The following is a 250,557-nucleotide window of genomic DNA, read 5'->3' as shown; positions in this document are numbered from 1 at the left end:
CCTTTGCCAATACAAGAATTATTCTGGAATGGGTTACTTTATCTGCATGACGACCATGCACAACTTTATTTTGCTTGTGCAAGCGCATTACTGTTAGCGGTAGACACCTCTGGATCTCTCTCAGCAAATGTAAAAGCCAGCTAGCTTATCAAAACCTGTAGTAAGTTTAAATATTTAAATGATCAAGTCTTGCTGACCAGTTTCAATACTTTAATACATGCTGGTTCATGACTTTTGTACAATTGGAATGTAAACCTCCCCTAAAGGTTAGAGACAAACTATAAAGTGATATGTAAAGCTACAATCACCATGATCACACAAAGGTATATTTTGAACTTTTTTCCAAAAGGAACTTGTTAACCATTACACTTTCTTGGAAAGCAGCTCATCTGAAAAGTTTGATATTGATGAGCTGCAATATCAACTCATTACACAATATGAACAACCTGCACAATGATACAGCAAGCAGAGAACTGGCCACAAGAGGCTTCTCCAATATAATCCCTGAAGTTTGTCTGGGTCAAGACCACTGCCAGGTTTTGAGAGGTACAAAATTTTTTAATAAAATAAATAAACAAACATGCAAGTAAAACGGTTTCCATTATGTCACTGCAGGAGACATTCATTACATTTAATTTGTGTATCTGGTTTTCAAAGTTCTATGCACCAGTTAGAAATGGTATATTCCACAGTCCAAGGATCTCTCTAAGGTCAGTTTGGGGTATTTAGCTCATCCATTAAGAGATTGTATATTCCCTTTTCTCAATACATGGGAGTTAGGCTGTAGTAGAGCAGGAGTACAGCCCTCCAGCAGATGTTGTCCCATCATCCCTGGTTTCTAGCATTGTGACCAGAGATGATGGGAGTTTTAGTCCAGCCACAGCTGAGTCCCTGTAGTAGATGATAGATTATCCTGACTCTAGAGGGCATTTCCCCCAACATTAAATCTTCATGGAACATGAAATACTGAATGGAATAAACTAAGCAACAACTGAGTTAACAAAGGGAAGGAGAATGAATTAGTGCTGTGTTTTGAAGGTGGGAATGATCAGGAACAAGAGCTAGGGAATAGAGGTTAATGAGAAAGAATGGCTTCACTAGTTTTACTATCTGTTTCTGTACACTGCAAGTATACATTATACAGCTTTCCACTGCACATTCCCCTTTCCTGAACCACTTTATTTGGGGAAATAGTTAACATCCCTCCAATAGGAAATACTTCTACATATCACTGCAAAGCAGCAGCATATTAAAGTTAAATGTTTTATAGTCAGCCTACACTACAGTTAATTAGGCAAAAATGGAAGTTACCCAACTTCCTTCCTAGCCAATAAAACTAGGATGGATAGGCATCCAGGGCAAGAGAGTGCTTGAATATTTCTGTAAGAACATGACAAAGCTTAATCAAGAGACCAGTTTAGCTAGTGTGGATTTAAAGCTATTTTAGGCTGTGATCCTAAGCACACTTATATGAAAGTAAGTTCAGTTTACAGAAGTGATTATTTCTTCAAACATAAACATGCTTAAGATCAGGATACCTATTTCAATGAAGCCAAAACAGACCAAGAGCCTGATTACCCAGAAGTATCTCCAAGATCACAGAGGCTTAATTCTAAGCAGCTGTAAGGACTGTGACTAAATCACCTGAAAGCCAAGTATTTCCAATATTTGACAGCAAAATCATTTGTTTCTCCAGTGTTCAGAAGGCCTTGGCCTTCAGTGAAACCAGTCTACGTCTGTGCTTTAAATTCTTTACTTTTCAGCTCAGTTGCTATAAATACTCCCACTGGTAAACACCCAGTGCAGCTGCCAAACCTTCAATGCAGCAGCAGTCTCTGCTATAACACATGAATTCACAAAGGATTATCTCAACTCAAACACAGTAAGGACACAGTTAACAGCTGTTTTGTTTATGACTTGGTTTTTCATGCTTTGCTGTCCAGTACATAGGTTGAGTTTTTGTACATATCTGCACAGTTGATTTAGGATATGGCAGCCATATTATAGAATAGCACATGAACAATATTCATGGCTACAATATTTCCAAAGAGATGTCTACTAAAGAATTGTTTCTAAAACAACTTACTTGAAGAAACTTTTTTAAGAGATGAATTTCAGCACAACTATTTGGCACCAGCTAAACATAGCATTGGTAGTTAAGGTCAGCAGAATCCACATGTGTTCTAGAGACAAATCATTAAGGACTACTATATGGAAGTGGAGATGGCATCAGAAAAGTGCTGCAATCCAGAGCATGCTTACTTGAGATAGCAGTGCATTTAAGTTAATGTGACTTGTACCAGACTATACATGAATAGGATTTGGCTATAATTAAGCTATGGCTTCAGAGAGTACAGCATCAGTCTCCTTTGCCACAGAGTAAACCAGCAAATGAGTATACAGGCATTGGTCAGATACAAACCCAAGCTAAAAAGCTCATCAGCACCAATGTGCTCAGATATTGTTTTATTGTTTATCATAAACAAAACATATGAAATTTTATTCACATGCTCTACTTGAAAGCTGTCTTAAATAAACCACAAAATGAGCTGTAATAAGCCTCAAGAATCTGCCCATAAATTGGAAGATATGCTTACAACTGCTCAAATCGCCAGATTCCAGCAAGCAACTATAAACTTGCTGGATTTATGATGCTAGCTTTCAAACGGGAATCGAAGAATTTCAAATAACTTCAGAAGAGTGCCAGACAATGGCATGTTTTATAGCTTTCATCAACATTGCCAGCATTAGGCAAGAGAGATATGGCCGGCCATCCCATGCCGCAGAATCAGGTAAAGAACGGAGACCAGTTACAGCACATGGTCTCTAGGCAGCAAGATGGTGGCTCCTGCTAGAGGGGCGATAAGGCTAGGGGTCCGTATCCGTTTACCAAAGAATACCGAAACCCAGCTCTCACTTTAATAATACTGAGGGGAAACCAAGGCTGGAATTCAGCATAAAGCATCCCTAACACTGGCTTCGCCAAGGAGAGAGGGAAGTTATCCCCTCAGGCGCCTGGGGCGTGCCCATTATTTCCTCCCCCCACACACAAAAAAGCCTGGGGATGGGGGGGGGAGAAAAAAAGGAAAATGGCGGCTGCTCCCCCTCACACAAAGGAAGATTGACCTCCTTTTCCCCTACCCACATCCGCACACTGCATCCTGGGAGAGGTAGTTTACATCACCACCTTTGCTCCACCGCGTACGAGACACCAAGACTCCATCCCCCAGAAGGCCTAGTGCCCCAATCTCTTATAGGCATCATGCCGGGAGTTGTAGTGTTCTCCAGCACCACGGCCGCCAAGAGCACCGCGCCCCAAAACTCAATCCCCCAGCGGCCCTTGCGGGGGAAAAAAGAGAAATCGCGCGATGCACACTGGGAAGCGTAGTGCTGCCGGGGTTCGGGCCCAGCAGTTCTGTCTCTCGCCCCTGCCTAAAGACAAACGCTATGGGAAAGAAGACGAGAACAAGGAAGCCGGCCCGGCCCGCCCGGCTCAGCAACGTTCCTTCTCTTCCCTCCCTCCCTTTTTTGTGCCCGCCTGTCAGCAGGCACACGGCGGGTGGGGGAGGGGACCTACCCATACCGGACCGTTGGTCCCTGGGATAGTGACAGGAGACTTTCCAAGTCCCTTTGGCCCCTCTACCTACCGCCCTCAGGGCCACGCCGGGCGGACACGGGAGGTCGCGGCCTTCTCTCAGCAACCCACACTTACCCCAACAGCTCAGCGCCCCCGCTCCAGCGCCGCCATGAGCAGCACGGCACAGCACGTAGGAATAAATCCCGGCTTCTCGCGAGACTCGAGGGTAGGGAAGGGTGGATTTACGCATGCGCAGAAAGGCCAGGCGAGGAGAGGGCCCCGCCGACGCTAAGACTTCGGTTAAGTAGGTATGTCATACGCATGCGTGCCTTCACTTTCCGCAAAAGGACGGAGTTGGTTCGCTTTTCCTGCCCTTTTCGATGAAGTTTGGCCTTTATTTTTATTTATTGGGGGGGGGGGGCAGGACCCACCACAGAAACCGGAGGCTGCTCCGTTGCGGCCTAGAATTGTCCCTTTCCCCCTATCTTCGCAAATACATTTAGTAGAAGGAGCTTTACTCATCTCTGTATCTCTATTCCATGAAAGCTTTACCTGTTGAGTTTCAGGCAGTCATGCAACCCTTAAAAGGCAAAGGAACCTTGTCAGACCACAAACCCACCTTATTTAATTTTTGTTCTCATATTAACAACTCTATGAATTGCGTTGGTAGAAAATTAATTCTACCACCGCAAACCCTAACTATTACTATTATTTTAAAAATTGTCCCAAGCTGGAAGCACTAGCACTTAATCTGGTACAAGGAGCTGCATTCAGGGCTGCTGCTTGCACTTTACGCTCCATTCTGTTTTGATGGTGTTTGAGATGTGCATGGTAAACTTCAGACCACCTCGATCTTTATTTCAAAAACACTTAAGTCAGTGCAACCTCTGAGGATGGTTCTGCATTTAAAAAGTGCTACAACCCCATCTAGTAGTTGTATTGTTGATACCACTGTTCTAAGTAAAACAACTCTGGTTGCTACTTACATCTGAGAAAATATAGTACACTTTATTGTGAAGAACATAAGAACAACCCTGATCAGGCCCAAAGCCTATCTAGTCTAGCATCTTGTTTCACACAGTGGTCCACCGGATGCCTCTGAGAAGCCCACAGGCAAGAGGTGAGGACATGCTCCCTCACTTGCTGTTGCTCCCCTGCAAGTGGTATTAAGAGGCATCTTGCCTCTGAGGCTGGAGGTAGTCTACAGCCACCAGACTAGTAGCCATTGATAGACCTGTCCTCCATGAATTTGTCCAAGCCCCATTTAAAGCCATCCAAGCTAGTGGCCATCAGGCTCGGCATGGCCCACAGGGCAACAGGGCATATTCCCGGTGTGCCCCAGCCGCGCGGTGCCCCTGTGCCCAACTCCCACCCTTAATTACCTATTCTGCTCAAAACTTGGCACCCTCCCCACATACATTCCACCGCCCTCTCAGTGCCCCCAGTCCGGCCCTATGGCCATCAACACATCACATAGCAGAGAACTACATAGATTACTTATAACTGTTCCTAAATTTCCCAGCCTTCAATTTCATGGGATAACCCCTGGTTCTACTGTTGTGTGTGAAATATTTCACTCTGTCCACTCCTCCATGCATAATTCTATACACCTCTAACATGTCTCCCCGTAGAGACCTCTTTTCCAAACTAAAAAGCCCCAGATGGTGTAGCCATGCTCCAGCCCCCTGATCATCTTGGTTGTCCTCTTCTGCACCTTTTCCAGATCTACAGTGTCCTTAAGATACGGTGACCAGAACAGTATGCAGTACTTCAAATGTGGCCGCACCATAGATTTGTATAAGGGCATTATATTATTAACATGTTTTTATTTTCAGTCCCCTTCCTAATGATCTCTAGCACAGAATTTGCCTCTTTCACAGATTAGCTCACACAGAGACCATCTTATATATGACTGGGGCATATTTTCAGTAGGTGCAAAGGATGCTACCATTTTTCTGATGAGGCCAGGGGTGCCACCTTTGCCCTGAATGGGTTAGCTCCAATTCCTTTAAGAGCCACTTTTGCAGAGCATGCTGTTAATAAGAACTGGTGCAATGGAGTCTGAGATTTAGAAGCCTCAAGCCCTACCTTGGATTCACTAAGCAGCTTCAGCCAAAAACCTACCTCACAGGGTTGCTGTGAGGAGAAACATAACCATGAGCTCAACTCTGGGCTCCTCGGAGGAAGAGTAGGATATAAATGTATAAGTAAGTAAGTAAATAATAAGGCTGTTGGAGGTATTACTGAGATAACATTTGTGAATTTTTATATAGATGTAGTTGTTTTATTCATTGTTTTCTCCACAGCTAGTGAGCTGCAATGGTACAGTAACAAGAAATACAGAAGCCAGTTTGCCTTCCAATGGGCAACTTCTGCAGAAACTTCAACAGCCCTATTAAAGGGCAACTTCTACAGAAACCTATAGCTCCGTGTACAGGCACAATCATCGATTGATTCCTGTGTGCATAAGCCATTAAATGTCTCTATGCCGCCCCTGCATGCTAACAGTTTTTCCTCTGCTGTTTCCCCTTCATTGTAGCTCAACATCAGTGGATATGGGAAGGGAGAGAGGCATTGAGATGTTCTAAACAATAGGACCCTTCTCTGGCTCAAGAGATGGCAAACTTTTTTGGTCTCTTCCTGTTCCTCTAATAGTTATGCACCAGAAAGAATTTCCAAACACAACATTAGTCATTATTGCATCTTCCTGGCCGGAACAACATCATCTGCTGGATTTCTGCCTCTTACTCCCTTCTTAAAAGGGAGCATAAACAGAAAAAAGGGGGCAACCCTTGTCAATCTACATTGAATACCTATGCAGAAAAGCTCTAGGCTTGAGTCCTCTGCCCCACATTCCTTTCCAACCCCAATGTACAGCAGCTCCCTAGTCATTTGTAGTGGTGACATTATAAGATCTGGGTATGCTGAAGCATATTCAGACAACCATTTCACTAGGTGCAGTTTTCTTCCCCACTTCCTCCTGATCTGAAGTGCAACCATTGTGAATTGGCAATGAAATGCCTTTGCTTAATGGTGACACTTCTGAGTGCTGAATTAACTCACAAAATAGATGCCCCATAGCTCAACTGTAGGTCACATGCTTGCTTCATTCATTCATTCAATTTATATACTGCCCTTCCAAAATGGCTCAGGGCGGTATATAATATTTTAGCATGCTTTGCCTACTAAAAGCCCCAGTTTCAATTCCTCAGCATCTCTGGTTGACATGCCCATTTTAGATCACTGCCAGGCGCAGCAGGAATACTTGACTAGTGATCCCCCCCCCCAATTATATTCCAAGACTAAATTTGAATTAAACTGAATATGCTAAAACACAGAAAAACATGAAGATACAACAGATTCCTGAAGGCCTTGTTGATGTGAAAGTCATAAATAAATGGTGGCTCCCAAGTTTTTCTACAAGTTTTTCTTTCTAAAATTTGTATTTTAATTTTTCTTGTGTTTTGTCCCATCCATCTGTTGGGATTTATATGTATTTACATTGTCTTTGTTCTTGCTACTGATGTATTATATGCAGATCTGTGTATAGGCTTGGGGTATAGTTTAGAATGTTTTGTGTCAATCATCAGTGCTGTAGACTGATTGGACTTACTGAATGCTTGAGACAGTTATTTTTCTTTTAGGATATTTCACTCAGAGTAGGACTGTTGTTTATGATTTGGTAATAGTTCAGTAATAAACCTTAGTAACTTTCTTCAATAAACAAGCCTCAGTTTCTGTTCCATTACACTCCGCTACACGGGGTTACGGGCCCAGAGTGCTGGAAAAAATAAAATATGCTGTTGGCCTGCCCACGCCTCCTCTCTTATTGCTTTGTTTTTTATTGCTTTTTAATTTTTAAACTGGATTTTACCATTTTATATTCTCTGTGCATTTTCTATGATATAGTATTCTTTTATTTTTAGCACGTTTTAATATTTTTAGTATTAATATGTGTAATTTTTATCTATTTTAGCTAGTCTATTTAAATTGCAATTATTTTTAATTTCAGCCTATTCATGATATTTTGCATGGTACTTGCAATCACCTTTATTTTTAACATGTAACTTATAATTTGTGCCTTTTGTTAGCCCCCTTAGTATCACTTTCTTTTAACTTGTAATTTTATGCTGGTCTACGACCAGGCGCGGCTCGTGAACGCGCCTCCAGGGGTGTGTGGCGGGCAGCTTCTTTAAGATAAACAGAGCCGGCACTCCATGCCGCCCAGCAGCCCCCGCGGTGGGGAATCGGCTCCGCCACTCACCTGGCTCCCGCAGAGGTGAGCCCCCGCCAGTGGCCAGGTGAGTGGCGGAGGCGATTCCCCGCCACGGGGGCTGCTGGGCGGCATGGAGTGCCGGCTCAGTTTACCTTAAAGAAGCCCCCCCCCCCCGCCCCGGAGGAGAGTTCACAAGCCACGCCTGTCTACGACCATAATAAATGTTGATTGATTGAATAAAATATGCAGTCAGAAATACATATTCTTCAAACATGGAAATTCAGTCAAGTGAAGTCTTGGACTTAATCCATAGTGATGTTTGTGGTCCCTTCCCAGTGAAAACATGAGAGATAAATTTGCATTTTCTGACTTTTATTGATGACTTTGAAACTTAAAGAGTACATGAGCAGTGTCACTAATAGATTTGGGAAGAAACCTAAGACTTTGAGTACTGACAATGGTGGTGAATATTGCAGAAATGACATTGAGCAACCATTCCCTATACTCCAGAACAAAATGAAGCAGCTGAGAGGAAAAATAGGACTTTATTTGAAATGTACAGAAGCATGCTATTTGATGCGGGACTGCAAAATAAGTACTAGGGGGAAGCTATTAAGGAAGCAGCTTATCTACAAAATAGATTACCTACTAAAACTGCTGTTTGATAGCAGCTGGACAACTGGAGACCCACAGAGCACAGTAAGCATGGTAAGCAACATTGCACAACTTGATAGTGTCAGTAGCAGGGTCAAGTATTCTATAATTTTTACTGTCTGATTCATATTCCACAAAAATTCCTTCCTCACTTCTACAGTCCAATTTCCCCCTCTGCTCCTTGGGGATGTACACGTACGCTTTACTTCCGAACACTCTGATATGCTTTAAACTGGGTTTTCTTCTGTTCCACAATTCAAAAGGAGTTAAATCTTTGGTTTTAGTTTGATAGCATTCATTTCAACACACTCAGTGCACCTGTTCTTAAACTTGTATGGCTTTGTTTTTATATTTCTCATCAACTCCACCTTTTCCAGCTTGATGATGCTATCTTTACTTGGATGATCCATCCTACGATGTCATAAGGTTATGCAGTCCTTGTGTACACAGGTGATGTACACAGTCACTTGCTACATTTGCCAACTCTTTTCTACAATCAAACCCATAAAGCTCGTCATCTTTAACATACTCTAAGTCAGGGTTTCTTAACCTTGGGCCCCCAGATGTTGTTGGACTACAACTCCCATCATACCCAGACATGGCCTTTGTGGCTGAGGATGATGGGAGTTGTAGTCCAACAACATCTGGGGGCCCAAGGTTAAGAAACCCTGCTCTAAGTAATAACTCTGATGGATGATGTACATCCGTTCCCTTAGATGCAGCAATTGCAAGTAACAGTCCAATTGATGTGTACTTAACTACTGGTGCAAAGGTCTCTTCAGAGTTCTCACATTTCTGTGCATACTCCTTAGCAACCAACCTGGCTTTATATCGTTGAATGTCTCCTTTTTCATCACACTTAATGGTAAACACCCACTTACATCCTATAACCTTTCTGTTTTCTGGTAACTTTGCAAGTGTTCATGTCTTATTCTTATGAAGTGAACCAATCTCTTCCTTAGCAACCTGTGTCCACTTATGTGTACCAGAATAGAATATTCCTTTTATTTTATGCCAGTCTGTAGATTCAGGTATTTTCTCTTTTTTTGCTTTAAAAGAAAATCTTTTAGGTGGAATCCCTTTATTAATCCTATTTGAATGTCTCACCTCTAATTGTGGTTCAGTTACCCCTTCTTGATCAGATCTATCTGCAAAATCAAGATTGATTACTTTATCTTTGACATTACAGTTACTGTTCAACTTCTTTACCTGTTGGAAAAACTAAGTCACAATTAGACATTATACTGAAATTAGATTTCTGTCTTTCTGAAAAAGTCAGCTAGTGGCAATGTATTTTCTATGGAGGAGGAGCAATCTCATTGTTAAGCAAGAAACAATCTATCATAGCTTTATCTGAAGCTGAGTATATTATCTGTGGCTTAAGCTTGTCAAGAGGTTATTTGGTTGCATAAACTTCTACAAGATTTTGGAGTAGTTGCATTGACGCCTATTATAATGTATGAATACAATCATCAGTTTTATAATATTCTGTTACAAAGTGAGAAAGTTACACAGAGAAGTAAACATATTGATGTTAAATATCATTTGTAAGAGAATTACAAGATAAAGATATTGATATAAAATATTGTGCTTCAGAAGAAATGGTTGCAAACATACTGACAAAACCATTAACCAGAGAACAATTTTGAATTTGCAGATAGCAATTGGGCTTATAAATTAAGGAAGGGGAATGTTGGGATTTATGTATATATATATATATATTGTCTTTGTTCTTGCCACTGATGTGTTGTATGTATATCTGTGTATAGGCTTGGGGTAGAGTTTAGAATGATCATGACAATAATCAGTGCTGTAGAGTGATTGGTCAGTTTTTATTTTTTACTGGATGCTTGAGACTGTTATTTTTCTGTTATCTTTCACTCAGAGTAGGACTATTATTTATGATTTGGTAATAGTTAAGTAATAAACCTTAGTAACTTTGTTCAATAAACTTAACAAGCCTCAGTTTCTGCTCTGTTACGCTCCACTACACCATCCTGCCCCCAGCCCCTTCTTTCTTACTGTCCAGCTTTCCACTGATCCTCCAGATTTGCTTCCCTCTATCCCTCTTTATTGAAGTGGAACAGCTGAGACTCCAGCAGCAAACTTCAAGTACAGGGAAGAGAGGTCTTACTTCCCTGACATATGGCATGTTACACAGTTGAGCAAGCACCAAGTCAGGCCAAAGTAACCCCTGGGAAATGTAGTTTTCCCAAATCCTACTGACACTCATCATATTGGGCAATGGAGAAAAGAAGGGGCATGAAGGGACCTCTCAACCTGTGGCTTGCCACTGCCACACCATCCTGGCAAGTAGGATGAAAGGGAAGGAGGTTGGGAGCTTAAAAGTGGGGATGAGTTTGGCTTGATTTGGAAATCAGCTGAGCTACTAACTTTTTGTTAATGTAACTAGGCTTATCTCAGAGCCAGCCTGACATAAGCATGGGCTCACCTATTAGTGTACTGCCCCTGCTGCAAGGTAGTTAAAGTAGGCGACAAAACTATGTTGAAGAAAGGACTTCAATGTGTGTGGTGGGGTGTATTACCCACCGAGGTCTTAATTTGAGCCAACACTTAGACCACAAACATGTTTCCTATTACAAGGCTCAGCCTTTGCATGTGTAAAGTATGAGTCCCTATGCAGAATGCCTTTCGTTCACCACTGAATAACCATAACCAGTCTGTACACATCTAGGAGCATAATAGGAGACCAGTAGGACGGAGACTAATAGGACAGAGAAAGCAACATCCATGCAGAACTTGACATTTTAGAAACATGGGCCCAGGGCTTTAATATCGCACCTTCAGGAAGATGGGTTCACTTCCTTCTATGAAAGAGAGCTTGAGTGGATTCTCTAATCTAGCTCTAATGCAGATATTATAGGGATTTGCAGCCTGGAGGCACTCTGAGCTACTTAGCATGGGGATCATGTTAGCTTTTCTAGCTCAGCAGTTGTGGTGAATCCACTCATAGGTTTGCTCTCACTTCCCTGCCTAGCAACGTTTTTCTTGAAATGAGAAGTATGGAAATTTCAGTGAATGACTCATGCAAAGACACATGAGTTGTTTTGTAATACCCTAATCAAGTGAGCAGCCACCTAATGGCACAGCGGGGAAATGCTTGACTAACAAGCAGAAGGTTGCTGGTTCGAATCCCCGCTGGTACTATATTGGGCAGCAGCGATATAGGCAGATGCTGAAAGTCATCATCTCATACTGCACAGGAGGAGGCAATGGTAAACCCCTCCTATATCCTTCCAAAAGAAAACTACATGGCTCTGTGGGCGCCAGGAGTCGAAATCGACTTGATGGCACACTTTACCTTTAATCAAGTAAGCAGGTGGAGATTCTCAGAACATACAAAGTCATTGTTGCTTTGACAGTCCCTAAGGCCCCTGCAAACCCTTGGCAATAGGAGGGAATGAGTCAGGACTGGGGAGAGGAGAAAGGCATAGGAAAGGACAGGTTATGGTTGCCCAGAATTATGAATGAACCCACCAACATTCTTTAAATGCCACTTGGTTCACCACCATAAAAACAGCTGTCTGAATATTCTGAAGCTTAGGCTGGAAGCATCTCCTGCACTCTGCCTGAAGCTTCCAGCTTTTTATGCTTAGAACAGGGGTTCCCAGCCTGTGGTCCTCCAGATATTGCTGAACTGCAACTCTCATCATCCCCAGCTACAATTTATTGTGGCTGGCGATGATAAGAGTTGTAGCCACAATAAATTGTTGCTGGGGATGATGAGAGTTGCAGTTCAGCAATATCTGGAGGACCACAGGCTGGGAACCCCTGGCTTGGAATATGCCACTGCGCAACTACATGCATTTCTAATACATATTCAATTAAAGCAAAAAGCAAACAAGCACCACATTGGTTTACAGGTTAATTATGGGTGTGGCAGCTTCAACAACTCCAAAAAGCGAGGCAACTCAATTGCTCATGATGTTTGCACCATGGGAGCATGAGACCTGATGTCCAATCTGAGATATTGCACTGGCTTACAAAATCCACCTAATGGCACAGCAGGGAAATGGCTTGACTTCCAAGTCAGAGGTTGCCAGTTCGAATCCCCACTGGTGTGTTTCCCAAACACTTATATCGAGCAGCAGCGATATAGGAAGATGCTGAAAGGCATCATCTCATACTATGCGGAAGCAATGGTAAACCCCTCCTTTATTCTACCAAAGACAACCACAGGACTCTGTAGTCGCCAGGAGTTGAAACCTACTCAACAGCACACTTTACTTTTTACTTTACAAAATCATAACCATGGAAACACAATTTGGCTAGGTCCTCCAATCCACTATCTGCATAGGCTGATGGCAATAGAAAAATCTGAGGATTAGTGTGACAGCAGTGTTTAAGAAGAATTTGAAAACATGTGCCTCTGAGCGTATGGTGAGTACTGTTACCTACACAACCTATGCAGATTGGATTGGGTTGGAACATGGAAGACCTAGCCAAATTGTCTTTCCATGGTAATGGTTTTGTCAATACAAGATCCCAGACTGCACATCAGGTCTCATGCCCCCATGGTGTGAACATCATAAGACATTGAATCTCCTTGCTTTTGGCACTCAGTTGGAACTGCCACATCCATAATTATCCTGCAAGGTCTTTTTGCTTTAATTGAATTCATTTGCTTTTTTAAACAGGGTGTCATAGTGGCACAAAAAGGTCAGAGGGGGCCTATGTTGAATAAATGAACATTGCACCCTCCCAAAAGGTTTTCTGATCCAGCAAGGAAAGAGGACATTCTCCTTCTTCCTGGCATGTGAGCTGGGTGGTGAGGTGGTTTGTAGCGGCAGTGACAGCAGCAAGACCAGGGCCAGCAGCAGCGGCTGGAGTTGGGCCGGCAGTGGCATCTGCTGGTGGTGGCAGGGACTGGAGCAGGGCCGGTGGCAGAAGAAGGGCCATTATCTTCTTCAATTCTAGCTGTCAAGCAGCCAAAGTACAGGCAGAATATCAACAGGTGCTGCTTACACTCTCATGTGCTAGCCAAAGTTGTACCTGTTAAATGTCTTGGGGTCTCTGGCCTTTTCAAGGAAATCTCCCCCATGATGAGGGAAGAGAGTTGGTGTTGTGGCACTAAGCATGGATCACCCCCTTTGCTAAGCAGGGTCCACCATGGTTTGAATTTGGAAGGGAGACTACATGTGAGCACTGTTAAGATAGTCTCCTTAGGAGATGAAGCTATAGCTCAGTGGAAGAGCATCTGCATGCTTGCATGCAGACGGTCCCAGGCTTAATCCCTGGCAGCATCTCCAAGTAGGGCTGGGAGTGATTCCAGCCTGGACCCCCGGGGAGCCACCGCCAGTCAGTGTAGACAGTACTGAGCTAGATGGACCAAGGTTCTGATTCAGTATAAGGCAACTTCCTATGAGGAACATGGGTGGAAGTTAATAAAAGCTGTACAAGAACACCGAGGCCTAGCAGTTCTGAGGTAAAATGCACAAAAGAAAAGCAGCCAGAGTTAAGAAGTGAGGCCTGTTTGATCAAGCCTGTTCCCCTATTTATTTATTTATTATTGAATTTATATACTGCCTAGTATAAAAGTCTCTAGGTGGTGTACAGAATTAAAACAAAAATTCATAAAAAGATATATTCATAATAGATAAAAACACATTAAAATTTTAAACATTGGTGTCAGTGACATGAGTTAAACCATTCAGCTCTAATGGTTACCCTTTCTTGACATTTCTCCTTTGGGAGTTGGGAAAGCTTTCCCCAACCAGCACTTTGCAGAGGCCCTTTTCATAGTTGTTTCCAGTGCAACAAGGGCAGAGGCGGTTTAACCCCTACTCCCTTCTCTGCCCACTAACTGCCTTCCCCCTCCCCTCTTTTCCTTATCAACATTCCAACTGATCTGAACATGAGCAAGATTGATGTTACAGGGCCCTCTTCATTCTTAATTTGTAGAAATTCAAAACTTATTTCAACTAACCCATGAAAGCATGTCATATGGAAGACAGAACATCTAAAAAGACTTTTCTCAAAGAGATTGAGTCAGTCTGTGCTTCTCTATTTGAATGAAAAAATAAAAATCCCAGAATAAAGATGGGAGCAGGGGAGAGACCCAACTGTGGTCTTGAGCTTTCATGTCTGCTTTTCAGCTTTTACTCCTCAACATAGCCATTTCCCCATGGATCTAAAAAAAAACTAGCACACTTGCTGAGCAGGTGATTCTGAGTGTAACGATGTCCCTTCTAGTATAAATAGTGCAAAGGGAAAGTTTTGAGAAGCCACAGGAAGTCGAAGGGGGTTGTTAGGTGAAATAAGATGGAATGCTATTTTACTTCTCCATCCACAATATATAGGCAATCCTGTGCCTGTATAATTCTACAATTGCAGAAGCTACAGGTTTCCTGTTATATTAGACAACTGGGCACCCCATAATTCCAGTTATATAAGCTGTGATATCACAGATTGGTATACAGTCATCCCTCACCAACTGCTAGGGTTCTGTTCTGGCAAAACCTTGCCATTAGCAAATTCTCAGTTGGCGAGGTGCTAAAGTCTATGGGAAACGGGGTTAGGGGAACCGTGACCGCAAAAAGACCTAAAAATAAATGAAAAAATACAAAACATTTTGCTAAAAAAAATAAATCCCAACAAGTTCTGTAATATCTCCAAGAGCCACCAAGAAGAATGAGTAGTTGAAACTCTGGAAATTTCTGAACCCCCCCAAATCACTCAAAGACATTTTAAATTGGGAAGGGTCACCAAGAGGAATGAGCAGATCAAACCTCTGAACCCCCCCAAATAGCTGAAACCTCCCAAAAATCACTAAAAAATTTGCCAACCACGGATACTTGGGTCGCAGCTGGCAAGACCTGTCACAATTTCCCATTCTCACACACTCAAAACTGCAGTTGGCAAGGGATGATTGTATGTCAACAAAGTCATAGTGATATGATGTAGAAAGCTGCTTTGGGAGCTATGCTGGAAACTGGAGTAAATTATCCTTACCTAAAATAAATGCAGCAAGTCAAACAAGTCCAGCCTGCCACTTTGCATTTTAGTTGTAACTCTATCATTATAATTCATTGGCACATATCCGAACAATGCAGCTACCTTAATTAGATTTAGGATTGTGTGCAGGTGATATACGTTGTCTGCTTTGCATTATATTGCCAAACTGCTGTTGACATAATAATGAAAGTTACTCTGACTGTGTCAATAAGACAATCTTGGGACAAGATGAAATCCCACAGGTCATGATATTGACTGCTGTGGCAACACATGGTGCCCTATCATGAAGGCAAAATGATCTGTAGGCAGAGCTTTTAGTGGAACAATGGATTAGATCCAGACATGCTGGGTACGAGTAGGAGGCACTTGTCTGTATGTGCTCACAGGGGCTGCCAATTCCTGCTCTCCTAAAATTCATTGCAGAAAGTCCTCCAGCCTTCAGGAGCAGCTTTTTGGAGAATATCTTTCCATAAGAGTTGAGCAGAAAACCCTCTTTGCATGAGCAGAAGCAACCTCATTCTACTTTGAGCAAGAGTTATTATGAGTATCATTATAAGTTATTAAATGAATCACCGTTTTCCAAAACTTAGAAGTTATTCTACTATAGTAAACATTGTGAAGTAAGGTTAAACTCTGGACCGCACATTTATTAAAAAATGTAGACAAACTTGATTGGTGGGAGGAAGGAAGCAACAGACTGTTTACATGAGAAGTCCTGTGGGGAAAGGATGATGAATCAAGGAGGAACATGTGATATGCAGACCTTGGTATTTAGAAAGAAACAAGTTTAATTTCCTCATGGACCACTGAAAAGAAACCAAAATGCCTTGGACACAATGGCTGACATCCTGGCTAACAAAGTGTTGGTGCTCCTGCAGAATTTCAGAAAAATGCAGCACTGGTGCTTGTGCAAGGTGGGTGGGAGTGGATTGTGCTAATCTCCCCATCCCCCAGAAGCCCTCTGTGCCACCTGAAAATATGTCCCTGTGAACTGTGCAACCTTTAGGGACATATTTTTAGATGGAACAGAGTGCTTCGAGGGGAAGGGGATATCACTTGACATTTGCGCACCCCCCACCACCACTTTTGACAAGTGCTGGTATTGTGTTAGTTGAACTCATCAGCAGCACTAGCATGTCTCATGTAGGACTGGCACTTTGTTAGTCAGGATGTCAGACAATGTTTCTGCTTTTAAACCACCTTCTTAGATGAGGTTTCTCTGCCATATATTTTCACTTTGTGCTGACTAGGATATTAGAAGGCTGCTATAAGAAGTCAAGGTATGTCAATTTGCTTTATTTGAGTATAGGTGTCACACTGTTGTATTTACAAATTAGAACTTAATGGTTAATCACAATATTGGATAGAAATTTCCCACATGTTAATAATGGATGACAATTATTTTCTTGCTGGAGAAGGGTGCAAGGTTACCGGATATGCAGTATGTTTTACATTGGTTGCAACTAAAATTAAATTACAGTTGGTGAAGAAGTAATAATCAATTATGAACTATGCACTGATTTACTCTGTAGGGGATATAACAACTACTGCATCTTTTGTACTACACCAACAGGGCTCTCTCGGTGATGACCCCTGTAACCTAGCATAGATTCCATTGGTGGTGAAAGTTTTACAACCCCTGCTAACTGGGCAAAGAGGCACTTTTTTAACATGGTGATTCTCTTTATTTAGCAGGGGGAGAGTAACTGGCCCTATCCACCCCCAGCACACTACCTCCAGTGACTGTTTCATTTTAGATTGTGAGCCCTTTGGGGACAAGGATCCATCTTATTTATTATTTCTCTATGTAAACCGCTTTGGAAACTTTTGTTGAAAAGCAGTATATAAATATTTGTTGTTGTACATCCAAAGCCTACATGCATGTGTGGATGGTTATCAGATGATGATGGTCAACTGTTGCTTTAGTTGTTAAAGTATTAACTGTGTAAATATAGACTGCTGTTACTATTGTATTTTTCTTGTATATCACACAGCTTAATAATAAATGTATAAATAAGATCTAAAAGCAGGATTTCTTTTCTTTGTACAGTAGCTGTTTAGTATATGACATAAACAAGTAGGTTTTGCCATGATCTATGTCAACATACAATCACAGATATATAATGGAGTTTTTATATATTAGAGATAATTGTCTGATAAACACTGTTCCACTAGCCAACCACTCACAATAACAACATGTCATTCCAGTTTGGGATGACAATGTATCATTCCAGTATATGAAAATCATAGGACTTCCTTTAAGTTTAATTTACAGGAACAACAAATAAATTAACCAGAAAACAATGGTATTAGCCAAAGTTAAAAAGTATCTATAAATAATCCCCAATAGAAAAGTGCCACAGTATATAATATTGTCTCAAAACATTTATTTCAAGAAAATAATAAGCCAATATACATATTTAGTAACCTGAGAGGTAAAGAGAACAGTTCTAAGTTCACTGATCAGACAGACAAGATGGTGAACAGTGCATTGCATCACGTCAACACCTTCATAAATCACTTATTTACATAGCATCCTATAGGGCAAGGGTTCCCAACCTTGGGTCCCCAGCTGTTGCAGTCCAACTCCCATCATCCCCAGCGACAATGTCCAAATGTCATTGTGGCTGTGGATGAGGGGAGTTAGAGTCTAACAATATCTGAGGCCCAAGGTTGAGAATCCTGTCCTATAGGTATTTTTACAAAATTATCTAAAATTTATACACAGATAATACGTTGTTTGTTAAAGGAGCTTGTCAGATTCTGAAGGTGGCACTGATGGCATGTATTTAAGGCATAACACTGCAAAGTGATGATAAACAGCTGAATCTGTTCTGCTGATCAGGCCATATTTGCATAAGATGGTGAAGAAGCATCTTTTTGTATGCGTTTCAGTGGCACATACAATTTGAGTGCGAGGATTTACAAATTCCAGAATATAAAATGTGCCTGTCCTTCATACCCCATTCATGGGAAAGATAGCGGGGGGAAAGGACACGTGTGGCTATTTTACCTTAGTGCCTCAAGTTTGGGTCAACATTTATAGCAACAAGAGCCACAGACAATACATATAAAGCTCACAGATCCTACTCTGAAATGTTATCTGTAGAAAAACAGGGATATTTAAGCATCTCCTTTCCCAAGAGGGATTTTAGAATGGAGGCATATTTCTAGTCTTTCTAGTCTTCTAGGTTCACAACATCTTAGCAATAGGAGGTACGTTCTACAAGCAATGAAAGCAAAGACATTTTATACAGACACATGACCACACAGACTCGACACATGGCAATGTCTCTACACTCTTAAGCACAATTGTGTAACAGTCATGGAATCTACAGGGTATGGGGATGTGAGAATTTGCAGGCAAACAGCAAAGAGGGCAAAAAACACAAATAAAACCCCAGCAACCTCTCTCCTGTCCAAAATATGCTTCAGAAAGCTGTAAATAAATACAGGACTAGGTTCCTACACAATTTATAGTTAACTTTTTCCTCTCTCTCTCTCTCTCTCTCTCTCTCTCTCTCTCTCACACACACACACACACACACACACTGGAAGCTCCTCACAGTATTCTTGTTTCCCCCCAGATTTCCTCCTCAGCATACATGCATAGTTGATCAATGGATCAGGTCTTTGTGGTGAATGAGAGGCCTGCACATGGGATTCCTTGACTGAGGGAAGGTAAGAAGTCTAGGCAGGGAATGGGAGGCATGCATAGGCTTCCTATTCTCTGTAATTACATGCTGGCATGACTGTCCATGCAGATACACTAAAGATTGGGGAAATGCAATGCTCTGTCATGCCCCATGGAGATCCCTCAATGCACAGGTGCTATGCCCATGTGCACAATGATTGTGCTCTGGTGTTTCAGAGAATACTTTTTTTAAAAACAGGATAATTTCAAGGGATTCTCTATATTTGTTAATCTTAAGAGAGAGAGAAACTGGCAGTCTGTATTTAAATTAATCAGTAAGTGGGGCCAAAAGAACTCCAGAATGCCTAAAGCTGGCCCAACAATTTATCCTAAGCGTATTTACTTGAAAGGAGGTCCCACTGAAATCAATAATGTTACTTCCAAGTAAATGGATGTGTTTAGACTGTTCTACTACTTCTGATCAAAGGCATTACTTTAACTCCCATTTAGATTAGGAAGGCCAAAATTAATCAAATTTTATCCAACTGAGATCTCTGAAAACAAGAATAATCAAGAAAAGACAAATTTGCTTGGAAATATGGCTGTACAGGTATTTCTTTGCATAAGCTAGGCAAATCTCAGCCAGTAGAGGGTGCCAATTCAACAGCTGTGTACAGAGCACCGTCTATGATATAGCAAAAGGCTGGAATGATACCCAAGAGGAGACATGAAGGAATTAAATAACAACTTGGAAACCAAGCACACACCTTCCTACAGTTACCAGCTTTGGAAGTCAACTATTCAAAGGCAGCTGTTTTGTGGATTGAGCTGTATCATCAGGTAGTCCTTCTTGCCGCATCTCAATAGATTCTCTACTGATTGATAATAGCTTTCGCAACTCTTTATTTTCAAGCTGTAAAGTCAATAAAACAGTTTGAAACATATGAGCGACTGACTGTAGACTACCATAAACTAGTCCTAGCCTTGTTCATTAAGAAATCTTAGTAGCACATAGCAGAACAGTTGTGTACTTAATAGTAGGATGAAAAGTTTTGCTTTGTGGATTCTTTTCCTATTCATGCTTTAAGAACATACTGCGATGACTGGCCTACACTTGCGTGACAACTTAATAGTTGCCAACCTGACATTCAGGCATCCATCGAAGAAGTGATCCCAGCCCCATACTGGAGTCTGTCTATCAAGGTTTATGTACAGTTCATGTCTGTCATCATGGCAATAACTTAGCCCCTCCCCTTCTTCCTGCTTCACTTTTCTCACCACAAAAACTTTGGTAGCTAAACATTTCTCATTCCTGCACCAGGAAGCAGAATCCAGCTGACTAAATGTCTCAGAAATATGGGTGTTTCTCCTGAAATTGCTTGCATAACTACTTAAAGCCTTTTCATACTACAATGCTGAGTTAACTGTATTCCACCCCCACCCCACCCCCACCCAAGGTGTTTATTTGTGTCACAGAGTGAAGCAGCCAAGTTTTCAGCATTCAAGAGTGATGACCTCCTGATTAAGAGTTGGGACTGGTTTTTTTAATGGGCATTGTGCAGAACTGCATTGTGGAACTTCTACTGTCTTGATGCTGAAGAAGTCCAGTTGCCTGTTTTCCTCTCCCCATCAACTGCAACAAGGATGCAGCAGGACATCATTAGATTTCAACAGAGTAGCAGCCAGGAGACTGAAATAACCCTACAGATTTACTTTTGGTAAATGTATTTGCTAAATATACAAATTCTTCCCCTTCTGTGTCGCACTTCACAGTTCCTTAATGCCTTACCTCTAACTGTGCAAGCTTTTCTTGTATTTCATAGTACTGGTTGTTGTCCACTTGAACAGCTTTCCTCATCACCTCTCCCATTTCACAGATTCTGTCTATTTGAGTCTCAATTTCCTGTAAAAAGATTTCAAAAGAAATTATTCCTAGCAAAAAGCACTAATGAGAATTTTTAAAAAGAGTCACACTAGACCTATATAGTTTCCTTCTTTAGTCAAGTTACTGCTTTTGTTGATAAAGGGAACATAGTGGAAACACAGCTGGGCTTCAAGTATTTTATTTATTTATTTTACATATTTGTATACCACCCAAAACTTGCGTCTCTGGGCGGTTTACAAGATAAAAACATTAAAACATTAGTTAAAAAGAAAAACAAGAAATTTAAAACATAACAATTTAAATTAAAAAAAACAACAATATTCTAAAACAACATTAAAAACAATCAAAACAGTATCAGTTAAAAGCCTTGGGCAAACAGATGCATCTTTAAAGACCTTTTAAACGCTTTCAGAGATGGGGAGGCTCTTATTTCACTAGGGAGCACATTCCAAAGCCTCGGGGCAGCAACAGAGAAGGCCCGTCCCTGAGTAGCCACCAGATGAGCTGGTGGCAAATGCAGACAGACCTCTCCTGATGATCTCAATGGGCAGTGGGGTTTATAACAAAGAAGATGTTCTCTTAAATACCCAGGGCCCAAGCTGTTTAGGGCTTTATAGGTTATAACTAACACCTTGTATTTTGCCCGGAAACATATCGGCAGCCAGTGTAACTCCTTCAATACAGGAGTAATATAGTCTCTCCTAGATGACCCAGAGACCAGCCTGGCTGCCGCATTCTGAACCAGCTGTAGTTTCTGGACTACGTACAAGGGCAGCCCCACATACAGCACATTACAGTAATCCAGTCTGGAGGTTACCAGCAGATGTACCACTGTTTTGAGGTCATCTGTCTCAAGAAACAGGCACAGCTGGAGTATCAGCAGAAGCAGATAGAAGGCACCTCTGGCCACTGCCTCAATCTGGGACACCAGGGAGAGACTTGGATCCAGAAGTATTCCCAGACTGCGTACCTGTTCCTTCTGGAGAAGTGTGACCCCATCCAGAAAAGGCAGATCAAACTGATCTCCAGAGTTGCAACCCCACACAATGAGTACCTCCATCTTATCTGGATTCAGTCTCAGTTTGTTATCCCTCATCCAGCCCATTACTGTCTCCAGACAGGCATTTAGGGAGGTTATGCCCTCTCCCGATGATGCTGACGTGGATAAATAGATTTGGGTGTCATCAGCATACTGATAACACCCTGTACCAAATCTCCTGATGATCTCTCCCAGCGGTTTCATGTAGATGTTAAACAACATGGGAGACAATACAGAGCCCTGAGGGACACCATACAAAAGTTGAGATTTTGAAGAACAACAGTCTCCAAGGGACACTATCTGGAACCTGCCCAAGAGGCAGGAGCGGAACCACTGCAGAGCAGTGCCTCTCACTCCCAACCCCCTCAGACGCTCCAGAAGGATATTATGGCCGATAGTATCGAAAGCCGCCGAGAGGTCCAAAAGGACCAACAAAGTCACACGTCCTCTGTCAATTCCCAGTTGGAGATCATCCATTAGGCCGACCAAGTAGTCTCCACCCCATAGCCAGCCCCACAGCCAGGTAGGGTTTTCACTTAGAACCACATGACATGCATAAGAAAGTCTTAGAAATGCAGACTAGAAAAACAAGATGGATACCCTGAGAAGGGGGAAGGGAATATTCCATACAAGAAATATAAGGGACAAGAAATCACTTCAACATAACATTCAAAATGGATATCTATATAAGAAAGAGGATAACCACCCAGATAGCATACTTGAGACCCATTATGGTTTAGTAGTTACAATGGACTAGAATTGAGGGCGCCTGCGTTCAGATCACCACTCACTGGATGGCTTTGTGTCAATCACGATCTCTCAGCCCAACATACCTCACAAGGTTGTTGAAAAGATAAAACAGAGAGGTAGGAGAAAACATACTGAGTTTATAATTCTGTGTAGAAATAATTGTGTAGCCATATAATTTTGTCTTATCAGAACGATAATGTCTGTTTTAGAGTCTTTCCACACCGCCTTCTCCTTTATTTTCCAACCAATATGCACAAGTTGAAATTTAGTCATTTTTTGTTATTCAAAGGCCCCTTCATAATGTAAGGCCCTAAATCTGGCACGGGTCACCAGAAACTATCATGCGACTTACAGATGATACCAAATCATTTTCTTGATCATTCCAAAGAAGGTACCGTGAGGCTCAGTTACAATTCTTTACACTAGAAAGAGAAAGCACTTCTGAGCTGTGAGCTACTAATGCAAGCAAGAAGAGGCAATAAGAAATATCACAGGAACATAGCACAACACCCAAGCAGCTCCCTTGCACATTATCTTTATTCCTATTGTTCCCCTGCCTCCCGGGAATATAATGGGAATAATGACTTACTGCAGATTGAGCTTGATGCACTTTCAGAACTGGCTGGGCATCCACATCTTTTCTTTTCATCATCAGCTGCAGCATATGTTTTCTGTATTTGTTCATAATAAGTTCCAAGGCATCCTGGTGTTCCTCCAAGGAGATCCACAACTCTGAAAAGCACAACACAAACTCCAGGGGGTAACCATGAAGAAATATATCAATCTTCTGGTGCAGTGACATGACAAAACCCTTTACCGCAAATTAAAACTAGGCTGTGTAATTTCCCCATATTTTTATCTATTTAACTTCCATTTCACAATTCCATCTCAAGTAGGGGTACAGTTATGCTTGGGCAGATTCTTCTAAAAAGAAAGTTAGGGCCGATGAAATGGTCTGGGAACACCAGACTGAAGAATTACTGATCATATACTATATACAGTGGTCCCTCGACTTACGAAAAGAATCCGTTCCGAACGCACGTTCGGAGGTCGAAATTTTCGTAAGTCAAAAAGCGCATCCACGGAGGTCTGAAAACATTCGTAAGTCGAGGAAACCGCATCTAAAAATTCGTAGGTCGAGTAAGCCGCATCTAAAACGGCAACGACTTCCGGTCTTTTTTGTCATTCGTAACTCGAAAACATTGTAAGTCGAGTAGTTCATAGGTCGAGGGACCACTGTATGTAAAGGAAGAAATTCACATACAGTGCAGTGTGCTGCTCCAGAAAGGGTTGGGCACACACACTGTCTCTGCTCAATCCCCAAATTGTGTCCTTGCATCTAGGAAACTTGCATAGCATCTGTGGCTCCTATAAATTGCACAATATTCCCAATGGGAGGCTCATTGCTGTAGTGATTGCCCAATTCTTAGGAGCAGAATAGGGGAAGAACTGTCCCCTTTGCTAAGCAGGGTCTGCACTGGTTTGCATTTGGATGGGTGATGACTACAAATAAGCATTGTCTGCTGCAAAATATTCCCTTAGGGGATGGGGCTGTAGCTCAGCGGTAGAGAATCTATTTGCATGCAGAAGGTCCCAGGTTCACTCCTTGGCATCCTTCAGGTGTATGGCTGGAAGAGACTCATGCCAGAAACCTTGGAGAGCCACTGTCAATCAGTGTAGACAATACTGAGTTAAATGGACCAGTGGTCCAATTCAGTATAAGGCAGCTTCCTATGTGCATACTAGTGCAGTCTTAGTACGATCCATGGCAGACACAGAAAAGTATACTATCCTATTCATCCAGCAAACATTTAAAACAAAGGTGACATCCTGCTTTTCAAACAACATATCTGTTGCATCAACCTAAAGCAATACAACATGAATGTGTGCAATTCTTTACATGTCTGATAGAAAACCCTCATTAGAGTGTTCCACCTTGTGTTGGGAAAGTTACTGGTCCCAGAGCCTTTAAATGCTCTTATAAGAAAAATATTTCTTATCTAATGTTAAAATCTAGAAAAATGCATAAAGGATTGGGATAAGACATATCAGTGGGTCATTATAACAGTGACAATATTGTGTTAATCAGCTATGGACTGTACATTTTGGAGGCAGTGAAACAAGAGAAAGAAGAATTACTTCAGATTAAGGAATAGAAATATTTGCCAGTAAAGAAATAAATTTCAATTGTGGTTAAAAAGTCTGCAAACCACTTATATAAGATTTTTCAGATCATAATCAGTTTTGAAACAAACTTTTATTACTAGCTGACCCGCACAGAGCATCTGTGCACTCTTTGGGGCCAGCTGTTCCCCCCTCCCTCCTGCCCCATTCTCCCTCCCTCCCCACTCTCTTGCCCGCCTCCCACCCAATTCTCTTGCCCTCCTCCCCCTCCCACCGAATTCTCTACTACCCTCCTCCCTCCAATTCTCTCCTGCCCTCCCTCCCTCTCCCACCCAATTCTCTCCTGCCCTCCCTCCCTCCCCCACCCAATTGCCCTTCCTGGCCCACTCTCTCCTGCCCTCCCCCTCCCCTCCCCCTCTCTCCTGCCCTCCCGCCCCCTCCCTCTTGCCCTCCCCTCCCCCTCTCTTGCCCTCCCCCTCCCCCTCTCTCTTGCCCTCCCCTCTCCCCCTCCCCCTCACTGAGTACCTTACCTCCGCTGCCACAGGCCAGGCCCTCCTTACCGGGCGGCGGCCGGCCAAAAAGGCCTCCTCCCCCCGGGCGGCAAACAGGGAAGTTCCTCCGCCCAGTTCCCTCCTGCCCAGGCCTCCCACAGGCACCTTGGCTCCATGGGCGGCTCTGCAGCCGGCCCGCCGCCTCACCTCCTGCCGCTGGGCCGAGTACCAGCTCCGCGGCCCGCCGCTTGCCTCCCAGTGCCAGCCATTTCCAGCAGGGCACAGCACCGCCACGGCCTGGCCCACCGCCACCTCGCCTCCGCAGCTGAGTACCGGTTCTGTGTCCTGCCGCTGGCCTCCGCAGCCGCTGCTTGCCTCCCAGTGCCAGCCAGTCCCTGAAGGCCAGCCTGCCACTGCCATTGGCCTGCGCCCCAGCCAATCAGCTGGGTTGCTGGGATGCACATTCCATGGCACACCCAGGAGAAATAAATATATAGATCATACTTTTCTTTCTCCCCTCTTCCTCACTCAATCACAGCCACCAGCAGAATCACACACAGAGAGTGATTTTATGCCTGATATCTCCCCATTTCTGAGAGAGTCACTTCTCTCTCATCCTAACCTACTTCACAGGGTTGTTGTGTGGAGAAACTTAAGTACGTAGTACACCGCTCTGGGCTCCTTGGAGCAAGAGCAGGATATAAAATGTAAAATAAATAAATAAAATTTCACATCCCCCAAGAATTTCAGAAAGTAAGCAAAAAAAAAACCTCTTTCTAATGTTTTGATTAGTAAGGAGAGGGACCAGGTTCCCAATCCCAGCACTTGGGAGACATGACTGGAGGCTGAAATCATTTATTTCTGCAGTTAATAATAACAGCGATTTGGAGGCGCCACGCAACTACTTTGACTTGACTCAGAGGAGGGCAGCAAGGAGAATGAATGAAAGGAAGCCCGCTGCCCTGACTCACTCAATGGACTCTCTGAGCAGCACAGCAGCAACCTGCCTGGATGCAGAGATTCCCTGCCCTCTGCAAGAGAGAGAGAGTCAGGTTCTGGTGAAATGGAGGAAGGACGGGGCCGGGGCTCAGGCAGGCTGGCGGAGGCGCCGCTCACATTCTCAGAAGCAGGGCGCACGCATACACAGTCACAGGCTGCTGTGCTCTGCAAGAGAGGAAGGCGCTGTGCGTTGGCTCGGCTGCTGGTACAACGGAGGCAGGAGGGGGCTAGGGGCGCTCAGGCAGGCTGGTGGAGGCGCTGCTCGCACTCTCAGAAAGCAGCAGGGCGCACGCACACACAGACTGCGCCCTGCAAGAGAGGAAGGCGCTGCACGCTGGTACAACCGAACGGAGGCAGAAGGGGGCCGAGGCTCAGGCAGGCTGAAGGTGGAGGCGCCGGAGCCGCTCACACTCTTGGAAGGCAGGGTGCACCAGGCAAGATTCCCTGGTGGCTGGCTGTGCCCTGAAAAGAAGAAGGCGCTGCTGGGAGCTGCCAGGACAACGGAGGCAGGGAGGGGGCTGGGGCTGAGGGAGGAGGCGCCGCTCACACTCTCTCAGAGAAAGCAGCAGGGCGCACGCGCACACACACAGGCAAGATTTCCTGGTGTCTGCGCCCTGCAAGAGAGAGGCAGGCACTGTGGAGACGGGAGGGCGCTCATACTCAGAGGGCCTCAGGGCGCATCGGGCAAATGCCTTTCATTCCATTCAAAACCATCACAGAGCTTACGTTCCAGAGGGAGAAGCCTACAGTTAAATCCAATTGTATCATTGGCACAATACTCACCTCTGTTTTCCTGCTGCAGGTCTCTGATCTGAGTGTTCTCCTGAGATAGCAGGATGTGAGGTTTGAATTTAGACATATCCTTCAGCTCAGATGCATCTTCTTGGTACTTGCAAAGCAAAGAGCTCCATGTGAACCCAGAGAAGTATGGTAAAAAAAAAAAATTCACCTGCTGCCCCACATACCCAACCCAGTCATACTACACTGAATGTATACTCACCTTGTGTGAGAGAGCTGTGCCAGCCTCCTTCATAGCCACCACTCGTTTGTGCAACATGGTGGACTGGTCAATAAGGGACTCTGCTGCATTGTCATGGTCCTTCAACCTCTCCAGGAGGGTCTTGGCATCTGTCAGGATCTTCTCTATAGTACAGGCCATGATCAGAGAACTGAAGCAGAGTCAGAAAAGGGAAGAAAGGGGCTAAATCAAGGTCTGGGGCAGGAGAGTGGGGAGGGCATGGGGCTGGCAAGGTTGCCAACAGATTGTACTACCATTCTTTTAACAAAAGGGGTAGGGGGGGTGTGTGTGTAGGCATGAATACTAGGAGAGAGGACACAAGCACAGGGGCCAGTGTAAGGCACAAGAAGCTGTGCCCCAAACTTTGGCTCTGAGGTCCTTGCCGGACAAGGTCAGGAAACCAGAGGGCTCTCGTTAAAGGGCGGCGGTAGCACTTCCCCTCCTCACTCAGCCAGCACAGAGCCGTTCCAGGCAACGGGAGAAGGAAAGGGCTTGATAGACGGGACATCATAACAAGGGCTCTTCTTCTAGCAGTTGCCGGCACGACTTCAAGGGAGCGCCTCACCACCCCACAAGGAGCCCACCTCTCCTGCCAAGCCCCGTCGCACCCACCTACTTACCGTCTTCCCTTCCGTAACTGAACAAGGTTCCTTCCAGCTCGGAAGGTGCGCGTATAACAGGAAACACACTAGGGGGCGTAGAGGTCACAGGTACTCAGACGCTCCGCGCCCGCCGTAGCTTCCGGTGTAAACTCTCCTCCCCCGCCTCTTAGTCAAAGAGACTACAGTCTTCAGCGTTCTCCAAAATAACTTCCGGACCCTGATTGCAGTTAGTAGAAGCCTTCCTGTGCGGGGCAAGAAACGATGCGTACATACTGATGATTATTATTTTAAATACAGTAAATAATAATTTTAAAAAACTCGGAGAAAGCACGTAAGACAAGAAGCTCTCCTTCCTTGCAGAATTTCAACCAAATACAGCCGTCCTAGGCTTCCTTCGCTCAGATAGATGCTTCATTTCTGTTAGAACGGCAGCTTTTAAAGGCATGGAGTGGAAAACATGTTTTTCAGCAGTACCCTTTTCACATTCTGGCCTCCCTCTTTTGCTGTTCCTTAACTCTCAGTATACAAGATCTCTTTTCTGTCTCCTTAGCAAATCGAAGGAATGAAATGCTGCTTTAAAGCCTGCCAATTAGATCAATATTACAGTACTTGTATTGAGAAGAGGCAGACAGGAAGGGACAATGAGTGTACAAAACGCTAATTCTTTACAAACCAAGCCGATTAAACTCATGAACGCAATGACAGCTTTTAACACATTCACTGTCTTCTTCCTTTGTTCATTCACCAACAGGCCAAATGTTCTTTTCTTTAAAATAAAAATACAACAGCCAAAAATTCTATTTCAGAACCTAGCGAGAAGCAAGCTCACCCCGTGAGCAAAATAACTCTTTTGTGTAGAGGGCATGCTGCAATGAAAAGGAATCTTTAGCTCTTCCACGTATTCTTTACAATTTTTCAATAATTCTTATGTCTTTCCACCACTTTTGCTCTTCACTTCGAGGTTTCTAATCGGCGCACGAAGTTAGGGATGTGAAGAGCTATGTTTTAAATATCTCTTTGTTCCAAACGCTTGCTCAGTAGAGGGGGTGAAGCCGCCACATGCCATTATCTTGCCCTCACTTGGGAATAGGTTCTGTATCTCGTCCAGGCGGGAAAGCTGTTCAGGGGAAAGGAGGCATAGGATTGATGTGGTGCAAATAGGAAGACTAGAAACATAGTTTAAAAATTGGTAACAGCATATGCGTTATATATCTAGCAAGGGGGGGGGGGAACGTGCAGAAACAGGAAGTTGGTGGTTCCGTACCAATGAGAAAAATATATGCTCATGAGTGTATCTTTTTTAAAAAGCCCGTGTGGTATAGGTTGGTGTGTTGCACTCAGATCAAGGAAACCTGGGTTCAAACCCCAACTCAGCTATGACGTTTACTGCGATTATGTTCACATTCTCTCTCAGCTTAATTTACCAAGGATTGTGAGGATACAAATGACCCATGCTTGCCATCCTGAGCTCCTTGCGGGAATGAGTAATAGTAATAATAAGACGAAGAGGTTTAGATTCTGTGTGAACACCATCATGTGAACATTTGCAGCATTTTAAAAGACTGCATTGTGGTGGTTCTGAACTGTCCTCTCTGCACAGTTAGGCACTGGTGCACTGGAGGGGTTGAAATATGCTTGCCCACGCTCCACCCCCATGCAGTTAACATAGACCAGTCAAAGCATCATCTGAAGCAGCCCATAACTGAATGAGAAGCACCATTAGTTTTATTTTGTGTGTAGTGCTGAGTTTTATTCTCACAACATAAATTGTCCTTCGCAACACAACAGTGATCTGTCAAAGCTGTTAAATTGCCCTAGAATAAGTGGGCTGTGAACCAATCATGCATCTTGATCCTATGTATGTTTACTTGGAGGTAAGTGCCAGTGAATACAATAGGCTCGGCTCCCAAATTTATATACAGTACATATATTGTTGTACTGTAGGATTGTAGCCTAAGTCTCATGGAAATCTATGCCTTAAGTTGAAATAATGATGAAATCTGGTTCCAGCAAACATTGGCAGAATTACACCTCCCATCTGAGAGGGTGACATTTCCCCACTCCTACCTATGTTTATGTTAGTGTGGCCTATCTGTGGAAATAGACAGCTTGCTGATGTAAGGAATGTGGCTTTTAAACCATTATTATGCCAAAAGAACTGGAACTTTGGCAAACTGAATATTTCTGTAAACAAAGTTTTATAAACTAATCTCACTATGCAGTGCTCTCATCTGCAGTAGCATCCCAGCAAATGATATGGCAAGTGTTCTGCAAAAAGATGGTCCTGAAATCTCTCCAATTTTCTGCTGGGTAGAGATTGTGTACAAATAGTTCATGTTTTGTGAATTACTTTCTAGGATGAAAAAATGTGCTTTCTAAACAATTAAATGTTTCTCAGAAAACAATCTGAGGACTGGCTTTTTTGTTTTTGTTTTTGCTGTAAAAGGGTCACAGAAATGCATTGCAGAGATTGGTCCAGTTTAGACATAATGGGAAACTGGATTGCCATCATGTGAAAGAGACTCTATGAGCTACAGTCTTGTGCAATCCCCTCCTTTTTCATGCATGAGAGGAGTAGAGGAAAAGTCTTTACTTTCACTTTATTCTAACACAATTCTGTACATAACAGAATTCAGGAATTATGGGTTACTTAGGGGACAGTTAGGAAACAAACCCAGGTTCTGAAACTATGGTTTAATCCTGGTTTGTTTTCCCCTAATTGTGGTCTGAAGTAGACCACAGTTCTGAATTATGTCTAAATTCAGGAACTGAAATGCAAAGTGAAAATAAAATCTTTTCCTCACTTCCTTTTATGCATACAAGAGAAGAAGAGGGAATGGGTAGTGTGTGAGCCCACAGACATGCAGCCCTTGATAGCATTGACTCTTTGTACCAGCAACTTTGCACCAGCAACGCCCATGCTGTTTAACATCTACATGAAGCCACTGGGAGAGGTCATCTGAAGACTTGGACTGAGTTGTCAGCAATATGCAGATGACACTCAGCTCTATCTCTCCTTGTCACCTGATCCTAGGGAGGCGGTGGATGTCCTGAATCGGGGATTGGAGGCTGTGATGGGTTGGATGTGAGCTAATAAACTGAGACTGAATCCGGACAAGACAGAGGTAATGTTGGTCAGTAGGAGAGCCAATTGGGATGAGGTGATTCTACCTGTTCTAGATGGGGTTGCACTCCCCTTGAAGGAGCAAGTACACAGCTTGGGGGGTATTACTGGACCCGGCTCTGCTTTTGGCATCTCAGTGGAGGCAGTGGCCAGGGGTGCCTTTGCACAACTTCGGCTAGTGCGCCAGCTGCATCTGTTTCTCGAGAAGGCAGATCTGGCCACAGTTACCCATGCCTTAGTCATGTCACGGCTGGATTACTATAATGCGTTCTATGTGGGGCTGCCCTTGAAGAATATCCAAAAACCACCCTGAGCCATTTTGGAAGGGCGGTATACAAATCAAATCAAATCAAATCAAATCAATAAATAAACAAACAAACTGCAGCTTGTACAAAATGTGGCAGCTAGGGTTCTATCTGGAGCTGCCTGGTGTGATCATATCACACCTATTTTGAAAGAGCTGCACTGGTTACCAGTGTGTTTCCGGGTCCAATTCAAAGTGCTGGTTTTGACCTTTAAAGCCCTTAACGGTTTGGGTCCGGGGTAGTTGAGGGACCGCCTGCTCCCAAGGGTTTCAGCCCACTTGACGAGATCATCTGAGGGGGCTCTGCTCCGGGTGCCAACAATGAGGGAGGCTCAGTTGTTGTACACGCGGGACAGGGGCTTCTCTCTTGCTGTCCCCAGACTTTGGAATGCTCTCCCAGTGGTCATTCACTCCTCGGACTCCATCACAGTTTTTAGAAAGCTTGTTAAATCTTGGCTTTTTATCCAGGCCTTTACATGATTGTTTTATTACTGCTTCTGTGTGTTTTTATCTGTGTACAGCTTTTATGTTTGTATTTTATACATTTTAAATCAGATTTGTTGTCATATTTTTAGCTTAATACTTTTAACTGTCATTTTTATTTTATGTTGTTTAACCTTTGTAGACCACCTTGGGATTGTTTTTAATGAAAGGCGGTATATACATTTAACAATAAATAAAATATAAATAAAATAAATAAACCCTATTGACCCCTAGGGGCATTAGGGGTAGAGATAGCCAGTAAGGGCATTCCCCCTCTGACCATGCTTTCTCTACTCTGATTCCCCTTTGTTAAACTGATAGACTCAGGTTTCATTCTCTCACCTGAGAGTGAGACTTCCAACTTCTCCCCCCCCACCCCACTTCCTGTATGTAGCTAGCAACCAAGCATGAGTATTAGCTCTCTCATGGGAGGGCCAGTCCACTGGGGAGGACCAGAAGCTTAGTGAGCTTTGGTCCTCTGTTGGACTGCACTCTCATTTGGTAGGCCATTAAAATCAAGGGGCCCTTATTTGTGTGGGGGCCCCTGTTCTCTCTGGTAAAGAATAGAACTTGTACACCATGATCTCCTCCTCTCCAGGCAACCTTTCATACTCCCAAGGAGTGGTGACTGCTCCATGTGTCCAGGTGGTACCAGGAGAGCAGACTAGGGTAACACCAGGACTGGGGATAGATTTTTACTCTCATTAAAATTTCCTGGTTTTGGACAGGAGTTGCAGCATATGCAGATTGGCTGCCACAGGGAATCATGGGGGAGTGGAGCTCCGATTATCAGCGATTCCAGGAAAGTAGGGTGGCTGTACCGGGCAAAAACATACATAGATATGTACCAATGGATGACCAGACTGGCAAGAGACTGCTTGGACTGCTTCTTTGTGACAGTCGCCAAGACAGGGAAAGGTGTTACTTGTGTTGAACAACCAGGCCAGGCAGCAGCTGCCATCTGGCCCACATGTGTATCTCCATGGTCATTCACTTTCATGAGAGAGTGGTTCACTCTGGAGCAGCATCTGTCATCACAGAGGTCAGAGTGGTTCACCATCACAGAGTGGTTCACTCTGGAGCAGCATCTGTCATCATTCACAGCAGCAGCATCTATCATCACAGAGGAAGAATCTAGTATTGACTGGAGGCAATACTGCTCTTGCTGGATTGTTCTTCTCATGAGTAATGCCAGAGACTGCATGCTTTTACCCAAGCGGAAAAGGCTGGGCCCCCCTTCCCCAACTTCATTGTACGAACAATAAAGTAGAGCCATTCAATAATTCCTGGGTGAGGCTGCCTTTTAAACCTGTTGCCAAGTATCACTGTCCTGCCATCTTTGCAGTGATCTAATTGGGTTGCCTGCTTTATGGTGCCACCGTTACTGCGTGTTCTTGTGAATGCACTACTTTATAGATTCATTTTTGGAGACCAAAACAGATCGTGCTGCCATTTTGTCTCCTTTCTCTTCTGATTTCCTGAGTGTGGGAACAAGAGACACAGTGGAAAGTGGGTATCCCCCAATATGACTTTTCACTTTGACAGGCTTAGAAGCTTGGGATAGGACAATGTGGCATCCCTGTTGCCAGGCAATGGCTTGAGAAACACAGAGACAGAGGGTGGGGCAAGAGCTTGTAGGGCCAGCCAGCGAGACGCGTGGCAGGCATGGAGTGGGCACATTCCTGGGTGGGTCTGGGCCACCCTCTCTATGATATTTGTTCCAGAAACAGCACAAAACCCCAGTTATGGTGGCGTCTGTGTTTGGACGTAACATTGCCACCTTCAAACCTCTGGTTGGAGCAGCGAAACTCACTACAAACCGGAGGTTCAAACTGGAGTTTGGCGAGCGTAACTGAAGGTTGCTTTTGCTGCGAAACCATGGTTTCATGCATTTGGATGTACACAAATTCCAGCCTCTACCCCAGGGCTGCTCAAGTTCGGCCCTCCTGCAGATGTTTGTTTGTTTGTTTATTTATTTATTTATTTATTTATTTATTTATTATTAAAACTTTTATACCGCCCTTCCAAAAGGCTCAGGGCAGTTTACATTAAAACACCATTAAAATCAGTTAATAATTAAAACAAAAATTATAAAAGCATAAAACAATGATTAACAATTAAAAACATCATAAAACAGCAATTAAATAATCAGAACAATTTAAAAACAAGTTTTAAAAAGCTGAGAAAGCCTGGTTGAAGAGATGTGTTTTCAGAAGTTTTAAAAAAACTGCCAGAGATGGGGAGGATCGTATCCCAGCAGGGAGTGCATTCCACAATCTTGGGGCAGCAGCTGAGAAGGCCCGTCTCTGTGTAGCCACCAAACAAGTTGGTGGCAACTGGAGACGGACCTCCTCAAGTGACCTCAATGTGTGGTGGGGCTCATAGCAAAGAAGACGCTCACTTAAATACCCAGGGCCTAAGCCGTTGTTGGCCTACAATTCCCATAATCCCTGGCTATTGGCCACGGTGGCTGGGGATTATGGGAGTTGTAGTTCAAAAACATTGGGGGGGGCCTAACTTGAGCAGTTAGGCCCCCCTCTACCTCATTCAACTCCAGTTTGATGTTATGTGAGGATGGGACCTCCGTGTATCCAGACATTAACTATCAGTGCTCCTTTACCTGTGCACTTCCACTGTAGTGGGGGAGATAAAGAAATCCTCACTCTGAGCTCTCTAAGAAGACACACTTTCAAGCAGCTCAGATGGAGCAGGTTAGTTTCATTGAGGTCAACAGGACTACTCTTGAGTAAGTTTGCAAAGTTGCAGGTTTATGGTCAAATACTCATCAAATTGGGATATTTATCAAACATATCTTTCTAAAAACTCTGCCACACAGGCTAGATGGAATCCATCATCAGTGGCATTATTTTCAGACATTGCATATGGCATTGTAGGGCATCCTCTTAAACTGTAAGAACAACAACCTTTGGCCAGGTTTATCCTTCAAAGATCTGGGGTGAACTTGGATCTTACCTGATGCGAGTGTCTTGCTCTATAGCCGATGATGGAGGCAGTAAGTTTCAGGAACCCAGAGCTTTCCTCTGTTAAGAAAGGCTGGAGATGCAAGAGAAGTAGGTTGCAAGGCTAAAGGCAAGAGCTGGGTGGACAGCCCTTCTTGCTAAAATGCATTGTTCATTTTCTGCAATTTAAGCAGTTGTGATAGCCACACCTGTGATAGCTAAAGTGCATATGATTTTTAGAATATAAATCTCATATTTTAGCAGGGTAGCAGCCATAGACTTCTTCTCTCATTACTTCTATTTAGACCTGATGTCATCACAACACAATGGGGCCCACACCCCACAGGCTTTCTGACAGGATGGTGGAGAGATCTTGAGAAAGCTCGGAGGGGCAAATGAGGAGGGGCCAAGACTGGGGTTGGAGACTCAAGGAGAGAATAACTGGGTCTTATTTTAGAATATTAGGCTTTTTAGGAATAAATCATTGCTGCCATCCTGTCTGGTGTTCACCGCCCCTGTGATGGCCCCTGAGACCTCATGTCTAACTTTCTCTTACTGTACAAGAACTTCTGAGCCTGAAGTTAGACAGTCTGTGGACCTTATCTAGATGGGAATCAGTGAATTCTCTTTGTTATCTGAAGAGGACTTAAGGGAGGGAGGCAGACCCAAGTTCCCATAACCTCTTTACAAGAAAAGCAAGAAGGTAGGCACAATGTATGTTTCCCTTGTAAGTTTTCCCACTGATTTTGATTGATTGATTGATTAAGTGCCGTCAAGTCGGTGTCGACTCTTAGCAACCACATAGATAGATTCTCTCCAGGGTGATCTGACTTCAGCTAGGCCTTTAAGGTCTTTCATTAGTGCATTCATTGCTGTCATAATCGAGTCCATCCACCTTGCTGCTGGTCATCCTCTTCTTCTCTTTCCTTCAACTTTTCCCAGCATTATGGACTTCTCAAGGGAGCTGGGTTTTCACATACTGTGTCCAAAGTATGATAATTTGAGCCTGGTCATTAGTGCCTCGAGTGAAAATTCTGGATTGATTTGTTCTATGATCCATTTGTTTGTTTTCCTGGCTGTCCATGGTATCCTCAAAAGTCTTCTCCCGCACCAAAGTTCAAAAGCATTAATACTTTTTCTATCTTGCTTCTTCAAAGTCCAGTTTTTGCATCCATAGAGTGTCATGGGAAAAACCATGGTCCAAATGATTCTAATCTTCTAGACACGTTGCAATATCGAAATATCCTTTCCAAAGCCTTCATTGCAACCCTACCAAGTGCTAGTCTGCGGTGTATTTCTTGACTGCTGGATCCTTTACTGTTGATGGTCAATCTAAAAGGCAGAAGCTATCCACTGACTTTACCCTTCAGAAATTTACTTTGTAAACTTTTACTTTACTTTTTAGATTGTGAGCCCTTTGGGGAAAGAGAACCATCCTATTAATTTATTTATATCTGTGTAAACAGCTTTGGGAACTTCTGTTGAAAAGCGGTACATAAATATTCATTGTATTGTATTGTATTGTATTGTATTGTATTGTATTGTATTGTATTGAACTCTGTCCCTAAAAGAGAATCAAATTTGTTCCAGCCCCAGCCCTAAAATATAATAGGATTGCACCTGGCTTACTATGCTTGCTATATTATAAATACCTGGACTGTTGGACTGGTGTATTTGCATGGCACATGGACCCATATCCTTGACCTGAAAGGCCCTTGTTATCTATTTAAATACCACCTTAAATAGTGTTTAATGAATGCCAGGCTGAGATTTGTCAATATGTCATCTTATCTAATATTCTTGTTTGTTCCTTTTCACAGTAAACACCCTCTACTCAAGTTTTTTTTTTTTTTTAAAGATACCAGACATTCTGTTACACGGACTGGATTTTTTGTTACTTATTTGCTAAGAGAAGGTACTGCTAGTGATATTTGGTGTCCTTGATGCTTAATTTGACCTTGTTCAGTAGGACTTTCAGCTTTTTCTAATGACTGGAACTTACTGGCTTTTTAAACTTTGTGACTGAAAACCTTCATTCAGATCTTGCTCTCACTTTAGTGTACCACTGTGTGGTTCAGACTTATTTTTTTAAAAGGTTCAATACGAAGTTGACAACATCACTTTATGATCTTTAGGCTTGAGCAGCCATCAGAATTGTGTCCATAGGCCCACAGCATGGTATTCCCATGCTAATCTTTTGCATTTACTGTGTTGGTATTTTGTACAGCACAAGTCTTTGGATGTTTACTTGGAAGTAAGGCCCATTGTGATGGAGTTTACTGATATGTTAGTGTATACAAGATTGCGGCAACCTTAGAATCAGTTTGAAATAGAACAGAGGTTGCTGGACATGATGCTTAAATCTATTTACTACAAATATATATTTATCTAAGGTGTACTCATCGCTAATCCCACATGTGGCAGCTCTTGCAAGAGTTCACAAGTGAGCTGCTGGCAGGGGGAGAGGAAAGCACCAGCGCCGGCGGACAGGCTTGCGGGTGAGGCGGGAAACAAAACAGAGCGGGGTGGGGGAGAAAATGGTGGCAGGCAGGGGAAGAAGGCGGCGGCAGGCGGGTGGGGAAGAAAACAGCAGAGGTAGGGGCAGGGGCGGGTGAGGAAAGAAAACAGCGGAAGGGACGGGCGGGGGGGGAGAAAACTGGAGGCACAGATGCGCCCAGCCCAGTTAGTTTACTACTACTTCTACTACTACTACCATTACAGATATTTATATACCACTCTTCAACCAAAATTATCAAAGCAGTTTACATAGAAAAATAAATAATACATAAATAAGATGGTCCCTTGTCCCCAAAGGGCTCACAATCTAAAAAGAAACATAAGGCGGATACCAGCAATAGTCACTGGAAGGATGCTGTGCTGGGGTTGGATAGGGTCAGTTGTTCTTCCCCTGCTAAACATAAAAGAATCACCACTTTAAAAGATGTCTCTTTGCTCAGTTAGCAGTTTATACTTTTGTTTTAACACTGCAAAAGTAACTTATACTTGCTTCCTTATCCATCCAAATCAAAGCCTTCAGAGGGATTCCTGAAATTTTTTGTTCTAACTCCAAACAAATTTCTTTTTCTTTAGTTGAAACTGTATGATGGAAGTGCTATCTGGGATAGGTCCAGTAACTAGATTTTCCCAACTACAAAACACTCCAGTTGGAATACAAGGAAACATTAGTAATGTATCGGCAACAGAAGCATTTATTTGAAGAAAAAAAAAAAGATATGTGGATTTCCTGCAGCTACTGAGTGATAACTACACATTTATTGTGCAATATGATATTTATGTTGAAAGGCTGTTTGTATCACTAAGGCTAGTTTTCATTCTTCCACTCTCCAGAGTAAGTTCTTGGTGAATTTATCCACACTTTCTCTGACACGGTTGAAGGTTGTCTGTTATAGAAAAGTGGCATTAACTCTGGAGTTTGGCTCTTGTGGAATTACTCCATAATCCAAATCAGTTTTTAACATGATCTAGCTGTATAGGAAGCAAATGAAATTAGGAGTTTTTTGTTTTGCCTGGTGCTGTCTGCTTTCTAATTCTTTTGGCTTCTTATCATGCTGGCTTTGTATAAACTGAAGGGAATGTATAAAGTTGACTTCTCCAAGTTTTCTGTGTTTAACTCCAGTTCGATTAAACACTTATGGATGTGTACAAAGTGAAAAATGGGGTTAGGAGAGGTTAATGCTTTAATGCTTTTAATAACTCTTTTAGCCACATGGCTGCATTTTGTCAAATAAAGCACAGAGCTGTCCCAGCAGGAAGAGTACAGATAGGAATAAGCTAACTGATGCTTTCCCCAAAAGGGCAAAACTGCTACATCTTGGGCAAAAGTATGTGGGTTGGTATTAATGAGCTAAACATGTTGAGGAAAGATTTAGCTTACTGTGTGATTTAAGCCAGGATGGATTACTGATGATGTGGGCCAGAGAATCTGTACAGCAGGCTCTAACAGGCCAGAAGCGTAGTTCAGATAATTCAGACCATTCCATGGAGAAAGAGCTGTTTCTGGAAGCAAGTACAATCTCATTTGTTCACACAATACACACTTAATCTACATAATCCTCTTTCCTCCATTCTCAAATCAATAGCATGCTTGTGACTGCTGATTACGGCCAATTTTTATTCACATTAGAGAATCTTTGAGACTAAGAGACTATGGACTAATCGGGGATTTTTCTTTTTAAAAATCCTATTGACAGCCTGATCCTATGCTATACTGCAGTGCTCTTCAACATATCGAGAGCAGGGACCTGTTTTGAACTCTAGCTTGCAGCTTGGGACCCACTTCCAAGAGGCCATACAACCATAGACACAGCCCAATGTTAAAGTGGTGGAGCTCAGGGAAAATGCTAGTTTAAAATGCACAGCTAAGTTATATATTTACAAGTCAACTGCTACCAAGCGACACATATCCATATTTAGTACCAGGCCAATACAGATTGTCCTCACAAAGAGGCGCTTTTACCCCTGGACGTCCGGATGGAAGTCCAGGGCCTCCACACCCCCTGGAGGCCCCAAATCCTCTTTAGTCTGTCCTGGCTGGAGTGGTGGCCATGCCATGCTGCTGGTCCATGCTGTGCTGAAAAGCTGAGCATGACTGTGGTGAGGGCGGCGTATGAGTGCTGCAGCCACCCACAGACCATCCAATCTCCCTCCCACTTTGCGTGGCCAAGATTATCAATGCAAAATGTGGTATCTGCAGGTCAGTGGGTTGAGCATATTCCTTTCCTTGAGCATAGTGTTGTGAAAATATTGCATTTAAAATTGTGGTGTATAAAATACTGCATGTAACATCGGGTGTGTGTGTATGTGTGTGTGTAGGGGGATGATGCTTATCATGCAGCAGCATTGGGTGGCGGGGAGAGGCCTATAGGTCCAGGCTCCAAAATTGCCTAGGTGCACCTCACGAAATCCAATCAGAAGGCACACCCGCCAAATAATTAGTGCATTTAAGAAATCTGATCTTACCTGCAAGATGTTTAGTACTCATTGACATAATATACAGCAGTGCTAAACTGTGGGGAGTTTCCTAGGCAGGGCTAGGGGGAAAACCCTGTCTGAAACCCTGGAGAGCTACTGCCTGTCAGAGTAAGACAATACTATAATACTGAGCTATCTGGACCAATGGTCTGACTCAGTAAAGGCAGCTTCTTATGTACCTGTGAACAACACAAACATAATCTTCACATTATATACCTCCCCTTGCTTTAGGTACAATCCCATGCAAAAGTACCTGGAAATAACTTCACGGAATACAGTGAATCTTACTTCTAAGTAAACAGGAATAGCATTGAGGTGTAAATCTCTCCCTCCCCCTTATGCACCCCACACCCAGTGTTCTCTCTAACAGGGATTCCCAGATGTTGTTGACGAAAACTTCCAGAATCTACAGCTGCAATGGCTTTTGTGTGGGGATTCTGGGAGTTGTTTGGTGAGGGTGTGGGACTTTGCCCACACCCTCACCAAACAGCCCTTCAAATATATACAAACACCTCCATATATGCCAAGCTTACATAAAATTCACTCATACACCCCACACCCCCTAAACCAGGGATGGGGAACCTTGGCACTCCTGCAGATGTTGGCCTACAATTCCCATAATCCCTAGCTATTGGCCTCTGTGGCTGGGGATTATGGGAGTTGTAGTCCAAAAACAGCTGGAGTGCCAAGGTTCCCCATCCTTGCCCTAAACCAACTAATGACACACCCAGCCACTCCAAATACACACACATTCATAAAACAGCTCCCCCAAACAGACGCTCCATGTTCTACTCCCCCTGCCACTTACTTGGTTGTTGGGTGGTGGGCGGCTGCATGCTTTTGTTTGTCCCATGCTGCCTCTGTTATCTTATGCTGTGGGTGGGAGCACTGCACTCAGCCATGTGGCAGAACAAATCCCACTAAGCACAGCTGGTGCGGTATCTCATTTTGCCTGGCTTTGGTGATGGTGGCAGCAGCAGTGGCAGCAACTCTTGCTATGCTTAGCAGTGGGTGCCTGGCCACAGCAGCAGCAGGAGCCAGTCCTTCTTGTGTCCAGTGGCAATGGGGCTGGGCAATAAGTCTCACTGTGTCTGGCCACCGTAGTGGCAGCAAGTGCTGCTGCACCAGGCTGCAGTGACAGCAGGCTGTGAGTGTTGCAGTGGTATCAGTGGCAGTGACTGGAGCCCTGTTGCACTCAGCTGTGGTGGGCAATGGGTGACTTAAAGGTTCCTATTGCACCCCACCTGAGTAGACATTGTAAACTGCATCTTTTCCTGGGCCCTCTGCACATGCGTGAGGCAGCAAAGGCCAGAAAGTTGCTTGATTAGTTGGAGGGCTCACTGTAGGCCTTGTTCCCCTCAAAAACAAAATGGTGGCAGCAGCACTGCTGCAACGCACCTGGGTTGTGACCCATGGTTTGAAGGCTTCTGCTATACTACAAGTGGAGGGACAAGCGGAACCCAACAAATAGTTATATAGGCCTGTGCATGCTGAAGATGGTTGGAACTGATCCAGTCTGGCCCACCAGGAAAATTGTTGGGGGGAACTGACATGACCGCCCCAAAACTGTCAGGTTGGATTGGATCAGGAATCCGACAATTTTCTGACATTCTGTTGAGATTTAAAAGTAAAGGGATATCTCTTTACAATTCAAATCCCAACTGCATGAAAAAGGAGCTGCCTGTTGGATGAGAGGCGGCTTTTATTTTATCCAGTTGGGATTAAAAAGTTAAAGGTGAAACCCCTTTCACTTTTAAATCCCAACCGGGTAAAAGAAAAGCCGCCTTTCGGAGAAGCAGTTTATCATTGGTGCAGTTGGGTCCAACAAGGTCAGAACTGCGACAGGGGGGAGATTTTAGTTGATCTCACAGCTGTCAGGGGCCCTTCCTGTCATGGCAGAACTCCTTCCAATAATGCCTGACAGAGGGCTTATCGGGTCTAAAATGCCTATTGGACAGACCCTACTACACAGCCCTACAGCTCTAGTTCAGGAGCTCATGCCAAGATATATTTATCTCAGAAGATGCAGAAAGTTTGGCTACTTAAATATCTTATGAAAGTTGTGGCATCTCTAAAACTGCCAGTCTTACAAGTGACTGCCAGGGTGTTTAGGGGATGGCAGCCCCTATACATCCTCTTTAGGGTGTAATATTTACTGGAAAGGTATATGATTAAGCAAATAATATGCATTGCGAAATGCTGTATATAACTCCAAACTGTTCAGTCTGACTGACCATGCTGAGGCTTTACCTCTGTCTGTTTAAACGGTGATGAACTATTAAATCATAAAGTACATGGCTAAAATTGGTGCCGGTTCAAGATAACCTTCCTGTTTCATGAAATATTCGATATGGCTATTTAACATAGGTCTAACCTCAAAACAGACTATCCAGTATAGCCAATACCATCACCATTTCCACTGTACAGAATTATCGGCGTGGTGTCGTGGTTAGAGTGCTGGACTAGGACCAGGGATACCCGAGTTCAAATCCCCATTCAGCCATGATACTTGCTGGGTGACTCTGGGCCAGTCACTTCTCTCTCAGTCTAGCCTACTTCACAGGGTTGTTGTGAGGAGAAACTGAAGTATGTAGTACACCGCTCTGGGCTCCTTGGAGGAAGAGCGGGATATAAATGTAATAATAATAACTAGCTGACCCTGCACAGAGCATCCGTGCAGTTGTGCACTGAGCCTGTGGCACACACACCCTGCAGCACTCTCGCTCGCTTGCTCCCCCTTGCAGCACTCGCTCTCGCTTGCTCTCCTCCCCACAGCTCTCTCTCTCCGCCCGCAGCTCCCCACTGAGCAGGCCAGGGCCAGGCCATCCCGCCGCCTCCCCCCCCCAGCTGGTAGGGCTTTGCCCGCCGTCTGCCCACCTCCTCGCTGCCACCATTATTTCTCCCCGCCACCACCTCCTCTTCCTGGCCAACGGGGCTTCGCCTGCCATCCACCCACCTTTTCTGGCCGGAGGGGCTTCGCCCGCCGGCCCTCCACCTCTGCATCCTGACCGCTGCCATTATTTCTCTAAGCTTCAATGCTGGAACTCTTGCACGCTCTAGAGCATCTGTGCATTAGTACTTGATTGCTCCCCTCACCTCAGACATCTCCCCACCCTCACCTGAGCTGCACTCCTGCTCCTCCTCCATCCCATTGCTTCCAACCCCCTGACCCTTCTTGGTCGTGGCTGCAGCACTGCTGCTGCCTATTGGCCAAGCTGCAGCCCCCTATCCCCAGAGACCTCCCCACCCTCACCTGAACCCCGCTCCTGCTCCTTCCTCCAGGAGCAGCAGCAGTGGTTTACCGGCCGTTTCTTGCTGCTGCCACCACCATGGCTGCTCGTTCCCCTCAGGCTGCTGACAGGCCCGGGCCCGTCCCTTGCCTGCCTGCCTCCCTCTGACAATGGCCTCGGTAGCCCCAAACAGCAGCAGTGGTTGACTGGGCCCTTCCTTGCTGCTAGTGCTGCCATGGCCGCTCATTCCACTCAGGCTGCTGACAGGCTCAGGCTCGTCCCTTGCCCTTCCTTCTTTCTCTCTTCCCCATCCCTTCTTTTTCTCTTTCTCTCTCCTCCACTCACTCTTCCCCACTCTTTCTTACCCCTCCATGTTTTTTCTATCTTTCTCTCCCTCCCTAAGTTAACCGATTTTGTTCGTCTTGTTTCCTCATTTAATTCACACAACAGCATCTTCCTTCTCCTGAAGGGGCTCTTTCCTCCCTCATGACCCGTCTTTTTGCAGACCCCTACCTGCTATCCTTTTAGATAAATAGATTCCTCTCCTCTACAATCAAGAACATCTTCCGACCAGTAACAATTGCATTCCAACTGACCGTAACCATCTCAGGCTCCTCCTCCTTATCTGCATAGAGAATCCCCACCGCCCAGTCAGGTGCTTCTGCTTGCAAACTCTGTCAGCCAATCGCCTCCTTTCTACCACGTCCCCACGCATGGCCCGTTTTGGAGAATTAATAATATAGATAATAATAATAGGTATTCATATCATAGCTACATCAATTTTTGGAGAACTCCTATTTGTTTTGCTTACCAAAACATTAAAAAGGACAGCAAAACGCTGTCTAAATCTATTTGACGCGAACAATGAACCTTCACTGGTGTTCAGCATCGGCTCTTCAAAGATGCATCAGCCACTACAAATGATTACTTGTTGATGATATTCCATAAAAAAGATGAAATTTGTGACAACTCCATTGAATGAGGGTTCAGTGTTTGCACTAAATGGATGCAGACTATTCAGTCTTGCGCCTCACCAACAGGCCTTTCCTCCTTCATTCCCTCCCTTTGCTAGCCTCCTGGTGGTAGTCACAGGCCCCTCTGGACAACCCTGGCTGCTTCTCTGCAATGGTGGTTGAGAACAGTTGACTGCAGTGCTGCATGTATCATGTTTAGACAACACAGGCATATAGATAAATGTTTACAGCAGCTTGTTTGAGATTAACCAAAGCTTAAGCATCTTTTGGACATGTTTCAAAATATCCATTTAAATAGTTTCCCGCTTTTGCTTTTGCATGCATACTGTAATAAACTTTTGCTATACTTATCAATTCCAGCCTTCTACAACTACAATGAATATTTATATACCACTTTTCAACAAAGGTTCCCAAAGCAGTTTACATAAAGAAAAGAAAAAGAAAGAGAGAGAGAGCGGGCTCCCTTTCCCTGAAGGGCTCACAATCTAAAAAGAAGCATAAGATAGACAACAGCCACTGGAGGGATGCTGTGCTGGGGTTGGAAAGGGCCAATTACTCTCCCCCTGCTAAATAGAAGAGAATCACCACTTTTAAAAGGTGCCTCTTTGCTCAGTTCTAAGTGACTAGGATAAACAGTTCTGCCCCTGCCCCCATAAGGCATTCAAAACACATTCTCTTCTTCTCTCTGATCCTGGAATAATTTATTTTGGGATATCATCCAAAATTCTTAAGTCAGTAAGAATGTCCTTAGTGGCCAACTGCAACTGCATTATGTGAGCATTTAAATCCAAATTAAGATGAAACCTGACGTCTGTTGCCTCAACACAGTTACATAACTGAAAGTTATGTATCACTCAAACATTAGTCTTTATTCTCCCATTTTTCTGGGTTCTGTTCCTCACTTCTAAATGTATCCCAACTTTATAGGACTTAAAAACAAAACAAAACACCATTTGTTAAAAAATAAAAACCAGCATGTGGTTGAAGAACTGCCATTACATAAATTCACTGTCGTTTGTTTTTTGCCACTGCTTGGACACCGGCTACGTGCAATGTTTTAATACGTCCTACATGATGCATGTCTTTTCAGCTATTTTGATTCCATTTGCTTCAGCTAAAGGTAAGGGTAAAGTGTGCCATTGAATTGGTGTTGACTCCGGGTGACCACAGAGCTCTGTGGTTGTCTTTGGTAGAATACAGGAGGGGTTTACCATTGCCATCTCTTGTGCAGTATGAGATGATGCCCTTCAGCATCTTCCTGTATCTCTGCTGCCCCAATATAGGTACCAGTGGGAATTCGAACTGGCAATCTCTGGCTTGCTAAGTCAGGTCATTTCCCTGCTGTGCCATTAGCTTGCACAGCTTAAATGTAAGGACTAGTTTAAGAACAGAAGAACAGCCCTGCTGGATCAGGCCCAAGGCCCATCTAGTCCAGCATCCCGTTTCGGGATGCTTAGAGTACTAGTTTAGAGTACTAGTTCAGACAAACTGATTCTCCTTATCAATAGAGAAAGGTGCCTCTGCATGCTGGGTGGTGGGGGAAAGGATGTGTGCACTTATAGTGAGCACACATTCTGATCGCATGCAGTTGGGCTGGCAGATAAAGGATTTTCTGAACCAGTCCACTGTGGTTGGGGTAACTTTTCCATTCAATTTATTGACACAAGAAATGAAAGTTGGGCTGGCAGACACATCTGATGTTTTACTTTTGATAGTTTTACCTTTTTAGTTTTACCTTTTGATAGTGGAATCAGATTTACCTTTTGATAGTGGAATAAATACTGACAATCAAGCATTCACTTGGCAGAATCTCAAAGGAGTGAAGAAAACCAGCAGATAATTTAATTCCAGTGTGCACTTTAATTCCAGTGTGATAGTATTTCTCTTTATTACTGGTGACTTTTCAACCAGCAATGTTTGGGTGCCTTCCTTAGGTTTCCTTTTGAAATCTAGAGGCCCAAATGGGCAAAGTTCTTTCCCTGAGCAGCTTACTGTTTAAACAGAAAACACTGCCTATCATAGCTTTTGGAACTGCAGTTGCACAATAGCCAAATATTCCAACTGCTTTGGCTTACCTCAGTGTACACATGCTGCTTACGTGGTGAAAGTGCCAGTTTTCCAACAGCCAGGTGTCTAAAATATAGGAGAATGATTAGGTGAACACACTTTTGTCTACTGTTTCATGAAGAGTATTCAAAGTTGCCATTTTGTTGATTCTCACAACTCAACATTCCACTAGCAATAGCAATAGCAATAGCACTTACATTTATATACCGCTCTATAGCTGGAAGCTCTCTAAGCGGTTTACAATGATTTAGCATATTGCCCCCCAACATTCTGGGTACTCATTTTACCGACCTCGGAAGGATGGAAGGCTGAGTCAACCTTGAGCCCCTGGTCAGGATTGAACTTGTAACCTTCTGGTTACAGGGCAGCAGTTTTACCACTGCGCCACCAGGGGCTAGCGAAAATAAAATAAATTGTGGCTGGGGATGATGGGATTTGTAGTTCAACAACAGCTGGAAAGCCAAGGTAGCCTGCCCCTGCACTAGGAGTATGTGCCCCATGTTAAGTTCTAGCTTGGGGTGGGGGATCAGTTCATTGTGGACACAGGCACAGCTGAGAAAGGGGCACAGCTGTCCCCCTTAGTCCCTCAAATTTGTGTATGATGGACAAATTTGTGTATGATTGCAGAGTACTCCATAAAGCATATATGGTGGGGGTTTTCAAACTGACTGAAACATAGCTTTCATTATATATATAGTTATTATGTATTTATTATTTATTTATTCTATTTCTATACTGCCCTTCCAAAAATGGCTCAGGGCGGTTTACACTGAGAAATAATAAATAAATAAGATAGATCCCTGTCCCCAAAGGGCTCACAAATTAAAAAGAAACATCAGATAGACACCAGCAACAGTCACTGGAGGTACTGTGCTGGGAGTGGATAGGGCCAGTTACAGTTACTCTCCCCCTGCTAAATAAAAGAGAATCACCACGTTAAAAGGTGACTCTTTGCCAGGTTAGCAGGGGGGTTATTTATATATTTAATTTGCTTAGCCGGCATGAGTGTCCTCCTGGATTTGACATCGGAACTCTTGCGACAGGTTGCGAGAGCTCCGGCCTTGGGAGGGACTTGGAGAGAAAAAATGGAGGCAGCAGCGGCAGTGGGCCGCAAAATGGCCAGGGGAGGTGGCAGTGGGACGGCCTGGCCAGGCTGTCCCAGGTGAGGAGGCGGTGGCGGCGGCGGCCTCGTTTGGCTGCTGGGAGGCAGCTGTGGGCCGTCCCAAGTAAGGAGGCGGCGGCCTCAGCTGGGTGTTGGAAGGCGCCCATGGCGGGACGGCTGTTCAGGGAAAGGAGGCCTTGGCAGCCTTGGCTGGGCATTGGAGGGCGCCCGTGGTGGGACGGCCATCCGGGGAAAGGAGGCGTTGGTGGCCTTGGCTGGCCACTGGGAGGCGTTGGCGGTGGGACGGCCTGGCCCTTCCCAGGTGAGGAGGTGGCAGCAGCCCGGCCTGGCCGCCAGGAGCAGGAGGCAGCGATGGGACGATCAGGCGAGGGGAGAGGAGGAAAGCTGGCGACAGGGCAAGGGGGCGGGGAAGCGAGTGGGGCTGGGGCAGCTTGTGGTGAGCATGGGGAAGGGGGGAGGGGAGGGGGAAAGTGAGTAGGGGAGGGGAGGGGGAGGGGCAGGAGGGATGGGGGGCAAGATAGAGGAGGGGGGTAACAGCCGCTCCCAAAGAGCACACAGATGCTCTGTGCGGGTTGGCTAGTATATATATAATTCTCTTAGTCCTTGCAGCTGTTGGTAAAAGTTTACAAACATATGGGCAATATCTACTAAAGGCTTGGAAACTATCAATAGGATTTTCAGTGAGAGGTCAGGACCTCTCAGCTGAAAAAAATGTTTTGGAAATTTTTGATGTTTGAATCTGGCTTCAACATTTGACTTATAAATTTGATTAGGTGCTCTGCAGGGCAATCCTATGCCTCTTTCCTCTGAAGCGTTTTTATAGTTTTGATTTTAATGGTTAATTGATTTTAATTGTTTTTATCTTAATGTAAACCACCCTGAGCCATTTTTGGAAGGGTGGTATATAAAGCAAATCAAATCAAATCAAATCAAATCAATCAATCAATCAAATAAATAAATAAATGGCATGTACTGCCACCTTAAGTGGCGCAGCGAGGAAATGCTTGACTAACAAGCAGAAGGTTGCCGGTTCAAATCCCTGCTGGTACTATATCGGGCAGCAGCAATATAGGAAGATGCTGAAAGGCATCATCTCATTCTCCGTGGGTGGAGGCAATGGTAAACCCCTCCTGTATTCTACCAAAGAAAACCACAGGGCTCTGTGGGCGCCAGGAGTCGAAATTGACTTGATGGCACACTTTACTTTACTCCCACCCCAGTGTGCATTGGATTGCAACCTTAGATTTGCTGAGCAAGATAGTTGGTTTTATATCAAATATCAGATCCCATAAATTGTCAGTGGTCAAATTTGACAAAAATCATTGTACAATTCAAAGTGCGGTTCCATGTCTCCATGAAATATTGAATTTAATATTTGATGGCAACATCAAATATTGCTCCATGGCAACTGTGTTCCGACAATGTTCCATGGCAACTATAAAGTATTGTCAAATATGAAATAGTAACGTGGTCAAATAATGAAATCAAATGTTGATAGCAAAATATAACAAGTTGTTCTAGTAAGAACTAATCTGCCGGCTTTCCTTTCACTATCCCTACAACTGAACTAAATTTGGTCCAGATTGGTTAAGCAGTTCACAAGTTAGCCCACTTGTGCCTCAAACATTCATGCCATCTTGAATTGGGGTGGATGACATCATTAAAAACTATGCATTCAAGGTGTTCCTATGTGTCCCTACAATCATACCAAATCTGGCCCAAATTGTTTCCCATTTGCACCTCAAAAGTTTACGTGTCTGCCATCTTGGACTGGGGGGATGACACCATTACAAACTACACCATTGAGGTGTCCCTATGTGTCACTCACTACAACTGTACCAAATTTGTGCCTCAGTTGTTCCAGTTGTGCCTCAAACGTTTATTCATCTGCCATCTTGAATTGAGGTGGATTACATCATCACCATCTTGAATTGGGGTGGATGATGTTGTGAACTACACCTGGTTTCACACTCTGTATATGCTCAGAGGGAAAGAGGCAAAGTCACATCATACACAAACTGAATTGGTTCTTGGAGATGGTGACCATGTAGGATCTGGGCACGCAAACAGAGATAGAGAGAGACACACTCAGAAAGTTCATTGGGCTTTATTATAAAAAGTTGCTCATCAGGATAAAATAAAAACATGTTTTTGATTCAAAGTGTAGTGTAATGTGCCTAACTAACATATTTATTTTATTTTATTTATTTTTACATTTCTATACCGCCTTTCGTTAAAAGAAAACCCCAAGGCGGTTAGATTGCACACATATGTGTATGCAATCAGTAATTACAGCTATCTAATAATCTAACAAATCCTAATAAAACATTTAGAGAGAAGCAGAGAAAAAAGGAGGAGGAAGGGAAGGCTTAGGAAGGAGGTGGCAGTAATTAGTAGGGAGGAGGGAAATGGGGAGCAGGCTAGGCTGTGTGTTGAATAGGCATCTCACCAGGTTCACGAATAAGGCTTCAAAGGAATTGTTCATTGCTGGAACTTGAGAGCAATGCATGCTTCAGCTGCAAGAAGGCTGGTGCTGGATTTCAGGAGCTTGGAAGCAATGCTTTCTTCAAGCGGTCAAGCAGGCTGGTGGTAGTTTGCTCAGAGCAAAGTAGAGAGTGAGAGCACCATGGCTGGGGAAGTCTTGACTTCTCACTGCACAGCAGAAGTCACAGACAGTTTCTGTCTATGGACCGAGTTCCTGCTTGTTGCCCCGCGGCTCAGCAGCAAACTCTGGGATGGCTCTTGAGCAAGTATGCTTGTTAGGCAAGATTGCTTAGGAGTATCATGGCTGGGGAGTCTTGACTTCTCACTGTGCAGCAGAAGTCACAAACAGTCCCTTCTCCCTGGAAAGAGTTCCTGCCTCTAGCCCCATGGCATAGACAGCAAACCCTTGCATTGCTCATGAGCAAGTCTTGCTTGTAGGCAAAAGATTGCTAATCTGCCATGTCCAGAGACTCCTTCTTATAGTGGTTCCATCCTTTGATGTCCATTTGAGTCTCCTGGATCACAAAAGGTGTCCATTCCTGTTATCCTCTGAATATTGTCTTTTAATTATCAAAATTATCTTAGGATATTTGGTCAGTCCAGGGTAATCTCAATCCCATCTTCTGTTAGCTGTTATCTTGGGGAGGGGACGTTCTATTTTGCCTAAAGCAAATCTGCATCTCTGAGCTGCAAATGGGCATCTTCTCTTGTCCCCAGATTTCTGGCCTGGTTCCAGAAGGTGTTAAAAGGTGTTAATAAAAGGACTAAATCTACAGGTGTTTTCCTAGAGTGGAATTTCTATAAACAGCAATTGAGTATCCCCTTTGGGCATAGCAGAGCAATCATTGACAAGGATTAACATAGACTTCTTGCAACAGGAAAGGGGAGCTCAGCCTCTGGCTTCTTCCACAGACATTATCTGATAGTGAGTTACATTTTAGCATATTGATAGCTCAGGCCTAGCCCCTGTGTTTCTGTGAGTGCCCATTTCACAATATAATGCTGGATTGCCTCTTCCTTCACAGAACAATTAGCATCAGTCTCAGAGGCAAGTCATGTACTGGTCAGTTCACCTTGAGTTCAGGCATTAATTGATCTCTTAATAAAAATGGAGGCAGACAACGGCCTGAATCCTACACAATTCTGGGTTTAATGTTGGGGGGGGGGCAACAATGACATCATCACAAACTATGCCATTGAGGTGTCCCTAGTGTTGTAGCAAATTTGGTTCAAATTGGTTAGGCGGTTCATAAGTTAGCTCACTTTTGCCTCAAATGTTTACATGTCCATCATCTTGAATCGGGGTGGATTACATCATCACAAGCCATGCCATTGAGATGTCCCTGTGTGTCACTCACTACAGTTGTACCAAATTTGGTTCAAATCGGTTAGGCAGTTCACAAGTTAGCCCAGTTGCACTCACATGTTAACACATCCACCCTCTTGAATTGGGGTGGATGACATCATCACAAACTATGCCATTGAAGTGTCCCTTTGGGTCCCTACAGCTGTACCTGATTTTTTATTATTATTTATTCAATTTGGTTAATATTGGTTCAGGCATTGCGAAGTTGATAGTAGAGGGACACACAGACACATGAACACACATATGGAATGCCATAAGCCTACTGGAAAGTAGACTAAAAATATTGTAATCGAGTATTGAGTATTATCAGGTATTAAGAACTTAATTCAAATTCTGGCTGACATCCAGAGCAACAGAGTATTTGCAGGAGGACATTGGGCACAAGTGTTCTGCTACCACAAGTATGCTTCAGATTGCAGCATGCCTTGTTTGTTTTAATAAGAAATTTTGCACAAGAGCACTATAGTGGAATAGAGCTCTTGGGCAAATCCCATTTTTGGTGCTAACTAAGCCAACTTCTTGAGCTAGTGCAAATTTGCCCATTCTGCAAGTGTGCCGTTGCTCTGGATGTCAACCATTGAATACTGGCAAGGCTGTAGCTCAGTGGCAGAGGACATGCATGTAGAAGGGCCCTTCACATCTTCATCCAAAAGAATCTCAGGTAGCAGGACTGGAAAAAAAATCTGTCTGAATTGCTGGAGAGCTGCTGCAGATTGGAGCAGATATTGACAATATTGGGCTTGATGGACCAATTGTCTTGCTCAGTACATAGGAAGCTGCCATATACTGAGTCAGACCATTGGTCTATCTAGCGCAGTATTGTCTTCACAGACTGGCAGCGGCTTCTCCAAGGTTGCAGGCAGGAATCTCTCTCAGCCCTATCTTGGAGATGCCAGGGAGGGAACTTGAAACCTTCTGCTCTTCCCAGAGCGGCTTCATCCCCTGAGGGGAATATCTTGCAGTGCTCACACATCAAGTCTCCCATTCATATGCAACCAGGGCAGACCCTGCTTAGCTATGGGGACAAGTCATGCTTGCTACCACAAGACCAGCTCTCCTCTCCTATAAGGCAGCTTCCTAATATTCAGCAAATATTCAATAGCTGCAGAGGAAGAAGGGGGATTTTTTTTTTTTTTGCGGGGAGGGGAGATATTGATCTGTTCAATATGTACTCAACGTTGTCCATTTCTCCTCATGACCATCATTCTGGATGTATTATGCCACAACACATTCCTTCTTTTCTGTTTCATCAGTGTCTTATTTCCTTCAAAAACACCATCATTTGTGCCGATTTGGTATATTTTTCTGTTTCTGCCATTTGTGCCACAAAGACTTTAATACAATGAATACTTATTCAGAGGTACTGTATGCACAAGACCAAGAGCTGATAATCCACAGTAGGCAAATTAAACATTCAAGGACAAATTTGGATCTGTCATACACTGAATTTAGTGGGATTTACTTGTAACTAAATATGCACAGGACCAAGCTGCTAAGTCTCATACATAATTTGTAGGGAAGGACAATGGGACCAGATTTCTGGCCCCGCCTCCTCGCTGAAAGTGATCAGAAACAAGTGGCAGACTAACATTGTGTTTCTTCCAGCCATGTCCTTCTCAAAGAGCAGAGAGAAAACTGTACCTAGAAAAAGGCATTTATCCATCACATGGTTTTAAAGTGCCCAGACATTGCAGTCATCCTTGGAGGTATCTCCTCTAGATGTCCTCACTTTCTGAGGTGGGGCACGTGACATCTGTAGGTGCTTTTCAGCAGTAGCCTTGACTATGGGATGCTCTCTCTAGGGAAGCTTGAGCGGTGCCTTCTCTGAAGTCATTCTAGTTCCAGGAGAAGACCTTTTAATTTTTCCAGGCCTTCTACGCCTTTTAAAATGGTTATTGATTATTTTATTGGCTGTGTTTCTCCCTTGCTTTTGTTGTTGCTTGAGTTGTTGCTTTTATTGCTTGTTTTTTGACTTTTAAACTCTGTGAGCTGTTTTGAAAAGCACTTATGTGTTGAAAGGTAAGATATAAAAGTAGCAAATAAATGGAAGTGGAGCTTCATGATGTACCCAGGATGCATTGGTTCCCTTCCCTTTTCTGTGGCTACTGATGCAACCCCTGTTTAAAATGTTTAGAGGAGCATGGATTTTTATTATAGTCTGAGTGTCAGTTCTGAAGGAGGCTGTTTTATAGCTGCTTCCCTCGTAAATACAAAGATGTCTTAACTTGGTTTGACTAGAGTTTATTCAGCAACAACTCCATTTTCTCATTCTCCTTTCCTCCTTTTCCTTTCTGAGTCCAACCCAAACACTCTCTACAGGATCCCCACTGGATCCTTCTAAACAAAACAAAAATTACTGGATAGAATACAACAGAGGCATAAAAGAAAGTGGAAAGTGAATGCATGCCCCTCAGTATCTGTTCCATTCCCCAGTAATTGTACCTGTGTTTATTATGAAGGCTGTTGTGGGAGCAAGTGTGACACAAAGACCTGTAAAATACAGTCCCATTGTTCATGTTAATTGACGACTTTTGATATATCTGCCATAAGCACTTATGGCACCACATTGTTTATGAGTCTAATATTCTTTTCACTGTGCAAACAAACTTCTACAAGATGAATTCTAGCCTGGAAAGAAAGAGGGGGGAAACATTATCTTTGATAAATGGATGAATTAGACATCCAGAAAGTTAGCCTGCTGGCAGCAGCTATTCTTCTGATAAAATGCTTACAGAGTATTCCACAATAAATATTTTGCAGCACTTAATTCTAGAGGGTGAGACACCCAGTCTTATGGAAAGCCGGCATGGAACTGGTGAATCTTTCCATATACTTGCAAAAAGCCACTCTTGTTGGTGGAAAGAGTTGAGTGCTTCAGAGCTCCAGAATCAGCAGCATTGATTTGTGATTGAGCATGAGGTCTTTATTTACCACTTGCTTTAGAAATCAAGATATTAATTAATTATTATCTAGACATTAATCAATTATTAATTAATAACTAGCTTAACCCACGCAGAGCATCTGTGTGCTAGTACTTGATTGATCCCCTCGCCCCCTGCCACAGCCGCCCTCACCTCAGAGATCTCTGCACCCTCACTTGATCCACACTCCTGCTCCTCCTCCTCCTTCTGGTTGCTTCCATCCCCCTCACCCCTCTTGGTCACTCCTCCATCCCTTTACTCAATCTCCCTCACCCCTCTTGGTCATGGCTGCAGCATTGCTGGTGGCTATTGGCCAAGCTGAAGCCCCATATCCCCAGAAACCTCCCCAGCCTCACCTGAGCCCTGCTCCTGCTCCTCCCCACAGGAACAGCAGCAGCAGTTGACCGGGCCCTTCATCACTGCTGCCACTGCCATGGCCGCTTGTTCCCCTCAGGCTCCTGACAGGCTCGGGCCCATCCCTCACCCTTCCTTCTTTCTCTCTCCCTCTCCCTTCTTTCTCTCTCCTCCACTCACTATTCCTCTCTGTTTTTCTCCCCCTCCCTTCTCTCTGTCTTCCTCTTCCTGAATGAACAGATCTTGTTCATCTTGTTTCCTCATCCAATTCACACAACGGCAGCCTCCTTCTCCTGAAGGGGCTCTTTCCTTCTTCACGACTCCTCTCTTCGCAGACCCCTGCCCACTATCTTTTATATATAGAGAGATTCTTCTCCTCTACAATCAAGAACATCTTCTGACCAATAACAATTGCATTCCAACTGACCTTAACCATCACAGGCTCCTCCTCCCTATCTGCATATGGATTCTCCACTGCCCAATCACCACGGTGCCACAGGCTCTTCCCCCTATCTGCATATGGAATCCCTACTGCCCAGTCACCATGGTGTTTCTGCTCTCACAGGCTTCTCCTCCCTATCTGCATATAGAATCTCCACTGCCCAATCTTCACGGTGCTTCTGCTTGCAAACTCTCGCGAGACCTGCCACACACGGGTTTAGATATGGGTACGCCTTAGAGAATTTTTTATATATATATAGAAGAGTTCAATTTCTATATCACCTTTCATAAAACCTGTCCCAAGGCAGTGTACAAAAGTTAAAATACAATAGAATCCATAAAAATCACATTAAAACATTAAAAACAATAAGAACCATTAAAAATACAGCACAAAGCAGCAGCCATCAAATGCCAATAATCCACATTAGGCAAATTAAAAGTTTAGGGACAAACCTGGATCTGTGAATTTGATATGGGCCACTAAATGGAAGGGAAGGGAACAGAAGTCTCCATACTTTGGTTATATGCATCTCAGTATTCTTTGCAGTACTGTAACAAACATATAGACAGCTTGAATTCCAAAAGAAGAAGCAAAGTAGTTGAGTCAATCATGTCATTACATGTACCACTGCTCTATCATGGTCTTCATGGTCTTCTTCCTACCTGGCTGGGCCCCCTCCCACATGAAGCATTGTGGGAGGGAAATATGGTGGCTGGCTAGATGGGGATTAGAACACTTTTGTGGCTGCTGTTGACCTTCCAGAACTGAGAAGCAAACAAGTCACTGTAACACCTGCAGCCAAGGTAAGGAGAGGAAGGCCACCCAAATTGTGGCTGTGCATTACTGGATGGGTCCAGTCCTCCACTGTGTGGGCAAGACAGCCATAAGTATTGTCCCTCTCAAGGTTCTTGAGCTCAGCAGTAGCCTGAGCGTACCACATGCTGATGCTAGGCCTGTGGCAATCTCATAACACGATAGTACTGTGTGATATCAGAAGGTGCTTACTCTCTCTTTTTCATAATGTATTGACCAAGTCATGAGGCTAACACTGAGGAATGGACCAATAATTTCCTAATTAAGCTGAATGGGTGTTCACTTGGGCGTATTCAGAGATGCCACCTTTACATTTCCATTGGCTAGTGCTTTTGGCTTTCTAGAGTACAAGCAATGATAGGAAAACAAATCTCACTCCAACATAGTTCTGAGTTCTACCACTTCATTCAAGCAAGGTAAATGAGGACTGAATTCATCCACCATTGATTTATTTTTCTATTAACGTTACCATTCAAATTCCTTTAAAATATTTGACATGAAACAGAAGACCTTTTATGTTATCTATTACCTAGCCAACTCTTTGAAGAGAATGGCCAGTACTTAATGCTAGCCAGGAACCCAAGTCTCATAGCTTGTGTTACATAACTGAATAATAGTTTTGCTGAAATCTGTACAAATCCCATTTGAATGTTGTTGGATGACATTTTCATGGCAGAGGCCCAGCAACAAGACATTAGCACCCAGGAGTTACTTTGCATTCTCATTCTGATTTAAGTGAGTAGTGTCAAGAAGCTACTTTAGGAAACCCATTAGGCTCCATTGCCAAAAGGCCAGGAATTGGCCCTAATCCAATTAATGTCTCTAGTGGAGGCATTTTGAGAAAGAAAAAGATGTAAGGAGTTCCACATATAATGTTCAACATCATAACTTCCATTGTGCGTTTTAAATATATATATATATATTGCTCCTCATGTTTGTAAGTATTTTGGGGAGGGGGTTTGACCCATGTGGTAGATTCCCACCCACTTGTAAACTGGCTATATAACTGACTAATCAATAGATTACATAGAGGCCACATTTGCATGTAACGCAGAACCGCGGATCCAATGGACCCGCTCCCCACCCCATCCTGCTCTCCTGTCCAAATCTGGATGTAATAGAGAGCAAGGAGCCTGCAGTCAGCAAGACTGCAGAGAGGAAGGGGAACTGGCTGTGTGGGCTTTCTTCTTGCATGAAGGACAGCCCACACTCAATCATGGCTGGAGAGAGGGAAGAGCTTCCTCCCTGAACTCTGGTTGAAGGGAAAGCAGCCTATGATTCAGAATTTGAACGTAACTCAGGCTGCGCTGAACCTTGGATTGGGACGATGAAGCTCACTATAACCCAAGGGTTCAAAATGGAGTTCCAAAGAGATAACCTTGGGTCACTTGTGTCGTGGAATTGAAGTTGCACACATTCAGGCTTAACAGCTTGACAACCTCCCCTTAAACTCCAGTTCCGTATTACATATGAATGCAGCTGATATGTGTTTATATCCCTTTATATGATCCACAAAATCTCAATAAAGATGCTTTTAAAGGAGGATCTTGAATGAAGTTTACAGTAGGCTTCATTCGGATAATACCATCTTCTAGCCCCTTACCAAAGGATTACAAATGAGGATATGCATATCTCATCTTCCACCTGATGCACCACTATTCTCTGCATAGACATATGTGAGATTGACTCTGAACTGGCTCAGTTGGGTGGTTCTAAAACTACATCAACTAGCTGACCCGGCACTGAGCATCTGTGCAGTTGTGCACTGAGCCTGTGGCATCCCCCTGCAGCTCTCTCACTCACTCTCCCCCCTGCAGCTCACTCGCTCCCCCCCAGAAGTCAACCATTGCAGCTGTTTGGGGCTGCCGAGGCCATTGTCAGAGAGATGCAGGCTCGCTCGCTCCCCCCGTAGCTCGCTCACTCTCCCCCCGCAGCTCGCTCGCTCTCCCCCCCCGCAGCTTGCTCGCTCGCTCTCCCCCTGCAGCTCTCTCTCCCGCCACAGCTCTCCCCATTGGGTGGGCAAGGGCCAGGCCATCCCGCCACCGCTTCCCACCTCCTCCTCCTGGCTAGTAGGGCTTTGCCCGCTGTCTGCCCACCTCCTCGCCACTGCCATTATTTCTCCCCACCATCGCCTCCTCTTCCTGGTGGGCAGGGCTTTGCCCACCGTCCACCCACCTCTTCTGGCCGGAGGGGCTTCGCCCGCTGGCCCTCCACCTCTGTATCCTAGCCACAGCCATTATTTCTCTCTGCTTCAATGCTGGAACTCTTGCATGCTATAGAGCATCTGCGCGTTAGTACTTGATTGCTCCCCTCACCTCAGAGATCTCCCCACCCTCACCTGAGCTGCACTCCTGCTCCTCCTCCATCCCATTGCTTCCATCCCCCTCATCATTCTTGGTCATGGCTGCAGCATTGCTGCTGCCTATTGGCCAAGCTGCAGCCCCCTATCCCCAGAGACCTCCCCACCCTCACCTGAACCCTGCTCCTGCTCCTCCCTCCAGGAGCAGCAGCAGTGGTTGACCAGGCCATTCCTCTCTGCTGCCACCACTATGGCCGCTCGTTCCCTTCAGGCTGCGGAAAGGCCCATCCCTTGCCTGCCTGCCTCCCTCAGACAATGGCCTTGGTAGCCCCAAACAGCAGCAATGGTTGACTGGGCCCTTCCTTGCTGCTAGTGCTGCCATGGCTGCTCATTCCCCTCAGGCTGCTGACAGGCCTGGGCCCGTCCCTTGCCTGCCTGCCTCCCTCTGACAATGGCCTCAGTAGCCCCAAACAGCAGCAGTGGTTGACTGGGCCCTTCCTTGCTGCTAGCCATCTTATTTGTTTGTTATTTCTCTTTGTAAACCGCCCTGAGCCATTTTTGGAAGGGCGGTATAGAAATCAAATTATTATTATTATTATTATTATTATTATTATTATTATTATTATTATTATTAGTGCTGCCATGGCCACTCATTCCCCTCAGGCTGCTGACAGGCTCAGGCCCGTCCCCTGCCCTTCCTTCTGTCTCTCTTCCCCCTCCCTTCTTTTTCTCTTTCTCTCTCCTCCACTCGCTCTTCCCCACTCTTTCTTCCCCCTCCCTTCATGTTTTTTCTCTCTCTCCCTCCCTCCCTGTGTCAACAGATTTTGTTCATCTTGTTATCTCATCTAATTCACATAACAGCAGCCTCCTTCTTCTGAAGGGGCTCCTTCCTCCCTCACAACCCGTATTTCTGCAGACCCCTGCCTGCTATCCTTTTATATAGAGAGATTCCTCTCCTCTACAATCAAGAACATCTTCCGACCAGTAACAGTTGCATTCCAACTGACCTTAACCATCACAGGCTCCTCCTCCTTATCTGCATATGGAATCCCCACTGCCCAATCAGGTACTTCTGCAAACTCTGTCAGCCAATCGCCTCCTTTCTACCACATCCCCATGCATGGCCTGTCTTGGAGAATTAATAATATAGATCTTTTGAAGGCCCGCCCCCAGCAATATTCATTCACTGTATTTATATCCTGTTCATCCTCCAAAGAACCCGGGGCGGTATTCTCACAACTCTATGAGGTAGGTTAGACTGAAACATAAGTGACCAACCCAGAGTCACCTATTGAGTTTCATGGCTAAATGGGGATTTGGTCCCTGGTCCTAGGACCACTTTAACCGCTACATCACACTGGCTCAAGTGGAACAGCATTTTGGATAGTGGAAGATCTGCACCCCCTCATCCTTAATTGCATGGTGGATGAGGCCAACAGAAGGTATAATCAGAACTGGCCAATGTTTCTTACATAGCAAAAATGAGACAACTGAAAATGTGTACCAACAGTTACCACTCACTGCTTAGGAAGGAATGCTGTTCTTATGATTTATTGTAATTCTAACCATTGCCTCTTCTCCCTTCCTCTTTTCTTATGGTCTTGCCCTTGCTAGATTGTAGTAGTGTGGGCTGTTTGGGGTTGAATGGAGTTTCATTTTGCTTCTGTGCTTACTGGGTGTGGGACACAGACAGCTCCCAGTTCCAAATGGGACTCATAGACAATGTACAAATAAACAGCACAGCACCTCAACATGAACTCCATTCCACAGCTAACTATTACAGCAAAGACTTTGAGGGGACATTTCCCTAAGGAACTGTGCATTTTTTGGGTCTCATTCTTGCTTTTATAGTTAAATGATTGATAGTTAAGAGTTGAAATATCAGCCTTTTGCATTAGGGGTAGTGGAAGAGAAGGGGGCAGCATAATTGCCCAAACATTTCTTTTCTACATGACAGATCACAGATGGATTCCCGGAGGGCTAGCCAAGACCAATAGATTACTCCATGATTTAAATTTTATTTTAAGTGAAAAACAACAACAAAGCGACCACCAGTAACCAAAAGCCCCAGTAGCTATGAAAGGGCTTCTACTTTGCTGAGATTTTGCCCTTGGTTTAAATGTTTGACAAGAGCTTTATAAATGAGAAAGAGAGGTGGTTTATGTTTCATTAATGAGGCTGATAGTGGTTAATTACCAAAGTGGCGTAAACAATCCACTACCAGATCAGGCAGGAAGAGTCAATTATGCAGAGAAGATCCAGCTGGACTGAACAAGATCTTCATTAACTATTTGAATACCAAACTGAACAGACACAATTTCTCAGTTGTAAAGTCTGGTGTGTTTATCGGGTTGATAGTATATGGCTTGCCATTACTTTTTAATATAAGGCAGGAATTCAAGGACAGCCATTCCCTGTGTATTATGTGTGTTGAGCTCAAACTCCAGCTTTTCTAGAGTAGTGGCAACCAGGCCTGTAGCCAGCTGGTGGCATAATGTGTACCTGCCACACCAAAAAATTCTCTTTCCTCCCCAGCCTCATTGACTGTTTTCACTGAAACATTTTATAACCTGCCTCCCCTTACTTCTGCAATCCCAACAAATTTTTGAGGCTGGCTACAGGCCTTGTGGCAACCATGAAAATACTGTATTGTAAAGGTCCAAAATGTTGAGTGATGGCAGCTTCTGGAGCCTGGATACATGTTGTGCATAGGGGAAGTCTTTTATTTATAGTTTAGCTGGGTTGGTATCTGATAAAATATGAGTTTGAGTCCTGGATTCAAATCACACTCTGCAAGTTTCCCATGCCTGTCCTAGGCTCTTGCAGGTGACTTCCAAGTATTTTCTCACCAGTATGCCATGTCGGACAAGGATCAAGAGAACAGGTGGTAGACCACACCATTCCAATAACCACATAAGAGGAGTTGCTGGACACTTCCGTATCAGACACTGCACTAATTGTGGGGTCTGAGTCTAAGCTGGGCCAAATACAAGACATTTTATCCACAAAGAATTAATTAAACTCAAAAAAACTCATTTAAAATATCACAGTGGGTATTTGGTGGTACTGAATTCTGATTCAAGAGAGGAGGGACATATTACTAGCTCTCTCAGAACCCTGAACAACTCCACTGGACATGAGCTTGTTGATGCAATACCAGCAGAAAAGAATTGCTTCTTTGCTACACATATTGCCTGAGCATAGATCTTCAAATGCGCTCTATGCTGTAATCTGTCAGATTTGAGTCAAGTCTTTCTCCACTTGCACTTCAGTTGTCTACCTTGCTGCTTCAGCCGCTGAAGTTCCTCTGTATACCAAGGGGCCAATTTTGAAGTGGTTTGGAGAGGACACTTAGGAGCAATCATGTCTACTGACCTGGTGAGTTTGCTGTTCAAATTCTTAACCAGGATCACTGGCAGAGCCAACATTAAATCCTTCTAAGGCTTCTTGGAATCCTATTGGATCCAATAACCTTCTCGAGTGCACCATCCTAATAATTCCCTCATCCCTGCAGAGGTGGGATGTGGCTGTAAGTCCAACTTTAATCAGATGGTGGTCCATCCATGACAATGGGAAAATCACAGGATTCCCCATTCACGGAACACCATCCTGATCAGAGTAAAGGACCAGAAGCATGTGACCTGCAATGTGTATTGGTCCCAAGTCTGCTTGGGATAAGCCCATAGTTGTCATGGCTGCTATGAACTCCTGAGCTGCCCCAGACAAATTGTTCCCAAAGTGAGATTGAACTCCCCCAACACCACAAGCCAGAGGACTCCAATGCAAAGCCCAATATCAAGTCCTTCAGTTCAGTTAGGGACTCTGTTGGACAGCAGGGTGATCGGTACACCAACAGAAGTCCCAGTCTATCCCTGGTTAAGTACACACATTCAGTATGGTCAGATGCTTCAACAGGGATCCTGCTAGGACCAGACTGAGCCACCAGCCTCCCCCAGCCAAGCCTCTGATGTACATACAAGGTCAGCACTTTCATCCATAATAAGATCATGGATGACTTCAGATTTATTCTGGACCAACTTGGCATTCCAAAGGAGCAAGGTGAGGCTCCATGGGCGATTGGCACTGCTCCCTAAGGTGAAAGAACTGGCAGAACAGCTGGAAGGGGAAACAGCTAGTAGATTTCTGATTTCCCTTCCCCTGTAATGGCTTGCCAACTTGCCAATGTTATTCTTCTATTCCCCACCACCACTGGAATAGCTACCCTATAATCAGTGGACACGGCCCCTGCCTCCCCATCTCCAGACAAACCTAGACACGTTATAAACCAATCTCACCCAAGGCTTAAAACAACAGAAGCAAAAATATTAAATACCCACCCACCACTACCACACAACCAACACACACACACACACACACACACACACACACACACACACACACATATACACACACACGTAAGTTCCTGGGTCACGAGGACTGGTCCTCACGCTTGATTGTCCCCCAGAGTGGTGACCCCATTTGGTATCACCCTATTAGTGGTGGGCCTGCCTCTGCAGGCAGCATTTCTATATAGGCCCAGAGTTGGCTAGTCTGGACATGTGGTACACAGGAACTGCTGACTCATCCTGAGCCGCAGTCCTCCACGAACTCCACACAAAACAGCAGCAACCACCAAAGTCCCACAGGTCACACCTGAGGATGAAGAAGTCATACCGCATCCCAGTGCACACTGTGCAAGCTCTGGAGTGGCTGCTCTCAGTAGAACAACTGCTCCACTCTGTGTGGCAACTCCTCCCCCTACCCTGGCTCGCTGCCCAAAATGGTGTCAGGCGAAGCCCAGCTATCATGTGGCAATTGCACACATGATCACCTGCTGAACCAATGAGCCGTTGGTTCATTCTACCTTGGTAAAAAGGTGGGTAGAGAAACTGGGCTACCCAGGACTAGAGCAGCCAGGAGCAGAGGGTTCCCAGTGCTCCAGATGACATGAGCTGCCTGGGGCAACAAAGACCACTAGAATGAACAACTACAGTAGATAGATAAAACATTACATGAACATTTCTGTCTTTCTCAGTGGCCAGTGCAGCAACCCAGTGTGTGCTAGGGTGGAGGGACAATTTTATAGCCCTCAGGGTTATACTTTTGGGAGTCACAGTTAGCTTCAGAGGCAAAGGGAGATCCAAATGACTACAATTGCCCCTTCCTTGAAGCTTGTGTTCACCATTAGCAGCACAAGCACTTAATTACTCTGCTGAGATTAACTCCTATTCACATGTTAAGCCCAATTCACACATTACGTTCAACACTCCTACAGTGTACACAAGTACAGATCTGTACAAAGTACAGTTATTCACATTTTATCTTGAACCCAAATACAGTAGTACACCACTTTATCTGTACACCACCCTAATGCTAATGCATTTGAGGGGCCTATACCCAGGTCCACTGTTAAAATGAACATAGGTATATCATTCACACAAAAACACATAGAAGTGTACAGACATATGCACACTCATATAACATAATGAGGTCATTCACATGATTACAAGGGGGTGGGATGGGGGGAAGGCAGGAATCTACCTGGCTTCCCCCAGATGACCACATCTGCCCATAAGGGCATTGCCATGCAAGTGCCCACATGAGCGGCTTGGCAGCAAGCCCAACAGCAGTCATGGTGGGAGGAGCAAGCCGGGACTGCCAGGCATTTGCACTACCTGGCTGCTCCTTCCCCTTGGCTGCTGCCCACACAGGAGCAGTGTTGGAAGCAGTGGCGGTGCACATGACCATGGGTGAGGCAGGAAGGGTTTTTGCCCCCTCCTCCTACCTAACGTTTAACCTGGGTAGCCAATCTGGGCAACCCAGGGATAGAGCTTCTAGCTCAGGAAAGCTCCCAGTGCTATAGACAACCAGAACTCTCTGGGTAGAACAGGGTTAACACTGGTAGCTATGGTTGTGAGAACAGCCATACTGTAAGGTCTGAATAGGACGTTAGAGCACTGGAGAAAGATTGGGAGTTCCAAAAACAACAACAGCATATACTTCATGTTCATCATGTTACAGAAGAAGAAAATGTATAATTATGAGACCAGAGTTTATAACTACAGCAAATATCTTCAGAGGAGTGTGCCACTAAGTTCAGAAAAGGGCTGAAAACGTTTACATCCCACCCACCCCGAAAGTCTGTTATTTAGCTTCAAGCATGTTGTAAAGTTTCTGCTTCCAGATTATTAAGGCAGAACAACAACTGTGTTGCACTCTCATTCATTGTGGTCTGCAGAGAGAGAGAACGCGCACAGATATTTGGGTTACTTGGGATTATTTAAGGAGAGACTTGAGGCAAAACAAGACTCTATGGGTCCCAGAAGCTATTTAAGATTACAGATATTACCGTGTAAATTACTAATACTACAGCAGCAAAGGTAAAGTGTGCCGTCAAGTCGGTGTAAACTTCTGGCGACCACAGAGTCCTGTGGTTTTCTTTGGTAGAATACAGGAGGGGTTTACCATTGCCTCCTCCTGCGCAGTATGAGAGGATGCTCTTTTCAGCATCTTCCTATATCACTGCTGCCTGATATAGGTGTTTCCCATAGTCTGGCAAACATACCAGTGGGGATTTGAACTGGCAATCTCTGGCTTGCTAGTCAAGTCATTTCCCACTGCGCCATTAGGTGGCTACTATACCAGTAGGTTTTTCCTGTGGGAAACCACTGAACATAGAACTTGATTGGTAATGTTGACAGAAAATTTATTTTATTTTATTTATTTTAGATAAAATTCAAACCTTTGGATTTAGAACAAATGGAGCCTGATCAGCATCATTTTAAGTAGGGAGTCAAACCTGTTCATGTTAAATGTAAAATTAATATTTGGCTTGTACTCTGGTTTGATTTTAGAATCAACCTGAACTGGATCTGAAAAGTTAATCAAAGCTTTATTTTTTTTTTAACCCCATTGAACAGACCAAACTAATTTGACTTCCTGATTTTAGGGGAGAAGATTGAAAGTCTGGATGCTCAATGAGAAAAGAATCTGCCTTGTAAAATGTCTGGAACTAGACAAAAAGGAAACACCAAAAAGCTACTGGTTAGAGAAATGCCATTAGCTTTTTGGCATTTCTTATGGTACAGTTCTAGATGTTTTATAAGGCTAGAGGAGCTAAATATTCAAAAATCTGAACTGTAAGAGGTTTTAAAAAAAAAGAAATTATCAATAAACTTGCATTCCATACCCCTCCAGCATTTCACAGATGAAAATAGGGATACTCTTGTATCCTTCTAATATCCCTAAGCTCACAAAAACACTCCCATGACACAGGGTCAGAGTGGGCCCTAGTACAAAATGTGAAGGTGGGGCCCTGTCCCTTCCATCTTCTTCTGAGAGGTACAAGGGAAAGAGTAAAGAACATGCTTTTGGTATACATTCATCAGTGGGCCCCCTCCCTCGGAGGCCCAGAAACATTTGCCCCCTTTTGTTCATTTGCAGCTACACCCCTGCACAGGATTGAAGGCTGTTCCTCGCCAGCTGTGCAGTGCAATAATTTACACTGCAATCGCTTGTTCTAAAGCAGATATATTAGTAAATGGATAATAAGTGGGGTTTTTTTTAAAAAAAAGTTCAGACAATGTTTAATCTCCCAATGGACATTATTGTGTTTACTATAGGACAGCTGTAATTCAAACAAATTCAGTAACAATTAGTGCCTTGATAGGCAGTTACGTGGGAGATGAAGGGGAAGCAGAGCACTGGCATTTTGTGTTTAGACAAGCAAGAAAGAATGAAGTTGTCCACAGCCTGGATCTTGTCATTTGACTAAATGTTAAAAAGGAGCTATACTTGGAAAATATGATTGCCCTATAAGATGCTATCATATTTGACTGTTCAAAATGAAAGCACAAGCTTCAGCATGTGAAATGCACAGTTGTATACTAGGTGTGCCTTGGTATTCATAAATATGAATTTATATGCCTGTGTACTAGAGGCAAAATACAGTGGGTCCCAGTTAGATAATTACTTCTAAAGTCTCAGAACTTTAGAAGTAAATATCTAAAGTTTACTTAGATATTTACTTATCTAAAGCTTACTTAGATATTTACTTAGATATTTTTAAGGGGCAAAAACCTCAAGAAAAGAAACTCTAGTGCAGTGATTCTCAAACTTGGGTCCTCAGGTGTTATTGGACTTCAACTCCCATAATCCCCAACCAAAGGCCACTGAGGCTGGGGATTATGGGAGTTGAAGTCCAGTAACACCTGAGGACCCAAGTTTGAGAATCCCTGCTCTAGTGCATGTGTTCATTAGAGGTGTGCAGAACCAGCTTGAATCAAACCAGGTTCAATTCAAACCAGCCCAGTTCAACTGGTTCAAACTCAAACCGAACCGGCCTTAAAAAATGGTGGCCGATATGAGTTAGAACCAAACTGGGCCCGGTCTGTTACAGACCAGTTCAACCTGGTTCGACAGTTTGAGGGGCGAGGCTTGTAACAAGGAATCCGGTGAGGATTCCCCTTTACAAGCAAAGGGGAATCATGCCTTTAAAAGGTTTCTGGTCACCCTTTGGTTTCTGTGGTCATGCAAACGGCCTCCACATGGAGGTCATGCAAATGGCCTCTACGCATCTGTGAAGGCTGGAACCACGCCTCCACTGTGCAGGCTGCACTGCACAGGAGGAAGCAATGGTAAACCCCTCCTGTATTCTACCAAAAAAACCACAGCACTCTGTGGTTGCCAGAAGTTGACACCGACTTGACGGCACACTTTACCTTTGCTGCTGTAGTATTAGTAATTTACACGGTAATATCTGTAATCTTGAATAGCTTCTGGGACCCATAGAGTCTTGTTTTGCCTCAAGTCTCTCCTTAAATAATCCCAAGTAACCCAAATATCTGTGCGTGTTATCTCTCTCTGCAGACCACAATGAATGAGAGTGCAACACAGTTGTTGTTCTGCCTTAATAATCTGGAAGCAGAAACTTTACAACACGCTTGAAGCTAAATAATAGACTTTCGGGGTGGGTGGGATGTAAACATCTTCAGCCCTTTTCTGAACTTCCTGGCACACTCCTTTGAAGATATTTGCTGTAGTTATAAACTCTGGTCTCATAATTATACATTTTCTTCTTCTGTAACATAATGAACATGAAGTATATGTTGTTGAATATATATATATATACACTGTTCTTTAATGTAGCAGCACATTTATAAGCCATGGAGGTGGAGGGACCCAAAATCCATGTTCAGTGGTCCCTCTACTTACGAAATTAATCCGTTCCGAATGCACATTTGTAAGTCGAAAAATTCGTAAGTCGAAAAGCGGTTTCCCATAGGAATGCATTGGGAACGGATTAATGCGTTCCGGAGCCTAGAAAAAAGACCCAGACCCCCAGTAAGGCTTGCAAACTGCACAGGAACATTTCTTTTCAAGAATAAACAGGCAGTAAACAGGCAGGCAAGTCAAGGAAACCGCATGTAAAATTCGTAAGTCGAGGAAACCCCATCTAAAAATTTGTAAGTCGAGGAAACCCCATCTAAAAATTTTTAAGTCGAAAAAACCGCATCTAAAACTGCCGTTTGTAACTCGAAAAATACTTACGTCGAGTAGTTTGTAAGTCGAGGGACCACTGTTGTTCAACTTTCTGCCACAAACCGAGTCATCAGCCCATCAAGTCACCCATACAGGCCAATCTATAGACCAGTCCAATTCATAGTGCACCACAAGCAGAAGCAGGAAACAGGTAGGTACCCTAGAAAGATATTTGCAAAATGTATAGCTCCAGATGATTCAACCAAGAAAGCAAGGCCAGATGCTAGATAGTTCCATCCTAGTGCCAAGTGTGGTGATCAGTCAATCTACTAGTAATACTGGTGATATGATGGGCAGTGCTCTGTTGAGGCAGGGGGCCCACCAGGGCTGCTGTGCACTTTGAAAGGCAAACCAAACAGTATAGGATAAGGCTCCTGCAGAAAGACTTTAAAAAGAATTTCCGGGCAATAGTGCAGCACACCTTCTGTTGTTTCTAATGGAAGGAAGCGCTGCTGCCCGGAGGCACTTGTTAAGTCAGCAGCCTCATCCCTAAATTGAGAATTGCAAGCAGCCTCATCCCAATAGGGAATTGACAGAGGAAGTGTGGCTCTGTTGGTCCTTTTGGATCTCTTGGTGGCTTTCAATACTATCAACCATAGTATCCTTCTGGAACGTCTGAGGCTGTTGGGGGTGAGAGGCACTGTTTTACAGTGGTTCCGCTCCTACCTTGAACAGATTCTAGATGGTATTGATGTTGATTGGAGATTGTTCTTCAAAATCTGAGCTTAAGTATGGTGTCCCTCAAGCCTCCATACTTTCTCCAATGCTTTTTAACATCTAAATGAAACCGCTGGGAGAGATCATCAGGGGATTTGGAGCTGGATGTTACCAGTATGCTGATGACACCTAGATCTACTTCTCCATGTCAACTTCTTCAGGAGCTGGCATATCCTCCCTAAATGCCTGCCTGGAACTGGTAATGGGCTGGATGAGGGAGAATAAACTGAAGCTGAATCCAGATAAGACGGAGGTGCTTATTGTGCAGGGTCAGAACTCTAGAGACGATTTTGATCTCCCTGGGAGTACTTCTGGATCCACACCTCTCCCTGGTTTCTCAGGTTGAGGTGGTGGCCAGGGGTGCTTTCTATCAGCTCCGGCTGATACGCCAGCTGCGCCCGTTTCTTGAAATCAATGACCTCAAAACAGTGGTACATTTATTGGTAGCCTCCAGATTTGACTTCTGTAATGCGCTCTACGTGGGGCTGCCTTTGTACGTAGTCCGGAAACTTCAGCTGGTTCAGAATGCGGCAGCCAGGTTGGTCTCTGGGTCATCTTGGAGAAACCACATTACTCCTTTACTGATGGAGCCACACTGGCTGCCAATAGGCTTTCCGACAAAATACAAAGTGCTAGTTATAACTTACAAAGCCCTAAACGGCTTGGGCCCTGGGTATTTAAGAGAGCGTCTTCTTCACTATGAGCCCCACCACCCATTGAAGTCATCTGAGGAGGTCCGTCTCCAGTTACCGCCAACTCGTTTGGTGGCTACACAGAAGTGTGGCCTACACAGAAGTGTGGCCTCTTGATCGCTGCCCCAAGATTGTGGAATGCGCTCCGTGCTGAGATACGATCCTCCCCATCTCTGGCAATTTTTAAAAAAACACCTGAAGACTCATCTTTTTGCCCAAGCTTTCTCAACTTTTTAAAATTGTCTGTTTTAATTTCATGGTTGTTTTTAAACTGTTGATTTGTTTTAACTTTTATATGTGTTTTAATTGTTTTATGTTAACCGCCCAGAGATGAAACTTTGGGCAGTATATAAGTTTTTTAAACAAACAAACAAACAAATAAATTGTTAGGGCTGCCTCTGAAGTTGGAAAGCAGCCTTGGTGGGCCCTGATGGAGTGCTGCCTGTTATGTTGCCTACAACTACTAATATTAAGAATAAATATCTTCAATTTATATCTCACTTTTAAATCATCAGATACTCCAAATAATCATCACACCCTCTCCATTAGCCCGCACTATGCGGAATGGTTCTGCTGTAGCTCATGTCTCCCCAATGTCTCCCGTGCCACTTTGTAATTGATTAAAGAAAAACCTACACCATTCATAGTTGCATGTTCCCAGTGGGTCTATACCCTCATCCAGTAAGTCTTCCTAAAGGCAATTTTATGGGGGCAAAATTCTATGCTACCCAGTGTCCTATCTAGTTCTTCTTACAACCTTTAGAATTCATCTTTGTTTTAAAATTATTTTAATGTTTTAATCTGCGTTGTATTGTATGCCGTGAGTTTTGGGTGGTATATAAATATGCTAGAACAAACAAGCAAACAAAAATAAAATGCCCCAGTAGGTAGGAGTGTGAGGGGTGTGTGTGTGTGTGTGTGAGAGAGAGAGAGAGAGAGAGAGAGAGTGTGTGTGAGAGTATATGTATGGTAGGAACAGAGTTCTCTGACCCCCATAGCCCACAACAGAAGCACCAGTATAATATATAGAAAATGTTAGAATCTGTAGATGAAGTTCAGGGCATAGTTGGGTTAATCAATACAGATCTCACAAAAGTTTTGAACATCCCACTATTAGGTAGACAATCTAGCAAGTTATAAAGTGCCCACAGTTTGCCTTTTCATTAAGTCGTGTGGGTAATCTGTGGTATTAATGTGCAAGGATGTAAGTGTGAAGCAATCAAAATGAGGAAATGCCAAACTCTAAACCAAGACAACAAAAAATCTAGAGAGTTGGCTAGAGAGAGATTGCTGGGAAAATGTGACGTGAGGGTTCCAGTGGCCTCTGTCCCTGATGATTCGGTTATTATTTGATTTATGTGGTCTTGCTGCTGCCCTTGCTTTGACCCTCAGAAAGGCTGTGTGGGAAGTTTGTGTCTCAGATAGAGGAAAGCACTGCTCTGTAAAGTGTTTGGAGCCAAAGTGAATGCAAAGAAACTAATACAGGAACACTTTGCTCCAGATGCAATACGGGTTGCACCCCAAGGAGGAATGATCAAGAGGGCAGCTCCCTGCGACTGAGTGTAAGTATTTTATTCTCTTTTGTAAATGTGTGAAGGCAGTCTTGACATAATTCTATACTTCGGAGATGTCATGTCAAATTTCATTTGATTTTCAACATGCAGTACAAAATGAAAGATGCAGCCATTCAGTCTGTTTACAGAAAACTTTATTTCACAGCTGCAAAATATTGGTAGTTTACAATATACTAGTGCTATATGAGTATACCTTCCCACTGTATCTGTTTAATGGAATTGGATCTTGCAATGTAATGAATGTGTACTGAATTTTGAATTCAGTTTTGAATCCATGCATATTTTAGTATTTTAAGACTGAGTTATTGCTATCGAAATGTGACATCTAAACATGGACAGGTGCTTCCTAGGTTGTAAGGAAATCTTTGCTTTGAAATTAATATTTTTTTGGCGGGAGGAAATCTTTGGCAGGACAGTCAGCCCCCATGGAAATAGGCTACCCATTCATAAAGTGTCAAGAGACAGGAGCAGCAGAGTTCTGTATCCCCTCCAATATTTCACACGTGAAAATAACGAGCCTCTGGTGTCCTTTTAACACCTTCATTCTCCCACCAGCAATCACTTGGTCACCCCTTTCATTATTACAAGCTTCTGAATGCTCATCTCTGCTTTTTGTATGAAGGGTCGCCAACTTTTAAATCAGCACCTGATGTTGTGCTGTTAACTTTCCATTAATCTTGACATGAAGATCATTGTTATCACTTGCAGGTGAAGCCGCTGTTAAAGGCATAGCAACATGGGACAGTTGAAATGCTGGCCATCCTCCCAGGAGGTATTCATCTGGGACAGGCTGTTATGCACTGTCCTGCTAAGCAGGGTGTGTTAATACATTAGTAGGATGTTAGTTGTAGTGTTGTACATTAGTAGGGTGTTAGTTCCCACAATCACAGTGAAAGGAAAGCTAGTGAGTTTACAATTTCTAAATAGGAACAAAGGGACAGTGGTTTACCTGGGACAGGTACCAAAACAGATAAATTGAGAGAGCTAAAGGTATGAATGGAGTGGTAAAGTTCTGGCTCCTCAAGATTCAGTACTATTAGCAGGCTATAATGGGGTTGTCAAATTGATCCATCCTATACCTGATAAAAGCACGTCTTTGTTGTTATCTTTTTGCCCAGTTATAGTGTTAGGATGATATTTGAAGATTATTCTCCTTATCAAGCCAGCCAGCCAGGCTTAGAGACTTTAAGAATGTAAGAAAAGGGAAACAGCCCACTCTCCCATTGCCTGCTTTTTGTACATTGTTTCTTTAAGATTCTGCACTTCATTTGTGACAGAAGCTGCAGCTTATACTATCCACCTCTGAGGACACCTCTATGTGGCTGTAATGAAAATGAGGGGAAAGATACCTCATAAAAGGCTTGCCAACTAGTACAAGAGTTTGGTGCAACTGTAGATGTTTTTTTAAGTGCAAACTGTGCTGTTCCTGATAGTCCTTTTGGGCTGCAGTGATCAGCATGGGGATTAGTACAATACAGTTGCATGTGGAGTAGGAGTGTCAGTCAGACGTGGTGAATCAGTATGTCCAGCCCCAATTCCCACCTGGAAGCACCCATAGATCATCCAGAATGGGTTCATTAATGCATTTAGCATAGAAGTAGCAGAGGGTTTGTTCAAGAGGTAACTAAATAATGCTTTACAAAATCATCTTTGCCAAACCATGTTATTGCAAGGCATTCTAAAAATTTTGTTGATGCAGACAGTTGTGGGATCTGCTCAGAGAACCATTAAACCCCTGATCCTTAAAATGTTTCCATAGGGCCAAATTACACATTATTTTATGAACATGCCATGAAGCTGCATACTTGGTTTTTCCTTTGTTAAACAACACTTTGGGGGCTGATCTGGATTGGGACTGCAGTGGTGATGACAGATCCTTTAACCAGGGGGAAAAGTTCTCGCTGGTGGTGGGCGCACTGAGGGCTGATTTAAATGTGACAAAGGATCGTATATAGATTATCATGTGTGATAACCACACCCAAATGTATTTTGACGAAAGTACATACATAATAGCAAGCCAAAAGTGGCAGTGCTTCCCACCACTGAAGGCAAAAAATACATATGTGTTTGTGCAGTGAATGTAACAAGTGATCTATGCTTTATCAATTATATGCAATTGATTTCCTTGGAGCTTTTGCCAGAGGTGCACCTAGGTAATTTGGAGGCCCCCCTCCCATCCCACTGCATCCTCCTCCTACACATACACACACCGGACAAATGCAATATTTTTGACACGTGGGTTCTTGAGGGCACAGACAGCAACTGAACTCACAGAATGTAAAAATATAAAACAGGTATCAGGGGCATAGGAAGACCCCCAGGGGCCAAAACCTGAGTGGGGAGCCCACCTATTGCATACACCACACCCCCTGCATCTGATGTCAGATGCAAGGGGCGGGGCAACAAGCATCTTGCCGCCACCTCTACTCTACCCGCCCACCGCTGTTACTTAGCTTGACCTCCAGGGCATGTGCGGCCCGTGAATGTGCCTCCAGGGGGGTGGGGGTGGCATCTTTAAGTGTAAACAGAGCCAGTGCTCCGTGCCGCCCAGCAACCCCCATGGCGGGGAATCGCCTCCGCCACTCACCGGGCTGCTGGCGGGGGCTTGCCTCCATGGGAGCCAGGGGACTGGCGGAGGCGATTCCTTGCCATGGAGGCTGCTGGGCGGCATGGAGCACCGGCTCTGTTTACACTTAAAGAAGCCACCCACCCACCCACCCCAGAGGCCCATTCACAGGCCACGCCTGCTCCAGGGGGTGGGGGTGATCAGAGAGGGGCAGGCCACCTCCTATGGCAGTGGTGGGCAGGCGGCGGCAGTGGGCCTCTCTCCTCTGGCCGAACTGTGCACCTGCAGAGTTCGACTATGGCGGACATTGCATGCTTCTGACGTCACAGGTATGTGATGTCCACCACGGTCAAACTGTGGAGGCGCGCAGTTCAGCTAGAGAAGAGAGGCCCGCCGCTGCTCCCACCGGTGCCATGGGGGGTGGCCTGCCATGCTTTGATCACAGGACAGGGCAGGGGTGGCTGCGGCTGTGGGGTGCTTTCTTTGGGGCCCCTGAACCATTTGGCCCAGGGACATTTGTCCCTGCTTGTCCAATGGGCGCTATACCCATGACAGGTATATTTATGCAAATATGCATTAGCAGAAACATTTCAACATGCAACTTCACATATTCCTATCCTGCATATTTCTTTCCCCATTCCCCCCCCCCCCGTCTCTAAAGCACTTGGTGCAGGTAACAGTCGCACTTGGCTGTCTGGCACCACCCAGGACAGACTAAAGAGTCTGCCTTAAATGGGTCCCCAAGGGGCATGGAGGCCCTGGACTTTGGCTTGGAAGTCCAGGGGTAAGAGCACCTCTGGCTTTTCAGCATGGGGCTTATACAGCACTTTTGTACGCTGAGGCTTGGGGCAGGATTGGAGCTTAACTCCGAGTATCTGCATCCCAAAATAGTTGCACTTCCTAAAACATTTTCTTGTATATTAAATTTGAATCCTATGGGTCTATCAGATGAATTTTGATAATTTTTTTAGACAGAGAGGGTCTTTCACTTTTTTTGTTTTTTAATTTTCCCATTGATCTTGCGTAAGCCTGCCACTTGGTGGCCAACTGCAGTCTTGGGCAAGATCAATAGGGGAAAAACAAAACAGTGAAATACCCTCCCTGTATGTGTGTGTATATATATTCAACCAATTGACCAATCAGCTTCAAATTTAGTACACAGAGTCCTGCTATCTTGTGTTACAACTGTGTTTGGTTACAGAGCTCCATGGCCAGTCCTTGCCTTTCCCAACTTGTGATTCCCCCCACCCCTAATTTTCCATTGACCTCGATGTTTTAAAAAACCTTGTAGCTGGGTATAGAAACATATTGCAGCCTTGCAAAACCCACAGCAAATTGTTTTTTTAAAAAAATGAGTCAAAATTTTATGAATTATTTTTTAAAATAGCAGAGGTTTAAAAGAATGCAGGGTCTCCACCACACATGCACACATACTTGCTCCTTCTGTACCTGCGTACTTGAATAGGTAGGAGAAGGCAGGATGCCCCCCTCCTCTGCAACCACATTGGCTAAAAATGGACCAGAAGGATGGCAGAGAGAACATGCAGTATGAATAATCCCTGCTTGGAAAAAACGTATGGAACCATAGCCAAATTTGATAAGATATAGGAATATGAACAGCCCCAGCTTTACTCTGAATTATGCCTAAAAATGTTTATTTCCATTTATTTCTACTTTGAGCTCTCTCCTCCTAAGTCGTCTTCTGTAGACCACTTACTCCCACACTAAAGCTGGCAATCTGAAAAGGCTCCTGTAGGAATTGCCTTGTTTTATGTGGTCCTGAGTTGTAAAAGAGTCCCCCCCACTCTGCCAAACAGGTATCCTTGTAATTGCAGCTTTATAATCTGGTGGTTGCTAAATCAATTGATCAATGCTATTCATGAAAAATTTCTGCCAAAATGGCACTTGAAAAGCTGTATAAAAAGGCAATAAAAGAACATAAAGGAATATTTTTTTTAAAAATCATGAAGCATCAAAAACAATCCTCCTGCTTGATATTCCTGCTATGGTTAGGAAATAAGCAACATTAGCTTTGATCTTATTAAAGTGCAGGCACACCAAGATATATGCCCAAGTGCCTATGAGATTATGAAAGCTTTCTTTGTAAAAATAATGATTGCTGGAACAATCAACCTAGAACAGCAGAATGCATTAGCTAATTAATTTTGATCCATCACTGTTTTAGCTACATGGAGCTCCACTAATTATATATCTGGAGCTGAAGAGAAGGTTAGGGCAGGATCAAAATCAAGATTCAAATCTGCTGCCCATATCTTATGGCTTTACAACCTTGTTTTCTTTCCCAGGATATGAGTGCACTCCAGAAATGCGAGAAGACTTTCAGTTTGAATTCCTAAAATTCTCCCTAGTCAAAAAATTTCCCTTTTGACACAACTGTCAAAATATTTACGATAGATGTTAATGTACTGTCAGTTCAAACATTCTGAAGTACTCCCTGGAGGGTCTCCTGCAAGACCTATGCTCTACATTGTGTAACAGAATGAACAGAGCATTTTTTTTTTGCCATTAATAACATGTTAACAGCTGAGCAGTGTCTTTTAGAGCCTGCAAATAACTTCTGTCAAATGACTCCACTGGGATTTGGGGTTCACGTGTTCAGATGTTACCTTTGAAAACTCATCAGTATTAAGAGCTGCATATGATAGACAATTCATTTTTGTTTTTAAAGGCAATTTTTTCCAGGTTCTCAGCACCCCAAATATTAGTCTTGTTTCATCTAAGCAACATTCCCCCCCAAACATACTGAGCACCAGCTAGTTTCCAGTTTCTTCCATATATTCACATTTTTATGGATTTAATAAAACTGGTGAGTGGGAGTCACTTTCTTGTGGAAAGATAGTGCCATTTGTGGGTGCAGAGTTATTGTAAAATTCTATTCCAATGTCCTACAAAGAAACAATCTAAGAGCCTGTTTGGCCAAAAGTGAATTTAATAATGACAATGACAATTATAATGATGATAATAATAATAGTGGCTGAGATCCAGATTAACACACATGTGCAGCAAAAGAAACACATGTGCAGCTGATGTATTCCAGACTAAAGCTATTAGGGATGTGCACGAATCAGTTCGGCACTCCTTTTGTTGAGTGCCGAACCGGTTTGAGAGTCTGGCATTTAAGCTGGTTTGGAGGCAGGGGAGGGCTTTAAGGGGCAGGAAGAGTGCTCTTACCTGCCCTGCCATTTTCCCTCTGCCGGTGCTGTGCCCAAAACCATTGCTGTGGGGCTGCAATATACCTCCCCACAGCCCTGGTGTGCATCCTATCGGAAGTGGCTAATGCGCGTGCGCATGCGTGCTGTGCACACGATTGTCAGACATTTCTGGTAAGACACACACCGGGGCTGCAGAAAGGTACATTGCAGCCCCGCGGCAATGGTCTGGGGCACAGCACTGGCGTGGGGGGATGTGACAGCGCAGGAAAGAGCACCCTCCCTGCCCCTTAAAGCTCCCCCTCGCCTTCAGGGAGTGCATGAACTCATTCGTGCACATCCCTAAAAGCTATGTGGGTGCTGGCATGTGATGCAATTTCCACTGATCTCCCCTTCCCTGTGAAAGAACTCTCTGCAACCCAAAAATATGTCCCTGAGGGCTGTACAACCCTCAGGGACATATTTTCAGGGGGCACAATGCTCTTCAGAGGGAAGGGGAGATTGGTGAAAATCACACCCAGAAGTGCCCATGCTGCTTTAGTTTGGAATGCAGCAATTACATGTATGCTGCGTTAGTCAGAAGTCAGCCAGTATATACACTCCCAGAAATGAAAGAGAAAAGGCTACAAATAAAAAGCCTTTTGTAGAACCACCAAGTATTTTTTAAAATCAAATTTAGAATATACCTTTCCAAAGGCAAGGTGATAGGATTTAATATTAAATATAAGGCTGTAGAGAATAAGCATAATTGATATAGGTATAGGATGTATGTCAGATTCCAGCTACCACCTGCTTTTTCTATTCAGCACAATCCTATGAACTACTAGTACTACAAATATATACTTTTTCAACACAATGTTTCAAAGCGGTTTACATAGATAACAAACAAACAAACAAACAAACAAACAAGATGGATCCCTGTCGCCAAAGGGCTCACAATCTAAAAAGAAACCAGCAACAGTCAGAAGAGGGGAACAGTGCTGGGGGTGGATAGCGCCCGTTGTTCTCCCCCTGCTAAATAAAGAGAATCACCATGTTAAAAGGTGCCTCTTTGCCAAGTTAGGAGGGGGAATATCTACTTGGAAACAGGCTTCACTGATTTCACTGGCTGACATCCAGACTTACATTACACCAACACGCCAGCATTTTCTGTTGTGTAGTGGAGCAGAGGTGGTTTTAAATACTCTTCCCTCCCTCTGAAAGGAAGCCTCATATGTCTGAAGATATTCCTAAGGGTTGCAGAACCCACAGGGACAAAGTTTCATGAGATACAGGCAATTGCCCCTCCCCTGTTTTGTTACGGAAAATGCTGGCTTATTGGTGCAGTGTTAATCTGGATGTTAGCCAGTAGAACCTACTCCCTAGTAAGTATGCAGAATAGATAGAGTTGCCAACTCTGCCTGAAACTATTCCTGGAGAGTATACCCCCCCCCCATCTATCTATCTATCTATCTATCTATCTATCTATCTATCTATCTATCTATCTATCTAGGCATTAAATCTCTAATATTGTTTTGCATAGTAACTTGGAGACTGAAGCTGATACCTGGAGCATTTCCAGATAGGGCTTTTAGCTCGGAATGAAAGCTGTGCGTTTGCACATCGGCCAGATTCGCACCAAAGTCTGTGCGATATATTGGGGAGCTCTTCACACACCATTCAAGTTTTGGGGGGCAAATTCAAACTTGCAGTAAAGCCTCGCAGTAAAGGGAAAGCTGCTCAAGACTCCAGTCCAATCCTGGGGTTGCCTCCCTAACAATGGGCCTTAATTCAAGGTAAGTGTGCATAGGATAACCACCACAACAAATATTTATATACCACTTATCCACAAGTTTCCAAAGCAGTTTACACAGAGAAACAACAAACAAACAAACAAACAAACAAGATGGCTCCCTGTCCCCAAAGGGCTCGCAATCTAAAAAGAAACATGAGATAGACACCAGCAACAGTCACTGGGGTACTGTGCGGGGTGTGGATTAATTGGTTAAAGGAATGGTAACATTTAAGCAATGTTCAAAAGTATTCTGGAACTCAGAAACACACAATGGAAATTTCTGTTAAAAATGTATATTTGCTGATTAAAACATGTAGACTTTGTACATGCGCAACTGATCTCATTGATAAGGGTTCCATGATTCATCAAGCTGCTTCTTTTTCGAACAAATATTTACAGAGATAGCAAGTGGCAACATTCCAGCCATGCCATACTTGTTCACCTTTTGTTGCTCTGTGCTGGAGTGAGCAGGGATTGCGAACATCACATGTCAGCAGGCTATGCCCTTTTAGGAAACTCTATAAGTCTTGCACATGCCACAAAGTAGTTTTTCAATCCTTCCACTTATTTTAATACAATTGTGGGGTTTTAAAAAAAAAAGATGTGCCATTACAGTCCAGTTCTATGGAAAACTCACTGAAGCAAAGCTAGAAGCTTACAGTGAAAGAATTGGCTGCTTCATGCAAATCAGTATGTGAAATTCAGCTGCTTCACCAGCTAATATTGTTACTTCATGGTGACAACAAAGAGTCTTGCAGCACCATAAAGACTAATATATTGCAGCTTAAACTTTCATGAGCTTGAGCCTGCTTTGTCAGATGTGTGCAGCAATAAGTAATTCTGCAATGGCATCAGAAGTCACAATTTCCTTGTTCTCAATTCCAACAATGGCCACTCTGACCAGCCTCCTGTCTACCTCTCTTTCTAGGGCCACCATATACGGAAAAAGAGGTCTCCTGTACACAGGAGAGGGAATCCCCCTGCATGACAAGCAGCACCTGCTTAAATTCCCTCTTCTGCGTGGGAGCAAGGCAATGGCAAACCATTCCTGTATTCTACCAAGAAAACCACATGGCTCTGTGGTCGCCAGGAGTCGACACCGACTCGACGGCACAGTCTTTCCTTTATGCATCTCTTAAAGATACAGGAAACCTGCTCTCTCTTCCATATAGCAATCCTCTCTCTTCCCTTCCATAGGATATAGCTGCTCCGGACCTTAAGTGCTGTCAGGTTCAGAATCACCTCTTTGATTGTGTGGTGGGTTTGTGGGGGTTTTTGGCGTGTGGTGATTTCAAGCATTTTATGTGCTTTTACTCAGTGTTTTAATGCTGTGTTGTGAGCTACCCAGAGAACAATTTATTATGGAGTGGCTAACAAAAAATGTTGTCTTCTTCGTCTTCTCCTTTGTCTCCTCCCCCTCTTCCTCCCTCGATTTTCAGTCTTCTCTGGCCTTCCCAGTTTGCTCACCACCTACCATTCCTTCAAGTTTCTCTTTCTCAGTCCATTTCCTACTCTGTATCCTTTCCCCAGTCTCATTACATCTGGCTTCCTGTCCTTTAGCTTCCCTACATCCCAAGACCACAACCTGCCCCACTCCTATGTGAAGCTTTGGTCCCCATCCCTTTTGCCCACATGGGTCGGTGTGCTTGCCCACCTACCCACTTTCTGTCCTCACCGCTCTGCTGCCTTCGCCTGCCACTCCAGCCACTGCAGGCTGCTTCTGCACAGCCAGCCTGCAATGGTGCATTGTAAAGTTATCTATGAGTAATGCAGCAACATGATTATAAGATGCAGGCTGGCTGCCGATAAGTAGCTAGCAGCAGGCGCAGTGGGCGGAGTTGGTAAGGAAAGCAAGTGGGCAGCAGGGATGGGGAGCACCCACTCTGTTGCCCACCCACTTGTTCATATAGCAGGAGGTGCATGCCCACCCATAGGGGCAGGGGGTGCTCACATGGCCAACGGGGGAGGGGTTGCAACAGTGCACACCACACATTGGTGCCCCAGGTAGCTGTGTAGGTCCACCTAGCAGACTGGCCAGCCCTGCCTTTGACTCGCTGGGTGGCAAGTAACCCAGCCATCAGTGCCCCTCCACACTTGGTACCCTAGGTGACCACCTAGTTCACCTAGTGGACAGGCTGGCCCTGGACCAAGGGATGTACCAGGAGGATGTCCTAACAGGTGTACTTTTAGTGTATTCCCTTCTTCATGTGTTCTGGGGTTGGTATCATGTTCCCTCTAACAGAGATTCCCAGATGTTGTCGACTACAACTTCCAGAATCTCCAGCTGCAATGGCTTTTGCTTGGGGATTATGGGAGTTGTAGTCAACATCTGGGAACCTGTTAGAGGGAACACTGGTTGGTTTCATTCGAACTGACCCATGAACATGTACATGTGTATGAACACCTGTGCACACATACATCATAATGTTTGAATATGGTTACAGAAGATAGGCTTCCTGCCTGTAGGCTTCCAGTGGCATCTGGTGGGCCACTGTGTGAAACAGGATGCTGGACTAGATGGGCCTTGGGCCTGATCCAGCAGGGCTGAGGAAGGGATAAAGGGGAGCCTTTTAAAGGTGGGTGTGCTATTCTAGAGCAGATCCACAGCTGCAAGGGGAAAATTATTTTTTGAGTCATTCTGAGCCAGGGGTTTCCAACCAATGGTATGTGTACCATTGGTGGTACTTTGGTATCTAGTGGTACTTTAAAGAGTCCCAGGTGGTACTCAGCAGGGGCTCAGCTATATGCTGGATTGAGCTTCCTGTTCCTGTCTGCTCCCCCCATGTTTCCTCCAGAGTCCTCCACTGACCATGCAACTTCTCCGGGGTCATTCCCCACCTCCATGTCTGCTCCTGAGTCCTCCTGACAAAGCTCAGTCAATTGCTCAGTTGGTTGGCAGCGGGCTGGTGGGCTGGCTGACTCACAGAGTCAGGCAGAGTGGCCTGAAGCATGCCAAGTGAGCTTGTGTGTGTGTGTTCGCCAAGGCCTTTTCATTCCTGCATCCTCTCTGCGCCCTCCTCTGCCAACTTCCTCCTTGTCTCCTCTCTGTCCACTTTTGTTGAAAAGCGGTATGTAAATATTCATAAAATTAGTAGTCTTTTGTTGTGAGTGGATGGAGGGTAATTTCGGTTGGGGGAGCCCTTAGCAACTCTTGTTAAGAGCAGATAATTATATTGTTTGTGGCTGTGTTCTGTTATTTGGGTGGAAGGTGGGGAGTGGCTGTCACCCTAATTGCAGCATTTAAATTTGTGTGCATGCATACACACACATGCAAAATCTCCATGGGGGTACCTGAGCTGAAAGTCTGCAGCAGAAGTGGTACACTTGGGAACCCCTGGCTAGGCTAACGAGATCTGAGAATGTTTGGGTGAAAGTATTAATGGAAAGGTTATTCAATAGAATCCAATTCTTCGTCCTTTTCTATTAATATCCTTTAATAATTTGGATATGGTAATGAGAATGCCAGTCATTTTTATGTATGAATATTTCTACTGTAATCTGCATACAGCCCCTCCAACCTTCTTTTCGACTCTGATAAATAGCTTTTGGAGAGTCTTTTCTTTTGTTGGGGTCATCATGACAATAACTAGCAGCATTCTCTCTCTTCAGATTTACTTTTTGAAAACACAAAACACACCAAAGTGAATGAAGCACTGGGAGTTGGAGCAGAGCATGGCTAATACCTTTGTGACAGTGCCTGATGGGTACTGTCTTAGTGAGCCAATCCAATATTATGGTGAGTAAAGCAAAAGAAAGTTATTCAGAAATCTGTTTATAGATATATGCAAACAGGAGTTTTCCTAACTGTTAATTACATAGGAAGCTACACACCAAATCAGGCCATTTGTTCATCTAGCTCAGTACTAGCTATACTGACCGGCAACGGCTTACCAGAGTTTCAGATGGATATTTTCCCAGATGCAAGGGACTGAACCTGGAACCTTCTGCATGCACAGCAGATGCACTTCCACTGAACTATGGTCCTTCAACAAGGGAGGTCTCACCTTTCCCCACTATACAGACTTGTCTGAAAGCCCAAGGACCTCTTGTGGGACACTTATTTACTCTAAGTCCTTAGCACTGCACAGCCAACAACAAGGTAGCCCCAGGAAACAGACACAGACACCAGCTGGTTTTAGTCAATCAATGATACATGTTTATTATAGTCAGTCAAACAGCAAGCTAGCTTCTAATTCACACACACACACATGCACACACACACACACTCACCTAGCCCCACTCCAAAGGTGATCAGTCTTTGAAAGGGGTATTGGAAGAAGCGTGGAGGCCTCACTCGGGGTGGTGATGCTTCTCAGGGGTCTTCTGGTTTCCTGCCTGACTTATAAAGGGAAGTTTCCACTCTGGTTGATACATTTGCAGTCCACTTTCATCTCTGTGATCACAAGATGTACCCATCCTGTCTTTTCCAGTTCTTTCTCCTTTACAATATCTCGGCAGTCCTCCCTGGGTTTCACCGATTCTTCAGGCCCTTGGCGTCTTTCCAAACATTGTCTGTGTCAGAGAGGGAGTGGGGGCTAGGGGCACACTTGATGCTGCTCACTCATGTGTTCCTTCATACATACCGTTCGTAAGCACTACCTAAGCATTCAATTTGTCAAGATCACATGGCTCATTGGGTTACAGAAGTGAGCTATTACAAATTGATACATTGTTTCTTATCTCTAGATTATTAAGAGCTTGCGGTTCAGCCAGTTATTTCAATATTGAACATTAATATATTGTTTCTTGTTTCTACATTTTATAACTTGCAAGTTAGCCAAGTACTTTATGCATCACTACTATCACAAAGCTAGCATAATTCTACACTCTTGCACCCAAAGCAAGAATCATGCCCTTAGTCCAACAAGCTGGCTAATTATCTGGACCATACATGAAAGACATTCAAGGATCATAAGGACCATACAAAGGTGCCATTTCAAATTGCAGGAGGAAGCAGGATTTCCTCAAGTGACACAACATCTACAAATTTCACAGCAAAGTTCAAAGACCTGCTGCTGGATATATTCAAAATTATTCAAGCAGTGTATGTTTGATATATTCAAACATATTTTTGAATATGTTTGATATTTATTCAACAGATATATTCAAGCAATGGCTGACATTATATGCAGCCTTATGAGGGGCAGAGCAACAGCTCTGTCCTCGCAAGTAGCCTAAAAAACTAGGTGCAGGCAAGGTTTGCCTTGCAAGCATAGCACATCAGAAGGGGGGTGCGGAGCAGTTTTTGCTTCCCTCCCTCCCTGAAAAAGCCCTTTTCATTGCCAGGAATATGTCCCCAAGGTTTTGCTCCACCCTCATAAGAATGTGCATCATGTCAGCCACTGTATTTTAAGACTATTTGTGGATAATTTTTATCTTCACAATGAGAAGAGATATGAATGCTTCTGAAGAATACACATAATCTGAAATATTGGGCAGGGGGCTGGACAATAACCCTTCTTCTTCCGCTCATTAATGAAATTACTATTGTGTTGGGTGCTAGTTAAAAATTTAAAAAGCGGATGTGTGCATATTTCTTATGTATGTCTCTTAATTCTCTCAGTTGCCTTGTTTGTAAAATGGCATTTCATAACCATCATAGTGTGGCTATAATACCTTGCAGAAGTGGTGTTTGCAAATTAGCATTCAACTCTTCAATTGGCATTGTAAAAATTGATAAGCTGGCGACACAATACACATATTTAAGGTGACTCCCAAGTACTCCTTTAAGATCTTCAAATTTATTACATAAAAACAGATAATACCTTGTAAAAGCGTTGTTTAAAATGTGTTAAAAGTATGTTAAAAACAAACATTTTGGTGTCAAATGCCAGTCTCAGTGTTGTTCCTCCATCTTCTTTGGATCATCTGCTTATAATGTTCACAGCTTTACTTACACACACTCTGGTAGTAATTTCAATCAAACAAATGAGATAAACAGGTGTGGGGGGAAAGACAAGAGATAAAGGGATCAATTAGCTTTGAAGCTGCAACAGATTTTATTACAGGCATATTACTTCAAACATAATATTGTCAGCAGAAGCTACAGGCATTTGTAGGCTGCCTGTTTGAAAACAATTATCTTGATATATTGTAAATAGATATGCTATTTTAGAGTTTAAAGATATAAAATCCTAAATTAATCGACTATTTGTATGTGCTTTTTCAAAATAATCTAGATGTTTTGCCAGAACACATCAGTTATCCACTACAAGACCTTGACTTCCAGACTGCTCCGTATTGTCAGTATTCAACCGTTCAATTTCCTCCAGTGTTACAGACACCATCTCCCCAGTCACAGTACAGCACATACAACTTGGACTCTCAATACAGTGATGGGCAATACATAATCAGCAACTGTGAACTCAGTAAACCCACCTGCATGGGTGCCCATAATGATGGGGGAGGTTATCTTGGACAGAAAAGACCCAGGCTGAGTCACACCACCTTGCGAATAAAAGGACAGGAGGAGCTCTGTGTGGTATGTGGGGACAAGGCTTCAGGATATCATTACAATGCACTCACCTGCGAGGGCTGCAAAGGTAATGGGGAAAAGATTTTTGTGAATGGGAAGTAGGCTGGGGGGTACCTTTCAAAGGCTGGGGAGTGCCCATTGCCCAAACATTGATTCTGCAAAACCAGGGAGACAAGCCAGATGCATAGGGAGACACAATGATGACAAATATTTATATATACCACTTTTCAACAACAGTTCCCAAAGCGGTTTACAAAGAAAGAAAGAAAGAAAGAAAGAAAGAAAGAAAGAAAGAAAGAAAGAAAGAAAGAAAGAAAGAAAGAAAGAAAGAAAGAAAGGTTTCCTGTCCCCAAAGGGCTCACCGTCTAAAAAAGAAACATAAGATAGACACCAGCAACAGCCACTGGAGGGATGCTGTGCTGGGGATGGATAGGGTCAGTTGCCCTCCCTCTGCTTAATAGAGAATCACCACTTTAAAAAGGTGCCTCTTTGCTCAGTTGGCAAGGGTCTAACTGAGACAGAGATCTGTGGTGGAGGCAATCTCTCTTTGTGTGTTATGTGCTCAGACACAACCAACCTATTCACACCTTATGTTTAACACACGTACAATCTGCTTGTGATGTATGCATTGTGGTTATTCATGCATTATGTTCAACACACATACAGAAGTACACTTCCTCTCTGTACCCAGGTTCACTTTTCAAATGAACACATGTATAGTCATTCACACAAAACCATGCACATATATACAGACACCTGTACACCCATACAACATAATGTCTGAATAGGCTATTGCTGCCCCTGTCTCTTGGTCATGTTGGGATTCTGATGTATATACATCCCCTTAGAAGATAGATGTTTCACTCCACAAGAACTGAAGCATCACAAGAGAGGGAAACTCCAAACTGGCTTTACAAGCACAGTTTAAAAAATAGTAATAAGCAGTAGCTTTTAAATAATCATCCTGCTTACTGTGACAGCTGGCTTTCCTATAAGCTAGGAATCTGCAGTTAGCATATTTGATATCATTATATTTTAATTATCTGAATGTCCCACAGGACATTCAGCTAAATCAACTTGTGCTATAACTATAGCTTTAAACTAAGCACACTATTAAACATGCATAAATAAATACATTTCCTTTTCATTTATTGGGTCTGAAGTTTGTGGACCACACTATAGCTAGTGGCTGGCTTCCTGACTAATGAAGTATGTGTGTGAGGAGGCGCTGCAGGAATGTGCCAGGAGATAAGAGGCTTTGTGGGGATCATGCCCTGGGAGCCCTCACACAACTCTACCTGTCCAACTGCACATATGCTGTTGCATCACAGAGCTAATGCTTCTAAGCCCTGCCTGTATTCCAGAAGCACTCTGCAGGATTGGAAAGGTGTCTCTGAGGGTCAATGATATGTCTTTGGTCCTGCACAGCATTTCTAGAGTGTGGGCAATGCTTGGAAGTGGCCTAGCAGCCCAAGGCCCATCCAGTCCAGCATCTTGTTTCACACAGTGGCCCACCAGATGCCCCTGAGAAATTCACAGGTAAGAGGTGAGGGCATGCCCTTTCTCTTGCTGTTGCTTCCCTGCAACTGGTAATTATAGGCATCTTGCCTCTGAGGCTGAAGGTGGCCCACAGAAACCAAACTAGTAGTCATTGATAGACCTGTCCTCCATAAATTTGTCTGACCCCCCTTTAAAGCCATCCAAGCTAGTGGCCATCACCACATCCCATGGCAGATAATTCCACCGATTAATTATGCACTGTGTGAAAAAGTACTTCCTTTTGTACTTCCTTTGTTGTGTGAGGGTTCCCGGTGTGTTCCAGCAGAGCTTCTTTAGATGTGTGCTTCATTGGCTGACATCCTGACTAATGGTCTTGTAAATGTGGTTTTAATTCATGCAGTTTTCTAGATAAGCTGGGTCCACACAATCATGGTGATCCTGGTTGAAGAATTAACCAGGATTGCTGAGCCCTGTGCCACTGATTGTGGGCACTCAGAATTTCCAGGCAATCCTGGACAAACCACTGTGGTTAATTTGTATTTAAGCAGGATAGATAATTGGGAACAAAGATGCACACACTCAAGAAGGTTGCATAGCTGAGTGGATGCTCAAAGTAACAAGGATAGTTGATAGCAGATAGCTTTGCATCATCCCCTGCAACATATATGGGCTTAGGAAGCGGTTGTACAGTAGGAGGTACACCATGAAGCTACATCAGTAATAGTTCTTGTTTATTTCAGTGCAACATTTTGCAGATAGCTTTATTACAAGTTATAATTCTAGCAATAATGATACTTTGGTACCAATATATTTTGGGGATTGTTCCCAATCCTTCTTCGTGTGCGTGCAATGCCCATAGATCTTCAAATAGCTTAATACTATTTAATACTATTAATAGCTTAATAGCTTCAAATTGCTTAATACTTTCTGGTCTTCAGGTAGCTTAATACAGCCTTCCCCATGTGGCATGCACATGATCATTATGGGGAATTATATTCTCCAGAATAAATGTCAGACTCCTTACAATAACTTCACTATTTGTCTCATATGATGATAAATTATTTAGGTAATTATGTTATGCTTGTGTAGATTCTTATTGCCAACCTAAATAGTGCACCTACCTGACTGATAAATTGTATGGTTTTTCCTTATTCTTATTCTCATCTTTCCCAATACTTTCTCACTGGTAGGATTCTTTCGACGTAGCATCACCAAAAATGCAATTTACAGATGCAAGAATGGAGGTCACTGCGAAATGGATATGTATATGAGAAGGAAATGTCAGGAGTGTCGGCTGAAGAAGTGTAAAGCTGTGGGGATGCTGGCTGAATGTGAGTGGCCCAACATTATAGCAGTCGGGGTTCTCTGACATGTGGTTCAGCTAAGAAATATTCTTTGCTAAGAGTTTGAACTGAGAGAATGGTTCTCTAGTCTCCAGAACATAGGTGGGTTTTATTTCCAGATCTCTTGGGCATCAGTATCTAAAAATGAGTTTCTGTCAAGTGTCTAAACTTGATCCTACAAGATGGCTACACTAGGCTTTGGATGCTGCAGCAGGCATGCTGAAACTAAGCAGGTCAGGGTCTGAACAGTATCTGGAGAGGGGTCACTGCCTTGAGCTTTATGATGGAAGAAAAGCAGGAGATAAATGTAACAAAGAAACATGATCTAGAAAAGGTATAGTGTAGCCTGATTCTATTCAACATTATTTAGAAGTTTGAATATGGAAATAAACGACCCTGTGTAAGCATGCTATTTTTTCAGTGACAAACAAGTGTGTACAGGATTGTACCTTAGGTTGCAATCCTGTTCACAGTTACCTGGGAATAAGTCCCACTGAACACAGTGGTACTTAGGTACGAGTTAACATGCATATTACTTCCCAGGCAGCACATTGTATTGGACTCTATGGATGTTATGCAAGGCAATGTTTGGACTTGTGTAGGTCCAATATGCTTCCAATTAGTATAGAAACTGCATGATCCTCACCTTGTTTTACATCTGCACTCCCTCTCTATGCACTCAGATACTCACAATCCGGAGACAATGTGTGTTGTGTAAGAAACGTACTTTCAATTATTTCAATACCAACATCAGCTGCTTTCTAGTAAATTTCCACATTTGCTTAACATCCAGAGTTTTTTAAAAAAATGTTTGGAATTTTGCGCTAGAGCTGCTGTCTGTTTGATCAGCTACATCTCAATAGCATACTCATGTGTATGCACACATGTATGTGTGCGCCCCAGGCTTGGGGCTGTTTCTGTTTTGACACCTTGCACGCTAACCCCCTAACCCCAGATAGCATTAAATAACAGTTTGTATTGCTCTGCAGAACTTCTAGTTTGGAAAAATAGTAGGTACTAGTGGGCCCGGGCACAGAGCATCTGTGCCTCTAGCCGGCCCGCCGCCGCCCTGCCTCCGCGGCCGGGCCTGCCGCCGCCCTGCCTCCGCGGCTGGGCCCGCCGCCTTGCCTCCGCGGCTGCCCAGCCAGGCAATTCTCCTGGGTGCGCCAGGACCAATCAGGCGCCCCCGCAGCCCAGCCAATCAGCTGGGCTGCCGGGACGCATTTTTCCTGGGCACACCCAGGAGAAATATATATAGAGAAGCTACAGGGGTGTAGCTAGGGGAGAGGGGGCCCGTGTTCACCCCTCTACCCAGTGGCTCCTTGGAGTGAGGACAATAATGAAGAAAATAAGGAAGGGGTAGAGATTTGGGGCCCTCAGGAGCTTGGGGGCCTGGATTCTTTGAACCCATTTGCTCAATTATAGCTATGCCCCTGGTAAGCTGTATTGAACCATGGGGGAGGGAACATCAAAATCTGAAGTAGATAAAAGTTTTCAATTAATAATAATCTCCCTTCAGATTAATCTCATTGGCCATGATACAGCCACAAAAACAAAAAACAAAAAATATTTAGTGAGAAAACTTTTGAGTTCTCCAGAATCCTTCTTCAGGCTGGATGTTAAGCAAAATGAAGGAAATGCTCACAGTTCCTTGTACACAATCTTAGCTATAATTTCATAATTTCATATTCAGCACCTAGGAAACATGGAGGAGCTGGCAGTAATTTCTTATTTAAAAGGGCACATTCTGTTGTGAAATGGTTTATCCCATCAACACAGAGGCAGATGCAAATGTAGCATAATACTTTAAATCTAGCCTATGAAGCCTTGGGAGTAATTTTCATTGGCCAGCACCACCACTATGCACCCGGAAGAAGCATCCCAGGCCAGCAGTGAGCTGCTTCCTTAGCTCTTCCTTAGCTTTGCAAAGCTGATCCCGCAAGGGGGTGGGAGCAATTTTCAAAGATCTCTCCTTCTCTCGTGAGTTGGTGAATACCATGTGAACATCGTGCAGGGCACTTGCAGGGGAAGGAGAGATTGCTGAATATTCCCAGCATGCAGCCACATGGTTGGTGGGCATGTTGGCCATTTAATTCAGTGTGACTTACTCTCAAGTAAACATGCATAGAATTAAGTTGTATGTTATAGAACTATGACCTGTTACTTAAAAATCAGGATGCTTGAAACATCCAAATATTTATTTAATTATGGCACATTTAGACAATTGATAAAAATAATGGCAAAATACATGATTTTTATAAAAACAGTGAAACTGCTTATCACTTAAAGAAGGAAGGGCGGTGAGACCTCTGAGGTGTCAATCATATTTTTTTTGCACCAGAGCATGCTTGAACATGGAATTTGGCTCTGGTATATTTGCTCTGGTATAAATATCTTACAGGTCTATTAACTGAAGTCCAGTGTAAATCAAAGAGACTCCGAAAGAAAAGCAGTTTCCTTTGCAACATCAAATTAGAAGATGAAGGAGTAGACCACAAGCATGTATCCTCTACAACGAAACTTTTAAAAGTAGGGTTATATTTCATGTTCCTAATAAATAGTTATATTTATTTTAATTTTGTCACAACAAGTTTGAATTTTGTCACAAAGTCATGCAAACCTTTCCATTAAAGGTCCAGGAAAGAATGGAACTTACTCTTGTGGAAAATCAGCTCATTGAGCATATTGTGGCTGCCCATCAAAAATGCACAATTCCTCTGGAGGAAGCAAAGAAGTTTGTATGTTTTCAGAAAATATAAGCCATGTTATCAAGACATTTTTGTTAAATTTAGAATTGTAACATTCTAGTGGCATAGCTTGCTAATCCTAAATATTTTTAATTTAGTTGCAAGAAACCGCCAATCCTGAAGTGAACTTTCTACGACTCTCAGAAACAGCTATGGTCCATGTGCAGGTACTAGTGGACTTTACAAAAAGACTCCCAGGTAATTTGTTTCCATAGGGAACTTTGTAAAATAAATTACTATGCTTTTTCTATATATATTCATCTTACAAAAGTATAGCATGTTTGCTTAATACATACCTACTCTACAAACTTAGATTAGCCTATACCAGTTTAACAGTCATGGATTCCCCCAAATAATAAATTCTCTTCTATTTCTATTATTTTTAAAATTTTACTCTTCCTCCAAGGGGCTCAGGGTGGCATACATGTTTCTTTCCCCATTTTATTCTCACAACAACCCGGTGTGGTAGGTTAGGCTGAGAAAGAAAGAAAGAATGACCCAAGGTCACCCAATAAGCTTCATGGCTGCAAGGGGGTTTTAACACGGGTCTTCCCATTCCTAGTCTAGCACTCCAGCCATTATACCACGCTGGCTATAACCCTTCTGATCCTTGGAACTGTAACTTGAGGATGCAAGGAACTCTGTGCTAAAGGTTCCTAGCCTCCTCATAGAACCACAGTTGCCAGGATTCCTCAGTAAGAGACAATGATAGTTAAACCATTTTAGTGGCACAAAGTGTCTCATACTCACTGGGTATGCTGATTGTTTGGTGGTAAGGCAGTAACTCTGTTGAACATTGATTTATGAAAATAAACTTGTTATGTAGGCTGAGGGCAGGATTCTACATTTCAGACTGCAATACCAATTCAACTCCTGTACTTTTTATTTTTCAAGTAGTGGGGGTGGGTGGGAGGAAAATGCAAAAGGTTCTGCATTGTAGAACCTAGAGCACTTCTGTGCTCTAGTAGTAAACATTTTGTACAGATATTCCTGAACAGGACCTGAATTGCCTGGCATTGCACATACAAAAAAACTTTGCCTTTGCTCATGTTTACATCCAAAGTTGCCCATGGATAATGCAATTCTGACAGTTAAATGTCATAGCCCAGAAGAGTTTTCTAAGTAAAGTTAAGGTCAAATTAGGTGCTCCTGTCTGGGACAGCTCTGCATGTGACACGTTGTAATGTGTATCTTTCCCCTGACTTTCTTTTTAAAAAAGAAACCAAAAGAAACCTCTGGATCAAACTATACACAATGTTCAGTTGTGTTAATGTTTTCCTGATTTTTTTAAAACCCCAAAGAGCTGTGGGAATCTGCAATCTCCATTGGAACTTTGCAGAGATGCTAATCTCTGTTGACTATTTTTCTATCAAAAACAGCCTCTCCAAGCCTTTACTTAGAAAGAGTGTTGGGGGAAAGATACACATATTCACTTCTCCCTGTTTTCCCACAGGGCACAAAGCAGTTCAGAGATTTTGATGAGAAAAATGACCAACAGGAGGGATAAACACCTCTTTATGTAAATTTCCTGTAAATTTCCAATGCAAATTGCAGCTTCCTAGAGCTGCACTTTGGATTTATTTATTCATTCATTAAAAACAGACTTGGAGAAAACATACGCCAGTGTTTGGAAAGGGGCTGCTTAGTCCTTTCCTCTCTTGCCTTTTCCCCACCCAGCTTCCCACTCCCATTTGTTTTCTTACTGCAAGTGAAAAGATTTGAGTGTGTGTCCCCCCCAGGCTATTTCTTCCCCATGGGAAGAAAAACAACTGCGTGGAGGGATTTTGAGTGGAAAAATGGCCAGAGGGGAAGGTTTTAAGTAGCCCCATCCTCCCAAATTTCTTCACTCAAACTCACAGACGCCAGAGGCTTTTTTAATCCAAAATGTCATATAACTATGTGTTATGTCTGATATGGGTCTTTATAATTCTATATTTATAAATATTTATATAATTAAAATAAATATAAATTGCATGAACAATCTTAATTCAATGCCCAGTTATGAGAATAATTATGAGAATATATAATTAAGAGTGTCTTAATAGTGCACCTAAGACTTTTCAGACTAAAGCTCTGACTTACAAACGGAGAGATAGCTTAATATGCTCATTGACCAGAACAAACAAGCAGATAGACATTCATCAACAGCAAAATTAACAATTTAACAAGTTAAGACAGAATATATATATATATACTATTCATCACCTGGAAAATCTATATACTATGTATCATCAAAATATTTAATCTAAGTAGAAATGCTATAACCCTTAAAAGTTTAGTTGTAATTAATATCTTGAATCAACTCTTGCCTTAATTTCCAGGCTGCAGCACAGAATTTAGGCACACTAAGAAGCTCTTCACACGCGCACCGAAAACCAGGATAAGGAAGCCCAGCCTGGTTTTTGGTGTGCATGTGTACTGCTGAGATCGGGTCCAATCCTGACGGCGCCTTGGCAGCAAACTCACCTAGGCAACCACCCTCCAAAACGAGGTTAGGACAGCGAGTGCTCTCCTAACCCCATTTCTGTGATCATCTGCCAGCTGTGGCTGCTTGTAGCCATGGCTGGCAGACTGAGGAGATCCCAGGCGGCTTTGGGAAGGGGAGGGGGAATCCCCATAATGCACTGTGCAGTGCATTATTGGAGCTCCAGGGGGTGGGATGACATGGGGCAACACGTCCTGGCCCTCCGAGCTACCGGCAGCAGCCAGTAGTTGTCTGGGTGGGCGATCTGCCCGCCGAAGAGGACATCGTTGATTGTATGCGGAGAGGTAAGCTCTTTAGGGCTTCCTCCCCGCTAACTCTCTTGTCCTTTATCACTGCTCGTGAGAAGGGGCTCTCTGTGTGGATGGATCGATCTGCAAGAACAAAGGAGGTATAAAATTCATTTGCTCTACCTGGCAAAAGAGCAGCAATAAAATTGATGCAAATATCCTGATAGAACGGACAACATAAAAACACATGGGTCACCTTTTCAACCTCCTCTGTGCCATATGGGCATATTCAGTCAATAAGTGGGGTTTTCTGATATCTGCCCTCAAGAACTGCAAATGGAAGAGCATTAAAGCATCCCATTGAAAATGCTGTCCACTGGTTCAAGGCTGTCAGACTAGTGAGATAACGGGCTGGCTTAAGACAGTTCAAGAACCCACCAGAGCTGTTACTACTAGTGGCCAAGTTTAAATCCTTCTGTCATTCACTATCTTGGATACATTGCTTAGAATTTGTTTAGCACTGTCGTATCCCAAGGAGATTAAGAAATTAGAAGGAAACCCATATGTACCAAATTCATCCTGTAAAAGCCTGCTCAAAGTGGATTGAAAACTGTCAATGTAAGAGGTGCCAGCCCAGCTGGAAGAAAAATTAATTTTAACTAGAAATTAAAAAGACGGAGACAGGCCCTGGCCTCTACCTTAATCAAGCTGCTTCTAATCTCAGTACAACATTAGGTACACATCTTGCCACTGAGAACATAGCCCATAAAAATTTAGATTGCATTACTTCCAGTTGAGTAAAACTGCGATATGTACAGAGCTGAGCATATAGCAATTGAGTTAGGGCCTTGGCCTTGAACAGTTAAATGGCAGCTGAGATGAAATGACCCTTTCTCTAATGAAAAAAAAAATTGAGGATAGCAAGGGCTTTCCTTTTAACTGAAGAGCTAAATCAAATTTCAGATATATGCATTCTGTCAAAAATTGGTGTAATTTATATTACCTATCCGTTTCTCCCTAGGGTTTGAAAGCTTAGCCAATGATGATCAGATTGCATTGTTGAAAGGTTCCACAATTGAAGCAATGTTTTTACGTTCAGCCCAGATTTACAATGAACAAGGTATTGAATGCCAGTCATCGTTCAGTGAAAGTAAGTTCTAGTGTTAGGAGGTTTGTGGTTTTAATTAATTCATGTGTATCCATCAATGCCATCTTCTCAGTCTAAATTATGCATTTGAGAACGTGGAGTTCTGCCTATGAGAAAGATTTCCCCAAACTATAGGCTGGTTCACACAACCGTTAAAATCAGGGTAGGAGATGGGCTACTCACATTTGCATGATTGTCAGAACCCATGCAGGTCCCTCCAGCCCAGGTTGCTCAAAGCAGGGTAATCCAGCTTTTCTACTCATCTTTTAACTGAGGGTGGAGGAAAGGCGAGTCTTCCTACCTTGATTCTTTGGTTGTGAGAACTCCCACGGCTCTTCTACCCAGTTGTCCTGCCCATCCCCACATAGCAACCATGGAGTTCCGTAGCCATAGCAGCCATTGGCAAGAAATGTATTCCCCTGCAAAGTACAGCCTATGATCCTGAAGCTAGAGTAGCTTTGGCAGCGCTACATCTGCCTTCTGCTCCTTCAGGCCAATGGGAGGAGACTGCTGATGTCATGAATCTTTCCTATTCTGCTAGCAGTGCAAAGCATGTTGGGGAGACAGAGGTGGTTTTGGAGGACCTGGGCCGAGTGCCACCGCCGCTGACTGCCTCTGCAGCCGGGCCCGCTGCTGCCGCTTGCCTCTGTGGCCAGGCTCGCCTGCCGCTTGCCTCCCCGGCCATGCCTGCCGCTGCCTCTGGTCACTTGGGTGTGCCGGCGCCCAACCAATCAGCTGGGAGCCGGGATGCACATTCCATGGCACACCCAGGAGAATTAATATAATAGATATTAGATAGTTATCGCCTGCTAACTGAGCAAAGAGGCATCTTTTAAAAACTGTGATTCTCTTTATTAGCAAGAGGGAGAGCAACTGGCCCTATCCATCCCTCGCACAGCATCCCTCCTGTGGCTATTGCTGGTGTCTCTCTTAACTTTTTTTTAAAATTATTGTGAGCCCTTTGGGGACAGGGAACCATTTTATTTATTTATTTATTTATATCTGTGTAAACTGCTTTGGAAACATTAATTGAAAAGCGGTATAAAACTATTCATTGTATTGTATAGTAGTGCATTATCGCATTATCAGGGTTGGGCACATAGATGCAAATATAATGAATATGACAAAATATACATGTCTTTTTTTGCTTTTTAAATTTTTTATTGGTTTTTACATTATCTTAACAATCCCGTTACATCTAATTAAGTAAATATTGACTTCCTGCTCATCAATCTGTGTGATTCATTAACTATACAAGTCAACCATTGCTATAGTAATTCAAAACATATATCCTACACATTGCAAACTCAATTTTACTCTACCCAGCCTGCTATTATTACTAAATTTCAAACCAAAATATACATGTCTCCATTATTTTTATATCCAGTTAAACTATAGATTTTCATTTCTCTTACTCTAGATCATGTAAAGTTTTCTGACCATGCTATGTGTGGTCAAAACAAAAGCACTTACTCCATACAAATATCTCATACTGAAGAAAGTCCATCATCTACGACTACAACAGGTAAGGAAACCTGCCAAGGATGCATATTTTAGGAAATTATTGAAGTTTAATTATTATTAAACTCATTTCATAAGTTGAAATACTACAGAAATTTTCAAATCTGTTAAATTGCTGATTGTTTAAATAGCAAGGTGCTTGTTTCTATTTCTCAACCAGACTGCAGCTTTGTTTGAGCATCTTGTTCATACAGTTTCAGTGTTTTGTCAACTTTATGTATTTATTTAATTAATATAAACAGTGGCTGACATCCAGACTAATGCTGCACTAGTGCAGTGAATAAATATGCACACACACAAGAAGGCTGCATAGCTAAGTGGATGTGCAGAGTTGCTCTATCTCTTGGGCTCTCAATCTGCATTTGCAAGTGTGTGCAAATTTGCAACAAGGATAGCAGACAGCTTTGTATCATTCCCTGCAACATACATGCATTAAGGAAGATGTTTCACAGCAGGAGGCATGCCATACCTAGTGCAACAGTTTGCACTAGTGCTGCATTAGCCGGGATGTCAGCCAGTGTATATCCCACTTTTCAATAATATCAAAGCTGTTTACAAAGATTAAAACATTTCAATAAAGCACATTACAAAAACAATTTAAAACAATAAAAACAACCAAGAGTTAAAAACATAAGAGAAAATAGAAGCAGAAAAGCAGCAGCAGCAGTTGTTAATTAAGAGGGGAACATTTTCTAAAGCAAAAAAGTATTTTTTGTCCGAATGCAGCAAAAGAGGGGGTCATACAGATCTTTCTAGGGAGGGAGTTTTACTTTAGCTTCTCTTGACTTCCTTGGATGTCCTAGATATGGGGGTGTGTGTGTGTTTATATATACATACTGCTTTATTTGATTCTGTACCTCCTCTTCATATTACTCCCTATTCTCCTTTACTTACATTATGCAAGTGACATTATGTAAAATGTTTATTAATGTAATAAACATTAAATATATGTTTACATGTATAATATAAACATTAAATATGTAATATGTATAATGTACATGTTTTCATTACATATATAAACATTACATGTATAATGTAAAATGTTTATTAAACATTTATTAAAATGTTTAACAATTATTCACAAATGTTCTGTCTTAGCTGTACTGTCTTTTTACCTTATATATTCTCCCTTTTGGCTCTATTATTTGCTTTGATTATTCTTTTGGTCTTGAATACAATTGCTCTGCTGATGACCTTTAGCTCTTTGTTCTTTATCTGATCTTGCTCTGCCTCTATTAATTAAAATTTCTGATGTTTTCTCTATTTCCTTTTGAATGACTTGTCATATGGGGAAGGGCTGTAGCTCACTGTCAGAGCACATGCTTTGCATGCAGAAGGTCCCACATACAATTGCTGGCATCTCCAGATAGGCATAGGAAACACCCCTGCCAAACTCTTGCTTCTTTATCTTATTTGTTTGTTTTTATGTCCACATCCCATCATACTCCCTATGTGCCTCTGATATTCTTGGACTCCATAATTTTCAAATGACATCATTCATTCCCCAGTTCTGCCTGTCCTCCCTTGCTGTCCCTTAGCACTGAAGTACTTCCTTCCTGAAATTAATCTGGCTTCTTCCATTAATATGAACACCTGATAAATATGCACCCTTTCATACTGGTATATTCTAATTGATCTTGCCCATCTACATTTTACCATAACTCTCATTCCCTTGAGGATATTGTCTTGCTTAGATCATTAAGTCTGAAGGCAGGGCCTATGTCTTATCTTTGTTTATATAAAACACCAAATCTTTAGAAAGCAATTAACAATATTTTGTCTATCTACTCTTTGATGTTTTCTGGTTTTGTTTCATTTAGGTATCACTGAGGAATTTATCACTGCACTATTTTACTTCTACAGAAGCATGGGAGAACTTAATTTGACTGAGACAGAGTATGCTCTGCTTGTTGCAACTACTGTGTTTTTTTCAGGTACATTTGCCAAATATTTTTTAAACAGTAGCTGACATCCAGACTAAAAAAGCACCAGTGCCATGGCAGAATTATTGGTGTAACACTAGTGCTTCTGAAGAGTTCCAGATAAACACTACACTGGTGCTTGTGCACTGGTGAGGAGCTCTCCTTCCCCCAGAAGCACTTTGTGCCAACCAAAAATATGTCCCTGAGGTCTGTGCAATGCCCAGGGACATATTTTTGGGTGGCACAGAGTTTGTCTAGGGGAAGGGAAGGTTGTTGAAATTCCCCTCACCCCGCTGTTGCATGAGCGGTGGAATTGAGTTAATTGAGTTAGTTGAAGTTTTCAGGAAGCTCTGGTGCTTCTTTAGTCTGAATGTCAACCAACTGCTTTTGAATAACATTTTTAAAATACTTTTGAGCAACATTTTCTGTAATAAAATATGTAAGAAAAATATGCTATTTAAAATCTACAAATGTCTTTTCATTTTTTGAGAATTTATTTTTTCTCCCATTTTACAATTTTATTGATTTTTACAATATCTTAACAATCAAGTTACACTTACTTAAGTAAATATTGACCTCCCACTTACCAGTCTGCACGGTTCTTGTTAACTATACATATAAGCCATTGCTATAATATTACAAAACATATACTCCACCTTACAATTCAATTTTACCCTACCCCAACCTGCTGTGATACTAAATTGATACTAAACCCTGCTGAAAGGTCCATGTAAGAAAAATAGTTCTTTAAGTAAAGTAAGAAAGGTTCCCAATCTTCTTTAAAACATTCCAAGTTTTTATCCCTTATAAGTGTTGTAAGTTTTGCCATCTCCGCATATTCAAAATTTTTTATCAACCAGTCTTCTTTTGAAGGCATTTTATTATCTTTCCATTTCTGCGCATATACTATTCTAGCCGCTGTGGTTGCATACATTAAAAAAGTTAAATTTCTTCTAGAGAACTCTCCTTGAGTTATTCCCAACAAGAAGGATTCTAGCCTCTTAGGAAATGTCATTTAAAAAATTTTCTTCAGCTCATTATATATCATATCCCAAAAGGCCTTTGCCTTCCCGCATGACCACCACATATGGAAGAAAGTTCCTTCACATTGTCCACATTTCCAACATTTGTTTGAAACATTTTTATACATTAATGCTAATTTTTTCGGTGTCAAATACCACCTGTACATCATCTTATAACAATTTTCTTTTAAATTATAACATGCAGTGAACTTTAAATCAGTTTTCCATAATTTTTCCCAAGCTGCCATCTCTATATTATGACCCACATCTTGAGCCCATTTTATCATAGTCGTTTTAAGCACTTAGTCTCTTGTCTCTTCCAAAAGCAACATACATCTTAGAGACTAATTTTTCATCATTTTCACACAACTCCTTTTCAGATCTCGACATCTGATCCTCAAATCCAGCTTTAAGATCCTTCTTATAAATTTCGTTTAGCTGATGGTACTGAAACCAGTTACTAACCAAATTCTGAACTTCAGTTAGATTTTTTAATTTACAGCCCTTATCTTGAAAACATAACAACTCTCTATAGGTACCCCATTCACACTGCATATTTATCTCTTTACATGCTAAAGCTTCAATCGGGAGTACCCATAATGGAGTTTTAGGTTCCAGCCATTTTTTATATTTTACCCACACTCGCATTAGACTCCTTCTTACATAGTGATTAAAAAAATCTTTATGCACTTTAGTTTTATCATACCACAAATAAGAATGCCGTCCAAACCTTCTATCAAATCCTTCCAGATCAAGTATTCTGGGATTTCTTAATGTTATCCATTCCTTTAACCACGTCAAACACACAGCATCAAAATACAACCTTAAATCCGGCAGGGTAAGACCACCTCTTTCTTTAGCATCTGTTAAATTTTTAAATTTAATTCTTGGCCCTTTCCCTTGCCAAACAAATTTGGTTATGTCCTTTTGCCATTGCTTAAAACAAGTTAACACATTAATTATAGGGATAGTCTGAAAAAGAAACAACATTTTAGGTAAAACATTCATCTTCACAACTGAAATTCTTACCATTAAAGATAAGTTCATTCTAGTCCATCTTTGCAAATCAATTTTTACTGTATTCCATATTTTGACATAATTATTTGAAAACAACAAAGAATTTTTATTTGTCAGCCAGACACCCAAATATTTAATTTTCTTCTCCACTTTCAATTCCCTTATTTCATAGAGTCTATCCTTGGATTTCTGGTCCATATTCTTTGCCCACACCTTCGTTTTAGTCTTATTTATATAAATCACAGCCAATTGGCCGAATTGTTCTATTTTTTCCAAGAGCCTTCCGATCTTCTCTAATGGATTTTCAAGAAAAAACATCACATCATCCGCAAAGGCTCTAAGTTTATATTCCTGCTTCCCTATTTTCAAGCCTTGTATTTGTTCATCTTCTCTGAAATTTCTACAAAGGACTTCCAGAACTAATATAAAAAGTAATGGGGAAAGTGGGCAACCTTGTCTGGTTCCTTTTTGTATTTTACAGTTATTTGATAGTTCCCCATTTATAATAATTTTAGTATATTGCTCCGAATATATTGTCTTAACAGCTCTAGTGAAATTATTGCCAGCTCCCATTGCATCCAGTAGCCTCCACATAAACTGCCAGGAAACATTGTCAAATGCTTTCTCTGCATCCAAAAAGATCATAGCTACTTGTTTATCATTGTGTTTTTCATAATACTCTAGTACATTCAGGACTGCTCTCACATTGTCTCTTAATTGCCTTTTTGGCAAAAAGCCTGCTTGATCTTCATGAATAAAAGCTCTTAGTACAACCTTCATTCTCCTTGCCAAAATGGCAGCAAAAAGTTTGTAATCATTATTTAACAATGAAATTGGCCTATAATTCTTAACTTGAGTTAAGTCTTGATCCGGTTTTGGAATTACTGAAATGTTGGCATACTTCCAAGACTCCGGCATATTTCCTCTTTGCAAAATATCATTCACCATCCATTGCAAAGGCTGAAATAATTGATCTTTAAAGGATTTGTAGTATGAAGCTGGCAGGCCGTCGGGCCCTGGCGCTTTATTCGGTTTGCTTGAGTTTATTACTTCCATTATTTCCATTATTGATATTGGTGCATTCATAATTTCTATATGATCCTTGGAAAGTTGTGGGATATTTTGTGTCTTCAGAAATTTATCAATTTTTATATATTCTACTTTGTTTCCTTTATATAGTTCAGAGTAGTATCTAAAGAATTCCCTTTTTATTTCCCTTTCGTCATAGGAAAGCCCATTTTTTGTTGATATCTTGGATATGTGCGTATTCTTTTTCTCATTTCTAATTTTCCAAGCCAATAACTTGCCTGGTTTGTTTGAAAATTCAAATGACTTTTGCTTTGCATATTTTAAATTCCGTTCAATTTCATTTAATAGCAACATAGAGAGCTGCTGCTGAAGCAGTTTAATAACTTGAATAGTCTTCTGCTTGTCCTTGGTCCATAGCAGTTCTCTTTCTTTTTTAGAAATCTCCATCAGTAGTCCCTCTTTTTTCAATCCCCTTTGTTTCTTAAGATATGCGTTCTGTTGTATAAAAAAGCCTCTCATAACTGCTTTTCCTGCGTCCCAAACTATTTTATTGTCTATTCCTCGGTTTAAATTCAGTTCAAAATAGTCCTTTAACTTTCTTTTGGCTTTTTCCACAATTTCCGCTTTTTTCAACAAATATTCATTGAGTCTCCAACGAAAGGATACCATTCCGTCTTCCTCCATGTAAAGCAAATTGCATTATGATCTGATAAAGCTCTAGGCACAATATCCATTCTTTTCATACACGACGTGATAGATCTGGATGTCCAGACCATATCTATCCTTGAGTGGGATTTGTATCTTTCAGATAAATAAGTATATTCCTTCGCGTTTGAATTTTTAATTCTCCACAAATCATAGATATCTGTGTTCTGCTAGATCAAAAATTTAATTTTTCTAAACAATGTAATTATTATTTACTTTTTTACTCTGCACTATCACTATCAGATTCCCCCTCCCCTTCTGAAATTAATATTTATAAAAAGAGGAATATTTATGCAAAATCCAGAATTTTGTTTATGGTTATGTAAGACTTCTAAGAAATCTGAAGTAAATGGCATAATCATATTTTCCTCATTAAAATATGTTTTATTTAATTTTAAAAAATAACTTTAAAAATCAGTTATTTTATCTATAACTGTAAATAATGTTACTGTAGTTTTGCCAACACCCACAAATGACAGAGTACCCAGAATGTTGGGGGCAATATGCTAAATCATTGTAAACCACTTAGAGAGCTTCCAGCTATAGAGCGGTATATAAATGTAAGTGCTATTGCTATTGCTATATATTTGATATAGTGTGAAACATATAGTTCAGTTGCTGATCATTTGGAGTGCCCAAAATGATATTTTTACATAAATATTTTACATAAGCAGAATGTAATGGGGAACTAATATTTCCCAACACTGGATAGATAGCATCATGATGATCTGGGGGTGGGGGTTGAATTTAAAAAATAGATTGAAAGTGGTGTTTTGCAGAACATGATGCAATTTTCTTGTATTTCAGATCGGCCACTCCTAAAAAACAAACAACATGTGGAAAAACTCCAGGAACCCTTTTTAGGAATTCTGTACAAGTATTCAAAAATTTATCATCCTGAAGAACCACAACATTTTGCTCGTCTCATAGGGCGGCTCACTGAACTCAGAACCCTCAATCACAACCACTCAGAAGTGCTAGTAACTTGGAGAACAAGGGATCCTAAGCTATCCTCTTTACTTTGTGAATTTTGGGACTTGCACTAAGCAATTTTTACTTAAATCATTACACAAGTCTGTTTTTCTAAAATATGCTTTCCCCTAATTACTGTATTCTTATTAAAACAAATCTCATTTATGTTAAATGGCTGCGGATTCCTTTAAACAAATACTGTGCTTTGATTATTATTTTTAAAAAATCACATCCATGTTGTAAAACCGATGTATAAAACATGTTTGACAGCTGAAAAATATGATAATGTACAATCTATGAAATTTTTTGCCATACCTGAAAAGATATGTGGAACACAGGATTAAGGGTCTGGATTCAGTCAATCCTTATATATGCACACTCAACCTTCTAACCCTTGAAGCCAAAGTTTGCAAAAAGTTGGTAGCAGGAAATTCCGAAAGCAGAATAGCACATATGGGAGGTTGTGGTGAGGGGTACGATTATCCCCTAACTCAGTACTTTAGGTCGCTATGTTTCATTATTCAAAATGATGAAAGAATCCAAGCCTACATGCAGACTTATGCTGTAATGGCCCATAAGAAGCATATATACAGGATTACATAGATATTGCAAGTAGAATGTTCTATACTTAAAAAACAAAACAAAAAACTGATTGCATAAATTACTTCCGCATTGAACTGGGTCTTAGCTGATTACGGTTTTTGGGGTTTTTTTTACACATATACACCTCTAAAATGGCTTCTCTGGACCATGCCATCCTTAAGATACTATGTCCCCTCTTGACTGCCAAAGCTAAATATTTGCAAGCATTAAAAAAAAAAAAGGATTTATTAATATTCTTTTTCTTCAATGTAATCACAAAGTCCAAATGAATGAAATTATGGGTTAAATAGTTAATTTCCATGTAAACACAAAAGGAGTAGTAAGATAATAGAGTAGAAGTGTTGACAATATGGTTGAAACGGATTTCAGAACAAGATTATTCTAACTTTCCCCTTAACTCAGATTTTCAAAATGGATTAACATTTCAGCTACAGTTCAACTTTTTAACAACTCTGTAGATGGAGGTAATAAGTAATCTTTTGGTTTGTTTGCCGGTTCTAGTGGACCAACAGCTAGAATATTCAGTACCAGTGCCTGACTGCTGTCTTCAGTAAAAACTTTCAAGTATGTTAATATTTATAGGATAAACTGAAAATCCATAACACATCATATTCATTATCATTTTATGTCATTTTTGTCAAAAGCAAACAATTGTAATTTAGTTTTGAAAAACAAAAAACCCAAAACAAATACCCAGAAAACTCCATGTATGCTGTGCTATGTACAGGTTACCACAATACAATATAATTCAAGATTGCCATGTTTTTGTAGATATCTCTTTAAAACTTCAGTCCTACTGAAATTGGACTAGTGTATTTAGAGACTGATGCTCATTCATTCAGTGTCAGGTGTGCTTAGTCCTGTTGAAACTGAAAACAGTGGGTTAGTTGCATCTTAGAGTTAGTTGAGAGTCTTGAGACTAAATTTTCCAAAGGATTTCAGCAGAACATACATAACTAAGTTGCTTATTCCACTTTGTATTTATGATTCATAATATTTTGTGAGAATTTCCATTTGATCTTTTCCTATCATTTTTGTTACAATAAATCTGATAAGACAATATTCTAATTCAATCACAAATGTTTAAAATATGCATAACAATGGTGTTTTAATATTGCTGCTGTTAACCTTACATATATTATAATTAAAATATTATTTTTCATGTCTAAACTATATTGTAGTGTAAATAGCTTATCTGAATATATAGCTAATATTTTTAATACATGAAACATACATTTTGTAAAGTGCTATGTTTTTCAGATATACATATATTTAAGTAATAAATGTACTATTACTCTGCGTTCCGCAGCAAAAGAGTTGGTTTATAAGTATACAGCGGGATCAAAGAAATATAATTCTAAACTATGTTGCACACATCAGTATGGTAGTCCTGTGCTTTAATGTATTACTAGTATTTTTAAGCCCGTTAAAATAACGGGCGCTAGTAGGGTCGTGTAGATATGTTTGTTAGATATGTATTTCCTCAACAGCAAGGGATTTTGTTGTTGTTGTTGTGCTTAGTGCAAACTTTTCTTTTGGACTTTCGGGCTGGTCCCGCCACCGCCGTCTCTGCTTTTCCCTCGGCCAGTCCGGTCCCGCCCTCGTTGTCTCTCCCCTCCCCATGGCCAGGCCGGACCTGCCGCCGCCGTTTCTCTTCTTTGCGGGACCGGGCCAGTCCCGCGGCCGCCGTCCCTGGTTCTCCCTCCACCAGGCCGGACCCGCCCTCGTTGTCTTTCCCCTCCCCATGGCCAGGCCGGACCTGCCGCCGCTGGTTCTCCCTCGCGGGACCGGGCTGGACCCGCCCCCGTCCTCTCTCCCCTTCCCCTGGCCGGGCTGGTCCTTCCGCCACCGTTTCTTTTCTTTCCAGGTCGGTTCCGGACCCGCCGCTGCCGCCGCTCCCCTCCCCGCGGCCAGTCTGGACCCGCTGCCGCCGCTCCCCTCCCCACGGCCAGTCCGGACCCCCCCGCCGCCGTCTTTCCCCTCCCTGCGGCCGGGCCGGACCCGCCGCCACCGCCTCCGGCCTCTCCGCGGCCGGGCCGACCAACATGGCCACCTGGTGCAGGGGCCGTATCTCCCTCGGCTCTTCTGCGCACACACACCACGCATGCCCAGAACATCCGAGGGAGACACGGGTGGACACGCCAGGGAAGACACGGGCGCACACGCTAGGGTTTTATTATACAGGACTAGTATTTTTAAGCCCGTTATGATAACGGGCGCTAGCTTTCTATCCCGTCTTTTCTGTCTCTCTCTCTCTCTCTCTCTCTTTCTGTCTCTTTTTTTCCCCCTTGTCTCCTCTCTCTCCCTATTTTTTTGTTGTTGTTGTTGTCTCTGTTTTTGTTCTTCTCCCTTATTTTGCTTTTACTTTTTGGGGGGGTGTGTGTGTGGATGAATAACGGCCAAAATGGCCCATGAGAAGGTCGCCGCCCCCGCCTATCGCCCTCCCGTGCACCCAGCTGCTGGAGCCCACCTTACCCGCTCCAGCCCGAAGGAGAAGAGAGGAACTCGGGAACAGAGCTACTCTCTGTGTTAAGCTGCTGCCCATACTGTCGCAATGGACGCAATAGGCGTCCTTTGCGTACATAGCGGCAGTTTGAGCAGTGACTTAGCACAGAGAGGAGCTCTGCTCGTGAGCTCCTCTCTTTTCCCTCGGGCTGGAGCGGGTAAGGTGGTCTTCGGCAGCTGGGTGGGCGGGAGGGCAATAGGCGGGGGCGGCGACCTTCTCATGGGCCATTTTGGCCCTTAATCTTTTTTGGGGGGGAGCGAGGAAGGTGATTTTGGGCAGCTGGGAGGGCGGGTGAGCAGGCGGCGGCAGCGGCTGTGAGCGGGCGGGGGCCTCGTTGGCGGCTTCGCTGCCACCTCGCCCAGCTTCATTTTGGGCAGCTGGGAGGGCGGGTGAGCAGCTGGGGGCAGCGGCTGTGAGCGGGCGGGGGCCTCGTTGGCGGCTTCGCCGCCACCTCGCCCAGCTTCCCTGTCCCCCATCTCGGTCTTCCCCCACCGCCATTGCCCTCGCCTTTTTCAGGGCGGCCGCTTCTGGTTGCCTCGGCCTCCTATCGCCGTGCTGCAGCTCATAGCCGAGGCGGCGGCTCTGCCGCCGCCTCGGCCAGTTTCCCCCGCCGCCACACACCGGCTAATGGCCGTCCGTGGCTGTGGGACACTGGTATCTGCGGTCCTGTCTCCCTTGGGCTCTTCTGGGCCTGCGCTTCGCGCAGGCCCAGAACAGCCCAGGGAGGCAGGGACGCAGATCCCCAACGTTCCAAAGCCATGGCCACTCACTTAGCCTTTTATTATATAGGATGATGATGCTCTGTGGGAAAATATGAGAAAGAGACTAAATTTGTAGAAATTAAGCAGAAGAGAAAAAGATTTTGCCAAAAAAAATAAAATAAAAAAGGATTAATTAAATCTGGATCTAATGACATGTAGACAGAGGAAAGATTGGACATTAGCTTAACATCCCCCCCTCACTTCATATTTCATCACTATTAACAGGCTTTAAGAAAATGTTGATTCTGAAATATTGTCCCGCTCTTTGAAATTTGAGACTGTGCCTTGTCTGGTCTCAAATCACAATGGGAGACCATTGATCGAATGGCTATACTTTTTTCTAAAACTTAAGCCTGATGCAGGAGTACGAAAATAATTAATAATTCCCTCCCCTAGTGCAGCTGTTTTGATAAAACCTAGAGCTCTTCTGCCTGTTCAATCAATTAATTAATTAATTAATTAAGTTGGGCAATCCGATCACATCTGCCACATAATGTGTGAATTGATCCCCGAGTCCAGGATCGGTGCAGACTGAGCCCTGAAAACCTAACTTTTATCCCTGAACAGTTGCTGAAATGTTCATCAAAAAGACGCAATGCCAGGGGCGTAACTATAATAGGGCAAGAGGAGACAGTTGTCTGGGGGCCCACTGCCTTGGGGGACCCCCCAGAGGCAAGTCACATGACTGACTCCCCCAGCCACACACCTGTCCAGGCTTCCTTCAGTTGTATTCATCCTCCGAAACTGATGTGCGTGTTAAGACCTGGAGCTACCAGAACAGCATGTCTTTCTCTAGTACCATTAAATGACTTGCATCGTCCACAATTTACAAAACCTTTAAAAAAATAATTTAGGATGATGTTCTATTGTGGCACATAGGATAGATAGATAGATAGATAGATAGATAGATATTTAAATATTTAATAACATTTACTATGCTTTTTGTTACCAGTATTCAACTCATTTAAGATTTCTTTACCTCATGAGCTGAGCTGCAGTGAGGGGGGGGGGCCATTTTAAAATCTTGTCTCTGGGCCAAATCCAACCTTGCTACGCCCCTGCGCAATGCTCATGTTTTGTAATGCCCTAAGTGAAAAGACTCCTAACCATGGGGTGTCTTCTTTATCACTGAAATATCAACAGTGAGCAGAAATCTTTCCCATGTCCCATCCCATGTGCATTTAGCAGAAGACGCAAACGCGCCTACTGCAATGGGAGATCAGTGAGTGTGATGAAAACTAAAAAACCTGATAAGAAAACTCAGCGGAAACAATTTCATTTCACCTCATTTCCCCCCTTGATCTTTGTTATATGAGTCACTGGCGTGTGCCCTTTGTGAGTGAGCTGAACTGTAAGCCTTCTTCCCTAAAATGATAAACAGGCTTGTATAATTAATACACGTTATATGCCAACAATCTGGTTATACTGGAAAGTACTTCTGTCTCGTAGATAGCTTTCAATATGAGTCCTTCTTGAGAGAGCAGATCTCTTTCTCTCTGCCCACGAGAATACTGGTCCTTTTTCAGTGTGCCCCGCCATGGAAAGTGATCTCCTGCAGCAGACACCACAAAGCGTTAGCCTGCTCGTCTAGGCAACTTAAAATTTAAAAAGCCACAAAGCACCAGTTGCAAAGACCTAAGGACTAGCGCAGCCTGCACGCGGCCCTGTTGTCAAGGCGACGCCCACAACGTTCGGCCCCCCCTCCCCCGCACCGGGCGCAGCGCCGAATTCTGTCCGGTAGAACTGCCGGGCGGAAAATGCGTTAAACGGCCGGTCTGCTTCCTCGCGCCTTTTGCACACGGCCCGCTGCTGAGCACTCTCGCGCCTTTTTCTGGAGGACGCCTTTGTCCTCCAACGCTTTTTGCGCCGCTAAGCACAGGGCCGCCCTTCGAGGTAATATAACTCGCCCAGTCCTCCTCCCGCATATTCGCCTCAGGTTGCTGCCCTCCCTGCTGCTTTCAGCCCTTGGCAGCGCCTGTGGGTAGGCGACGGGCTAGCGTCGTTTCAGAGAAGTGACTATTACGCTCCCAGCAATGTTCCCTGAACCCCTTGTGGGACGTCCACAACTTGTCGTTAATAACGCTGTATTGCTGTCTATGCTTACTCCATCAAAACCAGTAGGATTTTCAGAGTAAATACGTTTAGAATGGGAGTGCTAATGCAAAATATACAGTTATTTCTTTTTCAGACGTATGGTTTCAGAGACAGCGTTTTCCCCAGAAACGCGCTTTGCCTCTGATGCATCCCCTTCCCCACCTAACCCCCTCACCCCCTCTGCCATTACTATCCCTATTCAGATATTCAGCGCTGGAGGCAGGAGCGTACCAAGGTTGGAGTGGGCTCAGAGATGAGATTTTAAAATGGGCCTCCCACCGACTTGGCGTGTGGGGGCCAAGGTCAGTCTTTAGGGTGCTGATTATCAAAGTAATATTAATTAAGTCAAATTAAAATGAATTTAATTACAATTTAACTTCTATTGGCAGCCTCTGATTAATTTAAAATTAAATTTCATTCTAATAAAATACATAAATACACTTGTTAAAAAGAAAAACAGCAGAGGCTCCTCCATGGATTTACAGCCTTCTTGATAATTCACAAACTTGAAAATAGTGCGTCTGTAAGGAAAAATAATACAAGCCCCCATGGTTTTGCAGTTTATTATTAATACAAATCACCCCACTAATATGGAGCACTTGTAAGGAAAAAAAATAAGATAAGTTTTTCTGAAATTTTGAGTAAAATTACACCTTGATCCTTCACCATACACTGTTCTGACCCTTCAACACAAACTCCACCTGTGTGGAAGATGAGAGAGAAAGGGGATGGGGGATGCTTGACCAGAGAGAGAGGGGGGGATAGAAAAAGGAAAAGGGGATGGTGCAGGCTTGAGGGGGGAGAGAGAGGGAGAGAAAGAAAGAACAAGATAAAGTTAAAAAAGAGATGGAAAGAGGATGGATAGGTTTGGCTTGAGAGAGAGAGAAAAAAAGAAAAGGGATGGGGCAGGCTTGGGGAGAGAAAGAAAGAAGAAAAAGTTTTAAAAGAGATTGAAAGGATGGGTAGGTTTGGTTTGAGAGAGAGAGAGAGAGAGAAAGTTTAGAAAGATAGAAAGAGCCACCCCGCCAAGTCATCAAAAAAGAGCAACCCACATCCAGTTGTCTTGAAAGCGTTCTATCGAAGAGGGATATATATTCCCTCCCCGTTTAAACACACAGTTGCCGCCAGAGTTTGCCTTGGGGATACGAGTTCTGCTCCAGAAAAGGTGGCAGCCAAGTGACCCCTTTCATAGTGGGTGTGCACATGCATTGTAGAACATGCCTACACTTGCACAACCGCAGAAACCAAGCCAGAGGGGAACTTGTGCCTTGCCCTTAACGAAGGGCGTGCAGCAGGGAGCTGTAGCCCTGTTTGGCCCTATTAAGCCTTGGCCCACTTAAGTTGATCTGAATTGGAGCTCTCTCAGCTTTTGAAGCATGTTTACTTCGGAAACAAATGACTGAAAAGTCAGCAGAACCGACATTGCTGCAAACACGGTTAGAAGAGGGTTGCACTAGAGTCTCTCTTCACCTTAAGAGGATCTAATGAAATGGACTCCATTCCTAAGCACGCCCCCCCCCCAACTTTTGCCACAATAAACCACAATACATCGCAGTTTACAGAGCTCTTGAGTTGTTTGACATTTGTGGAGTGCTGGATAAAGGGAACTGCAGGCCTTCGCTTGCCCGGGCTCCGAGTTCCACCCCGCGCTGCTGGGTCAACGATCACTCTAGGTAGCGCCCGTAATAGCCACCAATATTGCAGCACCCCACTCTCCAGCTCCCCCACCCGCACCATGAGTGGAGCACAGGGCAAATTGCCCCAGCCCCCAAACATATTACCCACTGATAGCAGGAGAAGAGACCCCAAACCTGTTGCCCTGAAGCCCTGCAAGGACTCCCTACTTTTTTTGGTTTTTTACACCACCCAGTCTCTCTGGCTGATGCAACTGGACCCTGATGTATCCTCCTGTTAGAAGGGTCACAACAACAGCCTCCTTTTTGCGCAACTCTGCGGCGGTAGCAGCCACTGGAGCGCCTCCACCCCCAGACCCCCTCCTCCCACAGCAAAAGTACAGAAAAACAACAGCACCCAGCCCGGGGTGAAGCTCAGTGTTTGTGGGGAGAAGGAGGAAGTGAAGAGAGACTGGATCGCTTTGGAAGCGGGCACGCTACCCCCTCATTTTACATTACCTCTTTACTTTGCAGCGTTCCTCAGGTTAAATAGCCCTGGATGCCGGACGTTAAACCACCAGCAAGGCGGGAGCAGCGGCCTCGATAAACTGGGTGGGGTGGGCATGGCAAACACACTGGCTGGCTACAAGTGGAGTGTTGCCTTCTGCTGGGGCAAGGATTTGGATGAGTGATGCGTCCACCTGCCAGCCAATGAGAGCCTCTGTGAGTCCTGATGCCAGAGAATCCGGCTGGATGGGGCCAGGATGGGGAAGGAGCCTAGACCAGGAGAGAGAGGACGCGCAGGCGCAGCTCCTCAGGTCTCCCCACCCGAGCCTGGGGAGTCAGGATGGGTCAGGTGACTTGCCTCTGGGGGGGCCCTTTGAGACCGTGGACCGGGAGACAACTGTCTCCCCTTGCCTAATTGACAGTATGCCCCTGGCTGGAGGCGAGTAACAATTCAATGAAGTAGCTCATCCACCAAACAAACTCTTGCTGGATGTTACAATAAGACTGCATTTCTCTGGGTGCTTACTTGAAAATTAGCTCCATCAAAACTAGTAGTTGCTTCAGAGTACATATGTTTAAGCACCTAATGGCGCAGTGAGGAAATGACTTGACTAGAAAGCCAGAGGTTGCCGGATCAAATTCCTGCTTGTTTACCTATATCAGGCAGCAGCGATATAGGAAGATGCTCAAAGGCATCTTCTCCTACTGCGTGGGAGATGGCAATGGTAAACCCCTCCTGTATTCTACCAAAAGGTAACCACAGGGCTCTGTGATCACCAGGAGTCAGTCAACTCAACGGCACACTTTACTTACATATGTTTAGGCTGGGACTGGGAGCATTATTTAATATTTATTTATTTATTTATTTATTATAAGTATAGCTGTGTCTGTACACATGTACATGTTTTTGTGCGAATGACTGCACATGCATTCATTTTAAAAGAGAACCTGGATACAGGACTCCTCAAATGCAGGGTACAGTTAGGAAGTGTATTACTGTTTGTGCATTAGGCAGCTTCAGACATTATAAAAATGCCCTGCTGTAGCCATGTACAGCAGGGCAAAGGGGGTGGAAGTCCTTGCCCATGTGCCCCACCTCTCACTCTTACAGCAGGGCTCTTCTGAAGAGGACAGAGTCCTACCCATGATGGCAGGCATTCCCATGATTGTCTAGGTGGATTGATCCCAGTCTTACAATCACAGGAATACCCGCCATCATGGGTAGGGCTCTGCCCTCTTCAGATGAGCTGCACTGTAAGTGTGAGTGGTAGAGCATGTGGGTGGTGGTGGTGGGACTTCCCCTTCGCCCTGCTGTGAGGGCTACTATGTGTGAATAATTGTATGTGCATGTAGATATGTACATGTATACATTGTACACAGACTGTACAATGGGGAAAACACGGTGGGGTGGGGGGATGAGCACCCACCCAGATTCTTAAAGGTAACCACCCCACCACCGCCAAACTGGCAAAGTGTCGGTTTGTGCACATCCCTATGAGCACCCTGCACCAAATCCCCTGATGATCTCTCCCAGAGGTTTCATGTAGATGTTAAAAAGCATTGGAGAAAAAATGGAGCCCTGGGGGACACCATATAAAAGCTCCCACTTTGTAGAGCAGGAGTCTCCAAGTAACAGCTTCTGAAATCTGCCCAAGAGGTATGAGCAGAACCACTGCAAAGCAGTGCCCCCCAAACACAGTCCCTGCAGGCGATCCCAAAGGATACCGGGGTCGATGGTATCGAAAGCCCTGAGAGATCCAAAAGGACCAACAGAGTCACACTTCCTCTGTCAATTCCCCTTTGGAGATCATCCATCAGGCCAACCAAAGCAGTCGCTACTGCATGACCTGCCCCAAATCCAGTTTGCAATGGGTCGATCCCTGCCTTACCCCACCGCCGCCTGCCCTCCCTGCCCCAGGAATGATTGTGAGCATAGCCTTTATGTTCCTTACCTTATATCATTCCTTAACATTGCATAATGAATTTTGTTATTAGTATTTTCTTACACTTGCCAGAATCTATGATTTTAAAAAACTTTTCCAGATGATTCCCTAAATGAAAGTTGTCTTATTGTCCATTTGCCTATAGTATCCTATTCAAGTTGGTCTATTTCCAGGGTGAAGATTCTTCTCCAGGCAATCTAGTATCTTTCCCCCTACAGTCTCTAGAACTAAGCCTTGGCAAAAGCTATTTACAGAGCCAAAGAAAGGAAGGGAAAGAATTTGGCATTTAGAGATGCTGAAATACTTGCCTCATCTGCTAGATCACTTGGTTTCAGCCGCCTCCAGCCCTTACAAATTCCTATTCTAGAACAGGAAGATACTTCTTACCTGGCAGCCTTACCACTCATTTATATATTTAAAAGTTGCACAACTGCTTTGCCATGATTATTCCATCTATTGGGATATGATGAAGAGAACTAAGCTGCCCATATGAGAAGCTTCTCCTCCTGCATGCGCCACACCTTGATGGCTAAAGCTTGGTGATGGAGCTTTAGTCATCACCAAGGAGACCATGAACACATTATAATAGAGAAACTACAGGTGATGTCATAATTGCCACCTACAGAGGTGGGGGCAATGTGTCATCCTTCAGCACTGGGTAGAGATATAGCTGGTAGGCACCTATCTACACTACAAACATATATGTGTTTTATATCAGTCCTATCCTAGGAGTTCTTGTTGCTGATTTCTCAAAGTTATTAATCTTTTTGAGTTTCCCATTCTTTGGAAGTTCTAGAGTGCTGATAATTCTCAGAGTTATTAATCTTGTTGTGTTTCCCATTGATCCCTATGGGGAAATTATCTGATAGGGCCCATGTTCCATTCTTGAACACAGGCCCCTTCAGAGTTTGTTACGCCACTGTGTGAAAGGTACTTTGAATATGTAAAATGTGCTATATAAATATTAAGTATTATAGACAGACCACTATTATATATATTACCCATAGGGCCATTTATTTGGAGCTTCCTGTGATGATATAGTAAATCTGCAGTTCTTCTGTAGAAAATATAACATTGGTCTGTAGACCCTGGAAAGACGGGATACATAGCAATATAGTAAGCTGAATATAGCTAATCAGTAATGTAATATTACCAGTATAATTCTGAAATTTTAATTCATGTGTCTTTTTAGTCTAAGAGAATGGAACAGGAGAAGTCTTTTAAATTTAAATTATTCGTACCACCAAGGTTGAGTAATACTCAGGTATCTGCAGTCAAACCACAAACTAACACTGGGGATGGTGGATTCTTTCAGGTAAATAAGAACAATTGTCACTGATTTTTTTAAAGTTAATGTAGCAGCAGTTAAATAATAAAAAAAACCCACCTGACCAACATTCTATTTTTTCAACAACAAAAAGTTTTTTTAAACATTTCTTCTTTTTAAAACATTTTTTAAACATTTGATGATCCAGAGTGCAGCACCTTAAAACTTTCCGTCTAACATTTAAACAATTAGAAATGCATTGTATTTGGAAGCTATAGATATGTAGCTTTTTCTAAACCTCCTAGGACTGCTTTATAAATCATTTCTCCATGTATTTCAATGAAAGGGGTATCTCCTTGTGTACATCCTTTGTATGTACAGTGGTGCTCCCCACACCAGTGCCACAATCCAGGGACTGGCCAGTTGGAGCATCCCAAGGGCCCAGGGCCATCAAATGGCCCATGACCAACTCCTGAGATCCTGGTGAAAAAAGATGGTGGTGGCTGGTGCAGGCACTGAGTAGCGCTCTGTACTGCTGCCACTACCAGTGTAAACCTCCCCCAAACCCTTATGGTGGCTTACTTTAGTGACAGTCATGTCCAGAAATGTTGTCTGGCGTCACTGATTACTTATAATGCAATATGCTCATTTACCTATAATGCAATATGTTCATCCTTGCTGTTGCATCGCTAGATGCATTGAAGGGGATAAGTACATTGCATTACTGGTAAACAAAGATGGTTTCTTCCAGTCCATCTACCTTGCCATGCTGCTAAGGAGGGTCTCTAATGGTACTTGGCCATGGGTCCACATGAACCTCTCACTGGAATGGTAGCAATTTATAGGGAACTTGCCAAGGCGAAGGGAGCTCTGAGTGTTCATTGGAACACCTGTACTTGCTTGAAACTGCTGTGTTGTAGTTATGGCTTGTGAGATGCATATGTGCAGTTGAGCTTTTTTTTCTTTTCTTTTCCAAGCAGCAGCCCCCTTATGTTGCATTGTTAGCTTTTTTTCCTTTTTGGCAGTCCAGTCATTTAAAAAGCAATATATGATATACTGTTGTACGAATGGGAGCCTTTGTTTGGATATAAAAATCTTGCTGCATGGATGCAGTTTGTTCCTGATAGCACTTGCTAGACTGCAATATGAAAAATGGTGAAGAAAACATATAAGCCCTGATCCAAAGGAGCATAGCAGAAGGTTGCACGCCTCATGTTGTAGTTGTTACAAGACAGCACTGACCACCTGTATGTGAGGAGGTAAAAGGATGCCTAGACTGAGGTTACTCCACACTAGCCATTGAATTAGAAATTGCCATCATTTGTTCACTCACTTTAAACACAGAATCCAGACAATGAGCAGGATCCAAACCAAGTCCCATTACAATGAATGGGATGTAAGTTAGTTGTGACTAACTTATCTCATTGATTTGAGTGTAATGACTAACTTAGTCTGGATCTTGTTCAATAGTATTGCCAGCTGAGTGGATACTAGTATTTTCTGTGTTGTCCTCAAGCCCCTTTTCAGACTGTTTCTGACCATTTTTTCAGGCAAATGGGCAGCAGTATCCCATCCATGTGAACTGATAAATTGCTTTTTTTTTTTGCACTTAGCTCTGTTCCCCCAGACTTTAATTATTGGCCTTGTCTCATTAAATTTGTTTCGTTTTAATTGTGAAATAGCACTATGTGGCAATAAAAGAAAAGAAAAGATGCACTGAAAAAAACAATTAGAGGCAGAAGCCTCATGAAGAAAGCTTCCGATTAAAGGCATAGTAGCCCTGAAAAACTTCAATAGTGCTGAACAAGTCTGGATAGTTTTCCGTCTGGATAGTTTCTTCTAAGATGATATGCATGTACTGAAGGTTTTGCAATATAAATAAGGGAAAATATAGTGACTGACATCCAGCCTAACACTGTGCAAGGGCTACAGGGGAAGGGCAATTTCTGTCAATCGCTCCTCTGAAGCTTGCTGTACCTCTTGAAAATATCCCTGAGGGTCGCACACTGGATGTCAGTCAGTGATCTGATATCCTTCTCTTGGATATCACTAAGCTAAATTTCAATTTAGGATTGCTATGTGAATGTGTCCTCATATAAAATGTATGTTTATGTTTTTAACATTGTTTGGTTTTGTCCAGAATTTTAACAAGGAAACACAAAATGGTTATAACTTGCCTTTTGGGATGAAAAATACACCAAAACACATGGAAGCCATAGGTAAGAATGAGACATAATATGCAAAAAAGAAGGATAGAGGCTGGACCTCATAATCTGAAGCAGCCACTAGATTTGTAGCAAGTTATTCCAGAGTAATCGCTCAGGATATCTACAATATTTAAAGCTGAAATGCTTGTCTTAAAATTTAACTTTGATATATAATTGGCTTGGTGTTGTTGTATTTTTGATAAGTCAGAATCCAACATATTTATGTAGTCTTTTGGTATTGTTGCAGAGTTTGTAGTAGTTCAGCAACAGCTGGAGGCCCCCAGGTTGGGAACCACTGCCCTAGGGTAATGCCTGGTCAGAGATCCTGGATCTGATAAATCTAATGTTTCTTAATGGCTGGAGAAAATTAGTTCATATTCCCTGATGGGAACTTGGAGGAAGCCATTGAGAATCTTGTTAGACAGATATAGAATCAACCTGATAGGAGAGGCAAATGTGTGTGATCACCCCTTCTTTTCCTCCCCTCACACACCAAGCAGTATGTATTTTTGTGGGTGAAAAGAAACAGCAGGCAAGCTAAAGTAGGTGTGTGACACAGAGGCTGCATTTCCGTAACACAAAATTGGAGTAGATGGAGCCTCCGGTTACTATTTGTGTACGTTCGAATGCAGGCAACTGCAATTACAACCAAAAATGGACCCACAGCTTCCCTCCCCAGACTCCGATTTGTACCTTCGGTTGGTAGTGAGTTTTGCCACTTGGGCCTCTGGTTTAGAGGTGCCAGCGTGATGTCCGAACGCTCCCTAGCAGCGTTCTGGCTACTATTGACTGTCAGGGCTGCTTTTCAGTCAAGAAGGAAGCCAAGACAGCCAATTCTCCCTCTTCCCTGCAGTCTCACTGCACGTAAATCCACATTATGTGCGAATGCGGCCAGAGAGACAAACTGAGTTTGGGCAGAGGCTGGAAGTGGGAGGCCAGACAGCCAGCTGAAGTATCTTTGTATACAAGAACCACTCTCGGAACCGTTGGAATGTGTTGCTGACTTAGGGAAAGTCAGCTTTGCTACTCTTCCTATTCCATATAATGCTCAGCTTGTATATTTGAAAATAAAATGCATATTATAAATATGCTATAAGTTGGGGCATGAAAATTTCCAGGTGCCAGCTTGCCATGGTACCTGGAAATGTAAGCATGGTTCCTAAGCCATTGATGGATGCAGCCAGGAGGAGGAGTGAGCAAATAAGGCATGGGCAGGTCACTTCTTCCTTTTCCTGACTGCATCTGTCCATCACGTGCCTGAGCCAGACAGACACAACATGGAAAGCAACCCACCCATGCCTTGCTTGCTCATTCCTCCTGCTGGTTGCATCACTTCAGTGCCTGCCTGAGCCAGGCAGATGTGACCAGGATGAGAAGTGTGCAAGCAAGGTGAGATGTCTACCCCTTCATGAAGAGGAGAGTGTTGCTAGGGGTGAATGGCAAGTTCGCCTGTGAGAAGAGCTCTCAGGCGGTCTGTGGGGAAAGGAGGGTTAAACATACCTTCCTCGCAGACAATAGGCTTGTAGTCCTTGGGTAGGTGGAATGCCCACCCAGATGAGCAGCAGCTCCTCCTGCAGCTCCTGGAGTTGGGGTGCTGGGATGCGTTGCCACATGCCACCCCCACCCTGGGAACCCAAATAATTCACCGTGGGAGTGCATGGTGCATTACTGGGATCCCCCCTCCCCACTGAGTGTGGCTGCCACACGATTGAAAAATGAGATTACGGTAGCGCTCCCTTAACCTCATTTAACTGGGTTGCTCAATAGGTGGGTTTGCCACCATGTAGCCACTGGGATCGAGCCCAATCCCGATGGTTCACATGAACATGAAAAACCTAGCTGGGCTCCCTTAGCCCCGCTGTGCACACGTGTGTGAATAGCCTCATTGTATAAGCATACTATAGTTCTGTTATTTTGTAGTATTTTTATAAAATCCACAATTTCTTACTAATTTCTGAACTATATTATTTTTCATTATACATGTTTATAGTAAAAATGATCAAACATAAATTTTAATGTTTTTCAGACCCTGTTTCGTATAAAGCAAAACTTGTGCCTGAGTTAGATCAGGAGGTCAGTTAGGTATACATTATGTATAGCATACAATAAAAAAAGTGATCAATTATAAGAATTATGTTTCTGAATTACATTTGTTTCAGCTCTGATTTTTCTCTTCTATCATCTCAGTCATATGGAAGAATGTTTCTCAACCGTAGGAATATTTACCCTAGTCCTGTGGTCAGCTTGTGAGAGTTGTTGGTCCTTCATGTAGAAGCATACACTGAATCTGGCTGAATATACTGAAAGAAAAGATTGATACAGGAATCTGGCCTTTATGCATGTAAACTGGTGTAGACTGAAGCTGTGTGTTGCAAATAGGCTGCTTTCCAGATTGCACGCTATCACAGTGTCGCAACAGGTCCCTTAAGTGTGCTTCCGTACTGCCTGTGTTTTGACATCACAGCCTCTGTGTTGTAAGGAAGGTGCCGTCTTTAAGATTTTATTGTTGCGTCACAGCCCTAAAATGTCGCATCTGTGTTGCAAAAATAATTGCTGTATTTGCCCATGGTAGGAGGCTTGCCCCCTTATGACGGATCTCTAATGCGGCTTGAATTTGGTGCCACAAAATGTTACAGTTTATGCTGCTTTTTGCGATGTAAAGCTCACAATCTGGAAAACACCCAGGATAACCACTGCAGATCTGTGGGCAGATTGCTTCTGCTGTCAGCTGCTAATGGCTATCCCCCAAGATCCAAATGTGAATGTGAAGTTTCATCAAATTCCTGCAATTGTTTGCCATTGTGTACAGGATCATTTTGCTCATGGGTATCTAGATCTACCCCAGTGATTTCTGATATAGACAGAATATTTGTTGGATTTCTTTAAAAAACTAACTTTACAAAGTTATGAAATAATGTTACTTTTAATACCTCACAATTTTCTGTACAGCACTGTTAAGGCAAGGAGGAAAACAAATGATGTCTGAACATTTTCTGATTGTATTTAATGTGCTTAATGTCCTCTATAGCTGTACTCCTCGAATTACAAGACCTGTCATTGGCACCTACTGCATTTTTAAAAATATATTCTATACACTCCTTTTTTATATATTCCATATGCTCAGTACACACAGGGGAATGTTTTAATAGTATGTTGGTGTAAATATTTAGATAAAATAAACTTCATTAAAAACCCTTTTAATAAAAAAAAAATCAGATTAAATTAGTGAAACCTGCCTTTGCAGAATATGGAGTCAATGAATGAACTTTATTCAAGGCTTTACAAAGAAGCTGAAAAGATCAAGAGATGGAAAGTCAGTGTAGAATATGAACTAAAAGAAAAGGAAAGAAAATTGCAAGAAAATAGAAAGATTATAGATGCACTGCGCAAAGCCATTCAAGAATTACAGGCAAGTGTTTACAACATTTAAATATATATACCTGTAAAATGAGAATAAGATCTTAAATTTAGGGAATGCTCCGTTTTAGCATGGACACAGTATCTGCATCTGGAGGGATCAGCATACGGATCAATATTGTACAGGTTGAGTATCCCTTATCCAAACTGCTTGGGACCAGAAGTGTTCTGGATTTCAGACTTTTCCGAATTTTGGAATATTTGCATACTGTAATGAGATATCTTGGGCATGGGATCCAAGTCTAAACACGAAAGGTTACTGTACACTTTATTTTATTTTATTAGGTTTTATTTAAAGTATAGAAACTAATAAGCATTGAATTTACGATAACTACAGGTAGCTGTAAATGTAATGAAAACTAATTGCGAGAACATTTTCAACGCAATAATGTTGCTGGTCATGTTAGACTCAAACATGGCATTTTAGGTGGAGATGAAATTCAGATTTCATGTTACAGGGTGCTCAGCTGCAACAAGTCGGTGCTGCGGGCGCATGCTGTGGTGGTTTCCAGATTTTTGAGCGTTCCGGATTTCGAATGTCCAGATTAGGGATACTCAACCTGTACTCATTTCTTTTGATGAATGTGACTGGGGCATATACCATTTACTTAGACTCTGGAATGGATGAGAATAGGGAAGTTATATACAGTATACATCTTCCCTTCCATTTCTAGTATTGTCTTAGGTGTTGTGGTCAGGGCCGGTGCAACGCGGTAAGCGAGGAACACATCACAGGGAGGCGGGCTTGATATTGGGAGGGTGCGTATTGCTCTCATCCCCCCTCACCGCCTGTTCCCCCTGCTGGCTGCTCCGCTTGCTCATTCTCCCTCCCTCCCTCCCTCCCTCTCTGGACAGGGCCTTGATCAGCAGCTGCCTCTCCCCAGTAAGGAGAGGTGCTGGAACTGGAGTCATGACCTAATATCCCTTTGAAATGAAGGGTCTTTCCCAACACCTATTCATTTTAACGGGGTTTCTAGAGGAGAGCTTGCCAGTGAATTTCACCTGATACCTTTATTTCTTTGAGCTGCATTTAGTTTCTTAGACTTTTCTTCGTTTAGCTTGTTTAATGTGATTTAATCAGTTATGTGCTAACAATCAAGCCCTAATTCCAGTTTTATTTTGAGCAACAAACTGCACCCAGTCTGCACCCCAGGAGTATCGGCAGCCACCTCGGCTCGCGTTTGTGCACCTGCCCCGCTGCTGCTCCCTCTGGTTTCTTTTCTCCCCGTGCCATAGCAGGCAGTGCAGGCAGTGCCTCACATGACGCACACATTGACATCTCATCGCGTGAGAGCCAGCTGAGCAGGTAGCGGGGGATTCATGGGTGGGAAGGAATGGACGGTCAGGGAGGCTAGGGAGCAGGCGGAGGATGCGGATTGTGTGTGCAGTAAAAATAGTGCTGCTGTGCTGTGACTTAGTGACTTCCTTCAACATACAAAGCTGCTGGTGCTGGGTTGAGAGGTAAAAATGTCCACACACAAAACCCCCAACCCTTTTTCTTCCCAATATTTTTTCATGATTGCTTGTTCACACACAGCCATTGTTCCCCCATCTGCTGCTTATATGTGTCATTTTGTATATATGTATACTTTTAGATTGCAGGCTGTATTTATTAGCTTTCTTATTACAAATTTGCAAAGGAGTTTGGGGAAAGGGGCCTGCCATTAATACTGATGAGGGAAAGGGTGCCAATTTATAGGTTGCAGGGGGGCGTCAGAACCCCTAGCACTGGCCCTGGTTGTGGTGCATGTGTTTGTATGCACCACAATACCTAAGGATGTTGGAAGGCTTGTATTTCCTTCAATTTCCAGTATTGTCATAGATGTTGTGGTGCACACGTTTGTGAGTGCAGGCTGAGGCTAGAGCATTACAGCCGGTCTGCACATACACTAGGATGAGTCATGCCCTTACATGGTTTTTTTGTGGAGTTTAATTTAGAATCAAATTACATGTAATATGAAATTCATAACTACATCTTCATCACTCAGCTGTGACAGGTGGGGAACAATCTGAATTGGGGCTATCGGGGAGAGGGTATTTAATTTTCCACTCATGCTACAGTTCTTATGAAATTCATTCCTATCCTGGAAGCTGCTATTTGCACTGAGAGGGAAGCTATTGCTTGTACCTATACTGAATATGTATACCAATACTCAGGATATTAGTATTCACAGTTTATGAAAATACATTAAAGTTTTCAGAGTTATGGTGATAAGAATATATGGCCCCAAATGATCAGCCAGATACTAATAGTTACGTGCAAACAAATAATTTATGTTTTATTAATGTTTAAACATTTAAATATCCTTGGACTAGTGAGAAACTTTATTATAATCGATATAGTTCATTTATTTATTTATTTATTTATTTATTTATTTATTTATTAAAACTTTTATACCACTCTTCCAAAAGGCTCAGGGCAGTTACATTAAAACACAATTAAAATCAATTAATAATTAAACAAAAATTATAAAACATAAAACAATGATTAACAATTAAAAACATCATAAAACAACAATTAAATAATCAAAACAATTTAAAAACAAGTTTTAAAAAGCTGAGAAAGCCTGGTTGAAGAGATGTGTTTTCAGGTGTTTTCTGAAAATTGCCAGAGATGGGGAGGATCATATCTCAGCAGGGAGCGCATTCCACAATCTCGGGGCAGCAGCCGAGAAGGCCCGTCTCTGTGTAGCCACCAAACGAGTTGGTGGCAACTGGAGACGGACCTCCTTAAGTGACCTCAGTGGCCGGTGGGGCTCATAGCGAAGAAGACGCTCTCTTAAATACCCAGGGCTTAAGCCGTTTAGGGCTTTATAAGTTATGACTAGCACTTTGTATTTTGCCCGGAAACCTATTGGCAGCCAGTGTAACTCCATCAACAAGGGAGTTTTTGTTTAATAAAACAAAAAGTAGAAATGTGACTTCTTCTGCATGATCCCCACTGCACATTAAGGTCATCTGAGGAGGTTCGTCTCCAGTTACCACCAGCTCGTCTGGTGGCAACTCAGAGGCGGGCCTTCTCTATAGCTGCTCCTGGGCTGTGGAATGCGCTCCCTGCGGAAATCCGCAATTTGAATTCTCTATTAGCCTTCAGGAGAGCCCTTAAAACGTATTTGTTTGGACTGGCTTTCCAGGGTTTTTAAATCGGTTTTAACATTCTAACCCGATTTCGGGGCTTTTAATAACTGTAATTGTTTAATTATCCTTTTAAAATGTTTTTAAATTGTTATAATATTGTTTTTAATTTGTTTTAGCTCTTTACTGTTTTAGTAGTTTGTTTTAATTGTAAACCACCCTGAGCCATTTTGGAAGGGTGGTATACAAATCAAATCAAATAAATAAAACAGCTGTTCATGTTTAAAAATATAAAAGTGTAATATTTTATGTTAGTTTTTTGCAAAACATTGATTGCAATTTTATTAAAGTTTTATGATTCACAATTAATTAATGGCAGAATGAGCTAATAGTTGCAGAGGAGAGAAAGTCAGTAGTAAGACAGACAAAGAGGCTGTTGTCACGTGCAGGCAAAACCAGGGTAACTAAGCCATGCCTGATCTTGCCCGCATGTGAGAACCACTGGGATCGTGATGCCTGATCCTGGCAGCACCTCAGTGGTAAACCTGCCGAGCCAGCCACCCTCTTAAATAGTGTTAAGAGAGCTAGCACTCTCTTAGCCCTGTTTTCTGGATTGACTGCTGCTGGGGCAGGGAGACTGCAGGGCTTCTGGCTGGCATCAGGAGAATCCCCATAATGCACTGTGGACTTGTGTGGTGCATTGTGGGAGTTCTGGGGGCACCCCAGCTCCCAACTCTCCGTGCTGCCGGTGGCTGCCGGCAATCGTGTGGACAGGTGACCTGCCCATCCAGGGAGCGAAGAGGGATCCAGGGAATGAAGAGGGATCATCTGCAGGGAGGTAAGTGCAAGCAGCCTTCCTTCTCTCTTTCCCTCGAGCCCTTTCTCACTGATCGTGAGAAAGGGCTCAATAACTGGATTTCTTTTCCTGTTGCCAAATCAGTTTAGGAAAAGGGTTGTGCTCTTCCTCCCCAATGAGGGGGAGCATTGAGTGAAGTAGCCTCTTGCATTATATGATGGGAGTGATCCACATGCTTACAACAGTTTCCTCACCAGGAGCATTTCCAAATGGAGCTTTTAGCTTGGAATGGAGAGTGTGTGTTCGCACATCAGTTGGATTCACGCTGAACCAGTGTGAAATATTGGGGAGCACTTCACACACAATTCAGGTTTTTCATTGCGCATTAGAGTTTAGCCTGTTTTATGTCCGGGGTTAAAAAATCCACTTTTTGTGTCAGTTTTTTTGGGCAAATTTGAACTTGCAGGACTTAGTATGTATGCATTTTTAGTGAAGATCAAGGTATTGGAAGAGGTAGATATTAAATTAAAAGTATAAAACCTGAAGAGTTCTTTTTGGATTTTTGAGATCTCAACTTTTATTTAAGTTTGTTTCTGGTTTTCACAGTGGCAAACATAAATTTGAAAACATGATCACTAAATTAGTCAAATCCATATAACTGCCAACCAAGCTTAATAAATCTATACATTGAGAAGCTGACATGTTTTTCATTTGAGAACAAAAAAATGTTCATCTAAACAAAAACATACCTAGTGTATCTTTATTTTTATATACATTTAGTTTGAAAATGAAAAACTAAGCCTAAAACTGGAAGATGAAATACATGCAAATAAAGATCTTCTAAAAGAGTAAGTAGTGTTAAAAGAATAATTTAAGTCATTTTTAGCTCTTAGTATATCTTGAGGCATTAATAACTAGGGATGTGCAAACAGGTTTGATGTCAAACAGGTTAGATGTCAGAACTCCAGGGGGCTTCTCCAAGGCCGTGGGGGAGTCTCTGGAGTTCCCCCTTCCCCCCACCGGCCTCTGTTATGGTAAAAATTGCCCTATCTGGGCAATCTTTGGCCTGTTCCAGGTCTGCCCTGTGTAGTGGCAGCCATTTTGGAGGCTGCCGTGCATGCCCAGTGGGCCTCTGCATAGCCAGGACATGAACCGGGGGGGTGTTTTCGGGGGGTGCAGAACCGAACCGGGCCAGCTGGTTTTGTGCACACCCCTATTAATAAACTCATCTTATATTCCTTGAGCTGCACTACCCATAATGATAAATTATTAACATATGTTATGACTAATGCTGATAGTGATCTCCGGGAAGGTCATTACCCTAAGAGATGGGAAATTACTGGTATACTGGTGGCACTTTGTGTGTAATCACAATTTAACCATACCCTCAATTTCTTTTACTTGTTAGGAAGCCCAATTTAGTTAGTAAGCCCCAACTCAATGGCACTTACTTCTGAGTAGACATGCCTGCAGCGCATACTTTTTGAACACAACTGTATTTACTTCCTTACACTGAAATATTTCATATGATTGGTTTTTTCACATGAACTGCAATGACTGTGTGTGATTGACTATACCTTCCAAAAACCTTACTAGTTATACCCATAAACAACAACAAATAATTATATTCCACTTTTCAACAAAAAAGTTTCCAAAGCGGTTTACATAGAGAAATAATAATAAATAAGATGGATGCCTGTCCCCGAAGGGCTCACAATCTAAAAAGAAATATAAGACAGACACCAGCAACAGTCACTGGAGGTACTATGCTGGGGCTGGATAGGGCCACTCCTCAAAATGCAAGTACATTATATTGTGCACATCAGTCATCATAATAAATCATCCAACTCTTCTTCACCTAAATGAACACCATTCTCTGACTCTGATGCCTAGATTCCATGGTGCGGGACTTTGAAAATATCAATGTATGCGGCTCTAAGCTTATTTTGAGCTGCACAACACCAGTTCCTTCCTTATTCTTTTATACAAGTATTGGACAGTTGTAGTTTGCTTCTGGTTAGATGAACTCTCACACCCCAATAATAGATGTAAACTCTATCAGGAAACTGTAGTGTGCAGTTCTCCATTCTAAAGAATTCACCACATGTAGGTTAATGTTCCTCAGGTATTGTACTACCAATAATTAAAAGCTGGGCTGGGCACAGAGCATCTGCGCCTCTAGTTTGTTGCCTCTTGCCGCAGCCCCCACGCTGTCACCATTTTGTAACCCGCCCATTGCCACCTCCTTCCCCCGCCTGCCCACCTGTTGTCACCTCCTTTCCTCACCCCCCCCCACACCCGTTGCCACCTCCTTCCCCTACCCACCCACCCATTGCCACCTCAGGTACTCAGTCTGGGGGTACTTCTGGACACAAACCTCTCCCTGCTATCCCAGCTTGAGGCAGTGGCCAGAGGGTCCTTCTATCAGCTTTAGCTGATATGCCAGCTGCATCCATTTCTTGAGATAAATGAACTCAGAACAGTAGTACATTTGCTGGTCACCTCCAGACTTGACTACTGCAATGCTCTCTATGTGGGGCTGCCTTTATACATAGTCCGGAAACTGCAGTTGGCCCAGAATTTGGCCTCCAGGTTGGTCTCTGGGTCATCTCAGAGAGACCATGTCACTCCTATCTTAAAAGATTTTATTTTTATTTATTTATTTTTGCATTTTTATACCGCCTTTCGTTAAAATATAGCCCCGATCTACACTGATTGCCGATAGTGTTTCCAGGCAAAATCCAAGGTCTTGGTTATAACCTATAAAGCCCTAAGCAGCTTAGGCCCTGGGTATTTAAGAGAATGTCTTCTTCGCTATGAACCACACCGCCTATTGAGATCATCTGGAGAGGTTCGTCTGCAGTTGCCTTGTTTGGTGGCTACTCAGGGACAGGCCTTCTCCATTGCTGCCCCGAGGCTTTGGAACATGCTCCCTGCTGAAATAAGAGCCTCCCCATCTCTTACAACTTTTTAAAAGGCAGTCAAGACGCATTTGTTCACCCAGGCTTTTAATTAGATACTGTTTTAATAGTTTGATTATTTTTTAATAGTTTTAACATTTTAAATTTTAAATTGTCGTAATGTTTTAACTGTTGTATTTGTTATTTTTATTGTTTTGTTGTAAACCACCCAGAGACATGTTTTGGGCAGTATAAAAGAATGCTAAATAAATGAATGAATGAATAAACAAACCAATAATGCAGCAACAAAACAAAACAACTTCTTCTTCTTCTTCTTCTTCTTCTAACAACTCAGATTGATAATTAACCCCTTTCTTGTAGATTTCAGCTAATCCTTATGTTTGAGGAACAAGAACACTAGTTAGTTAACTGTCTTAAACACATCCTGCAAAATTCTAGCATATTGAAAAAGAATGAATTTCAGGTGCAAAGGCTTTAGGTAAAAAGATCAGCATTCTCTAGGCCTGAACTGAATTAAAAGATTGCAGAACAGAATGGAAGATTTTATTCCTAATATCCATGACAGGACATCGACTGGGCAGAACTGCATTTGTCAATGTTTTACACAAAAACAAAGTTCTAGAGTATATCATGGGATTTCCCCCTGGTCATGTGGGTGTATCATTTGTGGTGGTCCAAACCTTATTTTGAGGTGCACAGCATCAGTTCCTTATCTTTTAAGGCACATCTTGGACATTTCCACATTGGGGGCAGCATGCTTGAGAGTATCTTCCACAAAGCCAAAGCTTTGGGCCAGACATGCGACTTGGGTGTCTCGTCATGTAAGTGTATCATCTATGGTGGCCTAAAGCTTATGTTAAGCTGCATAGCACCAGCTCTTTAATCTTTTGCACATGTACTGGACTTTGGTGGTTTAAGAGCAGCATTTTAAATAAATTGCCTATATAAATTGTGATTACACACAAAGCCGTGCTGCAAGTATAACACCTGTTTCCTTTGTCAGGTAGACCTTGTCAAAAATTACTCTTTGCATTACACATTGCAGATTGGTTTGAAAATGCTGCAGGGGAGATTTGGATTGGGGATGCAGAAGGGGGGCGGGATCTAATTGTTTTGTCCCAAGCTGCAGCCTGATCCAGCTTTCCAACTCAAAGCTAGTATTGGCCATGGAGGGGAAAACATATGGGCACAAAAGGACCTTTGGGGGGATATTTAAGTTAGGATCGCAATGCAGGGGCAACAGGTTAGATAATCTCTGCTCTGTTCTCTGTACATCTAAATTTCCCACTCCCATGACTGCTTTTTTGTGGGAAATGGTATCCAGAGTTCCAAACATGAGGTTCACACATCATTTTTAGTTTGACCCTAAGTAGGTAGTTTCTGACATTTAGCAAATAGGGAACTCCTGCCTTAGCAGTCCTCACAGTGAGGCATCACACTGAGTGAGAGGGCAATGGGTTTTCACAAGGCCTAGCTGTTATAAGTTCTTTCATGGGATTTTAAATTTTGATTCTTTTTCTCTTTAAAGTGAAATGAAACAAAGGGATATAATGCTGGATATAACCACTTTTTCCTCTAGAAACAATGCTACAAGGCATTTGTGCAACTTGCTCAAAGAAAAGTGTATGCAGTCAATGGAGAAGTCCAACAAATGTAAATATGCCTTCACTAGTGTTTGAATTGTTCAATATTTTAAATACTGTTTACCTCTTTTACTTTGTAATTTTCCCTCTTATGTGTCAGCTTTGCACCACATTTGCCAGTTCTCTGCAGGGCTTTCTCCAAAAAGCCCAGCCAAGAATCTCCCACACCTCACTTACAGTCATTCAGTAGCCTGCTACTCTGTGAGTACAGTGTATAGGGTGCTCATAGCAGAAGCAGCAGTTATTATTATTGGCCCACATACTCTGTAGCTTTACAAGGATGGAGCAAGAGCTCTGGCCTCATGGTGTCAGGACACTAACTGCACTGCAGACTTGTCTTGCAGCCCAGCATGCAGGGAAGGGAATGGGAACGTGATTTTCACTTCTCTTCCCTCCCTGCCAAAGCTCTGTTCACTTGTGGAATTTGTAGGGGAAGAATGGAAGTTCAGTCCCAAAAAAGCAAAGCAAAACCAGTTTGGTGAGAAAGCAGCAAAGCAAGAGGTCGTGAGATATTTCTTTAGTATTGAAGAAGTACAATGATTCATTTAAAGAAAAGGTTACAAACAAATGTGAAAAAGCCTGTAGCTTAATTTCAGCTGTAGCTCATGACTGAAGAGAGAGACCAAAACAGCCATCTCTGGAGAGACAAAAATGGTGATGCAACACTGGAAGAACAAAGAATGGAGGAGTCCAACACTTTTATCCATGACCCTATCCACCCACCCCAAGTGGTCACTGTGAGACATTGCAGCTGAGAGCTGATGCTGTCAGGGTCCTAGCTCCAACAGAAGTATATTCCTGAGGGTCATGCAAAGAGTGAAGAATATGGGTCATTATTATTGTTATCAGCTTACAAGTCTTGCTGAGTAACACAGGCGGTCCAGACTCAACTGCACAACTGTGGGACCCTAAAACATGCAGCCATGCTGCTGTGCAAGAGAGCAATACTGGGATTGCTGCCTTTAGCACAATCATATGGCACTTGTGTCTTCCATTTGGAATAATTGAAGTTGTGTGCACCGTGTGATTGTGCAAGAAGAAGCAGTCCCAGTATTGTCCTCTTGCACAGCAGCATTGCTGTATGATTTAGAGCACTGCAGCGGTATAGTCAGGTCTGGCACCAACCATATTATACTGTTGGACATGTAAGCCACTATAAATAGCATATTCACAGTGTCTTGCATGCCCTTGTTATATATGCTTTTAAACAAAAATATTCTCAAAGCATTTTATATAGCAAAAGAAATAAGATGGCTCCCCATTCCAAAAGAGCTCACAATCTAAAAAGAAACACAAGGGAGATATCAGCAACAACCACTGGAAAGATGCTTTGCTGTGGTTGGATAGGGACTATTGTTCTCCCCCTTACTAAATATTAGAGAATCACTTAAAAGATGCCTCTTTGCAGGAGTTAACTGTGCATATGGACATAGAGAATGGTGGGATTCTAGATTATAATTTGCCAGGGTCAAGTATTCTGTGCTGCACACCCAGCACAGAAGCAATGAACCCAATATGGGAGATTAGTATTACAATGCATTCTATGAAGAGATTTTCTGCACCATGCTCAAGGTCCAGGAAATGAATTACTGAGTCTTTTAAACTCTTCCCTTATGTAGGGAAGATTTTAAACTCTTTAGCTCTTTCCAAATGTAGTTACAATTGCTGACTGAAGATTTATGCAGCAAGCTTGATGCAACAAATTAATTGACCTCAGTCCAGAATTCCTAGAAACCTCTAAGTTCTTACTGATAGCTTGTCATTCTAAGGGAAAATCACTTCAGCCAAAGGTAGATACATTTCTTCACTCCATTGAAAACAGAAATTCTACCCTGAGATCACTGAATATCTGTAGCCCTCTTCAGAAGTTAAAAAGGGGGACACTGTGCTCTAATATAGTGTCCCCAGGGTCTACCTGCAAGTCTTGTCCTGGTGCTGACAGAAGCTTACCCTCTATGCTGCACACACTTGCATGATTTGTCTGCAGAGACAAACACTGTAAGCATGAAGAGATTCTTTCCATGATCAGACGACTGCGGCTCTCAATTACAAAAACAATATCTTTATGCATACAGTTTTGGTCACTGCAAACCATGTGTGTTCAGCCTGGAGGTCAGGCTTCTGAGCACATCAGTGCCAGGCAGTGTTCCATCTAGCAGGGATTCCCAGATGTTGTTCACTACATCCCCCTTTTTTGAAAGTCTGAAGAGGGCTTGTCTCATATTTATTTAGAAATATAAGTTGTCTTATACATGGTAGTAACAACCTTCCCCCCTTTTCCATTTTACCTCACGCTTTGAAAGTAGTTTTAATAGTTGCATAATATTTTTAGAACCTGGCCCTATTTTTCTTAATTCTTAAGTTTCTTAAGAATTCAGTTTCTTAATTCATCTCACTCATGTTGTCAGTGTCTGAGATTCCATCCTCAAGGAGAAGAGGGTATGTATCCTCTAATGTATATCACATCACCTTTGAAGCCCACAGAGAGAGGGCATGCCCTCACTAATTGCCTCTGGGCTTCACACATCCTGTGTGAAATGGGATACTGGATACAGGATACTAGATAGGCCTTGGGCCTGATCCAGCAGGGCTGCTCTTATGTTCTCATGTTCACTTAATTATAAGCATGCACACTGAGCAGACACTGCTCAAACTATTTGTTTAACAAAGGTCTGCTCAGTGTGCATGTTTACAGTTATAATATTTACAGTTGTATGTATTTGTTATATGTTACAATTTTTGGAGTGACACCTAAATATTGCATTCCATCCAATAATCTTTTATGTTTTGTTGTTTAGAAGTTTGTCCCAGTCAGGATCCTGTAGAGAGTGTGGGGCTGGAGTCAGAAAGGAAAAGGGAGGGAAAGGAGGAGAAAATGGAGTTGTTTGTGAATAAACTCTTAGATAAATCGACATAAGATTACTTTGTGTTTGTGAGATAAACAGCTATAAAACATTTGGTGATGAGATTTTGAACCAGCTAAGCATGTGAGCCTGCAAAGCTTGTGAATGTTCCTGCAACTTCATTCTATTCCATTACTGGGCCTACATTCCCGCATTGCTTTCTACTGTCACTGATGCTGATTGTTTCTCCAGCTTCCTGACATGCACAACCCCTAAAGGTACTTTCCCCTCATCAATCTTGGACTCTGTTGTTCTCCGTATTACCACTGCAGCATGGCTCAGATCCCACCACCACTCTTTCCTCCCTTTGCCCACTACAGGAGAACTTGCTATTCACTGGAAATAATGGAGGTCATATTTCTGCAATTACCTCCTCACTATACAAATCCCTGATTTTACTCCAGCAAAGCAGAAGGCTGTATTGCTTCCTGGCCTGAGCCCTGAAGGCCAAATAATATATAATCATTTCCCCTTTCCTGCCAACTTGGAAGGGGATGCCAATTCTTATGAAGCTGTTCTTCAAGCCTTAGATGATCATTTCAATCCTACTTTGAATGAGATCACTGAACATTACAAGTTCTATTCTAGATCTTAGCTGCCTGGGAGTTATTCATACTTGGCTTCAGGCTTTGGGGTAAATGTTGAGTGAAGCCACTTCGAAGTATACTCACAGCACTGAGGGAAGCAGCCCCTCCAGTCTGCTCTTGGTTTTCTTTTGAAAAAAGTCCACATGACTTGCTCCATGTTTTCCATGGTGGGAGGGAGAGGTCTTGCAGAGATAGACCTGCATTTCTAAAGAGAGCATGCTTCTTATCATGCTAATGAGTCTACATCAGTGCCTCTCCCATTTGCTCCGGCGTTTTCAGAAAAAGTAGCTTAAAACTAGCATTTTAAAAACTTGGACATACATCGAGACAAGCTAGAATTCGCACCACAAAGCCCGGTTAGTGTGTGGAGTGGGTCCAAAAATCTCAAAGGGACTTTGAGGTAAGTTTGGCTGGTGTGCGAACACACACACTCTCTTCTGAAGGAGATTCGAGGCAAAAGCCCTGTGTGTAAAGCCTCCTGGTGAATCTATCGATCAGTATGTCACAGCATCACGTGCCTTAAGTGTAACCTGTGAGTTTGCCAGCTTTACTGATGAAATGATCAGGGATCAGATTGATATGAAAACAAACTGCTCCAAACTGCGTGAAAAACTGCTATTGGAGCCGAAATGTACCTTGGATAAAGTTATAGAAATGGCTAGGAGGGAGGAAAATGCTCTTCACTGTGCAAATCACTCTCTTTGGTATCCCAACACCAGCCTCCTGAAATCCAGGTTGTTCAGTCTAAATCCCTCCAAACCCAATCTTCTCATATGGTACTGCCCCAGAAAGTGGCAGCATAAGAAACGAGTCAGTTTTGCTCATTGTCCTACACGAAGGTCACTTGCAACAGGTTTAAAAACGGGACACTTTGTTAAGGTTTGCAAGTCTGCTGTCCACTCCATTACTGATTCACTATATGATGAAGCAGATGAACCACTTCCTGACAGTGTTTTAAGTGTGATAGACTCAAAGCCTGCTTCTCCACGTTGTCAAGTTAAATTTAATGGCCATATAGTGTGGATGCTGGCTGATTTTGATTCGCCGTACACTTTCATTTCCCATCTGCTTTACAAGAAACTCCTTACTATATCTGCATGTGCAGCCTTGTGCAGAAATCAAACAGAACACTTCGAATGTGTGTAGATTTAAGAGATGTGAACTCCAACGTGGTAATGGATTGTCATCCATTACCCAATATCAACGAAATGAAGTAAGAGTAAGTGTTCCCAACTTTGGACTTGTCTTCGACCTACCATCAAATACCTCTGATCAAAAGTTCTCGCAAATATACAGCCTTCATGACCCCAGAGGGCCTTTTTCAATACAAAAGACTGCCCTTTGGATTAGTCTCTGCAGCTTTGGTATTCAAAGAACGATGCATGCTATTTTTGGGACTATGAATGGTATCACTTACTTTCAGCATGACATTTTAGTATATGGCAAAACCATTGAGAAGCATGATGCTCAACTGACAGAAGTCTCAAGAAAACTTCAACAACACAGACTTACTATCTCTGCAGAGAAATGTCAGTTTTGTACACACTCAGTGACATACTTGGGACACACAATATCTCAGAGTGGCATACATCCCCAAACAGACTTAGTGAAAGTCATTACTAGAACTGCTCCAGAGTACAGGCTAAACACTCTTACTATGTTTTGGGGCTAACATGGGGAATCAGCTTGACAATGGGTAGGGGGAGCAGTCTGTTACAGTATTAATCTCTGCCAGTTTTTGGTCCTGGAAATGATGACGTAGTGTAGATGTAGTTTAAAGATTTATTTGGGAGTAAAAGGGGTGCAGAAAATGAAGAATTGGTTAGGAAAAGCCATAACATATGAACTATCAGACTTAACCAGAATCTCACAAAGAGAAACTTTAGCTTAAGTTCCAAATTGTAGATAGACTAGCTTATGGCTTGTAGTAGAATAGGCTGAGAAATGGGAGATAAAGGAGGTGAGGAGATTTAGAGAGACTGAAGGTTAGTTTACCTATTCTTGTGCGATGGTGTGTCCGTTGCACTTGGAGAATGGGGGTGAGAGTGGATATCCTCACTGGGGAAAGGCAGCAGAAAGGCAGGAAGAAGAAGAGGTGAGTGGCATAGAGCCACCACACTTGAGAACCCCACCGGTGTAAATCCAGGCAGACCCCGAGTACAATTCCAATACAGGTTCCCAGGCCATGTGGTGGGGGCAGGAGTACTTGTACTCCAAAACATGGCTGGGGGCAATGCATAGATCATATTCCCATACTGGAGGGGGTGAAACCCGTGTGGGACAAAAAAGTTTGTAGCTGCATGAACTAGTCAACTTGGGTGTAAACCCAAGGAACAAGAGACTGGAAATGGCTTGGGTGAAGTGTATGTACAGATTTGAATAGGTGACCTTAAAAGCTTATCTGAACTGGGATGTCTCTCCAGGCGGGGAGATGTTTCATTTAAATCTTAACAACTTCGCTCCTTGGCTCTCGCCAGCTCATTATGTTGTTGACAGTGGGGTGGGGATGCACTGCACTTATCTGAGGAGAGTAATCTCTTTCAGGAGGGAGTTAGCTGGAGGAGAGTAATCTCTTTCAGGAGGGAGTTAGCTGTTCCTTCTGAGAATTTTTTTTTTTAACCTGGTGTCTACTTTGCTAGCTTCCTTCTCTTCAATAGAGAGACAAAGAGAAGTTTTGGGGATGACTGCCTTTCTGTCTTTGTTGGTATGACCTCGTGGTAGCATTGCCCCATGTCTTGCTTATGCTAAGCGGCCATTTACAAGTCTTGCCCACATATGGGCATGTGCAGAGTTCATGATTCCATGAGCTCATGGATCCAAAATTGAAGCTGTGGTCTCACAGTTCCAAATCACATAGAGGGGTGGTGTTTTCAACTCCAAGATAACCTGTTTTTGGCAACAAAGCTATTCAGGAAGCACCAGAGCCACACAAGGATGCACTTTATTATTTTTAGGAGTCTGTCAGTATTACTCTTAATTCATAAGATAATTTGCCTCAAAAGTTGCTTTGTTGTGTCAGTATGTAGCATTTAACTGGGATGCATCCTGCAAGGCTAGTTTTCAGACTATCAAAATGGCCAGTGCTGAAAGCCCTGCTCTCATTTCTTTTGACACCAACAGGCACACTATTGTAACCATGGATACTTCTGAATATCAATCAATCAATCATCTTTATTATGGTCCAAGACCAGCACAAGATAGCAAGATGCAGTAATTATGAGTACATACATTAGGAGAGGATAGGACAGATTATGAAGCAATAAAACCACATTACATTAAATTTACTACATTAAAATTTCTACATTAGCATTACTATATAATTACTGTAAAGTGATTACTATAAAATTATTAATAATTACTAGTAGTTATAAAGTATAATTACTATAAAATTCTACTCTGTTGTGAGAGAAACTGTAAAGCTACTATACACTGAGCTACCACAGCTCAGCTTAAATACAGTAAAATATATTAAAATAGGGAGAGAACAGAGGCAAAGGTATGAGTACAACGTCACTACATTTATATCTGTCTATGAGAGGGTAAAGCATAAAACATTTAAACTATAAGATGGGGTGACTAAAATATATAAAACAGGATAACTAGCGGAGAGCGAAGCAGGCAAATAAAATAGACAGTGGCTAAAATCAGTATAAAACTAATCAGTACATGGTTAAGGACTGGCAGTCAGGGCCCAGTGGATCTTGTACTCTGCCGCACAAAACTTGGCAGTGTTATACGTGAAGGCCCAATCTTCATCCAAAAGCAGAAATCTGGTGTAAGCTTGATTAGGGCGGCCAGGGTATTTGAGCCATGGAAATATAAGCTTGTCATAACTGTCCTTATAAAAGCGGCAAGAGAGAAGTATATGTTCTATGGTTTCTACCTCCCCAGTGTCACAGGGGCAAGGTCTTTCCATGATTGGTAGCTTTCTGTATTTGCCTTCCAGCACTGCAGAGGGAAGGGTTTAACAACAGGCAAGAGAGAAAGCCCTTTTGTGGCTTGGGATTTCCAGCTGTGTCAGGTACACAGTGGGGGAGACGGTGAATCTAAGTCTTTCCAAGGACAGGAAGCCTGATGCCCTGCCAAGGTCAGCCTGGTGCTCAGTGTCCAAGATCTTCTGTTTGATGGCTGTTTTTGCCCTGTGACAGCCCATACCAAGTGGGAGTGGGCAGGGAGAAGCCCAGTAGCACCACTATGTGCTGGATTACCCATTTCCAGGAGGATTGGAAATTGTCCTGTAGAGTCAGAGGGGCCAGGCCTCGAGGGCTGAGAGCTAGTTTGAGCCAGTGGTTTGATACTGTCTTGACTCAGCAAAAAAGGGGACAGGGAAGTTACAGGTGCCTTTGCTTCCAGAGTGCTTACTGTTTCAGAGAAGATGTATTCTGTCATTGAAAAGGAAGCTCTACCATGTTTCTGGGTGGTGAGGCACTTCAGGACTTACTTGTGGGGCAGAAGATTCAGTTTAAGGTCAGACCATAAACCCCTATTTTCTTACTTACTACTTGGAGATCAAGTCGAGCAACCCCAAGAATAGCCAAATGGATAACCAGACTTATGGATTTTGATTTCCAAGTGGAATATCTTCAGGTCTTCAGAATACAACTGCAGATTGTTTATCTTGACTTCCACTTGCAGTCCAAGAGGAGATCCCAAAAGATGAGGAGGAAGGAGTAGTAATGGTGTAAATAGCTCATCCACTCATGGTGTCTTCTGAATGGAAAGCAGCCTTCAGTGCTGATCAGTGCTTACTTAACTTAAACCTTACATAACTAATAGATAGCCATGCAAAAACAAGGTACCTGAACATCTTCAACCATGCATACACAGAGCAAGTGAGTTGGTTCTTCTCAATGAGCTGGTGTGAGAACTGATTGGTGGTGCCAACCTCCTTTCAAGCAAAAGTTATCAAAATTGCCCACAAAGGTTACCTGGGCATAAGCTTGACTAAAAGGTGAATCAGAGACAGTTTTTAGGCCAGGTATGGACAAACACTGAAATCTGGGACTGTATGGCTTGTGCTGTATCTGACAAATCACAGAAGTATTTTGCCACCATCTTGACTCCAGTAGAGTATCCCAATGTTCCCTGGCAAAAATTCGCTCTGGATGTAAGGGGGCATTTTGATAACCCACCCACAAAACAGTTATAGTGATGGTGGATTACTATTCTAAGTGGCCAGAAGTGTCATTTACTGACGACATTACTACAAACAAGTTGTTCTAGTAAGAACTAATCAGCTTACTTTCCTTTCACCGTCTTTACATCTGGACTAAATTTGGTGCAAATCGTGGCCCACAAGTTAGATCTCTTGCACCTAAAATGTTCATGTGTCTGTCATCTTGGATTGGGGTGGATATCATCATTACAAACTGCATCATTGAGGTGTCCCTATGTGTCACTCACTACAGCTGTTCCAAATCTGGTTCAAATCGGTTAGACAATCCTCAAGTTAGTGCACTTGTGCCTCAAAAGTTTATGCATCTGCCATCTTGGATTGGGGTGGGTGACATCATCACAAACTACACCACTGGGGCATCTCTATGTGTCCATTCAGCTACAGCAAATTTGGTCCAAATCGGTTAGACTGTCCAAAAGTTAGTGCACTTGCATCTCAAAAGTTTACATGTCCACCATCTTGAATTGGGGTGGATGACATCATCATAATCTTCGCCGTTGAGGTGTCCCTATGTGTCCCTACAGCTGTAGCAAATTTGTTTCAAATCAGTTAAGCAGTTCACAAGTTAGCCCATTTGCGCTTCACAAGTGTACACGTCTGCCATCTTTAATCGGTGTGGATGACATCATCACAAACTATGCCATTGAGGTGTCCCTGTGTGTCACTCACTGCAACTGTATCCAATTTGGTTCAAATGGGTTAGGCAGTCCACAAATTAGTCCACTTGTGCCTCAGATGTTCATGTGGCCACCATCTTGAATTGGAGTGGATGACTTCATCACACACCACGCCATTAGGTCATACCTATGTGTCCCTACAGCTGTAGCAAATTTGGTTCTAATCGGTTAGGCGGTTCACAAGTTACTTGTGCCTCAAATATTTACGTGTCCGCCATCTTGGATCAGGTTGGATGACATCATCACAAACGATGCCGTTGAGGTGTCCCTACAACTGTGACTGAGATTTGGTTCATATTGGTCCAGGCTTTGCGAAGTTGGGGGGTGGGCACACGGATGGACACACATACGGACACACACAGAATGCCAGGTGATCTCATAAGCCTACTGGAAAGTAGACAAACAAGGTGATCCAGTTCATGGCTGCAGTTTTTGAGAGATAAGGTCTTCCTAAAGAACTAGTGACTGACAATGGGACACAGCTTATCTCATTTGAAATGGAGCAATATTTGAATAACCATGGGATAAAACACAAGACTCTTTCCTTGTACCATCCTCGAGAGAATGGCTTTGTGGGAAAAATGAACAGATTAGTGAAAGAAAGTTTACAACTGGATACTATGCAACAGCAGCCCTTGAAAGAGGCAATCCGTGAAACTCTATTTGCTTATCAAACTACACCTCATTCCACTACAGGAAAATCACCTTTTGAACTGCTGAGAGGACGCAAAGCTACCACCAAACTAACCCAATGGCAAGAACTGATAGGGCTTTCCATGCCATCTCGCTCTGAGGATGCAAAGATTCATTATCGGGTAAGGCAGAAGCAACAAAAATACAAATTGTATTTGAATCAGAAACAAGGTGTGAAACAGCGAACATTTCAGGTGGGGGACTTTGAGTATGGCTGCGTATAAAGTGAGAAAGGGATGTTCCCGGTATTCTGGGCCAAAACAAACAATCAAAAGCTGAGGAGATTCTGTCCTACTGGATGATGGAAAGAAATGGAACAGTTCAGGACTTTTCAGCATGCATACTATGGGACAAAAGGGAAGGGTGTCTGATCTCTGGAGAGGAATTTGAATTTGAAGAGGAGTTTTGACCTCACAGATGAGGCTGATGAAAGTGATGGACCATCCTTGTTACCAGAAAAAAACAACACTCAGTTCCTGTGCCAGAGAACCCAAGAGTTAGGAAAAGTGTGCGTAACTGGAGACCACCTAAAAGACTTCAAGACTTTGTCACTGAATTTTAAATTAATTCAGTTCTTGTAATAAAGGGGAGGGATTTGTTGCATTTTATTTAGTAATCTTTTATGTTTTGTTGTTTAGAAGTTTGTCCCAATGGGGATCTTGTAGAGAGTGTGTGGGGTGAAGTTAGAAAAAGAAAAGGGAGAGAAAGGAGAAGGTGAAAATTGAGTTGATTGTGAATAAACTCTTAAATCTACACAAGATTATTTTGTGTGTGTGAGGGAAAGAGCTATAAAAAGACCATACAAGCCAGGAATTTTTTTTATGTCTACAGAGTCTTATCACACACAGAGCTCCTTTTAGTTGGTATGTGTTCCTACCTACTCTATGCTATTTTGCCATTCTTGCTTTTATTATCTAGTTTCTTACATTCTGTATACTTTTATGAAACTCTATGACCCAGACTTTAAATGAGAAGAATAGGGCCAGTAAAAAAGTAGGTAACCCTAAAATGGTCACTGAGAACATTTACATCAGTTCTCCATGATTTGTATCAGTCTTTATATAATTTTAGGGAACAATTTACGATGCTGTCTTTTAACCTATAAAACTGCAAATGCCACCCTATTCATCCAAGGTGGGCAAGAGAGTATCCTCTTAGATGTGTACAGTCCAGACTTCATGAGAAACCAAGATTTAACCATGGTTATTCATGATTGCTTTTAAAATGACCCTCAAGACACACCTGTTTTGTCAGGCTTTTAGTTAAAATTAATTTTAAACTATTTAATTGTTTTTATTCTGTTTTTACAGTTGTTCTATTTTAATTATGTACACCAACTAGGGATATATATATCAGGTGGTATATAAATATGATAGATAGATAGATAGATAGATAGATAGATAGATAGATAGATAGATAGATATTCACGATTCAGCCTCAGGCTGAGATTCTTATCCTTCTCCTCATATGTAACAAGTTTTAAACTTCTGTTCCTGGTTTGAAACAAACAAGATGTATTGTGATATCAGAACTCAACAAATCCTGGCTTGTTTTAACCAAAGTGTACAAACAAGCCAGAATATATTTTAAAGCTTGGCTTGTACATAAACACTGGTTAGGACAAGCTGGGATTTGATGGGTTTGGGTGTCATGGCAAATCCTCATTTGTTTTAACCAGGACTGGAAATTTAAAATTTCTTCCCCTTGTGTAAAAGTGAAGAGGTGTGCACAATACTGATATAACACAAAACCATGATTAAATCATATATCTTTGAGGTGATTAAGTCATAGATCTGGATTGTGATATTTTGGCATTCATAAGCAATGGGTACTGCACCTGTACAGGGACCTCGCATATGGATTTGCTTGCTCCACGTGGCGCCCACACCTCAGTCCACGTGCTTGGCAGGTCCATTGATATTGGCGGTTAGGGTACCATCTTGTCAGTTTCTTTCTGACCGCCAAAGCATCACCACCTAGTTGGCTGCTGTGCCTCAGCTTTTGATTGGTTCTGTAAGAGATAAAGTGTAATATGCATTAGTGTCAGGATCTGCGCATACGCAGTCTAAAACCTTGACCCTGTCTGTTACCATTTTGACATCAGAAGTTGTATTCAAGCAGCCTAAAGAGCTTCCAAAGGAATCGTCTTCAAAACACCAGCAAATATACAAGTAAAAGAGGAGATCTTCAGATGAGGAACAACCTCCTTCGCCTGCAAAAAGGCACAAATCTAAGCCATCAAAATCTCCTTTGAGATTAAGGGCTGGAACGCCTTCAACATCAGTGCTGCAAGCTCCATGTCATTTACCACCGACACCAATCTCTTGATGTTGAGACAACACATTGATATCGTGTTGGCATTGAAGGACCATTGAGATGGTCTCCATTAGCCACCATCTCTCTGACGCCACATTGGCTTCAAACACTGTCTCTAGCTCAAACTCCAATACAGTAGTCCTCGACACTGAGGGAAACAATTCCTCAACACCAGCAGCAAAGATCACCTGCTATTTCTGTCACTGGGTTCAAGCCAAGGGATGACCCCTTAACAACAGATGCAGCTTTGGATCCGAACATGGCTAAGACACTTCTCTCAGTTTTAGATTCAACAGACAGCACACCCTTGGCTTCCACCTTTCATGGTTTCCTGAGCCAGGGACTCAGTGTCGACCCCGACATTGAAGAAGTTCCAGTGTCGATCTTGAAGACCCTATCAATGTCACCTGTACCTTTCAGCACTGAGAGAGCTTCGACATTGAGACCGATACCTATAGCCACCACAATTCCTACAACAACAACTCCATCAGACTTGGCTTCTTGGAGTTTGGTAATATTCTGTGGACTACACTACCACCCAAGGTTTAAGAGGTCACAAGGAATTGATCCACGATTGTGACTTCCGCCCTTTACTTTATTCAGTGATGCCTTATTACTATGCAGAGTACCAACTGTGGGACATAGCATTCAACACAATAGGTTGCTGCGTCTACCCGGGGCACCCAGATCACTTTGGGCAAGGCATGCTTACATACTTCCCAAGAGTCCAATCAACTTTGCAACATGGGCCTTCAGAAATTCCTTTATTAACGCAGACCTCTTCATTGCTGGGAGTGCTGCACTCTGCCACAGTGCAACCTTCAGTAGTGCCAATTCAGATACAAGCTTCAACAGCTTCTAAGCCCACAATGGTGCTCCAGATTGTACAAACTATGCCTATTCAACCTGCATCACCAGCAGATTCTGTCCTTCCCACAACTGCCACTGTGTCTGACCCACAAGGTGCTGTGACACCAGCTGTCTCCTCATCAGAGGAAGAGTATGAATCCATGTCAGAATCAGAGGATGTCTCAGTTAGTACCAAACATCCTTCAGATCCACCTTCAGATGTGCCACCCAAACCTTCAACTTCCCCAACAGAAGGAGGCCTATCACTCATATTACGGAAATGGCAGAGACTTTGGGGTTAGACATTAAGAAACCAGCAATGAACTTGAAGGGCCCTATTTACGACCTCATGGCAGCAGCCCAATCAACACAACCAGTGGCACTGCCTATGCTTCCTGTTATATCAAACGCAGCGCAGTCAGCCTGGGAGGTGATGCAGACTTCAGCACCGACATCTAAATGCCTAGAAAGCCTCTACAGGATTCAGGAGGAGGATAATGCCTATCTCTTAAAGCCCAACCTGTGCCCAACTTGCTTATCATAGATTATGCATCCACATCTTAGACCAGATGCAGACACACTACACCATCTGATAAAGAAGGCAGAAAAATGGACATGCTAGGCTGTAAGGTCTACTCGACATCTAGTCTTTCTATACGAATTGCAAATTATGTGGCCTGTATGGCACAATATAAGCATTCCTTGTGGAACAGCTTACAGTGGGATTTGGCCTCCCTGACACCTGAGGAATTCCTAGGACACTACACTGAAGTTTATGCCTTGTTCATGACAATCACTAGGCAACAACTAAGCAGTTTCAAACACTTAGTGGAGACTGAATTCCACTTGATGGTGACAGCTGTTTCTATTTGAAGACATGCCTGGCTGAGGTCCACAAACCTTTAAAAGGACATGAAAGGCAGTATTGAAAGCCTGCCTTTCGATGGCAAGGACCTATTTAGCGAGTCAACTGACACTACTATGGAAACTCTGAAAAAATACAAGTTTACTGCAAAAGCTTTCACAACTGCTGCTTCTGCATCGTATTCTTCCTCATATTACTGCCCTGATGGACGACAGCATTCCACCTACAAGCAGCAAGAACATAAAGATTATAGGAAACAGTATAAACTCTACCAGCACAAGGGTTTTGGCCAAATGTCTAAGTATCAGCAATCCCGTCCAGGCAAGTGTGGTGTATGTGGTTTTAAGAATGTACTGTGCCTTTAAGTGGTCTGAATGTGTAAACCAGCTGAAAGGAGTCAGTATATAAAAAGGGCAGGGAGCAGCAGAAGGACATCTCGCTCAGCTCTTAATATGTATGTGTGGTCTTGTGGGAACTGCTTTCAATAAAAGGACTTTGTGTACCTTACTACTGTTTTGACCTGGATACAACAGCAAAGATTGCTCAAAACAGTCTCCTTGATATGTTAGAACGTCCACCATTACCAACTGCACAACCTGCCAAAGCAAATACCACCAGCTTTGTTACTGCCAACACCATGAAACTGGCAATCCATACCCCAGCATGGTACCACATAACACCAGACCGGTGGGTTCTCAGAGTTATTACCACTGGTTACACAATAGCGTTCAAAACTTTGCTAGTGTTCTCGGGCATGAAATTTACACCAGCAACTGGAAGGAAGTTCAGGTTCTGTTGGAGAAGGTGGCAATTGTCCCTCTGCGGTGACACAGAGACTGGGTGGATTCTACTCCTGCTATTTTCAAATTCCAAAGCGGGATGGGGGAATCCGGCTAATCATGATCTCAGGTGGCTGAATCTTTTTATCGATGTACCCAAATTCAGAATGATAACATTGCAGGGCACCTTACCATTCTCTTCAAGGAGGAGTGGCTTGCAATGTTGGATCTAAAAGATGTGTACTTTCACATTGGGATTCAAGAAAACCACTGGAAATATCTAAGGTTCACTGTAGGAAACTCAGTGTACCAATACAAGGTGCTCCCCTTTGGATTATCCACCACTCAGAGGGTGTTTACAAAATGCATGGCTGTGACCATTGCTCACTTCAGAATGCAAGGAATACTTTCTATAACTTGAAGAGTGGCTCCTGGTGGGTCAGGACAGAGAAAAGTTACTTTCACGGATCCATTATGTGTTGACTCTTCTTCAAGATCTTGGCATCCAGGTCAACTGAAAGAAAATTGCACGTGCAACCAACAAAACAGATAACTTGCATTGGAGCGATGCTAGATGCACATACAAAAAGGGCTTACTTGCCAAAAGAGCGTTTCAAAGAGCATGATATATACATAGATTAGTGGACTTGATGGTGTCCTGCAACTCAACTGTGCATCATGCCTGCTTAAGCATGCACAAAATCCAACTTTGGTTCCTTCGGGAGTTCTGCCCCAATGTCAACAGTCAGCACATGCTTCTGACCATTCAACCCTCTGTCCTACAGTCTTTGCAGTGGTGGATAGTAGAGAGCAACCTCTTAGAAGGCATGTCGTTCATTCATTCATTCATTCATTCATTCATTCATTCGATTTCTATACCGCCCTTCCAAAAAATGGCTCAGGGCAGCTTACATTAAAACAAAACAATTAAAATCAATTAACAAAACAGAGACTATAAGACACCATAAAACAATCAACAGTTCAAACATTCAAAACAGTTTAAAAACCCTGGAAAACCAGGTTACAGCAAATTAAAAAAAAAAATTACAAGAAATTAAAAGCCCTGGAAGGTCAGGCTCTCCTGAAGGCCAATAATGAATTCAAATTACGGATTTCTGCAGGAAGTGCATTCCACAGCCCAGGAGCAGCTACAGAAAAGGCCCGCCTCTGAGTTGCCACCAGACGTACCGGTGGTAACTAGAGACGGACCTCCTCAGATGACCTTAATGTACGGTGGAGATCATGCAGAAGAAGTCAACTACTTTCACCCACACAATGGGTTACCACCAATTTGTCCTTTGTGGGTTGCGATTCTCCATGTGGAGAACATCAACTCCAGGGTATGTGGAATTTCCAACACTGCCAACTACACATCAACTTCTTGGAAATGATTGCTGTGTTTTTGACTCTCAAGTCATTTTCACCCCTGCTACAGGGCAGGGTGTTCCAGTTAGAATTCAACAACACCACTGCTATAGCCTACCTCAACAAGCATGAGGGAACTGTGCCCCATTCACTATGTGCATCGAGCATCCAGGTCTGGAACTGGTGCATTGTGCATCAGATCCATCCAATTGCAATACACATCAAGGGGATTGATAACATATTTGCAGACGATCTCAGCAGGTCTGTCCTTCAACTTCACCACAAGTGGGAACTCAACCACCTTTGTCTTCAACGTGTTTTCAAGTTTTGGGGAACTCCACAGATAGATATGTTTTCAATGGTGGAAAACAAGAAGTGTCCATGCTGTTGCTCAAGGGCAGGTCATGGAAAAGGCTCCATGGGGGACTCTTATCAAAACCATTGGCAAAAAGGGCTATTGTACATGTACATGTTTTCCCCTCATTCTCTATTCAACAGGGTAGTGGCAAAGCTGATCCAGGACAACACTAGGTGCATTCTGATCACTCCATGGTGGCCCCGCCAACCATGGTTTGCATCTCTACTCAGACTGTCCAGGCAGACATATTATCACCTCTCTCAACATCCCGATCTTCTGTCCAAAGACGGGGGAAAGTTCTTCATCCAAATTTGAGAAGCCTTTGCTTGACAGCATGGAGGGTTGGCTACTAACTAAAATACTGCTTAACAACCATAAACGTTCTATCAGAAGAAAAAAACAGGTTGCTTACCTGTAACTGATGATCTGCTAGTGATCCGTTGCCATTCATAAGTAATGGGTTCTGTGCCTGTGCGGGAACCTTATGGTCTAATGCTAAAGCTCCTCGTGGCAAGTGCACTCTGCCCCACACCCTTGGCATGGTCGATATTTAAGGCAAGTGGGATGCCATCTTTCTGGATGACCGCTGGAGTCAATGACCATCCCACAAGATACAACAATGGTGAGTTCTTTTTCTGTAAACATAGCCTACAGACTACTGCAGTGGGGAGCTTATTGGGAGGGTCTTAAGAATGGCAAAGGATCACTACCAGATAATCAGTTATAGGTAAGCAACCTGTTTATGTGGATCGTAATCTGTTGCCAGCCATAAGTAAGGGGTGTTTAGCTAGTTCCTCCAGGAGGAGGGTGCAGTAGTCATTGTAACACCCTTTTAAGTACACTTCTCTGAAAGGTGGCCTCCACCGCAGAGTGTAGGTCAGTGGCATAGTACTTGATGAAAGGAAGCTCTGTTGACCAAGTAGCAGCTTTGCAGATGTCTTTGAATGTGATCCCTGACAAATGTTCTGCAGAGGAAGCATAAGCATATGTGGAGTGTGCTCTTATGGATCTTGGAGGATCAACTTTTTGAACTTTGTAAGCTAGAAATATAAGCTCCACTAGCCAATGAGACAAGCGTTTTCTAGATAGACGCTGTCCTTTTGAAGCCCCTTTGTAAGTGATGAAGAGGCATTTTGACAATCTGAAATCCTTTGTGCAATCCAGGTAATGTAGGTGGGACCTGCAAACATCCAAGGAGTGCATGGCCTTTTTCCAGAGAAGAGGTCGGGTTTCTGAAGAATGTTGGCAAAACAATGTCCTGATTTAGGTGGAAACTGGATACAATCTTTGGCAAAAAAAACTATGATCCAAGTGCATCAGCACCTTAGGATAGAATCTTGTGAAGCGTGTATCTATGCGCAGGGCTGTTAGCTCACTTACCCTTCTTGGAGTTGTGATTGCTATCAAAACACTGTTTTCAACATTACCAATTTTATAGGAGCCATTTTCTTTGGCTCAAAAGGTGCCAAAGTCAGTGCAGAGAGGACTAGTGAAATGTTCCACTGTGCTACTGGCTGCCTTATAGGAGGGTATAAGTTAGTTAGACCCTTTATGAAACTTTTGCAGTCTGGGTGTGTAAACAAGCTATGCATTGCTGAGAGAGCTCTAGTGCACTCTTATGGAGACATTAGCCAAACTTTGTGTCTTTAGTGGTCAAATAGAGGAGAACCTCCCTGACTGAAGCTTGCAATATTGCGTAGTGCTTGAACCCATTTGCCAGCATAATTTCATCTGGTGGATGGTTTGCGCGTGTCAAGCAAAATATTACCTAAAAGCCGATCCTCCATGCTGTGAGACATAGAGTGGCCATGTTCGGGTGTAACATCTGACCCCGTTCATGTTACAGAAGATCCAGATACTGATCCAGAGTCTGCAGAATCTGTGTTGGGACATTCTGAATGCCAATGGAAACCAGAACTGTCTTGGCCACCAAGGTGTTATTAGTATTCAGGCTACTTGAAAGGTCAGTATTTTCGCTACAATCTGATCTATCAGTGGCAGAGGTAGAAACATGTATAGAATTCCCCCGTCCAATCTATCTGAAAAGCATCCCCTAGAGAGAGAGGATCGTGATCCGCTCTGGAACAGAAGTGTCTGCACTTTGCATTCTGAGATGTTACAAAGAGGTCTATTGATAGATAGGCCCACGCTCTGAATATTGGATTCAATTACTCAGAGTGTATTTCCCACTCATGTTGTTCTTGTCATGCAAAAGTGTGGCTTAGACTGTCCCCCAGCTCATTGTCTGTCCCCTTTATGTGTATTGATATTGGGTAAATATGTTTACAAATGCACCAGTGCCATATCTATAGATTCAGTGCACAAAGGACACTGTGCCCCCTTGTGCCCTGGACACTGTGCCCCCTTGTCTGTTGATATATGCAATCGCAGTTGTGTTGTCCAGTTGAACTTGTATTACTTGATCCCACAGTTGAGGCAGAAATGCCTTCATGCCCAGAAACATGGCTAGAATCTCTAAGAAGTTTATATGGAATTTTCATTTTGGTCTGACCAGTGACCTTGAACCTGATGGCCATTGCAATGTGCCCCACAACTGGTCAGAGAAGCATCTGTGGTGATCCACACTGACAGCATCATTGTTTGAAAGGGCATACCTCAAAGCAGATGGTCTAGTACTGTTCACCACTTTAGTGTTCTCAGTATGGGGATAGGCATTTTCAAACATAACAGTTAACTGTCCACATTTGGGTGGAACACCGAGACAAACCACAACTGTAACTTTATCATTTTCAAGCGTGCATATCTTACTGTTGTTTTGCAGAAAGCCATGAGCCCCTGCAGACCTTGAATTTGTAAGCACATGCACAGAACCCATTACTTATGGCTGGCAATAGAACACGATCCAGATCTACTTGTTTAAGTGGAAGCACGTCCGTGCCTATGCTAGGTTACATGCCTCTGACCCGCATAGGGTGTCCATAAGACAGGTGCTACTATACAAGACCTCATTAAAGAGCTCCGGCTTGGCCAATGTTTCTGTAAAGGTATACCTTGCTGCAATATCTTCTAAACATGAGGACATGGGAAGACAGTTTTCTCACATCCCAACTGTAGGAGATTCTTAAAAGGCCTTAATAATTTATTCCTTCTTGTCCATAAGCCTATTGGAGCTTGTCACTAGTGTTGTCCACTCTGTCTGAACAACCCTTTGAGCCACTAGCCATTACTTCCTTGAAGCTTCTGACACTGAAAACAGCTTTCTTGGTGGCTATCACTATGGCCTATCATAGCTCTATGTAGATTTATCTTACACAAGATTTTACCCTGATAAGATCCTTATGTGTATAGACCCAAAATTCTACCCCCAAATTGTATCAGACTTTCATTTAAATCAAGACATTCTGTTACCTACCTTTTTCAGAATCCGACTACTCCATTAGAGAGTTTGCTTCATTCCTTGTATGTGCGGTGATGCGTCCTATTTTATCTTAAAAGAACAAAGGACTTCTGTAAGACTAATAGTCATTTCATTGCTAAAGGGTAAGGTGAAAGGCCAAATAATTTCATGCGAGAGACTCTCACATTGGTTAGTTGAGTTAATCTCGATGACCTACAATCTACAGGGTATGCAACCACCACGTACCTTAAGGGCCCAACCAGAGCTTATTCATAACCGACAGTCCATGTATCTGGCTTCTAGATTCAGGACTGCAGCCACATGGTCCTCCCATCAACCTTTCATCAAACATTACGCAATAGATCTTTGCTCTGCTGCAGAGGCGAGCTTTGGGAGGAGCATGTTAAAAAGTGTGTTACAATAACTGCTTCCAGTGCTACTGCACCCACTTCCTGAACAGAAGCTTGCTAATCACCCTTTGCTCAAGAATGCCATCGGATGACAATCCAGACAAACAGGTTGCTTACTTGTAGCTGATGTTCTGGTAGTCATCTGTAGTTATTCATAAGACCCTCCTGTACCTCCCCACTGCAGTAGACTACATAATTTTTAAAAAGAAAGAAAGAAAAGAACTTACCCTTCAGAGGATAATTATCTACGGCAGTCGTCCAGGACCTGGCAAAATGGCGCTCTAACCACCGATATCAGAGGACGCGCCGCGCACATGGTGTGGGCACCATTAGGAGCTAGTGAATCCATCCGCAAGGTCCCTGTGAAGGCACAGTACCCATTGCTTATGAATGACAAAGTATCACTACCAGATCATCAGTTACAAGTAAGCAACCTGTTTTTCTGTGTGACATCCAAACTGAACCAAAATGTACAGCTTTTTTTGTCTTTTAATTTCTTACATATTAAATGTCATATTTCTGTTTTTATTTTAGATGAATATGAACGAGAAGAAACCAGGGAAATGTATATGGAGCTTAACACTAACATTGAGGTAACAAAGGCAACTGATTTGTGGTAATTTAGCATAATTTAATATCTTTGCTTAGTTGCTGAGAAGTTCTTGAAACATATTAATTCAAATGGTCAGGTATCCAACTACATCACTGTATTTTGTAATCCCTGGAATTTTTTGACAAACCTCTATTAAGAGCATGTCCAGATAGCATGTTCTTATTTCAGCTACGAAGTGTGGGAAGTGTCGTCATCAGAAAATATAGGCACAATTTTCCGATGCTGAAAGTAAAAAATACTGTCATGGCCTAAAATTGTCCCCATCAGCTGTATGGATAGATGAGAGGTTGGGAACAAGCATAATCTGAAGACTCAAAGCCTCTTTGAGCTACAGGGATTGAATGCACTAAGTGCACTTTTCTGAAAATTATTACCTTGGAGATTTGAGCTAAGCACATCTAGTGCTGGTTCTTTCTTCTTCTTCCAATTTTGAACATCATACTGGAATTATGAATTCTCCTACTTCTATCTTTGTCCTGTTTGCATGAAGCAATTACATCAGAAAGTGCAATTTTATCATAAAAGGTAGGCAGAATATACAGTCAATACTGCAACAAACCTGATGGGTAGCATTAATGAACAGAATAGCTGTCAGAAACTGCTGCCTGGATCACTACCTTTTTATTTTTGGAGTAAAAATTAGACAAGTGTCTTTGTGCTGGATTGATTGATTGTTTGTCAGAAACGACTACTTGTTAAGAGCCATTCTTTATCTGCTTTCCTGATTCAATGGGTATCAAAATTTGACAGTGCATTTTTATAGATGAGCTGCCAGAAATTCCTCCCTGTCAATATTTGCTACCTGATCTACTAATCCTTTCTCAGTGAGTATCAAAAAATGAACATTTACCTGCGCCAGACTATTTTTCAGAAAATACTGCTTGTCAGTACCTTGTTTTCATTAGGAATACTATCTGCATCCCTGAGTAGGAAAATTGATAGCATTTTTAAAATAGACTACATGTCAGAAATTGCAATCAATTTTTGCTATCTGGGCTATTATCTTATTTTTCCTTACAGTGGTACCAGTGAGAGAAAAAAGGGCATGCTAGAATAATGCACTGCTTTTGACTCAGCTGGCTGGGCACAAGGCCAACCCAAGACTTTTTCACATTTGAAATAGGGTACCATATGCTGTCCCCCATTTAGCCCACCCCACTCCCTGCTCTCTGGTTATTTTTGTTACACTACCTCTTCTCTTTACTGCTGGATTGATAGTGAGTGAGAATGCTGCTCGGCCCTAGGGAGGGACAGAAAATGGAAGAGGGAGCAGGAAGAAGAAGATGGGGCATCAATTTTCCAGTTTCTCGCAGACTGCCCAAGGTGATGATTTGCAAGATGATCTTTAATGTATCCCCTTTGCTATTCTCCGTAGGTACTGCAGCGGGGACAGTCGGAAGGGGCTTATGACTACAACGGATCACTTCCAGATCTTAAGTTACAGGTAAGCAACCTGTATATCTGGATCGTGATCCATTGTGGTCATAAGGAATGGGTGATTAGCGAGCTTTTCCTCTAGGAGGTGGGTGTAGTAACCCATGCTCATGCTAACACCCTTTTAAAAACATTTCTCCCGAAGTCTGCTTCCTTCGCCATTCTCAGATCTAATACATAATGTTTGATGAATGGCAGCTGTGACAACCATGTGGCCACCTTGCAGATATTGGACATCCTAATGCCCGACAAATGGGCTGCGGAGGTTGCGTATGCCCTAGTTGCGTGAACATGCACAGTTCTTGGTGGGGCAACACCCTGACACATACGCCAGGCAGATAGTTTCCACTAACCAATGGGACAGGCGCTGTCTTGAAATCGGACGGCCCTTACATTTTCCTTTGAACCCTATAAAGAGTCTCCTAGTCTTCCTGTAACCCTGTGTCCTTTGCAAATAAAACAAGAGGGTTCTACACAAGTCTAAGGAATGAAGTGCTATTTCCAAGGGCGTTTCAGCATTTTGAAAGAAGGTGGGTAACACGACTTCTTGGTTAATATGGAAGTCTGACACAATTTTTGTGCGAAAGCACGGGTCTAATCTCATGACTACTTTATGAGGATAGAATTGAGTGTACGGTTTATCTACCTGGAGAGCCGTCAGTTCACCCACTCTTTTCGCAGATGTGATCGCCACTAAAAAGGCAGCCTTTAACATAAGAAGCTTGAGGAGTGCTGTTGCCAAAGGTTCAAACGGCCTTTCTGTTAACGCCGATAATACTAAAGACAGACTCCATTGTTCCATTGGCCGCCGTATAGGAGGATATAAATTATTCAACCCCTTCATGAATCGCTTGCATTCTGGATGGGAGAACACAGTCGTCCCATCCCAACCCTTGTGCTTTGCTGAAATGGCGGCTATATGTATCTTGATGGACACATTCGCGAAGCCCTTAAGTTTCAAGGACGTCAGGTATAGCAATACGTCCCGAGGAGTGGCCTGAAGGGGTCTAACCCCCCTTTCCTTCATATTGGTTCTGAAGCGATTCCACTTATTAGCATAATTCCTTCACGTGGACTGTCTCCTACTGGTGAGTAGGCTGTCTCTCATAGACTGATCCTCCAGGCTGTTAACTTCAAGGTGTGAACCTCGGGGTGCAAGACCTTTCCTTGCTCTCTTTACAATAGATCTGGAACTTGAGGGAATCTGAGATAGTGATAACTGCAGAAGTGGCACAAATCATGGTTGACGTGGCCACCAAGGTGCCAGTAGAATGCGGTTCGCTCTGTCTCGAATAATGTGTGCCAACACGAGTCCTATGATCAGCAGTGGTGGGGACAGATAAAGAAGTCCCACACTCCATGTGTGCTGGAACTCATCTCGCAGGGACCCTTCTCCAACGCCTGCACGTGAGCAATAGCTTGCACACTTCTTGTTGACATGTGTTGCAAATAAGTCCACTGTGGGGACCCCCCACGCATTGAAAATCCTCTGTAGATAAGTAGTCTTTATTTCCCACTTGTGCCTCTGGCTGTAATCCACAACCCTGCTGAGGCTGTTGGCCAAGTCGTCCACACCTCTTATGTGGAGTGCAGTCGGGTAGATGACATGGCGAATGCACCAATTCCATATTCTCTGAGCAAGGAGGCACAATAATATGGAGACTGTTCCTCCTTGACGATTGATATAGGCGATCGCCATCGTATTGTCCAGTGCTATTTGGACCACCGTGCCTTGTAATTGAGATTGAAATGCTTTTAAAGCCAGAAACACTGCCATCAGTTCTAGGTAATTGATATGCTGCCTGGCTTGGAGATACGTCCCCATTCCTTGGACACAATGACCACTGCAATGTGTACCCCAACCCGTCAATGATGCATCTGTTGTTATCCAGCAAATTGGGGCTAACATTTTGAATGGCACTCCCTGTGTTAGCTTGTCGGGCTCCATCCACCAATGCAAATCCCTCAAGACCACTTGTGGGATTTCTAAGTGCATGTTCTGGCTGTCCACATTGGGACGGAAGTTGCACAGATACCAGTGCTGTAATGTCTGCATGCACAACCGAGTGTACAGAACCGTGGTGGCACAGGAGGCCATCAGGCCTAACAGCTTTTGAATCTGCACTGCTGGTTATATTGGGAGTAGCACAAATTCCTGAATAAGCGCACGTATCTGCTGAATGCGGTCTTGAGGCAAATACGCTCTCCTCTTCTCAAAGTCCAACACTGCACCTATGAAATTCACTCGCTTCTTGGGGGATGAGGTTCGATTTTTTCCAATTGACATTGATTCCCAGGTTTTCGAGCAGGTGGATCATGTTCTGAATCTGTTTGATCAGCAGTTCTTCGCTGTGGCTCACCAGGAGCCAATCGTCTAAGTAGGGATAGACCATCATCCCTTGCGTCCTCAGGTTGGCCACCACCGCTGCCATCAACTTGGTGAATACCCTCGGTGCCGTCGAGAGACCGAAGGGTAGAACCTGATATTGGTATATTTGATCCCCCACTGTGAATCGGAGATATTTGTGGTGATTCTCCTGGATGCCCACATGAAAGTAAGCATCCTTCAGATCTAAGGTCACCGCCCAAGACCCCTGGGCCAAAAAAGGAAGGATAGCCTGTAAAGTTGTCATTCTGAACTTCCTGGTCCGGATATAATAGTTGAGACCCCGAAGGTCCATTATTGCTTGGATTCTGCCGACTTTCTTTGGAATCTGAAAATATCGGGAGTAATAGCCCGATAGCCTGTCCAGCCACTGCACTTGAACAATCACCTCCTTCTCCAGCAGCACTTTCACCTCCCCCTGCAGTATTTCTGTGGCTGTGGTGAATGTCAAACCCGAGAACGATGGCTTGGCCTTGAACTCCAGTGCATCACCTGTTTGAACAATTCTCAACACCCTTTGGTCTGATGTTATGTTGTGCCATGCTTGGGCATGGCTTGCCAGCTTGATGGAGTTTCTGGCAACTACAGAACCGATGGTATAGGTCCTGGCATGATTGGCTTCCATAGGTGTTAAGGAACCTATGCTGTGATTGAAGGCCAGTGTGTGCAGTGGACAGACAGTCCCTTCAAAAGTTCTGTTTCGTGTTATCCTTATTTGGTCGAGTAGCATTGCCCTTTGTCTTGTGGTTAAAGCCTTTAGACTGCTGGTAAGGTCTATACTGCCTTTTGTAGTCTTACCTGTCCTGATATTTGAAGGGTCTTTGACGAGTGAAGGAGCGGCCCTTTGACGAATTCCCCGTCTGACCCGAAGCTGTCATGAAGGATCGTGCTGTGAATTTAGATTTTTTAATGATTCCATTGTAGAATCTGTGTCATCGTGAAACAGGCCTTTGCCATCAAAGGCCAAACTCTCAACCCTTTCTCTCATGTCTTGCTGCAGTGACGTGGAACGAAGCCAGGCATGGCGGCATATGCTTACTGCTGTCACCATCGTTTGCAACTCCATCTCTGTGAGGTGCTTAAAGGCGCTCAACTGCTGTCTAGTTACCACAGTTGTTTTTTTGTAGGTCTCATTGAATTTCCATTGGAACTCTTCCGGAGCCATGGATGTAGAGTCCTGTAGCAAGGAGTCCCACAACAGGTGATTATAACGCGCCATGCAGGCAGCATAGTTTGCCATTCGAATTGCCAAGCTAGCTGTGGAATAGATCTTTCTTCCCATTACATCAATCTTACGTCCTTCCTTATCCCCAGGAGTTGTATGGCGACGCCCTCCCCGGGGTGTTGATGCACAGTCCACAACTAGTGAATTGGGTGCTGGATGACGCAAAAGGTACGTATTCTCGTCTTCACTTATTCTGTATAAATTCTCTAGACATTTTGCAGTGGGTGCAGATACATGTAGTGATACCCATGCTGTCTTGGTAATTGCTTAGTAATTCCTTAGTAATTGCTGGTATCATGCTTAGGGCCATTGGTTGGGATGTTCTTGACTTGCCCATCATATGGTATACTGGGTCCACTACTTTAGAGTCTAGAAATTTTAGATCCATTCCCAGTGCCTTCACAATGTCTCACATAAGGGCATGATATGCCTTCAACAACTCTGTTGGAGAAGTAGAAAGCCTTGGTGGCACATCCGATGGTGGGTCAGACCTCCTGCTGAGGTCGTCAGAATCTGAAGCTGCGGAAGATACCTCCTCCATGTCACAGTCCTCTGGGGAAGATGGTGGTTCTGAGGGTGGAGGGGTTGATTTTCGTTTCCTTTTGCCCTCTGGCTTTTCTGGAGGCTGGGGTGGGGGTTGGGGTGGCGCTCCTGATGGCTGGCCAGCAGGCTGCCCAAATACCTGGACCGGGTTTTCCAACACCTGCACTGGCTGCTGATGGTAAGTATCCTGCTCTTGTGCCTGCCCAGGCACCTGCATGGCTTTCCAACGCAAGTATTCAGCGTAATCATCTGGTAGTGTGTGTCGAAACCCGCAGGTATACTTTGGTTGTCTCTGAGGTAGGTATAACTCTGGTGCTGGATTCGACATTGATGGATTTGTCGACGTCAAGGGAAATGTCGATGTCAAGGGCAAAACTGGCATTGATGGACGTATCAAGGGCTGCATCGATGTTGACGGTGGTAATGGTAACGACGGTACCGTCAATGCCGATGGAGGCAGGAAAGGTATATGCAGCGGGGAGCAAGAAGGTGTTTTCGGTGGGAGCACTGGCTCATTCTCATCCAGCTCAACATCCAGTCCTGTACTCAAGAAGCCGTGCAAAGTGGACCCTGATGGCATACTTGATTCTGAGTCCATCAGGTCCCTCAGGTTGGTGTACTGCTCTTTGTCTCATGTCTGCAACCCCTGTGTCCTCGGTGTTGATGGAGACTGGTTCGGGGTCCGTGCTGGAGGCAGCAAGCAAATGATCTTTCCCGATGTCGATGGGCCAGTTTGCATCACTCCCGATGGTGTCGATATTGATGTCCGAAGCTGAACAGCAGACTAAGCGGCTGCAGTCTGTATTGTCATACTAGGTAGCGATCGGGGGCTCGGCATGGAGGCAACGCGAGCCCTAGAGTTTACTGAGGCAGACTCATCTGAGTCGCCCTTGAACGTCTGCGCCGCCATTGGGGAAGTGGTATGGTGTCTCTTCATGGGCAGCGCCCCTGAATCCCCAGATACCATTTTCTCTTGGTGTCCACGATCCTTAGGCTTGTGATTCTTACTGGAAACATCCTTGGGCCTCTTGAAGTCGCCTTCTCCCGACTCTGCCGTGCCTATCAACGCGGTTTTAGACTGCTGACGGACTGTTCCGCTGACATCAGGCTGTGCCTCCTTAGATACCGTCGAAGTCGGAGAGCTCAATACCGACCTCAGCGTCAACTTCAACATCGAGGCTTGCCAAGTATCTGGGCGTGGTGTTGGCGGGCGGAGCGCTTCATCATACAATGCCGCCCGAAGTCTAAGTGCCCTGTTTTGCCTAGTCTGTTTGGAGAAAGAGCAGCAAATTTTACACGCTGTGGTGTTGTGCTCCTCTCCCAGACACATCAGACAAGCTTCGTGAAGGTCTGTTGATGGAAGTTTAGCGCGGCATTTTACACACCGTTTAAAGGTCTTTTTAACTTCCATAGCCACTCAACACAACAGCCCTTCACCAGTTCAAGTCCATTACACAAATCCAGTCAGTTTACCGTTCCGAGGGTCAATTTCCAGTTAGTCAAACTATCTTTCGTCAGAACCAGTCCGTAACACAAATCCTGTCAGTGTGCCGATCCGAGTCAAGTCCGTTAATCTCAGTCAACCAAAAGCTAAATCCGTAATCCAAGTCCAATTCCATAAGTCAAATACTAGTCAGTAATAAGTAAGTTAAACAATTTCCGAGGAGCTACAGCAACGAGGTTTGAATGCTAAGACGGTCAAAGAGAAACTGGAAAATGGACGCCCCAACCGCCTCTTTTAACGACTCAGCACAGCACGTGCAGGCGGGAGGGGGCGTCACGAGGAGCTAATCAATCAGCCTGCGAGGTCCGTGCGCAGGCGCAGAACCCATTCCTTATGACTACAACGGATCACTTCCAGATCTTAAGTTATAGGTAAGCAACCTGTATTTTTCAACCCAAAGAGTTGTACTCACTAGAACAGTGCAGGTGACTCTCTAGTACTCCCAGCGGCAGCACAGGTGAGTGAGCAGGAAGTTGACTCCAAATCTGCCACACCTCCAAATTCATCACCTGAAGTGATTTGCTTTACCCTGAAGCATGGCAGAACCGGCCCTGCCTGCCCAACATGAAGTCAGAATGTGTCCTGGAATCCTCTGAGATACATACATTCTGGTGTGCACTTCCAGCTCCCTGTTGTCCTACTCCGTGTCTCTTGCTGTCCACAGCTTTGGTGTCCCTTGCAGAAATAGAATAAGAAAATGCAAACCTACCTTCCTTGGGTCATTGGCACTGGAGGCAGCCCATCCAGATAGTACCTCTGAAGGGTCTGGATTTGGCCACCAGGCTGAACAACTGCCCTATTGTATCAGGTTCTACAGAGACTAGCCTTATCACCATTGTTGTTTAATATATGGATGAAGCTGCTGTGAAAGATCATCCTTAGTTCTGGAGAAGAGTTATTGTAATGAGAGTTATTGTAATGAGAGTTAAGAGTTATTGTAATGACACCCAGCTCTACATTCCATTAACTCAAGGCTGAACTAAATGTTAGGTGATAGATCTAGATCTAGAAACCCAAGTCTAAAGTGAACATCTAAAAGGTGGTTGAGGAAAGGCACAATTTGAAGAAAGAAGGGGCAGCTTGGGAAGGAGGGCTTAATCTTTCCCCTGCCTGTATTTCTTCTTTGCATTCCCTTGCCTTTTTCCAGACAAAGTTGCCAGATATGTTTGCAGCTGCAAGACGGAAGTGAGGAAAAGTAGTCCTGGTTGGGGGAAGGATTATTCATCTACTGTTTCTTTCCTTTCTTGTCTTCTACCTTTTCTCCTTTCTTGTCCTCCACCTCTTGTAAATTGATCCAGTTATGCTTTGAATTTTATCTATAAAAAGTATGTACATTAATAAAAAAGAATATTTATATCAGAGGACTGCTCTAATTATAAAGTAAATATTAGTATTCATTTTTTCCTGTATAAATTCTGAATATATTCATTGGCATTTTAGAGACTTTATTGTCACCACTTTTTTTGCATCTTCTAGAGAATGATACAGGCCTTTGAGGAACTTCGTGTACAAGCAGAGAACTCCAGATTAGAAATGTATTTTAAATGTGAGAATCTTATTTAATGTTTATGGTATTTTTGTGATGTACAGTAAATAGTCATATTGATCCATTGTTATACAGTAGAAGAAACCTAAGGATGATCAACAAGAGATGAGCAAATAATATGCATGATGAAAACTTTCTGTTTTCTTATTTGATAGTATAGAGCTGCCATTTCTTAGCCAAAACAAATGGTTGAAAATCATTGAAAGATTTTAAATAAAAATATGATGTTTAGGATTTTAAATTATGAGGTTGTTCTCACAACCAGTCCTATCTGGGTAGGACAGGCCTAGCCTGTGTAGGTCTGGTCATAAATTGCACCAGGATCACTCCCAATCCTACTGCTCCTCGCCTGGGTAACCCTGCTTTTTAACTTGGGCTTATAGTGAGGTAGGAGGACAAGTGTGTGTCTCCTACCTCACTTGCGAGTTGTATGTGTGATTGGGCTGTTGGCAGTAGCTCCTGGGCTGCCAGAAGTCATCTTACATATAGAGCTGGGGAAAGAGCTATAGAGCGGCCCAGAAGCAGGGAGATATCCCAATGCACCACACTGCTTGTATAACAGTTCTACATATAACAAGGTTTGCCTGTATTGATATTACTAGAGTTTTCTGTAACTTGAAATTATAGTACATATAATTTGTACTGTAATATAGTACACATAAGTATAGATCAACTACATATTCCCAAACCCATAATCTGTCAGGAATTACTCCTCCCAGCCCTTTCCTGCCTTGGAATGCAAGCACATCAGGCACAATGTGAGCTTCTGCTCTTGTTGGCTCCAGCCTCCCAGGAGTCCACGTAGAAAGAAAGAGGAAACAGCTGCTGCCAGATTGGTCAATAGCTTGGGTTTGGAGATTCTTGGCTATGCTTCCTCCTGTGTTTGTATCCTTGAACTGTGCTTTGTCCTATGTTTGCTTTCCTGAACTGGGTTATTTTGTTCTTGCTCTTTCCCCTTTGTCCCTGATTTTAGCTCCTTTAGCAAGCCTGCTCTTTGCCTTGAATCCTGATCAGTCCAGTCTGCCTATTACTGCTTGTCTTTCTTGAGTTTGGTGGTCATAATCCTGCCTAAGCATACTTCCTTTCTCTTGATTAAACTGTGCCACCAATATCATGCTTTATTCCCTGACATACTCCTTTGTCAGTAAGTGCATATATACAGCTAGCTGCTCTTACTTTCAAAGAATGATGCTGTGGCTAGCTTCATCAGTTCAAGATTCTGGGGTATATTTGGGATCAGCATACCATATCTGACCCTTACCTAAAAATAATGGCCAGTTTACATGTGACATTTAATTCATTATTAGCCCTGACACATGAAGTTTTTCTTTAATTAATTGCATCTGGATCGGAGTCCACCTGCAGAATGGGACCATTAACTCTCTTCATGGCGTTTTTCACACAGCAGGCTTTACCACGAGTTTATTGCGAGGCTTTACTGAGAGTTGGAAATTGGCCAAAAAACCTGATGCAAAATGTGGATTTTAAAATTCTGGATATTTATTATTTATTATCATTATTATTATTATTACTACTACTACTACATTTATATCCCACTGTTCCTTCAAGGACCCCAGATGGTGTACATGGTTGTTGGCTTATCAGTGCCACACTTTATATACATGAATATATGGATCATCATCCCCTCTCAAGTTAATGTATTTTTTTAGTATAGGCCTAAAAAGGTATCTTATACTGTGATGACTACTGTAATTACTAACTTATCTATTTTTATTTTGGAAGTAAAAGAAGAAGCAGAAAAAATAGCACAACTTGAAAAAGATTACCAAATAGAGATGGACACCATGGGCAAGCAGGTGTATTTTATTTCTGTTGATATTTATCAAAACTGTGTTATAAATAATTTACAGTGTATGAATCAATATTTCAAATGAATTTTACTTTCAGAGTAAGTGTAGTTAGAGGTAGTATCCATTGATAGTGATAGTTTGCTGCAGAAGAAATTAATTTCCTGTACAGTTAGAAGACACTGACAGAAAGTTGAACTTAAAGGGCAGTGATAGTAAATGTTTTCAAAAGGTGAACATCTTAAAGTGATTGACGATTCTATTGGGGCTGCCCTTTATGTTCTATTGGGGCTGCATTGTATGCAAGAGGGGGGCCTTTTTTTTTTTTTTTTTTTACCAAGACCCCCTTTCTTCTGTTTCCCCAGATGCCTACCCAAAACATGTCCCTTAAGGTCCTTCGGTAACTTAGGGGCATATTTTCAAAGGGCATTAGGGAGCAGAAGGCAGGCAGAGAGTAATATTATTTTGTGAAAGATAATTTTGAGAGATAATATGAGCATTTTGACTTATATTTCCTAGTATTGATGTGTATGTTGGTAGAAGAAGCCTAAGTAGTATTGGTGTAGTATTGGTGTGTATATTTTTTTCTACATTAATGCAGTCAAGTAATAAACTTTGTAAAACAAATGTCATGTGTAACATTTCTTTGATATTATACTGCTCTTCACTTTATTAGGTGTCAATGTTGACAATGCAAAATGGTGAAAAAGATAATAAAATGAAAGAAATAAGCATTCAGTTACAGGAATCAAGAGAGCTCATTACTGAGTTAAAAGAAATTAGAAGTAAGAATTTTTGATAATTCTAAATGAGCTTATTAAATAGTAAGTACAGAAAACGGAATCAACTTATTAAGTACAGAAAACAGAATCAACTAGAGGTTAGTTAGTGCCTCTCAGAACTAGAATCATTGGCTCCAAATAGAAGGTTGGTGGTGTGTACATCTGTCATTTACATAGCAAAGGCAGGTAGAAACTAGGCCCCATTTGTGGTGGGGGGGGGATCCCAGGACACTTGTTTTTATGCTATAGTTTAATGCAGCCCTTGGCATAGATTGGGGTGGGCATTAAGTATCTTGGGAGTTACTGGTAGCTCCAGGGGTTCTGTGAAGAAGCTCTCCAGGTGTTTGGGCTTGCTTTTTCTGCACTTTCATTGCAGCCACATTGACTGGTTTAGTAGGAGCACGGCCTTGCCATTTTTAATCTCCTTTTCTTTGGTGCTCAGAGTTGCTTTTACTTTTTCTACCATTCATTTCTCTCTGTTTGCTTTCCCCATATAAGTAGACTATCTTGCTCTTCTCCTGTCCCACAGCAAAATTCTCCTAAAATTCAGGAGGCTTGAAAAAATCCCTTTTTCTAAATATGTATATTTTTGTACATTCTTCCAAACTGTAACTGACTCCACCTCTCCAAGCTGCTATTTCCTGCTGTTAGCTCCCAAGGCTCTGGCAAAAACAAAAGAACTTCTGGAAGCCTTAAGTCTGCCCACCACTGGCTTAGGTTAAGGGCATACTTAGTGACAGTCTCTAGTAAGAGGACAAAAGTATGCAATTCTGTAAGCATGTTTTCTAAAAATGCCTTTAAGAATGTCTGAATATTTTATCATTAACATTTATAATTTAGAACAACAAGATGAGGTGCAAAAAAGAGAACAAAACAAACAGCAATGCTTGTTGGTGCAATTGGAAGAAACAAAAAGCTCATTGCAAAACGCAGAGGTATGACCTTGCAATTTTTTGGTAAAATAATATTATATACATATAAAAATAATAAAGAATGATGGCTCACACATTAAAGTTGCAAACATGCAAGAGAGGAGAGATTATTTTCACCAATCACCCCCTTACCCCTGCTGTCCACGATGCCTCCCAAAATATGTCCTTGAAGGTCATGTTCCCTTAGGAACATATTTTTGAGGAACATCAGGAGCAGTGGGGGGTGGGATGGGCAGCAGAAATCAACCCTCCTTTTTATGTGTACAACATTAGATCTGGATCGTGATCCGTTGCATTCATAATATTGGGTTCTGCGCCTGTGCAGAGACCTCACAGACCCATTAACTAGCTCCTCATGCCGCCTCCAACTGCCACACACGTGACCGTGCTCCTGCTATCCCTGGCAGTTGGGGCACATCTTACTCAGTTTCTGTTAGACCCCCGTTGCGTCTACACCTCGGATTGATTTGCTCCTCAAAATATTAACGGATTTTTGGATAACGACTAAGAACAGATAACGACCTACGAACGGATTTTGGACTTTGGACTGTACACGGATTACGGCTTTGGATACGCCTAACAACGAATAGCATAAAAAAGATTCTTTCCCGTTGTCTCGGGAAGATGTCTGAGGCTATGTCTATCAAGCCGAAAACTACTTTTAAGTGCTGCTCTGAGTGCCGGGCAAAATTACCAACAATGGACACTCATGATGCGTGCTTGTTATGCTTAGGAGAACAGCATAACCCAGCGAGCTGTAAGATCTGCTCTTCGTTTTCAAAACAAATGCTAAAGAACAGGGCACTAAGATTGCGGGTGGAGCTTTCTGGCAATGCGCTATGCCCACCAACACCGAGACCCTCGACGTCAACATCGGGGTGGGTCTCGGAATCCTCGATACCAAGGCATGATTCTTCTGTGGTGAATTCTGCTAGCCAGCAGTCGAAAGGTATTGAGGTCGGCGCCGTTGGCAACAACAACGGGGCACCGTCGGCACTGACTGCGTCGACGCAAGCAGCATTGACATCGATGTCAATGCCGATCTCGATTTCGAAAGGTTTCGACGCGTCGACATTGAGAGAGGCTCATCATCGGTGCAGTGTGATGGACCTCACCCCTGCTTATACTCTGATTGCATCCCCTGCCTTGACCCCACAACAGGTATATCGCACGGAGGATTATCTCGATTTCAGGGAGAAAGCAGCGGAGGAGGAGATATTACTGAACCCAAGGGCGAGGACCGACTTGCTGGTTCTCCTTGTTTCTACGGATAGCACGCCATCAGGATCAACGTTCCAGGGTTTCTCGGGTGTCGAGGTCGACCACAGCACCAGACAAACACTGTCGCTCAAACCAATACAGAAGACTCCCTCGATATCACCTGCACAGCTACCCTCCATGTCGCCAGTACAGCTACCTGTGATGCCGAGGCCCATTCAGCTAGTAACTGCGGCTACTAGCCCAATCAGATTTCTGAGGCCCCTGACATCGGATAGGGCGATGTTGACCAGGCCATAACTGTTCTTTGTCCTTCATCAGCCCAGATGGTGCATGCTTGTGGTTTTTCACATACCCCATCAGTAGTGTGCCCAATAGATTATGAGGACTATAAGATTTGGAAAGTGCAACAGGAGGCTGGGCTTCTGCAACCGCCATTACACCATGATAGGGGTGTGGTAGCCCAAACGCCGGCTACGGCAAGCCAAGCACCGCCACACTTGGCTGGCTCGGATGTGAGGAGTGTCCAGCGGAATACCTCTATGTCTATGGGGCCCAAGCATGCGACATCAACCAAAGTGCAACGGCAGAATGTCCCAGTCACACCAGATGAGGAACCAGACTCTGGAGATACAGATTCCTCAAACACTTCTGACACTGATGATGAGGACTCTATGATCACAGCGGAGCCGCTACATCCAGAGCTGCCAGCCAATGTGCCCCCGCATACTTCAGTGTCTCCTACTGAAGAACTAAAAGCATACGGTACCATATTCAGATAAGAGAGATGGTGGAGGCCCTAGGTCTTGAGTTAAAGCAGCCAGAGATGGATTTGAAGGATCCAGTCTATAATATGGCGGCAAGGGCAAAAGTTTCCCATCGAGTTTCCCATCCCATCTATAATATGGTGGCGAGGGTAAAATTTTCCCATCCCATGCTGCCTGCGATAATGAAGGCGGCGCAGACTGCATGGGAGATCTTGCAAACATCTACTGCTACTTCCTGAAAATTAGAAGGCCTGTGTCGGGTGCAAGAGGAAGAAAACACCTATCTCATGAAGCACCCAGTACTGAATTCCTTGGTTGTGGAATGTGCCTCTTCGAAGGGCAGACAGCACCATTCTACACCAGGTGATAAAGAAGGCAGAAAACTTGATGTGTTGGGCCAAAAAGTTTATGCCACCTTGAGTTTGGCAATAAAAATAGCCAACTATTCATCATGCTTAGCAAGGTATGGACACCACCTTTGGGATGTTCTTTTCCAGGACTCTGCAACTATGACACCAAAGGAGTTTCAAGACAACTTCAAACAAACCTATGAAAAGGCCACAGTTGTGACCAGACATTTGCTCATCACGTTTAAACATGCGGCAGAGACAGATTCGAGGGCAATGACCACGGCAATAACCCTACGCTGCCATGCATGGTTGCGTTCCACGAATTTACAGCAGGAGATGCGAGATAGAGTGGAACACTTAACGTTTGATGGCAAAGGGCTCTTTGCCAAGGCCACGGATATGACCATGCAATCTTGCAAAGTTCACAGCAAAAACTTTCATGGCTGCAACAGGAAGCGGCCAGGCATCACGAAGCCGATCATATGGAAGGCAGCAGGGTCGCTCTGCATACAAACAGGAAAGAAGAGAATACAGGAGACAATACAAACCTCATCAACGCAACAAGCCCTATGCTCAAAGTCAAAGAGGGCAGAAACAGAACAAAGACCAAACAAAACAGTCTCTTTGATGGGCAGGTCCATCCACTTCTACTGCACTCGATAGCACAAGCTTCAGTACCCAAGACCCAAAACACCGGTCTTGTGTGTGCTGGCATATCCATCAAGCTGGCAAGTCATGCTCAAGCATAGCACAATATAACATCAGATCAGTGGGTCTTGAAAACTATAAGGTCTGGTTATGTGATAGAGTTCAAGACTTTGCCACCTTTTCAAGGAGTGAAGTTCACCAGACCAACACAGGTACTGTTGGACGAGGTACAAGTATTATTGGAGAAACAAACTATCGTGCAAGTAGAGTAGGTAGACAGGATGAGGGGATTTTATTCCCGTTGTTTTCAGATCCTCAAGAAGGATGGGGGTGTACAAGCGGTTATGGACCTAAGGGACCTGAACTGTTATGTAGACACCAGGAAGTTCAGGATGATTACCCTGCAAGGAATTCTACACCTCCTGGTCTGGGAGGAATGGGTGTCAACCCTGGGCTTGAAGGACGCGTACTTCCATGTCGGGATACGCGAGAACCACTGAAAATACCTGCAGTTAACTGTAGGAGATACAGTGTACCAGTATGCGGTTTTGCCATTCGGGCTATCCACAGCGCCACAGGTGTTCACCAAAGTGATGGTAATAGCATTCTTAAGAAGGGATAGTAGTTTATTCCTATTTGGATGACTGGCTTCTGGTCAACGACAGAAAAGAAGAGTTACTTTCGCAGATCTGGTTTGTGCTCCATCTCCTGGAAGATTTGGGCATCAAGGTGAACTTGCAGAAGTCCAGGTTGCAATCCCAAGGACGGGTGAGCTACATAGGTGCAGAACTAGATATGCAGGAGAAGAGAGCTTACCTGCCGGAGGTCAGGTATACAAAAATCAAGGAGATTGTCCATCTGTTCCAAAGGGAGCCAAGACAACCGGTGGTGTCGGTGCAGAGGCTATTGGGGCTCATGGCGTCTTGCAATGCAACAGTAAGCAACACTTGTTTGCATATGTGGACGCTTCAGTTGTGGTACCTCAGCAACTTCCGCCCAAATCGCGACAGTCAGCAAAAGATACTTACGCTATCACTTCCAGTGTTGAAATTCTTGGACTGGTGGACAGTACATGTCAACTTACAAACGGGGGTGCCATTCCAACCACTCACCCCCGTGTGTGCCCTGATGACGGATGCCTCCCTGTGTGGCTGGGGTACGCATTGTCAGCACCATCAACTACAGGGGCGGTGGACCATGCACCAGCAACTGAGACACATAAATTATCTTGAACTCCTTGCTGTGTTTTTAGCACTATCGGTGTTTCAACTGCTGTTACAAGGGCGGGTGGTGCAGATACACCTGGACAACACCACGGCAATAGCGTACCTGAACAAGCAATGGGGGACAGTGTCAAGTTCTCTATGCCTACTGAGCCAACACATCTGGTCCTGGTGCATAGCTTGGGCCATAACCTTGACTGCTTTGCATATAAAGGGGACAGACAATGTGCAAGCAGATGGCTTCAGCCGGACACTATTGGACAATCAACACCACGAATGGGAGTTGAGCGTGGACTACCTGAGAGTAGTGTTCAGCAATCGGGGTTGGCCAAAAGTAGATCTGTTTGCGACTGCTGCAAACAAAAAATGTCAGAAATATTGCTCACGTGCAGGTCTTGGCAGGAATTCTCTGGGAGATACATTCCAGATCAGATGGACCAGGGTCCTGTTCTACCTATTTCCACCACAGCCACTGATAATGCAGGTAGTCTCGCAAATGCTACAGGATGCCATGAAGGGCATCTTGATAACGCCATGGTGGCCCAGACAACAGTGGTTCCCAGCGGTGCTTCGACTGTCAGGAGGCATTTATCACAAATTTCCAAATCACCCGGACTTGTTAACACAGAGCCGCAGAGCGATTCATCACCCCCAGCAGGAAACTGTGAAGCTAACTGTGTGGCGCATAGGTTATTAAGAAAGATACTACTGAATAATAGGAAGCAGTCCACACGACTAAATTATAGCAGCAAATGGAGACAGTTTAAAGTTTATGCCAAACGCCATTATTTCTTTCCAAGTTGGGCTATGGTCAGACAAGTGCTGCTATATATGACAACTCTAAAAATGGCAGGCCTGGCAAATGCATCTTTGAAATTACATTTGGCAGCTATCTCTTCGGAACACAGAGGATGGGAGGGATCTACAGTATTTTCCCATCCAGAATGCAAAAAATTTATCAAGGGTCTAAACAATTTGTTCCCACCGTTACGGAAGCCACAACAGCAATGGGATTTGACACTAGTGCTGCAAGCTTTGCTACAGCAGCCGTTCGAGCCTATGGCCACAGCTTCTCTGCGACTACGGACTTTGAAGACTGTCTTTTTAATTGCTATCACTACAGCGAGAAGAGTTAGTGAGCTTGCAGCCCTATGGGCGGATCGCCCGTTCACACAAATATTTCCACACAAGGTTCTAATGCGCTTAGATCCGCAATTTCAACCAAAGGTGACAACAGACTTTCATATCAATGCGGATATAGTGCTGCCAACCTTCTTTCAGTGGCCGGAATCACAGCTGGAAAAGTCCATGCACTCTCTGGATGTCCGGCGAGCGCTTCTATACTACTTAGATACTACTTAGAGCTTGCAGCCCTATGGGCGGATCGCCCGTTCACACAAATATTTCCACACACGGTTCTAATGCGCTTAGATCCGCAATTTCAACCAAAGGTGACAACAGACTTTCATATCAATGCGGATATAGTGCTGCCAACCTTCTTTCAGCGGCTGGAATCACAGCTGGAAAAGTCCATGCACTCTCTGGCTGTCTGGCGAGCGCTTCTATACTACTTAGATGGTACAAGACACATGTGCACAATGCAGAGACTATTTGTGCTGTATAAGGGAAAATCTAAGGGACGTCCTGCTTCCGGGCAAAGACTATCCCAATGGATCGTCCAGGCAATAAAGTTAGCATATACTGAACAAGGAGAACACCGCCAGGGACCATTACGGCGCATGCCACTAGGGCGTATGCATCCTTGGCTGCAAACCTCGCGGGAGTTTCAGTGGTGTAGATCTGCAAGACAGCAACCTGGTCTTCAAGCCAGCCATTCATACAACATTACGCGATTGATTTGAGACAAACAAAGGAAAGAGAGTTTGGGCGCGGAGTTCTAAAACAGGTCCTGCCATGAATAAGCTTGAAAACCACTACCCTGGGTAGTAGGTGGCTAATCACCCAATATTATGAATGCAACGGATCATGATCCAGATAAACAGGTTGCTTACCTGTAACAGATGATCTGGAGGTGATCCGTTGTATTCATAAAACCTGCCCGAACCTCCCCGCAATATCAAAGGCAGGACAGGAACTCATAAACAATGTGTGATCGCCAAAGGAGTCAACCAGAAACTGAGTAAGATGCACCCCAACTGCCAGGGATAGCAGGAACACGGTCATGTGCGTGGCAGTTGGAGGCGGCGAGAGCAGCTAGTTCATCGGTCCATGAGGTCCCTGTGCAGGCGCAGAACCCAATATTATGAATACAACGGATCACCTCCAGCTCATCTGTTACAGGTAAGCAACCTGTTTTAAGTGAGCCAATGTGACCATTGTTAACAGAGGTGCACCTAGGCAATTTTGTAGCTTGGACCTAAACGCCTTTGGAGCCATCTCTCGTTAACCCCACTGCTGCCACAAAATAAGCTGCAATGCACTATTTCTTACACCAGAACATGTTTAGTGAAAGCTGGAAACTTTTTGGTTTTTTAGAACAAAATCTGAAGATACTTCCCACTGACCTGCACATACCATATTTTGCATTGAGAGTTCTGGCAAATTAGCTGAATGCACTATTTTTTTATATCAGAACATGCTCAGGGAAAGCTGGAAACGTTTTTGCTTTTTTAGAAAAAAATTCTGGAGAAGATACCATTGACCTGCACATACCATATTTTGCATTAACAGCAACAACAAATATTTATAATCTGGATCGTGATCCATTGCATCCATAATGAATGGGTTCTGCGCCTGCACAGGGACCTCGCGGGTAGACATGCTAGCTCCTCGAGACACTCACTCTGCCTTGCACATGCTCCGTGCTTTCATTGTAAATGGCAGTTGGGGGCATCATTTCCTCAGTTTCCGTTTGACCGCCAACACATCAATACCTTGGTATTTGCTCCTGGAGTTGACTGAAATGAGAGAGAGAAAACTGCTTTACTTTAACAGATTTTGACCTTGGAACTTCTACAAACATTCTTTGGCTTATCAGATTTCTAACAAGAAGAATAAAAATGGACTTTTTTTAAAAAGGGGGAGAATCATGGATACAGCAAGTACCTCAGGTTTACAGTGGGAAGTGCAGTGTACTAATATGCTGTCTTACCCTTCGGACTGTCAGTGGCCCCGCGTGTTTTCACAAAGGTCATGGCTTCAGTAGTAGCTTATTTGCGAACACAGGGGATAGTGATCTAACCATTTCTGGAGGATTGGCTTCTGGTGAGTGGCAGCAAAGAAGAGTTACATTTGCAGATCCACTTGTAACAGGATCTAGGGATCAATATCAACTGGAAAAAGTTGAGACTAGAGCCACAGAGGCATCTAAGTTTCATCAGGGTGATTCTAGACATGGAAACAAAGAATGCATACTTATCTGTAGAGCGCTATCTGCAGATCAAAAACCAAATTCAGTAGTTCACACACCGCCCAATACAATCTGTGGAAAACATACAGCATTTAATGGGTCTAATGGCGTCTTGCAACGTCACTGTTCAATACACACAACTACATATGAGACCATTACAGAGATGGTATCTGAGGAGTTTTTACCCCAATGTGGACAGCCAGAAGATGCAGATGACGATTCCACATACAGTGCTGCACTCCCTGCATTGGTGGACTTTAGAAGAAAATCTTTTGGGGGGAGTTCCGTTTGAACCAATAACACCAACTCAGTGGGTGAAAATGGATGCCTCTCTAACAGGTTGGGAAGCACATTGTGGAGAGCATCAGATCCAAGGAAGATCGTCCAACTCAAGCCCAGCAACATATAAATTACTTGGAGTTGCTGCCAGTGTTTCTGGCCCTAAAGGCATTCAAACCTATGCTCAGAAACACAATAATGCAAGTGCAGTTGGACAACACAACAGCGATTGCATATCTCAACAAACAGGGAGGCACAGTGTCCAGCTCGCTGTGTATCCTGAGCAATCAGATATGGGAGTGGTGCATTGCTCGTGCAATATATCCAGTAGTCATACACATAAGAGGTGTGGACAATATATTAGCAGTCAACCTCAGTTGAACGTATCATCATGACCAATGCCATGAGTAGGAAATCAAGGACACTTGTCTCCAGAGAGTTTTCAACTTGTGGGGACATCCAACAGTAGACTTGTTTGTGACTGCTGCCAACAAAAGTGTCAGAAATACTGTTCATGTGCAGGAAAGGCAATAAATCACTGGTTGATGCGTTCAAACACAGGTGGAACAAAGGTCTTCTGTTTCTTATCCCACCTCAACCAATAATCAATTGAGCTCTGGCACAAATTCTAAAGGGACAACACAACTTGTATACTGATGACACCATGGTGGCCAAGACAACCATGGTTTGCACCACTGCTCAGTCTTTCAAAAGGGACTTACCACAGGTTTCCACTTTGCCCGGACCTTCTTGTATGAGAGAATGGAAGGGTGCAGCATCCAGATGTGAAGACTCTACAGATGACTGCATAGAAAAACGGATTTTGAAAAAGATATTGCTAAATAATAGGCAGCTGTCTACAAGATACAACTATCGCAGCAAATGGAAAAGTTTCACAGCCCATGCTCGAAAAGATGGTTACCGCCCAAAACAGGCCAATGTGAAACAGTTGCTCCTATATATGACCTTTTTGAAATTGAGTGAATTTATACATTGATAAATGTATCCATAAAGGTCCATTTAGCTGCCATTTCATCTAACACAAAGGGTGGGATGGCACAACTGTGTTCTCTCATCCGGAGAATAAGAGATTTTTGAAGGGGCTCTACCTATAAATAATAATAATAATAAGAGAATAAGAGATTTTTATAGGTATCCTATCCACCTATAAAAAAGCCTATAGAGCAGTGTAATTTGCCTTTAGTCTTGTCATCATTGACAGAAGCCCCCTTTGAACCAATGGAGTATTCAAGTCTGAGGTTGGTCACACTCAAAACTGCATTCCTAATAACAATCACCACGGCAAAGCGTGTGAGTGAGCTAACAGCTTTAAGGATGGACAAACCACACACTCAGTTCTACCCTCATAAAGTGGTCATACGACTGGATCTGGACTTCTGCACTAAGGTTGTTTCTAAGTTCCATCTTAATCAGGAAATTATCCGACCAACATTTCCCCAAAAACCAGAAATGGCATTAGAAAAGGCGCTGCATTCTCTGGATGTCCACCGAGCCCTCCTGTATTATTTAAAGAAAACAAAAGCAGTGAGAAAGATGAAAAGGCTATTTGTGACGTGCAAGGAGAAAAACAAGGGCCAAGAGAAAAAAGCTTAGCACATTGGTTAGTAGAGTTGATTGTGCATGCTTACAAATAGCAGGGGATAAATCCACACACAATACGGGCACATTCAAGTAGGGCATATGCTGTCTCAGTGGCACATTTGTCAGGCATGCTGATGGCACATATCTGTGCAGCGGCAACATGGTCCTCGCAACAACCATTTATAAAATATTATGCCATTGACCTGCAATTGGCAAAGCAAGCAAGGTTTGGGAGAAGCATGTTGAAGAGGGTGTTGCTATAAGCTTCGGGTCTACTGTCACCCATCACCATGAAAGAAACTGGCAAATCACCCATTCATTATGAATACAGTGGATCACAATCCTGTAACTCTTGATCTGGTAGTGATCCATTGTATTCATAAAACCCTCCCAGACCTTCCCCGCTACAGTATTTTTTTTTTAAAAAAAACACCTTACCAGTAACAGGACAGATTGTCAGGAACAGGCAGTCTGCAAGAAACTGAGGAAATGGCGCCCCCAACTGCCGTTTATAACGAAAGCACAGAGTACGTGTGAGGCAGAGTGGGCGTCTTGAGCAGCTAGTTAGTCTACCTGTGAGGTCCCTGTGCAGGCACAGAGCTCATTCATTATGAATATAACAGATCACTACCAGATCAAGAGTTACAGGTGAGCAACCTGTTTTACAGCTTTTCAACAAAAGTTCCCAAAGCGGTTTATACAGAGAAATAATACATAAATAAGATGGCTCCTTGTCTCCAAAGGGCTCACAAGAAAAAGAAACTTAAGACAGTCACCAGCAACAGTTACTAGAAGTACTCTACTGGGGGTAGATAGGGCCAGTAACTCTCCCCCTGCTAAATAAAGAGTATCACCATGTTAAAAAAGTGCCTCTTTGCCCAGTTAGCAGGGGTTAACTGGGGTTAAGAGTCCTAACACTTGAATCTTGGCTGAATACACACCTTCTTGATCATTCACCATAAACCCACAAGTGTGGGCAAGAGTTCATTTGTTTAAAAAAACAACCCCAAAACCAGAACCCAATGGGTTTTTGACGATTCACAAACCAACTGGACATATAGTGCACTTGCTTCACAGTTCTCACTCAGATCTTCTGGACTGCAAACCAGCTTGAGCAAAGGGCATTTATTTAAAAATATTGTTTGTTTATTTGGATGTTAACAGCTCCACTCTCACTAGGAGTGAAGTACTCTGTGGACAGAGATAACTCTTTCTGCCAGCTTTACTGCAGTAGGGGAAAATTGGTTAAAAACCAATAGATAGACCAATCCATTTCTAATTAAATATTCAGAGCCCTCCCAACCTGCCCTACATCTGTGCCCGATATCAAAGCCCTATCACAAGCCTTTCCATAAATATTCAAAGGTGGGGGGGTGGATAATCATTAAAAGGAAATCACAAACCTCCATTACTTTGTCTGAGGAGGAGTCTGATTTCCAAGGCAGGCACAGTTTCAGCACACAAGGGCAGGATACGACGGGCAAGGCAAGGCAAGGTGTGTGCACAGGCCAGAGGAGGCTACCACGCTGTCTCCTTTCTTCTCAGCTGCCTGCAGCCTGTCTGGAGAGCTTCAGGAGGCCTCCGGCAGAAAAGCCTCCAGAAGCCCCACCCACCCGCCAAACAGCTGATGGTCAGGTGTGGGTGAGCACAGGAAGGCTGCTGCTGGGAGGAGATCGGGCTGAAGCAGCCCTTGTCCCTTGCAGTCATGCTCGGGCCCGCTGGTGGGCGGACAGCAGTGCAGCATACAAATTAGGATTTGGAGTCCTGAGGAGGCATGGTAAGGCTCCAGGGGGCACAGGACACCAGTGCACCGTTGTATAATAGTAGTTTAATATTAATTTGAATGGCAATAACTTGTCACAACAGGTATGTTGAATAATTCTAATATTAATCTTTATTCTTAATAATCTTATTTATTAATCTATTCTGCTTAGAGTTCTTGTAAGAGTTTAGAAAATGAGTTGCAAACTGCAGTGAAAACATTGATTCAGGTCACTGAACAAAAAGAAATGACTGTAGAAGAACTTAAAGAAACCAGGGTACTGCATGCATCAGTTATTGTTGAATTCCAAACTACTGTTTCTAATTTGAAAGAGTTGCTGGAGAAAGAAGAAATAAGGTAAAAATGGCAAATAAGAAAAGATAGCACTAAAAGTGATGGTGATGAGTCAGTTTTGATAAATGGACTAGAATACTGCTGCTCATTACAAGCTTAGTTATGACCCAGTCCAACTCTGTGCAGTTTCCCTCTTTTAGAAAATTGTAATCTTCGTTATTATTCATCCATCCTTTACAAAGAATGAGAGGACAAGTCCCTGCCTTAAAGGGCTTACAATTTAAAAACTGATACAAGCAGAAGTAGGGGAGGAAAAGGGAGGCAGGGATAAGCTGGTACTTAGGTTTAGTTACAGTAGGGTACAAGGACAGGGTGGTAGCTGCCCATATGGGTGGGACAGGTGGGCAAAAAATGAGCTGTAGACATGATTCATTCCTACTCTCACTTTCTGCCCCTGCTGCGATGTGAATCCCAGGTGCACAGACTGGTTATTTACCCAGGTTGGAGAACTGGGTGAATAACCAGCCCATGAACCTGAGGTTAATGTCATGGTGTGGGAGGCAAGGGAGAGTAAGGCAGCAGGGCAGGGATAGGAACATAGGAACAAGCCACAACTGTAACTTATTTTCCACCATCCCTAGCTCATCTGTATGGGCTGCTACTGGGACCGGGGTTTCATGGGAAAAGGAAATATGTAATTATGCCACTCAGCTGATTCCTGAGAAGAAATTAATCCATTCCCCACCATTCCCGCTACTGAATAGCTGATAGATATATCTGCACTGCAGCCTGACAGCTGAATCGAGGAGCAGAAGCATTTATATTTGGAAATGTCCACTAAATGGTGGAAATGTGTATGGAAACATGGCTATACATATCCATCATTTAGTGGACATTTCCAAATAGAGAAAATATATCTCTTCATAGCTGGGCAAATATATTTCCCTCCAAGCTCATTGACTAGTTGATTTTAGCAACTTTGATATTTATTACTAGTTATACACTGTACATATTCATTTTTTTCAACAGACAGAAGGAACTCAGAGATGAGTCAGATGTATTAATTTTGAAACTCCAAAAGAAATCAACTGAATTAGGTATGTTGTGCACAAAGGAACTAAGAATCTGCTTTTTAAGAACTAATTCTAATTTACAAGTAGCAATGTTAATATGGTGATCTAGTGGTGAACATTGTCATTTATTTAGGCCAAAAGGTATCCAACTACTTGTCTATAGGCAGGTGCTGGTCCTTACATTGCTTCCTGGTAGTGCTGTCCAACAGAGCAGCACAGCCTTATTAATTTAGGTAGAAAACTCCAAATTCCCTTCCACCAATAGCAAACATGGTACTTTCTTTCCAGGGAGACCAAGCAAGTCTACCTTTCTTTCCTCATTAGGAATAGCTCTGTGGTAGCTGCAGGCACATCCCCCCATGGTGACTCAGAACTTAATCTGGAGAAACCAGATTAGATATTTAGAGTGATCTGTATGGTATTCATAATCCTGGATTCTGCGCCTGCACAGGACTGCACAAGGTAGAATTCTCAAGCTCCTTGTGACGCTCTGACCTCATTGCGCGCCCAGTGCGACCATTTACTTGGCGGTTAGAGCACCAACTCCCTCAGTTCCTTTCTGACCACCTTAGCGTTTGCCTCATCAGACTCCGCTCGTCAGATTCGTTCTGTAAGACAGCATTTTATTGTTACTTTCTGACTGTTTTTAGACTATTCTCTGCCTACTTATTTGGATTTGTTGTGGTTTTTTAGACTGATTTTAGTGCTTTGACTTTGGCTTGCTTTTACAGACCACTCTTTTGCTAATTGATTTGGTTTTGCTTTTCAGTGCTAATGGCCCCTTTTGGTTAGATCCAGAAAGTTTTTGGATTACTCTTAACTCATGGGTGGGGGCGGGGGACACATTTTAAAAGTGCACTAAGTGTGGCGCAGTATTACCATCAACTGACAGCCATGATTTGTGCTTAATTTGTTTGGGAGAGGATCAAAACACAAAGTCTTGCAAGATTTCTGTTTCCTTCTCCTGACAGACTCAAAAGACCAGGGCCCATCAGCTTTGAGCCACCTTGTATAAGCAGGCTCTATGTCCTGCTACACTGATGCCTAAATCACCGCAATCGGCATTTTTGATGTCTATGTTGGAACTGCTGCCTTCAGGTCAGCCTAAGCCTTCGACATTGGGTGCTGCCTAAAGGTCAGAGGTGCATGTGTTTAAGTGCCCCACAGCAGTCTCTGCGTCTTTTGTTCCTGCCTCCAATAAGGGACATAAGAAGAAGAGAGCCTCCGAGAGGGATTCCCATCATTCCCCACTGGCAAAGAAGCAGTGGCCTCACACCAAAGAGTCCTCGAAGTCAGGGCATCGAATGCTTTTGTCAGCGTCTGCTCGGCCAGTGACGGAAAAAACATTGTCATTGATGTCAACACTAGTGTCTGCTCAGGATTATGATGATCCTTTCTCAGGTGGGGATTTCGGATTTACTTCTGAGTAGGAGGTTGAACCGATGGTTACTGAATATCCTTCTGATCCATCTCCAGATGATACTGTGCCTAATCAACCATCTACATCACCAATGAACTAAAATCTTACCATGTTCATGTGTCAGAGATAGCAGAGGCTTTGAGCTTGCAAGTTCAGAAACAGATCACAGAAATCCCTGATCCTATTTATAATTTTATTTCCTCTGCATGGAAATCACAGTGACATTACCTCTGTTGCCTGTTATTACCAAGGCTCAGTCAGCATGGGACATGGAAAGAAAATGGATACCCCTAAACGGATGGGGGGGGGAGTTTAAATGCTGTTCAAAGTGCAAGGCAAAGTTGCCCTCTCAAGATGGCCACAACTTATGCCGAATGTGTTTGGAAGAGACCCATAACACCTCAGCGTGTAAAGTTTGCCAGTCCTTTTCAAAATAAACATGACACAATCGAGAGCTCTGTTTAAGAGCAGCGATCTATGATGAAGTCCTGATTTCCCCCAATCCGTCAAAGGAGGGAATGGACCCTTCTCCTAGGAAGGATGGCTCGAGGTCTGAGGCTTCGACACAGTCTAAATCCTCATTGCCAACTTTCAAAACTCTGAAGGCCTCAAAAAGGCAAGGAGATAAAATGGCGGATGCCTCAGGGCACGCCAAGAAGAGACATAAAACATCAACATCAAGATTGACTCCATCACCAACATCGGCTCAGGGTGTTGTTTTCGTGTCGGTGTCCAGACCACCCACGCCAACTACGTTGATGCCGAGCTCTGTGCTGGCAAAACAAAATATACCGATGCTGACTTCGACATAGAGGGAGCACCCATTGACATCGAGGGGAATGGCACGCTCAACCTTTGACATTGATAGGAAGGTCCTCAGCGTTGACACAGGCGTCGATATCGAGAGACAGCGGAACAACATCAACTTTGACACACTTGATATCGACGCCGAGACCACAGAGCCCTTCAATACCGAGGGGGATCGACATCAAGGGCATGTTCTCTGTCACCAGCAGCAACTCCAATAAGATCATCCTCGACACCGAAAGACAAGGAGCTGGCTTAAAGCTTAAACACTCCTGTGAGTCTAACTTCAGTGGCACCTCGATTCTGAGCTCCACTAACTTTTGAGATCAAGGAGGATGACTCTGCAGGAATTGAAGGGACAGCTCTGGACCCAAGCACTGCTCAGTCTCTTTTGACAATGCTCGACTCTAACAACACTATGCCATCTATTTTAAAGGGTTTCCCCATTCAGATGATGGGGAGGCTTTGACTTTACCAACAGAACTGATTTCTGGACATCCTAATCGACAAATGCCCCTGGCCTTAACTGCGGCACAACTATCTACTGCGTCCCCATGGCACATTTGCGGATTCTGCCATGCTGGGCCAAGCCTCCCCAGGTTTGGCGTATAACTATGAGGAAGACAGGGCTTGGCGGCCAAGAGGATTAAATGTCAGCATTCCTCAGGCTAGTCTGTACACCTTGCCAATATATACTTTGGCTGGAGGAGATGCACCTCATGTAGTGCCAGCCAAGGTGGTGAAGACAGTAGCAGCATCAATACAGACTGTCACGCCCTCGATCTCTGACAGCGAGGAGGAAGGGGAAGCTGTCAACTTCCCAGCCGAGTCAGGAGTGTCTGAGGGGCAGAGCCCGGCTGTCAGCGTTCATGAAACGGCTGTGGTAGATCCAACTAATGATTTAGAGCAGGCACAACAACCTGAGTCAGCAGAAAGTGTGAGAGACCAATCGGCAGAAGAACTAGGCAATGAAACACTGACACCACAACAACGCAGGCGCACTAAACGCAGAACGCAATTAGAATCTATTAGAAGAAGCAAACGCCTCTTGCTGAAGGCTGATAAGCCGTGAATTATTGCCAGCTGGGAGCTATTGGCTTCCACTATAAATCCTGTCACCAGCCGTCTACTCCTTGCTGAAAAACAACGTACGTCATTCAGTCAACAGCGTTCAGCCAAGCCATGAACTTCCCTGGCATTTGGCCAGACCTTGACAGTTTGTTTTTCATCCACATTCGCAGTGGGAGATTTAGATATGGCAGAGCAACTTGAGAGCAAGGTAGACCTACTCACCGCTGCCGTCACAGCCCTGCAGGCGCAGATAGGCAACCAAGGACAAACTGGCAGACGTAAGTGTCCAGTAGCCATGCCTGATAAATTCAATGGGTCTCCTGAAAAATTCCAGACCTTTCTGGCACAATGTGAACTGTTTATGCTCCTTCGAGCCGAGGATTTCCCCAGTGAAAGGCACAGGGTGGGGTTTGTGCTCAGCCTCCTGACTGGAACAGCTGCCAGGTGGGCTACTCCTTTCCTATGCCAGGGGGCACCTCTCTTGCAGAACTATGCAGCATTCGTAGCTGAGTTTAGGGCTGCCTTTGCAGACCTCTTAAAACCAGAGACAGCTAACCGAGAGATTCGTCGTCTGACCCAGGGGAAGGATTCTGTAACAACTTATGCTACAGCTTTTCGGCTGCTGAGTCAAGACCTGGCCTGGAATGAGGCAGCCCTGATGGACCAGTTCCAGGAGGGACTATCAGATGAGGTCTTGGATGAACTTGCAAGGGTGGAATGCCCCCCTACTCTGAAAGGCCTGATTGAACTTTGTACCCGTATTGATGGCCGCTTGGAGAGCCGCCGGCATAACCGCCGTGCTACAGGGGTACGGAGGGAAGTTCGGCAGCTACCCCGTGGTGTTCCCTCTGACTCCCTGACGCTGACGGAACCGCCGGTGGAAGAACCCATGCAACTAGGCGGGGCCCGGCCCCGCTTGACTACAGAAGAAAAGAACCGCCGCAGACGGGCTGGCTTGTGCCTCTACTGTGGACAGGCTGGTCATTACGCAGCAGCTTGCCCTGCAAAGCGGTCCCGCTCCGTGGCTGCGGGAAACGACCAAGCCCGGACCTAGTAGGACGAGAAAAAGGACTTCTGAGATCCCCTCTTTCCACACTCCAAGTTCCAGTCACCCTCAGTACTCCAGGGAGACGGCCAGTCCAAGCCATGGCCATGATCGACTCGGGAGCCATGAATTGTTTCATCGATCTAGATTTTGCAAATGCACACCAAATACAATGGGAACGCCTTGATGTACCAGTGACTGTAGAAACTATTGATGGTTGGCCACTGGTTATGGGACCCAGCAGACAGAGCCACTCCAGCTGGATATCCAAGGTCACGTTGAGACGCTGCACTTCTTGGGAACCAAGGTGGGGCCTTACCCCATAGTTTTGGGGCTAAGTTGGTTAGTCCTCCATGATCCTGAAATCACGTGGTCTCAAGGAGAGGTGGTCTTTACTTCGGACTATTGTCAGATGCATTGCTGGCCGATTGCTGCCAGGGCAGGGGTGGAGGTTGAACCTCCTGCCCGTATTGCAGAACTTCCTGAGAAGTATCAGGACTTCGCTGATGTCTTTGACAAAAAGGAAGTGGACCAGCTACCCCCACATCGGCCCTATGACTGTGCCATCAACTTAGTACCCGAGGTGCCCTTGCCAGTAGAGCGAATCTACTCCCTCTCTGAACCAGAGTTGGCCGTTCTACAGGAGTTCCTGAAGAAAAAACTACAAAGGGGTTTCATATGACCCTCTTCTTCCCCAGTGGCCGCCCCTGTGTTGTTTGTAAAGAAGAAATGGGGGGAACTGCAGCTCTGCAATGATTATAGGGCTTTGAACAAAATCACCATCCGAAACCAGTACCCACTGCCGCTCATTCCGGAGCTCTTGGAGAGGCTTCAGGGAGCTACTGTCTATACCAAACTGGACTTACGGGGGGCATACAACCTAGTGCACATTCGTGAGGGGGAATGAATGGAAGACAGCTTTCCGAACCCGATATGGACACTTTGAGTACCAGGTAATGCCTTTTGGCTTGTGCAATGCCCCAGCCGTGTTTCAGCATCTGATGAATGACATTTTCCGAGATTACCTTGACCGTTTCCTGATCATTTACTTAGATGACATTCTGGTTTATTCACCAGACCCCCAAACCCATTATAACCATGTCCGGGCAGTGTTACAACGGCTACGAGAGTATCGACTCTACGCCAAACTTGAGAAATGTGCCTTCGATCTCCCTGTGGTGGACTTCCTGGGACATCGGGTCTCACACAGGGGGATCGAGATGGATCCAGTGAAGGTCGAGGCTGTGGTGTCATGGCAACCTCCTCGAAATGTGAAAGACGTACAATGCTTCCTGGGCTTTGCTAATTACTATCGGAAGTTCATACCCGGTTTTGCCCATCTTACTGCTCCTATCACGGATCTGCTCAAGAAAAAGACAATGTTCCATTGGGGACCTGAGGTGCAAAGAGCTTTCAGCCAGTTGAAACACCTTTTTGTTTCCGAACCAATTTTACAGCATCCTGACCCATGCACCCCCTTTGTCGTAGAGACAGACGCGTCCAGTGTAGCCATCGGGGCAGTTCTCTTGCAACCCCGTCTCCCCGTGGGTACTCTACTACTGTGTGCGTACTTCTCCAGAAAACTGAACTCCTCAGAAAAGAACTACACCATTTGGGACAAAGAACTGCTGGCAATCAAGGCAGCATTTGAATTCTGGAGGCATTTGCTAGAGGGAGCACAACATCCCGTGGAGGTGAGAACCGATCACCGTAACCTAGAATACCTACAGACTGCCCGTAAACTGAATCAGCAACAAATTCGCTGGTCCCAGTTCTTTGCCCACTTCTATTTCAAAGTGACGTACATTCCTAGCATCCACAATAAGCAAGCGGACGCTCTCTCCCGGAAACCAGAATATGCCCTAGAACCCGTAACGGAACAGAAAGCCACTGTTATACGAACCGAGAATTTCGCTGCAACAAACCAGAGTCCCATGACCAGGGACGTACTGCAAGCTCAACAAACACAGGACCCCTTCGTGCAAAACCGTATCCGAGAGTTGAAGCCAGACCGAACGATTCATCAGACTTTTCACTCCAACATGGTCTATTGTATTATCGGGATCGATTGTATATACCAACAGAAGACCTCCAAGCTCAGGTCCTGAAACAATGTCATGACAGCCGCCCAGCAGGTCATTTCGGCCTCTACAAGACCCTATACCTGGTTGCCCAGGAATTTTGGTGGCCCAAAGTACGCCGAGATGTGGAGAATTATGTACGTACGTGCCCCATGTGTCGGCGAGCTAAGGATCAGCATGGGAAACCCACAGGACTACTCCACCCCCTGCCGACCCCTAGCGGCCCATGGAAAATGATCTCCCTAGATTTCATTGTTGATTTGCCAACCTCTCAAGTCCACAGCACCATTTTGGTGGTTGTGGATCTGTTGTCAAAAATGGCTCATTTTATCCCATGTTCAGGAACCCCCTCAGCCCAAGAGACAGCCAAACTGATCATCCAGCAGATCGTCCGGTTCCACGGCTTACCTGAAGAGATAATCTCCGACCGCAGACCCCAATTCATCGCCCATTTCTGGCAGGTTCTGTTCCGTCTCCTTGACGTGCGAGTACACCTCTCCTCAGCGTACCATCCGCAATCTGATGGTCAGACCGAACGGACAAATGCCACACTGGAACAGTACCTAAGGTGCTATGTGAATTACCAACAAACGGATTGGGTGGACTTGTTACCTCTTGCAGAATTTGCCTACAATAATACCCCACATGCATCCACCCGACAGACGCCCTTCTATGCGAACTACGGGTACCATTCCCGCTACTTCCCAAACACCTGCACTTCGGTCTCCTCCGTCCCTGCAGTTGACCAGTTCCTTGAGGAACTTCAGGCCGTACAAGACATCCTAAAAGAACAATTGGATCGCACAAAGAATGCATACAAACATGCTGCAGACGCCAAAAGACAAGCAGGTCCAGTCCTGAAAGTGGGGGATCGGGTCTGGCTATCAACCCAACACTCCAAGACACGGAGACCATGCAAAAAACTGGATGCCCGCTTCATGGGGCCTTACCCGATCGTCGCCCAAATCAACCCGGTCTATTGCCTTCGCCTACCCCCCGGCCTGCGCATTCACCCGGTCTTCCATCGGTCCTTGTTAGTCCCAGCGGGCCCTACCCATCCCTGGCATGGGCAGGAAGTACCTCCACCTCCGGTGCTGGTGGACGGTGAAGAGGAATTCGAAGTCAGAGAGATCTTGGACTCGTGGGTGCAGCGTGGACACCTACAATACCTGATCGACTGGTCAGGGTACGGGCCCAAAGAACGTTCATGGGAAAATGCCAGTGATGTTCATGCACCTGAGCTCATGCGCCAGTTTCACTGGTCCCATCCCGCCAAACCCAGACCCCCGGTCCCGGAGGGGGAGCACCCTGGGGAGGGGTGTAGTGTCACGCCCTCGATCTCTGACAGCGAGGAGGAAGGGGAAGCTGTCAACTTCCCAGCCGAGTCAGGAGTGTCTGAGGGGCAGAGCCCGGCTGTCAGCGTTCATGAAACGGCTGTGGTAGATCCAACTAATGATTTAGAGCAGGCACAACAACCTGAGTCAGCAGAAAGCGTGAGAGACCAATTGGCAGAAGAACTAGGCAATGAAACACTGACACCACAACAACGCAGGCGCACTAAACGCAGAACACAATTAGAATCTATTAGAAGGAGCAAACGCCTCTTGCTGAATAGCAATAGCAATAGCACTTACATTTATATACCGCTTTTATAGCCAGAGCTCTCTAAGCGGTTTACAATGATTTAGCATATTGCCCCCAACATTCTGGGTACTCATTTTACCGACCTTGGAAGGATGGAAGGCTGAGTCAACCTTGAGCCCCTGGTCAGGATCGAACTTGGAACCTTCTGGTTACAGGGCGGCAGTTTTACCACTGTGCCACCAGGGGCTCATGGTGGCGCAGTGAATTAGGCTGATAAGCCGTGAATTATTGCCAGCTGGGAGCTATCGGCTTCCACTATAAATCCTGTCACCAGCTGTCTACTCCTTGCTGAAAAACAACGTACGTCATTCAGTCAACAGCGTTCAGCCAAGCCGTGAACTTCCCTGGCATTTGGCCAGACCTTGACACAGACACAACTACTGCTTACTAAACACACACAAACTAGAGAAAAACAAGTGATGTCAACAGCAGTCCAAACAGATGAGTCTTCTTTGCCCAGACCATCACCATCTCTGGATAGAGTTCCTCCTCCACAGTCTTCCTCGATGCCATCAGAGAGAAGTCATCATGAATCTTGGGATTTTAAATCTGACACTGAATCAGCTAGCCCAGATCCTTCACCAGATGTGGCAACACCTTCTCATTTGTCCCCCACAGAAGAATTGCAGGTGTATCACTCTCAGCTTAAAGAAATGGCTGCAGTGTTGGGTTTAAATTCGAAGTCACAGCTCGCCACAATTGACAACCCAGTTTATAACTTCATGGCAAGATCTTTAACAGCACAACCAGTGGTCTTGCCACTTTTGCCAATTATTTCAAAGGCTGTGCAATGCACTTGGGAGGTTCTGCATACTTCCACTCCAACCTCCAAAAGATTGGATGGTCTCTATAGGGTACAGGAACTAGACAATATTTACCTAATAAAACATCCTGTACCCAACTCTCTGGTTATAGACTACACAACTTCCTCAAGATCCGGTAGACGCCACACGACACCTACAGATAAAGAAGGGAGGAAGTTAGACATATTAGGAAGGAAAGTGTATTCAGTGGCATGCCTTTCAGTCAAAATAGCCAATTATTCAGCACGCATGGCTAAATGCAATTACTGCCTATGGGAAAATTTGAAACAAGACCTAGTCACATTTTCTCCAGAGGAATTTAAGGCCCGTTTTAAAAAAAACACTGCAAAAAGCAGGTGAATTAACATGTCAGCAGCTTAGTACCATGAAACACCTAGCGGAATCTGAGTCCAGGGCCATGAGTCTATCTATTACCCTACGACACCATGCTTGGTTGCAATCTGCTGCTTTACAGATGGACATGAAAGAAAAGATAGAGGCATTACCATTTGATGGTAAAGGCCTGTTCTCAGAGCAGACAGATGCGACTATGGAGAAGCTAAAAAAAAATTCTAAATTTACAGCAAAGACTTTTACCTCTGCCTCTACATCGGCTGCTTATGTGTCTAAATCAAAACCTTACAACTGCCTGTGGTCCAACTATAGGCTACATGACAACAGAGATTGCAGGACTACATATCAGCCTTTTACCAAGCGGCATTACCTGCAAAAGAACAAAAACAATCATTGCCAATGTAACAAACAAGGAGAGCCCCCAAAACAGTGCCTTTGAGGCCAACAGCACATCACACTCTCTAACATTGAGGGACAACAACGAAGGGCAATATATGGCAGCCAACAACATCTGTCAGATTCCATTAGTCAACAACAACATCAGATTGGCAAGCCATGCCCAAGCATGGTGCTACATAACATCAGACCGTTGGGTGTTGAAAATTGTCACATCAGGCTACACGATAGAGTTCAAGGCTCACCCAACTTTCAGAGGGCTGCACTTCACCAATGTTCCTGCCCTTCGAAAAGACGTGCAAGAGCTGCTACATAAGAAAACAATTGTCCGGGTGCGATGGGCACAGAGGCAGGAAGGGTTCTATTCTCGCTGCTTTCAAATCCCCAAAAGGGATGGGGGAATTCGACCAATAATGGACCTGAGACATCTGAACAAATACTCCCATGTGAAAAAGTATTGGATGACAACGTTGAAAGACATCCTGCCACTTCTACATCTGGAGCAGTGGCTTGAAACGTTAGACCTAAGAGATGCTTATTTCCACATAGGGATCAGGCCACCATACCAGAAGTTTTTGAGATTCACAGTGGGGACTTCAATTTACCAATATCAAGTTCTACCATTCGGCCTCTGCACTGCCCCAGGTGTATTCACCAAGTGCATGGCAGTAGTGATGGCACATCTATGAACAAAGGGTCTAAAAATATACCCGTACTTGGACGACTGGCTCTTGACTTCAAGAGACAAAGAAGAGTTACTTTCTCAGATACAATACTTGTTGGGCCTTCTCCAGGACCTTGGGATAGAGGTCAACTGGAAAAAATCTCATCTAAACCACCATATCCTACATAGGGGCTGTACTGGATACCCAGAAAGGAAGGGCATTCTTGCCACAAGAGAGATACCAAGCCAATATGGAACTAGTGCATCAGTTTCAGGCCAATCCAATCCAGCGGGCAAGGCGGGTTCAACTCCTACTAGGCCTTATGGCCTCCTGCAAGACAACTCTGTGATATACTCACCTGAAAATGAGAAAGCTACAATTATGGTTCATATCCACCTTCCACCTGAACGTAGACAGCCCCCAAAAGAGGCTGACCTTTTGACCACAAATAAACAGGTTGCTTACCTGTAACAGATGAACTGGTAGTGGTTCCATCATTCATAAGTAGTGGGTTCTGCGCCTGCACAGATCAGCTTCGAGAAGAATTTGTTAGCTCCTCGCAACGCCAACCACCTACTGCACGTGACTGCAGTACCCTCTAGCGACGGTTAGGCATCTCAACGTTCAGTTTCTTATATGGCCGACATAGCAGCCAGGTCTGGTTGGCAAAGTATCCTGTGCAAAATGTCAAAGTACAGTGGCTTGCCAGCGGAGATGGATGGGCGGCTGTTATGAATGATGGAACCACTACCAGATCATCTGTTACAGGTAAGCAACCTGTTTATCTGGATAGTGGTTCCTTCATTCATAAGTAGTGGGTGAATTGCGAGCTACCCAAAAGGTGGTGGGTAAATACTGCAAGCCACTGCAAAACCCTTTTAAGGACGGCCCATCCAAAATCTGCCACCCTTGCAGTATGCAGATCCACAGCGTAGTGCTTTATAAATGTCTGGTGAGACAACCACGTCGCTGCTGTGCAGATATCCGTGAATCGAATGCCTGATAGATGTGCTGCAGACGTGGCGTAAGCTCTAGTGGAGTGTGCCCTGATGGCAGCCGGTGAGCTGACCCTTTGTTGGTCGTACACCATCTTTATCAGCTCTACCAACCAGAACGACAACTTCTGGCGAGTTGGAGAATACCCCTTATATTTGCCTTGCAAGCCAACAAATAACTGAGGTGTTTTGCGAATATCCTTATTGGCCCTCAAATAGTAGAGCAGCGCCCTACGAACATCCAATGAATTCATTGCCTGCTCAAGAGCGGTTGATGGGTCCCTGAAAAAGGTAGGCAGCACAATTTCAGTATTCAGGTGAAAATCCGAAACTATCTTAGGGCGGAAATCTGCACCTAAATGCATGATGACCTGTTCTGGATAGAACTTTGTATAAGGTTCATCTATGCGGAGCGCACGCAGCTCACTCACACGCCTTGCTGAGGTGACAGCCACCAAGAAGAGTGTCTTTAGGGTCAAAAGCTTCAATGATGCTCTTGCCCAAGGGTTCAAATGGCGTCTCCGTCAATGACGAAAGCACCAGAGAGAGACTCCACTTCTCAGCTGGCAACCTAACTGGCGGTACAGATTATCGATGCCCCTCAAAAAGTCCTTACACCTTGGATGAGTGAAGACTGTCTTTCCGTCCCACCCATCATGGTGAGCCAATATAGCAGCCATATGAACCTTTATTGAGACATTCACCAGGCCGCTTTGCTTCAGGCTGGTCAGGTAAAGAAGAACAGCTTTGAGGCTTGCCTCTCTGGGGACAAATCCCCTAGATGCGGCATGTACTTTAAATCTACGCCATTTAGCTCAATAGCTGCGCCTCGTGGACAGCTTCCGCGTGTTAAGGAGAATCTTCCTTAGCAGCCGATCCTCCACACAGTGAGGTTCAGCACGGATAAGTTGTGGTGAACTACCCTTCCTTGGTCTTGAGTAAGCAGATCTGTCCACTGTGGTAGGCGCCTGTATCTGCCTTGGGACAGTCTGAGTAGCTGCGTGTACCAAGGCTGTCTTGGCCACCATGGTGCAACCACTATTGCCTGAGTCTCGTCCTGTAGAAGCTTGGCCACCACTCTGTGGAGCAGCAGAATCGGGGGATAAGCGTAAAACAGCTGATGGCTCCATTGTAACTGAAACGCATCCCCCCTGGTGCCTGGGCCGACTCCCATCTGAGAGCAAAAGTGATTGCACTTGCTGTTCTTGGATGTCACAAACAGATCTACTTTTGGTCTGCCCCATGCTTAAAATAACTGCTCCAGTATCACAGGATTCAGCTCCCACTCATGCTGATCCAGCACAAGCTCTCTGCTCAATGAGTCCACTAAAACGTTCATGGTGCCCTTGATGTGAATGGCAATGGGGTAAATCCTGCGTGCAATGCACCAATTCCACAGTTGTAAACTGAGGCCGCATAACGATCTGGACACTGGCCCACCCTGCTTGTTGACATACGCAATGGCTGTCGTATTGTCCATCTGCAGCTGGACGGTGTGTCCCCTGAGCTCGTCCTGGAAGGCCACCAGGGCCTTGTACGCAGCCAAGAGCTCCAGGAAGTTGTTATGAAGTACCTTCTCCTTCTGTTACCACAGCCCTTGCACCCTGTGATGTAGCAGGTGGGCTCCCCAGCCCTGCAGCGAAGCATTGGACGTCACTGTGGCCGAAGGTCTTAGCGCCTTGAACTGTACATCATTGAGCATGTTCGATTCTTTGGTCCACCACGACAATGAGTCCAACACTGCCCTCGGAAGCGTCACATGCTTGGATTGTGGTTCTAGCCTTGGTCTGAAAGCCTTTAGAAACCAAAGCTGGAGTTTGCACATACGCAGCTTTGCATACAGCATGGTGGTGGTGCAGGACGCCATCAGACCGAGTAATACCTACACAGTTCTTGCCTTTTGCAACGGTCACGCCTGGCACAAGAGGCTGAGTGCCCTCAGGCGTGCAAACCGTTCCAGCAGTAGAAACGCTCTCTGAACCGACATATCCAACAGTGCACCGATATATTGTAGGGGTCTTGCTGGCTGAAGGAAGGATTTCTCCCAGTTGATTCTCACGCCCAGATTGTCCAACAAAGCCGTCACCAAAAGCACATCCGCTTGCAGTTGTTCCCATGTCCTGGCCGTCAGCAGCCAGTCGTCCAGATACGGATATATGGACAGCCCCTTTGTTCTGAGATAGGCTATAATTACTGCCACACATTTCGTGAACACCCGAGGGGCAGTGACGAGGCCGAAGGGCAGCACATTGTATTGATATATCTCGTTCCCCATGGTGAAACGGAGATATTTGTGATGGTTCTCCTGGATGCCTATATGAAAGTACGCATTCTTCAAGTCGAGCGTTGCAATCCAATTCTCCCCATGGTTCAGACCCCGGAGATCCATAATTGGTCTTATGCCTCCATCGCGCTTGGGAACTTGAAAATAACGGGAATAAAATCCCGACTGGCTGAGAGCCCACTGGACTGGCGATATTGCCTCCTTCATCAAAAGCTTTTCCACCTCCTCCTTCAAGACTAGGGTTTCCGGAGTGAACTTCACACCCAGAAACGGAGGAAACTCCTGGAACTCCAGAGCATAGCCCATCGTAACTATGCGTAAGACCCACTGGTCCGATGTTATGTGGTGCCATGCTTGGGCATGGCTTGCCAGTTTAATGGTTGCTCTGGCACAGTTCAAGGAGATGGTCTTCCGTGTTGTGTTGTTGGTCATCAAGCTTTGAAGAGGCAAGTCACAAGTTGGTAGTGGGCTCACATGCTGATCAAAGCTGCTGCTTTGATTGTGGTGCTCTCTTATTTTGGTTAGGTTGATTAGGCCAATTTTTTTGATAGTAAGGCCGCTTGAAGTTGCTCCCATAACGTTGGTAGGGTCGCCTGAAGTGTCGCTTATCTGTCTGCTGATAAGTGTTCTGGCGCCTTTGGTACTGGTTGTACTGGTTATATGGGCGGTAGCTATTGTTAAACCACTGGTTGGTGAAGGTTCACATGGTGACCTGTGACTTTTTCCATTGTTCCATGTTTTCGTCGGTCTTGTCCGAAAACAAGCCCGCTCCATCAAACGGAAGAGTCTCAATACGATCACGCATATCCTGTTGGAGACCTGTAGCTCGCAGCCAAGCATGCCTCCTCAGAATTATAGAAGACGTCAATGTGCGGGATTCAGATTCAGCTAAATGCTTAGCACTAGCCAATTGCTGGCCGGTACCCGCTGTAGACCTTGCAAAGATGGATTCAAATTTCTTCACAAATTCGCTTGGTTCCAACTTGTCACGTTGATCGAACAACGCCTCCCAGAGGGAATGCGTATACCTAGCTTGACAGGCCACATAGTTGGCAATCTTGATTGACAAGCACACCATTGAATACGTTCATCTCCCCAGGACGTCCAAATTTCTGCCCTCCTTGTCTGCTGGTGTGGTGTGTCTCCTGCCACCCTTAGAAGTTGTAGTGCAGTCCACCACCAAAGAGTTGGGAGTAGGGTGATGTACCAGATAAGCATTCTCCTCCTCTTGGACACAATACAGGGCCTCCAAGCGTTTTGAGGTGGGTGCTGAGGTCTGGAGTACCTCCCACACTGACTTTGCCACTCTGGTGATATGAGGCAGCATAGGCAGGTAGACTGGTTTCAACCCAGAGGCCGCTCGCATCATATTATAAACTGGGTCCTTGAGGTCAGTGGTCTTTTCCTTCAATGACAGACCTAAAACCTGTGCCATCTCAGCCACCTGTTGATGGTATCCCTTCATCTCCTCATTTGGTGACGTCGAAGGGACAGTCGTGACATCAGGATCAGGTAAAGCAGGTGCCTCGGAATCGTCCGGATCCGGAGTAGTTGAATCAGAGTCATAGTCATCATCTGCATCATGGTCTTCATAATCCTCATCATCTTTATTTGGAGGTGAGTTACCCACCACAATATATACATGGGTACGTTTGGGCTGCATTGCCTCCGGAGGCGGTGCAGGAATGATAGGCTGGGGTCGTGGCACATTCGCCTGCAGAGTGTCACGCCCTCGATCTCAGACAGTGAGGAGGAAGGGGAAGCTGTCAACTTTCCAGGCGATGCAGGAGTGTCTGAGGGGCAGAGCCCGGCTGTCAGTGTTCATGAAACAGCTGTGGCTAATGATTCAGAGCAGGCACAACAACCTGAGGCAGCAGAAATCGTAAAGGACCAATCCGAAGAGGAGCTATGCAACCAACTCCCGCTGACTCCACAACAGCGGCGTCTTACGAGACGCAGGGCTCAATTGGAGACTATTGGGAGAAGCAAACGCCTCTTGCAGAGGGCTGATAAGCCTTGAATTCCTGCCAGCTGGGAGCTCTCGGCTTGCACTATAAATCACATCACCAGCCTTCTACTCACTGCTGAAAAGCAATATTCGTCAACCTCCGTGTCGACAGCATGCAGCCAAGTCCGGTCAAGACGAACTTCCCGAGCCGTATCCAGTTTCAGCAGCTCCATTTTGTCTCGTGATCTTCCCTGGCAGTTGGCCAGACCCTGACACAGAGAAACAGACCGCTGTCGTGGTAACAGAGCTGAAGCCTGAACCACTATTTCCGTGCACCGCACTGATGTAAAAGCTGTCTGGACAGCCGTCTCCTTCCTGACCCTGTGGGCCTGTTCCCTCTCTCGCAGCCACTCTTGAAACAAAGTGTAGTCTCCGCTTGACAGCCGTACCGAGTTATTCCAATCAGCACTGGGTAAGAGTCCTGTGTCCAGCGTCCCTTTAGCCGAAAAGGAAGGTGTCTTGGGTAGTGGAGTCTCAGGTCTCGGCCTAGAGAGGTAGTCAATCTCATGAAAGCCTGTAAAGGTTCCCGTGGAGAGTGTACTTTCTTCAGAAAGCAGCATTCGGTTTAGGCGCCTAGTCCCTGGATCCTCCATGTCAACCGGTGTCGTCAGGGAAGGTTCAAGGATAATTTCTTCCACCAAAACAGGATCCAAAGGTGCAACACCATCCTCGATGCCGAGATCAATATTGGGGTCAGCGTCGAGCTCCGTATCTACAATGACGGTGACCGTCGAATTCAACACGGTCGATGTTGACGCTTTCGAAGTCGAAGGGAGAGCAGCATCTGTCGCATCATCTCGATGTCGAGCCCTCGATTTCGAAGTGCTGTCTCCAGTGCCCTGCCCGTACGGCCTCGACGTCGACAGATCATGATGTCGACTGGAATGTGCTCTTGGCCCAGGAGTCAGTGGTGACTGATAGGGTGTCGGGGCCAGAGATAAAGAAGCCGCTCGACGCTGGGGAATCACGTAGTCCTGCAGTCCCGAGGGCGAAGGAGTATGTTCCATAACGTGATCCCAGTGTTTATGCTTAGGCTTCTTGTGGGCAGTTCCGTGTGCCGAAGAATCCTCCTTGTGCCCCCTCTTCCGTCCAGACCGGCGTTCCTCTGCGTGCTTAAAAGCTCCCGAAGGGTTCGACGCCGATGCCATAGCAGTCAACATCGATGCAGCAGATGGCGAAGCGCCTGAAGCTGAGATTTTCTTCAACTTTCCTGGGTCTTTAGAATGGGCACTCGGCGCCGGGTCCAATGCCAAAGCCGCCTGGGCAGTCTTTTTAGGCAACAAAGCATCCTCCAACAAGAATACTTTAAGTCACAGCACGATTTTTAAGTCTGTTTACTAAAAGTCACACAGACGGAGCAGGATTTTGTATCGTGCGATTCCCCTAGGCAAAACAGACAGAGAGTATGGCTGTCTGTTGAGGGGATCTTTCCGCGGCAAGTAGTACACTGCTTAAAAGTGGTCTTGCCGGGATTACCCGCTTTACCAGGCTTCCCTGGGCAGCTCATCTTGAGGTAAATAGTAGTCGTCCGTTCCAAGGTCGAAGGGGGAGTTCCGAGATTGCGGTAAAATCCAAAGGAGTTAGAAAGGAGTAGTCAGTCTGTTCCAAAGATCAAATCCGAGTCCAGAGTAATGCCAAATCCAAGGAAGTCCAAAAGAATGGTCAAAAGCCGAAACCAGAAGTCAAAAAACCCGTCAAAAACACACTACAAACTTTTCACACAAGGAGCAAACAGTCTCCGAGCACTGATTGCTATGGCGGTCAGAAAGCGGTCAGACGCCTAACCACCGCTAGAGGGTACTGCAGTCACGTGCAGTAGGCGGTTGGCGTCGTGAGGAGCTAACGAATTCTTCCCGAAGCTGATCTGCGCAGGCGCAGAACCCACTACTTATGAATGAAGGAACCACTATCCAGATCCTTCAGTCTTTGAGTTGGTGGACTCAGATGGACAACCTTTTAAGGGGTATCCCTTTTCAACTGCAGATCCCATCTGTATGGGTGACAACAGACGCTTCACTGAGGGGCTGGGCAGCCACTGCAATGCCAGAGTGACTCAAGGCCAGTGGATCTGGCAACAGAGGCAATTCCATATAAACTTCCTGGAACTTTTAGCAGTTTTTCAGGCCATGAAGGCCTTTCTTCCGATACTCAGAGGAAGGGTAGTACACCTGCAGTTGGACAAAACTACAGCGATTGCCTACCTGAACAGAGAAGGGGGGATGGTGTCCAGATCTCTGTGTGCATTGAGCATACAGATTTGGTACTGATGCATCAAGAACAGCATCACTCCGTTAGCCATTCTCATAAAATGGACAGAGAATGTCCTAGCAGACAATCTGAGTCGCTCATTTACCATGGAACAACTGCACGAGTGGGAATTGAATGACAAATACCTGCTGTCAATATTCAGAATCTGGGGATTCCCCAAGACAGACTTGTTCGTGACAGTGCTCAATGCCCAGTGCAAACAGTACTGCTCAAGAGCAGGCCACGACCCACAATCATTAGGAGATGTGTTCCAGATGGACTGGTCACAACACCTAACGTACATGTACCCACCCCCACACCTTTGGTGGGGAGAGTGGTGGTGCATATTCTGACCTTCCAAGTCAAATGCATCCTGATCACTCCATGGTGGCCTCGGCAACCATGGTTTCCACTTCTACTCATACTATCAGGACACGTGTACAGAAGGCTTCCACAATGCCAGGACCTTCTGACTCAAGGAGAAAGACAAGTGCTGCACCCAGAGGTACCCACTCTACAACTAACAGCATGGAGAATAGGCTTCTGAATGAAATATTGCTGAATCAGAGAAAGCCTTCCACTAGAAGGAACTAGTGACAGAAGAGAGCTGGTCTGACAGAAGAGAGCTAGTCTGACAGAAGCGAGCTGATCTTGTGGTAGCAAGCATGACTTGTCCCCTTAAGCTGAGGAGAGTCTGCCCTGGTTGCATATGAAAGGGAGACTAGAAGTGTTTGCACTGTAAGATATTCCCCGTAGGGGATGGAGCCGCTCTGGGAAGAGCACCTGGGTTGCAAGTTCCTTCTCTGGAATCTCCAAGATAGGGCTGAAAGAGATTCCTGCCTGCAACCTTGGAGAAGCTGCTGCCAGTCTGTGAAGACAATACTGAGCTAGATAGACCAATGGTCTGACTCAGTATATGGCAGCTTCCTATGTTCCTAACTATGCAAGCAAATGGAAAAGGTTCACTTGCTACATTGTCAAGAATGGCTTCTGACCTCTAAAGGCTACTATCCGACAGGTCCTCCTATATCTTACCTCATTAAAGACCGCACAACTTTCAAATGTCTCCATAAAAGTTCACTTAGCCGTGATCTCAGCGAGACACCCAGGATGGCACGGAAAGACAGTATTTTCCCACCCCAACTGGAAGGGTTTTCTGAAAGGTCTCACCAACCTGTATCCTCCAGTAAGACAGCCACTGGAACAGTGGCGTATTTCTTTGGTTCTTTCAGTGCTAACAGAGGCGCCTTTTGAACCCATGAAAACTGCTAATCTAAAGCTGGTTTCTCTGACAACTGCCTTCTTGGTGGCTGCCAAGGTGAATGAGCTTACAGCCCTGAGGATGGATGTGCTTTATGCATTTTGGGAATTCTCTCTGGTAAGAGATACCCTTCTATTTCAGCAGAGTGCACAGAGGCAAAACACAGCGGAGTCGGCCCAGGCATGCGTGTATGCTAAGAGCAAAAAGAAACTTAGAGCCAGTTCATAGTTTTAAATCAATATAAGGAGTCTTTATTGGAGAACTCCACTCTAGATAGGAAAGTAGAGAGATAGAATCTCTAATCTATCTATCTAGCTGGATGCAGAGAGATGCTGTCTGCATCTCTGCACACATGGTGCAGAGAGAGAGGCAAGCATGTGTGTTAGAGGGAAGAGAGAAGAGGGAGGGAGGGAGGGAGGGAGGAAGGAAGCCCCTGAGAGTAGCAATCTACATATCAAAGGGATAGTGTCAGAGCCATAGAGAGGAGGACTGACCAATGTCTTGACCCCTCTAGCCCTCTGACTCACTAGTCTCTCCCCCTTTGTCACTGAGGCATGAGGCAGCTCAGAGTCCTTCACTTCCAACAGTGCACACTTCCACCAAGATACGGTGCTGCTATGACATTACTTTCCTACCAAAAGTTGTGACATATTTTCACTTAAACCAAGACATCGTGCTACCTCCTTCAGCTCCCCAGGCACTGCTCTGGAAAAGGCCCTGAATTCCCTGGATGTCCAAAGGCCCCTTTTGTTCTACCTGTCAAAAACAAGGACAATTAGAAAGACAAAGAAATTGTTCATATAATACAAAGGAATGACTATGGGACAAGTAAAGACTATGGGACTATTGTCAAGACAGAGGCTGTCCCACTGGCTCGTAGAGTCAATCTTAATGACATATAAGCTACAAAAGGTACAGCCGCCTAAGTCTATCAAGGCACATTCAACTAGCGCTTATGGTGCCTCTGCGGCTCATTTATCTGGCATATCATTTCAAGACATTTGTGCAGCTGACACCAGGTCCTCTGAACAGCCCTTCATGAAACATTATGTCACTGACTTACGTTCTGCAGCGGAGGCAAATTTTGGGAGAGGTGTTCTCAAAAGGGTGTCACAGTGACACTACTGCTCCCTCCTCCTAAAGGAGCTAACTAAACACCCATTCTAATGGATTCAACAGATCACACCCAGGATAAACAAGTTGTTCACCTGTAACTGATGATCTGGTAGTGATCTATTGACATCTATTAGACCCTCCCGAACCTCCACTCTGCAGTAGAGCTCAAGCCTACATCATAGAACTCACCTAGTACTCCAAGGATGTTTGTTTGTTTGTTTGTTTGTTTAGCACATTTTTATACCGCCCTAACCCAAGGCAATCTCCAAGGAACTGAAGTGCTGGTGCTTCCTCCCACCTTAAATAGCCACGTGGGGTGGGGCCCAAGCGCCTAGAGGAGCTGTGGTACTCCACACCAAGAGGCTTCCATGCAGGCGCAGAACCCATTCTCTCATTCTAATGGATGTCAATGGATCACTACCAGATCATCAGGCGAGCAACATGTTTTTCATGTATTTAAGGTTTGGCTGTACTTTTAACTTGCTAGGCTGAAGACCACAGCCAATATATAATTCATGTTTTAAATTATGTCGGCATTTTAATCTACAACATTATATTATTGTGTGTTATTTACATTTGTATTTGCTACAGAAATGATGGCTAAACTGAGAAGTAACAAAGAAAAACAAGTTGAAGAAATGTCAAGAGCCTTGGTAAGGCATACTGTCTTTCCAGCAGAAGTGATTAAATATTTCCAGTTGCTTCACTGGATGGCAATTAATTCTTAACACACAATATACTTTTGCTTTTTTTAATTAACAAAATACCCCAAAGCGAAATAAGTACAGGGTACTTAAAAAGAGCTTTCCCAGAGCTAGCTTCCCTCCTTTAGAACAGAAAATCACAATTAAGAACAGATTTTTCACATATTATATATATTGTTTGTTTTATATAACTGGTCTTAAATCTATTTCATATTTTAAATATACCATTACAAAGTTTTTTTCAAATTTCTTTCTAAATAATTTAGGAAAGTGCAGTCAAAGTTCAAAAAGACTTGGTGCATCAGTTAGAGAATGAACGATCAGAAAAAAATCTATTAATAAAGGAAAAGGAAACTAGAAACTCTGATGACTCTAGTGTTCAGGTTAGATCAATTTTTCTTGTGTGAAGTACTTATTATGTAACTGTGCTCCAAATATTGTCAAAATACCAAAGTAAAATGTTTCTGGGTTTTTTAAAAATATAGTTTGGAGCAAGGCTACACATTCTTCTTTGCATCTGTGTAGTCCCACATTGTGAACTGGACATGCCATACAGTTCCCAATGTGTAACTGCACAGGGAGCCACTCAAAGAACCACAGTTACAAATAATCTCAATCCTATTTTACATATAACATAGACATTATTGTGTCAAGTTCTCCCTCTCTCCCTCATAAAGTATAAGGCTCACTTGCCCATGTCCTCCTGTTGTAACTTTTCTTTCCTCTGCTCCACATCATTGGTTAGGTCAGAAAGACATGACAACATTAAGACACATGGTATATGATCCTACATGTTATGGGGGAGAAAAGAGGGGAGCACATACTTTTTTGGCCAAATTAATTGGATTTGGCTTGACATGGTGAGTGCCAGTTTAAATACAGAGCTAAAGCTTGACACTTCAGAGATTTTCCAATTTATCTGGATGTTTCACTTGATTTTCTCTATTGATGTGAAGGTGTGCTTGCTCATATGAGGGCAATTATCTGTAAGTTGAACCCATGACCATCCTGTCTGGTAAAAACTAGTTGGAAAAAGCTGAACCTGTTGCTGACTATGGTTGTTAATGGTTTGTTCAAAAATACTAAATTGCTGGATGGCCAGACAGCTATGATAATTTGGCCTCGGCTAAAGAAACCAAAATAACCTAAATGTGGATTCTTCACCCAGATAATATCCCTCCTCTTCTCCTCATTCCAAAGGTTGCTGAGCAATTTATAGCTCAGCTACTTCAGGTGCATCTGGATACCATCAACTTCCTGGGCGCCTATCTTTTGATCTGGACATGGCAAAGACGCTGTATTTGTAACCTTGGTTGATCATCTCTGATTAGAACTCTCTAGGGATAATTGTACCCAGTTGATCATTTCAGGCCTTTTGCTGGCCTTTGATAACCTAATCATGAGGTACTGGATATGGCTGCAAGTCTGGAGTTTCTTTTCTCCTCATGACCTTCTCTATGGTATCCCATAGCAAGCAACCCATCCTAAGTCTTTTGTACAATGTGTGTTGAGATTTCCAGGAAAGATTATTAAATGATGTGGTGCTATCAATAAGCTGATGAAATGCAGCTGTACTCCCCCGCTCCATTTGACCAAACCCTGTGGTCTTGGCCCATGCCTAATGCCTGGCCATAGTCACAAACTGGATACAAACAAGCTAACTAAAGCTGAACTGTGTTAAGACAGAATTAATAATGGCTGACAGGTCATGTGTCCTGGGAGAGTTTTGGACTTCTATCATAGTATCATGTCTTGCTGAGGATATTAGTATACCATCCTTAGCAACATTCTAGAAAATTCCAGAACATATATAGATTTTAAGATTAGAAGACATGCTAGAATATACCAGTAGAATTGATTTTAACATTAGAAGACTCTTCTTTCCCCCACTTAGCTTTTGAGAATATATTTTAAAGCAGTCTCAAAATATGTCATTTTCATCATGCAAATGGCCAGCAAATGGTGTTGCAAAATTGCACAAGGTCCTTGCTGGTTGTGTGACCAGCCTGTGAAGCTCACTCTGGGAAATAAGATGCAAGTCAGCAGTTGTGTCTGGAGGCTGAATAAGCTTGCCAATAAGCTCTTCAGGTTGCACAGAATTTGCATTCGGGTTAGATGAGTGCCTGGTGATGATCACTCATGCCTCTTTTACTTCAGTGTTGTGAGATTGCTCATGAAATCTGGAAGCTTCAGCAGGTGCAAAATGCACAGTTTGCCTACTAACAGGTATGGGCTGCTGAAAGCATATTACACCAGTGCCTCAGTGTCTATACTCGCTCCAGTTTTTTTCTGGTTGTATCTCTTAAGCCCTAAATAGTGTAAGGTCATAATGGCCAACATGATGTGCAACCCTCCAATACTGGAAGGAGGGCTGCAGGTGTGCAAGAAGTCTTTAGTATCCCTGTGCTGAAGGCTTCTTTGCACTGCTGAGTGAGCATGTGGTGGAAGCATTTTTGCATCTTTCCCCTCCCTCCAAAAGCCCTTTACACTAGTGCAGCCCCCAGGAACATATTTATATAAATAACCAAGGGATTAAAGTTAGGGGTTGTTGCTGGTGCAAAAGCAATGGTGGCTATTTATTGCATCAGTGCTCAGACTGGGACTGCTCAGACTGGGACCAGATTCAGCTACTGGTGCCGTGCCACTTGCAGCAATACCAGTAGAAGGACCTTGATACCCTATCAGATAGAGACTGAAGCACAAAACTTGCTGTCATTGTGCTGTTTTCCTTTCACCAAATTAGATTTGATAGCAGCATACTTTTATTTGTGGAATGAGTATATTATACTGTTTTTTGAAATGTTACCAATTTCATCCTAGACTGATATTTCCACATTCTGTTTCATTATGCTTGAGTTTTAATTTTGTACATTTTGGCCACTACAAATATAATCTTTAAATAGGTGCAAGTCCAAGAGCTTTTAGATGGAAAACAGTTTCTTGAGAAAGCCATTGAGAAATTACAAGAAAGAGAAAAAGAGCTGAAGGATACTCTTCAGATCAGAGAGGTGTGCAGAATGTCATTATTTTCTTTTATATTTTGATACTTTAATGATTTGATAGTGATCCGATGACCTCTAAAAATATGGGGTCTGATACCTCTTCAGATTTTAAACCAGTCATGCAATTTGCCTGTTGGATTCTTGCCTGCGATGAGCAACAATTTACTCCTGATTAGCAGATAAGTGGCAAACTGAAGCTGTGCCTGACTCTGACTCCTAAACATTTGCCTCATTGTTTACCTACTCATTATCCTAGGTGTGAGTCCCAAAGGGTATTCAAATGTGCAACCTAACACAGGCTAGTGCAGCCCAGCCTGGGTTATGCTGTTTGTGTGAAGCACTGGGAGTGAGGTCACTCCTGGGCTGCACATGCACTAAACCCCATTTTCAAACTTGGCATTTAGCCGAGGTGAAGAAAACCTAGTTAGTGAGATTAAGTGAACCTTGGTGTTTAGCCAGGTTTAAGCGAACATGTTAAGCAAATCTGTGGTTTGCTTAACCTTGGTCAGCGATCATCTGGGTGATCACTGCTGGGTTAAACAGCTTCCCCCCGACCCACAGCCATTTCGAGCAGCAAGCCAGGGGAAGGGAATGGCCACTCCAAACACGGTGAGTGCTCTAGCTGAAGCAGCAGCCATGCTCATGCCCCAGGGCACCCTGGCATGCAGGAGGGGGGAATCTTCCCACTCCCAGCATCTCCCTCCACTGCACCACTGCTTGTGTAGACACATGGTGCAAGTAGAGGGAAGGACTGTGGTTGCTTGTCTGCCAGCAAAGGCAGGTGAGCTCCTGCCTTCTCCCGCAGCACACCTGCCCTCCCCGGCAAGGTCATGTGCATGACTTCCCAGTGTTTTAAGAGTCAAAACTAGATGTGGAAATATAGCAGATCACAACATTGGCTGTGATTTGGCTCTGAATAGATGATTGTTTATGAAAAACAATGGGTCCTAATATCTTTTTACCACTACTATTGCTTAACCAGCATTGTTCATTTGAAAACTGTACAAACATAATAGAGGGGTTGGGGATATGGGTTCTCACTAGAGGGGACATTGATTCCAGTCGGGTCAAATTGGACCAATTCAGTTTGTTGCCTTTTTGGCTGTTGACATTTCACATACGCTTAGTTTTTAATGCTTAAACATTAATGCATGCTCAGAAGAGTATTTATAATAGTCCTGTAGAATACTATATAATTTGGCCCATGGTTGCCAGCCCATCAACAGCTACATTTTAGTAGGTTGTTATGTTCTCTGTTGAAGTTATAGGAAGCAATATTAAAATACTTTTTCTATATTTTATCTACAGGAAAAGATACATGGTCTGGAAATGAAGTTATCTGATGCGTTTGAAAATAAACAAAATTGCTCACAGGAGCTTGCAACACTGGAAGCAGAGCTTGAAAAAGAAAGGTATGTTTTTGCAATGATATTTGAAAACTAGCATTATATTTTTAAAATACTATATAAAGTTTTTTCTTTTAATTTTTTTCTATTTTTGTTTTCAGAAAAGTACTGGATCTAATAGGCTACCCACCAACCAGCAGGTTCTGTCCTGCAGCAAAGTTACTTTCTGTCTGTCTTTCTGCCTGCTCAATGGTTTCTAATATCACTGTCAAATCACAAAATAGACTCTGTCAAGAGTTGAACGAACAAAATCCTTCAGCATGAATTTTTCAATGCATTTCCCATGAGCTAGAGCCCACTTCATCTGATCCTACTGTAATATGCCACAGGATTATCTGGGCAACATCCAGACTAACCAGTCATGACTAAGCATGATTGAAATCAAGAAGACAAATTAGTAATTAGTAACTCAATTCCCATTAATTTCAATGGGATTTAGTGTTGACTACCTTGGTCTGGATGTTGTCCTCTGTTCTTCTTACTACAATAGATACATCTTGTACACCAATCAGCACTAGAATATAAATTTAAAAATTCCAGTGATGGAATGTGTTGTGTTCCTCTCAGGAGCTGTGAGCACTGGTGCACTGAATACTGTATGTGTTGTTGGGGGTTCACAGTGTAGCAGAGAGAGCAACTTTCTCATAGTGCAAATTTGTGGTCATTGCTATACTGTTTGTTAAAATGTTTTGGAGGGCTTTTCAACTTGTATACTTGGATAAGCCTTAGAACAGTGATTGAATTTTGGAGAGCCATTGAGGAGTTAATGTCATTTTATCTGGATCAGACACTACTTAATAATGATTTTTAACAACAATACTTGTGGCCCAATCCTATGAATATTAACTCAGATGGAAGTAACTCAGAAGTACATTCATACTCATAGAATGCCTTAATAGATTAAAAACGTATTCCCATCGTTTTTTCCGTTGTAAGGCTTAAATCAGTTTGAACTGTAACCGGTCAAAATGTGAATGCAAAACCTACATTGACAAGAATGTGCATTCAATTTCTCATCCACATTCTTTCCTATGTTAACACTATTCACATCTGGCACAATGGTGAGGGAGAATCTCACATATACTTTTCATATCTGAAAGCAGACTTTCAGCACATAAGAGCCCCTGGTGGCGCAGTGGTAAAACTGCCGCCCTGTAACCAGAAGGTTCCAAGTTCGATCCTGACCAGGGGCTCAAGGTTGACTCAGCCTTCCATCCTTCCGAGGTCAGTAAAATGAGTACCCAGAATGTTGGGGGCAATATGCTAAATCATTGTAAACCGCTTAGAGAGCTCCAGCTATAGAGCGGTATATAAATGTAAGTGCTATTGCTATAATAGGGTCAAGATATTAACCAGTGTATATTCACCAACCAGTTCTGTAATATGCAATCATACAAAATGCAATCAAAGATAAACCTGATTATGACTTACTGGGCAGCATCCAGACTAATGCTGCCCTCACATTTTGTGCACTCCAGTTATTTTTTTCCAGTCCTCCCTTCCTTCTGCTGCCTCTGATGCTCCCCAAAAACATGTCCCTGAGTGCTGAGGATCCCTCAAGAACTTACATTACAGTGAGGGCAACATGGGAAAGAGGAGAACTGGCAAAAATTGTTACAGGAGTGAAATGTTCTAAAGTGAGGGCAGCATTAGTGAGGGCAGTGATTTTAATGGGAGAGTTAAACACTTGCATAAAATGTGAAATTAATGTGCCTTAAAGTGGTTATTCTTCCCTGGATTATGCCCATATTTACATAATGGATACTTTGTTGTCTTTGAAGTAATCCATGTTTCCTCACAACATGGGTTCTGCGCCTGCACAGTAACCCCCATGGAAGAATTCCAAGTTCCATGAGGTGCTCTTTGGAGGCGCCGAATCACATACATTATTTTTGGCAGGAGAGCACCTTTCTCCTCAGTTTCTTCTCGACTGCTGCGCTGCTTACATGGTGGAGGATTCACTCTGTCTCGTCCTAGTTCCTGTGATAAAAAAATATTTCTTGATCTTTTGGCTTTGACTATGGAAAGTTTTATGGCTCATTCTCTGGACTTCATTTCTACTTTATACTTCTAAGTGATTTTCTAGCTTCGACAATGGCCTCTTTTCTGGTTTCTCCTTCATCTCACCACTTTCTGTTACTCTAACGGACATTAAGAAAATGTTTTTATAGTGTGCCTTTTGTAGATGTACTTCACCATCCTCTGACAGGCACAACTAGTGCTTAATCTCACTAGGAGAGGAACATAATGTCAAATCCTGCAAAATTTGTTTAGCCTTTTCAAGGCAAACACAGAAAAGCAGGGAACTGTGTCTTCAAGCGTTTCTCTATGAAACCTCTCTCAGATCCCCAACTCCGATGCGAAAACTGCCACTTCCATCAATATCAACGGCATCAATGTGGCCGACAGTCACCCCTCAGAATTGAGAGCAACTTTGAGGGATTCCAATGCCTCTTCATCTTGAGCTCCTTCTAATAGAAAACAGGAGATTCACCTTTTAAAAAACTAGAATCAGTGGACAAGGATACTCAACATCGTCGCCATAAGTAACGCAAACATGAGCGGTTGGACTTGTCGGTCTCGTCGAGTTCCAAACATCAGCACATGTCAACGTTGATGTCAAAACCATCAGCATCATCAACATTGACATTGTCAGTGTCAAAACTGATTACATCAACACTGCAGCTATCTCCTCATACTCCCTCACCTTTGACTGCGCAGGGAGAACATCAAAGCATTTAGCCCTCAACATCAGGTGTGCCGCCAATGTCAACACTGATAACGACCTTTACACTGACACTGATCACACTCACATCTCTTTTGACAAAACGATCGACTCCGACATCAGCGTCAATAGCTACCCACCTGATGTCATTGGCTGTTGTACCAAAACCTATTGTGACTACAATACCAATCTCAAACATCATCCACAAGTAAAAAGGACACCCCTATAAAGAATGTACCACAAGCCATATCACTTATCATAATCAATTTCTCTCCGGACTCTTCTCAGGCTCAATCTGTACATTCAGTCTCTAGCAAAGAAGGGCACCTTTCCTTATACCACAAGAAAAGACAACTTCCAGGAACCTGGACTCCACTGCTGCTACTCCGTTGGGTTCTACCTTTGGGTTTGCATGGACTGGAAGGGGATGAGGATTCAGAATCTGTACCAGTTCCAAAGATTCAATCGGCATTCCCTGCAAAGGTGACCTCACATTGCTGTCTATCTTATCCCTGGAGAGAGAGAGAGATCATTCTGCTCCATGCTTTGCCTCCATGACATGACCAATGAACTACTGGAGCTCTCCAGGGGCCCTGGACCCAGGCTACATAAGGGGTCTCAGAAGTTATAGAAACCCTCACTACTTACCGTCACCTGCTTTGCCATATGGCTTTGATGAGTACAGACTATAGAAGTCGATGAATCTTAAAGGTGATCTGGGAAAAGTCCCTGCAAAAGAGCATGGGCTTACTCCTAAACCTGTGACAGAATCTTCTTTCAAGAGACCAAAAATTCTTAGTGGCATCACTGGAAGAGGGGAGAAAATAGCATATCCAGCTCATACTCACCAAGATGAGCTGGATCTGGAGGTCATCCACCACTCTCCAGCTCAGGAAGGATCACCTGAAAAAGAGAAACAGCACTCTGAAGGTGAATACGACTCCAGTTCCTCTTTCTGAGGGGGACTCCGTTCAAACGGAGAACCCTTTGTATCTTTCCCCCGATGAAACTGTGTCATGTCCTCCATATAACTCATGGACGGGAAGTCATACCAAATTCAAGTGGCAGACACGGCAAAGGCTTTAGACTTGGAATTAAAAGCTCCAACACCTGAGGTCAAGGACCCTATATACGACTTCATGGCCAGTTCCTCAGCCTCCCAACCAGCATCTCTGTCGATGCTACCTATCCTTGCCAGTTCTGCAAAAGTGTGCTGGGATGTACCTTCAGCTCTACATCAACATCAAAGAGGCTGGAAAGTTTGTATAGGATACAAAAGGAGTCCTGTCCCTTCCTTTTTAAGCACCCTCCTCCCAATTCACTGTTGCTTGCTTGCACTGTAAGCAGTAAATCAGGCAGAACATACTCAGCCCTGGTGGATAAGGAAGGGAGGAAGTTTAATGCAATGGGGCACAGATTCTACTCTACCTCATGCCTGGCTATTAACATTTCTAACTACATGGCCTGTATGACAAAGTACCATTATTCCATTTGGGATGTTCTGAAAGAGGACTTAAAGGATGTCCCAGAGGAGTTCTGTGAAAAGTACAAAACAGCATTGGCTAAATCTGCCGATATCACCAGACAGCATTTAAGCACTGCAAAGCACCTTGCACAGATTGAGTTATAATCCATTGCAGGTGCTGTCTCTCTCTGGAGACACACTTGGCTGTGCTCTACATCCCTTCAACATGACATGAAAGATAAAACTGAGAATCTGCCATTTGAAGGGGATGGTCTGTTTAGTACACAAACGGATGAAACAATGGAGAAGATGAAGAAGTCTCGTTATACAGTGAGGACATTCACTTCAAACCCATGGCAACCGACCTATTCCAAAGTATAGGTTCTTTGGCAGGCAAAAATAGCAATTCAAGCAGTCAGAGAGGAAAGACTATAAAATGTCTTTTAGATATACTCCTAAACTACAATACAACCTTATACAAAGACAACAGCAAAGGACCAGCCCCAAGACCAGGCTAAGCAGACTGTTTGACGTTTTGGAACAAGAGATATCTCAAACACAACTCCCTTCTCCCATCTGACTCTCCCCCTTTCCCCACGCTTGGTGTCTCATCACATCAGATGCCTGGGTGTTGTCCATAATGACAGGCTATGCCATCAGGTTTACAAGCCACCAAATATTCACGGGGATAAACTACACCCTCTCAACCCCTACCTTAGCGGAAGACATTCTATCCTTTCTAGAGAAGGGGGTGATAGAACCTGTTCTCTTGAAAGACCAGGAGAAGTGCTAATATTCGAGATATTTCAAAGTTCCCCAAAGGGGTGGAGGCCTCCATTCCATTATGGACTTACGCAACTTAAACAAATATGTGTGAGGAAATTGAGAATGATCTCCTTGGAAGGCATTCCTCCGCTACTAACAAGGGAAGAGTGCTTTGTGATGCTAGACCTGAAGGATGCCTATTTCCACATGGGAATACAACCAGAACACAGAGAATACTTAAGATTTACATTGGGTCCATGAATTTACCAGAATGCAGCCCTGCCATTCAGACTCTCAACAGCACCTAGTGTCTTCATAAAGTATGTCAGTGATAGCATCATCATAGCACACCTGAGAACATGTGGCATATCAATTTCCCCCTATATAGACAACCGGTTGTTGATGTCAGAGTGCAAAGACACCCTAGTCTCTCAGGTCCAGTAGACCCTAGACCTGCTAGCAGAACTAGGAATGAGAGTCACTTTGAAGAAATCATTCCTAACAAAACAAAACCAAGTTCAGTCCATCGGAGTGGTTCTGGACTCACAGATGAAGAGTGTATCTTCCGGAAGACAGGAGATAGTTAGTTGCAGATCTGATCTCCTCATTCTGCCTCAATCCAAAGCAAAGAGCTCGGACATTGCAAAGACTGTTAGACCCAATAGCCTCATGCACAGCTACCATGCCCCATGCAAGACTTCGAATGTGCAGGCTCCAAAATTGGTTTCTGTCAGCATTCAAACCAAATTCCGACAGTTAGAACATGTGGCTGACCCTTCCATCACCTGTACTAAAATGTCAAAAGTGGTGGACCAGGACAGATTCCCTTTCAGTGGGTATGCCCTTCAAGCTTCCAACTCCATTACTCACAGTGACATCAGGTGCTTCCCTGAAAGGTGGGCATAGAACCCACTGTGGAGGGTTCCATGCCCAAGGCAAATGGACACTGCAACAAGAATCCCTTCACACAAACTTTTTGGAATTACTGGCAGTATTCCATGCCCTAAAATCCTTCCTATCCCTTCTAAAGATTTGAGTACAGGTTTGGCAATTGCCTATATCAACCACCAAGTGGGGATGGTCTCTCGGTCCCTCTGCAACCTAGCGCTGCAGCTATGGGAATGGAACATAAACCACCATGTCTGTCCAGTTGCCCTACAAATCAAGGGCACAGAACATCATGATGGATGCACTGAGCAGAGACTTCAACCTCTCCCAGCAGCAGGAGTGGGAAATAAATCTGGAACTTCTCCAGAACCTCTTTCAGATCTGGGGAACCCCATCAATGGACCAGTTTGTGGCACAGTACAACCAACAAATGCAAATTATACTGCTCCAGGTCAGGCATAGGAAAGAACTCCATGGGAGACACCTTCCAGATGCCCTGGACGAACCACTTGTACTACTTTTTCCCTCCTTTCCCCCTGCTCTCCAAGATCATGAGCAAAATACTGCAAGAAAGAACTCGATGTATCCTGCTCACCCCGTGGTGGCCCCAATAGCTGTGGTTTCCTATCCTTCTGCGTCTGTCTCAGGGACATCATCAATGCTTCTCTGCCAAAATCTTCTTTCACAGGGAGCAGGCCATGTCTTTCATCCCAACCTCTAGGTGCTGAACCTGATGGCCTGGAAGCTCAACTTAGAAATTATCTTTCTGAATAAAAGGAGTCAACACAGAAGAATTACCTATGCAAATGGAAACGATTTAGGCTACATGCTGCGTCCAAGAGCTTTGACCCTTACAATGCATCAGTCCATCAAACCCTTCTATACCTGACAAGTCTAAAACAATCCAGACTTTCAAATCCTTCTATCAAAGTTCACTTAGCAGCATTCTCTGCAAGGCATCTAGGCTAGGATGGATAGTATTCTCCCAACCTGACTCCCAAGAGATTCCTCAAATGAATAAATAACCTCTTCCCACCAGTCAGAGAGATTATCGAACCACGGAGTCTCTCACTGATCTTATCTTCACTTACCAAAGCACCATTTGAAACTCTCACCTCCGCTTCCCACAAGTATCTATTCTTAAAAGTTGCCTTTCTGGTTGTTATAACATAGGCAAGGAGAATCAGCAAGTTAATAGCTCTTTTTAATGCCAAATTCTAAAGTCATTACTGGAGGCGGTAATGGGCTGGATGAGGGATAAACTGAAGTTTAATCCAAATAAGGCAGAGGTACTGACTGTGGGTAGATCTGGATGGGGTTACATGCTCCCTGAAAGATCAGGTACATAACTTGGGAGTGCTCTGGATCCAAAACTCTCCCTGGTTTCTCAGGTTGAAGCTGTGGCCAGGAGCGCTTTTTATCAGCTTCAGCCGATACGTCAGCTTCGTCCATTTCTGGAGATAAATGACCTTAAAACAGTGATATATATGCTGGTAACCTCCAAGCTTGACTATTATAATGCACTCTACATGGAGCTGCTTTTGTACTTATAGTCCGGAAACTACAATTGGTACAGAATGCGGCAGCCAGACCGGTCTCTGGGACAACCCAAAGGGACCGCATAACACTGATTTTAAAAGAACTGCACTGGCTGCCAATATGTTTCCGGGTGAAATACAAAGTATTACCTATAAAGCCCTTAATGGCTTGGAACCAGGGTACTTAAGAGAGCACTTCCTTTGTCATGAACCCTGCTGCCTATTACGATCTTCTGGAGAGGTCCGATTACAGTTGCTGCTGGCTCATTTGATGGCGACTCAAGGCCAGGCTTTCTCTGTGGCTGCCCCAGGGCTCTGGAATGAACTCCCTGTTGAAATAAGAGCATCTCCTTTTCTGTTTGTTTTCAGGAAGACCCTCAAGACACACCTGTTTTCTCAGGCTTTTAACTGGATTTAATTTTAATAATTTGTTTTAACGACTTGTTTTATGATATTGTTTTTATTGTGTCTTGTGGGATTTTAATCTGTGTTTACTTTATTGTTTTAAATTTTGTACATAGGCGGTATAAAATATGATAATAAATAAATTCTGAGAACAGACCCCTCCTTCAGACCAAAAATAGTTTCTGACTTCTACCTAAATCAGGACATTATATTACCCACCTTCTTCCTAAACCCTTCCACTCTTCTGGATAAATTCATGCACTTGTTAGATGTCAGGAGGTCTCTTCTATACTACTTGGATAGGACAAAATTGTTTAGACAAACCAACCAACTCTTTGTCTCCTATAAAGGAGAAAACAAAGGGCAACCTATTTCAGGATAGACTATCCCACTGGCTCATAGAGCTCATCTTCATGTGCTGCAACCAGCAAGGGCTTAAGCCTCCCTCAAGGATCAAGGCACATTCTACTAGTCTATGGGCACATCAGTGGCCCACGTGTCGGGCATCAGCATGAAAGACATCTGTAAATCAGCCACATGGTCAACGGACCTGCCCTTCATCAAACACTATGCTGTGGACATCCACACAGTGGCAGAGGCCAACTTTGGTTGGGCAGTGCTAAAGAAGGTGCTCCAAACATATGCTAGTGCCCACCACCATTTAGGTGAGCTCGCTAATCATCCAGGTTGTGAGTGAACATGGATCACCACAAAGATAAACAGGTTGCTTACCTGTAACAGGTGTTCTTTCTCATGATCCATGTTCACTCACAACACCTGTCCGGCCTACCCCCTGCTAGCATACTTCCACAGTAATAATGACTTACCAGACTCCGTCAATCCACATTCTTTGCTCATCACAGTGACCAATCAGGAACTGAGGACAAAGGTGCTCTCCTGCCAAAAATAGCAGTCATGCCACACATGCAATTTGGTGGAGCCAAAGAGCGCCTCATGGAGCTTGGAATTCTTCCACAGGGGTTACTGTGCAGTCACTGAACCCAAGTGGTGAGTGAACATGGATCACCAGAAAGATTACCTTTTACAGGTAAGCAACCTGTTTTTATTTAGTGAAACAATTCAAAGTATTGTCATTGAATAGTTTTTAAAAGAAATTTGAAAAATATAAAATCATTTCTAAGAGTTCTTCATTATTTTAAATAGATTAAGGAATGAACAACTAAGAACAGACTGCAACAAACTTTTATTGGACAATGAACATATCACAACAGAGAAAAGCAATATACTTAATGAGCTAAAGGCAAGTTGACAAGTAATCTGATTTCCTCGTTTTTAATTAAGCTGGTCTGGAGAGGAGAGCTGGTCTTGTGGTAGCAAGCATAACTTGTCCCCTTAGCTAAGCAGGGTCCTCCCTGGTTGCATATGAAAGGAAAACTTGATGTGTGAGCACTGTAAGATATTCCCCTCAGGGGATGGAGCTGCTCTGGGAAGAGCAGAAAGTTCCAGGTTCGCTCCCTGGCTTCTCCAAGATAGGGCTGAGAGAGATTCCTGCCTGGAACCTTGGAGAAGCCACTGCCATTCTGTGAAGACAATATTGAGCTAGATAGACTAATGATCTGATTCAGTATATGGCAGCTTCCTATGTTCCTAAATATACCGTATTGCATTTTATTGTTACTATACTGTAATTTTTGCATTTTAAAATGTGAAATGTATTCATTGAGGAGGTCTGTCCCAGGATGAATTTGTGACCTTGTAGATCTGATGATCTGACTCTGCTTAATGTACGTTGATAGACTTTCAGTAACAGATGGCTCTTGATGCACTTTCAGTAATAGATGGGTTTTATTTTTATTCAGGACAATAGAAAGATGGGAGAAAATGCTAAAAAGCAAATAGAAAACCTCAAAGAAATAAACATCCAGTTAAGGCAAGAAGAATTCATATTATGTTTTTATTGTAAAAGATTGTTTCTTTTCTGGCAATATAAAAGTTTAATATATACTAATACGCCCTTGATCATATAAACTGGTATATAGCTTAAAATGTATTCTACATTATTCTCATTCATTTTTAAGCTGTTACTAAAAGTCTTTTAGGGTTAAAATCAATTTAATTTAATTTAATTTAATCTCAAATCTTAAAGTAAAATGTGGAAATAAAATGTGTAATAATGACCTCTTATTAAGTAATACAGCCATTACAAATGAGGGACCCAATCCAGTTGATCCATACACTCACCATTAGGCGGGGACAGCTATCCAACTGTGAGAGGACTGGCAATGGGTGAGATGGCCAGTGGCAGGAAACCTCCATATAAGCAGCAGCACCTACAGGAGGTGGCATTGACAATGCAAAGGATGTCGGGATCATACCCAAATAATAAATGAACAGTAAATGAAGCCCCCCTCTTTCTGTTTTATACATCTACTCAGTTGTTAATTGTAATGAACTTTCACTTGAGACCAAGAAACAGTATTTATTCATTAACTGGGCATATAGGAATGAATTGGAATCTCTGAAGGTTAAGATGAAAAAGAAAGATGAAGAATCTAACAGCAAACTTGATGAAAGTGAAGAAAAGGTATGATATTGTTCCCTTTCATTAGAATATTTTACTATTAAATTAATGATCCCTAAAAATATTATTTGCCATGAAATGAAGGATGAAAAAAAATTACAACCTTACTGGGCAATGGTCATGAAGATGTAAGTTCCTTATCATAAGATAGTTTTTTGAAGATGCCATACTCAAGCTATGCTCTGTTAATGAAAGAGGTATCCTAAAATGGGTTACTAACTCCTTCCACTCACTCCACAGACAGAGTCATGTCAATCACTACAGAATATGCAGATCTCTTTCTTCTTTATAAAACATATGCAGAAGAAATTCTTATTATACAGAAGAAAATTTCTGACAGTCCTTCCTCATGCAACAAGTCAGCTGGGAACTGTAGTTTTGTGAACACAAAACAACATTGTGAATGTTGTGCTAGTGATTTCTTGCCATTACACAACTAAAACTCCCAGGGTGCTTTGGTGAGAAGCAGGACAGTTAAACTAATTTAATTTTGTCACATAAATAAATTCTTAGTGTTCCTACATTTTTATGGGTCATAAATTAACAAAATGCAGTAGAGTATACATTTTTAAGAAGCTTTGATCTCATTCTGTATCATCATGAGTATGTCATATTGAGAACACAGTATGGACTGAATGCTATTGACAGAAAAGAAAGCATTTAAAATTAATAGTATGATTAAAATATTTATCATTTTACAATATGTTCTCAGGTTAGAAAAACTGAAAATGAAATTTCAAAAAAAGAAAAACAACTGAAGACATTAGAAAACAAGGTATGCAAAAGTAATGATTACTATTGATTACTGCACAAAAAATCTAATAGTTTATATAGTTTTCCTGCAGTATTGCAGTGATTCAAACAAAATCTGTGTACAGAAAAAAACAAAAGCATTATTGCCATTGTTTGCATCTAAATTAGCACAAGCTAAAACAAACTTTCAGAAAGAGACTTTCCTGCCTTCTTCCCCACAACAGCCCCCAGAACCCCCAGAAAAGCCACTCATGAGGGTCAGGGGACCCTCAAGAACAGAATGGCACATGTTATGGGGAGCTGCAGGAATAGGAGGTATTCATGAAAATCAGGCAGAAGCACCTTGATGAGCAGAGCTCCCATTTGAAGAAGATGTCCCCATCCTATTTCTGGAAATTCAGTGTATTGGCCTGGGTCCTGCACCTGAGCAACTGGTACTGGTAACATGGATCTAAAAAACTCCTACCATTCAAAGCTTTATTCCTGGTCATCATTCAAGGCTGGGGCCATGATACCCCTGACCCTCAGTAGCTGGTTTTGGGTGGCAGTGAGGACTGCAGTGGGGAAGAAAGAACAGGAAGGTCTTCCATAGCATCCTCTACTTGTGCCAGTTTGAGTACAAAACAATATTTATTACATATGCTTGCTCGGTGTAATGTAGTCAGTATTGCTTCAAGCTTTTAGTATTCCTAATCATTGTAGTAATGAAATAGGAAAAATAGTAGAAACTTCCATGTTTCAAAAAAGAACTTGTGCATGTGTTTCCATATGTTTCATAAATTCCAATGAAGTCAATGGGATACTGGCATAACTACTGTAGGCTATAATTCTACATAAATAGCATGCATTGACTTGAGTGGACTTTTGTAGAGATAATTATATGCAAGACTGCCAGCTTAGGAAACTGATGTGTATACAACCTATACAAACAGTAACCATGCTAACAACAAAATGACTAAAACTATAATCTCGATTTTAAAAAGTCTTAGGTGGTATGTGGCATGCAGCGCTATGTGTGTGCATAGTGAAAGAGAGCTGGGGCAGCATGATGGTGGCGGCCAAAGCAGGTGGCTCAGGGGCAGCTGAGGAACTGAAGGGGCCCAATGGGGCAGCCGAGGAGGAGGAGCAGGAGGGCGGAGGAGGAGGGAGACCCGAGGAGGAAGAGGCTCAAGGAGGGAAAGCTTGGGGAAGGCTAGGGAACCAGAAAAGACCAACAGGGCAGCCAGGGAGGAGCACGGCAAAGGAGGGAGGCCCAAGGAGGAGGCATGCAGGGAAGGAAAGTAGTGCTGCTGTTGCCACTACACTGGAGGGTGGGGAGGTCTCTGGGGTGAGGGGGCTGTGGTAGGGCTAGGAGAGCAATTTACTAGCATGCAGATGCTCTGTGCTGGTCAAGCTAGTAATTATTATAAACAAACAAAATTTATTGTTTACTGTTTTTAGATTAATGGTTTAAAGAAACAGATAGAAACTAAAACCAAGAATGCTGAAGAATTGCAGCAAGAAGTAAGAACCAATTAGAGTAACAGGAATATAAACACAGAATTCTTTCATTTATGTATAGAAGGCTATTTTATCATGCTTGTTATGATTGAAAGCTAATTAAATGTAAATATATTCCATTGATGATGCAGAACATACAAGGAATAAATGTTTCTACAAAAAGGCTGTTTGCTCAGTTCTTATAATGTTTAATTGTGCTCATTTGCCCTAGTCTATTAACTTATATGTCAATAGAAAAGAGACATTGACTAGATTCCAAGTAGTTTCTAGATTAGGAGAGGAGACCTGATCTTGTGGTAGCAAGCATGACTTGTCCCCTTAGCCAAGCAGGATCCACCCTGGTTGCATATGAATGGGAGACTAGAAGTGTGAATACTGTAAGATATTCCCCTCAGGGGATGAAGAAGAGCAGAAGGTTCTGGGAAGAGCAGAAGGTTCCAAGTTCCCTCCCTGGCTTCTCCAATATAGGGCTGAGAGATATCCCTGCCTGCAGCCTTAGAGAAGTTGCTGCCAGTCTGTGAAGACAATACTGAGCTAGATAGACCAATGGGCTGACTCAGTATATGGCAGCTTCCTATGTTCCTTTGTAGTCAGTTACACTCCCAAGGGAAACTTTAAAAACAAAAGAGAGGGGGGGGGATCATTGTTCTCTTGAAGGAGTCTAATAATGGATAGACTTTTCAATATTTCAGTCCTCTTTAATGGACTATATAGATGCTCACAAAGATAAGCGGATAATATGCACTCATCTTTAACACTAACATGAGCACATATGTAGATATGCGCTCATATTTTCACAAACTAAACACACTTTTGCATAATAAAAAAATTAAAACAATTCCAAAGGGCTCAAGACATGAGCGCTATTCAGATGTTATTGCAAAAGGACGCTCTGCATGAGTAGAGAGTCCAAAATGAGGCTGGAATTTCTGCCTGGCCCTTCACTCACTCCCGGCAGCACACTGCTCATGGTTACAGTGGCACTCATCTGAATGCCGTAACCATGATGGCAGGCATTTCCATGATTGGGAGACTGGGGCATATCACAGATACAGCATTCTACATATTACACTGCAGCTGTTACTTTAATTAACAACATATTATATATAATATAAATAAAATGTGTAAATATAAAACTAAATAATACCTATGACTCTTAACAGAATAAGGTTTTACGAAAGAAGGTTGCAGCAGAAAGCAAGCAATCCAGTATTACTGAAGGAAAGGTAGGGAAATACCTTGATCTTTGTGGTTTTTAAATCATTAATGTGAAGGTAATAGAGACAGAAAATTTGAAGAGCTAGAAACTGCAAGGTTTTGATCATAGTGAATGAAGAATTTAAATATGCATGACCAGTTCAGTAGATGTCAATGACGTTACTTGTGGCTTTGTTTCTATGGGATAGCTCACAGCTCTGGACTACATACTGTAGTCACTAGAGAAACAAGATCTTCCAGTGAATAGATAGCCAAACTACATGATTTGACTAATGGAACTTGGATATAGAATAGTTTAAATATGTATTGGCTTGGATAATGATGATAAGAGTTGTCATTCTAAGAATGCAACAAGACATGATGGTCACAGGATCTAGCCTGGATCCTGATTATTCTTTATAAAGCAGGGAGGGGAAGCAATTTAAGGCAGAGCATAGATGGTCAGAAAGAGGCAGCTGAACTCTGCTGCCCACACTCTTCCACCTGTACCTGCATTTCTTTTTAGGCATTTCCCCAGCAATTTAACTTCTGGTCTCAGACCCACTTGTTAACAATTACTTTAAAACAACAACAGATCCCATGGGAAAGGGCTTGAAAGGGTAAGAAAGGGCTTGGATTCTACTCCCCATTCCTAGCCACATGTACCATACTTTAAATTGTCCATCATGGCAGCAGCAGGGCTTGTGTCAGCACAAGGCACCTTTGGGCAATCTTGTGCTAATGATCTATGGCCTGGAGTACCTTCCTTATGAGGCAAGGCTACAGAACATATATAAGAACTGCCCTGCTGGATCAGGCCAAAGGCCTTTCTAGTCCAGCATCCTGTTTCACTCAGTAGCCCACCAGATGTCTCTGAGAAGCCCACAGGCAAGAGGTATGTGCATGCCTTCTCTCCTACTGTTGCTCCCCTGCAACTGGTATTGAAAGGCATTGTGTGCCTCTGAGGCTGGAGGTGGTTCAGCATCTGGGGCTTTTTAGTTTGGATAAGAGGCAACTATGGGGAGACATGATAGTGCTTTATAAAATTATTCAAGCAGTAGAGAGAGTAGATAGAGAGAAATTTTTCTCCTCTTCTCACTTTTTCACACAGCGCATAATTAATCTATGTAATTCTCTGCCACAGGATGTGGTGATGGCCACTAGCTTGGATGACTTTAAAAGGGGCTTAGACAAATTCATGGAGGACAGGTCTATCGGTGACTACTAGTCTGATGGCTATAGGCTACCTCCAGCTTCAGAGGCAAGGAAGCAACAGCTGGAGGCATTAGAGACAGGGTTGTTACTCCGAATCTCCTTCAGAAGAGAGTGTGAAGGCCAAACCTACCCTGAAGTCCCTTCGAGATCCTTGGAAGCACTCCACACACAAACTGGGTGTTGTCTTGTGAATTCTAGCTTATCTCAATGTATTTCTGAGTTCTTAAAATGCTGGTTTTAAGCTACTTTTTCTGAAAATGCCAGAGCAAATAGGGAGAGGCACTTACATAGAATCATTATCATGATAAGAGGGATACTCTCTTTAGAAATGCAGACATAGCTGTTTATAAATCTCCCCCCCCCCCCCGCATATTGGCTAGAAGGAAAACACGGAGGCATGTGAAGTTGCACCAAAACAAAACCCGAGAGCAGAAGGGAGGGGCTGCTTCCCTCAATGCTGCGAGTGTAATTCGAAGTGGCTTTGCTCAACATTTACCCCACATCATGAAGCCATGTGCGAATAACTCCCAGGAAAGTGCAGGCCCTCATCTCTTGCCTGTGGGCTTCTCAGGGGGATCTGATGGGGAACAGGATGCTGTATCTAGGCCTTGGGCCTGATCCAGCAGGGCTGTTTTTATGTTCTTAACAGTAGGAAAAGAAAGCTATTCCCATTTTTCAAGACTTTATTGGATCCCTGTCCACTTCTCACTGTTCCTATCTGCTTTGTTTGCAAAACTGTTTTGAAGGCCCATAGGAAATGGTTCCCTGTAAGGGAAAATTTCAAAGGGGTGTGTGATGATGGTTTGAAAGATATTGAACATATGAGGAGACCTAAGATGAGCAACAGGAGGGCAAGTTTTGTATCTGTTATAAGTCAGAAAATATATTAAATATATATTAAACACATTTATTATCTGTTTCAAGATGAACACATTACAATCAGAACTGGAAAATATAAATAAACTGTATAAAGAAAAAATAGACAGCTACAACAAAGAAATTGAGGTGGCAAAAGCAGCAGAAGAAAAACTTCTCAGAGAGGTAAGCACTGAATATTTTTCAGTACTTTGTAAAACTGTGGTTTTTTTCATATGAGTTATGTCTGTCTGGAAGCTCCCAGTATTTTAGCTCTTTGTCATGTGTTGAGCTGTAATGCTCAATGTGTATGAAAGAAATAAGTCAGAAAACTAGGTTTGGAGTGAGGATGAAAAGCAATAAAAATTCATTGGCTTCTACCGCCCAACTGGCTTTAGTAGCAGGGTCCTGACACCTGGTTGTAGGATGGTGCCCAGTGAGGCCAGCTGTCCTCACCTCCGAGGATGGAGTGGTGAGCGGGCCCAAGGAGACAGGAACAGGTGGCAGCCGGGGAGAAGCAGAGGAAAGACTGCCAACGGGCAGGGACTCGGTTCCAGTGGAGGAGGAGCAAAGCCCTGAAAGGGCCAGAGTTACGGTGTGAGAGGATAACATCAGCAGCAACCCTCCCAAAGGGAGGGGGTCTGAGCAGGAGGGAGGAGAAGGGGGAGAGGCATTGGCAGCAGCTGTAAAGGGTAGACAATTACAGGGAATTGTAATTGAATTGTAATTGTCAATTACGAGGGGCATTGGCCTCGTAATTAGAGGTGTGGGATGCATGGCCTGTGAGGAGGCATATAAGGAGCTAGCCAGGGGTGAGAGGCTGGCTGGTGGTGAGTGTCAGGGGCCCCTGGAGAGGGACAGGCACAAGGAGCAAGCAGCCTGGGACGGAGGTGGCACAGGGTGACGCTCAACCCTCTTCCCATCCCTGCTCTGAGGCCAAACCCAGTAAACCTAGCCAGGCTTGGTAAAGGGGACAGGGATGTGTAGCCCAGGTAGAAGACAACACAATGCATTGGTACAAAGAATCAGAAGTGTTATATTATAATGCCCTTGTAATTATAAGGGCATTATATTATAATGCCTTTATACAAAACTATGGTGCGGCCACACCTGGAGTACTGCGTACGATTCTGTTCACCACATCTAAAAAAGGACATTGTAGAATAGGAAAAGGTGCAGAAGAGGGCAGCCAAGATGATCAGGGACCAAGAGCACCTTTCTTATGAGGCAAGGCTACAACACATGGGGCTATTTAGTTTAGAAAAAAGACAACTGCGGGGAGACATGATAGAGGTCTATAAAATCATGCATGGTGTGAAGAAAGTGGATAGAGAGAAATTCTTCTCCCTCTCACATAACTCTAGAACCAGGGGTCATCCTATGAAATTGATTGCCAGGAAATCTAGGACCAACAAGCGGAAGTACTTTTTCACACAACGCATGATCAACTTGTGGAATTCTCTGCCACAAGATGTGGTGACAGCCAATAACCTGGATGGCTTTAAGAGGGGTTTGGATAACTTCATGGAGGAGAGGTCTATCAACTCCTACTAGTCAGAGGGCTATAGGCCACCTCTAGCTTCAAAGGAGGGGTGCCTCTGAGTACCAGTTGCAGGAGAGTAACAGCAGGAGAGAAGGCATGCCCTCAACTCCTGCCTGTGACTTCCAGCAGCATCTGGTGGGCCACTGTGTGAAACAGGATGCTGGACTAGATGGGCCTTGGGCCTGATCCAGCAGGACTGTTCTTATGTTCTAAGTGCATTATCACTCTGCACACTCTTACAGTATGGAAGTGAGGAAGGAAACAATGCATCATAGATTACTTTTGCTATCAAAAGCAACTCCAAGAGGGGTAGGAGTAGGATAACATACTTCTCATGCTTTGTACCTCTCCTAACTGCTAGGTTTGTGAGTGTGGTAGGAATTAATACATCATCAGTGGGAAAGTTGCAATGGTGAGATGGTTAGTGGCCAAAGTTAGGGTTGTGAGGAGGAGAGGGATTAGGAAACATGGGATGCTGAATGGAGGATGGGTAGGGAAAGGATAATGAGAATGTTTAGTGGGGGGCGGGGCGGGGGGGCTCCAGTCCATTCTTTCCCACTCTGACTGTGAAATGTCATGCACCTATATATCTTTATATCTAAGCAGGTTAGAATGTCTGTCTCTTGGTCACATTTCTTCTTATGGCTTCTTGGAGTGGTCCCTCCTTATGGGAAGAAACCACTTCATGGATTTACTGCCTGAAGCTGCCAATACCTGGTTGGACCTCAGGTGCTAAAAGAATTGTGAAACAAGAAGAAAGAAAGCAATTATTAAATCATTATAACTGCTAAATTGTTGATTTAAAATATTGTCCATATAATTAGAAATATATTCACATATTATATTAATCTGGATCGAGATCCGTCGATACCCATAAGAATGGGTTCTGCGCCTGCGCAGGAGTCATGCGGTAGCCATGCCTGAGCTTGTCGAAGCGCCGAAGCCACGCCCCCACGCTGAGCGTTCTATATAAGGCGTGTCTTTGGCGCGAAGTCCCTCAGTTCTTTTCCGACCGCCTTTGCGTTTGGACCTCGGTCTGCCGCCTCAGCTGTTGGAAAAGTTCCTCTCTATATTAAGAACGAGTTCATCTTTTACTGATTGATTTTTGGTTTTGACGATGGACTGGAAAGCGACCTTTGTTTGGATTTTGACTCGGACTGGCTTCTCGGTTTTTCCTGGCTCTCGACGCGGACTGACTGACGACGATCCCGGCTCTTCGACCTCGGAACGGACTCAACTACGAGCGTGAATATGACTGAGGAGAAAAGATCTTTTAAATGGTGTGAAGGCTGCAGGGCGAAACTCCCCTCCAAGGACCTTCACGACCTTTGCTTATTATGCCTCGGTGAGGAACATAATGTCGCCTCCTGCAAGATTTGCCTCTCTTTCTCGAAGCAAACGAGAAAAAACCGAGCGCTACGCCTCCGGGCCGCTATTTATGACGAGGTTCTGAGCCCCTCCACTCCGGGTACTCCTCGTCCCTCGACATCGACCTCGTCTTCGAAATTGCCCCCGAGGGCGGAGTCGGCACCTCCATCAACGTCGAGCCGCCACCGAAAGTCTTCTTCAGTACCGAAGAAAGTTGATTCTTCGAAGCCTACTTCGATGCCGAAGAAACATTCTAAGTCGAAGGAATCTCCAGCTCCTTCGCGTGTATCCAAGTTGTCGACATCGACATCGAAACCGGAGAAGTCAGCATCGACGTCGTGTACATCTTCTTCGTCTTCCCCGTCGAGACCGGATCTTCGTTCAAGAGGGCGTACCGACTCTCCTTCTGGACGTCAGAACACAGATCGGCATGGTTCTCCACCTAGAAAACGTCGAAGATCCCCAGACCCGCTTCCTCGTACTCCATCTCCAACAAGAGTACAATCTTCGCGATCATCGAAATCTTCGGCTTTACCATCAACATCGGGGATTCCATCGACCACTACAGTGCCACCGATGTCGATTGATCAGTCGGCGCTACCTGCTCCCTCGATGTCAACAGCTCGGTCGATGCCGACAAAGCCTTCGATGTCGACGGCTCCTTCAGCGTCGACAGTTGCCTCGATATTGACTCCTGCTGTTCAACCGGTGCTTGCCTCGACGTCGATTTCGATGCCGATTGCTCGAGCTCTATCACCAGCTCCGACCCCGCTGACCTCGGCTTCGCCATCTACACCGACGGTCGGTCTTCTTGCTACTGTACTGCACACCCCGGTCCTTACTTCTCAGGTGACGCCACGCTGCCCACCTCCTGCTTTCGAGATCATAGACGTCGATGCCGAGGATATGCTACCTTCAGCGACTCGCTCACTGCTCTCGCTATTGGACTCGACGTCGAGTAGACGGACAACCTCTACCTTTAAGGGTTTCTTGCCAACAGATGCAGGCCCATCTCAACCTTCAGCCTCCACAGCACACTCCTCCAGACCTCAATCCGCCAACCAAGAGCGCTCCCCGCTAACATGGCACACCTGTGAATACCCCCAGGATCCCATGGGTACAGCTTCACCTGGAGAACCATATGTGTTTGATGACACCGGGTCTCAACGATTGCCACTGCGTTCCGTGTCTACTGTATCTACCCAGACGCAGTGCCCAGAACTATTTCACCGTGCTTCACAGACTTTTCCTATGAGCACGAAATCTGCCTCCATTCAAACAGATGTCCTGCCACACTCATCTGTCAGCACTGAAGAGACACAAACCATTGCTCAAACTAATGTAAATGAACCGTCTCCTTGCTCCCCCTCTGAACATTATGGTTCGTCCGATTTTGAGTCGGATTCGGATGAGGACAGTAATATTGCGGATCCTCCAGTGGATGTGGCTCCACCCACGTATGTATCTCCGAATGATGAGCTAAAAGCTTACCACAAGCACATTCGTGCGATGGCAGATTCCCTGGGGCTGGACATTCGCTCTCCTTTGGCAACAATAGATGATCCGGTATACAACTTTATGCTTCAGTCTCAATCTACCGCTCCGGTGGCACTCCCTATGTTACCAGTGATCACTAGGGCAGCTAAGTGTGCTTGGGAGGTACTCCACACCTCCACTCCAACTTCCAAGAAGCTTGAGAGCCTCTACCGAGTACAAGATAAGGACAATGAATATTTGTTGAAGCATCCGGCGCCCAATTCTCTTGTTATTGATTGCGCCACTTCTTCCAAGTCAGGTAGACGCCATACAGTTCCTCCGGATAAAGAGGGCAGGAAACTAGACCTTTTAGGCAGGAAGGTGTATTCGACTTCGTGCCTTTCGATCAAAGTGGCCAACTATGCAGCCTGCACGGCCAAATACACACATGGCCTCTGGGAACTTTTGGGAAAAGACCTGGAAACTTTGCCTATACATGAGTTTAGGGCTAAGTTCCGCCAGACCTTGGAAAACACTGGGGATTTAACTCGTCGCCAGCTAAGCATTTCTAAACACCTAGCGGAGAGTGAATCCAGGGCCATGACAGCGGCTATCACTCTACGCAGGCATGCTTGGTTGCGGTCCACTAATCTCCAGATGGACATGAAAGAAAAGATCGAAGGCCTCCCTTTCGATGGCTCGGGTCTTTTCAGCACAACCACAGATGCCACAATGGAACAGTTAAAAAAATCCAAGTTCACGGCAAAGACCTTCACCGCTGCCCCATCATCCTCCGGGCAGTCATCAAGATACCGACCCAATTATGGAAAATACCGGCCCAACTATCGAACCCAAGATCGCCGGGATTTCAGAAAGCCATATACCCCATATCAAAAGCGTGCCTACCAGCAGAGGCATAAAGCTTCTCAACCCCAACGTTCCAAGACGCAGGACAACCAAAAGCGTCTTTGAAAATTGCAATTGCCCATTGACACCTCCTCCTCTCTCCCCTTCCCAGCCAGCGGGGGTACCGTCCTCACCACCGACTATTCCGTCCCAGCCAACCATCAGGCTGGCTAGCCATGTCCCCGCATGGCACCATATAACATCAGACAAATGGGTCCTGAAAATTGTGAGCTCAGGCTATGCACTCGAATTCAAGACCATTCCTCGGTTTATGGGGATGAAGCTCACTCCTGCATCGGATCTCCTGAAGGAAGAGGTGAAGGATCTCCTTCGCAAAGGGGCAATATCCCTGGTGTCATGGGCAGACAGGCTAGATGGGTTCTACTCCCGTTACTTCCAAATTCCCAAACGGGATGGGGGTATACGACCCATTATGGATCTCCGTCGCCTGAACAAATTCATTCGCGTCCGAAAATTCCGCATGATGGCGTTGCAGCACATCCTACCTCTCCTTCAAGGAGAAGAGTGGCTTGCAACGCTGGACCTCAAGGACGCCTATTTTCATATAAGTATTCGACCTTGCCACCGAAAGTATTTACGTTTCACCGTCGGACGGGAAGTGTACCAATACAATGTATTGCCCTTCGGACTGTCTACCGCACCGAGGGTTTTTACAAAATGCATGGCTGTGGTGATTGCACACCTGCATACCAGAGGGATTGCTATCTATCCATACCTAGACGACTGGCTTCTGGCAGCGAAGACCAAAGAAGAGTTACTTTCGCATATCCGTTATGTGATAGATCTTCTCCACGACCTAGGTGTTCAAATCAATTGGAAAAAGTCACATCTACAACCGGCTCCAGTTATCCCCTACATAGGAGCAGTTTTGGACACCAGAGTGCAGAGAGCATTCTTACCAGAGGACAGGTTCAACTGTATTGGAGACCTGATTCATCTCTTCAAGCATCAACCTACCCAACCAGCCCTTGCCATCCAACGCCTCTTAGGGCTGATGGCTTCGTGCAATGCGATTATACACTTCGCTCGCCTAAAAATGTGCAAGCTTCAACTATGGTTTCTTTCTGTCTTTCATCCATGCAGGGACAATCAAGACAAACGCTTACTAATGCCTCCTCAAGTCCTTCGTTCTCTAACGTGGTGGACGCGCCGAGACAATCTGCTCAGTGGGGTCCCCTTTCAAAATCCCTCCCCTACTGTCTGGCTGACCACAGATGCATCTCTACAAGGTTGGGGTGCACATTGCAACGGGCACAAGATCCAAGGCAGGTGGTCTCCTCAACAAGCCCTACTACACATAAATTTCCTAGAGCTACTAGCAGTTTTTCTGGCTCTGCGAGCTTTCCTCCCAATCATACAAGGCCAGATTGTTCAAGTCCAGCTCGACAACACGACTGCACAAGCGTACATCAACCGTCAGGGCGGAACGGTATCTCGGAGCCTGTGCGCCCTCAGCGTCCAGCTGTGGCACTGGTGCATCCAACACCAGATTGCCCCTACAGCAGTACACATCAAAGGCCTGGAGAATGTTTTAGCGGACGACCTCAGTCGGGTCTTTTTGAAAGATCACCAACACGAATGGGAACTACATTCAGAAGTCTTGACCCCGCTCTTCGACCAATGGATGTTTCCCTCCATAGATCTCTTTGCTTGTTCCACGAATGCAAAATGTTCCCGTTACTGCTCGAGAGCGGGCCACAATGCTCGTTCTCTAGGGGATGCCTTTCAGCTGAACTGGTCCGAAGAGACTCCGTACATGTTTCCCCCACTCCCGCTGATACCCAGGGTAGTGGCACGTCTGCTGTCTCAACCGACCACCGGGATCTTGATTACCCCGTGGTGGCCAAGACAACCTTGGTTTCCACGGCTACGCAGACTGTCCAAGAACTGTTACCACCACTTGCCTCGGCGCCTAGATCTGCTGACACAAGACGACGGCCAGATCTTGCACCCGGACGTACTCACTCTCCATCTGACCGCCTGGCGGATACTCTCCTAAAACGAATTCTGCTCAACCAACGGAAGGCATCCACTCGTAAGAATTATCAGAGCAAATGGCACCGTTTTAAAATATATGCAAGGTCAAGAGGGTTTTTACCCAAGCGGGCTTCGATCAAGGAAGTCTTACGTTACCTAACGATACTAAAAACTCAAGGTCTTGCAAATGTCTCCCTTAAGGTCCATCTGGCTGCCCTCTCCGCACAACACCCGGGCAGTGATGGAAAGACTTTGTTTTCCCATCTGTTGAGTAAGGCCTTTCTAAAAGGTCTCTCGAATGTGTACCCGCCAGTTAAGCCTCCTGTAGAACCATGGAGCCTATCTCTGGTTCTTTCATCACTCACTCAGCCTCCTTTTGAGCCCATGGCCACATGTTCATTAAAACTGGTCTCCTGGAAGACTGTTTTTTTGATAGCAATTACTACGGCTAGACGTGTCAGTGAACTCACAGCACTCAGGGTAGACTCCCCTTATACTATCTTTTATCCAGACAAAGTCCGAATGCGTCTGGATCCTTCTTTTTTACCTAAAGTAGTGTCTTCCTTCCACCTCAATCAGGATATCATCCTGCCTACGTTTTTCAGACTTCCTTCCACTTCCTTAGAGAGATCCTTGCACACTATGGATGTGCGCCGTGCTCTGCTGTTTTATATGTCCAGAACACAAGACTTTAGAGTCTCCAAACGTCTCTTCGTGTCATACCAGGGCTCTTCCAAAGGCTCCCCAGTCTCCAGACAACGACTGTTGAGATGGTTGGTGCAGGTGATATTGTTCACATACAAGCTACAAAACAAAGCACCTCCAGAAGCTATACGGGCCCACTCCATTAGGGCCCATGCTTCCTCAGCTGCACACCTAGCGGGGGTTTCTTTCACGGACATCTGCAAAGCAGCTACATGGTCCTCTGAGTCCCCGTTTATCAAACACTATGCCATAGATGTACGCTCTGCTGCAGAGGCTTCATTCGGGAGAAGCATCTTAAAAAGGGTGCTGCCTTGATTCCTACTGCTCCCCTCCTCCTTTTTTGGAGCTCGCTAGACACCCATTCTTATGGGTATCGACGGATCTCGATCCAGATAAACAGGTTGCTTACCTGTAACTGATGATCTGGTAGAGATCCGTCAATATCCATAAGACCCTCCCGACCTCCCCTCTGCAGTAGGACTACCTTTATGTGCATTGCAGTGTGCAGCCCTTTGCAACGTCCTTTATTGAGCACTTACCTTGGATGAACTCACCTTCGTCTTCTGGATGGTCGTCCTCGACGGCGGTCGTCCAAGAACTGAGGGACTTCGCGCCAAAGACACGCCTTATATAGAACGCTCAGCGTGGGGGCGTGGCTTCGGCGCTTCGACAAGCTCAAGCATGGCTACCGCGTGACTCCTGCGCAGGCGCAGAACCCATTCTTATGGATATCGACGGATCTCTACCAGATCATCAGTTATAGGTAAGCAACCTGTTTTTATTAATAGGTAGAAAAAATGAAAGCTGTGGCTGCTGAAGCAATGGCAATGCAGAAAGAAATAGACATTCGATGTCAGCACAAGATAACAGAAATGGTATCACTTATGGAAAAACATAAGGTAAAAATAACTTCTTTTTTGTATGGAATTAAGTACACACTAGAATTCCAGAAGAGAGATGTTCATGTGGGAGGGAACTGTGCATCCGCATCCCATTTATTAATCTGTGCACCAGTTCAAAACTTCAACTACCTCCCTAGAATCAGAAGGGAAAGTGATATAGAGTTGAGTGTCATCTTCATACTGGTGACATCACACCCCAGATTCCTGGACAACCTTTCTCAGCAATTTTGAGTAGGCATTAAACATTTTAGGGAACAAACCCTGTAGGACATCACAGACTAATTGGTGAAGGCCTCAAGAAGTAGTTCTCCAGTACCCTCTTCTGGGACCCCCTACTACCAGTAAGGACTGGAAACATTGGTAACACCATACCCCCAAGTCCCATGCCAGCTAGGCATCCTTTCCATGGTCACTGGCATCAAAACCAGCTAACTCAAGCCAGATAGTGACAGAGAAGTAAGAATTCTTCATCATAATCACTGCTATGAAGTAGGTTCTCTGATAAACTGAGGGCCTGTCTGGCTCTATTGAGCAAGAGAGAATGCTTAGGGTTCATTGTGTCAACTACCTGGGTCATTTCCATTATCCAAAGATCAACTAGTCCTTCAACAGATTAGCCCAAAGATGGGATAGTGTGCATATGTAAACTAACAATATATGTATACATACTGTATTGAAAGGAATAAAAAAATAAAATTAGTCTTCTCTCCCCCATCCACATAGAGTCGCTTCTATTGTCTGAAAAATGCTTGCCTTTACAAGCCTTAATTCTTTCTGCACTTACTGCAGTTTATTCTTTTTTGTTGCTTTAGCTCACTATGATTTGTAAATCCATGTATGAAATAGTTGTGTATGAACCCATGATATAACAGCTTGTTAAAATTATACATGCTCATCTACAAAGTTTGCAGCAGATTTTAGGGCCAAGATGTGTAATGGGGCAGCCATATGTATTTATTCATGTGGCTGCTCCATTCACATACACTACTACTAAGTGTGCTGTCGAGTCAATGTCAACTCCTGGTGACCAAAGAGCCCTGTGGTTGTCTTTGGTAGAATACAGGAGAGATTTATCATACCATTGCCTCCTCTTGTGCAGTATGAGATTATGCCTTTCAGCATCTTCCTATATCGCTGATGCCTGACATAGGTCTTTTCCATAGTCTGGGAAACATACTAGCAGGGATTCGAACCGGCAACTTCTGGCTTGCTAATCAATTCATTTTCCCACTGAGCCATTAGGTGGCGGCTACTATTACTACTACTACTACTAATAATAATAATATATACTGCTTTTCTACCAAAAAAGCTCTCAAAGCAGTTTACATATAAAGAAGGGAGTGGTGATAAACCCTGCCCCGTTCCCACTTTACTTACTGTGCTTTGTCATTTGGAACAGTTTTATCCCCAGACCAACTCACATCCTTTGTTGGAGCTGGCCTGAGAAAAAGTCTTTTTCATGTTAAAGATCAACCATCTCCCCGCACCCCCTCCCCACTCCACTTGCCTACTTGTGAACAAGGCAAACACCTGGAAAAATATATATGAGTGCCCTGTCATATCTAGTTTAACTCATAGTCATGTTTTGCAAAATATACACGAAGTGAAATAGTATACAGTATATTTATTTTATGCATTACTGTCTCCTCCGTGTAGCACCAATATGATAAAACAGTTGAAGAAAAAGATGCAGAACTGGAATATTATAAGGCAAAAGAACAAGAACTATCATCAGCAAAAGGTTCCTTGGTAAGAACTGTATCAAAATAAATTTACATACATCCTGGGCAGTTTTAATTCCACAACACACTGGGCCAGTTCAGATAATACAGCCCTAGCATACATGATTATGAAGGAGACATGCCAAGACGTTGGGAAGTCCTCTGCACATGTCCTGACACCCTCCTGGCATGTCCCTTTATCATATGAGGGGCTGTTCACATGCTTCAGGTACTTGCTTAAACAAGTCCATGGAGGACATTCCGATGGGCATGCTCTTGATACATCCCCTTCATAATTGCATGTGCTGGGAGCTGTATTCTCCAAACTGACCTACTGACATGGTTAACATTGATGTAATTAAAGGATATCAATTTCTGTATTACCAATGATAAATGGAACGGATGTGGCCAGCACTTGAGGTAAATTTCATCTCTCACCATGAGCCCTCAACAAGATGCCACTGTGTCACATTGACACCAGAATCCTGCTGTCCCCACATGGAAACTGACAGAGAACGATGCCACTCAGGTTAGACAACAACCAATTCCTTTATTCTTGTTTGAACATAAATAACACCTTTCTCCTTTTCAAAGAGCTACAGTCCAGCACATCTTCCAACTATTAACAGAACAAGCTCAACTGACTTTAACTGTTACAGACCCTCTCTCCTCATCTGCATATGGAATCCCTATTGCCCAATCACCACTGTCCTTTTGCTAATTCCATTACTTTCCATACAACCCTTCCAATATATATAATCTATCTCTCTATATAATTCTCTAAGGCGTACCCTGTTGTTAATCCTGTGCATGGCAGCTCTCGTGAGAGTTTGCGAGCAGAAGCACCTGATTGGGCAGTGGGAATTCCATATGCAGATAGGGAGGAGGAGTCTGTGAAAACAGAAGCACCATGGTGATTGGGCAGTGGGGATTCCATATGCAGATGGGGGAGGAGCCTGTGGCACCGTGGTGAATGGACAGTGGGGATTCCATATGTAGATAGGGAGGAGGAGCCTGTGATGGTTAAGGTCAGTTGGAATGCAACTATTACTGGTCAAGATTTTCTTGATTGTAGAAGAGAGGAATCTATATATATAAAAGGATAGTGGACAGGGGTCTGCAAAGAGAGGGGTTGTGAGGGAGGAAAGCCCCTTCAGGAGAAGAAAGCTGCTGTAGTGTGAATTAGATGAGGAGACAAGATGAACAAGATCTGTTAGCTCAGGAAGGGAGAGAGAAAAGAGAGAAAGAAAGGGGGAAAAGGGAGGGGAAGAAAGACAGAGGGAAAGAGCAAGTGGAGGAAGGGCGAGGGATAGGCCCAAGCTTGTCAGCGGCCTGAGGGGAACAAGCAACCATGGCAGCTGCAGCAAGGAAGGGCCCAGTCAACCACTGCTACCGTTTGGGGCTACCGAGGCCATTTGCGGAGGGAGGCAGGCAGGCAAGGGACAGGCCTGGACCTATCAGCAGCCTGAGGGGAATGAGCGATGGTGGTGGTAGCAGGAAGGGCCCAGTCAACTGCTGCTGCTCCTGTGGGGAGGAGCAGGAATGAGGGTGAGGGTGGGGAGGTATCTGGGGATAGGGGGCTACAGCCAGGCTCAGACTGGCTCACAGGGCATATTCCCAGTGTGCCCCACCGCACTCGGCAGCAGTGAATACTCCCACCCTTAAGTACCCATTCTGCTCAAAACCCGGCACCCTCCCCACATACATTCCACTGCCCTCTCAGTGCCCCCAGTCTGGCCCTGGCTGCAGCTTGGCCAATAGGCGCCAGCAACACTGCAGCTGCAACCAAGAGAGGTGAGGGAGATGGAGTAAAGGGATGGAGGAGTGACTAAGACGTATGAGGGGGCTGGAAGAAACCAGATAGAGGAGGAGGAGCAGGAGTGTAGCTCAGGTGAGGGTGGATACTATAGATCTCTGAGGTGAGGGTGGTTGTGACAGGGTGTGAGGGGAGCAATCAAGTACTAGTGCGCAGATGCTCTGCACGGGTTAAGCTAGTTTAAATAATATCACAAACATACAGACAGACAAATAAGCAACACAACTCCCATTTTGTCACATCCCTTCCCCACTTCTTCTCAAGCAGAACACTAATCTTTCCCCAAAGTTCAGTGTGCAGCAATTCTTAGGAAATGAGGAGAATAAGCATTCTGCCATATTGGTATTAGGCCCCTCTTTTTCCCCAATTGCCTGTCTGCAAATACTCCAATTGTGTCCATTTTTACATGGTCTAAGAAGTAGCCTCCAAGTTGATGCTACTCAGTATCTTCTTTAATTCCACCAACAAACAATTTTTCCACAGTAACCTGTGCCTCAGACTTTCCAGATTCCTCTCTGGCTACTGCTCTTTTAGGTTTATTTATTGTTTGTTTGTTCAATTTTTGTACTGCCTTTCATAAGGCATCCCAAGTTGGTTTACAAAAGTTAAAATACAATACAATTTCTTAAACATTTTTACTACTACTCTGCTGCTCTTACATCTACTCTACTGCTCTTACAAATGAGGACTGGCAACTACTGCATCAGCTTCAGCCATGAAAAAGAATCCTTGTACACATTTGCTTGCACGGTCCCTCATTATCATACAATCCGTTAGTTTCCCCCCATTGTTTGTAGTTGTTCCTCAAACTTTCTTCTGTTTCAAATTTTAAACTGCCAATAAATAGTTTGCAGAACTTCTCCTTTGCCCTCTTATGCTTAACCTCACTCACCCTGTCACTATCCCAGTAATTGGTAAAGATTGCATAGCAGCTTTCAACTTCTGTCCAGTTTTCCCTTTGCACTGAGATATTTCTTTCACAAGTGGGACAGTTTTTAACTACATCCTGTGCCATTCTAGATCAGTAAAAAATTGCCAGCAACCTTGTATGAGCTCTCCTCATGCCTAATGTCCCACACAAGGTACATAGTGTTCCAATTGTAGCAACCTTAGTTGAAACTTCTCTGGCATAAGTTGCTTGACAGAAGTCCCAGTCTCCTTTTCATAGGCAGGTAACCAAAGCAGTTATAACAAACCTTGCTTCCGAATCCATACCACTTATTCTCTGAGCTACTCTGTAAAAGGGATCTCTTGGTTCAAGGCTAATGCTCTTAAACCCTCTAAACTGAGGTCCCACATGATTTCATGCCTAAATCCTCATTGTTTGTTTGTTTGTTCACTGCCCCTTAATTCTGTATCTGATTCCCTCATCTCTCATTCGAAGCAATATCCTCCATAGTACCCCTCTCCACACTCACAGAATGTTCCTGACTCACCTCCTGCAGGTTCCCCATCCTATTTTCCACTTCATTTGTCTCACTGTACTCTTGGCTGACCCTCTGGCTGGTCACTTGTCAAACCCCTGTCTTCATGAGAAGTTGTCTTTTGAACACTGTGTTTCAGAACACAATTTTGAGCATCTGCTCCCAACACATTTCTCCCCAACAAAACAGGTACATCTTCAATATGTAATAGTTCCCCTCTGAGGCATGCTATCATATTTCTTCCAAGTCTCCTTTGACCAACCTGGATGTAAATCCCATATAATCTTCTTCAGGTAGCCCCCACTTCTCCACTGCTGTTTCAAAGGTCATTCCTAGAAGGAAAGGGAGTAAAATCTTTAGAAGTGATCTTTGCTGGCTGCTGCAACTTTAACTGCAACATCTCTCTCTCATGTTTCATCCACTCTGCTTACAACTGGTGCTGTGCTTTCTTGTACTTCCATTCTCAGCCTCTGTTCTTGCCTCTTCATCTTCTTTTCTTCCAACTGGTGCTCTTTCATCCGCTCTTCCAACTGTTATTGGTGATGCTGCTGTTTCAGCTGCTCTTCTTCCAGCTGGTGCTGGGCTCTCCTATCCTACAACTCCATCCTCAGCCTCTCTTCCATCTCTATCATCTAGATTTGCTTTATCAGCACTTGTTTATACTCTGGTCCTGCTGACCACCCCTCACAGGTACATTAGGCTCCTTCACCATCAGAGCTTCTTGCAATTAACAGTTCAAGTATTACTAAGGCTGACACAGTCCAATAAGCTGAGCCTTATTCATGTGTTCTAGCCTTGCTGCCATGACTCTACAGAGGCCACTCAAACTAAAATCCCTTGGCTTTGTCTTTAATTGACCAAACTCCTTAATATATCAAATGCTTGCCTTATTTTTCTGTCAATTGCATCACATCCCACCACTGGCCCTCAGGAATGATGCCACACCTTGAGGTTTTAAGATGTTAATCAGCCACTGCAATCACCTGAGGTAAATTTCAGCTCTCACCCTGAACCCTCAAGTGTCATAGTGCTGCTGTGCCACCTTGACACCACAATCCTTCTGTCCCTATGTGGAAACTGACAGAGAATGATGCCACTCAGGATAGACAACAACCAATTCTTTTATTCTTGTTTGAACATAAAAAGAAAACTTTTCTCTTTTTCACAGAGCTCCAGCACATCTTCCAACTATTAAGAGAACAATCCCAACTCTAACTGACTTTAACTGTCACAGACCCTCTTTCCTCATCTGCATACGGAATTCCCGTTGTCCAATCATCACTGTCCTTTTGCTGCCTCCATTACCTTCCTAAACCTCCAATATAATCTAAACCATATCATAAACATAAATATATGTTGGGGTTTGTGATTATTTAGCAAAGCACCAAGCAAGCTACCAATCCTGTTACAGAGTGCAGAGTTTAGTTGTTGCAGCAATTTGCAAACCCAAACCCAAATAAAGACAGGACACATGTAGTTGGAAGAAACTAGGGCCACTTTATTGAATAAATTACAAACCTGCAACAAAGAATTGAACTAAAGTGCAGGTACCCACTATGTGTGTCAATCTCATAAGAGGTATGCCCACAGGAGGGCGAAGGACCGGGCTTTGATTCGGCTCGGAACCAGTCTGAACCAAATCTCTACCATGAGGTTACCCCCAGCGAGGGGATACATGCCAGCCCACCTCAACTCAGGTCACAAGGCACTGAGTGACGTTCACTGGCATGCATCTGAGTGAGAGCAGATCCAGCCTGAGAGTCACAAGATCACCAAGCCTTCTTCCGTATTCCCACTCACCATAACAGCCCTCTAGCCCAACACCATTACAAATTAACCTACCCTGACCCACACTGATCTGCAAAGTGACCAAATCACCCAGTGACAACCTTAACAAAGTCAGTGAGAAGTAGGTGAAAAAAGGCCCCAACCACAGCCAATCCGTAGAGACCCAAAAAATTCCTACTTGGCCCCAAAAAGTGACCTGAATGTCCCTCACTGTGTCAAGGGACGGGTGGGAAGGTGCCTGCCCGCAGAGCAACTGAGAAGGAACCCAACAGAACTGGCTGCTTATGCAGGCACTCCTGTTCTCTGATTGGTCCACTCACAACATGTGATGGGGGACCAGTATGGCGGCCTGCATGCCTGCTTCCCAGGCCGAGCCCACAACTCCGCCCCTGCTCACCCAGTATCGTTGCGAACGCAGCAAAGGGGCCAGGGAGTGGCTTTAAGTAACACATATGGAGATCACTGTAGGGTCTAAACTGAATTGATTTATTGGTAAAGTACATTTGAGATAGGAAAGACCTATCCTATCTATCAGCTACATAATGAATAGGTAGGGAGAGGGAGAGAGAGATGTTTCCAACTTCTCTCTAGGAGGAAAGGAAGAGAACTTACTCACTATAGGAAGTACCTGAGGAGTCAAAGCAGGGATCATAGAGTAGAGGCAAGTAGGGACAGGTAAGGAGACCCTCACTAGCTACCTCCCAATGCCCCTAGTGGTCATTAGGATAGTTGGTGCAAAAGGTCGATGCACTGGAACTCCATCTCCAACAATATAGACAAATAACACAACCCGACAATCTACTTTAAAAATAACTAGAATTCTGCAACTTATGTAAACCTATTTTCAAAGAGTGTGTCTACAACAGCCCATTTTTCTATGGCATGTCAATGAACATAGTACAATCCTCTTCATTATCAAGTTGGTCTGGAAAAGCCAGAAAGAGAACCTGGGATTCTTTGCAAGCAAGCAATTGCTATTCAGCTGAGCCATAAAACCAAAGCTTGAGTCTACCACCACCCACAGGCACATTTAGCCACAGACATTGGGGATTAGGTCTGTGGCCTCCTGTCTGGGGGTGGGTCCAAATGTTCTGGGGGGCCTTGCCCTGCGGCCGCCCCATGCCCGCCGCCCCAGTTAAATCTTTTCTTTCACTTTTTACAATGGCGGGGATGGGGACGGTCACTTGAGGGGAGACCAAAACGGGGGAGCCACCCCAGGCGGTGGCAAGAGCTCCTTCCCTGAGCCCACCTGCCCGGATTGGACCATTTTTGGCCCATTTAGGGACTCTAAGCAAACAGACAGAAAGGGGGAGGGAGGAGACAGAGAAAAGAGGGAGAGCTTCCTATCTCTCCCAGCACCACCACTCCACACTTTCTTGGAGTTCCACAGGGGATCTGCTGGATGCAACTTTCAGGGTAAACTTTGCAAAACTCTTATTTAGGTCGCCAGGATCTGGAGCTATAATGGCTTGGAAGTCAGTGCCTCTGAAATCAGTGGGGTTTAATTTTAAACCACTTAGACAATCCCATGTGTCCATCCTCAGGAGCATGCCCACTAGAGCCGAGTCGGACTTACTTCCGAGTAAACTTGCATGAGATCGGCTTCTACCAGCCTTTTGCAGCTGGTGCCTAGGAGAAAGGCTGCAAACCACCCTCTCTGTTTTTGTTTCCCTTTTCCAAAATACTCAACTAAATTACAGCTGGGTGTTGGGGTGGATTATGGCCTAGAATTTCCAGAAAAAGAATTCTCTTCGCCACAACCCACCTCTCTCAACAGATTTCGTCCCAACTTATTCCAGGCTACTTATCTTAAGGTTGCAATTATATGGTGGAAAACAATGAATTCCTTCCTTCCTTCCAAACTTCTAACACAAACCAATCCTAAACACACACTTCCACCTATTTCTGTAGCATTAGTTTCCAACAGCTCGATCCTAAACATATTTGCTCCGAAGTTAATTCCTGTTTACTTTCCTTCCGAGTAAACATATATTTCCTCCCGAGTAAACATGTTTAAACCGGGATGAGCCAGCACTGTTATAAACGGTAGTTTTGGTACTTGGATTCCACACACATTGGGAAGGAAGGCATCCCAAGTGGACTGACTTCCAATGCAAAGCTTTGGGAAAGAGAGACAGGTCAGGGAATCAAGAAGTTGCGCTGTAGGAACACACCTACAGAGGATTACTCTGAAAGGTTTTTAATAGACTGTCTATAGGAGATGAGCAGAAGATGAGTTTGTGAAGCCTGTCAGGGTCTGAAATATCTCTCTGGAAAAGGTAGTTCTCAAAGATTCACATCCAAAATAGTTCCAGTCTCCCATTATGTGGGAGAAACTGGAAGGCCTCTATTGGCTAGGTTTAAAGAACATCTTGCAGACTCAAAGTACATTAATAGGGAAAGACCTTGGTCAATACACAAGAGAGACAGACACAAAGGATGCCACTTAAAGTGTGTATTTTGGAGACAGAACGTTGCACACTTAAAAGAAAATATCAGAGAAGCATTGTACATTGATAAACTAAAACCTGGTGTTAATAGTAAAGAGGAAGGTAAAGAATTTCTCAGTTATATTGGCCTCTAAAGGGTGTACTGTCTAACTTTTTCCTTCTCCCCACCACCCCCTTATTAGTTCTGAGCTTGGAAAAGTGTTCTATCTATTCTCCCCCATTCTTTTCATCAGGTTCAGGTGATTGGCTGGGAGAGTTTCAGTTTTGCTATACAGTCCACCCTCGCCAACCGCAACCTGAGTATCCACAGTTTGGTGACAATTTTTTCAAATTTGGGTGGGGTTTGGGGTCATTTCTGGGAGTCAAGGAGCCATTTCCAGGATTTGGGGGGGGTGATTTTGGGGGAGTTAAAGGTAATTTTGGGGGGTTCAGGGGGCCCTTTCCGGGGGTCAGGGGAGCCTTTCCGGGGGTCGGGGTGGTTTTTCTATGTTTTACCTTATTTTTTTCTGTCTTTTCCGACTACGATTCTCCTAACTCCCTGTTTGCTATGCCTCGTCAACCGCAAATTCACCAACTGCAAGGGTTTCCAGGAATGGAACCCTCGTATAGGAACTGTATAGGAACGCTGGTTGTAACACTGTTAAACATCAAGCATTGAAAATGATGAACTGTTTCGAGCTGTCATCATGCGTATTCCATGGCCACTATACCAGCTGATTCACTGCTATAATTGACAAACAGAGCATCCCCCCACTGCAAAAAAGTTAAAAAAAAAATCAAGAAAAAATGATCCCATTGAAATGCATAGGGAATGAGACCTCTTAAAGCTAGAAAAAGCATAGAGTCATGGCAAGATAAGACGTTCATATACTTGCAAACTGTAAGCCCTTATTATATTACACAAAAGTATAAATACATTTAAAAGATACGACAATAAAAAAAAGAATTCCTAGCAATATTGGCCTTTAAAATGGAACTGTTATTTGTTTTTAAAAGCTGAGGACCATGTCAATGCATGTTTAAATTATCCTTTTTAGGAAAATGAGCTTTCATGTAAGAAAAATGAACTTTACTCACTTCAGGAGCAGCTTAAAACAGAAATAGAAGATAAGGTATATCTTATATTTTATTATTATTAAACACATTGAGGTCATTTTCACAACCAGCCCTAATTGGTAGGGCAGCACTAGCCTGGGTAGTGCTGATTGTGAGAACCGCTGGGATCAGTTCAGATCCCAGGGCTCCTCTGCCAGATAGCCCAGGTGAGAGAGGAGGGTGCATGCACTGCAGTTGTGTGAGAGCTTGGGCTGCTGGCTGCCCAAGCTTCCATAGAGCCGGGTGGAAGGAGCAGCCCAGTAGTGGGGAATTCCTTAATGCACTGTGTTCCTTGAGCAGTGTATTATGGGATCCTGGAGGATTCTGCCAGGTTTCTCCTGTGTGCCTCATTGCTCCAGCAGCACTTGTGCGCTGGTCGTGTGGGCGTATGAGACTGTGAAGCCCAGAAGTGGCCCTGATTGTGTAGGAATACACATAAGCTTCTGCCTTTCCCCCAGCCCTCCCCAGTCCTGGCATAAAATAGTTGTGTTAATGACCTTATTGGTTGACATCCTGACTAAGCATTCACCCGCGCATCCAAAAGAAGCATCCCTGCTGCTGAGAGCTTCCTGAATTCCACAGTGCCTATAGCAGGGGGGCAGGGTTCTACCAACCTCTCTTTCACCTGGAAGCGCCCAGCACTACCTGAAAATATATATCTGGAAAAAAGTAAAAGACTGAATAAATAGCCATCCAATGCTTTAAAATAAAACAGAAACAAAATGAACAGCCTGACTTATTTATGGGCAGAAGGAAACAGTGATTATTTAAATTCAGAATCAGGCATGTATGTCCTTTGAGGAGCAAAGGTGGGTACATACGTGAAAGTAGTGCTTGCCTTGGAAAAAGCCCACACCCACTCCTTTTTCCACATATGTCTGTATATGACTTCAGTCAATTACTGGATCAGAGAATCAAAACACGAATGAAGCCCTAAAAATCTACCATGATGGCTGTCAAAGAACCACAGCAGAGAAAACCAGTTGCCTGTTGCATTCCTTGACACAAGCCCAATTTAAGTTATGCACCAATCTTTTCCCATTCCCCACCAATTTTTCTTTGAGCCCTGCCTAATCTCCCCCTGGTATCCCTCTCTGCTTCCAAGATGTACAGAGCATGCCAGACAATTCCCCCATGTTGATATTCTCTCTCACCACCCAATCACCCTCACATCTATGTTCCCATAGAGGTTTATAGGAACATAGGAAGATGCTTGCATGCATCAGACCATTGGTCTGTATCTATCTGTCTATCAATGTTTTTAAATTTCTGGTTGTTTTTATTTCTCTGTAAACTGCTTTGACTCCATCACACCCACAGTTCCTAGCTCGGCATAAATAGCTTCAGCTCTTAACAACCTTTTGTTAAGAGAGTAGTATCTTCTTCATTTTCTCTTGTTAACAATTTAACAAGGCAGATAAAAATTCTCTTGGGACTACAGTGGAGATTGTGTGTGTGTGCGTGCACACACATGCGAACTCACGCACACAGAACAGTGATATCATGTGATGCTGTGAATGAGGACAATTACCCTGGGAGTCACTATGTATCAATCACAGATAAATGTACCAAAGGTTGCACTCGTACAATCTTGTTCTAAGCAAAAGTTAAGTTAAAATGGAAAATTTAACTTTTTAAACACTTGCATTATATTTTGTTTTTCCCCAGGAAAGCCTGGTAAGAGAAGCAAAAAAGAGTGATATTTCTAGAACAGAAAAAAAACACAAGGTGACTAGTTCTGTTTTTCAAAATGTCTTATACTTTGTTATAATGTAGCATTAGGCTTGATTTCCATTTTAGGGAAAGTAGTAACACTTTTTAGTTACATTTGTCATTCAGATAGTTGTGTTTCTTCTCATTCTTATTCAGTGTTATTCTTACTGTAATTCATTATAGAAAACGCAAACATCCTTTCTGGAAACTCCTAAAGCCAGTAGCTTAGAGTCTTTATCAGTTGATTTCAAAAAGAACATGTCCCAAAACGTCATACCTAACAATGTGAGCAAGTTGGGGAACACAGCAAAGACTTCTTGGACACCTGCCAAGGTTTGTTACTTAATATATTTCATATTTTCTCTGTTTTTTTTCAATAAAGTATTTGTTCAGCATTTGATTTGAGATTCCCTGCAACAACAAACTAATAACTGTTAGATCTGGATTGTGATCCGTTGTATCCATAACAATGGGTTCTGTGCCTGCACAGTGACCTCACAGACTGACTAACTAACTCCTCATGGCACCTCCAACTGCCATGCACGTGACCGTGCTCCTACTATCCCTTGCGGTTGGGGCGCGTTATATTCAGTTTCTGTTAGACCGCCGTTGCGTCTACACCTTCGGACTATTTGCTCCTCAGGAAAGAATTGTTATTGGATAATGACTCGGAACGGAAAGCAACTAGTGAATTGGATAGTTTGGACTTTGGACTGTACAAGGATAACATTTTTGGATCTGCCTTAAAACAAAAAGTATACAAATGATGTCTGAGGCAATGTCTGCCAAACCCAAGACTACTTTCAAACACTGCTCTGAGTGCTGCGCAAAATTACCAACAATGGACACTCATGATGCGTGCTTGTTATGCCTAGGAGAGCAGCATAACCCAGTGAGCTGTAAGATCTGCTCTTCATTTTCTAAACAAACTTTAAAGAACAGGGCGCTGAGATTGAGGGCTGCGCTTTATGACGATGCACTGCGCCCTCCGACGCCAAGACCCTCGACGTCGACTTCGATGGTACCCACGGTGTCGACATCGGGGTCGGTCTCAAAAGCCTCGGTACCGGGGCAAGACCCTCCTCTGGTGGATTCTGCTAGTCAGCAGTCTAAAGCCACCGTGGTACAGGAGTTCAAGCGGCCGGATGAAGTGGAAAAGAAACGCCACCGGCATAAGCGACACAAGCATAAATCAACCACAGACGAAGAGCCGGAAGGCTTGCCACCCCAAAAGTGGACAAAAAAGACCCAAATCCGCAGCCAGACTCTGTCGCCAACGGCGGTTCAGTCAGAGTGTGAGGACTGGGATTCCACAGCAGCGATCTCACTGTGGGTGACGATCTCGCTAGAAAGTTTGGAGCGCAATACGAGAACGCTGTCGCCATCGTCTCAGCCGACGGTATTGGAACAGACTGCGTCAGTATCGACATCAGGACCAAACTCAATGTGGAGCGTTGTCGAGGCATCAACATTGAGAGAAGACTCAGCATCGAAGTATGCATCAACATCGAAGGGTGCATATCAGCGGTGTGGCACAATGGAGCTCACCCCAGCTCATACACCAATAGTGTCACCCGCCACAACACCTCGACAGGTTTATTGCATGGAAGACTATTTAGATTTTGGAGAGAAGGCAGCAGCAGACCAGGCTACAGGGAATCCAGGGATGAGGACAGACTTGCTGGCTCTCCTAGACTCCACGTATAGCACTCCATCAGGATCAATGTTCCGTGGTTTTGCTGGTACTGAAGTCGACCAAGGCACCAGCAGGACAGTGCTTTCAATACCGAGGACGCCGATACCGAAGACTCCCTTGATGTCACCAGGACAGCTACCTTCAATGTCACCAGTACAACTGCCCCAAATGTCACCAATTCGACCTGCTACATTATCGAGGCCCATCCAAGTATCGGCAGCCACTAGCCCAATAGGTTTTTTGAGGCCACAGATGACAGATAGGTCGACATTGACCAGACCATCACCATTGTTTGTCCACCCAACATCGACACAAATGGCTCATTCGTGTGGTTTTACACACACACCGTCGGTGGTGTACCCTCTTGATTATGCGGACTATAAAATTTGGAAAGCGCAACAGGAGGCTGGACTCCTACAGCCATCGTTACACCAGGATAGAGGTGTGATCGCCACCACATCTGCTCCAGCAGCCCAGGGTCCTCCAAAATTGATGGCTTCTGATCCAAGGCCTGCACCTTCTGGGTCAGCAGAACCTAGGTCTGAACCTCCAACTGTGGTGAAAAGGAATAATATTCCTACCACACCTATTGGGATACCAAATTCCGGGGATGCAGATTCCTCAGACACCTCTGACACTGATGATGAGGACTCTACAATTCCAATAGAGCCGCTAGAACCAGAATTGCCGGCTGATGTACCTCCACATACTTCTGTGTCACCAACAGAGGAGTTAAAAGCTTACCATATCCAGATACGAGAGATGGCTGAGGCCCTAGGTCTTGAACTGAAACAACCAGAGTTAGATTTAAAGGATCCAGTCTATAACTAGGGATGTGCGAAATGTTTCGGATACAAAACGTTTTCTACCCAAAACAGCCTGTTTCGGGTGTTTTGTAGACAAAACAAAACACCCATTTTCCAGATCCAAAAGTTTTGTATACAAAACAAAATGTCCCTGTTTCGGCTACAAAACCTTTTGTTGTTTCGGACCTCCATTTTGTACTGATCTCTGAGTCAGTCTCCATTTTGTGTTTGACATCTCTTTGAATTTCTCACCCTTCCAGCCTTCTGATCGGTGACCTAAATCATGGGCTGACCTGCTGACAATTCCCTCCTTGTTCCCCATTGGCTCTTTTGCTTCTTGCCACTCTTTACTGACCCCACATTGGCCAGGGGAAGGGTTGCTAACCCATGAGGTGCTGGGTTCTGTTGTTTCTGTGGTGTTCTGAGTGTAGATTCTCTGGTAGCATATGAGAGTGGATTCTTGTTTTTCACTGAAAATCTCATATGCTACCAGAGAATCTACAATGAACACCTCAGAAACACAAAACCCACTACCCCAAGGGCTTGTGGGTATGGAAGTGGTTGGCACCCTATGTGCACTACACAACCCCTTGCTCTGGGAAACCCCAGTGCCCCCCAAGTGGAATTATGGGGCTGCTGAAACCTCCATTATTCCCTATGGGAGAAATCTTAAAAGGCACGTAAACTTCAACAATTCACAGAAGATCAGCCCTTTGCCCAATGGAGAGGAGAACTGGTCTTGTGGCAGAGCATGACTTGTCTCCATAGCTAAGCAGGATGTGCCCTGGTTACATATGAATGGGAGACTTGATGTGTGAGCACTGCAAGATATTCCCCTCAGGGGATGAAGCCGCTCTGGGAAGAGCAGAAGGTTTCAAGTTCCCTCCCTGGCAGCATCTCCAAGATAGGGCTGAGAGAGATTCCTGCCTGCAACCTTGGAGAAGCCACTGCCAGTCTGTGAAGACAATACTGAGCTAGATAGACTCAGTATATGGCAGTTCCCTATCTGACTCAGTATATGGCAGTTCCCTATGTTCCTAATTCTTTTGAGATAATTCTGGAAGTTTCCTTGCCCCCAGTGGGCACTACCACCCACCACACTCTGCTCTGGGTCATCCCTTTCCCCTTGATTTGAAGCGATACATTTGCTGGAATCCCCATTATTCCCTATGGGAAAATTCTTAAAAGATGTGTAAACTTAAAAAATTCACAAAAAAATCAGCCCTTTGCCTAATTCCTTTGAAATTTGGGTGGTAGCTTCCACCCATTGGACACGACCACCACCACCCACTCTTTTTGCCCTGGGACCCTTTTTTAAAATCCAAATCGATTCGGATTCAGAAGATTCGGCTACAAAACAAAACAGGGCTGATTCGGATTCAGAAAATTTGGGTACAAAACAAAACGGGGGTGTTTCGATTCGGATACAAATTGAAACAAGAAAATTCCAAAATGCACACCCCTATCTATAACATGGTGGCAAAGGTATCCCATCCAGTCTCTTTACCCATGCTACCAGCGATACCAAAGGCAGCCCAGTCTGCATGGGAGGTCTTGCAGACATCTACTGCCACTTCACGGAAGTTAGAGGGCCTGTATCGGGTACAAGAGGAAGATAACATCTACCTCATGAAACATCCGATACCGAACTCCTTAATGGTGGAATGTGCCTCTTTGAAGGGTGGACAGCGGCTTTCGACACCCGGTGATAAGGAAGGGAGGAAGTTAGATCTGTTGGGCAAGAAAGTCTATGCCACCTCAAGTTTGGCAATTAAGATAGCCAACTACTCAGCATGCCTAACAAAATATGGGCACCACCTATGGGACATTCTGTTTCAGGACTCCGCCGCTATGACACCCGAGGAGTTTCAAGGCCATTTCAAACAAACATATGAAAAGACCACAGTTGTGACAAGACATTTGCTTAGCACATTTAAGCATGCAGCAGAGACGGAATCTAGAGCGATGACCACGGCAGTAACGCTGCGCCGCCATGCGTGGCTTCACTCAACAAATTTACAGCAGGAAATGCGAGATAGAGTGGAACATTTACCATTTGATGGCAAGGGGCTCTTTGCCGAGACCACGGATTCCACCATGCAATCATGGAAGCAGTCGAAATTCACAGCTAAGACTTTCATGGCTGCAACAGAAAGTGGACAGATGTCACGTAACCGATCATATGGACGACAACAAGGACAATATGCATACAAGCAAGAAAGGAGAAAATACAAGAGGCAGTACAAGCCGTACCAGCGCAACAAACCCTACACTCAGCGTCAGAGGGGACAAAAACAGAACAAAGACCAATCAAAGCAGTCTCTTTGATGGACAGATCCATCCACTCCAACAGTGCACAATGACACAAGCTTTAGTACCCAAGACCAACAACACTGGTCTTGTGCGTGCTGGCATATCCATCAAGCTGACAAGCCATGCTCAAGCATGGCACAATATAACATCAGATCAGTGGGTCTTGAAAATTATAAGGTCTGGCTATGCGATAGAGTTCAAAGCTTTGCCACCTTTTCAAGGAGTCAGATACACCAGACAGATCCAGGTGCTATCAGACAAAATGCAAGTGTTATTGGAGAAGAAAGCTATTGTGCAAGTAGAGTGGATGGACAGGATGCGGGGATTTTATTCCCATTATTTTCAGATCCCTAAGAAGGATGAGGGTATACGAGCAATTATGGATCTGAGGGACCTGAACTGCTATGTAGACACCAGGAAGTTCAGGATGATTACCCTGCAGGGGATTCTACATCTCCTAGTTCAAGAATGGGCAGTGATCCTAGATCTGAAAGATGCGTATTTTCATATAGGGATACATGAGAAACATCAAAGGTTCCTACGGTTCACTGTAGGAGATACAGCATACCAGTATGTAGTTTTGCCATTCGGCCTCTCCACAGCTCCACGAGTATTCACCAAGGTAATGGCAGTAATCGTAGCATTCTTAAGAACAAGGGGGATAGTGGCTTATCTTTATTTGGACAATTGGCTTTTGGTACACAAAGAGAAAGAAGAGTTACTTTTGCAGATCCAGTTTGTGCTCCACCTCCTGGAAGATCTGGGCATCAACGTAAATTTGAAAAAATCCAGATTGCAACCACAACAAAGGGTGAGCTATATAGGTGCGGAGTTGGATATGCGAGAGAAGAGAGCATACCTGCCAGAGGCCGGATACGCGCAGATCAAGAGCATTGTACAGTTGTTCCAAAGGCAACCACGACAGCCAGCAGTGGCAGTGCAGAGACTCATGGGTCTCATGGCATCCTGCAATTCAACAGTTGACAACACACGTTTGCATATGCGGACACTTCAGTTGTGGTATCTTAGCAACTTTCGACCGAATTGCAACAGCCAACAAAAGATACTTACACTTACACTTCCAGTACTGAGGTCTCTAAACTGGTGGACAGTAGCGGCCAACATGCAAATGGGTGTCCCTTTCCAGCCGCTCATCCCTATGTGTACTCTAATGACGGATACCTCCCTATACTGCTGGGGTGCGCATTATCAGCATCATCAAGTGCAGGGACGGTGGTCCATGCACCAGAAAAGAAGACACATAAATTCTCTCAAGCTCCTTGCTGTGTTTTTAGCACTGAAGGCTTTTCAGCCACTGTTGCAAGGGAAAGTGGTACAAATAGACCTAGACAACATCACGGCAATAGCGTAGCTGAACAAACAAGGTGGAACACTGTCACACTCATTAAGTCTATTAAGCCAACAGATCTGGTCCCGGTGCATAGCTCGGACCATAACTCCTACTGCATTACATATCAAGGGGACAGACAATGTTCAAGCGGACATCCTCAGCCGCACGCTGTTGAAGGACCAGCGCCACGAATGGGAATTGAACATGGACTATCTGAGAGCAGTCTTCAACAAGTGGAGTTGGCCGAGTGTAGATCTGTTTGCAACTGCTATCAACAGAAAATGTCGGAGAAATTGCTCACGTGCAGGTCTTGGCAGAGATTCTATGGGAGATGCATTCCAAATCAGATGGAACGAAGACCTGTTTTACCTATTTCCACCACAACTGCTAATAACGCGGGTAGTCTCCCAGATGCTGTGGGATGCCATGAGAGGGATCTTAATCACACCATGGTGGCCAAGAAAGCAATGGTTCCCATTGGTGCTCCAGCTATCGTAGGGAGTTTACCACAAATTTCCAGGGCACCTGGTTGCTGACTCAGAACCGTGGGACAATTCATCACCCCCAACAAGAAACCTTGAAGTTAATGGCGTGGTGCATAGGTTATTAAGAAAGATACTACTGAATAATAGGAAGCACCCCACACGCTTGAATTATAACAGCAAATGGAGAAGATTTAAAATTTATGCTAAAAGCCATGGTTTTCTCCCAAAGAAAGCCACTATCAATCAAGTACTACTATATATGACAACTTTGAAGATGGCAGGATTGGCAAATGCTTCTTTGAAGGTCCTTTTGTCGGCTATCTCTTCAGAACATAAGGGATGGGAGGGCTCTACAGTGTTCTCCCATCCAAAATGCAAGAAATTTGTCAAGGGGTTGAATAATTCATTCCCACCGTTGCGGAAACCACAACAATGGGATCTGACACTGGTACTGCATGTTTTATTGCAACAACCTTTCGAGCCAATGGCCAGGGCTTCCCTGCGGTTAAAGACTTTAAAGACTGTATTTTTAATTGCAATCACCACAGCCAGAAGAGGCAGCAAGCTAGCATCCTTTCAGGTAGATCAGCCGTACACGCAGATTTACCCACACAAGGTTATAATGCGCTTGGACCTGCAGTTTCGGCCAAAGATAACATCTGAGTTTCATATCAATGCAGATATAGTGCTGCCCACCTTTTTTCAGAAGCCGGAGACACAACTAGGAAAGGACATGCACTCTTTGGATGTCCGGTGCACGCTATTTTTCTACTTGGATGCTACCAGACATCTGCGCAAGACCCAAAAACTGTTTGTACTATACAAAGGGAAATCTACGGGCTGTCCGGCTTCCAGGCAGCGCCTAGCCCAATGGATTGTACAGACGATAAGGTTAGCTTATGTGGAGAAAGGCGTAACGCCGCCCACAACAATTACAGAACATGCCACTAGGGCTTATGCATCCTCAGCTGCAAGCCTGGCAGGAATTTCAATGGCAGAGATCTGCAGGACAGCAACATGGTCCTCGAGCCAACCCTTCATAAGACATTATGCAATTGATTTGCGACAAATGAAGGAGGGAGGATTTGGGCGTGGAGTTCTAAAACAAGTCCTGCCATGAACAGCGACCCACCACCGGGGTAGTAGCTGGCTAATCACCCATTGTTATGGATACAACGGATCACAATCCAGATAAACAGGTTGCTTACCTGTAACAGATGATCTGGAGGTGATCCGTTGTATTCATAAAACCCGCCCAAACCTCCCTGCAGTATAGGAGGCAGGACACAAACTCATAAGCATTGTGGGATCGCCGGAAACAGCAACTGGCGGACCACCAGAAACTGAGTATAACGCGCCCCAACTGCAAGGGATAGTAGGAGCACGGTCACGTGCATGGCAGTTGGAGGCGCCACGAGGAGCTAGTTAGTCAGTCGGTGAGGTCACTGCGCAGGCGCAGAACCCATTGTTATGAATACAACGGATCACCTCCAGATCATCTGTTACAGGTAAGCAACCTGTTTGACTGTGCATCACATTGGGCCAGTAACTGGAACCAATGGTGTGGGGGCTGTGGGGCTTACCTGAAACCAAGAAGTGAGCCCCCTTACATCTTCTACATGAAAATTGGTTGCTTTCTGGGCAGCTGCAGCAGTGGTACTTTAAAATATCACCTTTTCCCCTGTAGATTCAGGTAAGGAAGGAAGATCTTGATGTTTCATCCTTTCCCTAGTGCATTACTGGGGAGGAAATGGCCGCCCCCTGTAACCATAGGTAGTGGCCATTTTTTCTCTCCAGCAATGCACCGGAAAAAGGATGAAATGTCATCACATTGCTTCCTTACCTGGAAAAGTAATGCTGCAGCTTCCTGAAAGACAGCCAGTTTCAATTTAGATGTAAGGGGGCCCATTTCTTGGTTTCAAGTAAGCCCCACCACAAACCCACCAATGCATCAAAGCTATCTGATATATATCAGATTGATTTGATGCATTCCTCCACACAATGCAATTATTACTGGAATCAGAGCTCATTCCAATACCAATTATTTCCTGGTGCACAACCCTAATAACTATGCAGTTATTTTATAATAAAACTGTCTTCTAGAATTCCCTAAGAAAATTGTCAGGGCCATTCCGTCATGGTGTGTGTATCCCTTCAGAGAATTATTGATAGATTGATTGTTAAATTTGTATACCGCTTTTCATTAAAACAATCCCAAGGTGGTTTACACAATTTTTTTTAAAAAGACTATAAAAATTACACACAATTAAAATATTAAGCTAAAATATAAAACTAATCTGACTGAAAAGATTTAAAATACAAGCATACAAACTGTACAAAATACAAAGCAGCAACAGTAGAGACAATCATATAAAAACCTGGGTAAAAAGCCAAGATTTAACATGCTTTCTAAAAACTGTGATGGAACGAATAGCCACCAGGAGAGCATTCCAGAGTCTGGCGGCAGCAACAGAGAAGGCCCTGTCCCATGTGCAGGCGATCCCTCAGGTATCCCAGGCCCAAACCATTAAAGGCTTTGTCAAAACCAGCACCATGAATTGGACCCGGAAACAAACTGGTGGCCAGTGCAGCGCTTTCAAAATGAGTGTGATGTGATCCCAGCAGGCAGCTCCAGATAAAATCCTAGCTGTTGCATTTTGCACTACTGCAGTTTCCAGATATTCTTCAAGGGCAACCCCACGTAGAGTGTGTTACAGTAATCCAGCCGTGACATGACTAAGACATGATTAATTGTGGCCAGAGAGCTGGTGCACTAGCTGAAGCCATGCAAAGGCATCCCTGGCCACCGCCTCCACCTGAGCTTCCAAAAGCAGAGCCGGGTCTAGTAATACTCCCAAACTGCGAGTATTACTGTTTGTAATACTCCCAAACTGCGTACTTGCTCCTTCAAGGGGAGTGCAACCCCATCCAGAACTGGTAAAATCTCCTCATCCCAATTGGCTCTCCTACTGACCAACATTACTTCTGTCTTGTCCGGATTCAGTCTCAGTTTATTAGCCCACATCCAACCCAACACGGCCTCCAGCCCCTGATTCAGGACATCCCCCGCCTCCCTAGGATCAGGTGACAAGGAGAGATAGAGCTGAGTGTCATCTGCATATTGCTGACAACTCAGTCCAAGTCCCCAGATGACCTCTCCCAGTGGTTTCATGTAGATGTTAAAGAGCATGGGGGACAAAACGGAACCCTGCGGGACCCAATGGCCCGCAGGCCAATGGCCATGGAGCCGAGCAATAGTCCCAAGGTTCCAAGGCCAATGGCCATGGAGCCAAGCAATAGTCCCCCAGCACCACCTTCTGGACCCTCCCTTCAAGAAAGGATTGGAGCCACTCCAATTCAGTACCTCCAATTCCCATACTCAAGAGATGGTCCAGAAGGTTCAGTGGTATTGAACGCCACTGAGAGGTCCAGCAGAACCAACAGGGATGCACTTCCCCTGTCTAGTTCCTGGTGTAGGTCATCCACTAGAGCGACCAAGGCAGTTTCAGTTCCATATCCGGGGCGTATGCCAGATTGAGAAGGGTCCAGATAATCTATATCATCCAAGACCCTCTGTAGCTGGGATATCACCACACGCTCTATCTCCTTGCCCAAAAAGGGAAGGTTAGAGACAGGTCTATAGTTGTCTGGGTTGGAGGGATCAAGGGAGGGCTTTTTAAATAATGGTCTTACCATCACCTCCTTGGCCTGTTTCACAGCTCTAAACATTTTGCACTTGATCAATACAAGGTGTGTGTGTGTGTGTGTGTGTATACGTGTGTGTTCGCACACACACACATGCAGTGTGCGGTTCCATTTGTAGAATCTGATACTATGTGCATGGCTTTCTTTCCTGGACCCACTTCTCTGCTTCTGAATGAGGATATCTCTTGTGGGTTATTCTTTGCAGGCCAATTTGAGCATTGTGGGGGAGGGTCACTCTCCAGAGAGCCTCACTGTGGTGGAGGCTGACCTCACGGCCTGCTGGCAGGAAGCCCAATATTCCCTCCTCTGGGTTTAGAGCATTTGGGGCAGCAAGTAGTGGCGAGGACCTAAAGGTTCTCAGCACGCTGCTGATGGGCCATTGCAATGGGAATTGAACTATTCCCTTTCCTTTAGGGAGGAGAATGTTCCTGACTCTGGGTCCTAGCGGTTGCATATCTGGTTGGCCAGCTCCAGAGGCAAAAAGTTAGCAAAAAGAAAGGAAGGAGGAGATGTGGGGAAAGGTAATGAGGAAAATGTTTGTGTTGCTTTTCTTTTTTCTTTTGAAGAAACAGTAACTGGAATAAAAAGAGGACCACTGAATAGTGGATATAATGAGGAAAAAGGGAGAAAGTTCAGTAGAAAATGAATAGAATATAGAGAAAAGACTTTACGGGGAGAAAAAGGCTGTCTCTGGAGCTGGAATAGGACTGAAGAACAGGAGGGGTTCTCTTTCCCAGGCTCTTAAAGCTTTGCTAGCAAATTATCATAGACCTGCCTCTGGGTCACATGGGAAGGATAACCCACAAGGGTTGTCCTCAAATCCAGTAGTAAGAATAAACCTTCACAGTAAGGAACCAGTGCTCTTTTTTCCAGCAGTGATATAATGCATAAGGAGCTTCTTATACCAAGTCATACCAGTGGTCCATCTATATCCCCCCAGGACTGTCGGAAGGCATGCATGCAGAGATCTTCATGTGTAGCAGCTTGTATGCAGCATGAGCACAGCATAATTCTGCACATAAGAATTTGTGTGCCAGGCTTCTAGCTTTGTTTTTTAAAGTTTCTATAACAACATTTTTTTAAAAAAAAATGTGTTTATTTCACATAGACATACACTGTGAAAACACCTCCAAAATCAAAATTGCTAGGAGAATGCACTAATCTACTTTCAGAAGAAGGAACAAAGAAAAAGAGAAAAGTTATCTTAGAACTGGATACTCGATCAGATAGCTCCGAGAACAATGACCTTCTGGTAGTCATTTGAAACTAAAGATTATATTCTTAATTCTTTATTTTGTAAATTCTTGACATGTTTGAAAATGTGTTCTGAATATGGGATAGATGTTTACACATATAACACTTCATTTTAAAATAATTTCAATTATTGTTATTATTCCTGGTTTCATAATATGTCTGGGATATGATCAGTTCTTGAGAACATAACTCTCACTTTGGTATATCAGACTAAAGGTCCAACTAGTTCAGATCACATATCTACAGTTGGGGGCAGGCAGCTAGCTTTTGGGAACCTCATTAGTTGGGCATGCTGGAAATTGTCATGAACTGATCTTTGTTCCCAGCATATGATACATTGTTATTCAAATTGGAAAAATAAGTCAGCAGCCCACATAAAATAGTTATTAGCCTTTCTGCCCACACACAACTATGTCGGTCATTTGTGGCCTAAAAGAGAAGAACCAGCTTTTAGAATATTTTCCTATTTGGTTACTTAGAGGCAATTATTCCTCACCATAAGCCAGGAGGCAAATGGCTATTTACAAGAATGTCTTCCTTATTTATTGAGGGCATGTACATGAGCAGCCCTACCCAGCACTGCCCTGCTGGGTAGTCTGAATTTCTTACCTGGGCTTTTACTAAGGTAGAAGGGCACAAGCTCATTCGTCTGCCTCTTTCCCTGGTCATGTGGCTGCTTGGAGTGCCTGCGGCCCAAGCAGCCACGGAGCTGGGTGGCTAGAGCACCCAGCAGCGGGGAAATCTCCCAATGCACTACGCTCCTTGCATGGTACATTGTGGGATTTCTGGAGTCTGGGTTTTGTTTCCCCAGCCTCCAGGGGACCATGCTTCTCTTGGCAGTGTGACTTGTATGGGCATGCAAGTAGCTCAGCCAGAGGAAAGGACAAGATTGTCTGGGGGGAAGGTAGTTGCAATCCTGCCTTCCTCCTCCCAGCCCTCTCTGCCTCAGTTACAGGGTTGTGTGAATAATCTTACTATGTTGAAATGTTTTTGGATTCTCAAATTGGAATTTCTTTGTTAGATGACTAAGGGTCAACACTGAAGATCACTTAATTAAGATTATTTAGAGCCACAGTTATATGCTCAAAGGTATCAAGTGTGCATACTTTTAGATTTTTTTACATTGCATGTTTGTGAACTTAATGTGGATCCCAGTTATGACTTGTGTATTGTACCAACCAGTGGTAGTTATTCCAGATTAAAGTAGAAAAAGCACTTTTGTGTAAGTGGGCCATTCTGTGTGACTTCACTTGTAATAAAGTGAAATATTCCTTTGCATATTTCACAGTGGCTCAGTTCAGATATTACACCAATATATAATGAAAGCAACTTTAAGTTAGCCAGGACTTTAATCAAGCTAAACAAGAAAAAGTAGTTTCACTTCATTCTAGTACCAAAGCCTTAAATATACCAGAAATTACCTTCTATGATCCCTCTCCTTGTCCAATGCACTTGAACTGGCATTCCAAGTGCCTTTTTCATTCATATGAGATTCAGTGCTATTTCCTTTGTTGATACATAAAAAGAATATTGTGTTTATATCAGCAACCACCCCTGTGCAACTCTTGAGTTAGATATAGTCCATTGTTTATATGATTCTTTAATGTTACTCCCAACTTCTCTGAGTAGTGAGAAGTTCCAGGGCCAGTCTTTGGAGAGTGCCTTAGAGACATGTGGTGTCTCTGCAAATTTTGTTTTATTTACAAATATGCCAACATAAGTTAGACTGAAGCAAGCAGACTCTTAAAAGCAGGCAGCAAAGCTGCTAATTCTGCATCAATCCTCAGGCTGCAGCAGTCCAGGTTTCAGCTAGCTTCAGCGAAGAACTCTCAGCTCTCTCTCTTTTATATTTCCTTGTGCAAAATCCAAAACTGCTTCAAACCGTTTCTCTGCTCCTTTCCACTAGCTGGAGTTTGTCATTCACAAACTCTGATGGTTATTACATTCCAAAAGCTAGAGCAAGATTCCCAACTATCAGAACATCTCTTGTAATTCGCTCCCATTGATAAGATGTCAGCCAATAATTTCTGACCATTAGCAAGCGAAGGATGGTTGGACAGCATGAATAACAATATACCTCATTATTACATATTATATAATATGCATTACATTACCTAATTATGTTTTGTTCTCTATATGTTATTTTAAATATAATTAAGTTAGAAGTACTTCAATCATTTTGTGGCCTAATGTAACAAGAAATTATTTCTTTTCAAGAGTTTCTTGTCAGAGGAAGAAATGTTTAAAAAACTGTATAAAGATTGTCCACAAACTCCTTGTCGAAGTGTCATGACACCAAAAAAGGTATCATCTTAGTTTAACTGAAAACCAAATAAACATAACAATGTCCTTTATAACAAAACTAATTGAGGTTTTCAATTTTATATACAGGTTCAGACTTCATCCACTCTGAAAACTCCTGGAGGTTCCGTTAAACTTGCAGCTATAAGAAAGATGCGAGAGGCTGGATGGGCTGCTGTCTCCAAAATGGACAGAAGGCAAAAAATGAAAGAAGCTGGGAAACTCTTTACATAAGCTTAAAACTTAATACAGCTATAGAACTATTTTATTATTACCATATTTGAATTTGACGCTTACCTTTGTTTTATTATGTTACAATAACATTTCTCAAGTTGCCTGTTTTTCTAGTTTTATTAGATAAGAAAATTAAGTGTGAATACAAATGCAAAGAAAATACTAATATTTGTCTGTATAAGTTAAACGAAGGAGGAAAAGCTTAAATGTACAACAGTTATAGTTGTAAACATCACCTAAAATTCCATAGTCATCATCCTCTTTATAAATTTATATAATTTATTTCATAATATAGATGAATGTTTATATGTATTAATGCCTATATAATATTTTCCAGTAATTAATAAAGGACTACCATTGTTTGCTAGAATTTGATTTCTCTTGTCTCCCATCTTTCAATCTTACAAACTGCCAGACTTTGTTTATCCATTCCCTACACTTCAGGGGCTTTATATTTTCCCATGGTTTTTGCAATTACTAATTAGTAGCTTTGATTAGATTTGAAACTAACATTCTATGCTTTCCTTAGTACTGAAACAAGAAGTTCCAGCTACATAACTTTGGAATGGCACTGCCCAGTGCCCACCCAGTGTATGCTAGGTGCAGTGATTTTGCCCCACCCAGCCTTTGATAAAGCATGAGGCTGGTGGGATTATTTAACTGGTTGAGCCGAGCCAGAGAGCCTACAGAACTCTCTCCAGCCCAAACTAGCAGTCAGTGTTTCTGAAGCATTAGAAATGGATGTGTTGCTGATCCTCTTGGCTAAGCAGGAGCAGCAAGACAAGGATAACACTTGCACTGTTTTTCGTTGGTTGGTTTAGTTTTGCTTGATAGGGTGGCAAGGCAGCTGAGGGAAGGTTGAGGTGTCGCCCTGTTGGGATTCCCCTTTCCCAGTTTTAACAATGGGGGCAGCTTTTCTCTTCTGAGATTCCTAAGAGCTTACCTTCCAACAAGTTCCCCAAGGGTTTACCTTCTTCTTCTCTCACTGCTTTAATATGGGCAATAATATTAGTGCCCGCATTGCCATTGTTGTTGCTGCCTTGTGTGGTGGGTGGGGGAAGTTACTTTGTCTGACCAAGAAGGAAAGTAGAAAAGAGAAGGTATTTGCATGATACACACTGAAAGAAGGAGAGATCAGATCATAATAGTGAATTGTGTGTATTGGGGTCACTAATTTGGTAGTGTGTTATTTCTGAGATCTCTGGGCTTCATTTTTATTTATTTAACACATTTTTATACTGCCACATATGGAAGCCC

At 43.8% G+C, this 250,557-nt stretch overlaps 3 protein-coding genes and 1 long non-coding RNA gene across 14 annotated transcripts; 2 read left to right on the top strand and 2 right to left on the bottom strand.

The window, feature by feature from the left end:
- Window positions 1-17,794: 17,794 nt before the first annotated feature.
- On the bottom strand, window positions 17,795-29,135 carry SIKE1 (suppressor of IKBKE 1). Its single transcript, XM_053249449.1, has 7 exons — window positions 28,794-29,135; window positions 27,983-28,206; window positions 27,345-27,513; window positions 27,128-27,233; window positions 23,320-23,462; window positions 20,846-20,959; window positions 17,795-19,969 (listed from the first exon to the last, which is right to left on the bottom strand). Exons 3-7 carry the CDS (start codon window positions 27,501-27,503, stop codon window positions 19,850-19,852), a joined length of 642 nt encoding a protein of 213 aa, XP_053105424.1. The 5' UTR covers window positions 27,504-27,513; window positions 27,983-28,206; window positions 28,794-29,135; the 3' UTR covers window positions 17,795-19,849.
- A 40,894-nt stretch (window positions 29,136-70,029) lies between these two features.
- LOC128325041 (bile acid receptor-like) lies at window positions 70,030-103,947 on the top strand. The gene is made up of 11 exons (XM_053250415.1): window positions 70,030-70,411; window positions 81,543-81,669; window positions 84,113-84,475; window positions 87,099-87,239; window positions 89,653-89,780; window positions 89,885-89,989; window positions 90,097-90,196; window positions 93,732-93,860; window positions 95,278-95,382; window positions 97,199-97,312; window positions 101,881-103,947. Exons 2-11 carry the CDS (start codon window positions 81,579-81,581, stop codon window positions 102,117-102,119), a joined length of 1,515 nt encoding a protein of 504 aa, XP_053106390.1. The 5' UTR covers window positions 70,030-70,411; window positions 81,543-81,578; the 3' UTR covers window positions 102,120-103,947.
- LOC128325043 (uncharacterized) lies at window positions 82,067-112,615 on the bottom strand. Its single transcript, XR_008307235.1, has 3 exons — window positions 112,460-112,615; window positions 87,030-87,156; window positions 82,067-83,837 (listed from the first exon to the last, which is right to left on the bottom strand). It is a non-coding gene; the product is annotated as an uncharacterized LOC128325043 (long non-coding RNA).
- Window positions 107,649-249,670, top strand: SYCP1 (synaptonemal complex protein 1). Of its 11 annotated transcripts, none has more exons than XM_053250404.1 (34): window positions 107,839-108,032; window positions 113,265-113,387; window positions 115,480-115,558; window positions 117,573-117,619; window positions 118,791-118,955; window positions 123,615-123,682; window positions 127,335-127,408; window positions 148,269-148,327; window positions 149,723-149,791; window positions 156,916-156,985; window positions 158,729-158,802; window positions 159,470-159,578; window positions 160,416-160,510; window positions 171,899-172,083; window positions 173,050-173,117; window positions 193,882-193,943; window positions 194,261-194,377; window positions 196,898-197,002; window positions 198,305-198,408; window positions 207,353-207,449; window positions 208,009-208,079; window positions 208,652-208,733; window positions 209,443-209,505; window positions 210,924-210,986; window positions 212,147-212,209; window positions 214,320-214,436; window positions 223,035-223,145; window positions 224,805-224,897; window positions 233,385-233,459; window positions 235,111-235,170; window positions 235,339-235,488; window positions 246,620-246,763; window positions 248,983-249,069; window positions 249,157-249,670. In XM_053250404.1, exons 1-34 carry the CDS (start codon window positions 107,949-107,951, stop codon window positions 249,298-249,300), a joined length of 3,177 nt encoding a protein of 1,058 aa, XP_053106379.1. In that variant the 5' UTR covers window positions 107,839-107,948; the 3' UTR covers window positions 249,301-249,670. The 11 variants fall into 11 exon arrangements, 10 of the variants coding, with proteins under 10 accessions (XP_053106389.1, XP_053106387.1, XP_053106388.1 ...); XM_053250406.1 differs by lacking the exon at window positions 107,839-108,032 and adding an exon at window positions 108,261-108,311; XM_053250405.1 differs by lacking the exon at window positions 107,839-108,032 and adding an exon at window positions 110,069-110,345.
- The last annotated feature ends 887 nt before the right edge of the window (window positions 249,671-250,557 follow it).

This window comes from Hemicordylus capensis, chromosome 4 (assembly GCF_027244095.1).
Source record: "Hemicordylus capensis ecotype Gifberg chromosome 4, rHemCap1.1.pri, whole genome shotgun sequence".
NCBI classification, from domain to species: domain Eukaryota; kingdom Metazoa; phylum Chordata; class Lepidosauria; order Squamata; family Cordylidae; genus Hemicordylus; species Hemicordylus capensis.
Note: the sequence above shows the minus strand (reverse complement) of the source record. Positions and strands in the feature narration are given on the sequence as shown.

Bases quoted from the DNA above. Each gene is read 5' to 3' on its own strand.
- SIKE1 (XM_053249449.1), bottom strand. From the start codon at position 27,503: ATGGCCTGTACTATAGAGAAGATCCTGACAGATGCCAAGACCCTCCTG. The intron at 23,463-27,127 runs GTGAGTATTGTG...TGTGCTTTTCAG, and splicing joins CCTGCAGCAGGAAAACAGAG to AGTTGTGGATCTCCTTGGAG. The intron at 20,960-23,319 runs GTAAGTCATTAT...ATCTTTTTACAG, and splicing joins TGCATCAAGCTCAATCTGCA to GAAATTGAGACTCAAATAGA.
- LOC128325041 (XM_053250415.1), top strand. From the start codon at position 81,579: ATGAAGCACTGGGAGTTGGAGCAGAGCATGGCTAATACCTTTGTGACA. The intron at 81,670-84,112 runs GTGAGTAAAGCA...AAAATAATCTAG, and splicing joins TGAGCCAATCCAATATTATG to ATGTTTTGCCAGAACACATC. The intron at 95,383-97,198 runs GTAAGGAAACCT...TGTTTCATTTAG, and splicing joins ATCATCTACGACTACAACAG to GTATCACTGAGGAATTTATC.
- SYCP1 (XM_053250404.1), top strand. From the start codon at position 107,949: ATGTTCCCTGAACCCCTTGTGGGACGTCCACAACTTGTCGTTAATAAC. The intron at 117,620-118,790 runs GTCAGTTAGGTA...CTGCCTTTGCAG, and splicing joins TGCCTGAGTTAGATCAGGAG to AATATGGAGTCAATGAATGA. The intron at 223,146-224,804 runs GTAAAAATAACT...TCCTCCGTGTAG, and splicing joins CACTTATGGAAAAACATAAG to CACCAATATGATAAAACAGT.